Genomic DNA, 222,528 nt, shown 5'->3' with positions numbered 1-222,528 from the left:
AGAGCTTGCATGACAGGGAGATAGAGCCCTGCAAAATCCCCTTGAGAGGCCAAATGGCAGATGACATGGACATGGATGACATCACAGATTGCGATAGGCCAGCACTGGCAAGGCAGAAGGCTAACGGTCACCTTAGTGGGTCTCCGGACCTTGTAGGTGTCAATTATGTGTCAGCCGAGGCCGAGGCCCATGTGCGAACAGCTGGAAAAACGAATGTGGACGTCAGCGGTGCGTCCCAAAGGTCCCGGGCGCCCGATGACACGGACAGTGCGCTGGACTTGTCTTTGAAGGCTCTGTCGGGCAGAGATGTGGGACAGCTGGCCCTCGACAGGCAGCAGCAGGGCATAGAGATGCACGCTCGAGACGAACACGGCACGCTGTCAGTGAAGGAGGAGGGTGGGGGTGCCAGCTTTGGGAATAGTGTGCCCATGACAGGGTTCGATGCCCTCTTTCGGGGCAAAAATGGCACTCTGCTGCCCCCGGAGGAGCACCTGATGATGGAGGATGAGGAGGAGGAGGTGGTGGGGTTGGACGCTGATGAAGAGGAGGAGGGGGTGGGAGGAAGGGTGGGGGTTTTAGTGGCACAAAGGGCACGTAGCCACAGCCGAGAGGGGAGCGAGGAGGCTCGAGGAAGAAGTGAAGTGCACAGTGAGGAGGACGAGGACGACGACGAGCTGGCCTCCACGGACATCACTGCACTCCTGCCACCGGCAGGCACTGTTCCAGTCTGTGTGTGCCCGCTATGCAGCAAGGCATTCCCAACGCCACACGCTCTGCAGCCGCACCTGAGCGCGCACTTCCGCGAGCGGGAGGGTGCCCGCACCAAGCTCTCGCCCGACGCTTCGGTGCCCACCTGTGCTCAGTGTGGCAAGACCTTCTCGTGTGCGTACACATTAAAGCGGCACGAGCGCACACACTCGGGCGAGAAGCCCTACACGTGTGGCACGTGCGGCAAGAGCTTCCAGTACTCGCACAACCTGAGTAGGCACGCTGTGGTGCACACACGTGAGAAACCTCACGCCTGCAAGTGGTGCGAGCGCCGCTTCACACAGTCAGGAGACCTGTACCGCCATATTCGCAAGTTCCACTGCGCCCTCGTCAAGACCCTCTCTGTCGGATAAGCACACACCTTTTCTACTCCCAAAGGCTGTTTCTCTCCTATAAATATATATGAAGTATTTAAGCATAGAGGGGAGTCCTTCTCTAAACCCTAAGCCACAGTGGTTGTACTCGACCAGCTGTAGATATGTTACAACTTAAAATTGGATCCAGTATTTTGCTGTATTTTAATGCAGAGTTTAGGACTAAAGGTCCTATTGGAGTCCCTCCACCCAGTGGAGAAGTGTGAAGTGAAGGTTTCTGATGCACTTGGTCAGTCACTGGCAGCGTCTTTTGAAGTTCATTGATAAATATGAGGGTTTTTTTTGTTGTCATATCAACAGTACTATACATTTTTGAAGTAATTGCAATTTACTGAACGGATAAAACATTGTATTGAAGTGAGCAATAGAAATGTAGGTTAAGTTATATCTGCAAAAGATATGTAATAATAACTTCGTAACTGACCGATTTTTAATCACAACTCCTGAATGCAGAATGGCAGAGAAGTTGAAGGTAATTATTTGGCTGTCACTAGTTTATCATGACTGGGGAAACAGGGTCATGTGTTTCCTCTTGAACTGGAAACAGTTTCTTTAGTAATACAATTACAAGGACAAGTACTAACTTTATTATAACTATAATACTGCAGCTGTTCTGCAAAATAACTATAAATTTGATAGTTTTTTTGAGAAGCTGAATGAGGTGACATGGGACCTCTGGATGTGACGGAACTAAAATAACCCCTTTTTATTAATTAGCTAGCATTTCGGTGCGTCTTTATTAATCCTGTTGAACTGGAAACACTAACAATCTGACAAACATTCTGGTGAAACGTGAATGTCGGAGCCTTTATATCGTTTATAAATTAACTTTATCTTTTCATCCTACCTAACATTTTTTTTGTTAGTTGTTAAGTTTTGTATTTTTTTTTTTTGTAGTTATAATGACAAGAGGCACTAAAAGGCCACGTAATACTGTTTCATTTTATTTCCTGAGAAAACTTGATTAGAATTATTTATTAGTTCTGTTGGTTCAGGGTTTACTGTAAACATCTGAAGTATAGACAGTTGTGTTAGGTCCTAGTATGTCCTATGGGTACTGTTTTCGGCTACACTGAATGGATTGATTGTAAAATCAGTTGCTGTATATTGGTTTATCATTTCACTGTAACTTGTGTAGATAAGCCATCTGTAATCACTGTTTGTCAAGAGTTGACTGCAGAAATGCTAAGACGCACGTGCTTTGTGCATACCTAGACTGTACATACAACACTGATATTCTATAGGCTGCTATTTCTAACTGTATATTTATTGTAAATATGCATTTTATTTATCTTTTTCTCTCTCTCTCTCTCTCTCTCTCTCTCTCTCAGCTCTCTTGACTTTCGAAGTCTTCCCTTGGTTTGTTGGTCTGTTTTAAAGCCTGTAATGCTGTAACTCTAACAGATGTAGCAGATTCAGAAGTCACTAAGACTTGCAAAAAAATGATACTGCTAAGTTAAAAAAGAAAAGGTATTTATTTAGGGAGTAACACATGGCATTCTGCTCTAAACTACTTGGAAGTGTTACGAAGGTTGTTTGTAACACTCTTCGATTCTGTCACCAGAGCTGTTTGGTGTGATATCTCTCCTGCAAGACAAAAACAAAACCAGAACATTAGAGTCAGTAAGGATGTGAGCGTACCCTGTGCGATTCTCACGGACTAGACTCCACTCTGCAAGCATTTCTTCTCTGTTGCACATTTGTCAGGCAGCTGTTTGAAAAAAGCATATTTGAATTCATGTAATTGTGAAGCTCTGTGTTTGTTCAAGGTACTTCAGTGAAATTCTGCGTGAAACACTGGAAATTCGTGGACTGAACACAAACAAATCTTAATAGAGAACATTTTCAGAGAACTGTGTAATGATATTACTAAGTAGCACTGGACAGTAGGTCTTTTTTATTTTTTATTTTCTTTCCTGACAGTCTATCTGATGCAGCTAATACTGACGAAATGTAGGTGAAAAGTGTGTGTCGATAAGAATCTGACTCCACTGAGATTCATAGGTAATATGCATCGACTCGATCTACACAGTATGTGCCTTGTTGACACACATGAATCCGACAGCAAATTCATCATTGGGCATTATTGTCAGCCTGTAATTCTTCATTCTGTACAAGCTGTTACTGAAAGCAAAAAAAAAAAAAACCACATGGTGGTAACGTTGTACACAATAAGAGTTTTTTTTTTAATGATATATCACAAAATGTTAAAAGAACAGAATACAATATTATAATATTAGGCCGTGTATAGGAAACAGGTGCAACATACTTGAAGTAACTTCCTGTACGGATGCAGTCATGTGATCAGCAGTGAGCCAATATTGAACTGTCGCACATGACCAGCAGGAGCCTAATCACGGTTAATGCAAGCACCAGTAATAACTCTAACTATAAGATGTGCTTTGATTTGAAAAATCGAGCCTAAGGCACAAATATGCTTTTCTTCAGCAAAAGTGTGTACGTAAGCATTAATACTGGAATATCGTCTTCTAAGGTTCAGACTGTGAAACTGTATAATCATAAGAGTTATTTATTGATTTCTTTCTTGTGCAAATATTTTACTGAGTTTGACTTAAGTAACGAAAGATGCTACTAAACTGAGAACATTTTTAATAGACTTTGTAGAAGTGCCATTAGATTTAATATAATTTTTTTTTATAAGAAACATATATTTTATAGGAAACAGATGCTTTCATGTTAGTGCTCTAGTGAATGTAGGTGACAATCTGTTTGATTAAAAAAACATTTTTTTTGTTGTTGTTGACAGATTAACGCTGTTATGTTACAACTTTGGAATTTGTTTGTGGTTTTTATTTGCCGCTTTTGACGTGTACCCGTGTGTGTGCTGTGGAAAAAGTGACAATCTTGAGCTAGGACTTTATTTCGATTCTGTATAGATTAAATAGAGAATTTTATGTCAGAACTCTGTGTGTATTTGTGTGTGTATGTGTGTGTGCGTTTTCAGTTATTTCTCTTGTTACTATTGCACTTTAATGTACTGTCAAATGACAAAACATTAACCAATCTTTTTTATACATTTTAACATCAATTACGATTTTTTTTTTTTTAACATGTGTTTTTATCTCAATGAGGAAGCCCTGAACCTCTTTTCAAGGACTTATTGTCAAGGAGGATCTCTCCAGGTTTCTGTTTATAAATACATCAGCTGTTTGAGGGTTGAAGTGCTACTGTATACAGGCAACACATTGATCTTTTTCTTCCCCCACCAACAAAGACACTTTGCGTGGCTGTGGAGGAAAAGGTACAAGCAGTGATATCTGGGAAGGTTTAAGTCGATCGTGAGAAAGCGACGACATTTCATGCCATGTAGCAGTCCAGTTAAAATTGTTCACTTGGATCAAAAAATCAAATCATAGTCTGTAAAGAAACTAGGAAACTCACACTTATACTGGCTTAACAATATAAACAGAGCCGCTCGCATGGATACATGTTGTATATACACTTACACCTGCACATGTCAATAATTTATTAACTCGCAGATAAAAAAGCACAAAACTTTACATCATACCTGTAAAGAACAAAATATCAAAAAGACTTCACTTTTATGACGTTTAAGACTAATGAGTTCACATTTGTCAGTCTGTATGCCAACATCTTGTGCTGTGTAGTTTCAGAAAGGTTGGGGTCTATGTTGTTGTTTGTTCTTTCTTTCGTGTCTTTTACTTGTGTAGATGTTGTCATAGGTGGATGGGGAAGTGTGTATATAGAGCCAGGGCCCAGAGTTATACACTTTATACTTACTTTATATGCAGTGTAAGTTGTAAATTATGCAAGTGTGTGCCTCCAAAAGGGAGGTTGGAACGTTACAATGATGTTCCAGGACATTAAAAAATTAAATGGAGAACTTGCTTTTTTTTTTAAAAAGGCTTGGGAGATCATTATTATCATTTAATACTTCACACAAACTATGTGGAAATAAAGTGTATGCTGGTTTGCTTTGTTAGTTCTTTAAAAACTACGACTAAACCAGTTGAGGCTTATTTTAGATGATTCGGAATAAGTTCCTTGACAGCATGTTCACTGCTGTACTATAAACTCGTATTAGTTTGGATATTTTGAACTTGCACAGTCAAGGCAGCTGGATTTATGACTTATTTGATTTTTGCAACTATTATTTCTGCATATGGGTCTTTTAGATTTTTCTTTGAAGGAGTGAAAATGATTTCACATTCAAGCTCTTGCTATTGTTATGCGCTGCGCAATACACCGACACACATCTTACTAAGCATAATGAGTAATTTTGCAGTAAAAAAATAACTTCCTGGATCATTTGCATTCTAACAAACAAACAAACAGGAGGACCAAGGGAAATGAAAATGCGTATCTAATTTGAAAACTGAGTGGTCATTTTTCAGTAAGCGGGCTCCTAATTATTCTTTGGCTGCACATCTAAAGAAATCCGGTGGCATGGATATGCGATTCCCACAGCCCTGCCCCCCTGTTCAAGAGCATACAAACTTTCCAAACACACACAAACATCCCCCTCAGCATCCCAGGCCTTATCCCACTAACCCTTTTGTCTCCACATAGTAGTAGTTCTGTCCTCCTTATTATCTTCTGTGGTTTCTATGTTCTCACTAGAAACCAGTGTGATGTGGCCAACCCAAAGCAGCACCTGACTATGTAGCGGTTTGCCACTAGACTGTAAATAAGGGTGTTAGAGCACTGGGAAGGTCTTCTACACCTCAAAGATGACCCAAGAGGTTGCCTAAACAGCTCTAGTGTAGTTGTAACTCTTCTAGAGATCCATATCAACTTTAAACAGAATAAAAGGCGACTATTGTCTATTACTGTTGTATGTCATGACATAGTCTTTTGCTATTCTGACTTGTTTTTGTCCTCATTCTCATGTCATCAAGTTGACTTCAAGAGTTTTCAAGACACATAGAGATCCTTTGGCACAGCTGCTCTCAAAGTGAAGCTGTGATATATATATATATTTTTTAAACTTGTGATTTTGTGACAGTGGTGGAAATCACAACTCATCAGCGTTAGTGGAAGCGCCAAATGGTATTTCTGTATCTGCTTCTTTGATATTAAGAATAAAATGACTTTAGTGTAGGAATCGAAGTACTTAAGGATTTTTTCCATAGATGTTATTTGTAAGTGTTTGTTAACTTTTTGTAATATGGTTAGGATTTGATTAAAGTTTGATTAAAGTCTGCTGTGTCTATACTCTACTATTCAGACCTGTTATGTTTACATTGAGGCATAATAGAGATGTATAGTGTGTAAAACATACTGGTTTAGTATAGCGGGGTTATGTGGAGCAACAGGTTTTTATTTAAACCCGAGTACTCTTTAGTGTAGAGCTGCAGAGGTCTGTCTTATTATTTGTGAGAAGGTTTTTTAATTAAGGAACCAGAGTGTCTCATCAGCCATGTATTTATTGAGCATAAACTCTATAAACAACAAGAAATACCATGCTCCAGTTACTGTAAATAAGATTAAATTTTTATAGTCAGTCTATATGAGTGGACACTAGAATCAAATTCAGATCAATTTTTGATCAAAACCTCTTCCAAAAAAAGCATAAGCAATAAGAATAAAAAAAAAAAATACACTACATATATATACAGCTGCTCTATAGCTGGAATAGGCAAGACTATTATCTTAGATTGAAATAGTGAGCCGAATATTCAAAAAAGTCATTTACTTCACAGTTAAATTGGCTGCAAAATGTTTGAGAATCCCTCCTCTAGCAGTACTTCTCAACTCACTTAACCTTACTCTTATCACACAGTACAAATGACCTCGATGAATGAATGCCTTCACAAACATTCATATTAAGGGAAAAAAAACCAAGAGACTTACACAGACTTACGTTATTTATGTATTCAAGCCTTATCTCGCATCGTTTTGACTTAATTAGTTGTGTTTTTGCCCTCACTGATCAAAAATGCTCATGTAATTTCCATTTAACCAGAGCTGGCCCATTTGCATGTATTCCCTGGGCATTGGGAAGTCTTTGGAAGGGAACACGAAGTTGAAAACTTGGACATCTTCACCTCGTGAGGCCAGCGGTGGGAGACCTTGACCTCTGAACGCACTGCCAGGGACAGCTGGTGCCTGGCCACATTTATTTATTTATTTACCTCACAACAAAAGACAGGTGGTCACACTTGAAAAGAAGCGATGCTCCTAAACATGCACAGACGTGCACACACACACACACACACACACACACTGAGCTGCAAACAAGAGTGCATGCAGGAAAGTGACCCACACACTGTCAAAGCCTAGGCATGCTGTCAAATCTCTTTTTTTTTTCTTTTTTCCATTTTACCTTAACAAACACAAGTCATTTCTATACAACACGTCCTCCTTTCCATACATCAAGGTTAAAAAATTCCAGTACGTACCCCAATTACGGCAGAATGAATTAATTTCTACTACTCATAATCAAACTCATAAAGAAGAAGAACTATATCACGAATTATTTTTGGATCATATCCTGATAAATAAAATCCAGGATCGGCTATAACATTAAAACCAGTGAGCAGTGAAGCAAATAGCATTGATTATTTCATTACAGTGGCACATGTCAAGGGGAGGGATATATTGAGCAGCAATTTGATGTGTTGGAAGCAGGAAAAATAGGCAGAAATGGTTTAATCAAGAGTTCAAGGTGTTGATTTGGCCTCCAAAATTCCCAGATCTCAATCCGATCAAGCATCTGTGGGATGTGCTGGATAAACAAGTCCGATTCATGGAGGCCCCACCTCACAACTTACAGGACTTAAAGGATCTGCTGTTAACATCTTGGTGCCAGATACCACAGCAGACCTTCAGAAGTCTTGTAGAGTCCAAGCCTTGATGGGTCATTTTGGCCGTTTTGGCAGCACAAAGGGGCTTTACACAATATTAGGCAGGTTAGGGCTGATCTGTTTATGTCACAAATAAAAAGTGTAATTAAATCATTTATCCTTAATTCATCTCAAAATTTGCATAAAGACAGAGTTATATTCTTTCTTATGGAGCATTTTTAATATCTTTACCTTTATCAGTGTTAGTTATTTTTAAACACATGAGGTATTTAAAAAAGCTTGAGCTGGTCGTTATTCACGTATGTATTTATAAGGCTCATGGCTTAGTTAAGGTTAGCTCATTAACTATCATCTTTAACTCATTGGTCATATTTAAGTCAGTATTGTTTCATCTATTAGTGTATGATTATTCAGGTACTGAATATTAAGGTTGTTTTTTTTTTTTTTTTACTTTCATTTTCAGTAGCTGCTTTATCTCGGTTAGGGATGTGGTGGATCACTGGGAGTGACGCAGGAATACTGTCACGTACAAACCCACACTGAGGGCAATTTAAAGTCATTAAATGACCTACTGTACTTGGTGGAAGGCACTGAACATAGCAACAACCAGCATGCAAAACCAACACTACATATATAATACATATGATATTATTTCTGTCTGTGTGAGGAGATGGCCAGTAAAATTCCTTATAAGTGATATATTCTTCTGCCTGACAATTTCCCAGCTCTGAACTCTATCTCATTTTGAAAAAAACACAAAAATAGTTTTCATTTTCAGTCAAGAATCACGTGAATTATAATATATATATATATATATATATATATATATATATATATATATATATGACATTAGACAGTGTGTATCTGCCTTGCGTTGTGACCTCATGCAAGCAGAAAGTTGAGGAGTGCACAGCTGTCACTTTTTTAACAAACTCATATTTATAGTATATGCATCACTGAGGCAGGCGTGCCTCTCCCTTTCTCTCTGTTTCTCTGGGCACAGCTGGTCACCCCGTGATTTAACAGTGGATCCAAAGCCGCCACACGCGCAGACTTAAGTCCATCCAGCAGTCGGTGAGGCGGCCCAGGGCCTTAAGGGCTCCATGGCATGCTGCACAGGGTAAGAGGAGCCGCCTCGGAAGTGATGAGTGTGACCTTTTTCAGTAAAAACACAGAGGCTGTGATGATAGCCCCAACAGCTGCAGCGTAGCTTCCACAAAAGGGCCAGCAACTGAACTGGAACATCACCATATACATAAGGGTTGGGGGCTTCAGAGCAGCAGGGGGGCTGCGTAACGGACAGTAACGCATGGGCTAATTGCCTTCACTTTTAATACTCCACAGCTTTATGTTTTGGTTTGCATTTCATTAGATAGCTGGTGGTTCGTGGATGAAAAATACAGACTCACTCAGCAGGTTAGCATGTGTCACTGAGGAAATCCGACACACGTTGTGTATGTCCGTCATGTAGTAGGAACAGACTTGTGCCAGCAAGTGGAGGCTTGGTAGCTTAAAACCCAGGAGTGCCATTATTAAGCCTCTATTAAATCTACTCTACTCTTCATCTGAAATCACACACTCTTAAGTCTTAAAGGCTTTTCCCTGTAGTCCAAGTAGAATTGCTGTAGAGAGCATTGAAACGTCCAAAGAAGCCTTGAGAATTCTTTTATTATTATTATTATTTTTTCTCGAGTGTTGTGTTCTGAAAATCACACTACATACAAGCAAATGGAAAATTATAATGTCACTTTCATATTGTCAATAATCGGTAGTCATAATGTGTCTATAAGATACACACAGGCGGGTTAAGTACAAAAAATATTTGATTAAATAATACTCGTCAGAGATTTTAATCTTTAGAACTAACATATGTCTTATTCTTGAGAACACTGTGTGTGAGGGAAAAACCACACACACACACACACACCTAGGGACAATTTGTAAACGACATTCAACCTGCTGCCATATTTTTAGCAGATGGGAAGAAACCCAGAGCAAGAACATTCAAAACTCTGCCAGACAGCTTAGGATTAAACCCCATAGTACTCTAATACTGACATTATCATTTGAAAGTGTGAGTTAAATACCTTACCACTGATATCTTCCCCGATCTGATCTGATAAACCGCAGTGAGAACAACTATCTATTCAGACACTTTTGTTTTTAACTGCATATATCCACTTCATATTTAATGTCTTTGGATTTACTTATATAAACAAAGAAATATGTATCCATACTCCTAAACAAGGATATCTACCTGTGTGTTTCACCATCTATTTGATCAAAAACACTTGTTTGATATGCAGGAAATATAATTAGCTGTTTAGACAGCTATTTTTGTAACCGTCAAAAACTACAAAAGGTGTGTTGGTAGATGGTGGGTGAGAAATACAGATATGCCATTTAACAGGCTACAATGTGTGATTGACACTATATTAACAGGTTTCATATTTCCATAATCAACTCCCGTAAAGTTTGTCTAAGAGAAGGTGTTTTGCCTCTGAAATCTTGATTGATTTAAAAATTGAAGACAAGATTGATTGGCTATGAATCACTTCTCCTTACGGAAACACACACACACACACACACACACACACTTAACCTCATATTACATAATATATAAATTTATTTTTTACGTTTCAAATCGCGCATGGGAACCCGATCAAACTTGTGACATTGTGTTAATAATATGTGATGAATAAATCCGTAAAATTACCACGTGAAAGTAAATGCGTCCCATGAGATTCATGTAACTTCTCTGTAAGGGCCATGTTTATCTTGAAACTTTGAAAAGTTGGGATTTTCTGAATGAGAATGACATGCCTTGAGGTCTTTGTAGCAGGACTTTCTATCATAAGTGGCTTTCAGGCCACACTGACGCCTCGGCGCTTGTACCAGCTGCTCCTCTGCCTGAAAATCAGCGTCTGTCTGCAGACACCAACTGGTGCCAACCACAAGGAACCATGCAGCCCAAGCGAGTGTGACTCACACAGCAGCACAGCCGCAGGCACTATTCCTGCTAGAGGTTACTCCTTAAGTCTGAGGCCAGTCTGACTTTCTTTTTTTTTTTTTTTAGACTTCTTACAGATTTTTAATCAAAAACTCTGTAGCACTGAAATTAAAATGTTCTTTATAAACACATCTTACTCCTTGAAGATTGTGCATAATGCCAGTAAGGGCTATAAAAGTTTTTTTAATCTAACCCACAAACTGCCAGATGATTAATTCTTGTATCAAGTTTAAGCTCCAAATCTATTTTGAATCCTTAGACGTCTTGAATATGCAAGTGAAAAACTGTACATTTAACTCTACATTTATTAAAGATTACTTTTTGTTGAAAAATTGCTGAGGATTAAAACATTTTTAGAAAGTACTCCATGACAGGATGGTGTGATTCAGTGCAACACAGAGCAGAGTTACTGTCACCAATCAGGAATGAATTGTTTTCTAATAACAACACACCCAGAAGTGCTTTATTCCTTTTATACCACAGCAGTTTGCCAAATGATAGTTATTCAATCATTAATAAATGACATCATGATTTTTAACCATTTACAGTTCCATTTAATGTTGTGGAAATTAGTTACAAGTTAGTTTCCGTTTATATTCTAAACAGTTTTTTCCTCACCAGCCTCTAGGAGATTAAAAAAAATCTCATGAAGAAAAGAACAAAAGCCCATTGCTTATGATACCAAGGACCTGAAAAATCCTCTGTCTTGGTGACTCTCACAGAGTAGGAAACCTACTAACCGTTACAGAGTGCTAACACTGGAGACGCCTTAAATAAATATTAAGGAAACGTCTTCTGACAAGTAACGTCATAATATCAACCAGGAAATGTTTTTCAACACATGATTTTATGTGGAGCACCTACCATACAAGTGAGAATGATAACATTATTAGAACAAGTGCATTGATATAAAGCTAAATTAAAATCATTTCAATTACAGCCAGAATTATTGTCAACTTCTGACCAGGTAGATTCAAGAATTCAACAGTGCTGTGCTATCATCTTGCTTCAGAGCTCTAAACCTGTGAAACGATCTGCAGCAGATATAGAAAATTGCTCTCATAGCCCACTTTAATAGGAACATCTCTACACCTGCTCATTCGTGCAGTCAGAAATGCCAAGTAGGATGAAATAAAATCACACAGATACAGAGAAATTCAATGCAGGTGCTTTAGTTAATGTTCACATCAAACAGTGGAATAAAGAAAATAAAATTGTGATCTCTGTGACTGTTACCTGATGGGACAATTGACAGACTTCAGATTCAGAGCACCTTACCTTTATTTCATTACGCAACAAAGCAGTTGAGGGTTGAGGGCCTTGCTCAAGGGCTCAGTGGCAGTCCTCAGATTCAAAATCATTATTAGTCCAACACAGTAAACACTAAAACTAATTTTTCCCACTCCTGGGATTTTAACACGCAACAGTCTCTAGAGTGGTGCAAAAGACAAATAAAACCCACAAAGTGATTGACAGTTGTCCACGAGGAAATGTCTAGTTTTAAGGGAGGGCAGAGGATATGTTTCAATGTGCCAGGAAGTCTACAGTAACTCATATAATGATTTTTTTTTACAACCATCATGTGCAGCATGCACAAAATCATGCATTGGATGAGCCACAACAGCAGAAAAACACACTGAGGTCTGCTCCAGTCACTCAAGAACAGGGATCTGAGACTATCCTGGGCACTGGCTCACCCAAACTGGACAGATGAAGATTAGAAAATAATCAACATGTCTGTGTCACTCTTCAACTGTTCAGTTTCTGTGAGTCATGTGCTCATGTTCTGAGATGCTTTTCTGCTTATTTGAGTTACTATAGATTTCCTCTTAGCTCAGAGCAGTCTGGTCATTCTCCTCTGATCTCTCTCATCAACAAGGTGTTTATGTGTGAAAATCCCAGGAGATCAACAGTTTCAGGAAAACTCATCATCTGGTAACACCATGCCACTATCAAAGTGTACAGGTGTTCCTAATAAAGTGAATGGTGAGTGTAAACCTGTATAGAATAATGTATTTGAAAATAATTTCATGTACATTTTGTGTTACATTTAACACACCTCGATCGGTGGTTGAACACACCTCGATCAGGAGGCGATACTATCAATTTTTCTGTAATATCATGCAGCTGATTATAGAGCTGAGGTATCCTGCAGTGCCTCATGACAATAGAGCTCAACATCAGGATGCATATTCATCAGCAAAGGTGTGAGTGTTCTGATCTTTGCCCTTCTAGCTTGGAGGTGTTACCATGGGGAAGATCTTCTGCACAAAATAATTCAATCAAAGAAAGGTAAAATATATCAGATATATCACTTAATACTCTACACTATTTGGACAAAGGTATGCGGACACCTGACCATCGCACTCATATATGGGTCTTGCCTAAACTGGTGCCGTAAAGCTGGACGCACATGATTGTATAGAATGTCTGTGTATGCCGTAGCATTAAGATTTCTCTTAACTGGAACTAAGAAGGTCAAATCTGTTCCAGCATGACAACACCCCTGTGCACAAAGCGAGCTCCATGAAGAAATAGTTAGCCAAGGTCGGAGTGAAAGATCTCAAACGTCCTGCAAAGAGCCCTTTGGGATGAACTTGAACACAGACTGTGTGCCAAACTCACCAGAAGAAGTGTGATGGGATCTGCAAGATCCTTGGAAAAACTTCCAGCCAACTTTCCTACAAAGCTAAGTTTCAACAAGAGAGTATATAAGAGAACAGATGCAGTTTTAAGGTGGTCAGGGAAAATATTTAATTGCCAGTGAACATTTGAAAAACGCCCTATATAGGAATAAAGACAAAAAATAACATTGCCTAATCTAATCTATGAAACACCCAAAGCATTCAACTTATGTGCTTAGAGCACACCGTATAGAGGATTTATATTTTACAGTTAATCCTGGCAGACATTACAATAACACAGCTAGCACTGCCACATCACAGCTCCAGGGTCCCCGGTTCAATCCCGAGCTCAGGTTACTGTCTGTATAAAGTTTCACACATTCTCTCTCTGTGTTCATGTGGGTTTCCTCTTCTCAAAACCATGCTGATAGATGGATCTGCATCGGCTGTACTGAACTGTCCCTAGGTGTGAATGGTGTCCTGTGATGAACTGACATCTCATCCAGGGGTGTATAATTATGCTTCACACCCAGTGTTGCCAGGACAGGCTCCAGATCCACTGTGACCCTGAACAGGATAAAGCAAATGAATGAAGAACATAATAATTCTTTTATCTCTGTTTATTTAACTCATGAAAGCTGAAAAAAATAACAAATCAGCATTAAACTAAGAGTTATGAGAAATACACAATACAGTGTGAGGGTTTTTTTTTTTTTTTTTTGAGTGTAAATATAACCCTCACTTGTCTTATGCATCTATTCATTTTCTGTATCACTTATTCAACACAGGGACACAGAGAGCCTGGAGTCTATTCCAGAGGGCTCTAGGCATGAGACACCCTGGATAGGGTACCAATCACATACGCGGCAGGCAATTTAAAGTTAAGTAGCTTTTATTTGTCATGTACACATTACTGCCCAGTGAAATTCCATTCTTGGAGAACTGGGGTCAGAACACAGGGTCAGTCATGATGCAGCGCCCCTGGAGGGGTGTCAAGAGGGGTTGAGGGCCTTGCTCAAGGGCCCAACCCTGATCGTCGAGCTACCACACATACAGCACATGTCTTTGGACTGGGGGAGAAATCCAGAGGACCCAGAGACTTGCAAACTCCACACACACACATACGCAGAAGAGGCAGAAATCAAATCCCTAACCCTGGAGTGTTAACCACTGTGCTACTGTGTCCCCCTGTTTGCTTACAGCCAGAGGAAATTTTATTCCATCATCTGGGTTACAATACAGCGAATATACCTAATCATCACAACAATCCAGTCTACAAAGAGCTTTACCCTTAGCAAACCAGGCTCACTTTCTCTCATGGAGTATACAATCCAGAATTCTGTGGTCGTTATAAAAACCTGCTCTATCGCAGTCAGCATCACAAATAAGCATCTGGATTTAGATTTAGATCCCTGAGACGACGTGAGGAAAAACCCTGTTAAGAGGAACCTTACTTAAAAAGGAACCTCTTCTTAGGTGACAACAGAGAGTGAGAATATGAGTCGTTACTCATCCACTGTGTGCTATAACCTAAACTTATTGTATTGAAAGGATCTTCAGTAATAATTTCATATTGCTTTCATTAGTGTTTTTAGCTTTAGGGCTGTAGCATCCAAATGAATTTATTGTTTGAATAACGAATGAGACTTGAGGATAAGTGCAATCTTTTGCCAATTTGTGTGATACCATCCAGAGCAATCTTTAAGGTATCTATGAGATACCATCCACATCCACCTTTACAGACTCCATGAGATATCATCCACAGTCATTTATAGGGTATTCATGAGATACTTTCTACGGACATCTTTAGGGTATCCATGTAAGACCATCCACAGTCAACTTTAGGTAATCCAAGAGATACTATCCACATCAATTTTTATGGTATCCATGTGAGGCCACCCACATCCATCTTTAGGGTATCCAGTGTGGAGTTTTGTGTGCTCTCCCTGTAACTTTGTGGGTTTCCCCCAGCTTCTTCAGTTTCCTCCCAAAAACATGCAAGCAGGTGAATTTCCTAGATCAAAATTGCCCCTAGGTGTGTATGTGAGCATTTGAGTGTACCTGGATCTCATCCAGGCTCTATTCCCATCTTGTGTTACTGAGATAAGCTCTAAATCTAACACAACCAAGCAGTTACTGAAGAAAAATAAATACAGTTTGTCATTTACAAACTTCCTCCTCAAAAATATTTAAAGCCTCCCATATGTGTCCCATATTCTAAAGCCAACATGATTTCATGTCTTATTAATAGCAAAATAGCAATATCAGTATACACCGATCAGCCATAACATTAAAACCAGTGAAAGGTGAATGAAATAAAATTGATTAACTCATTACCGTGACACATGTCAAGGGGTGGGATCTATTAGGCAGCTGTCAGTTCTTAAAGCTGATTTAAAGCTTGGAAGCAGGAAAAGGGAAGCATAAGGATCTGAGTGACCTTGACAATCAAAGAGCTTGATGTGTTGACTTCCCCCAGATCTCAATCCGATCAAGCAGCCATGGGATGTGCTGACCATGGAGGCTGCACCTTGCAACTTACAGGACATAAAGGATAGATCCAGAACACCTTGGATCTAGATACTTCAGCATACCTTCAGAGGTCTTATGGAGTCCTGGCCTTGATGGATCAGAGCTGTTTTGGGAGCACTAGGAAACCTACACAAAAATAGGTTGGTGGTTTTAATGTTATTGCTGATTGGTGTACATAAATGATACGGGGTATGTATTGTTAAATTATTTCTGTGTCCCCAGAAGTCTAGAACATCTAGATATAACACCTTGCCAATTCTATATTAATAAGATGCTCATTTAGATATTTACTTCACGTGCAGTGTTTTGCATAACAAGGGAATTTAATAAATGATCATAACTAATAAAGCATTTATTGGGCATTTTCACAAAACAGATAAGTAATAGAACTGTTCAGTGTTCAAGTCTGTTAAATTTGCACTTTACTAAACACAGAACAAAACACCATAATATGTGTTCCTTAAAATAAAGCGTTATTACATCCCACTGTCCAGTGAACATGCACTCCACCTACATCCTAAACTACTTCTCAGTCTCAAGGGATGAATCCTTCAATCTTATCCACAACACCTAGGTGTGGCTGCAGACTTTTATTCTAGCCACATAGCTGGTTGATGGTACGTGACAGCTGACTGGAAACCAAAATGAACTGGTTAAAGAGGTGGAATCATGTTTGCAGTTAAGATCGAAGCACCAGGTAGATCTTTACAACCTGATGCCCTTTCAGAGAAAGCTTGTGACCCTAAACAATCCTTAAGAAAAACAAATGTTTCCTAGTAATATGGAGTGTCAAGAGGTTGTCATGACTACTTTAAATTTACATCACCAGAGAGGAAGTGTGGGAAGTTTAACCCAACTTACATTACAGTCAAGTGCTGCCCTCTAGCGGCTTTAAGAGTTATCATTCTCAAAAATTGTCTTTTATACAGTTACCCAGTTTTTAACGTCCAAAATTCTCCAAACCCTGAACCCTATGAACCATAACTATACCAACAGCTTCAGTTGCTGAGTTTGTCATGGCCCTAAACATACAACCTAGTTCTAAGCCAAAAGCAAAGTGAAATAGTGGTACTTTATAGTATAGTAGATTATGGGTTTATACTGCAAACTACGATATAGTTTAGATCCTTTTATTCGGTTGTATTTCTAGCTTGGAAACCTGACGATCCTATAGGTCTGAGCACTGGAAAAGACTCTGAGGACATGTTGGTCATGGCAGTCCTGCAGCCTGGATTAAACCATTCACAATGAAATGAATAATCTGCCAGATGATGTCTTTAAACATTCAACAGGTTTCACCTTTATCTTTAGAACCACATTTTAAATATACAATCACTTAAAAAAAAAAAAAACCTTCAACCCTATCAGCATCTCAGGAGACAAGGTGCTGATCATTTTCTCCTGAATTGTTTTTGAATACAGGTCTGGAGAATTTAAAAGCTTTTACTGCAGTCAACAGAATTAGGCAGGTTATAAATAGCCATCTTATAAGAAAAACCTTGTTTCTCTCAAGTTTCGGCCTCTCCAGTTAAACTTGGACTTTTCTTGATTGCTTTAAAAACTACTCAAGCAGTTTCAAATATATAAAGTATAAAGAAAATGAAACATTAAATGTGATTTAGGACACTGGATTTGTGAAGCGATTAAAGGAAGGTGCAAGGCCACCCACAATTCCTAAATATAGCATTAAATAATTAAAGAAAACAGTGAAGTTGTTCAAGTATTTATTTAAATGATTAAAACACATATGTACACACAGATTATATAGACGTAAAAGCTGTATAAAATTCATTTACAGTGTGGAATGCACTAAACTATTACAAGCAAAATACAAATATTTCCATTCGTTCAGCCATCGGACTGGTCCACCTATGTATCAGTTTCAGCATGAAGAGCAGCTACAGCAGAGGATCCGGTCATAGCGGTCTGTGTAACTGTAGAGAGAACAGCATACAAGCAGTTAGAGCTAATCAATGCTTACAAAATAAAATCAACACAAATTATACAACACCACAATATAATTACAGCACTTAAAATTAAAGTGCATAAATGAACACATGAGGGAGCTAATAAACTGAAGGATGAATGGGTGTGGCATTACTCTGTGATCGTGCAGACAGAGCAGCAGGAGCTGGAACAGCTGCTGCACTGCTGCATGCAGGCAGGACACGCAGGGCGATCGCACTGAGAGCAAGCCGTCCGCACTCCTGAGGACCTCTGACACACGGCGCATACAGCCGGAGCGATCGCACTGCCTGAGGAGACAACAGCAAATCAACACCAATTAATATGGCTTCAGCTCACAATAATTCACCACAGCTGCCTTTACAAAATTATCTCCTCATTATGGCACCTGTTAGTGGGTGGGATGTATTAAGCAGCAAGCGAACGTTTTGTCCACAAAGATGATGCATTAGAAGTGTAAGGATTTGAGTGAGTTTGACGAAGGGCCTAATTGTGATGGCTAGACGACTGGATCAGAGCATCTCCAAAGCTCCAGCTCTTGTTGGGTGTTCCCGGTCTGCAGTGGTCAGTATCCATCAAGTGTCCTTCAAGTCTTTAAAGAATCTGCTGCTAAGATCTTTATCTCAGATGCGACAGCACACATTCAGGGATCTAGTAGAGTCTAGGAAACAGGTCAGGGCCGTTTTGGCAGCAAAAGGGGAATACTACGAGGCAGGTGGTCATAATGTTATACCTGATTGGTGAATTTGTAGTGCATGTGAGTGTGATCAGGGTCAGGATTCCTCTGTAAAAGAACATCTTTACAAGCTAACAAATCCTAATGAGACAATCATTCATCCTCTCTCCCTATTCAAGTGTCTCAAAGCATTTGGAGCACATAAGCTTTTGATGGCCAGATAGGTTATGCATCCCTGCACGTTTCACCAGATGGAGAAAGCAATCATTACAGTTAATTACAGGGGACTTACTCAACCATCACCAAGATTAGTGATGCTTGCTGCTGAGAAACAACAAGGTAGCATATCAGACAGGACTGGCTACACTGCTACTTGATGAATATGTATTGTATGCAGTCAAGTATATTAAGGCAGTAGATCAGTATAATTAATCAGCACAGCTGTGATGTACCCTACAAAAGCCACAGGTAGTCAGCTGTGCTATCCACATGTATAACCACATGACTGGGAGTGTGATTCTGCTCAAACTTTTGACGTTGTAAAACTGAGCTTTAAGATAAAAGGTAGATCAAAAGAGACCACCACAAAACAAAAGTAACCAAAACATTATAATAAGGTTCTGAAACATGTGGAGCTCTCACAGGCATGCCACAGACAGCTGAACATGCTTGGAGAAGACTGCATCAGCTGTTTCACACACACTCCTCTCAGCACTCCTCAGCTGACTAGCAAGACCATCACTCCTTCCCACCTGGATAGCGTGAATTATACGCTCAGGTAGCTTAGAAGTCTTTAGGGCTCGAAATCGGGATCAAATTTAAATGCTATACAAAAATTATAATCTCTTTAAATGGTAGAATTAAATGCCAAACAGGCATAAAACATTGAATAAACACCCCCGCAGCCGAAACCCTCTGTGGTAATTGCACACATGCTGCAGGTGTTACAGATTAGGTTTAGAGGAAAAAAAACCCACAACGCAGATTACACACATCAACAAGCTCCACACTTGCATTCTTGTACATTTGCATAACTTTTTAAGCCACTGACAAAATTGCAACTTTGAATTACAATTTGATTTTCTTACTGATTTACAATACATGTTTTTATTCTTGCAAGAATGTTGCATCAAGATTTACTCAAGTGTAAGGAAGGAGAAATTCTGAAAAAACAATCAAAAACCAACCCCGGCCTTAGGTCCCAAGTATTGGCAAAACAAAAGTCCCCATCTTCAGGAGATTAGTACTTTGACTCCCAACGATGCCACAAGAGTCCAATTAAGCAACAGTTGCCATGCTCTCAGGGTAGGAGGGACTGTATTCACTGTCCTGTCACTCCCAGCAACCATCACAGGCATCTGTGAGCTCATGCATGCAGAATAGGTTAGATAGCGTTTTCCCCTGAGTATGTTGCACTGCCCTGCGACACTGCATAAGGAGCAACTGCTCAAGTTTGAAAAATGCAGCGCTTCTCATGCCTTGGAGGAAGCACGTGTTAACCCACCCTCCCCGCTGGTGGCTGATGTGTGAGATTTAGCTAGTGAATGAAAACTGACAAGAGCAAATGAAGAAAATGAAACCCAAATGCCTTGGCTTAAAAATCCCCATGCCAGTTTTACCTGAAACTGCTTTGGCTTTCTTCAGTTTCCCATCAAACCCGATCAGAGTCTGTCCTCGGAGTAGCAGCTGATTATTTGCAGGAGTCACAACACCCTGATTGCACACGTCCACATCAGAGCACTTCCCCTCGGCATCCACCTTCCAAATTCGCCCCATGACTGCTCGGGTGCCACTGAAGAGCAGGTTCTTGGTCTTTTCTATAGAGGAATAAAAAGATGTTTTACAGGTAACAGCAGTATGCCTCAATATTGCATTTGCAGAAACTGGTGTTTTTTTTTTGGTGGAAGAATGGACACATGTAATGAAAAAGTAGATATATAAATGAAAAATCTCAGACTCTCAGTATTTTACACCCATCGTACATCAATGAAAGACAGTCTACTGAAAAACCCTATAGAAGTCTATGAAACAGAGCCATAGAAGAGTCTGCCTGGGGCATGGGAATGTTTTCAGGCCTCATCCATTCTCAATGCCACATTCACATCACGGCTCACATTACTTATATATACACACTTATCTAGCATATGATAAAATAGACAGATGCACATCGACAAAAACACCATTTTCGACAGCATTTAAAGTAGGAAAACAAACAGCTTATTAACTGAAGACCTTTCCATCTATAGTGTTAAGAATGGAGGCGCAAGCAACTCGCACGCTGATTGGTGGATTACATGCGAGTTTAAACTGCTGACCAATTAAAACGCAGAAGGCGGGACTTTCAGGAAAAGTGGTAGAAAGTAAATAAGGCCGTTTTATTACGCACTTACGATGGCCTAATATATTTACACGAACAGCTCGCATCATTTCATCGCTCGATTAGGGAACATAAACCTCCATAGTGAACGATATTAAAAATGTTTGATTCAGCCAACAATCGTGTTAATAATGTACGAGTCCAGCTTAAGTAACACACTTACCGTAAACTTCCTGTCTGTACTTGTTTCCGAAAACTCCATGCAGGAGCTCCTTTTGTCCAACATGGATTTTATACTGTGTCGAAAACGAGTCGGTGAAAGGACACGACCTTTTAGGCATTTTGAAGAGAGAGGGGGAAAAAAAAAAGGTGAAATGCTCTGTTGTCGAAATACAAACACCGACGCTGTATGGAGCACAAATAATCCTCCCTGCACCCCCTCCTCTCTCTCTTTCCCGCGAAGTCACTCGGCGCTTTAATACACCTCCCTCTGAGTCCATTCAGTGAAAAATCAGTAGCGCCCTCTGGCGGTTCGGCGGAATGACAGGACGCGTTTCAGTAGCAGACACTGTAGTTCACGCATTAAGCAGTAGACTCCACTGGGGTGAACAGTGACAGGGTTTTTTTTTTTGCCTCAAACTGATAATGAATCTTTGCCTGGCAGTTTTTATTTTATTTTATTTTATTTACCTATGCTTGTGGATATTACTGGAAGTTTACCTATCCTTGTAAATACTGCTGGAAGTTGTAAATTTCCCATTGGGATGAATAAAGTATCTATCTATCTATCTATCTATCTATCTATCTATCTATCTATCTATCTATCTATCTATCTAATCAGTTGGGTTACTTGTTTTAGAAGACAGGCCATAAATTTATACCAGTAGGTGGCAGTAATGCACCAAGCTGTTATCCCATCAATCTTATTTATGCCTCCTTTTATTTCTGTTTGCTTTTAATCTCCCCCCTTTGGAGATTTCCCCTCCTTTCTCTTTATTCTTTATATATTTTTTATTTGTCAAGCAATTCTAATGGATTCCAAGAAGAATCTTGTACAGGATTATAATTAGAGTTTCTGTCACATTTTGGAACCATTCCTATAAGATCACTGTGGGGACTTATAGGGTCTTATAGGACAAGACTTAAATATCTTGTAGGACCTCTATTTTACAGGCTGTTTTAATGGGATCCATTTGAGTTCCAGTTCAGGTCTATATGGCAATACAGTGTGACATTTTTAAGAATCCTAACAGTGCGCATTTCCACTATAATCATTTATGTAAAATTATTTTTTTAAATAAATGAATAGTATTTTTGACTGTGTATTGCAATTTGTTCTTCAAGAAATGAACTGTTTAAACTGTGTTTTATGAATTATTTACCTTAAAATAAATGGTTCATCCCTTCCTGGTGATCTGAACAACTTGGTTTGAGGCACAGACCAATGAGAGGGTAAGGATGACCACCCCTCCTCTCAACCACCAGGTGCTTACAACAACTGGTAAGATGTGAAAAATGTGCAAATATGATATGATGTGAGGAAAGCTCTATGCAGAGTTAACCTATAGTAGCTGGCCCTGAACATTCCTGGCAGAGTGCTCAAGTGACATCTTCAACATTTCACTGAGCAGCACAGTGCTTCAAATTCAAATTCAAATTTTATGTATCACATACATAGTGAAGTGCTTTTTTATGACTGTCCTCTGGTAGAATGTCATGTGTGAGGAAGTCCAGAGAAAAAAAAAGTCCAGAAAGTCCAGTACTAGGTGATCTGGTTGAGGGCCCGAATGACCTGCTGGAAGAAGCTCCTCCTCATTCTCTCTGTGCTTGCCTTCAAGGAGTGGAAACGTGTCCCTGACCGCAACAGAGAGAAGAGTCCATTGTTGGGATGGCTGAGGTCCTTCATTATCTTCTTGGCCTTGGTCCAGCACTGCTTGCTGTATATAGTCTCCAGGTCAGGAAACTCAGTGCAGATGGTACGCTCAGCTGATCGCACCACCCTCTGGAGAGCTTGCCTGTCTTGCTTGGTGCTGTTTCCAAACCAGGCTGTGATGTTTCCTGCCAGGATGCTCTCAATGGTAGAGGTGTAGAATGTCTTTAGCACCTTTGAGGGCAGTTTAAAGTCCTTGTACATCACCAAGTGCAATGCAAAGTGTCGGATGCAGTGGTGTAAAGCATGCTGCCACTGGACTCTAGAGCAGTGGAGACATATTCTTTAATTGCTGAGCAGCTGCATCCAAGCTTTACGTAAGGCTTGGATGCACCTGCTCAGCAATTAAAACCCATTCCATGAAGCTTGAGCTAATCTGAAGGCCACATGAAGTTTAAAGGTCTGTAGCTACACTTTAAAAAATGTGAAAAGCTCATTTCTATTTAATATCTCATTACCTATCAGTTGAGGGATGAGGGCTTTGCCCAGGGGCTAAACAGTGGTAGTTTGGTTGTGCTATATAAGAGTATATAAGAGTATTTAACATAATAATGTATTTTTTGTACAGGGAAACATGCATACACACACATACATGCATACATACATATACGCACACACTGCTGGTTACACCTGTTCACCTGAAATTGCAAATATCTAATCAGTTAATCATAACCCTAACCCAGCAACTCAATGCATTTAGGTATGTAGACATGGTCATGAGAATGGGGAATAAAAATAATTTAAATGACTTGGTTTGTGGTGCCAGGAGGGCTGATATGAGTATTTCCAAAACTGCTGATCAACTGGGATTTTCACAAAAAAAACATCTCTAGTGTTTTCAAAATGCCTTGTTGATGCCAGAGGTCAGAGGAGAATGGCCAGACTGGTTTGAGCTGATAGAAAGGCAACAGTAACTCAAATAATCTTGTTACAAGTTGTTACAAATGAAATGAAATGGAGATATGTATATATATATATATATACAACAGATCCAGATCAAACCAAAACAGATCGATGCACGAGTGTTTTGCACCATTTTATCATTTTATCAGAACCAGCATTAATCTTTTCAGCAATTTGAACTATAGGATTAGACTACACAGGCCAGCCTTTGCTCCCCCTTGACCCTGTCACTAATTCACTGGTTTTCCTTCCTTGGAATCCATTTGGTAAGTCCAGACTGCAGATTGGGAACATCCCACAAGAGCAGCAGTTTTGGACTTGCTTTTACTCAGTAGTCTTGCAATCACAATCTGGCCCTTGTCACAGTAGCTATAGTTACAATATCACATTACAGTGGCACCTGGAAGTGGGTGGGATATGTTAATTCAATTCAATTCAATTCAATTTTATTTGTATAGCACTTTTAACAATGAACATTGTCTCAAAGCAGCTTTACAGAACATAAAAAACAAAAAACATAGCACAAAAAGTCCTAGATGTTAGAAAAATCATCCCAAGTGAGTAAGCCTGAGACAACTGTGGCAAGGAAAAATTCCCTTAGATGGTATGAGGAAGAAACCTTGAGAGGAACCAGACTCAAAAGGACACCCATCCTCACTTGGGTGACACTGGAGAGTGTGATTATAAATTATTCTAAACACCAGAGAGTGTGTTATAAACAATGTCCTTTCTGCAGTTATGTACAGTGTACAGTGTGATGCAGATACAGCATATGTATAATGTTAATGTGTGTATTAATTAGGAGGTTGTTGTCGTCCTCAAAGTCCACATAGGGTTGCCATTGTTGCTTTGATATTCTCAAATCCTCACGAAGCAGAACCCAGCTGGAGCTGGTCCATCTCTGGGTGCCTCAGGATCCTCGCAGGGTTGGCCTCTGTCTACTGGAGCTGGCACAATCTCCAGATGCCTTGGGATGGGTAAAAAAAATTAACAGGTGGAAAGGAATTAGCGTAGCTGCATGATATTAGCAGCACTAGATGATAATGTGCATTTAATCAGATGTACTGGAGTACAAGGTTATGGGATATATTGTGTTTGCCAGGCTAAAGAGATTTGTCTTTAATCTACATTTAAACTGGGTGACTGTGTCTGATCCCCGAACACTGTCAGGAAGGCTATTCCAAAGCTTAGGAGCTAAAATTTTTTTAGGGGGGTAGTTTTTAAATTGTTGCCATATGACAACAACGTGCAGTAGTGGAAACTATTATAATGTCTTGTTTTTCTTTAGAAAACACACCTTTTATATACTAAAGATTATGCATATCTTCATTTTATTTAATGGAATTCATGACTCAATTTTATAACAAAAAAATTAGTGTTCTTTTAACTTGTAATCACAATGTATGGTATTTATAATATGATTATAGCATAGGTATGTCCACCCAGAATGCTGGTGAAATTTGTTACAATTCTAAAAAACATTAGACAAGTATAACCAATTTCTATTTCCATTGTGGATCTTTTCATGTCCTACAATTCAATCCTACTGTTATTCTAATCCTCCATGCTATTTCCTTATTTAATCCCATTTCACCACTTGTGAAAGTCCAAGAAGCAGTTCCTCTCACTGATGCAGTGGAAGACAAAACACTTTGAGCACTTGGTCCTCACAATGCCTTTGCATCCAAGCACCTTACATCTTCAATTCAATTCAATTTATTTCGTATAGTGCCTTTTACAATGAACATTGTCTCAAAGCAGCTTTACAAAAGAAGAGAGACGGAGAAAGGGGAGGGGAAAAAATGAAAATAAAAATAACTAAATAACTAGAAATAAAAATAAATTATTAAATTAAATTATTAAACTATTTTATCCCTAATGAGCAAGCCTGTGGCGACGGTGGCAAGGAAAAACTCCCTGGGATGATATGAGGAAGAAACCTTGAAAGGAACCAGGCTCAACCAGAACCAGAAGGGAACCCATCCTCATTTGGGTGACACTAAACAGTAAATAATGTAACTGTAACTGATTAATGTCCTTTCTACAACAGCAATCAATGGCCCATGAGGAACTATTAGGTCATTATAGTTTCTGAGGTCATTATAGACACTAATTCTTGGCTGTCACAAGCTGACAGATGAAATGGCAGATCTGTGATGGTGTGAAAGTCCCCAAGTGGCTCTGGCCATGGCTGTCTTCTGGTTCACACAGATCCATCCACAGCATCATTGGGCACCACCAAGTGGCGAGACTCCGACCAGGGGTAGGGCAGTGGTCACACTGGAAACTGGCAAACACTGGGAGCTCAGGAGTGGGGTGTATAGCTCGACAAAGAAAGACAGAGAAGGAGAAAGATATGAAGTATGATTATGAACATGTGATGTTTAAAGACAATGCAGATTATGTGTAAAGTGCAGGCAGGGACTCCAGCAAGACTAGCTATGACAGCATAACTAAAAGGGAGAGCCAGAAGGTCACAGACATGAAGGCTTCCTGGGACATAAAGCATCCAACCACTTCACAGTCAGCAAACCTGAGCGACTTGCGAGGGTGGTAAGATGACAGCATCCAACACATCCCAGTACACCAAACACTCTATGACCATGAACCTTCCAGATCTGCTCCTTTACATAAGAAAACTATATATTAAAAGCTTGACTAAACAAATGTGTCTTCAGCCTAGACTTAAACATTGAGACTGTGTCTGAATCACGAACGACACTTGGAAGGCTGTTCCATATCTGTGGGGCTTTGAAAGAGAAAGCTCTGCCCCCTGCTGTAGCCTTTGCTACTTGAGGTACTACCAAGTAACCAGCACCCTTTGATCGGAGTAGGCGTGGCGGATCATAAAAGACTAAAAGATCGCTCAAGTACTGCGGCGCAAGACCATTTAGTGCTATATAGGTCAGTAACAGGATTTTATAATCAACGCGAAATTTGACTGGGAGCCAATGTAGTGTGGCTAAAATAGGAGTGATGTGTTCATATCTTCTGGTTCTAGTTAGGACTGTAGCTGCTGCATTCTGAACTAACTGGAGCATGTTTTTTGCTTCTACTGGAACATCCAGACAGGAAGGCATTACAATAAGCCAACCTAGAGGTAAGAAAAGCATGAACTAGTTTTTCTGCATCGTGAAGTGACATATTTCTAATCTAAGCAATATTTCTGAGATGACAGAAGGCTACCCTAGTGATATTATCTACATAAGCTTCAAACAAAAGACCAGAGTCAACAATCACATCAAGATCTTTTACTGCCACACATGATGAAACAGAAAGACCATCTAGATTTACTCTGTAATCAGAAAGCTCAATTCTGGCTGCATGTGGTCCTTGTATGAGCACTTCTGTCTAGTCAGAGTTAAGCAGGAGGAAATTAGTAAGCATCCACTGTCTTATGTTCTTTACACATTCTTCAATCTTAATAAGCTGTTGTCTCTCATCTGACTTAGCTAAAACATACAGCTGTGTGTCATAGGCATAACAGTGGGAGCTAGTACCATGATTACTAATAATTGCACCAAGGGGTAGCATATATAAGGAGAAAAGCAATGGGCCTAAGACAGAACCTTGTGGAACGCCGAACATAGCCTTGGTATGCATAGAGAAGTCACTATTTACTATCTACAAACTGATACTGATCAGTCAAATAAGACCTGTGCCAGGAGAGGGCTATCATTTTTAGGAGTGGTTTAATATCTATTTAAGGAAACATGTGGGTAAGGGATCTAGTATGCAGGTTGAAATTTTGAAAATGAAATTAGTGAAATCAGATCAGGCTCTTGAAAGGGAGTAAAGCATTCTAAGCACTGAAACAAAACGAAACGGCCTTTATTTGTCACATATACATTACAGCACAGTGAAATTCTTTCTTCACATATCCCATCCTTGGAGGTTGGGGTCAGAGCGCAGGGTCAGCCATGATACGGCACCCCTGGAGCAGAGAGGGTTAAGGGCCTTGCTCAAGGGCCCAACAGTTGCAACTTGGCGGTGCTGGGGCTTGAACCCCTGATCTTCCAGTCAACGACCCAGAGCCTTAACCACTTGAGCCACCACTGCCCCTAGATCTGAAAGAGTTATATTATCTACAGGATTATCTATCAAAAAGTTTGGTTTTAAATTAATAGTCTGAATTTTTTGCAGAATACAGCTGTTGCTCAGATTTAGTGAGTTGTTTATCAGCAAACCAAGCCATCACTTGATCATAATTCTTCGGAAAACTAATTCTCACTGAGCTGTGTGGGACCACCTTATTTGAGGTACCGCCTGTGATACAGGCTTAGAAAATTTCTCAGGCATTCCAAAACTGCTAATGTGAAAGTAAGAGGGTGCAGTGTGTGTTGCATTCCAGATAGCACCTTAAATTTCAAAACCATGACTTGCTTGTACTACTTTTGTACTGCAAAACCATCTTATGTTGGCTCCATTGATGTACTTCTCTACCCCAATATGCCCATAGGTAAGTTGCTGGAAGTGTATCTGGTGGATCTACCTGTCGGTTTGTCTGAAGGTCCATCAGTGAGTGCTCAGATAGCCTCTTGTGACATCAGTGTTAGAACAAGTCAAAGCAGTTGATTTACAGGGGAATTCAAAGCCAGTTATGGATCAGGAGCCAGTTATGGTTTCCTTCAAGAGTACCAAAGCATGTTCTTAACCCATCAGTGGGATTTGGGATCTCTGTTAAAGATGACATTCCATTCAAACACTGCTGTAGACAAATTCCGCCATCTGAATATGAGATGGTAAAGACTCATATTAGCCAGCTTCTTGATGTACAAATTATTCATGAGAGTTGTAGTCTATATGCCTCCCCCGTCATACTTGTCAGGAAAAAGGCCAGTAGCATATGCCCGTGTGTGGACTATCAGCAGCTCAACTCATTGACAGGAAGCCACTAGTTTTCTACTCTGGCCAGTGAGTATAATCAAGAATGTGACCACCCTAAGACCAACTTCTGCATGCCCTTTGGGCTGTATGAATGGAATCTCATGCTCTTTGGCCTGTGCAATGCACCAAATACATTCCAATGCCTGAGCAGCTCTTTGGTGATCAGGGACACCAATCTGTCTTGTTAAATCTTGATTATATAATTGTCTGTTCCACAAGACAGAGGGGTAGGGTGCATTTTTCTAGAAATAGGTACAGTATTTGGGCCATTTAAATTGGTAGCAACAAATAGAGTTCTGCACCTATGTCACATCGTTCACTGCATCTGGGAGGGAGGCATTACTGTTACAGGCAGGTGAAGTTCATGATCGCCTGGATGCCCTGCCACATGTGCTGGGTGTCTCTGTTGTCCTGGAAGTGGCTGTGGATTCTCTGGGCATGCTTTACCTTTCTGATGGCTCTGGACAGTTTGGCACTTGCTGTTCTTAAGGCCGTCTTGTCCCCTGCTCTGAAGAGTCTCTAGACTTCAGCAGTGCACAAACCTTTGCAGTCATCCACAGCTTCTGGTTGGAGTGTGTGGTGATGGTCTTGGAAATGGTCACGCCATCAATGTACATCCCTGAACATGTGCTAGTCAGTGCACTCAAAACAGTCCAGAAGAGCAGAGGTGGCTGGACATTTGACTGTTGCACGAATATGGGCCCTCTGTTAGCTCAGAATTGAATCTTGAAACAACTCACAATGCAATATACACTACTCACAAAAAGTTAAGGATATTCGGCTTTCAGTTGAAATTTCAGGATGCACCTAAAATGCACTATAACCTTTACAGGTGAACTTAATTTGACCTTCTCTACACTTTTGAATGCACATGTCCAACTGTTCAGTGTTTCAGTACTTTTTGCATCACTTGCTGTTCTCTCACAAGGTACTTAACGGCAATATTCACAGCTGGTGTTTGATCCATGAATCAACCAATAAATTTTCTGGTTCAATTAGAATTGGCATTTAAACAGTCCTCTTCATCATGCTGTTCACATTTTCACATCATGAGACCAAGACGACACCTAACAATTGATCAACAGTACCTCGCCATTGCGAGGCTTCAAACAGGATGAGGGAAGTGGCCACTGAGCTTAGAGTGTCACAGAGTGTCATCAGCAGGTTGCGACAGAGATACAGAGAGACTGAAAGAGTGACAGAAAGGCATAGAAGTGGACGTCCTTTGGCCCCATCCCACGTTGATGACCGCTTCATTGTGAACAGTGCCCTGCGGAACCGGATGATGAATGCCACTCAACTCCAGGCACATTTAAGGGAGGTGAGAGGCAGACCATTCGAAACTGTTTACATCAGCGTGGTCTATGTGCTAGATGACCTGCAAGAGTTCCTGACCACACCACCAGGCACAGGCATCATCGTCTTGCATTTACGCTGGACGAGGGACCAGTGGGCCTCAGTGCTGTTCTCTGATGAAAGTCGATTCACATTGAGTAGAAATGATGGCCAACAACGATGTTGGAGACGTCAAGGAGAGCGCTATGCATCAGCCACTGTTGTGGTGGTGTTACAGTCTGGGCAGGTGTGTCTACTCAATACAGAACTGCCCTACATCTTGTGAATGGTACAGTGACAAGCCAATACTACCTGAATAACATCATTAATCCAGTCATTGTGCCCCTGCATGAACAACACAGACCTAATTTCATCTTCATGGACGACAATGATCCAGCTCATCGAGGTCGCATCATTAGGGAACGGCTGCTGGAGGCTGGGTACCTTAAATGGAGTGGCCTGCACTTTCTCCAGACCTGAATCCCATATTAAACCTATGTACCGTGTTACCGTGTAGAGGCTCGTAACCCTGCACCCCAGAACCTCAATGACCTGAGGGCCACCCTTCAAGAAGAGTGGAATGCCATGCCTCAGCAGACAATAAGTCAACTCATGAACAGCATGAGATGTCGTTGTCAAACTGTAATTGATGGTCAAGGGCACATGACAAATTATTGAGACATTGACATTTTTTGTTGTGGTATACCCACCACTGTTGTTGGCTTTGTTTCAATAAATTGTTTGAGATGAGGAAATCACCATTGCATGCTTCTACTTAAATGTACTTTTTACTTTCATGATATAATATCACTGTAGCATGAACTTTTTACATGTTCCATAAATTTCACCCAAAAGCCAAATATCCTTAACTTTTTGTGAGTAGTGTATTTTAAATTATTTATTTAAAATCATTTTGAATTATTGTTACTTGTTGATATATTCTGTATGTATCTATGGCATGCTCTGCCCCAGGCTAACTGTGTGGTATCATATTGTTTATTTGTCTATAAATACTTCCTGTTGGTCTCAGTAAACCTTGAAAAGTTATTCAATCAATAAGCTATTCAATTACTATGTCTCCAGGATTTTTGGCACTCTCTTTCCTGGAATCAGCTCAGTGGTAGTGGCAGCAGAGCGATTCAGACTTCTTCTCCAAGTGAACCCAAAAAAAACACTTGTCTCTCTATGTCCTGTGGCACCCTTGACTGTATTATCATTAATGCTATTAATACTGACAACACACACACACACACACACACTAAATCAGGGCATTCATGTAAATTATACATATGGCACATATCAGGTGCACTTATATATTGCAATTTACTTTCTGTACAAAAATGTTCATAATTCTTCCTCCACTGTATGGTCCTGCACAATTTTGCTCACGGAAGTGTCACGTAAGACAATGTCCTATGTGTTTAATGTCTTCTGTTCTTCTGCTGTCACAGCACACTGCAAAACAGAACATTTATTAGTTTAATTTTCCGCAATTTTCCAATCCAACCCACCCACAAAGGGGGATTAAATCTGCAATAGAATATCCAATAAACACATATGGGTGTGATGGTCAGGTGTGCACAAACCTTTGGCTATACATTTTTAGCCTTTTTAAAATATTGCTTATCCTATATGATAGACTCCTATCATAACATGACTCAGCATATGTTCAGTATCAACATCCCACAAAACACATACACCTAGCTGCACCTATGAAGACCCTGTGAAGTGTTCTGGAACTTGCAGTTATAAATTTCAATGTAATAATTATAGAATGCATAACTGTCTGTATGTGACAAAAGAAAGAACTTGAACTTGAAATATGATATATGGTATATGTCAGGGTTCTATGGTATTGTATTTTCATATTGAGCTCCACTTGCCATACAACTTTTTTCAGCTGTCACATGATTTCAGGGAACCATTGTCACCTGCCCAATAAATTTCATGCTTCATCATTACAGTCAGAACAGTTTGCACAGTGAGTTGACACCTTAAAAGACTTCAGTGCTCAGGTATGATTTTAACTTCTTTTTACTCTTTTTTATTTCAGAAATTGGACTCTGAAATGTTTATTTCAACAAATATGCAGCATTAAAAAAAGTACTTTTTTTTTTTCTGGTGCCATTATGTTTTGTTATTATTGTATTAGTATTATATTTTGTCTTTTTTATTTACTTACTTACTTATTACTCACTTTATTTTAAAGGGACAATCCACCCAGAGCAATTTCTATATTAGTCTTCATGGAATTGCTTGTTTGTTAATTTATGTGATTTGGGTCTCTGTGTGATTGCAATGGCATCTGCATTACATAGCTGATGTTAAGTGAATATTGTTTAAGGTAATGTCTATTATTTAATAGGAGGGTTTTTTTTAAACTATATATTTAATTGTAGTTGTTTTTTTCCCTTTTAACTAGATAAATAACTAAGCTTGAATACTTTATTGGTCCTGCACTGTTGTACAATTTTGGATCTGTCTTATGTGTCAAGTAAGACAATGTACCGTGTGTCTTGATCTTTAATCTTCTCATTGTAATGTTTAAAGTGTTCTGGAACTTGCAGTTATAAATTTCAATGTAAGAATTATAGACTGTATAACTTTCTGTATGTGACAAAAGAAAGAACTTGAACTTGAAATATGATATGTGGTATATGTCAAGGTTGTATTGTATTGTATTTTTACATTGAGCTCCACTTGCCATACAACATTTTTCAGCTCTCATGTGATTTCAGGGAAACATTGACACCCGCCCAATAAATTTCATGTTTCATCATTACAGTGAGAACAGACAGTGAGTCGACACCCGGAAAGACTTCAGTACTCAGGTATGATTTTAACTTCTTTTTACTATTTTTTTATTTCAGAAATTGGACACTGAAATGTTTATTTCAACAAATATGCAGCATTAAAAAAGTACAACATTGCATTCAAGTGTTGAATATTGTTTAAGGTAGGTGTTGGTTGTGTCCTGTCTCCTGTTTGTGGTTGTCATGGAAAACCAATCCAAGGTTTAAAAACTGGTCTAGTTAAATATCAGGATGTTAAAGATAAATCCATACCTCCACACTGAGGTGTCATGTGGATTTTGCCATGGTGGACTTTGATGAACAATGTTATGCGGCGATGCCTAGGGTTGAAGATACATTTGCAGGCTATCTCTCCCCTTCACTGGCTGCATTGAGAAAGTCTGCATTCCCACTTTCCACATATAGGGAACATAGGGAAGGCCTACAATCCTGCAGGTTAAGCTGTTGCTGCACACAATGGCAGTTTCGCAGTCACACCGAGCTCACCTGCTAAAGGAGCTCATCTGCAGAAAGTGGCTCATCCATCTGTCAGAGATAGTAGAAAGGGATAAATCTTTCTTTTAGACATCCTGGTGTCTCCTAAGGGCCTGTTCTTCCTTTGACCGAGTGAGGAGCTAGGGCTAGGCCAGTACCCACCAGCCCCAGCCTGGCCTGCTGAGGCAGGAAAAGAAGGCTAGCACTGCAGCCTGAGCCATCCCATGTAAAATCTGGGTGGCTGGCCAGCGCTTAAGGGTAGGTTCCCCCGGCAAGAGACAATCATCTCCACCATGTGGGCCAGGAAGGAATCCTAATGCCTGAGGGCTAGGGTTCTCAGGGATGCCCCTTTTAGGTCCATTTCCACTGCTACCTACCCCACCACCTCTGGTGCTTCAGGGTTCAGCCATGACCACCCATGCTCCTGCTCCTTATGTGTTGCCACCTCCTGGATTAGCCCCTGCCAGCTTGCTGATACAGGGCACTATGCGAGGTGAGAACAGCTTCTAAATGCTTCTAAATGGCTACATTACTTCAACACAAAGCATGTGACATTACATCTATCTGTGATTCTAGAAACTGCTTCAGGTGACTTAAGCAATGCCACTGAGAAACTATAGCTGTTAAAGAAAAAAATATAATTTATACAATCATACCTGACCAGTGTGATAAGTCTCAGGCCACAATGGTAATTGTTTTTGTCCATTTAACTAGATAAATAAGCCAGCTTGAAGACTCCTTCCCATTGCATAGTTTAAATTGGTTGTACTTATCCATCCAACTTGTTGGTTTAAATTAATATTATCCATTTTGCTAGATGTTTGAGGTTCTCTAGTAGGATGCCAGAAATATCCATTAGCACTTGTTCTTAAATTAAGCACAAGTAGAGAGGTGCCACCAACTCTGTGAAACTGAGACTGCCATCTAATGGTAGTTGCTTTTCTTAGGCACACTTGTGTATGTTTCAGCAAAAGCCAAATGAACCAAATAGGTTGGACAAATGCACATCAAACTTGTTGCAATCACAAGTTATGATACATTAATACAAAAAAGGACATTTGTATTCACAAATATGCAATTTATTTGTACAAACCACCGCACTTTAATTTAACTCTGAATTTTCACAGACACAAGTTGAAAAACATTAGTAGTAATGCACATTTGTGAACTTTATGGGTAGATTTGCATTTATTTTTAGGCTGAATTTTAATTGAATTTCATGTTTTTTGGTAGTTGTGTGAGTACAGTTAGTGAAATGCTAAAAACCCAAAAAAATTTAAATGAACCTAAACACAATCGATTAAAAAATGATGTCAATGAACCACCTGTACCAAAAATATTTTCATGTTCACATTGTGATACATTCATATAAAATAGATTTGTAGTCACAAATGTGTCTCTATTTGTTAAAGATTTTGCTGATAACTAATTTAGAGTCTGATTTTTTTTAATACTTACATGATGTTCACTGTTTTGCTGCCTGATGCTACTGAGCTGTATTTGTTACGTGTTGCTACACCCTAGTTTTCATATGCCATAAGGCATGTGCTGTTCGATTTCTGTCTGTTGCCAAGCATCTAGCTGTAATATGAGAACACATCATTATTTTAAACACGTGGTTAAGAGTGATGTTAGACACAGTGCGGAAAGCCATAGAGTGCAGACATAATAATGGGACGAACCATTGAGACCTGGATCCTCTCAGGCTGGGAGGTGACACTTACCAACTGCGCCTTGGGTGAGTGGCTGTAATAAAGGTCCTTTTTACTCAGAGTCTATTCTACACATGAGTCTTGATAATGTGCAGGGGCGTAATTTCCACTGGGTAAATCCCGTTTTTTTAACCCCCCCGATGAAATGCCAGAAGCAGGATGGAAAGAAAGAAAGATATGAGTTGGTTCATTCAGTAAATTAACTAAGGTCAGGATAATCATATTTTCATGAACATTCTATGTAGCATAAAAACAAGTTCATTTTAAACCACACATTTTCTGTCAGCATTGTATGACGAGCAGACTCTGGATGCTAGTTTAATGCTAGACTATGATCATAACTCAGTCGTTTTCATATCAGAGGACAGATGAGGTGGACAGTTAGGATACATGGAAAGATGTGATTGAATGGATAGATGGAGGACAATGAAAAATATTCTTTATATATTTTTTTATGTTTGTGAGATTGTGTGACAATCTTGCATCCTGTGTGTCAAATAAGTAGTGTATCTATTGTTTTATAAATTTTCCCATCCTTTTGTATTACAGAAGTAACGATTACAGATGGTTACATCCTACCCTGGTGTAATTCAGTGTTGGATGCATAAAATGATCTAATTTAGGTATTTGCGCTGCACAGAAAATTAGCACCAGGGATGTAAATATTTAAATTTGTTCATTAACGAAAGGTGGTTGTTTATGCATGAGAGACAATTATTAAAGTAATGATCAACATTTTCATATAATTACATATTAATTTTGCTGTTAATTCACTAATTTTTAACACACACAGGTCATAAAAGCTTTTTGCTTTTTCTATTCTAAACCCCTGAGGATTGGTGGATGTGTCTCTGACAAACATCCTGTGCCACAAGTGATTTATTTTACATTTTCAGGTACAGCGGTTAGTTTGAAATAAAAGTTTGTTTAACAGTCTCAAATTATTTAAATTTTATTCACACCCAAAACATTAATTGTGAACATTTTTGACTTTATAAAATTATTTTCTCAAGTCTTGGTGATTGGCCCCTATTAAACAATAAAGAAAGTAAGACATCTTTTTTCTATACACGGTTTAGTAGCTTACTTTTCTTTTTGGTGGAATTTATCATTATAATCAACTTAATTATTTCCTGGATTTTGTATCACCATAAATGTGTGTAAATGCAGGAAATGGGATTCAAATCAAAAACATTTTCCCCCATTTTGTGTGTTCCCCACTTCTCAAACCAAAGTTACACCCTTGATTATGTGTGTACATGCAACTGTGAAAATGTGCCAAGTAACAATGTGCATTACTTATGTAAAACACCTGCTTGTGAGAAGTTCACGTACCACCCCAATGCTGTACCAATGCTAGATTACTAAACTAAACAAAGGCAAACTACTGCCAAAGTATTTATAGGTAAGTATGGTGTGGACACCTTACAAATAAACATCCTTTAAAGCTATTGTAACAAACCAGTCAGCAGACCTCATTTGAGAAACTTTGAGGCGTTAACATGTTGAAGCTATGTCCCATTTCGCCAGGAGGGAGAAAAGTTCCTGAAGAAGGAATGAAGCTTGTTCCATGCACACCAAGTCATCTTTGAAACCAGGGGGATGGGAATCAAACTGTCACCACACTGCCAAGTGGCTCAAGAAAGGAGCCGATTTCTAGGCAAGCACCCTGAATTAGCAAACTGGCAGGAAACAACCGAAGTGGCTGCCTGCCTGGCTGGCTGCCCTGTCTTTACAAGGGGAGATGTAGGCTTAGGCTGCCACACTAGCCTTTAGAGCATTTAGAGAGCTAATCCCTCACGAAATCTAAGAACTGGTGGTTCTTGGATTTGGTGAGGAATTAGCTCTCTAAACTCTGCCAAATGGCAGTTACCCTCCTGGAACCTGTCAAGGACAGTATTGACTGTGTCACCAAACATGCTCTGAGACAAAGAGGCAGGGGCTCTGTTATGGGGGATGCAGAGTATGTTGGGCATATGGGCCCAGGATGCTAGGGGTCCCCAAATCACGACTTTGATTGATTTTTTTTTAACAATTAATTTTTTATATACAGGAACGTTAACTAATAATATTGTAGTAAAATAAAATAAAAAATTAAAATGATAGAAAATACAGCATGCATGATGTTAACTGCACAAAAAATAACACAATGGATGGAAAGAAACACCTGTCAGGAGCACAAAAACGAAAATGTATAAAAAAAACTAGAGATAAAGACATTAAAAGAATGAAGGTTTCCCGTACGAACTGGGTTCTTACACTTAAGAATAAACAAAATATTAGAGATGATTGCAGTGACAGACAGGGACAGACATGCTAATTGCATGAGCTGGTGGATGTAAGAGACTTTGCACTCCCCCACCTTCCATTTGAGGATGCCTCCACAGATGCTCAATAGATGCTCAATGGAGACATGCTTGGCCAGTCCATCACCTTTACCCTCAGCTTCTTTAGCAAGGCAGTGGTTATCTTGGAGGTGTATTTGGGGTCGATATCATGTTGGAATACTGCCCTGCGGCCCAGTCTCCGAAGGGGGGGATCCTGCTCTGCTTCAGTATGTCACAGTACATGTTGGCATTCATGGATCCCTCAATGAACCTCTGCAGCAGTGCTGGCAGCACTCATATGTCTATTTGACATATGACGCTGAGCACATGCACTCAACTTCTTTGGTGGACCATGGCAAGGCCTGTTCTGAGTGGAACCTGTCCTGTAAAACCACTGTATGGTCTTGCCCACCATGCTGCAGCTCAGTTTCAGGGTCTTGGCAATCTTCTTATAGCCTAAGCCATCTTTATGTAGAGCAGCAATTCTTTTTTTCAGATCCTCAGAGAGTTCTTTGCCATGAGGTGCCATGTTGAACTTCCATTGACCAGAATGAGAGCTTATGCAGTATGCAGTGAAATGAAACAACGTTGCTCCTAGACCAGAGGTGCTACACACAATAAAAACAAAGTACAGGTGACGCAGACAAACATAGAGCTAACATAGAGATAAAGCTAAACTATACTTAAGGTGCAATTCTTTAGAAACTAGACATACAACAGAAGTGCACAGGATGACAAGACACTGTGCAAAAGAATAGTGTTGACAGTGTGTGCAAATATTAAAGTTACATGTAAAACAAGATCAGGATCTGTGACATATGCATGTAAACAGGACATTTGTGTGTGTGTGTGTGTGTGTCCGTGTCCAGCACAGTACAGTTCTCTGTTGAGAGCAGTTCTCAGTTGTGTGTGTGTCCGTGTCCAGCACAGTTCAGTTCTCCATTGAGATCAGATCTCGGTTGTGTGTGTTTGTCCGTATCCAGCTCAGTTCAGTTCTCTGTTGAGAAACCGCTGTTCTGGAAGTGCCCGTGGATTCTCCGGGAGTGTGCACGCTTTGCCTCTCTGATGGCCCGAGACAGTTTGGCCCGTGCTGTTCTTAGGGCGTCCTTGTCCCCAGCTCTGAAGGCAGAGACTCTGGATATTAGCAGTGCACGCACCTTATAAAGTACTGAAAAACATAATATAAAAATATTAAAAGGTAGATTTATGCGTTTCGGCTTATAAGTCTGTGAAATAGTAAACACAGACAGCTGGATAATCAGTGTGAGTGGCTCAAGCTCTATTCCTTGAACAAAACAAAGCGGACTGAAAAGGAAAATTGTACATATATAATATCCCCACTAGTCTAATAAACCTACACAAACCATGATAGTGTAAATAAATTTTTTTTTTTTAAATTACAAAGACAGTAAAAAATCAATTTCTTCATTAACTCCGGGGGGCTTAGTACTCTTAAGTGTGTAAATCCAAAAAGTTTCTTTTTGTAGGAGCCATTTTAATATATTTCCCCTTCTTACTGAACATGGGATGGATTCAATACCAATTACTTATAAGTGAACTCTCACAAGCATGACCTGCTTCTAGCCATGGGGTACAACACATTCCTTGTGCGAATAGCATATTTATGTTCAAACACTAATTTCCTTTTAGTTTGACCAATATAAAAATGTCCACACTCACATTCTAACCTACATATTACATACAGGAAGTTACAATTAATAGAAGACTCAATGGGATAGACCTTCCCAGAACTTGCATCACCACACAATGGAAGAAAGAAATCTTATAAGGGGAAATTTAGGGGAAATATTCTTATATTTGGTAATATGCCTTTCTATTTTAGAAATTTGCTTTATCGTAAAGTGGAAGTCTTTACAGATTTAATCCTAGGTACTGAAATGGAGAACCAAGCAACTAAGAACTCTGAAATGGACGAAGATTCTAAGCAAGACACCTTTGCAGGAGGTAATAAATAAACAAATTCAATTCAAATATAAAATTTTATAATAAAATTTTATTGTAATGTTGTGGTTTTGAGGCAATAGTATTAGTAATAATAGAATTATAGTGAATTTATAATTTAAATAAAAAATTAATGCCAACCCATGACAGTTTCAGTCCAGAAATATTATCAAGACTTCAAACACATAAATAGCTTCCATATTTGAAAATTCCTTTTTGTAAAGAAACCAAAACAGTGGCTAAAAGAATGTGGAAGAAGCTATGATCAAATAAAATCTGTTGGAGATTTTGAATAAACACCCATATTTATTAAATAAGCTTTCACTTTTAAATGTGTCTTGTGTTCCGAAAAGATTGCCGTAAACATGAAAACCCAGATCAAACCACTAGAAGTGAGGGACACAACATCAGATCAGGAAAATATGAGGTGGGTACTGATGGCTAAATAATTATCTCTGTATTATTAGCACAAATAAAAAGAACACAATATAAAAACACAGTATCTTGGTCAAAATAAAAGAGAATATGTTCCGACAAAGAAATATAGATTTTCACAAATTAGTATTATATAGAAAACACCCAATAAGTATTTCCAAGAAGTATTTTTTTCTGCCATCTTCTTTCTGGCCATTTCAAATATTAATATTTCATATAATTTATACTGATGTTAGTAGTTCTAAAAATGTACATAGTATTTAGTGATTAATTAATATTTTTATTGACCTTTTTATTTCACATATATAATGGTTGATATTAATGTCAAGATAATCTTTCATTCTGTGTAATTTCCACAGAAATTATAAATATATTGTGCATACAACCACATTTGAAAATAAATAAAAATACAAACACTGTTTTTTGTTCAAGGGTAATGAAGACACAAAGAAAATATACATGACAGAGACCAAACTTGATGATAATGCTAAAATAGCAACTCCTGAACCCAGCCCACCTTATGAAAGTTTAAAAATGAGTTCCCCTAAAAGATCACAAAAACTTGAACTATCACAACATACTGTTAATGAAGAAATTAACAGACAGTCATCCGATTTATCTATTACTGATTCTACAAGAAATTCCTCTAATTTGACTGTTGTGCTGTTTGGAAGCTCCTCTGCAGTTCAGTTTGGAAAGGAAAATATACTACTTGGAGAGAACCAAGCCCATATCCCCAGAAAAAGAGAAGTGTCAGGACGCATTTTGTCAGTAGTCAACATACTTGATTTGCATGAGGGTCACCAAGACACTGTGGACCAAATTACTGGTCAGTTAGTCAATAAAAACAACATCCAGGCCTTCATCTTCATTCTGAAGCTGGGACAATTTACAGATGGTGATAAGCTCGGACTCAACTGGCTGAAAAAACATTTGGAGAGGGTGTTCTTTCCTTTGTGATGATTATGTTAACTTATGAGAGAGAGGAGGAGTGTGACACCATCATAGATGACCTGAAGAAAAACACTGTTCTAGAGAAATTAATGAAAATGTGCAGAGAGAGATACTGCACATGTAGTGTAAGCATGAACAACCAATCCGAGATGAGAACACTGCTGGAGAAGATAGACTTTATAACCTCTGAGAACAAACAGCATTCCTATACTGCTGAGATGAACACAGAGTCACATTTTACAGAAGAAGTTCAAGACAGTTTAAGACAGAAAAATGGTAAGTGATTAAATAAAATTTGTATATTATATATGACATTGTACTTATTTTATATTATATTGTTTGTAATATTTTGTATGTATGTACAGCTTTGGCCAAAAGTATTGGCAGGGACATAAATTTTGTGTTTTGTAAAGTTTGCTGCCTAAGTATTTGTAGATTATTTTTTCACGTTTCTACGGAATACTGAAAAACAATGATACGCATTTCATAAGCCTTAAATGCTTTTATTGGTGAAAAAATTCAATATATGCATTTATTTATTTATAGTTTATAGGGTTGACCCTTCTTTTTTATAACCACTGCAATTCACTCTGGCATGCAGGATATCAGCTTCTTGGCCAAATCCTGACTGATGGTGATCCATTCTTGCCTTATTAGTGCTCAGAATTTATTAAAATTTGTGGGCTTTTGCTTGTCCACAAAATTTCAATGTAAAGATTTTTGAATTGCTTTATTAATCACTCTTGCTTTGTGACATGGTGCTCCATCATACTGGAAAATGCACAGTTAATTACCAAATTACTCTGGGTCATTGATAGACATTTCTGTTGCAGAAGATTTTGATACCATTCTTTATTGATGGCAGTGATTTTGGGCAGAATTGTAAGATAGCCCACTCCATTAGATGAAAAGCAACCCCACACATGGATGGTCTCTGGATGCTTCTCTCCTCTTCTTAGTGAGGGCGAGTGAAGACAGAGGTGTTGCTGATTGGCTGCTGCTGGCAGTTCCCAAATCCCACCCAGCAGGTGCAAGACTGACGTTGTCCCTGGTGCTGAAGTAGCGCCTTCTCTTCAGGGCAACCGTGGGAGTTGTGTTAGAAGTGCTTGCCAGATTTTTGTAGCCGGTTGTAAACAGACCTGCCCCTGTTGTAAACAGACCTGCCCCACCAGGGAAATCACACAGGAAAACCTTAGATTTAAGGGCTTGCAAATTGCTGTTAGTGAAAACATTGAAAACAATGGTGGTTGCATAGTTAACCTGTGTTTCAAGGACATGACAGAGCTTAAAGAGAAACATTGAGCTTCCAGTGTCTATTAATACCTTTAACTGTCACATCAGAATAATGAGCTGAATATTCTTTCAAATCCTTGTCACCCTTCTTTGAGACAAAATACAAACTCGACATAGAGGCTTTAGGACTTGCCACTGGCAGTAGAAACAAACAAGTCCTTTGGCTTTGAGAGTAGAAATGTTATTTTCTTGGTACCTCAGACAGCTTATGGCTGTTGATATGGCAGTCCTCTTGACATGCATTTCGGTATTGTAATGCGAGTCTGGAAGCTGATAGGTCTGGATGTTATAAGGCAGCACATAATGCATCTGCTCTAGCATGATGATCTTTCCTAACTTCTACTTAGTTTAACCCAGTGACAATAGATGCTTTTCACATGGTGGTAGGTTTTGGTAGATGCTTCCCCTATGGTTGTAGAAGGTTACATGAAGTGCTGACTCTGTGTCTCTGAAGTCTCTGCACACATATCGAATTTCTCCAACAGTGCCTCTCACAGATCACCATAGATGACAGACCTCTGATCATCCACAGAGATATACACATCCAGCACCTTCATATTGAGTACTGGAAGCAACCGGCATGCCAATTCCTTGCTCCTCAAAGCTCTATTCACATGAGTGTGCAGTAATTTCACCCTAGTAGGTGAAATATTCAGCCATAAGTGCAATATTTCTTTCATATCTGTTTTTGTGTCATTTTTTGCACTGCGTTGTCTTATACTTTGTAGTGCCTGTATTATTGCCATTGTGCCTTAGATGCCCAAAGGAAGAAGTTGTTCTTCAGCCCGTCAGCATAACAACAAATTGCTTCTGTAGTCCATGTTTGGGTTGAGAGATGTCCTTAATGATGCCTCTCAACCTGTGTAGACACCCTGCGTATAGTTTGTGATGAAAGCCTTCAGTGGAGCATAATTTGTCACTAGTAATGTATTGACCAGTGTGCTGACCACTCACTGAAGGTCTGGATCTGACTGAGATAACTGTTGTGCTTTGTTCAACAGAGCAGATGTGTTAGGTTAGGTCCTTTACATCAACTGCACTGATATAGATAGGAGTGTGTCAAAGCTCCTGTCCAGCATTGGAGGGAACATGGGAGTACGCTAATCTAGCCTACATGTTTTGTTCTCTTTTGTTATGGGTAGGACTACTGAGTATGGGGTATCTGGGTTGTTACTTCAAGTGATCCAGTCTCTGTTTGTTCAGTGAAGGGTATTTTTTTTTAACCTAGGCATCAAGTCAAAATTGTTTAGAGATGGAAAGATCTCTAAATCCCACAATTGCTTAGGGACTATAGCTGGGGAAGAAGTTTGGTCCACCATGCCTGCTGCTACTGTAACAGACATCAGCAAAAGCAAAAGGAGAAAGAGTGAAACACAGGCCACCAATCCCATACATTGCACACTCATTCACACCTACAGGAACCAATCTACATATTTAGTATATGCAGTGCAATCCCTATTTGATTAGTATTGTATTTGAAATAGACTGATTATGGATTAAAATAGGAACCTTTTCACATCATGAAATTTCTCATGGATAAAATGGAATTTTACAAAAACAATGGGTGCTGCAAAAAGAATGCACATATAGACATCAAATTTAACATATCTATTATAATTGTTCTATGATTTCAGGATCAGAAGGTGCTTCTTCATTGCCAGAAATGAACTTGGTGCTTTGTGGATGTGATGGAGATCTGAAGTCCTCAATATCAGATCTTATACTGGGACAGACAAAACAGAGAGCACAGTCCAGCTCAGCATGTTTGATGAGAAAAGGAGACATGTGTGGACACCCAGTCAAGCTTGTGGAGATGCCTGCTCTCTACAACACTCAGTTTTCAGAACAGGAAGTGCGGTGTCAGACTCTCCTCTGTCTTTCTGTTTGTGATCCTGGAGTTCATGCATTCCTCATCATTGCTTCTGGTAAAGATAAAGCAGAAATTGAGGCAATTCAGATGATCTTTAGCTCCAGAATGAACAACTACACCATATACATCACTTACACGAATACTGAGCAGGATTTAGACAAAGCCACTAATTGTCTTATTAAAAGCAGTAAAGGACACATTAATGCTTGTGGAACAACAGAATCTGAGCTTCTGATAAAAGTTGAGCAGATTTTAAAACACAATCACAAAAGCTGCTACACAACAGTCATGTACCTGGAGGCACAAGTGGAAACATTCATCAAATACAAGTCTGAGAATCAACAACTGAAAGAAATCATTAAAAAAATGACGAAAGAAAATGAGAAAAAAAAAGGTAATTTAGTAATTGCTTTTATATTGGAAAATATATTGTTTATTTTGTCCACATCTACTTACTCTGTGTGTTTATTTCCTAAATGAAAAAAAGAAACAAAGAATTCTTAAAAGCAGAGGACTAATTTCGAAATGTTCTAAATATATTTTTATACTTTTTCATGGCAACAATAACTACTCTTGCATATTTTTACTCAACAGTGTCTACTTTTCTATTTTTCTTTTTCAGTTGCTCCCAAGGATACACGTAACCTGAGAATAGTTCTACTGGGAAAGACAGGAGTTGGAAAGAGTGCATCAGGAAACACCATTCTGGGAAAAGAAGCATTTATAGATGACATATCTGATAAATCGGTTACTACTGTGTGTCAGAAAGAGACAGCAGAACTCTGTGGGAGACAGATTACAGTGATCGACACTCCAGGACTCTTTGACACAAATTATAAGGGTAATGATGAAACCAAGAAAGAGATTGTTAAATGTATCTCAATGGCAGCACCTGGTCCTCATGTGTTCCTGTTGGTATTGAATATAGGACAACGCTTCACAAATGAAGAGAAAGAAACAGTGAAAATCATTGAAAATGCTTTTGGTGAAAAATCTAAAATGTACACTATTGTGCTCTTCACAAGGAAAGATGATTTAAAGAGGAAAACAATAGAAAACTATGTTGAAAATGCATTAGAAATAAGACCAGTGATCCAAAGCTATGGCAACAGATACCATGCTTTTGACAACAGCAATAATAAAGATCGTACCCAAGTCATGACTCTCTTGGATCAGATAGACATCATGGTGGAAAGGAACGGAGGAAGCTGCTACACTAATGAGATGTTCCAACAGGTTGAGAAAGCTCTAGAAGAAGAAAAGGAGAAAATACTTAAAAGAAGAGAGGACATAATAAAGAGAGAGAATGAAGAACTGAAATCTAAACATAAAGCTGAATTGCAAAAAATGCAGAAGGCAATGGAAGAGGAACAACAAAGACATGAGGATGAGAGGAACAGAAGAGACGAAAGATATAAAGAAAGGGTACAGAAACTCCAACAATACATTGAAGAAAAAATACAATCAGACAAAGAATATTGTGAGACAATAAGAGCAGAATATAAAAAAAGGATGAATGCTCAGATGGAAGAAATCAACAAAGAGAGAGTGGAGAACTGGAAACAGTGGCAGAGACAAGAAGAGGAATATCAGAAACAGAGAAATCAGGAGGAGGAGGACAGAAAGAAAAGAGAACAACAATGGAAGGAGAAACAGAGAAAGGAAAAAGAGATGTTTGAAAGGGAAAAAGAGGAGATGGAAAAGAACAAAGAAACAGAATTAAGGAAATTCCAACAAGAGTATAAAAAGAAGGCAGCTGAAGAAGAGAAGAGAAGAAGGGATTTAGAGGAGCAAATAAAACATGCAAAGGAAAGTAAAAAGAAGGAACTACAAGATCTTCAGATATCTCAACAACAAGAGTGGGAGAAGAGGATGAAGCAGGAGGAGGAGGAGAGAAAAAAACAAGAAAATCATTGGAAGAAAATAATTGAGTTTAAAGAAAGAAAATGGGAGAGTGAACAAAACACAAAACAAAAAAGGTATAAGCTAGAAAAACAAGCTGAGCTAGATAAAAGAGCCAAGGAGGAGGAAAAGAGGAAACTGAAAGAAGAGGAAGAGAAGAAAAAAATAGAAAATGAGGCTAGTGAAAAGATAAGTCAGATGAAAACACAAATGGAAACTGAGAGACAAAATAAAATTAGACAAATAGAAGAAACGTACAAAAGAGAACTGCAAGATACATTACAGGAACATAGAAAGGCTTTTGAAGAGGAAAAAGAAAAACATGAAAGGGAACGTAAACAAGCTGAAGTAAAGAACCTGGCTTACTTGAAAGCCAAACACGAAGAAGAAAAGCAGAAACTACAGGAAAAGACAGAATTCGAGGCAAGAACAGAAGCTGAGAAAGAATTTTGTGCCAGATTAGAAGAAAAGCTTAAAGAGGCAAGGAAGGCAGCAGCTGATGAAGTGCAAGCCCAGAGATCCATACCAGGCAGAGGGGTTGATGCTTTGATTAACCATATATGGAATTTAATGCAGTAATGTTTTATAAGCACATTTAATCATGAACATGGTTTTTGACAGCCAACATACAACATATATACATTTTGGTAAAGGAGAACAGAAACATATCATCAAATCAAAATGTTTAGAAGTAATTCTCCAACAATTAAAAACAGACTTAGTATAAAATATTGTGTTAAAATTTACCAATGTTGTAATTAAAATTAAGGTTTGTTTCTCTACCTTACCTATTGGGTTGCAAATTACCCAAATGTTAACATGTGTTGCTATTATTATTATTATTATTATTATTATTATTATTACAGGTGGTAGTGATATAGACATAGACCTATCTTTACAATAAGATGTTTCTCTTTCAATTAATTAATGTTTACTTGCATGCATTTACACTTAGTAGACAAATAAATACAAATGTAACTCTAAGCATGCACTGTTTGTCTCCACTGAATGAAGCAGACAATGTGCTATTTACAAAAATACACTCTTTTTAAATTTTATCTGAATTGTGCAGCACATGTAAGGTATTTTGAGACATGTCTCAGCATTATCATTACAATCATTAAGCTAAAAATTATTAAAAAAGATTTTGCATTTGGTAACTTATATAACCAGTGGGGAAGAGTTTATTATGAATATTATAGAGGTGGATATACCCAGACACTTGTGAGACACAACAATCTTTATTCTAGTTATTTTTAAGTCAAGTTGTAGGCTAGATATCAAATTAGGAAGTTCCGTCCATTAACTGTAGTACCCCAACCTACTGGGTTTATTTTCACTTTGCCCCACCAAGGGTAATCAAACAAATACAGATAAAGAATTTTTCAGTATGGAAGTATAATAGTGCCAGAATTCTTGAAAGCAAAATAGCCTATTGAATCACATGAATTGAAAAAAAAAAACTTGTCACAGAAAAGAAGTTTGAATTCTTCATTATTTTTCAACCTCACAAATTCAGGTGGAAAAAATTCAGGTATTAAAATTCAGGTGGAAAAATACGAGCCTTCAAATTCAGCTCGAAAGTGCGCGGGGATTGCGGGCTGTGAAGACGATGTGCCAGGGGTAAGTTACATTAGATTTATTAATGAACAGGGCTGTATGAGTTATGTTTATCTAATATTAGTCTTAAAAAAAGAACGTAACTTCGCTTATTGACTACCATTGTGCCGAAGACACAAAAACGAAAAAAAAAAAATTTAACAGTACAGTAAAATAACTCATACTGCCCTGTTAATTAATAAAACTAATTTAACTTACCCCTTGGTCCATTGCAGGGGCGTTTCTAGGATTTTAAATAGGATGTTTAATAATAAACACAAATGAACACAAACAGCATGCAACTTTATAAACTTTTATTCAATCTTTTTTCTGACTCCTCCCATCATTTCAGAGTCTTGCTAGTAAAAAGGAGTTCATTAAATTCATTACATTTTCTCTCTTACACATGCAATATTATCTCTTTTACAGCTTGTGTGTGAAGCAGTGCCGTGTAGATTCTTTATAATAATAATAATAATAATAATAATAATAATAATAATAATTATTATTATTATTATTATTATTATTTTCATTTCATTATCTGTACCGCTTATCCGATCTATCCTCGGGTCACGGGGAGCCTCAGGCGTCATCGGGCATCAAGGTAGGATACACCCTGGACAGAATGCCAACCCATCGCAGGGCACACACACACACACACTCATTCACTCACGCAGTCACACACTACGGGCAATTTAGGGACTCCAATCAGCCTAGTAGCATGTCTGAAACCGGAGCACCCGGAGGACACACACCAAGCACGGGGAGAACATGCAAACTTCTTTTTTTACAGCCTCTCTTCTCTTCTCTTATTGTTCTCTCATTCTCTCATCTGTCTTGCTGCTTGTATCTTGTCTACTTCATGCTCTTGGTGACTTTTCTGTCCTATTTCTTTGAGGGTGGAATCATCAGAGAATATCTCCGAGACTTTGTCTTCCATTGTCTATCGTCTTCCCAGTCCGCAATCCCTGCGCACTCTCACTCAGAGCCGTTTCTCCGCTGCAGGTTAATTACAAGAGCCGTGTTCCAATCGGCAGAGTGATTCCCCTCCAACTGAACTGTACAGGGTGCAGGATGTACACTTTAAAGTTTAATACCTGTATTTTTTCCACCTGAATTTGTGAGGTTGAAAAATAATGAAGATTGTATTTTTTGTAAATACAAAGCAGAAAAATTCAAACTTCTTTTTTGTGACAAGTTTTTATTCAGTTCATGTGATTCAGTATGCTATTTTGCTTTCAAGAATTTTGGCACTATTATACTTCCATAAGACTCCACTGGGGTGAACTGTGACAGTTTTTTTTTTTTTTTGCCTCAAACTGATAATGAAACGTTGCCTGGCAGATTTCATTTTATTTTATTTTATTTTATTTACCTATGCTTGTGGATACTACTGGAAGTTGTAAATTTCCTATTGGGATGAATAAAGTATCTATCTATCTATCTATCTATCTATCTATCTATCTATCTATCTATCTATCTCTCTCTCTCATTTGGGTAACTTGTTTTAGGAGACAGGCCATGAATCCGTGCCAGTAGGTGGCAGTAATGCACCAAACTGTTTCCCCTTCAATCTTATTTCTGCCTCATTTTATTTCTGAGTTTGCTTCCCCTACTCCCCTACTTTCTGCGGTATACTTCTGTAAAGCTGCTTTGAGACAATGTCCATTGTTAAAAGCGCTATACAAATAAATTATTTTATCTTTGCATATTGTATATTGGTATGATTATAGTAAAGGTCTACTTGAATTGCATAACGAGCAAATTATCAACAATGAGTATGGGTGGAGATAGATTTCATAGGGGGTATGAAAATAAAGCATGGGAAAAATAAGTGTCACTGTATCCCATATTTTAAGCAAGATATACTTGCTTTTATGTGCAAAACTATGAACAGCACCTTTCAGAGGACACATTCAGTGAGACTACAGTGCCTATAGAAAATCATCATACCCCTTTGAAGTAGTTAATTTATTTGTCATACAGCCTGAAATCGAACCCCATTCAAAATAACTTTTCCAGCTGTATTTACAATTTTGGTCTTACAACAATGAAAGAAAAAACACACAAAAGTTCTGCAAATTAATAAAAAAAAACAAAAACTACAATAACAGGTTTGGAAATGTCATCAGTCCCTTGATTTAATACTCCATAGAGCCACCTTTTGCTTTAATTACAGCCATCAGTCTTTTTGGATTTGTCTGTACTAGTTTTGCACACCTTGATTGAGGAATATTTGCCTATTCTTCCTTGCAGAATTGCTCAAGTTCAGTCAAATTCAGTGGTGAGCGGCAATGGACAGCTCTCTTTAAATCCATCCACAGATTTTCGATTGGATTTAAGTCAGGGCTCTGACTTGGCCACTCAAGGACATTCACCTTCCTATCCTTAAGTCATTCTGTAGTTGTTTTGGCAGTATGTTTAGGGTCATTGTCGTGTTGGAAGGTGAATGATCTGCCCATCTTCAGCTGTCTAGAAGTGGGACACAGGTTTTCCTCAAGAATTTGGATGTACTTGGTGGCATGCATTTTCCCTTCAATCCTGACCAACTGCCCAGTCCCAGCTGCAGAGAAACACCCCCAGGACATAATGCTGCCACCATCATGCTTCACAGTAGGTATGGTGTGTTTTGGGTGGTGTGCTGTGTTTGCTTTTTGCTTTTTTCAGCACTTGGAGTTCAGTCCAAAAAGGTCAATTTTGGTCTCATCAGACTACCTTTTGCCAGAAGGTATTAGACTCTTCCAAGTGTGCGTCTTACAGGCCAGCTTTGTGTAAAGCTTGGGAGATAGTTGTCACATGCACTGACCAGACCCAGCCATAAAGCCTTGCAAGTCCTTCAAAGTTGCCTTTGGCCTCCTGGTAGCTTCTCTTATCAATGTCCACCTGGCTCTGTCATTAGCCTGGTGTTTAATCTGGAAGTTGATTGTTTGCACGTGAGCAAGTGTATAATGTTATACTCTAAGCGGCTGATCACTTTAACCAAACCAGGCATTTCACTGATTAATTTTTTATAATCCTCCAGAATTTTTTAAAATGATATTTTTACTTTAATGATGAGGGTTATAATGTGTACATGCAGCTCAAAAAAATTAGACTTAATTTGTCTACATGCCTACATGACCGTTGATGGTGGAGAGGCTGGCCACTTTATGTCCCAGGAAGCCCTTATGTTTGTGTTACCTTCTGGTTTTCCCTTTAGTTATGCTGTCATAGCTAGTGTTACGTGTCACGTAACTGCTTTGAATGTGTTCCCTTTCCCCTTTTCTTATTTTTTTGTATTGTTATGTTGTCTCTGGCACAAATGGACAAAGTGACCAATCAGGAACTAGAATCCAACCAGAAAGGGTGGAGTCTACAGTTTATAAGCAGCACCCAGAAGCCCTGAAGGGGGAAGACAGCCTTGTTAGCCCTTGTTGTTTACCCTAGCTCACTTGGTTTGAGAACAGGCAAGAATGTGTGTGCACCTATATTGCAACACATAGGAGATTTGATTCTTTAGACACCCTAGGATAGAGGGCAGGAGCCACCCAATGTAATTTTGATTAGTTTAGCTTAGGATACCCAGCTACTTTTTCTTTTCTGTTGATAGTTAGGTTAGTTAATTAAAACAGAGTGTAGTTTGTTTTATTTTCTATTTTTTTATTGCTTTTATTTGGACTAGTAAAGCAATAACCTGTCCCTGTCATTTTCCCTAGTTTTTTTTTTTGCCAGAGATCTTGTTTTTCTACTAAAATCTTATTTTTATAGTAAGATTATAATCATAATTATATTGAAATCAATCTAATTTTGTATTATTATTATTATTATTATTATTATTATTATTTCTTGTTATATTTCACAGACATGCTGATTGGCTAAAGGTGCCATGTATTTGAAATAAGTGAGAGCTGATTAAAATAGTTACAGATTACCACTTTGATGCCATACACCAAATTTCAGCATGATCATACATTTAGTTTCTGAGTATAGAGCTATTTAAACCCATTTTGATGAATATTCAACGGATTTTGCATATCACCTCAGAATCTATTGCCATACATGCATGTACACCTCATTAGAATTGATTGTGTGGCGGCCATATTGTTCACAAATAGTAGAATGTTTTTTGCTAATTGTGCTGAGAGACAATTAATTAGTGAAGACTGGCCAAAGGTTTTGCATATTACTTAATTTAAAAAAAAATCTATGTAGGTAGATCTATGTGGTTCTTTCAGGGTTTTTTTTTGTTTTTGTTTGGTAGAACCCAAGGAATCAGTGGAGCCCTGTGAACCTAGAACAAATATGACAGGAAGAATAGGCAAAAAAAAAAAAATTAAAATAAAACATTAAAAAAATACAAGAATAAAAATAAAAAGGTACACTGAAAAAAGTGCAAAAGGCTCATCATTACTCCCGAGAACTGTTTATACTTGATCTGACTCGAAACATTTTACTTTTCTGTCTATCCATTTGTGTTAGGAAAAAAGTATGGTTGCTTGAAATTAAAAGCAAGTCTTGTTAGTGTAATTAGGGCTGAAACAACGAATCGATTAAATCGATAATGAAAATCGTTGTCGACGAATGGCATTATCGATTAGTCTGCCGGCGCACGTCATCACGCACTCAATCACAGCGTTGTTCCAGGCGCACATGGGAAGCATGGTGGAGAGTAACAAGCACGTCGGATTAAAGTGTGACCCAAGTCCTCTAAGACATGCGAGCATTGCATATTAAATTCCGCACCAAATGTTGTAACTTGCAAACTCTGCAAAGCGGCGCTTCGGTGTCACGGAAACACGACAATGATGAACGAGCACATAAACCGGAAGCACGCGGGAATCACAGATGAAGGAGGACGGTCAGTTTAATGCAGATTTGTCATGTGCCATATCTGTGTGCTTAATGTGATGGTCATTCACACATAACGTGTTTTATTCCTAATTCCTTTTCTACGGCGTCAAATCCGCGCCATAAGTTTCGTGCTCGTAAAAATAAATAAAACACGTGAATTACAAGGATGCTAGTTTGTTCTTTCCAGCATGCTAGTGTTTGTTATTCCAAAAATCACGCGTAGAGTTTTATGCAGATTAGGGGGCGGGGTTAAAGTCCCCATTGGTCCACTGCTTCTGAACCTACTGCCCTTCTTTAGCCAATCAGTAAAGTGACGTCACTGACGCGCGACTCTGCCGGTTAGTGTTACCTGTCTTAATCAAGTGAGACGATTTAATTAACACGTTTAAAGTTTCTTGTGTGTCTATTGTAGTATCGTGTCAAACCTCCTGTTATTATGCTAAAGAGTATTTTAATGAACTGGACAAGTGTATCATTGTACAATCATTAGCATCATAGCATAACGTTATTGTTGCTGAAACAGTAGAGTAGTGCGCAGGCTCATGTGTTCAGTTTCATCATGATGAAGTGTATACCTTTAAAGTAATGTAATTCACTTTGTTTACTCTTATCTCTGTATTAACCCAGACTCTTAATCAGAGTCCTGTATCACTGCATCCACAGGCTCAGGTTAGTCAGATATAGGCTCAGATACAAGCTCAGGTAGGGGTGGGCGATATGGAAAAATTAGATCACGATTTTTTTCTGGAAAAATCACGATTTTATCCCGATTCTTTCTCATGTTGGTTTTAAGACTGTTTGGCAAATTAGAGCTACAATACAGCCAAATTAATGTCTCCATATAAAAACATTATGCCTTTACCATTTATCAGAGGTGGACAGTAAAGAAGTACATTTACTTGAGTACTGTACTTAAGTACACTTTTTGAGTATCTGTACTTTACTTGAGTATTTTTTCTGGATACTTTTTACTTTAACTTCACTACATTTGAAAGAGAAATACTCTACTTTTTACTCCACTACATTTCTGTCAATGTCATTGAGTAGAAAGTAGTTACATTAATCATAGGATGATTTTTTTTTTTTCACTCTTGTAGCGTCACGTGATGTAAAGTTCAGTGGTTTTCCATAATTTTTTGAACTCGATTGCTGACAAAATGGACGAATATATGCTTTGTATGTTATACACCACCAACGCATTGGTAATGATAGTTAGCACACAAAAACATATGCTGTGTCCAAATTCTCATACGATGTGTCCTAAATGGTATTCAAAAATAGAATTAGTATGCCCCAAATCGTAGTATACTGAAAAGAGTATTCCAAAAATTCCTGGATGGTCTACTACTTCCGGTAGAAATTCAAAGTGCAGAACAATGCACACTCTAATGGGTAATATTGCCCACAACGCATTGTACACAGGAGGAAGGATCCTGAACAATGGTGTAAATGCATATGAAAACGGTGTAAATGAACTGTGGAAATATATATAACTCTTTGTTAAAGCAGTGTTGCTGTTGGGTGGTTGTACAACTACAGTTGTGTAGCTGGGTTTTAAAGCAGGTTAGATTTTTTTTCTGACCAGTCTTCATTTACAGACCATTTGATTGAAATGTGCATGAGTGGATACACATGGATGTGTACAGGTACATCTCAAAATTTAGAATATAATGAAAAAGGTCTTTTTTTTGTCACTCAGTTCAGAAAGTGAAACCCATATATTATATAGATTCATTACACATAGAGTGAAATATTTCAAGCCTTTATTTCTTGAAATTGTGGTGATTATGGCTTACAGATAAGGAAAACCCAAAATTCTGTGTCTCAGAGAATTAGAAGTTCAATATTGGAAAGTCATGGTGTCGCACCCTAATCAGCTAATTACCTCAAAACACCTGCAAAGGTTTCCTGAGCTTTTAAATGGTCTCTCAGTCTGGGTCAGTAGGCTACACAATCATGGGGAAGACTGCTGACTTGACAGTTGTCCAGAAGACAGTCAATGACACCCTCCACAAGGAGGGTAAGCCACAAAAGGTAATTGCTAAAGAAGCTGGTTGTTCACAGAGTGCTGTATCCAAGAATATTCATAGAAGGTTGAGTGGAAGGAAAAAGTGTGGTAGGAGAAGGTGCACCAGCAAAAGGGATAACCACAGCCTTGAGAGGATTGTCAGGCAAAATCCATTCAAGAATTTGGGGGAGCTTCAGACGAATCCTAGACATTGCCTACAAATGTCGCATTCCTCGTGTCAAGCCACTCCTGAACCAGAGACAACGTCAGAAGCATCTTACCTGGGCTGTGGAGAAAAAGAACTGGACTGTTGCTTAGTGGTCCAAAGTCCTCTTTTCAGATGAAAGTAAGTTTTGCATTTCATTTGGAAATCAATGTCCCAGAGTCTGGAGTAAGAGTGGAGAGGCACAGAATCCATGTTGCTTGAAGTCCAGTGTGAAGTGTCCACAGTCAGTGATGATTTGGGCTGCCATGTTATCTGCTGGTGTTGGTCCACTGTGTTTTCTGAAGACCACAGTCAACTCAGCCATCTACCAGGAAATCTTAGAGCACTTCATGCTTCCTTCTGCTGACAAGCTTTATGGAGATGCTGAGTTCATTTTCCAGCAGGACTTGGCACCTGCCCACACTGCTAAAGGTACCATAAGCTGGTTCAATGACCATGGTGTTACTGTGCTTGATTGGCCAGCAAATTCGCCTGACCTGAACCCCATAGAGAATCTGTGGGGTATTGTCAAGAGGAAGATGAGAGACACCAGACCCAACAATGCAGATGACCTGAAGGCCGCTATCAAAGCAACCTGGGCTTCCATTACACCTGAGCAGTGCCACAGGCTGATTGCCTCCATGCCATGCTGCATTGATGCAAAAGGAGGCCCAACCAAGTATTGAGTGCATAGAAACGAACATACTTTTCAGAAGTCTGACATTTCTTTTTGAAATATCCTTTTTTTATTGATCTTATGTAATCTAATTTTCTGAGACACAGAATTTTGGGTTTTCCTTATCTGTAAGCCATAATCATCACAATTTCAAGAAATAAAGGCTTGAAATATTACACTATGTGTGAGGAATCTATAGAATATATGGGTTTCACTTTCTGAACTGAGTGACAAAAAATATTAACCTTTTTCATGATATTCTAATTCTTGAGATGTACCGGTACTTTTTTGTTGGGGGTGGTAGGAGTGTTAAATTAAAAATAAATGATTATACCTGTCTTTTTTTTGTCAATTCAGTTGTTTAATTTCGATAGGTTTTGTAACATTCTAAAAGCTCTTAATTCCACAGAAAGTATTGCATACAACAATGAAACAATAATAAAGCAATGCGTTGACATTTACTTTTGATACTTAAGTACTTTTAAAAACAAGTACTTCTGTACTTTTACTTAAATAAAAATCTGTCTTTACAACTTTTACTTGTAATGGAGTAATGTTTGACCAGTAGTATTTGTACTTTCACTCAAGTAAGAAAGTTGTGTACTTCGTCCACCTCTGCCATTTATGTTTTCAAGTTTTTTTTAATCAAGTTAATATTAAATGCAAGAGCAACTCTGCAAATTAAGAACAGTCAACAAGACTTGCATAACAATGAAAGACTTATCACAAAATGAACATTGGTTTAAGAAATCTTACATTGGTAGTGGTAACAGTTGTAACAGTCAGATAGATTATTAGACCTAGATCCTCAGCAAAGAGGTTCAAAAATGTAAATAGCTTATTCTTACAAAGTTAAATAAAAATATTAACTTGGTGTATTCAAATAAATGCAAGTTAACGGGCTTTAGCATAACTCCCAAAATAAACTTTGGCTTCAAAAGGTAAAAACATACAAAATGTAAACTACCTTTTGTAATCGATTAATGAAAAATGCACTTGAAAAATCTTAACAAAGTGCAACATGATTCAGAACCAAAACAATAAAATAAAGGCACAAAAATATTTCCTGACCTGAGGCTTGTAAACTTAGCAGCTTTAGAACATATCAGTTTCTAAAAGAACACAAAGTATGACTAATCACAAATTTTTAGAAAGGAAAAACAGCTGATTCACTTTATCTGGCTTGAGAGTTGCCCTTTGGCAGGTGACATGTTGCCACCAGTGCTGAAGGCTCTTTCTGAGGGAGCACTTGTTGCTGGATGCATAAATACTTTCTAGCAAGTTGGCTAACTCTTGGAAAGTTTGCCTCATGGACTTTCCACCATTCCGGTGGATCCATGTCACTTTCTGCATGTGGTGTGGACAAGTAGCCCTTGAATTCCCCTTCTGTTGCTTCTTTTAGAGATAAGGAAGCTGATGTTGTGGCTGCAGATGCACTTACAACACCTGAGGCTTTCAAAAAGCTGGCAAGTGATCTCTTTGCTTTCTTGGGTGGTGTCTGATCTTCATCAGGGTTTTGTGATGTGGAGGTTGAGGTACTAGAGGTAGGCTGCTGATTTGATGATGCTGGATTCTGTATGGTCAGCAAAGACTCCAGCTCGGACACAGCTCTGGTTTGTATTCCCTCAATCTTGTCTTTGTCTATGTATTGTGTTTTGAACCTGGGATCGACAAGCAAAGCCATATCCAGCAGGTCATCAGTGGTGGGGTCCTGATATTTGTCAGTGAGGTATTCAAGAATGGTAGTCTTCATTGTTTTTGTTAGTTCAGTATCCTCATCATTCAGGCTCAAAATGTTGACTTTCAACAGGTGAAGCACCTGGCTTTACATAAGATATACTCACATCGTCCTTACCTGAGAGTGCATCAGTAAAGTCTCTCAGGACTCAGAGCCTTTTTCATAGATTCCATCATGTCAACATCCTGCCATGATGGGACTAAATGCCTCGTCTTCCTGTCTGCCTGAAATCGCCTTTTCCTGGTCAAGCACTCTCTCGATCATGTTGAGTCTCAAACCCCATCGTGTTGGAGACTCAGTGATGAGCTTCTGCTGAGGTAGCTTTAGGTCAGTTTGAGCATTACTTAAGTTCTTCTTTTTCTTCCAGCTGAACGAGAATGTACTGACGACTTTCTTGCAGACAGATGTTACATGTTCAACCGTTTAGATGTTTTTTCATATGAAAAACGTTTTTTTCATATACAAAACAATTACATATAACAGTGCAGTTATTGCAAACTAATCTCATAATTTTACCCTGTTCAACATTTTTAATGTAATTTTTAATTTATTATTTACAAACCTTTATTATGAACAATATCCTGAATGGCAGAGACAATATTTATTTTTAGTTGCACTCACCGATAGCTAGGTGAAGTCTGTGCCCAAAGCATTGCAGACGAGTCCAGCTGTTAAGCTCCAACGCCTTCACCTTATTGGTCCCGCTGTCTGTCGTCATGCAGGTCATGTTTTCTTCTTTCAGTCCCCAACCTTCAAGCACGTCCCTAAGGCCTTGCGCTATGAGTTCTCCCATGTGGTCATCTGGGAAATGCGTTGTCTCTAGACACGCGCTGCACAACTTCCAGTCATGAAGCCAGTGTATTGTCAGGCATAAATAAAGCTCTGATGTACAGCTAGACCAAAAATCAGCTGTTGTAGCAAAAAACTTTACGTTTTGAATTGCGTGTTGCATCTTGCTGCGGCACACAGAATAAAGCTGTGGAATGGCTGTGGAGGAAAAATATTTGCGGCTGGGTATTTGGTAACGTAGATCTACGACTCTGAGCAGTCTTTTAAAGCCCTTATTTTCCACGGTCTTTATGGGAATCATGTCTTTGGCCACCACGTCAAATGTCACCACGTCAGTTACATCCTTCCAGCGCTTGCTCATTCTGTCATACGGAGTTCCTTTCTCAAATGCTTCTTTCGTTAGAGTTGCTTGTTTAAACCTTGTAGTTTCTGCCTGCTTGGTTGTACCTGCTGATGTACTCGCGAGTCCCTTTATAATTTGACTGTCGGCATATTCTTTCGGATGCTTCCTTTTGAGGTGGTTAAAAGGGTTCATTGTGTTGCCAACGTGCAAATATTATCATTGCAACATTTGCAAATAACTGTGGTTTGCACTGTGTCTGTTGGGGGGGAAAAAACCAAACCTTTTTTTTTTTTTTTTTTTTAGGGACCAACTCCTCCATTGTCACTGAGTGCGTCGCTTAATCTCACTGAATTTACGAGCAACACATATGAGCTTTTTAAGCTGGTGCCATCTAGCACAGGGATGTAGACGACATCAGTAGAACTACAATGGATATAACATGCACCATATAGGATGATACAACGATTTTTTTTTTTGAAAAGTGGATCGTGCAGTCGCTTTAATCGTCTGCGATCAAATAGTCATATCGCACACCCCTAAGCTCAGGTCAGTCAGATGCAGGCTCAGGTCAGTCAGATGCAGGGTCAGCAGGATCAGAGAAGGATCAGATACATGCACTGATCAGGAAATGGCCAAGTCCATGCTGGTGCTGTAATGAAGCATAGATTCCCCATGCAATGTTTTCAAGATGACTGTTAATAAAAGCTAAATATTCAGTTTTGAGTATATGAAAGTCTGCTGCATTTCTCTCACATTTTTGGCTCTTTCCTCAATATTTTCAGGAGGCAGACTGCCTGTGGAAAAAGAAGAATAAACACTGTTCCAGAAACCAGGAAAGATAACAAAAGCTTTAGCCTGAATGTTCAGGGCTGCCATTACAGTAGTGTTCTTGCTTATACAAGATCTACATGTTTGATATATAAAATACAGTTTTTTTGTATAATGGTTTTAAAGTATTTGACTCTGCACTTCTGTTTCTGCCCATTGCAGTAGTTTTATTGCTGCAGTTTTTATAATTCTGTGTCGAGGGCTGTTACTGCTAGTTCTGTCCTATGTTGAAATAAAGAGAGAAATAAAATAAAGTTTTATTAAAGCAGTGAGTGTTACTGTTTTATATTAGAAAGAGAGAGCTGTTTATTCATATTATAACAATGGCTTCTTGTCAGAGTCAAGCTCAAAAGTCTTTAAATTTAGACATTATTTCTAGAGTCTTATTTCTGTCAGTGTGCTAGAGACAGATCAACATCATTATGGAGTTGCATGCCACCATAAAAGCTGCAGAAGGATTTAGGGTTAAATCCATTGCAAGGTGATGCTATAAATGTAATTAAAACACATTTATTACACACTTTGCTGCACATAGTTTAAAACTAATAAATACAGATCTCATCCAAAGACTTAGGCTGGGGAGTTTGGGTCAGTGTGTGTCCTAACCTGTGCCTGTGGTCACAGCATCCACTCAGTCTCTGTAAGCACAACCCCAGCACTCTGCTCCTCTAGAAAGAAAGCAATGTCCTCCACACCTACACAAACTGGAACATTTAAGAACCATTTTAGACATATTACAACTGATTCCTTGGACAATTAAGGCATATAACTAACGTATACATTGATATCAATTACATGTAGCTGTGTGTAATCGCCCATCTTCTCACTTGCTTAAGACGGGTTTAAACACTAACCGGCAGAGATGCGTGTCAGTGACGTCACTTTACTGATTGGCTAGAGAAGGGCAGTAGGTTGAGAAGCAGTGGACCAAAGGGGGCTTTTATCCCGCCTCTCACATCTATGCGTGATTTTTGGAATAACAAACACTAGCATGCTGGAAAGAACAAACTAGCATCATTGTGATGCTAGTGTTTTTGCGAGTACGATATGTTTTTGTGAGTACGATTTTTTTATTTTACAAGTACGATATTTTTTTTCAAGTACGATACTTACATTTGACCCCTCATTCATGAATCTACATCAGATGGTGCTGGATGAATTACACGCCAAAGTTTTGTCCAGAAAAAGAATCATCAGCAACAGAAGAATGAGTATGCAGGATAACAATAGTTGCTTTGCAAGCACCACTTATTATGGATTTTAGTGTGTTTGAAAATGTCTTAAATTTTCACAAGCCCTAATTATACTTTTTGTTGTTTAATGCTCTGTGTATTTTTAAAACTAGTTTTCTCAAAGTAATATCAGCTTCTCTAAAGTCTATTGTCTGTTTCTCTTTCTTACAGATAAATGCAGAATTTTTGCGCCTCACGACTTTACCTTTACAGCCAAGATTTTTGGCCTCTGGACAGACAGAGCTCTCAGCTTCTCCACATTATTAAGAGCAAAGGTGGAGCCGTCCGTGAAAAAACTACGGATACTATTAAAGTTATGGATCAGGTATTAGTTGCATGTGAATAGAATTGTTTGTGATACCTAATTCAGTAGTGTTTTGGTCTATTGAAAACTATACATCTTCACACATATTTGTACTGTACATTTTTTTTTAGTCTGGACATAGACATCAGACGAGAGAGCCTGCTGAAGTGCCTCAGAGCGTACCTTGGTGAAGATGCAAGCTGTCTGTTCAAAGAATACCAGGTAATGTTGAAATACTCGACAAACCACTGAAAGTTTTTCCAACCATGTCTGACCTTAAACTTTTGACTGATGTTTCTGGAACAAATTTTTGGAAGTGTTCAGATGTGAAGGGGTGGGGTTTTTTTATTCTTCCACAGTCCCTCAATTCTTCTCTGTCTTGTATGTGTTTAGGCTGACCAGAGGGAGGAAGCGGAGCGAGAGTTTGAAAAGACCACCATGGCAGTTTTTGTGATACGTGAAAGTGATGCTCTCAGCCATCCACTGGACATTGTCATTGACGGTGTGGAGGTACTAAATGAGTTGTTTGGTTGTAGTATGATGTTTGGACTCATTTATGCACTGAACTTAAAATGTCCTGAAGCACTTAAATATACTTTTGAAGCCTTTCAAAAAATAATCATGGATATAGAGAGAAAGCAGTTGAGCCGAATGGTACAGAACCTCTCTTCAAAGCTGCAGGAGTGAATTTGTTTCATTTGACCCAGGTACAGTTGTTTTGTACATTGACTAGTTTGGCATATGCTTTATTTTGAATGTATTTGGTTGTATAATACCACCTTGCAGTTTTCAACCACAGTTTGTTTCAAAATCAGCAGAGATGTTTTCGGCCATTGAGATGTTTGCTGGTATAAAACATTTTTATACATCACTTTCCAAAGTTAACTGTTCACTTACTCACATTTCTGTTGTTTTGGTAAATAATATTAAACACTAAACCTCATTTACTTTCATCTTAGGGATGCTTAATAGTTCACCCTCAAGCTATCCAAATATTTGACCTTATTTAACTTAATTTGGTTTAAAGACACTTTATGTAGTTGGATTCTTTTAGGTGAACTATTCCAGCAAGGCGGAAAGCCTTTTTTTCCTAGTTTTATTTTACCATTGGCTAATTTGTCAAATGTTTTAATACAGAAAAATACTGTCAATTGTCTGTTAAACCTCAGTTGTGTTTTATCTGAGGTATGGAAAGCTTTTTTCCTTGTTATGCAATGTGTATTTTTTTTTTTTTTAAGAATGCTTTCTCTGATTGTATAGTCAGACAATTGTCGCATTGTATACATGTTGTATTCTGACAAAATAAATTGTCAAATGTTTGTCCGACTCTTAGTCGTTCATATCTCAGACAGATTATAAAATCACACATTCTGAAAGTGAAGACATTTCTTGATATCACATTAATATTTTAAACTGTATTTGTTTGGATATTTGGTTTAAAAAAAAAAGTAAAAAATAAGTTCATACAAAGAGAAAACATTAAGATAGTGTAATTTGAGATTTCAGTATCCTTAAAAGCTTTATTTGGTTCAAAGACAATTTCTGCTTTGAATATATATTGGATTATAAATTCCTTTCAACATAAACTTGTTAGATTGAGAAAAATTAAAGCAATTGGATGTAACAAGTTGACATTTTTTTACTTTGATTCAAAGAAACACTTTTTTTTCAGTATAGAATACTTTTTTTCTTTTACTCTTTCTTTTACTTTCTTTCACTCTTCTTTCACTGAGACTGCAGACTCCTTCCAGAAATGTAACAAGTATAAACCTTTCTTGTAAATCTGTTCATTACTAGGCTATCCTTGTGAAAGAGCCGAAAAAAAATATATAAACGCAGTTCTGAGATTAAAAATGTAAGGAAAGGATGTGAGGAATTCTATCTAGGACTATGTTAATATAGTTTGCAGAAGTGATTGGGGTTTGGTATTGAAGGAGTGGTTGTTATTGGGTTGGTATACACTGTTGTGTAGTGTGATTAAGAGAAGATTTGGGTGAGGTTTTTTGTTAGTGTGGTTTTAAGGATGGGTTTATCACTTGGTTGGTGAATGTTTTTAAGAAATGGTGCTGAGGGACACGTTCAGAGCAGGAGTGAAGTCTCCCAGGAACATCTGGTCTAATACGTGAGCCATCTGAAAACATACATATACATGCACTTCTATTTCATAATAACAATTATTGAATTATTTATAATATAATTTCCTTAAAACCCTGAATCTCCATGTGAAAGCTGTGTAAAACATAATAAATGTGGCATAAATTTGGATTATTGAGGGGGAAAAAACTGTCCTGAAGACATCCCCACGGATTAAAACATTGATAAAGTGTTGACACAACATCAGCACAACAGGTTTGACATTTTCTTTTTCCTAATCTTTTTCCTTTATTATTACCACTAGATTATAGAGATCACACACCATATAAGTCCCTATGTAAAGTGTTACTCTAACTATATCGTATTAGCAACACATCAGAGACAGCAGTGCATCATTTGAAAAATCTTTATTTTTGTAATGAATAAAATGCAAAATACAAAATTATGAAACAAAACTACTGTTATGCTGCTTGTAGAAGACGTTGGTCCTTTAAATCCAGCTGCTGAAGGAGTCTCCTGCGTCTTTGGCTGCAAGTTTCTTTAATATTCTTACATAAGTACTGTAGCGCATCATATCCTGCACCACATAAGTTGAAGATAAACTGCCATTCCTAAGAAGCCTTGAGTTGTAGTGAAGAAAATCATTTGAAGCCTTCAGAAAGTGGTACTGGTAGCACTCGAGCTGCTCCTCTATAAAGTGAGGGGAGCGGAATGAAGGTAGAAGCAGAGGGCAATGTGCATTCGAGTCATGTGAAACAGGAATGAGCGGAGGGGCAGAGTAACAGGCGGCGATGGTATTAATGGCCGCAACCCATGATGTCTGCTCTACTTTGTTCTCAGCCTGGAAGAAGAACTGTCTGAGGTCTGCAGTCCTGAGGCACAGCGCATGTGGCCTCTTTTTGTATTCTACTGGGTATGCTAAGGCATGAAGCAGTGTAATGGCCTTGTCCTTCTTACTTGGGTTAGATTTGTCTTTTTGTAAATGAAGAACCACCCCTTGTAGAACTGCGTGGACTGGCTTCCATGCTCTTTGGCCCTTTCTGGTTTTAGTCCCATTCATGTCCGTAACTCTTTTGCAGATCAGATGTCCTGTTTTGTGGACAAACTCCCTCACCTCCTCCTTTTGCTCCTCCTCCTCCTCCTCCTCCTCAGCAACTTCTTCATCTTTGCTTTCTGTTAAAACGCCCTCAACTTCTTCGCATGTTGTTAAAGCGTCCTCAAAGTCTTCCCATTCTGCAGCTTCGTCCCAAACGTCTATCCATTCTGTTGCAGCGTCTTCCCATTCGGTTGAGCTGTCTGCATCTTCTTCCCATTCTTTGGCCTCGTTCTCAATTTCTTCCTTTTCTGTTGCTCCATCAACAACTTCGTCCTGTTCATGACGGTCTGGCTTAGTTAGCCACTTTTTAAACAGTGATGGCAAATAAAAATAACTCAGCATCTCGATCATATTTTTTCTCAATCTATAGCACGAAATCAACTGTGTCTTATGACGGTGTAGCTGTAAATAAGCACCCCTAGTGATCTGCTCACTACGTCACAGAACCATTCCTGTTCTGATTCTGTGACGTAGAGCATCGTCACGCCCTCTGCTCCGCGAGCGAGCGTTTGGGATAGTCACGTGATCATGATGTCATGTTTTGAACGTTACTACGAGCTGCGAGCGGAGAATAATCAGAGACAGTCCGCTGTAGTGCGATAACCAGTGAAAACTTCATCTTCAGTTTTCAAAGCACGATAAAGTTTATCATTTTGTCAACGTCTTCAGCCAAAAAATGTGCATTATAGGTTAGAGACTTTACTAAACTAAAGTAACTAAATGGAACAATTTGTTCCTGCTCGCTTTAATGGGTTGTTTTTAAAGTGTGACCCTACACTCTCAGGAAAAAAAAGAGAAAAATCGCACCAATCTGTACTTCTCTCATGCAGACGTGATCCCACACAGGGGTAGACTACATCTTTAGTATCTTTAGCATGCGTGTTTAACTTGGAAACATGAAATTCTGTTAATTATCTGCAAAAAAAACCCCATCTTTTTGTAACAACAACAATAATAATAATAATAATAACAACAATAATAATAGCAATAACAGCAATAATAACAACAATAATAACACTAGTAATAATAATAATAATAATAATAATAATAATAATAATAATAATAGTAATTATAATAATTATTATTATTACTATTATTGTTATTATTTACTTATTTATTTTTTAGAAGTAGTAAACTTTCGGTCTAATCAGGCAAGGGAAGCTCGCGACCCATTTCTAAGTAGCTCGCCTAAAGGTGTGTATAAAACTGATCAAATGAAATAAATGAAATAAAACTCAATAAACCTCTTTAAATTTCTTCCCCTTTCCTGTGTTCTGAATCTCCGGACAAATCATGCTTCTCCGCCTCACACAGTTTAATACAGCTGTTCATCAGTCAGTTTCACACACAGCGAGCACCAAGACCGTACATGGAAGCATTATATAAACTTAAATCTATAAGCACAAAAGTAGTTTTGATAAAGGAGAAAGAAAACACATGACAGATCTATTCCACTTGGAAGCTGCTGGGAATTCGACAGCATTAGGAATAAAGCTACGATGCTGCCAAAGTAAAACCGATGACTGAATCTCTCCTGCTGCACGAAGATGCAGGACAAGTGAGCTATAGACATGTTTTTTTTATTAGTGCAGCTGGTGTTTCGTACTAAAATACTGCTTCATATTTCCCATTAAATATGAATGCCATAAATATACTTTTATTTAATCACGTTAAGTTTAATACAATGTCAGGTCTCTGTTTCCCAAATGAATATTACCTTAAATATCAAAGGTGTTACACTTTTTTTTTTCAGGACATCAGGGTATGTATCAGCTGATAAATAACAGAATCCTTGTGAATAAAATCTGACAATAATAAATGATAAGTCTAGTCAGCAAACCCTGAACTCGGTTCAACCATTAACATGCTCCTTATGTGAATTGAAAATGATTAACTGATTGCAATTCTGTGCAATAATATTGCAGAATATGACTGTTCGATATTGACTGCATACAAAAATACCTTATTCAGCTGGTCTGATTTATGGCAATAAGCTATGGAAATAAATGTTGCTAATAATATAACCCGAGTAGCTCTCTCCATTTTGTTTAAGATCTAAAGAGTGCACTAATTTTGAGTGGAGCTAATTGGGGATCATGGGGAAAAATCATGTGAGAAAAGTCATATGGATACAACTGGATGATTAACTTTTTTTTTCCTGTCCTAATTTGTCTGTTTGGATCATTACTTAATGTATCTTGTAAAAATGAGATTATATAGATTAAATTAGCTATATCTCACAATTTAATGGCTCGTGCAGTAATGGTGGATGCAGAGTAGAGAGAGTCTTGGTGAGTGAAGCTGAAATAGGCAATCATTTTACATTTAAAACAATTTCAGATACTGTTTTCCCACTCTTAGAGGTTACACAGCCTGTTTTTTCTCCTTAATTTCCTGTCACATTTTCATTGTCAGTCAGGAAAGAGGAGAAGCAGTAGAGCTTAAGTAAGTCAGAATGCTTGTGGTTATTATTTGATTTCATTGTTTAAATGGTTTGGGTATTTCTTGAACTGCTAATGATGAAGATGATGGTGATGATGTGATCATTATACAGGAAAGGAGTTCCAGACAGAGATGAATCTGTTGGATTATAGGCTGCTTTTTGTCACCAAAACAAAAAGACAAAGTACAACAATAATAAGAGGTACATAATTGTGCAAAACAATTGGCTTATTTACAGTGGATGTACATTGAAATAAAACTGGGTTCCTGTTGAACACACTTTTTATAAAAATGAGAAGAATATTATGAATTAAAAAAATACATGGATTAGGAATCTGCCACCTCTATAGGAGTCCACTGCACACCAGTGGGTCTAATATATTGCATTGCATTCCGAGATGGCTCTGGAGCGCTAAACACTCAACAAAACAAAAATAACAACAACAATAATAAATGTAATAGTAATAATGATAATAATAAGAATAATATTTTACCCAGTTCATCTTGCACTTTCTGTAGAGAAAAGATATATTTCAGGGGGAGACTTTCAAATAACTTACTTTTAAGACAATTAAGGTAAAGTTTTGCATTTTGATTACTTTAAGGGAACATTTAAAAAACATATCAGATCTCAATGGGGAAAAATATCATGCTGGATATCTATACTGATATGGACTGGGTAATGTGGTAGGAATGAGAGGATGCCACACCGTTTGATGAAAATGATCGACCTACAGAGGGCTGAATTCAAAGACACCCCGAAAATCAAAGTGAAAAAATTATGCAGCAGGCTGGGTCAGTTTACTGAAATTTCATTGCAATGGATGGTGTCCTGGGGTGTTTCCTCCCAAATCTGGACCAGGGCATCACTGAGCTCCTGAACAGTCTGAGGTGCAACATGGTAACGTTGGATGGACCAAAACATAATGTTGGATTTAAGTCAGTTGAGTGTGGGGGCCATTCAGTGGTATCAGTCCCTTCATCCTCCAGGAACTGCCTGATATTCTCATCACATGAGGCCCGGCATTGTCGTGCACCAGGAGGAACCCAGGACTCACTGCACCAGTGTAGGGTCTGACAATGGGTCCAAGGAATTCATCCTGATTTCTAATGGCAGTCAGGGTACTATTGTCTAGCCCAGGGGTGGGCAAGTTCGGTCCTAGAGAGCTGCAGTTCTGCAGATTTCAGCTCCAACCCTAATCAAACACACCTGAACAAGTTAATTAAGGTCTTCAGGATTACTAAGGCTACAGGCAGGTGAGTTTTTTTTTCAGGACTGGAGCTGAAATCTGCAGGACTGCGGCTCTCTAGGACCGAACTTGCCTACCCCTGGTCTAGCCTGTAGAGGTCTCCCTCCATGGATATGCCTCCCCAGACCATCACTGACCCACCACCAAACCATTCATGCTGAACAATGTTACAGGCAGCATAACGTTCTCCACGGCTTCTCCAGACCCTTTCATGTCTGTCACGTGCTTAGGGTGAACCTTCTCTCATCTGTGAAAAGCACAGGGTGCCAGTGGTGGACCTGCCAATTCTGGTGTTCAATGGCAAATGCCAATCGAGCCAGGCAGTGAGCATGGGGCCACTAGAGGATGTTGGGCCCTCAGGCCACCCTCATGAAGTCTGTTTCTGATTCTTTGGTCAGAGACATTCATACCAGTGGCCTGCTGGAGGCCATTTTGTAGGGATCTGGGAGTGCTCATCCTGTTCCTCTTTGCACAAAGGAGAAGATGCCTGTGCAACCTCTGTAGGGTCCAGGTATCGCCTCATGCTACCAGTAGGGACACTGACCCTAGCCAAATGCAAAACTAGTGAAAAACATTCAGAAAGGATGAGTAGGGAAAAAATGTCAGTGGCCTCCACCTGTAAAACCATTCCTGTTTTGGGGGCCGTCTCATTGTTGCCCATTTAGTGCACCTGTTTACTGACCAGATAAATATCCCAGGAGTTTAACTGACTTGATGCTATACTCTGATTAAAAAGGGTTTCTTTAATTTTTGAGCAGTATATACATATCACATACCATCAAGCACTGTTTTTTCAGTTCATCTTTGTGAGGTGTATGCTGCACTTCTACTAAGCTGTTTGTATTTCCTGTAATTTTATTTTTTTGACATTGCCTGTTTCTGATTCTGACCCTCTGGTTCCCATGTTGGCTCCTGTTTTTTTCTTCAAATACCTTATCCCCACAAAATATGCATGTGTATACTGTATACCTATAGATGTCACAGAATATGACAAATATTATAAACATTTCTCAGGTGTGTATACATAAAGATAATATAAGGATAGCTGCAAATTCTTCAGCCTCATCACATGAAGACTGTCAGTCTACTTGCAGACATGCATCAATCACCAGCCCATCTTCTCCAGAATTTGAATCCTGATGAAGTCTTCTGTGAATGGTGGATTGTGATACCATCACCCTGCCCTGTGGAGGTTGTTGTTTTTAGGTTTTTCTTCGACAGATCTCAGTGTTTGTTATCAGCTGCTGTTGTTTTCCTTGACTCAACAATTATCTGATATCTGGACGTTAATACACCACTGGCATCTTTTCCTTTTCATGTTGTATTGTTTTTTGGAGGCATTGACCCAATGTTTTTGTTGCATTTCTATTATTTATTCAAAAGAAATTTCAACTGGGTTGTTATTTTGGACCTGATTTTTAAACATGATCAAATAATATTTTACTGCCACCATTAGGCCCAGTTTAAGAGCAGCTTATGAAAGCTTGGCATAGGGTGGAGGAACAGAATGTTCTGTGTTTGTATCTATTTCAGTAACAGCTTGACTGATGTCCTGTCTAAATTTATCCGACATGAAAGAAAATAGTAAAACATTTATTCAAGAGACAGCAATATCAGGACGAGGAACACAAAAATAAACAAAAAAGAACAGTGTACTATTCTTTACGTTCTCTCAAGAAAGTATTTCATGCAACCCCTAATAAATTTATTCCTAATGTTGTTTATGGAGTATCTGCAAGTTGCAGATATATTTCTGAATTCACATGGTAAGTAGAAACTATTGTGTGCTCCCATAAAATAATTTTGTAGAACTTTAACAAAAAAAAAGTCAGTGAACATTAATAGTGTCTTTAAGTCCAGTCAGTATGGACTCCACTAAGACTCACTCACAAAGTATTCTTCTGTAAATGGTGTTTATCCAGGAAGAAATTGAACAATGTAAGACAAAAAATAATGCCTGTTATTAAGAGACAGATCATGTTTATTAATTTATTAACAATTATTAACATTTTTTCATTTTCAGTACTAGCTATTGAGGCAAAATCCCACTTGTATCGAAACAGCATTTGTGAATGCTAATCCATTTGCTGTGACATTTAATTATCATGGATTTCCTGAGAGGATCGCGTGTAATGGATGGACTTCAGACGTCACTGGAGAACAGACACTTTAGAACATCTGTATCATGCATTCTCTGGACTTGCCTACGCCCACCCACTTAACTGCAAAGATATGAAAACACCAGTTAAATCACCAAAGTGCTGAATTTACTTCAAAAGAAAACATATTACTTTACATGCTTTATGCTAAGCCATGTGTGTTTGACTCACTAGGTACACCAATGTGATTCTCCACAAAGCGGATGTAGTTCTGGGCTTTGGGCGGCAGATCATTCCACTTCCTGGCTGTTGAAGTATCTGTTTTCCAGCCAGGCAAGGTCTCATACTCCACTTCAACCTTCTGCAGTACCTCCATGTTAGCTAAATGTCCAAAAAAAGCAACAAAACAATTTTACATTAAAAGTAATTCAGCAGACCAGCTATTTATTTACAATTACAAAGGACTCTGCTGAATGGACACAACCAACCAGAATAAAAAACACACTGTTCTGGCTGGAGTCAGCTATGTTTTTATACTAACAATAAAGTAAAAGCCTTTGGTTTGAAATGATATACGTAAATAAGATAATAATGCACAGAAAAGTGAAAGTAAGTAATGAGAATAATCTTAATCACATATGTCAAGTTAGCTTTTTTTGTTCAACTTAAGTCTTAATGGAAAATATGCTTATTTTAAGTATATTTTAAAATATATGAGTATTTAAGGGTATATGCTCAAATTTTCTGCCCTTATTAGCCCTTATTTTAATGTGATAACTTTTTATGTGTGGCAGTCAAGAGGTATAGATTTAACAGCTCGTCATTATCACGTTGTTCAAATGCTACCTTTCACTTTACTCAGAATCATCTACCAACGGGTCGAACCAGATGCACTAATGAGTGGACACACTAGTTTATCTGAGTCTGTGAGAGCTCCTGGGTGCATTTCCACCATTGGCTGGGGAGAGGAATGGAGATCTATCACTCCTGTTGATTGCCCCAAATTGGCCAGACAAGCACAGGATAGCAGAACTAATTTGGCTGCTGTACTATGTCTGGTATGTGCAATGTGCATTTACATGGATAGGATAGAGGGAAGGATATTCAAGAAGACTGATTAACACTCTTAGTAAAGTCTATAAGTACACAGCACCTGTTCAAATAGATTGTGTAGATTATCGACTTGGTATACACTAACAAGTGGAAGCATACTTGGCTGCTTTGTGTGCACACTTTACTATGAGCATGGGGAGATGTGATAGCTCAGTGGTTAAGGTGTTGTCCTACTACTTGGAAGGTTGTGAGCATGAATCTTGCACCGGCAAGGCACTTAACCCCAAGTTGTATAAAATAAGATCAAATGTAAGCTGCTTTGGATCAGGGTTTCTGCCAAATGCTGTAAATGAGAATGGTCTTTTTTTGGGGGGTGTTTCTATTTAGAAGTCTCTGCCTACACTGGGACACTGTTGAGTGTAGCTGTGCTCAGAGGCTCATGTCCAGGTCCTTGGCGATCAGTCTACAGTGTGAGTCTGTCTGGAAATAAAGGAGCTGGCATTTGCTACAGTGATTGAAATAGTTATGACCATAACTCCAGTTTTCAGCTTCAGTGAGGTGTGTCACCAGACCACAAAGAGCACAAGGTTTTCATTAAAGATGTCACTGTACATAGAATGTTCATCTGCTGCTGAAAAGAAAGTAACTTGCCCATAGTCATCGCTGCAGTTCTTGGCACAAAGAGTTCAGTTTTGGTTCCATCCGACCATAAAGTTCCATCAGACCTTTTCCTGGCCTTTTACTGAAGAGTGGTTCTCTTCTGGCCCCTTTACCATAAAGGCTTGATTGATGAAGTACTCCAGAGATTCCACCATGTCCACACAGGACCTCTGGAGTAACCTTTAGATTCTTGGACGCTGTCCTGACTTGAGCCCTTCTCCCCAATTTGGCTGGGAACGTAGCTCTAAGTATAGTCTCTGGGCTATTTTTTTTCCATTTAAGAATGATGGAAGCTACTAGGTTCTTTATACTCATCAAAGTTATAGATTTTTGGATCCCTCCCCCAGATCTGTGAATCCCCAGTCTTATATCTAAGGGGCTGAGATAACTGCTTTGACCTGATGTCTTGTTTTTTGCTCTGATGTGTACTGTTAGCTGTGGGGCTTTTTTTGCACCATTCTGTGTAAACTTTGGAGACTGTTGTGTGAGAAATTTCAAGGATATTAGCAGTTTCTGAAAAACTCGAAACAACCCATCTGCTACCAACATTCATGCCACAATCAAAGTGATCAAAAAAAGTGATCACACTTTTTCTTCGTTCTGATGTTTGATATGAACAATAACTGATGATCATGATATTGATCTACCTGATTTTATGCATTACACTGCAGCCACATGATTGGCTAACTGCATCAAAGTGCAGGTGTTCCTAATAAAGTGAAGGGTGAAAATCTTCATTTACATCTGCACAAGTAATTTTATTAGATGACAGTGATTCTTTCAGATTTTACCTGGGAAATGGGGAATTCGTTTGCCATTGAGTTTGTAGGCGATACCCACTTTAATCTCATCAAGCACATCCAGAATGTCCAATTTAGTCAAAGCAATTCTGCAGAAAAACACAAAATTCTTATTTTGCTTGTCCTCTTTGTTTACATTATATATATATATATATATATATATATATATATATATATATATATATAGAGAGAGAGAGAGAGAGAGAGAGAGAGATGAAATTGTGCAGTAGTTTCATTTAAATATTGCTACATAACAGCAGTGCAATTTTTCATATGTACTAAATAACTTACGCAGTGAAGCCATTGATCATGTGAGCATATCTAAGGATGACAAGGTCCAGCCACCCGCAGCGTCTCTTCCTTCCTGTCGTAACACCAACTTCATGACCTCGTGTCTGTAACAGCTCCCCTACAGCCTGAGTAAGAAAAGCATTTAATAAAAACAATAACATTTCAATTCACTCCTTGTAAATTGAACAAAAGCACTCATGACAATGATATTTACAGTGTTATTTACTTTTAATATGACACATCACATACATACATATTCATATCATGAATTCCTGAAATAATTCACACATTCTGCCCTTTCTGACTAGCATGTTATTCATATTTGTGTAAGGGTAATGGGGTTGTAATTTGTCTGCATACATGAAATCGTTTTCCCGTGTTATTGACAGTTCAGGAGTGAGTGGAAATGTTATGTAATTGTACTTGGATCTAAGCCCTGGAATGTGTAACCTAAGGCAGTGTTTATGTACTGATTGTTTCTGAGTGACCCCCCCCCCCCCAAAGCATTTATTTTATACCAGTCTAGTAAACAACAACATGGCTGCAACTTTGAGTCCAAATAACTTAAAGGAATAACGTTGCAATTTATTGATTTTATTTATAGTAAACATCTGAATAACTCTCAGCAAGTGGACCGCTGTCACATTCTGAAACTAAACCCCTGGCACAATTTCACAGCCTAAAGTTATCTCCTGTTCATGTGATGGTTATTAGAGCGCTGAACCAGCTGGTGCTGTTGGATAATCCCCTCATTCAATGATGAATGAAAGTCAAAATATGTATAGAGGTTGTAGGATTGCAGAATAGTACACACAAGGGTCTTGAGAAACAATGTTTACCGTTTTAGTCAATGATGGGTGTAAAAAATATGTGCTGATGGCCTTCTGCTGGTGCTCACATATTCATGCAATAAAACAGCTTGCTGAAAATCTTGTGCAGATGTGACAAAAACCACAGAGGCATGCTCAGATTTAAAATAAAAGCACTGATTATTATTATAGCACTCTTTCAATGTTAAATTTGTGAATTTTAAATAACAACTAGCATGCACTCCTATTTGTCCTGAAACTACAGCACAATTTGTGCAATCTCTCTATGTTATTACATTATAGTGCTTATTTTTAGAGCAAATGACAGTTACTATCTGCATTTATTCTTCTGCTTGTCTGCCAAATTAACATGAATGTCACATAACTGATCAAGAACCTAAGCTAGTTTGGTCGATTTTAAGAGGTTTTTTTTTAGACGGATTGTACCTAGTCAGTAAGTGATGCAGACATGAGCTCTTACATTGAGTTGTTCTGTTGGGAAAGCCCCAATGCCCACTCTAGTGGTATAGGCTTTTGATACCCCATACACATCTCCAATATTTGCTGGAGGAATGCCAAGGCCGGTACACACTCCACCAACAGTGCAGTTGGATGATGTCACGAATGGATAGGTTCCTAAACAGAACACAGACAGACCCTTTGAAAGTGCTGGGTGATTTACTCTGATGTACATGTAAAACTCTCTGGGATGTCCGTACCAAAATCAATGTCTAGCAGGGCAGCATTTGCCCCCTCCACAAGAATTTTCTTCAGGGGTCCATGAATAGCATCATACATAAAATACACTCCATCCCTCACCATAGGTCTTATTCTCTCTGCATAATCCTGCAAATGTACAGACTGAGGTTTAGGTCACAAAACCATTGTGTACATGTTCATATCACATAAATGCCCCAATTATTGACTTGCCTTTAGTTTTTTAAGTTCACCTTCAACATCCACTTTAAGAGCTGGATACATGGACTGGTATTGCTGTGCCAGGTTTTTGAACCTAAAAGGGAAAATTGAGAAACAGTATGAGTTAACATTCTAATCGCAACCTTGTAAATTGTGGTTGGAAAAAAAATGTTAAAACATTACTTGGTGGAAAACTCTTTAAAATCTGCTAGCAGGTCACAGATGCGTAGTCCAGTTCGGGATGCCTTGCATGCGTATGTTGGTCCAATGCCTTTCTTGGTCGTTCCTATGCTGTTATGAAAGATTAAACCGTTCGAATGAATGTGCATGCTTCATAAACTCAAGTCCCAGGCTATGCCTACTTATTTTATGAAATCACCACATCTTACTTCTTGCCTTCCTGTGCTTGCCTTTGCACTTCTTGCATTCCATCCACAGCCTGGTGGAAATCAAAAACTAAGAAAGAACAGAGATCTGCATCACCATCACCCCGGATTATGTACACGTTGTTTCATTTAACACAACCTTGTTGACTACATTTGTAAGATTTGTAAAATCTTGTGTTGGTATAATAAATAAAAACTATCTAACTATGGGAAATACTGTATTTACTGATCCTGTTTACCTCAGACTCTTGTTCCTTCAGGGGGTCATTTAGCATGCTTCATTTGAGCTTTATTTATTTATTATTTTGTTAAAAGTGGGGATTACCCCAGGAAAGAAGGCATTGATTGAAAAGTGTGTTAAGTATGTTCCTACAGTATAGGAATAAATATTACATACAAATATTATACCTATGTGAGCTCTGTCAGAGATGACGAGTCTTTTCTCCCATCCTTTCAAGCCTATCCATGAAAGAAGATAAACAATAAAAACCAATAAAGTCCCTGGATGAAACTGACACAACACTACAACTGACAACTGTTTATATATTTACCAAATGAACAAAATGATTGCAATGAAAAGTGAATCAATTCCAGAACATAGCCATAGGTCAAGTTCCACAGACATCTCTCAGAACATGACTCTGGTTAGAGATTTCAGATGTTTGTGCTTGAAAACAACATCTGTCTGGTGCACATTTGATTTAGGATAATTAATCACATCACAAAGTAAACTAGATCTACTTTACCTTTCTTCTCGTTTTTGTCAATCTCTTCAAAAAGTCCTGGAAGATGAATGACTACACCGTTACCTGTGAGTGAACAGAGGAATGAGTAAAGATCAGAAGCAGAAAGACCTTCTTAAGTCACTTCATATACTTATTTTATCTTTTATTTCTTTACATGCCCCTTGATCCCCAACACAAACCTTCCCGAAGTAAAAAAAAAACCTTCTCTACTGAGAATAAGACAAGAAACACTGGCTTCATGATAAGATAACCAGGTGCTGACCCCAAAAACACAACTCACTATCAACACACACACACACACACATTTAAAATAAATAACACTAAAATGCATTGTGTTTGCAACTGTGGAGTCAATGAAAATATTAGAAATAACAAACTAGTATAAAATCCACCTCTTTATATATCTCTTCATGCTGTTCATGTGTTTATACACCTTTATAATACAGCACTGTTGAAATCTCAAATCTGACAGTAGAGCTGGCTATAATAAAAAATTATTTTATATATAAATCATAGACTTTATCCTATACAACAGTTTCATTCACAGATGCAAATGCTATTTTTGAAACAAAAATCATATAAATCATTGATATGGTATGGATATGGTTTAGTTTTCCACATTTTCCTTCATGGGGGAGTCTTCAGAACAGAGGACTTTGTGCTTTCTGGTTTCTCTGTGACATGACAAGCTGTGTTTTGTTTTCTTTCCTTATTTACTTCAAGAGAGAAAAAAGAGGCTGGTGAGTGAACAACTATTTAAAGCTGCTATAACATAAGGCAGTGGTACCTAAAGTTAGCTAGCATATTCTGTCTTATCCTAGATGGCGTCAAATAATGTACATTTTATATAATAATACATGAATTACTAATTAATGTGTTAATTAAGTATTCATGAATATATAATACATGTTTTCATAAACCAACAACAGTCACATTGAATACCATTTCAGTTCAATATTTTACATACTGCCTGCTACTCACATGGCTGTAACAGTGACATTTTTTGTACAATGACATTAACATTTCACATTACACATTTGTGCTAAAAAAAAGTCCTAGTAAACACAGATCGAGGGTGCTCCAGAATGAGGAACTAGGAGCTGTGAATGCACATGACTAAGAATATAGGTTCATTTAAAACATAGTAAATTTAATTACATTACATTAATTGCATTACTAAAATGTATTTCTAATATTAATAATATTAATAATAATATTAATAATACTTTGTATTTTTATATTTTATAAAATATTTTTTAGAAACAATCCTAAAGAGCCCTTGTAGTTATCTGCAGAGCCCTGCTTTAGAAACACTGATGTCTGATTAAAGGAACTTACTTCTCTCTCAGACATTTTCTAAAATTAAACGTAGGTACAAATACTTATGAGGTATGATATGTCCTTCATTTTAATTGTTGGTGATATAAGAGGAATAAAGCACTTTGCTATTAAAGCAAAATAATCCACTTCAGAGTGGCAGCCTACACTTTTGTGTCAGTGTGTAACATAGGGTATGGCAAGGATTTTATTCCTTACTTAATGGTCAATGATCTTCTCCACACTAAAAGATATTATATAACAGCTTGTGTTATGTCATGCACACAACTCAGCTACTCACCAATGAGTGATATACATTTGGTGTTGATGATACCACTAGGCAGGAGATGAAAGTCATACTCTGTCCCTTCCACCACTACTGTATGGCCTGCATTATTTCCTCCCTGAAAGATGACACAGACATGACTTTCATATCCATATACTGTATCCAATGTTCATTCAACCTTATTCTGAGTGGCTGACCAAAACCACCATTTTTCATTTTTGTTTTTTATTTGAAAATGTTATGCTGACCCTTACTTGCCCTTTGCCCTTTTCCCAAACCTGAGGCAGGTCCAATGGGAAAGGGTAGCAACCAAAGCACCCCCCACCAACCAGAGCTTACAATATGGGGGCCTATTTTTTGAACTGCTCTGGCCAAGTGGCTCACTTCACGCTTCAGTCTAAGTCTGACTTGGCCTTCTCACATGTCAAAGCTAGCTTGCGAATGTAACCCAGCCTCGCTTGTGAGAGGTTGCACCCAGGCCTGTGACTGACATTTAGTGAGGTTATGGACATCACTGTTATAAAGTTCCAGACTGGAATCTTTGTTAAACATAGTGTAACGTTTGACTTGGAGTAGCATTTCTGTTCATCTTTCTTCTTTTGAAAGTATATGAAATGGTAACTTAAAAACATCATGAAGTTCTGTGAAGGAATACGAGGTGACAAAATCCAACTACAAAAAAATATAAATACAAGAAATCATCACTGTGTTCAATATACTCAATACTGATTGATTACGCTAAAGGTTTTCCGGTTGTAAGTATGAGTATTACTATATAAAACTTACATAAATAGATTACATAACTTATATAAAAAATTACTATATTTAAAACACTTTGCAGCCAAGGAAATCTGGAAATCTCACACAACATAATTCTATTCATTTTTTCTCAATTTGTACAGTAATATTTATTACAGCTACAGACCATTTGTATTCATTCACAGTTTAAAACAACTTTGTCATAAAGTCCATGTTGACGTTACATCATCATATATATTTTATACATTGTATCTGTAGACATTATTATATCCATTATCTACAACCTACTTGTTTTTGAGTTACTGAGGTTTGGATGGAATCCATTCAATCCAAGGCTAATAATAATCCACTAAAACAGACTAATAATAAATATATAAATAGTGAAAACTAAATAGTGACAATAATAACACAAGGGTTTGATTGTCATTTGTGTAAATAAAAATAAAAAAGCTCGTGGAGTCCCAGGCTGTACTTCTCTGATCCATGGGGGACTTCACTTGATCTAGCATCATGTCCTACTAAGTTCTTTCAACTATACTAACTTTGCAAATCTCCACAAAACAGCTATTAATTAATCTGACTTTAGAATTTTTTTAGTGCATTTACTAAAATAAACATGGACTCACCTGACATCTGCAGACGATGTCAGCCTCCGTGGCCAGCAAGTCCACCACTTTTCCTTTGCCTTCGTCTCCCCATTGCGCTCCGAGCACCACGGTCACTTTGTTGCCCGACTCTGCCCGGGGTCGTTTTGCCCCTCCGGAGGCGTTTATGGGGTTATAGTGGTCGTTCCCTGAGCGGCTCGATGACATTCTTACTGGCCTGAGCACCAACAACTGAGTCAGAGCTGAGGGCAAAGACTCAGAGCTCCGCTGAACGAAAAAGATGCGCGCATGCGCAGTGACCCGCCGACCTGCCTGCTTTATGAGGCGAGTCAGGGCGATGCGGCGGACAAACTCAAAAACGGTGTTTTAGGTAAAATGTGTCAAGGTAGATGCTACTGAAACAACAAAATAGCCACCTTTTACATAATTTAATTCTGTTACAGTATATGTATATTTTTAAAAGTAATAAAAATCGCCATGAGTGGGCATGAAGTGGTAACGAGATAATTAAGTCATGGGCACAAGTTAACAAAAGGCATGCGGTTTGTATTTCATAGGCTTTTCTCTGACTTAGTGCCAATAAAATGTAAAAATGCAATTTGTTTGTTACCTATATATTAACTTTTATGCCTATTTGCTTATTTAAATGTGGCCGCACTTAGTTATCTACAGTATTTACCCTACTTGACTCAGTTGTGACTGATTATAATAACCTCATCCCATGCCTTTCTAATTTGTGGCTGGATCTAATAACCCATTCTCATGGCTTACTAAACTGTGGGCACACATTATTTTTTATGAAGAAGGGATGTCACAACTGAAGGGATGTCACCATTTGTCTCTAACGTTTACATGGTGGGGGAAAAAATAAAATAAATAAATAACTTGTGTGAGCAGAGGGTCTGCAGGCTAAAAAAAACATTGTTGAGAGAAATCAGAGGAGAATGACCAGACTGGTTTGAATCGACAGAAAGTTTATAGAAACTCAACACAATTTTTCAATTCAATACAATTGTGGTGAACAAAAAAGCATCTCAGAACACATTAGATATGAACCCTTGAGTTGGATGGGAAATTGCTTTATATTAAACAACATCTGATTTTATTCCCCACTGTGAACACTAGATAGTTAGACGTAAACTATAGAAAACAGTTGAATTCAGCTAAATGTCACTTATATCAGTGACTATAACTGGCCATGTTATATGCCCAAACAATTAAGTCAGCTGAATTAGGTCAGCTATGTAAATATTCTGAATAACCAGGTTTTTCCATCAATGGATTTTTTCTTCCCTTAAAGCACAGGCATATTCCAAGACGACAATGCTAGGATTCATCCGGATCAAATTTTGAAGGAGTGGTTCAGGGAGCATGAGGCATCGTTTTCACACATAGATCAGCCACCACAGAGACCAGACCTTAACCCCATTGAGAATCTTTGGGATGCTATACTCATGTTATACTCATATTTATATTGTATATCGAATAATGATCATCAGTCATGCTTGGACTGATGGACATGTTAGAGACTGATGATTACAGCCACATCAGTAATTCCTTAGGCTTGCTAGCACTGCAGACATTCCACAGATGGATCATGAGCTTGTAACAGGATCGGACACACTACAAATTGAAAACATGTTCTTGTGACAGTATAGGGAGCCCACTGGCAGTACAGGGGAATAATAACTCAAGCAGTCTAGTTGAGTTATTATTTATAGAGTCTAGTTGAGTGGTGTTCCTTGATCAAAGATCTGGAGGGCTATATGATACCACAGGGGTACTGGGGACAAGCCCCCTGGTGTAAGATACATCAACTAGCTTGAGTCAATTCATATGCCCCTCTGAAATCCTCAGATACCACAATTTTCTGTTGCTCTCAGAAATTGTTGTAGCAGACAATTATATCCTTAGTCAGAATGGTATGAAGGTAAGTGGCTTTTTCATATTGGACAGAATATCCTTACAATTTAAGTGCTAATGCTGCACAAATGTGTACCTAATGCACTGTGAAAACTATGTACATGAAATGGGATCTACTGCTTAAGTTAAGTAGCCTTTATTTGTCACATATACATTAGTGCAGAGTGAAATTCCCATCCTTCAAGGGTTGGGGGGTCAGCAATGATACAGCACACCTGGAGCAAGGGCAAACAGTGGCAGCTTGGCAGTGCCGGGGCTTGAAGCCCAATCTTCCAATCAACCCAGAGCCTTAACGACTTGAGCTACCACCACCTCCACCTAGAAGAGGTGTGGCTAGCTCTGTATGGATCTCTTTGCCAGTGGTTCTTCTATCCCCATGGAACAGGCTGCTCTGGAACTATTATATAACAATGTATAAACACTTGATTTGTTTATGAAATAATATTAATATTCATTGCACAAAAAAATCCCAAAGTGTGTAATTAAGTCAGTGAAAGGTGGAGGAGGAAGTGTTGTGGTTTGGGGATGTTTTCTGCAGCAGGCATTGGACATCTAATACAGCTACATGGCAGGGTGAATGCAAATTTTTATAAGAACCTTCTTCAGCAACATACAGTTACTTCCTTGTGAGCATCTCCAAATCAGCCCTTAATTTTCACAAGACAGTTCCTCCTGTCACACTGCAGATTGGGTCAAGCAGGTCAAGCTAAGAACACTGAAATTATGAAATGGCCAGCACAGTGTCCTGATCTAAACCCAATTGAAAATCTCTGGAAAATCCTTGGCAACAAAGTTATTGCTAAGAAACCCACTACCCCAACCCTAACCCACTACAGTTACTGAACTGTGGAAGAGACTGGAAGAAGAATGGACCAAGATCTTACCAGAGCAGTGTGAGAAACTAGTTATATCCTGCAGCTGCAGATGTGCTGAGGTCTTTCAAAGCAAGGGCCCCTACACTTCCTACTAATTTTACAGTTCTTTTGTGCTGCAATATGAACATAAAAATATTTCAGAAAAAAAAATCAAGTGTTTATAAATTGTTCTGTAAGTTTGACCTCCACTGTATGTGTCTTTAGAAACTGTCACCTGTAATCACTTCATCTATTTAAGTTGAGGTGCATAATCTGGTGCTAAGCATAGATTTATTTGGCTTTGTGGCTGTTGAGTCCTTGAACATGAATCCAGGTTTTCTTTTTCGAGATTACATCAGGAGCATACATCAATGTTTACTACTGTATAATTCGCACAGACAGCAGCATTTTAATCCTCAGACCAGCTGTTCTTGCAATGGGGTAAGACACAGGTAGCTCCATTGTCCAAGCAGATGTCATCTACAGATTAGCTGGATTCCTAGGCCCTACAGAGTGTGCCTTCTCCTGATGGGTCTTATTTAGAGGTGTACCAGTCCAGAAAGTCAGTGCGGCTATTACCAGGGTGTCACCATGCACCTTCTTTAAATTTTAAAAGGTTAACATTGCTCCCCCTAGTGGTGCACGTATGGCAGTCATCTCTGAGCAACTTCAATGCAGCCTTAGGATGAAACAGAATGCTTGAAAAGTATGTAATTGTGGGTCTGTAAAGCCCCTCGGGTTGAGTCACCTCAAACCTGAATTAGTTCAGTAAGTTAGAAATGATCATTGTATGACAGCTGTATTTATTGTGAATAATGCAACACACATGACTGTGACTTATGCACATGCACACAATGGGTAATTCAGGTGTTATATATGACCCTTGGCAATTATACAGAGTTCAGAAATCCACAGTTTCATACATTACTATAGTTCTTGGCTCACCAAGAAAAATGTTCAGTGCATAAGCTTTTATGTCACATCCATTATGAAGCCAACCATTAAGAGTTGCATTTTAATAAACAAATAAAGAACTGAACACACAAATATCTATCAAAATGATCACTAAAAAAACAAAATAGTGTATCCCAGGTGGTGATATGCATTGGATATGAGTTTGTTAATAAGGTATTTATAAATCATTATATTCAATTAGTCAAATTTCAGAGAATAGTCTAAAAATGAACCAACATTTATTTTTTCCTCATCAAAAGCATCGAGTGTTAAATAATTGTTGTGATCTGGCATAGAAATGTATTAAAAGCACATTGTTAAATTTTGATCCATTGTCTTTTGGCCTTAAGTAAACAAAACAAAACAAACAAAACCTTGAAATTGACCAACAGAGTGCAAGAGCTTAAAGCTGTCCTTGTGTTGACTGTTAGTTGGTTATATCAAGTGTCCATCCAGAAGAATTTATGTAAATTACACCAACCACAGCATACATCAACAGCTGTATTTATTTCAAACCACTTTGCAACTGATAGATATCAACTAAATTATTTTTCTTAGGTCACATCATACACTACCCTTGGTAGCCAGTCATAAATATAACATTTACATGATTATTAAGACAGCCAAATATAATATGGGACCAGTTTTCCAGACAAGTTTGCAGAAGATTAAATGAGATTCAAGGTGTAGATGTCTCTGAAGCTGCCTCTCTGCCTTATTAACCCCAAAGAGCAATCCGAGACTATTATTTTGGGCTCTAAGAGATGCTATAACAAGCCACATCATACAATACTTCCAGTCTCTTTAAACAAATACTGTACATACACACTGAAAACTAGATCATAAATGTGTTATTTAACATGTAATTCCTCTCAGCAAAATATGAAATTCCATTAACCTAAAATCTTACAGCATAATTCTGAATCAGATCTGGAACACTGGGCCATCTCAAACTATTACTGGTAAACTCACATAATTCCAATATACAGAAATAAATTTTGATTTTTTTTTTTTTTTTATATTTACCTATATGTAAACAAAGATCCGGCTTATCACAATATAGTGCACAAACTACTGAAATATTTGGCCACACTCAACTTTACAGGGCATAACTAGGCATTTTCAAAAAAATAATCTTTTTTTTTCTTCATTAAAATATTATACTGTAGTCCATCGGCACACACGAAAGTTTTGCTTCAGCTCTGTGTGCTCAGCCCTTGGTTTCCGAGTGTCGTGTGCGTAAGAGCAGTTAAAGGGAGCTTTAAAAATTGGTCATGAATACACTTGTACAATTAAAGCTTCATCTCTTCCCACGTGGTTTCCCTTTCCTGGATCTCCCTGGAATGGTAATAAATAAGTAAAAACAAACAAATAAATTAATTAATGAACATCATTAGCATTTCATTTAATTTCAATCCTTTGATTAGAATGTACACAAATTGAAGGATTTCATCTTGTGATTCACCTAAAACAAAACATTCTATGATTCAGGGAAAATGTATTAAATACTCTCACTGGTTTGAACTACCATACCATTTTGTTTTTTCAGACATACAGTAGGTTGCAAAAGTATTCACCCCCATTGATGTTTGTCCTGTTTTTCTGCATTACAACCTGGAATTAAAATGGATTTTTTTTGGGAGCTTTGCACCATTGGATTTATGCGATACACTTATGACTTTGAAGGTGTAAAATATGTTTTATTGTGAAGCAAACAATAATTAAGACAAACAAACAGAAACCTGAAGGGTGCATAAGTATTAAATAAGTTAAATAAATAATATTAAATAAGATGTGGTCCAACCAATTAATTTCAGAAGTTCCATAAATAGTTGATTAAGGTGTGCAATCAGTGTCGCATGATGTCAGCGTAAATACACCTGGTCTGAAAGGCCCCTGAGTCTGTAACACCAGGAGCTCTCCAAACAGGACAGAGACAAAGTTGTGGTGAAGTATAGATCAGGGTTGCGTTATAAAAAATATCCCAAACTTTGAACATCGGAGCACCATTAAATACATTATAACTAAATGGAAAGGATATAGCACCACTACAAACCTGATAAGAGCAAGCTGCCACCCAAAACTCACAGACCGGGCCAGAAGAGCATTGATCAGAGATGCGACAAACCCCCAAAGATAACACTGAAGGATCTGCAAAGATCCAGAGCAGAGACGGGGGTACCTGTCCATAAAAACATTGCTTGAAGACAAACCTAAGAAAACACATTTGCAGTTGCCAAATCGCATGTAGCTGACAATCCAAGCACATGGAAGAAGGTTCCTCTTGCCCTGAGAACACCATCCTCAGAGCGAAGCATGGTGGCAGCAGCATGGGGTTATGCTTTTCACTGGCATGGACCAGAAAACTGGTCAGGATTGTATGAAAAAAATGGATAGCACTAGATACAGGGCAATTTTTGAAGAGAATCTGTGTCAATCTTCCCAAGATTTGAGACTATTACAGAGGTTTACCTTCCAGCAAGACAATGATCCTAATTATATTGCTAAAGCTACACTGAAGTGGTTTAAAAAAACATTTAAAGGTCTTGGAATGGCCTAGTCAAAGCCCAGAGGTCAATCCAAATGAGAATCTTTGGCATGACTTGCTGTGCATCAACACAACCCAACTAACTTGAAGAAGCTAGAGCGGTTTTGCCTTGAAGAATGGGCAAAAATCCCAGTGTATTAAGATAATAGAGACATACCCCCTGAGACTTGCAGCTGTAATTGCAGCAGAAGGTATTGACTTTTGGGGGGTGAATACTTATACACCCTACAGATTTCTGTTTCTTTGTACATTGGTAAGCATGTTGTGTAAATCTAAAATGGTACAAACCCCCCAAAAATCCATTTTAATTTCAGGTTGTAATGCAGAAAAACAGAACAAACACCAATGGGGAGGGAATACTTTTGCAACCTACTGTACATACTATTTAAACTGAAGTTGTTTTAATTTATTGTAATTAAATTCTAAAATCATACTTAGATTTACCCATCACCATTATTAGCTGGACAGAACAAAAAAAAAAAAAATTTAAAAAAGGATTTAGCTCTTGAAAAAGTAAATTAGTTCATTTTCACGAGCGGTATAATCAGAGTTTGATAAAGTTAGTGTAGTTATCAGACAATTACTAATAAGTGTTAGACATGATTTGATTTAATAATGCAAATTGTGCAGTACTCAGAAATGTGTGCATTATCTCTTGAAGCTCCTTCAGATATCAGCAGGCAAAAGGTCCAGAGAGGCTTTGAAAAGGTTAGAACAAGTTGATTACCCTTATTTCCACAGACACAACACGAGGTTAATGTAGTAGGACTATTGTGTTAAAACGCACACGGACACATGGATTTGGTTATTGTAGATGGGGTTTTACGCTCCTCCCTTTGACCCCTGTTAGTTACGCATCCAGCGACGTGACCTACCTTACTGCAACACACAGGACTTTTTATGCTTACTGTCTCCCTCGCTGTTACCATCAGCTTTAGAGTGGCAAAGAGAGAGACACACTAAAGGACTGAATGACATTTATTTGTGTCCTGATAAACACCTGGTTCACAGTGAAATCAGGACTAAATGGTTTCATTTTATTTCAAACTGAGTTTAATAAAATAGCAAGAAAAAAAAAAATCAATCAATAAAATCAGCCAATCTTTAGGTTTTGCACTCAAATAGCTGTACTAATTTGTAAAACCATATTTTAAGACTGATACACTTTTAATCTCAGACAGCACACACACACACACACGCACATACACACAAACACGTAAACACAAATGCATAGTTTACCTTCTTTATTGCTTTTTTTACGTCCTCGGAGGAGTTTGTGTGATTTCGGCTGAGAGCTGGGAGGATTAGAAGGGGCAGAGCCCTCCACAGCATGCGCGCCGTCAGGCACATCAGGTTCACATGGCTTCTCAGTCTTTCTGTTACTGTTTCCTGAAACAGAGGACTCGGTGGTGCTGCTAGATTCTTCTTGAGTTTTGCTTGAGTCTCTCTTCGCATTCTGTTTTTGGCTTTTGGGCACAATGTCATCAGTGACCATGCCGTTTCCATTCGCACTGGAGTCAGTATGAGCACCAGAGTCGACGTTTGTCACGTTTTTGAAGGTGGTATCAATATAAGCTTGGTTGTATTTGACTTGGCTATTATTAGAGTTAGAGTTATGTTGTGTGCCATCTTTTGCTGCAGGTGGGGTCACAGGAGATGGAGGCACTGTACAGAACGGTGTGTCCACAGAAGTCTTTTCTGTTAGTGGAGTCTCGATGGAAGATTTTCTCTCATCAAGGATTTTATTTGGAAGAGTTTGTGCTTCTGTGTTATCTTTTATGCATTCCTGAACAGGAGGAAGCTTTGCTGAAGGCTTCAGTGGTGTAGCTGTATGGGTGTTTTCAGTGGAGAGGCCTGGTTGGGTCTCTTGATGTTTGAGAGGAGCTATATTACCAGTTACTGTGACCGCTGTTTCTCCTCTGGGGCTGGTGGAGGAAGCGCTGACTGGTTCTTCGACGCTTGTCCGCTCTGACTGAGAAGAAGGGAGGTCCTGAGTTATACCTGATGTGACTTCTCTTCCTGCACATTTGACACTGGGTGCTGAAGAAGGAGATTGAGAAGATATTTGATTAAAGATGAAATAGCATGGTTGAATTTTCTTTGGGCTAAATATAAATAAAGCTGCAGGCACGTGTGAATTTCTGCATGCATTTTGGGTTAATGTAGCGTATTTTTGTCTGTGGTTAGTTTTTCAGTCCTTGATTCATTTTTTTGGTTAAATGTGGTTAGTTTTTGCTCAGTGCAGAGCTTTGTTAATATTGTAGCTTTGATTTGCTTGATGATTTAACATACCATAAAGGAAACCAACCAGTATATTTTTTTAAAATGACTAATGGCATGCTGTCAATCAACCCAAAACTGTATTGGCACCTGAAACACAGGTATGCTCAGATCTTACATGGAGGCTTGAATGGAGTTAATATTGACAAACAAAACCGTTACAAACGTTACCACACACACACACAAACAGACACACACACAAAAACCTCCAACCAACCAACTACTGGGGTGTTGTTTAATATACACCATACAAGATTTGTGTAAATTATTATCTAATTTGTACAAATTATTTATATAATTCAGACAGATGTTCCACTTCTTCATTCCAGCCTCATGGGGAGAACAGTTATCTAAAATGACTAAAACCTGACAAAAACAATAGGAGATTGACTGCATGCCATTCATTCTTTCAAGCTATTACTGAATGATTAATATATGAGCAAAGCTTTTAAATCTTGATGTAACGCAAGCAGCTGTATGTGCCGTAAGCCACCAACGAAAAGCAGGGAGATGAAGCAGCAGCTGCAGGCTAATTTGTCGGGTAGAAGGTTGCGAGTGACGCCGAACGTTAGTATTCCATGACCAAGAGCCTGAATACCTCTTCGCTCTTTATCTCCTTTTATCATGGAAATAAATAGAGAACACAGTGTATAAACCTGGCACAATCACTGGTATTCATCAGCAGTGATCATGAACTAGAGGAGATGAAAAGGGAAAGTGATTTCAGGCATTTGGACTGGAGCCGTTGCGGAGGTCCGAGTTGTCTTGTCCTTACCGGTGTCACTATGCATTTCACTAGAGGGGGCACTTTCCGTTTCGCACCTGGGCCTGGTCTTTCTAAGCTGGAAACCTTTTCTGATGTCAGCCAGCAGGTTGTCAATGATGCAGCCATCCTCCTGGGGCACGCCACCTCTTCTAACTGCAAGAGTGCAAATATAGACTCAAGTCAGAAAGTAGGTTAGGCTTGCTTTATTGGGATGACATGTTTGCAAAGCAGGGTAAATCCTAGGGTAAAAGCAGGGTAAATCCTAGCCTACGTCTCACATACACATCATGATTTCATCAGGTCCTTGATTAGCACCTTAATGCGTTCCAGTAACTGCTGGGATGTGACATAAAAAAAAACAATGTGGTGGATCAAGTTTTATTTTATATGCTGCCAATAATATAAGAATGGAAGAGAGACGCATGTATAGATGTGTTTCCACCACACACACATGATTAAAAGCTTATGTTTAAAAATGAAAAAAAAAAAAAAAATCAAATTCATGCATTTTAGTATGGAACTGAACAGCTAGTAAGCATTCCTGTCCAGGACACTGAAAACCAAGGTCAAAGAGAGGGATAGCCCTGCCAGGCTTGAGACGGGTTTAGCATGTACTTACTGATCTTGCCGTTCTCTCCTTTCTGTCTCTTGGACTCCTCCTCTGCCAGCTGCTTTTTCCTCTTCTCCGCTTTGGCAGCTTGCTCCTTACGGATCTTGTTCTCCTATAGCAGAAACAAGCAGGGCCAGCAGAAGGTCAGTATGAGAAGAGAGCAGGCTATTTTCAGTCACGAGTGCAACAGTATACAACAATCCCAAGATAGTACCAGTTATACACTGTTATACACAACTTCACCCATAAATCTTTTGGTGATCAGATTAGATACAAACAAATCAAAATGATTACCTTTAATGCTTTGACGAAAAGTCCTCGGAAGGTCTTGATGGTGCTAAAGAGTTCCTCCAGTGATAGCTGAGCAGCATCCTCACACAGGTACTGAGCCAGTTCTTCTTTATTCTTCTCAATTTCAGCAAAGCAATCCTCCAAATCTTTACATGCCTGAAGGTTCTCCTACAGATGTGAGACAAGAACCCCAAGAAAAGCATTATGTTTGATAGAAATGATGACAAGGAACTTACAGAAAACATGCTCCTAAAATGTATTTTGTAATTCATTTCTGAGTTGAGTTTATGTATTAAACTTATTTTAATCCTGACGTCTTCCTACATTACACACATCATTGAATGTCACCTTGCTAATAGTACCAGTGAGATGCTGAAGACTGCTGCAGAATGCCATCATCTCACAGATCGCTAACAAGCTGAGCAGAGTGTCTGCTAATAAGTTAGCACAACTACATCATTTCAAGTAGCTGCATTGCATTCTGGAGTCCAGCATTTTGTGTCGATACTACTTAGATATTTGTTCATCTTAATGTTTCCTTTGTCTGTGAAGATACAGTACTTAATATGGTATTGAATATGAGAATAAGTTGTGTGTTGAGAATGCCACCTACACACAATGCTGTCCTAGTGGGATGTAAAAAAAGAAACTAAAACTAAGCTGTGACAAGACTTGTTTCTCTTAGTGAGCAGTGGTTTTCACCTTACAACTCTCCCATGGATAAAATCTTTGACCAATTGATGGTGGAATCATGAATGCTGACCTTATCTGAGGCAAGCAAGACATCCAGTACCCTAGATGTCTATCTGGGTTCTTTTTTGACTTCTTGGATGAAACTGACATGGGCGTGTGTCTGAGTGTATTGCACAACAAATATCTCTGACTCGCAGCTAAAATGACAGATAAGATCAGTCATGCTGTCATGAAGACCAGGGAACTGTGAAACTTAGTGATTTGATGCTTAGTGATAGGACAAAAAAGCTGAAGAAGGTTATAGAAAGATCAGCAAAACTTTGAACCCTGTTAGGGGCACTGTGAAATTCATTAAAGAAAAAAAATGGTACAAATCAGACACTAAAAAGATCAGACCATCATTCCGCAGGAGCTCAGTGCAAAGGCAATTGTTGGAGAAGACTCTAGCTACAACACTGAAGTGGTTACAGAGCTCACTGACTACACTCAATGAACTCAAATGAACTCCGTGAACTCAAATGAACTCAGCAGTCATCAAGAATAATATCACCAGCTCTTCACAGATCCGGCCTCAGTGGGCCAGAAGGCAGCCATTTCTGAAAAAGGCTCATGGAGTTTACTAAAATTTTGGTAAAAAAAAAAGTTTTCTGGACTAAATTTGAGGTATTTGGTCTAAAAGCAAAGCATTACGTTTGGAGCAGACTAAATACAGTCTGCTCCAACCTAGATAACACCATTTCTACCATCAAGCAGCATCATGGTAGCATCAGTTGCTTTTTCAGCAGAAGGATTTGGAAATCTTGTTGCCATCAAGGGCTACATGTATGCAGGAAAGTAAAAGCAAATGTCTGAGGAGAGTTTCCAGTCAGCCATTCTGTGTCTACAGTGAAAATTCATGTCCCAACAGAATAATGAGCCAAAGCACAGGACAGAAACTATAAAGGAGTGGCTTAAAAAAATAAACTTTGTGTTTTGGTGAAGTCCAAATTTAAATCCAATTGAAAAATCAGTGGAATGACCTGACAATAGCAGTCTTTAAAAATTTTTCCTCATATTAAATGCTAACTTTTTCTATCATGTTGGCAAACACCCTAAATTCACAGCGATCTCTCTCTTTTATACAACTGAGCAGTTACGGGTTAAAGACTCATGGGTCAAGCAGTGGGAGCTTGGTGGTCCTGGGATTAGAACTCACAACCTTCCGATCAGTAGCCCAATAACTAAACCAAGCTACCACTTCATTGCCAAAAACATCCTAGAGGAATAATGAAAATACAGCACTAACCAACCAAATGTACAAGCAAAGAGACTGGAGACATCATGCTAATACCTAGGCATGATTAAAATCTAAAATAAAAGTAGGAAAGTATAGCTGTGTATAGTACACAGTATTTCACTCACCTTGATGATACTCAAAAATTGATCTTTTACATCCTGAACTGAGGAGACTTTTTTCTCGGTGTCCCTTAAACGCTTGGACAGTGCATTTGCCTCAGCCTGAACGCAATCTAGATTTATTCTGGGACAGAAGCAGATCACAAACGGTATATTCAAACCAAAGAGACTAAATTGAGCTTGCATTTAATCATATAGACCAGGTAATTGCTCATTAGCTCTCTGAACATCACCACACTAAAATAAATAGGAAGTTTGCAGTGTATTCACCCTGCAGCTCTTTCACAGGTTTCAATCTCTTCAGGAAGGTTCAGAAGCTCAGGGTGGTTCACCTCTGCTTCCTGGAACAATAACAAAAAATTTTTTTCCAAATAAATGTTTCTAAATAACCTGATGAATTTCTGAATTAACAAATGAATTATTTCTATGAATAACCATCCCCAACTCAAAATATCATCACAGCTACTTACAGGAAAGTGCTTCAGTGTTCCTCAATTAAAACAAGTCTGCTTAAATGGGTTACTTACAGTCAGGACTCTCAAAAGTCTGCTGTGTCATGTTAGAGTACCTCGAGGATGTGGTGTAACAGAGTGATACGGCCCTTGTTGGCTTTGGTTTCCGTCAGCTTCAGCAAGGAGCTAATCTTGAATCCTTCAGCGTTTCCAGTATGACTTCCCTGGCAAAGAAAACATTATAAACAGTTTATACATCAACTTATGATCCAGATTCCTGTTTCCCAATTATTTTAACTGGATGTATTAATTCAAGTTTGCTTGTATAAAATACATTTATTTTCCTTAAAAATGAGACAAACAGAACTAACTCTCACTCTTAAAATCAAGGGCATGAATATACATGTAATGTACTTACATAGTTGAGGAAGTTACCGACTTGTAGGATTAACCTACAGAAACTGGGCAGCAGTTTGCTCTCTCTGAGACCTACAGGGGGCGGCATACACAAACAACCGCTTAAAACAAACTCAAACTCTAGGGCTACATTTGTACTAGAATAATGCTATACAGACTAGACTCTCTCTACAAGATCACAATATACAAATAATAACCACAAATGTGGATATTTGTAGTGTCAACATATATAAATGTGATTTTATGGTACTGGTGTTTGCATAGGAACCACCCAGGTATGAGTAACAGGATATATCTATGGTGTATGCTTATTAAATGACTTGATCCTCATCCAACATACTTCAAAAGGGGTGCGATGACACTTTCAGTCAATTGACGTTATGGAGTTTTAAAAAATTATAACATTTCACAAGCATCATCTTAATACGTTATGTAAGCCAGAACACATGACAAGTTTGGTAAACAGAGCCGCTCCTCCTAATGTCCTTTAGAGAACTGAACAACCATGTGCCTGTCTTTGCATCGACAGATACTGTTTAAACTGATGACTTGACTTGTCCAGTAATCCATCAAGAATGTGCCGTCTATCGCAATGCGGTTTCTAATCATGTTCTTGAGCAAGTGAGACTAAGCTGAGAGCAGCAGATAATCTTAACACTGCACACCTCAGATCTATAAAAAAAAAAAAAAAAAAAATACAACGGAGGAAATGCTTTGAAAGCCGATTGTAAAATTTGTTTTCATTTCTGAGAGAAGCTTCATTCTTAATACAAAATGACTGAAATAAAAGGTATATGTTAATCATTATTTTCTTTTTCTTGAACCAGTCAGAGAAGCTTCTACTAAGTGAGTAAGGATGAGTCAGCTAAGGCTTGCTTCTGGAAAAGACAGTCTTAGGTTGTAGCCCACGCAACAGTGCAGCATACTCACTCATACAAGCCTCGTTTACCAACTGTGCTTTGGGTTTGAGAATCTCCAGCACAGACGCAGTCTCCTCACACAACAACATGCAGTCAATCCTCAGCTGATAGCTAGAGAGAGAGAGAGAGAGAGAGAGAGAGAGAGAGAAAAGGGTAATGTGTGGGCGGGCAGAAATAAAAGTGAGGTGAATCTAAGGGTCAATATTAATGGATCTTTTTTAATCAAATTCATTTCAGTAGAGTGTGGTCTGGATGAATTTAAAGCTTATTATTATGGTGAACAAAAAGGAAGCGGTTACCAAGGAACAGCGAGGAGCGACAGGTAAAACTTGTCGACGTTGGCAAGCTTGTCTCGTTCTCCTTGGAAAGAGTTCAGGTTGTCGATCTACAATAGGACAAACGGATAAAAGGGATCAGAACTGGAATGTCCGTTCTAATTGGAAGCATTCATCATTGCGCATGGCATCTAGATAATCAGCATTCATCAGCATGCTACTTTAAAAGTGTGAGAATGAACTGCAGAGAGGGCAGAATGCTGAAAAGATACTGCCCCACAGGAAACTGCCCCCGTTAGGTCCTTATCAGGAGCAGTACAATCAACAGTGTTTCCTATTCCTGTGCCTCTTGCGCAAATGTGTGAATTATTGAATTATTTTTTTAATGCCATGTCATCAGTAGCAATTTTACTGCCAAGATCAAGTGGGGTAAAATGGGATATTCTGTAAAAAAGTATTACAGCAATAAAAAAATGTCCTTCACTTTGGTAGTCAAGAAGAACTGTAGGATTTTTCTTGGGGAGACATTTTGCAATTTCGGAGTTAAAATCATTGTCCTGAATTGTAGTAATGTTGTAATACCGTAAAAATCTACAGAATGTCCTGTTTAACTTAATCAGACCATGAAAATATTTTTAGACCATTTTAGGTCCTTCAATTTAAAATTCAGTAACAATTATTGCATTTTTCCTGGTGAGTAAAACTGTATTTGCCTAGAATTATTAACAGCAGGAGAGTTTATGAATTTATGTTTAACAGTCATGCTTGTTTTAGAGTTCTTCACCATTCAGTAGAATGTGTAAATCTTGAGTGTCCAATATGGCATCTTGTGTTTATCTGTGTCTGAATTCAAAGCGGAAATGAAGGAAGTGCCTTTTATTTGTAACAGGGTTGATTTAGTGTATTTTGTTTTGAAGGCACTGGTCCCATTCCATTTGCCACTTTTTTTTTTAAAAAAAAAATGTATGAGTTTATTATTAGTTTGAGGTCTGATGGTGAGCAATCTGTACTTCTCAGCTTGAAGGCATCCTTTGCAGCATTGTCTACTTGCTCCTCACAAGGGTGTAAAAAGAAGCAAGTTATGAAACAAGGAACTACCGACAACAAGGTAACAACCTGGTCTGAGACCTAGCATATTGCCTGACACATGCAGAATCACAGTGAGAATGCACCAGGCTGATGATGGCATTTTGCAAAACAAACAGCTGATTTAAAATGCCTCCACCTTTTAAAAAAACAATTTCATTTGGGTCTGTGTTACCCTTTTTACAGTCAATCTGGAAGCAGGCATGCCAACACAAGTTTTCTCTAACAGCCATTACTGCCATAGTGCACCTCAACATACTTGAAGGAGTGTGCTAACTGCCCAGTTTGTTTTATCTACTCTTAAAGATTTAAAATCTTATAATCTTAGTCAAACAAAATAACTGTGGCATATTTGGGTTTTAAGCTCAATCAGGGTTAAACCTTATAACATCATTCATTTTTTTTTAGAAATTCCATTCAGTGATGAGTGACCAACCTCGTGTTTCTCTGGAAGAAGCTTCAGTAGCTGTTTTAATGCCTCAACATCAAACTTGGAACGATCTCCTTTCTGAATCATGTCCACAAACTCCTCATTCGAGCTGTTCAAAAAGGCGGGGAGAACAAACATCATGATCTGATGACTAAAAAGGGAAGTCTATCAACATTAGTCAGCTTACCATTTGAATTGTTTGAGAAAGATATTCAGATTCAGATTCTTCTTCGGATCAATAAAGGAAATCTACCAGACAGGAAAGAACGAATTAGGTTAGCTAAGTTAATTAGGTTAATAAATTAGCTCATTTATTAAAAACTAGTGTGGCAAGAATGTGTGATACAGATGTAAACATAAATCACAAACTTCTTTGGGTTCTTTCTTGGCAGGAGCAGCTGAGGCTTTCTCTTTAGGATCAGTCACTGGGAGACTGAAGAGTTGCTCGATGCTGGTGTAGTCCGGTTCCAGAGGGGAACTAGATTGTTCTGAGGCCCATATATTGCAACCATCTACAGAAGACAGGAAACATTGGAGATACACCCTTTTCCATTCTATTCATGGGAAGGCCAAACTCTCATTTTCAATGGTGTACTATAACTACAGGTTATGTAGACTAGTTGGCGTATACAATGACCCTCTAGGAAGCTGTTGACTAGTCGAGGCAATGAGGAAAAAAATAGGAAGGCAAACAGCAAAAAGGCAGGCTAAATGTACTGTTAGTCTAGAAAAATATTTCAGAGAAGTAGCCAATTCTTCAGGCAACGGCACATTGTGTAGAATTTTTTTCTATTTCTTTTGCTGTAATGTATCATAATCACTTTGCCAGATGTTCAGACATGTGCACCAAAGTGTTTTAATAAGCATTTAAGTGCCCTAATAAAATAAACTGATATAACAAAGGCCTATTGTTTTAACCATGGAAAAAAAAATGTTAACTACTTTTTTGAATTAATGCTAGCTAATAAAAAAATTAACATTTGACTGACCAGTAACCGCTTTGGAGTTTAGCTTCTGCCAGTTGAGCTTCTTCATCCTAAGCGTGGGATATGGACCAGTCTTCACCGGCATGCTGTAAGCTCTTCCCAGAACCTGAACACTTTGGGCTACTATTATATCTCCCCCCAAAGGAGGTGGGCAAGGTGGGCATGGCATTCCAGGGAGTGGAGGTGGTAATGGAGGACCTCCAGGTACCATCCCTGGGAAGGGTGGAGCCGGTGGTGGTATTCCCATGCCAGGTAAAGGTGGTGGAGGAGGAGGAGGAGCACCCATGCCTGGTAAAGGTGGAGGAGGAGGAGGAGCACCCATGCCTGGTAAAGGTGGAGGAGGAGGAGGAGCACCCATGCCTGGTAAAGGTGGAGGAGGAGCACCCATGCCTGGTAAAGGCGGTGGAGGAGGAGGAGGAGGAACACCACCCATGCCAGGTAAAGGTGGTGGAGGAGGAACACTACTTAATCCTGGTAGTGGCGGTGGTGGTGGAGGGACACTACCCAAGCCAGGTAGAGTTGATGAAGGAGGAGGAGGCTGGGTGGTGCAAGACTTCTCTGTGGAGCTGACAGGCATCGCTTGGTTGGCCTTTCTCCCAGATTCTTTCTCCCAATCAATAAACTCTGTCTGAATTGCTTTCTCTGCTTTCTTGGAAGGTGGAGCATCTACATAATGAGAACCGGTGGATGATTCTTTGGATACAACAAGTCGCTGCATGATTGGCTCACAGGACTCCATTTGAGCTGCAATCCAGAAATTAGACAATTGAATTGAATTAATTTTCCTGAATAAATAAATCATTAAAATTTACTTTCATTAAGAAAACTTTTGTACTTAACTTTAAACTAAACACCATTTTCACATGAAAATAAAATATATAAAATATATAAAATATCCAACAGAAATCTAGCATTTAAAATGGTATTTGTCATGTCATGTCAACTGTACTGCTGAATTCAAACACATTATACAACAATTTGGAAATCATATTACAGCCAGCAACTATATGTTAGTGGTGTAATGCCCCTAAAACAATTAAAATTTACTGTTAATGTCCGTCTTGAACATGAGTAATTTCTTGCTGTTGTACAATTGTACATGAAAAACAAAAATCTAACAAGTTATTTCTGTCCCTAGTAATTCATACTAACTTGTGTATGTGTATGTGTACTCATACTACTTTTTTTTTTTAAAAAAGAGGCAGAATTCTAGCCTATTCAACTTCCTAGTAATAGGAAGTGTTACTGTGTGTTGTAAGAGGCCAGTAGGCATGATTGTGTGTGGGGGGGGGGACTAAAATGAAGAAATTCAGTGATCAACATCATCTCTGAATTCCTATAAAGACTAAGAAATGCCCAAGTGAACAAAACTAATCTGAACAACACCACAAACCCCTAATTAGAGGAAAAGCAGCTACATCGAATAAAATAAACAGATCACTTCTGACTGTCAGAACTAACGGAGATCCGAATTCCATAAGACAGGCTTTCAAAAACTTTTGTAACTGTTAACTGTAACCAAGCTTTCCACCAAACAATGCAATCTGTCAAAACTGCTGTTAGTCATAGGTTCCTTTTGAATTAGTGAAGCTTGGATTAAACCCATTCAATTTAAGATAACAATTAAACGTAATGACATGTTATTTATATAACACTTTCAAAACAGACATTGTCAAACACAAATATATAAATTCAGAATTTAAATGTATGCCTAACAAGCCCAAGAGGAATAAATAAATAAATAAAAATCACTGGACCCCACTTTGTGAACCATTACAGAATAAGGACTATCTAGGCAATCAAAAGACCTAGATGACTTTGAAAGCATTTGGAGAGATTTGGACAGAGTCAGGACTCACAATTCTGGGCCAGGAGGACAGCACGGTTAGTTAGAGCCTCCAGCGCCTGCCAGATGTCTGCTCGCTCTGGTCCCAACAACAACAGAGTCTGGAGGATGGACAACAGCTGCAACGATGCAGGGGAGCTACTCACCTACAGGGGCGAGAGTTTAGAAGACCATTAGGATCAGAAGACCATTACACATCATGTTCATGCAAATGAATCATGGTGTGCACTTTCTGTCAAGGACTCACAGCTGGCAACTTTTACTTGCTGTTAGAAAGAGGCATAGCAATAATGCCTCATGTAAAAGCTGAACAAGAAGAGGATATTAACGTGTGCAGATATACACACAAGTACATGAATATATTAAACATTACTATCAGTTCCTGGGACATTTGGGCAAACTTACTTTGTTAAACAAAGTGATGAAGACTTCCTGGTGATTGCTCATGTCAATGCCTCCATAAAGCCTTAACAGTTCCTCCTCATCCTCAGCCATGGCTTCCTCAAATGCCTCACACTGAATGATCAAGTCTTCATCCTCCTCCTCTCTGGGGGAAAAAACATAAGCAAGAAAACAGAGAAAAGTTTGTGATGATGAAAAGGTTTGTTTGAATTGCAGGTAGGAGCTGATATAAATCGTTTATTAAACTTACCTCAGCTTCGATAGGAGGTCAAGCAGCTGTAAACCTGGTAGATAAAGATAAAAATGGTTGAAAAAACAGAAGTTTCATTTCAGATGGAGTCTTTGAGGAGGTTGTGACTTTAGAAACATTCCTGTACTTTAAACTCAACAGCGTTTTTTTTCCTTTGGACGGAATTCAGCACGGACACAAAGGTGGGCGCAATTAAGGCGAGAGACCTCATTAACCAATCGCCAACGAGGGCTGCGTTCCAAACCGCATGCTAATGCACTAGGGCATGTAGTGTAGTACGCTAACGACGTGTGCTAGTTCACTGGCTATATAGTATAATAGGGGCAGTAGCTTGAGCATGGTCGCGCTTTGCTTCGGACTATCTTTCTTTCGATAATCCGACTTTATTGCTCGGGGTAATTTAGGGCAGACTGCATACTGGAAACTATGCAATTCGTTATATATAATAGTGTTTAGCTTGTGTATACGCTATAGTTCTAATACGGACTTTTTGAAGGGAATTGAAACACAACACAGAAAACAGTTCAACTGAGAGCTAATGGTGTGGTGTGCCAAAACAATTGGAAAATGCATAAATAAAATAAAAGGTTTTTAGGATAAATAAGTAAATAAGATGATCCCTATTGACTTTAATCAGGGTGGTGTTTCAAATATTTCGGGAGTCCGCAGATCTCGATAACAAACCTGAGAAAAGATTTGATTAAACATGGGATTAATAGTAAACAGCGGAAATTTGAGAATTCTGACCAAGCACATCACAAACAAGCATAAACAAATGTTTTTAGTGAGGTCATATTAGCAGCGAAAAGAGGGGGACACAAAATGGGGAAAATGTTTTTGATTGCATTGTTCATTGTGCATCTTTTTTTGTTTCTGTCAAAAAAGAATAGTAAGCTATGTATACAAAAAAATATGTCTTACTTTCTTTATTGTTTAATAGGGGCCGATCACCAAGACTTGAGAGAATCATTTTATAAAGTCAAAAATGTTCACCATTAATGTTTTGTGGGTGAATAAAATTTCCACTGTTAAGCAAACTTTTATTTCAAACTAACCGCTGTACCTGAAAATGTAAAATAAATCACTTGTTAAACAGGACGTTTGTCAGAGACACATCCACCAAACCGCAGGGGTTTAGAATTGAAAAAGCAAACAGCTTTTATGAACTGTGTCTTGAATCATTATTTTGTAATATAATTTTCAGATAGACAGTAATGTTGATCATTATGGGCAGCATGGTGGCTTAGTGGTTAGCACTGTTGCCTCACTGTAAGAAGGTCCAGGAATCCCGGGTGCGAACAGGCAGGGGCCTTTCTGTGTGGAGTTTGCATGTTCTCCCTGTGCCTGTGTGGGTGTACTCTGGTTTCCTCCCACAGTCCTAAAACATGTACATTAGGTTGATTGGTATTTCTAAATTGTGTGTGTGGTTGTCTGTCTATATGCGGCCCTGTGATAAACTGGTGACTTGTCTAGGGTGTACCCCTTCCTTTCACCCAATGTGTGCTGGGATAGGCTCCAGCAACAGCTGCTTGGTCCTGCTGACGGATTGTGGTTAAAAATCATAACAAACCAATTTTAAAAGTGGGGGGACACAAACTGCATTTTAAAAAGGCAGGGGCGACATGTCCCCCCAGTCCCCAGTGGAAATTACACACCAGTGTGTATGTAGTACTAGAGTATACACTTAAAGTAAATGACATATACATGTTAGAAGCATTACGTTTAGATGCAACAAAATTATCCCATAGTAATTGGAGCGATAGTTCATCATCTATTGTCTATACCTGCTTTATTATTAGGGTTACGGGGATCTTCTGGAGCCTATCCCAGGGCACATTGGGCGAAAGGCAGGGGTACACCCTGGACAGGTCGCCAATCCATTGCAGGGCCACATATAGACAAACAACCACACACACACTCCTATGGGCAATTCAGAATTACCAATCAACCTAATGTACATGTTTTTGGACTGCGGAGAAAACCGGAGTACCCAGCGTAAACCCACACAAGCACAGGGAGAACATGCAAACTCCACATAGAACCCTGCCTGCTTGAACCCAGGATTCAAACCCGGGACCTTCTTGCTGTGAGGCAACAGCACCAACCACTAAGCCACCGTACTGCACCAGTAGGTGCGTTTACATGGACACTTTTTAATCAGATCGGACTGAATTCAATCAGATTGACAAATCCGATCGCAGCGTTTACATGAACGCGGTATAAGGTAATCAGATTGTTATGCGCGTTTACATGACACATGATTAGAATTGGATTAGATCTTTTGACATGCACACAGTCCACGAAAACAGGATTCCCACCGTTCCAGGATGGACGTACTAGCCGTCCATCCGTATGTCATACATCATACTAGCTGTCCATCCATACGTCATACGTCATTCTTGCGTCCTTGCACATGCACAGAACTTTCCAGGAACATATTCCATCCGATTAAGTGTTTACATGTTCTCTTGATCGGACTAAAAATGGTTTAAACCACCCCTTACCATCCGATTGAAATTTTAATCGGATGTGGCAAATTCCATCCGGTTGACGTGTTTACATGACACTTTTTTAATCTGATTGTGCTTCTAGTCCTGTTACGATCGGATTACAAGTGTCCATGTAAACGCACCTAATGATAGTTCAATCAGATTGAAAAGCCTTCATGCAAAACACCACAATCCATCTGAATGAAATTTCACTTAGATTGAAAGGGGTGATATAGATGTGGAAGAATCCAGTACATTTGAAACATTAGCCATATATCTGCTTAAATCCAATTTTTTCTCAGTTGGATTAAAAAATATCTTGTGAAGTAGTGTGAATGCAATGACATGCTGCGTTTGGTCTGAAGTATAATGCCATGCACTTGTAATCGAATATTTAAATCGGATTCATTAGGTATATTATTAGGTATAATATTATTTTAATATTATTATGTTTAGATACATACAAAGAGTACTTTTGGAATCAGAAATCGGTTTGAATTCATTCAGATTGACAAAAATCGGCACATGTTAACAGACCTACTGATGGATGTATATTTGGGTTCTGCTTGTGACAAACCATTATTTATCTTGTTTTTGCTTCAAACTCATTCTTCCTGTTCTATTGTGAGCCTGGTAGGATGATAAGGATGGTGAGTACTTCAAGGCCTTATTAATACATGTCTCCTATCTTTTAAAAAACATTTGCTCAGCAAACCCAAACACATAGTCCTGTTACTGGATTGAACCAGTTTAGTTTTCCATCATCCTGGTCATCCTCTGGTTCATGCACAATAAATAGATGATGATATTATGAATATTCAAAATGGTGTTACAAGCTTTACCCATCATTAAATGTTTAAGAGTATACGAGAATTTTGCATTATACTGGGAATAATGAGCATGATTCTCCTATATAACAACATGGAATCACAAAAAAATAGGAGCCAGGTTTTTATGCTGGATGCAGCGCTCACATTTTTATCTGGGACCGGCTCTGAGACAGCACTAGCTTGTGCGACTCCCCAGTGGCTGGGTTGGTTCCATGCCCAGTAAATGAACTCAAACCACGACTGTGAGGGCACCAGGGAACTTTGAGCTATCAGCACTCTTCACTGAACATCTTCAAGTGCATCAGGAAGTGTTATGAACCCTAAGTGGGTTAACTTAATCACCCTGGCTGTGTGGAATGGAAGGAAGACAGGCTGTGTATGTAAATGTAGTTCTATAATTACGTGGAGGAATGATTAAGTGGACAAGCAATGGCTTTTGGGTAATTTGAGATGAAAGGAATGGCTAGAGGACAAATATGACATAGCAAGGATGTTTTCTAGGGTACACACATGGGTTCATAGTAACTAGGTGATGACTTTTTCATAGTACGATCACTGCATATATAACCTACTGGTGTAAAACTACATAAGAGATGTGCTTGATACAGATGAATTAACATACTGAAATGTTTTCACTGTAAATGAGTTGATCACACAGCAGGTTTATTGTACTGTAATTTTTTGCCCCATCATCACTCTTGTCCTGAAAAAAAAATAACAAGGAAAAGAAAATTTGTACTGCATACCAATGAATTCTTTGCGCATCTTGTCCCTTTGGCGCAGGTCTTCAGTGCTGAAGATGAGTGCATTGATGAAGCTCAGCAGTGTCACCATGTAGTGTACATTATCTGTGTTCTGCAATTCATGCATGATCACACTGAAGCGATACTGCTGCATCTTTACAGTCTGCAAGAGAAAAAAAAAACACTCAATCTAACATCAAAAATTCAGCAGCATTTTTATGATGAAATTAAAAATATAATTTGGTATGATATTAAAGACGTGTAGTCAGGTAAAATAGTTTACCTTCAGGGCATATTTACATGTATTTATATATTTATATTTAAATGCATTTATGATACATTTATCAGGCCCTCCAGGACTTCATGATTTTGAAATGAATGGAATATCAAGCAGTGATAATCTGAGGAGCTTCCATCTATCCATTCTCTACACTGCTTATTCTACTGGATCACAGGAAACCTGGAGTCTATCCCAGGAGACTCAGGACACAAGGGTACACTCTGGACAGGATGCCAATCTATCGCAGGGCACAACCCACATACACACTACAAACAATTTAGAGATGCCAATCAGCCTAAAACACATGTCTTTGGACCAGAGGAGGCAACCCCTGAAGCATAGAGAGAACACGTGAGGAGCTTGCAATTTTTTTTTAAATTAACACAGATTTTATGCAGACCTGTCACGTGACACAATACACATTCAGCCAAAGCCCTCTTCTATGTTCATGTGTGTCGAACATGAGTACAGCTATCATAGAAAGTAATTACATATTACATGTCTTCACTTGTATTAGTTTAAAAGAAGAATCCAGGGCTTAATTTGCCAATTCATGTAATAAACCTTGCAAGTTGCATTGCATATTCAAGCATCAAGCATTTTTGTCAATCATAAAAAAAAAACTGCAAAATCCTGGCAGGACTATCAGTTTCCTGTTCCCCTGTGACCTCTGTTTTAGCTTTGCCAGATGTGACGCCTCCTGCAAATAGTTTGCCTTATCAAATAGTTTGCCTGTATATCCTGCCTCCTTTGGATGGCAGGATATACATATTGTACATGTGTCATTTTGTAATTTCTCTAGAAAAAACATTTTCTTTTTTTCACCCAGAGAAATTTTTTCATTTGACTATAGGATAAACAAAAAATGGCATATTTCTGACCACCATATGTTGCTCTTGTGTAAAACTGTGACAAAATGCTCCTTTTGACATTCTTTTTTTTCTCACCATGTTTTGTCCTTCCTTTTGTCTAAAATAGTGTCCTACTTCCTGCCCTCTGTTTGTACACTAACTAGTGCATTGTGTGATGTAATGAGTGCAATAGATTATATTCCACTATGCTTTAAAGCATGGAAATACTGTCCAAACCATTTTGTGTTAATGTGAGGTAAAGTTCATGGGATAAAGATTTGGACATAGGACAAACTGCTGAGACAGGACCCCACTATGTACTATGCACAACACTCCTAGACAAAAGGGTTCTTCATGGGTCCCTTGAATGCTGAATTGTTCTACTATTTAACATTTTCTGAGAATCCTTCTACTACAGAAGCCCTAATCTTGGCAAATGTCCACCTAGATCTCTGCTATCATATGATAACTACCAAAAAGGGAGGATGAAGGCTAACACATGCTTTCTGCAAGACATGTTAAGGCAGCAGCTGCATGTCTTCGGACTTCAAATAAGCAGCACACAATATACACACTTGGAGGGAGACAATATCTACAGGATAACATGTTTCTGTTGTGTTACCCAGTAGCTCTGTACGTCAAACATTTAAGGTTCTCAGAAATAGATGAATTCTTTATGCTATGTTACCATTTTATCACTGCAAGTTTTTATACTAACAATGTTTATCAGTGGGTGGCACAACCTGCATTAAATCTTGCAGCTAAAACATTCTCTTGAGAGATTTGGCATTTGTATATAATATTCAGCAGTAAATATATATGCATCATAACATGGAATGAAAAACAAGCAGTGTGTGCTCTTTGTCATATGCTCTCTACTGTCTTCACTCCTATTGATAGTCGCTGCAACTCATTACTCCATATTTCCATTACGCTGGACACTCCCACATCTACTCAGCAACGGTTGCTGTTGCTCATGTCATGGGAAGCCGGCAGTTTTCAATGAAAATAAATTATCTTTGGTCACTTTGTGACTAAGAGTCATTTTATGAATAAATGTAGCATTAGGATGCAAGAGAGAACTGCTTTTTCTTTGTAACGTATCGCATTATTATGCCTGAACTACAAAGGATATAACCATTCAATGTATTATTAGCAACAAGGTTTTTCCCTCATATTCAAATGCACACAGGCCTATGTGTTAAATTGAATGAAGACACAGTGAAGGCTCTACTGCCTCACAATCAACATTCACTTCATTCATTCATGTGTGTAAAAAAAGGTTAACTGCACTCTATCGATAGGCATAGACACAAGGACATTTTGGAGAAGTGGACCTCAACTTCTCATTATTCCTTGAGGACACTAATTCACATTTCTTATTTAGTTCCATGTTTTTTGGTTGGCCCCAGATGCATTTGGAGTGGAATAAAAAAAAGAACTGACTGACAAAGAAACTGATCCTGTGTTATAAAATACTAATAATTGACACTTACCTTATAGTGGTCCAGAGAGTCCAGGGCCAATCTGTACCCTTCTGCAGCAAACATGCTGAGAGCAGCAAGCAGCTCAAACACCTGCTTCTTCACCATGATATTAGATGTATCCAGAGCTGGAGGAGTCAAACCACAAAAAAATAAAAACACAATTTTAGACAAAACCTCATTTCTCTTTTTTGCCACCTTTCTGCTATGATTGACTTGTTGCTCTAGCCAGGCTTTTATATGAGAACATGCATGCTCCCTCACTCTTTCCTAATGAGAGATGAATTTGAAAATATTTTGCAGTGTATTTTTCTGGGCAACATGATGGTGCTTCAGGTAGTGCTCTAATCTCCATCTCTTATCCTGAGCTGGGTTACTATGTCTATGTGGAGTTTTACCCGTCCTCTCTGATGCTATTTAGTACAACCGTACTCCTGCTCGTGTGCTACTACAGTGCTAAAAATGTATCACAGTAGTAAATATGATGCAGCAGACTTTGACAATCTAATGGGCTCATATTCCAGTAAACCATGTTTTTTCTCTTCTAAATTTGCCTCACGTTAAATGTAAAGTATTGTAATAAAGTTTTGGCCTTCTTTTCTCAGTGCACTCAGTGAGTCCTGAAGTACGCACAGTGCTAGGACTGAAAGATCAAATCACTGTTTCATCTTGGTATGCAGAGTAAAACTATAGTACCTCTATACTCCTATAGTACTTCTGAATAGTGATATTGAGAACTTTAAACTCTCTCAGTAATCACTTTATCCTGTGGTGACTCTGGACCCTATCCCAGGAACACCGGGTGTGAATTGGGAATACCTTTCCTGAACAGGAAGCCAGTCCGTTGCAGGGCATCATACAGACACACACTCACACACTCATTCACACCTAGGGACAATTTATTTTAGTCAGTCCACCTACTAGCATGTTTTTGTGGAAGGAAATCAGAGAGCCTGAAGGAAATTCATTTGTACATACAGAACATATACTCAGAAACTCCACACAAACATTAACCCGAACACACAATCAAGCAGTGGATGCTGGAGCTTTGAGATTTTTCCATCAAAATGATCTATATTAGATACTACGTGATATAATGAAAAGAAGACAAAAAAATATATAGTTATGTTTTGCTTTTCATGTAGAATTTTAAAAGGCAAACAATTTGGCTTTCTGGAAATTGATAACTCCATATAAATAGTTGTACAGTCCTGGCCATTTTTATCAAAAAATACAAATATTTTACCTTGTGAGAGCTTACGCACGTAACCCTCATTTTCCATGATAAAATGGATCCCTATAGATGAGTTCATTACAGCCTTGACACAGTTGACGCAGGTGAGCTGAAGCAGCGCGTCGGTGATGCGTGAGCAGCCTCGACCTGAGAGACGACCCAGGGCCTCCAACAACAGGTCGAGTCCTGACAGTTCGAGAAACTGTACCATCCATGCCTGATCACTGCCCTCCAGCCGCTTTTTCAGGCCAGAGTAATTGACCACGGTCGGCACCTGCAGCAGGCGGATGCACAGCTCGGGTTCAGCATTCTCTAGGTTGGCCTCCTGCGTGCTTGAATCCGAGTCCTGAGATGAACCTAGGTGACATTTCAGCACCGCCCATTTCTTCTGCATTGACTTCAGTGACATGATGAAGCCGGTTCAGATGATGATGGAGGAAGAACTGTTAGAACAAAAACAAAAACATACAAACTGATCAGGTCAACTTGTTGAGCACACTGAAATGAGGCAAGTTGTAATACTAATAGATAGGATCTGCATCTATTCATTCTCTACATTGTGTATCCTATTGGGTCTTAGGGGGACCTGAAGCCAATCCTAGAAGACTCACAAGGCAGGGTTTTACATACGATATTAAGAATAAAAAATAGTGTGTCTTTTTGGATCTCTGTTTGTACCCAGTAGCACTGCCATGCTGGAACATGTCCCTTAGTTCCAGCGAGATGAATTCCTTTAGACCAGGGGTGTGGATGCAGGTTTTCACTTGAATCAAATAGAGTCCACACTGATTACAAATGCTTAATAAGTTGATCTTGGCTTTCACTAGACTCAGGTGTGGCTTCAGCTTGATTGAAATGAAAGCCTGCACCAACACTTACCCTTTCCAGATAAGACTACACACCTCTGTTTTCGTCAATTGTTTACATATTTAGGGAAGGCCTAAATATAAGTGTGAAGACCAGTTGACAACATACTTTTGACTGTATAGTGAATGCCTTTGTAGATAACATTAGTTGTGAAGGCAAAAAAACAGGCAATGACATAGCAAGTCACATAACTAAACCCTGGCTTAACATTCTTATTTACATATTTGCAATCATCCATGTTCGGTTAATACAGTGCATGACGGCTTAAAATAACAGCGTGTCTCACACTATTATATAAAAGGATTATTTAAGTGTTGATACTTGGTGTGAGCAGACGCAGCCATGTTCAACTGGATCCCTGATCTGAGTGACTGACCTTCCATCCAGGGTGCATTCGAGATCGGAACAAGACTAGACTGCTGCAATTGGAGGAAGTGACAGCTGTGCACATCTGCCCAGTGACAGTGTGGCTCAGCAACTCCTCCTACAAATCTCTGCAGGGTGTCCTGTCAGCTGCAGAAGACACGAGGCTCAACCCATAATACAAATCATTTAACACTACTTGTTGCATTTGCTGTTAGCTGTCAGAATGCTGGGAAAGATTTCATACAAACTCTGTTGTTCCAGAACTAACATGAATCTGCTTGGATCTGTGAAAATGTCAGTTCTAACAGGCATACAGATATTTTTTTATACTTATGCTCTGCTTCACTCCCATCGTTTAGGGTTAGATAAAATGTTGTTTACCACCATTTTCATTTGAATATGACACAAGTTCAAAATACATGATGTTTTGAGTACAGACTGATTCACCAATCCACCGCCATTAAAGCAAAACATTCAAAACATGCACCAAACACCATCAGTTTGGAACAGGATCAAAGAATCTCTCAGGAAACAATGAACTTTTTGGTAATCTCTGCTTAGACAAAAGTATGTACAGTACTGTTTGTACATACTGTATATAAGGGAATAAGCTTGAGACAGAATTTTGTGAAAAAATCCCCTTTTACATATTCTAGTAATCTCAACCCCTATGGTTCTGCCTTGCTTTCTCCAACAGCCAGATAAACTTTCTCCTTTACCTGTCTCTACTTGACTTGTTCTGGATATGTTGCACTTAGCTCTGATTTCTGCTGTAAAGAATTTGGAGTATTATCATCATCAGGAACTTTCAGGGAAATAGCATGTCTATGCAGCATTTCTACTCACTTAAACATTTTTTTTATTATTTTATCCTGGTCATGGTTGTGATATGTTTTCTTGTTTCCTTGAATAATCTTTTAGATGAGGAGTAAAGTACTATAATTGACTTGGTTTGATCTTGGATATTTGCTAAACAGAAACACTTCATGATGCTATACATCTACCTGGACCTAATGGTATTATACTGAAATGGACATCCCTTCCCTCTTCTGTGGTTTGAACAAAGTACATGACTGGCTGATTTTACATTTGACATAACCTGTTATGTTGGTTATGTTAACCATCTGAAAGGACCATGCCTTGATCTAAAAATAGCCCTTTATTATACTTTTGGTTCACATGATTGAAGTATTTCTTGCTTATAGGTCAATGTTATTGTTGAGTGTCCTGCCTTAGGACAGATTTTGCTATAAAATGATGGCGACTTGATGGTGGAAGTAATGGAGATATGTGCAAACCCACAAAGTTAAACTGTTCCCATATCTTGGCCTTGAGGTTTGGCTAAACAATGTGTTTAACATTACGGCTGTTTGACCAAAAGAGCTTACTAATAATCTATTCAATCCTTATGCCTTGTATACAGCAACAATGTTTTACTGTATGTTTTGACCAAACTGAACTTAGCATGTAGGTCTATAAAATGCATCTAAAAGAGAAAAGCAGTTGATGATTTGTTGGGGCAAGAAATGTGAAGGAAACAGTAAGCACAAAGACTTTTGTTTTTTTTGTTAGACAAATCCTTTTAAACTGTATATATCTTGCATATATACATGGGAAGTGTATGCACTGATCAACCATAACATTAAATCCACCTACCTAATATTGTGGGTCCCCTGTGTTCAGAAAACCTTTCTCACCTAGCTAGCATGAACTTTGTCAGCAATTTATGCTACAGTAGCTCTTCTGTGAGCTTGGACCAGGCGGGTTAGCCTTCGCTCCCCACAATATTCAGTGAGCCTAGATGTCCTTGACCCTGTCACTTGCTAGGTACTAACCACTACATATCAAGAACACCTCACAAGTTAGGGTGTTTTGGCGTTTCAGTGATCCAGTCATCTCACAATCGCAGACCCATTTGTCCTTCTTCCAAGGCATTATATATATATATATATATATATATATATATATATATATATATATATATATATATATACACTGATCAGGCATAACATTATGACCACTTGCCCTGACCCATCATGCACTGTGTATGCACTGTATATGCACTGCGACACCTTTCTATCAGAACCAGCATTAACTTCTTCAGCAATTTGAGCAACAGTAGCGGCTGTTGGATTGGACCGACCACTCAGGCCAACCTTCGCTCCCCACGCTCAACCCTTCCTTGGACCACTTTTGATAGATACTGACCACTGCAGACCGGGAAAACCCCACAAGAGCTGCAGTTTTGGAGATGCTCTGATCCAGTTGTCTGCATCACAATTTGGTCCTTGTCAAACCCTTGTCAAATCCTTACGCTTGTCCATTTTTCCTGCTTCTAACAACGTTGAGGACAAAATGTTCACTTGCTGTCAAATATATTCCACCCACTAACAGGTGCCAAGATGAGGAGATAATCAGTGTTATTCACTTAACCTGTCAGTACACACACACATACTTATATATACACAGATCAGCCATATGTTTATGTGCATGTGTGTGTGTGTGTGTGTGTGCAGTGAACCATGGCCAAGCTTATCAAATGAGAAGAATTCACAGAACATCTGTGGCTGGAGTAGATGGGTGTACATTTCTGTTTCATTTCATAGCATCACTTTACCTCAAGTTTTTAGTCATTTATTCCCTTCATGCACAGGCATTTCCCCAGAATGCTAGGCACTAGACTCAATTCTGCAGACATCTCTATTATTTATCCATCCTTCATGTTAGCAACAGAAAAATATTGCCTAAATATCACATTCTCATTTGACAGACCATCACCTCATGACTACAAAGTTTTTTCCTGTTCCAGCATTAACAATGTTCATGACTCATATGCAGTTGTTTATATATTCTGAAACACTCAATGCTGTTAGGATTGGATGTTAGAATTCATGGAATTTGGTGTAAAACAAATGTATGTCCTCTGCCTGCTCTCCACAGGCACTGTAATGGCTGTGAGCAAACTGAGAATATTTTACCAAATGTGCTGTAAAATGATCCTGCTATTTTGAGAAAGATGTGGTCACGCAGGAAATTTCATGAAGTTGGAAACTCTGAGCTGTTATCGCACAGTTGTCCACACTGAAGCTAAACACTACTGCAGCTAGATTTTTGAGCTGACATAACAGATGACTAGCACTGGAAAGAGCGGAAATTTCTTCTTGTGTCAATCAGTTCATGTCACCTTCTAGAGAAAAATATGCTGTATTTGTTTCCTGTTTCCTTCACTGTCCCAAAATGTGCTTTTTTTTAGTTACGTCTGCAAAGGCTGAATGTTTTATTTTTGCTCTTCTCCCACAGATGACACCTTTAAATATTTCATTTTCTTGGCCCACAAATCCAAACTAAGATAACTACTGTTGAATAACTTAAGAAGTTCTTGAGTGCTTCAGATGTATTCAGCAGTATTCAACAAGTAGAATCCCCAAACTGAAGAGCACAAAGGGGGTCTTTCTACACCCGAGCAGCACTTAGGTCTTTATTTTTATTCTTTTAATTTATTAAGCCACAATACCCAGTGTCTGGATACCACATTTTTATACTCTGTCTCTCTCTCTCTCTCTCTCTAGCTAGTCCTCCTACTGGCATGATTTGAGAAGAGGAAGGAACCAGTGAACCCAAAGGAAACCTACATGGACAAAAGGAGAACATGTGAGGAGAACTCCACACAGACAGTAACCCTGACCCCCAGAGCTGTAAGGCAGCAACACTTTTTGAGCTTTTTTGAATAAGGAAACATGACTAACAATCTTCTACATGGCTCTCATTGATCCAAACACAAATTTTCAGCAAAGGAAAATACCTAAAAGGGCACTGCATTACTAAAACACACCAAACCTTATACCATTTATTTGTAGAAAGGAAAAATGGTTTAAAGCTTCTTTAAGATTAAATCTATTAGATTGTGACCATAAAGCATGTCATGTAAGCAAAAAAAGCAGCAGCATAGGGCATACAATATTTTGAACATCATGTGAACAGGGGGCTCATTCTGCACATATGATGCTGTGTAATGGGAACAGTTTAAGCACAAAGCACAGCCTGCAAGCACTTTGCTGCCAATGGATTTACTCTGGACAATGGGGTACTTATGTCAGAATGAATGCTAACTATGTATAAAATTCAATACGAATTGAACCCGGGTCACCACCACTCCTGTTTTGTCCTCGTTTTAATCCAACAATGAATAATTCACCAAAGCTTCTACTGTCATAGATTCATTAAAAATTGTATCCGGGTCAGGGTCACAGTGGATCTGGAGCATCGTGGGAACATCCCAGGAACACTACGATGGCATGACGATAGCCAGTGTCGTCAATCCACCTACTAGCATGTTTTAACCCATGCAGAAAACATGCTGAACTCCAGACAGATCCAAGTGCAGTATCAAGCCAGGGACTGACGTAGCAGTGCTACACACCACGCCACTATCCTCTTGGAATTCATCTAATGGAATTCCAGGTCTGTCAGAGGTGCCAATAAGTAAACCTTTGCTAAACATTACACCAAACACTTCTTAAAAAGGACAGGCTAAAGATAAGAATTAGTATCTTCCTAAAGCTTAAAGAAACCGAGGATGACCAAGAAGTGTGGAATGTATGCAACAGCACACAATCATGCAAATAAGTTTTTTTTTTCTTTATTATTATTATTATTATTATTATTTTCCTTAATTAATCTTATGAAATGCAATTTAGAAAAAAGAATCACAGCTCACAACAAACACACAAGCATGCTCTTCACTATACTCTTAAAAAATGTCTTCAATAATCCTGTTTAAAAAGCATTTTTGTTCTCTTACGGAAAAATGGTTGCTTGCCAGTTGGCACTTTTGTTCAGGCAGCTTCTCTGTTGCTGCCAGTAAGTGCTTGGTGATGCCCACGCAAAGTGTTACTGCAGTCTCTTTACAGACAATACCTCTTCACAGTGAGAACCAGCAATGCCCTGGGTTCTAATCATGTGTGCTGGTTTAGGTTCTGATTCTGAGGTTGCCTGACAAAGCTTTATTCAGATACACAACAACAGCTAAAGCACAGTCCTGCAGTTAATCAAGTCTGGCATGAGTTTCCAATTCCTCCAAATTAAAAAGGATTTAAGAATCGCCTTTCTAATGCAAAGTTAATTAGTAACTGAACAAAAAGAATTAGGCTTATTTCTTATCTGTGACGGAGACTGAAATGCACACAACAGCAAGCATTCACGTTCTTTTCAATCACTTACTTAAGCCTATTTGTGAGATTAGTTCTGACTAACTGGCATTTAAACAGTCATTATTTGTATGAAATAAGAGAAAAATTCACCTTTAATTGACACATACACAGTACAAAGATACTAAAGGTACAAAGGCACCACCCTAATGACCACGAATGTTTTTTTCCCTCTTAGTATGCTATTTTGCTTTCAAGAAGTATTGCTTGCTCAAATGCTTTCATTTTTACAGGATGTAAGGACGTCCATGCAGTGCTCAGTGCTTCCTTTTTAAAGAGTGAACAATGGCAAAAAAGGAAATACGTTACCATAACAACAAAGTTATGCTGTTTCTCCTTTTCGATGCCGTATCTCATGTGATCCTGACATGTTCTTCCCCCTGAAATACAGTCACTTGAGGGGAAAGAAATGCTACTTGATGCATCTTTTATATTTCTTGAATGCTGAAGCTGACACTGCAGCAGTGTGTAAGAGTGAATGCTCTCTTGGGTGCTAACCTACATTTGTCTGATCACATCTTTTTCCAGTCACACTGTGTTTGCGACAAAGTCTATAAACACATTAGTCAATTTGGAAGTGTTGCTGAGACGAAAGATGCCCGACGTACTCGGATATTTAATGATGATTCAATTTATAGTGCTTTTAATAATGGACACTGTCTCAAAGCAGCTTTACAGACATATATATTATATATATTTAAACATAGTTTAAATTTAATTTTAATTCATGTTTGTCCCTAATGAGTAAGCCAGAGAAAATGATGGCAATGAAAAACTCCCTGAGATGATATGAGGAAGAAACCTTGAGAGGAACCAAAGGGAACCCATCCTCATCTGGGTAACACTGGAGAGTGTGATTAAAAATCATTTCCTTTATACAGCTGTATATAGTCGTGTAACCAGCAGCTTCTGAGCAATATATAAGTATGAGCATCATCATGATTTCTGGATCCATTATAGAAGTAACATAAATTAAGTTAAACAGAAATGTAAACATTTTGTTAACTGTCACATCAAGTCAGTCAAGGACAACCTTTGTGTTGTATCATTCTATTCAGGAAATCACTGGAAGTTGATGTTTACTGGCTGGGACATTGGATTAAGGGAACCATGGAAATGTGTCATCCTTCCTCTGTGAATGACTGTCTTGTCTTGATAGCACAATCTCAAAGTACAAACATCAGCCATGTCTCACTCAAAGCCACACAGACAGAAAAGCACTCAGATAAAGTAAATAATTATACTGAATCCTACTGCCAGTACACAATACACATCAGTTACACTGACTCCTCCTTGTTTACTCCTATGTGCAGTTCTTTTTGTATTAGTTTTTCCGTGAGCTTACACGCCCTGTTGCCTTTGTTGTACTCTCTGTCTCTAAGACCAAAATGCTACATTGAAAACCTGCACTTTTAATTCTATGTTAACTGCAGATTTCCAAGGATCTCAGCTGCACCTTGCATTCTCAGATCTGCCTAAACCCATCATTAATGTTTATGCTACGTTCACACATACAACGTCGTACAGCGACAAAGCGATCAGAGATTATTCATTTTCAGTAAGTGCTTCTGACCTCCAGAGACATAAGCGACAGCAACCTGGTGACTAGATGTGGGTGTGTCCAGCTACATGACACAAAGTTGAGAAAAGTTTAACTGTATTCAAATATGGTGCGACTTGGTACAGTGACCACGATTTGAGGTGAAGACAGTAGAGTGCACATGATCATAGCAAAAAGCACACACTGCTTCTCCTACATCTCATAGGATATGATGCAGATATACACTGCTGAATTTTATTATTCAGACACCAAATCTTCCTCCAGAATAATTCATTTTACTGGCAAAATTAATTTGCTAGTTGCCCCAGCTGCTGATAAAAAAGTATTACTATGACAACAAGAAGTAGGGACGTCTACTGAAAACTTTATAGTATAGCGACTGGTGACTTAATAAAATCACTGTATGCGTGAAAGTAGCTAAATATTTCATATAACTGTATAAGGATTTCGGTTCCATATAAGACCTTATAAAACTATTTACATTTTTTTCACATTTACCTTTATATGCAAATATTGTTCTTTGTATTGCATAATGGTTTCCTAACAAGTCATTGTTGTGTCAGTATTTCTAAGGAAGTAGTTAAACGCCAAGAAAAAGTTTTGTGCCAAGAATGTTCTACTAGACATGTTTATACGGTTTCACCACTGAGTTAACTTTTTAGATGGTAAGTTAAAAGCTTCCAAGTATACATGCTATAAAAAATAAAAGATAAATTAAATCCTCTGAGTGAAAAGCTTTCCAACCTTTTCAAAGTTTTAAGACATTTACTTAAAAAAATTAACACTTATTTTAACTATGTCTGACCCAATGGCTTAATATCCTTCTAATTAGTGGCTACTCCATTACATGAAGCACTGGTAATGCATTATTTTGAATAATGTATTTTTCTAACGAATGCACTAGCAAAGTTAACATGAACTCAAAATGGTGACTATTGAAGAATCTCTAGTCTACTCTCACACTGCTGTAAAGGGGGGAAAAATATCCTTTGATTTATTTCCCAAACCGAAAAGTTTCCATAACCAGTTAGGAAAGATCATTTATAGAGCACATCCATGTACTCTCCCACAGTGGTAATACCGTTGATGGTGGTTACTTGTGCTATTTTGTTTTCATAGCTATTTTGAGTGGAATTTTGATATTGGACAGTGGAGTTTGGAAAGTCATTTCAATGCTATTTATATAGTGCTGTTAACAATAGACATGATCACAAAGCAGCTTTACAGAAATCCAGATGGGGACAGGTCCACTTGGGACGTCTCAGAGAGCAGAAATGGGTTTGATATCACCATTGATTTAGACCTAGAACCCTAGGGATGACACAAGAGATGAATAAGTCACTCAAATGATACAAGGAATGAACCTTTAGAGGAACCAGAAGGGAACCCATCTTCTATTGGATGAAATAAGAGAGTAAAATTATAAGTTATTACTCTTCCACAGTTTTATACTGTGGATTAAAACAGTGCGAAGTGAGTTGAAAGGAGCAAGTTTTTATGAATACAGCAAGTGAAGTTCTTCACTACATAGTTTAGATATAAGATGTTTTTAGTAAGTGGAATCTTTAGGATTTCCATGAAGGACCATTCACAGCATTTTTATGGTATCCATGTAGGATCACCTTGCCAGCCTGCAAGATATTTTTGTAGATTTCTGAATAAACATTTCACACAATTATTAACTGAATAACAAAAAAAAAAAAGAATTCTGCCTATTTTGGTGGTGTCCTTGTTAAACACTGAATTTCTTTGTCATGTTACATTCCACAGTGGGGATTAATGGCTCATAATGGCTCAAGTAGACATTCAGAGCTGTAAGAATTTGTAGTTTTTCATGAGTATTTCTGTTTTAACCTAGATATCCATAGAAAAAAAATAATCAAAAAAGCTTTAAATGGTAATATCAAACCCATTTCTGCTCTCTGAGAAGCATCTATGAAGGTGTTACCTTCAATGACATCTCACACTGATTTGAAAATGTTTGATAAGTTAATTTCGAACACCAGTGCACTGGTATAAAGGTTTTACTCTCACTGTCTTTATATATGTATGCATACAGTGGAGTCAGAAGGTATGAATAGTGAAAATGCTTCTTTGTTTCATTCTCTTATGAATTAGTACAATATTTTTCACGACAAATTATATTATAGACAACAACTTGAGTAATAAGTAGAATCTTAAAAATATTTACATGAACTTCAGGGTTTCTTAATGACGGTGTGCAGTCGAGTCGAGTTTAGATAAAATCCAGAGGAATGTCACATGCTTCAGTAGTGGAGATTAGACCTGAGGAAAATCTGACCTTTTGTACAAAGCAGTTAACATGGTTAATATCACACATTTGCTTACATTTCAATAGGAATCTTGAAATAGTGCAGAATTGTGAATAATACTTTATATATTCAAGATTCAAGCAACATTTGCTTGCCGTGTTCTAAAATATTTCAAGAACACAATGCTAGAACTATTTCCAAGAGTTTCCATGCGGTCTCAGACTTTTGGACCCTACTGTGTATATCTGTACACATATACTAAAAATATTTTATTGCATATTGCAACTTGAAAGGAATTGTTAGTGCCAGATAACCAGGTCAGGGTCAGTCATGAAGGTGAGGGGTCAAACAGTGGCTCTTTTGCAGTCCTGGGGATAGAATTCAAAATCTTCTTGCCACTAAAACAGAAATGTAACCATTAAGCTCTATTTAATTGCATTGCCTCTCAGTGGTGTTGCAGTAATCTTGGTGTGGAACCTAAACAAATAATAAGGATTGATTTCCTCTGCAAATGGTCTACATTAAAGACCTTGGTCTGTGGTTCTTCTGGTTTTTCTTGTCTGTCTCCAGGACAGAAATGACCTCTACTACTGTCTCTTTTTCCTTTGTATGTCGTCAGCCATCTTGAAAAGTTTTTCTCATCCAGTGTCAGCATCTTGAAGCCCCGCCCCCTCCTGCTACATAAGCAAAGCTGCGAGCATTGAGTGCTTGAAGTGTCCGACATTCCACACTATTTTTTTTTGTTTGAATAGGTTCATCCTCTGGGTACTTGAACTGCACATCTTTTCTCCGTGTTAGAACTTTAAATGTGAATACACTACTCAAACTATTTATTTGGGATATACCTAAAATCCTTTCTCAGACACTGAGTAGATAATAATGGCTGTCTTCAGTCATGTTATGTCCTCCAGACCTGCTCTGACTACGGTCTGTAGACTTGTATTACTCTGAAAGAGTTGCTTGTAATTGAATATATGTATCTAAATCAAGTCTTACTTAGAATTTGATGGTGTTAGTACATTCCACTCTTGAGTTATAATGTGATAATTGTTCAAATGGTAGGATAAGATTTTCACACTTCAGCTTTTTTTTTTCATGCTTTGCCCCCACAAACCAAATGTTCATATTTGAAATGATTGTGAATAGACCTTTGTGCATTATTCCTGTTTGCTTATTATTCAGAGATTGATAACAAGTGAAAATAATGGAGATCTTAGACTCTGCCATTCAGTGCTCCCAGCTCATATGACAGAATTTCCTTATTTAAAAAGGAAAGGACACACTACTAGGCATGCACCAATCCTGTTTTCCCCATTTATTTTTTGGATACAATACCGACATCCGATACTCTCCTCCAGACAGGAACACAGCTGAGCAAGTTTCTGTTATGTGAGTGGTGCAATGGCAAATACCAAAGTGCAAGATCTTGGTGGTGTCTACATATACAACATTAAGCACAACAGAGATGGGATTGCACAATATATCTAATCTGACCTGATACCAATTTCAGAACACACTCTAATACATTTACTCTGTATCACTCCTTGAAGGCCACTCATTATCAACAAATGTTTATACACATCATATAGTAAACAGGTTCATAGTGACCCTGATCCTAATTATCTATGTTTTTTTTTTTTAATGTACAAAATGTAGAGCAGGTGTCATCAAGAGGGGCAATGTATTTGACTGGACCAAACTGAGCACATTAAAAAAAATCTGTAGCATAGCTGATCACCATATGGAAAACTGGGTATAGATCAGCAACTTTACTTTTCTTTACTCTTGTTTTAGCATGTTCTATATTGTGGCTTTAACCCTTTCACAAGCATCTACACTCACTGAACACTCTGCTAATACTTGGTACGGATTCTACAAGATGCTGGAAATATCCCTGGCCCCTGTTGACATGACAGCATCATGCAATTCCTGCAAATTTTCAGATGCACTTTCAGCTCAACCAGTCTCACCATTCAACTCTGACCTCACTCAGGCACTTCTGTCAGCAAAACTGCCTCATACTGGATGTTTTTTTCTTTATTGCACAATGCTGAATAAAATAACTGCTTGGACTACTGAACAGAATACTATGAGTTCAACTCGTATGAGTTCAAGTCCCAGCCCTGACAAGCTACCATTGCTGAGCAAGGCTCTTAACCCTTAACTGGTCTGTAATGTCCTTTCACTTCTGGATAAGGCTACCTAGGGTTATATTATATACCTATATTTGGACAAATTAATTTCAAATTAATGTCATCTGTTCAGAGTCCATGGTTCTGGTCAAAAGTGTTACAGCACTAGGAAACACGTCAGTCTTAATTCTATTACAATCAGGCACTTTATAGAATTGAATCTTCACAAATTTGAGTCAAATACACCCTGACCTAGAGTGTTACATCACTGGACACTTTCCTAATGTAGGAGTCAAGCAGCTGGAAAACAGCATGGAGGCAGTGATCACGTGACCTGGATGTGAAGAATGTCTAGTGCTGATACACATCAAGCTCACACTGAACATGTACACAACGTGTCGCTCATAATCAAGACACTACCCAGATGATAAACACCAAGTTGTCGTTTTGTTACACATTAACACAAGACTAGACAAGCACTAGCCTACACGAATATCCTGAGAATGCTAGCAAACACATGCAATCTGCAGGACAGTGTTTTTTTTTTTTTAAAAAAAAGGACAGAGCTGCAGTCCTTGTGCAGTCCTTGTGCATGTGTTTTACCTTCAAGGTAAAAAATTCTATCAACATTTAGGTCAAAGTCACTGTGCTATATATACACACAGGCTACTATTTCCAGATGACCAGCTCTAAAATCCTCTGCAGGACACTGTTATAATGGAATAATAACGGGGGGGCGAGCGCGAGCTCTGGAAATGGCACATTTCATGGTTTCAAGTTGCTAAATATGGCGAATTTTAGGGCTTCACTTTTTCTAAATCGTCTAACTTCGGAAAGCGACTTCGGCATGAATCGATCGTTTTGTTTTGTTTTTATACGACAGCACGATGGAAGGAGAGTAGGCATGCAGTCTTACCTCTGTTTCATTAAAGTGCTCCAGTAAATTGTTCCTGTTTTCCCCTTACATCCACATCACAGGCAGGCAGGCGAGCCCTATCGCTACTGTGATGGAGCGTAGATGTGAGACCATGATTCATACCATAGTCTCTCTCTCTCTCTCTCTCTCTCTCTCTCTCCCACACACACACAGACACACACACACACAGTTTTGGTCACTCCACCCTCACTGGAATTGCCGGCTCATCAGGAGCCACGTCCTGACCACTGCTGTACAGTATGTGTGTGTGTGTCCACAAGATTAGGTATATTTGACTGATTTGACCTTGTGGAAACATTTTGTTGATCTCTAGGAGAACATATATTTGGGGTGTTGTTTGTAACTTATTTCCTGTCTCAGTTTTTGCTTCAGGTTCTGTGACTGTTTTCATTAAATCTCTACACTGCATTTGCATTCTGCAGGACATTAATCATTTAAGGCACAATTTACCATCAAACATATATCTATATTAATATAACATTCAATATAACTTTGTAACTAAATATTAATCATGATATAATAAAATACATTGATGAGAGTTCCACTGAAATGATTAAAATATCATGTTAATATTAGATATACATTAGATCTAAATTAGAAATTCATTTCAATTTTTTTTTTTTTGCAGGAAATGTCTGGCGGTGGTGATGAAATAAAAAAATGTATGCTTAGTATTTTTCATTGTTGTTGCTTTCCCCTCATTTTTTTATGTTCCATGTGAACTGAAGCTCTTGACCTCTACCTGCAAGCGTTTATTCAAATGGCATGAATAAGCAGATATGCAGATGTTTTCATTAAAGTGGAAAATAGGTATACATGGTAAATAAAATCATGTTTTTGGTTTAAAAGAGTATGTTCATTAGAAATCAATAGAAAGTCGTAGAGGAGACACAAAAATCACTCAACATTTTGGCATTTATTGCATTGTGATAATACAGGGATGATTTTTATCTGGACACACCCGAGACAAAAATGTGCCTCAAGCCAACACATGAGCGGAGGAGAGGTTTGAGCAGAAGAGGGGAATGTTTTAAATAACATGCTGGTGAGAGGCATGAATAGAATTTGAGATCTCAGCACAAAAGTTTTTTGACGGAAAAGCCTAAAAAAACAATATTTGAAACTAATTTATTGAAAAGCCTTGCAATCAATAAATATTTATTTTTTAAATTTGTAATTTTTATGTAGTGTTAAAATATACTTTTGAAGGACATGAGCTTCCATGAAGCTTCCTTCCTGCACAGGGTCACATGGAGACCCTAGACACAAGGTTGGGGAAACCAAACCATCAAAGGGCACAATCATTCACACACCCATTCACACACTATGGGGTATTTAGAGATGCTAATCAGCTTTCAACACATGTCTTTGTTCTCTGGGAGGAAACCGGATTACCAGAGGAAACCCCCAAAACGCAATGAGAACATGCAATGAATATGCACAGATTTACAACAGAAGGATTCGGCCATTTTTATCCACACAGGCCGCTGAGGGACTTTCTTGTCATTTCAAAACTGGACTACTGCCTCTCTGCTGTCAAGTCAAGCTCTGAAGACAATTCAGCCTCTGCAAATAATCCAAAGTGCACTCATGCAACTTGTTTTCAATCTGCCTAAATTCTCCCACACCACCCCATTGCACCACCCCACTGGCTTCCAGTAGCTGCATACATCAGACACAAAACGCTGATGCTTGCCTACAAAGCCAAAAATGGACCAGCATCCTCTTACCTCAAAGCACTCACCACTCTTACCACTGCACCACGTTCTCTCCAATCCACTGCTCAAATGATCGCACCATCTCTCAGGGTACAAGGTAGATACTCATGGAGATTTTTTTCTGTTCTGGAGAGTCTCTGACTGTCTTCAGTTGACGGCTGAAGACCTACCTCTTCCTGAAATACCTAAATTAGCACTTACTTATTTTTCCTGTTTGTTTACATTTATATATAATATTACATATTACATTATACATATTAAAAAGCTATATCTCCTCCCAACAGAGTTTGAGACTGATGTTATCCTTGGTCTTAGTTACAACTAAAGAATTAAAAGGGTTCACGGTACAGAGACGTTAGCATAGTTAAAAGCAGAGAATATCAATGTTTAGCTCTGAAATTATAGCTTTGTTATATAGAGGCTATGTCAAATTCTTTCATATAGCTTTTTATCCAATTAAGATGGTAAATGTATATGCACGAAGGCATGCGACCAGTAACATTATCTGATTCCTGGCACAAAAATGGAGTGAAAGTGATTTAAACTTAAGATTTGTCCCAGGGGTATGTGGATGCTGTGCATCACCATCAAACCTTCAACAAACATCACACTGACTGAATATAACATAACTACTGGAAGACAAAAAAAGAATAAAAAGTGCAGTACATATACAGTGCACAAGTATTGGCGCCCCGAAGTTTGCTGTGTTGTGTTATAAGCTGAATTGAATTGGGTTAAATTTAGACTATATGTCCTATATTGGTTGCTTCTTTAACTAATCCCCTCTTAACTCATTACTGACTTATGCTGGTTGTAGTCCTCTAGGCAAAATTACAGTTTTCCATTTGGATAGAATGACATGTATAATGATGCCCAATGGGATAACTGAAGGTTTTATAACCAAGCCATGATTGTTACTTTTTAAGAATTCTGACCTGAGCTTGTTTTAGAGCTACATGGTCTCTTGAAGATGTTCTTTGTTCATGTATATTCTATAACAAACGCTGGAGCATCTCAGGAACAAATGCCAAAATTTCAGTCTCATTTTTTAGGTTCTAAACACAAATTCCTGTCTGAACCCCAACGTTTCTGCTAATCTAGTCAGTTTAAGCAAATACCGCCATCTGCTGGGCGCTTACTGTAACTGTTTTTTGTTTTTTTACGACAATGCACTCTACATACGGTAACATCACTTGTAACAAACTTGAGACCGTGGATGATGATGATGATAATAATAATAATAATAATAATAATAATAATAAACATGGTATTATACACGCAAAATCACATGCTCATTCACACCTAGGGACAATTTAGTCATGTATGTTTTTGGAAAAACATGAGGAAACCCATCTAGACTAGATTATGTGATAATGTATTTTTTTTCATTGTGTATTAAGTATCTTAAGCAAATTAAAGGAAAAAAAAAGGTCAAAGTAGCAGTAGGTGTGCACCATGGCTCATCTCGGCTGTTTACGTCACGCACGTCATGTTACGTCATCACTAGGCCATTTGTTAAAAAATACAAAAAAAACCCCAAAAACAAATAAGCACTCTAAAGTAAAATCATTTAATCACATTATCACGTGATACCCATGTATACCAAATGCTGTATGAATAAACCTCTCAACGCTTTAAAAGACTTTTATTTTGCATGTTCGTAATCCGGAAGCGTTTATTCTGTGCTACATTTTCAAAATAGCCACACATTTTTTTAACGTTTTAATTGCGTTATTTAACAAAAAAAAATGGCTTCTACAAAAGAATTATTACAGATGGACCTGTACGGTTTACTTGGAGTTGAAGGAAAAGCGACAGAGAAAGAGGTGCAGTAAAAAGTCCGAACTGATTCTTAAGACTCGTGTTAGTATGGTCAGCTAGCAGTGTGCTGACCGGCTGGTGTTAATGATGGAGCTGATGTGTGTGAAATGACTGAAACACTGTTACAGTGAATGAATAAATCAGCATTATAGTCCAGATGTTAGCGGCATTAGAGAGCAGATGTTGTGTTAGCTGGATGTTGTGTTAGATCAGGACTGTAACACTGTGCCACTGATCTTGAGTTAATGTAGCTGGATGATTTCTTCTGTCATACTTTCCAGCATTTCAACAAAACTTAAACATCATTTAAATGAAAGCAAGGTTTCCTTTTTAAAATAGTGAATATTTATTATTTTGATACTCTATGAAACAATGAATAACTACAGCCAAATACAGCCCACTTTCAGAAAAAAGGCACTAAACAGCGTTTCCTTGATCCAAGTGCTATAAGTACAGAAGATCTACCTTTGTCATATTTACAAAAGCACATATTTTTGCACCTTTAGCATATTTCTTTCATCTAGTCTACCTTTAGTTATTGGAAGTTAAGAACTGCTTATGTTGATGTACTGCCCCTTGATGCCCCTTGAGTTTTGATGCCCCTTGAACTTTTTGTCATGTTACAACCACAAACGTAAATGTATTTTATTGGGATTTTATGTGATAGACCAACACAAAGTGGCACATAATTGTGAAGTGGAAGGAAAATGAGAAAATTTTTGTGCGTTCTTATTTGCAGAATAGCTCAAGCTCAGTCAGATTAGATGGAGAGCGTCTGGACTGTGACTGGGCCATTCTAACACATGAATATGCTTCGATCTAAACCATTCCATCGTAGCTCTGGCTGTATGTTCAGGGTCATTGTCCTGCTGGAAGGTGAACCTCTGTCCTAGTCTCGAGTCTTTTGCAGACTCTAACAGGCTTTCTTCTAAGATTGCCCAGTATTTGGCTCCATCCATCTTCCTGTCAGCTCTGACCAGCTTCCCTGTCCCTGCTGAAGAGAAGCTTCCCCACAGCATGATGCTGTCACCACCATGTTCTACAGTGGGGATGGTGTGTTCAGGGTAATGTGCAGTGTTAGTTTTTTGTCACACTTTGCATTTAGGCCAGAATGTTCAATTCTGATTTCATCTGACCAGAGCACCTTCCTCCACATGTTTGCTGTGTCCTCCACATGGCTTGATGCAAACTGCAAACAGGACTTTTTATGGCTTTCTTTCAACAATGGCTTTCTTCCTGCCACTCTTCCATAAAGGCCAGATTTGTGGAGTGCATGACTAATAGTTGTCCAGTGGACAGATTCTCCCACCTGAGCTGTGGATCTCTGCAGCTCCTCCAGAGTTACCATAGGCCTCTTGGCTGCTTCTCTGATTAATGCTCTCCTTGCTCTGTCAGTTTAGGTAGACGGCCATGTCTTGGTAGGTTTGCAGTTGTGCCATACTCTTTCCATTTTCAGGTAATGGATTGAACAGTGCTCTGTGAGATGTTCAAAGCTTTTTTTTTATAAACTAACCCTTCTTTAAACTTCTTCACAACTGTATCCCTTTATGTTCCTTGGGATTCATGATGTTGTTTGTTCACTAATGTTGTCTAACAAACCTCTGAGGGCTTCACAGAACAGCTGTATTTATACTGAGATTACACACAGACTCTAGATTTACAATTAGATTTACTAATTAGGTGACTTCTGAAGGATTTTAGTTAGGGGCATCAGAATAAAGGGGGCTGAATACAAATGCACAACAGACTTTTTAGATTTTCATTTGTAAAATAATCTTGAAAACCATTTATCATTTTTCTTTTCCACATTGTGTTGGTCTATAGCATAAAATCCCCAAAAAATACATTTACGTTTTTGGTTGTAATGTGACAAAATGTGAAAAGCCAAAGGGGCATGAATACTTTTGTAAAGAACTGTACATTTAAAGCTTTAAACGTTCAGTGACTCTTAAACTATGGGCAGTTAGGAACTCCTTTATGTTTGCTAAAAACACGCAGACAAACAAAAAGTCAGACAAATAGACAGATCTTCAGTCCCGGTTCAAGGTTATTTATTTGTCATGCATATTATATACATGTAATGTAATGCAGTGAAATGTTTTTTTTCTTAGTTCCTCATCAACAATAAACAGAACCAACAACAAAAAGGACCTACACACATAATACAGAGAGAATATAATGAAATATGCTAAACATATAATAAAATAAACATATAACATATAGAATATAATGAAATATACTAAAATATAGTAGTTTATAGAGAAATGTAATGTGGCTCGATGTGAGAAACGCCCATCAGTCACATATACCAGTACTTTTGATTGCACTGAGAATGGGTGGGTTTTAAGCAAAAGGTACCATGTTCTCAGTTTTTTGACACTTCTAGATGTTAAATGAAATCTGAAGCTCTAAAATCTTGTCTAATATTCATCTTTTGGCCGTATTGCTCATTAGTTCAGTGTGTTGTGTATCAGATCACAAACTGAACTGTCTCATGTAATTATCCAACCTGATGTTCACTGTGAGACTGTGTAACTAATGAGATATCTTTAGACAGACTGGCTGTTTTTCCCTCTTCTTTTGTTACATTGGCTCCTTACCCAGCATGATCTTTGCAGAAAGCATAGGGTGGAGGCATTAAAAACCTTTCTACATTTTACACCATTCTAAATGTCAAAGTGTATTTTAAACTTCATTGTGTTCAGAGGTGACATCTGACTAATTTTCCCAGACTGCTGCTCATATGTAAACAATTATACCAACTAGGCATAACATTATGACCACCCGCCTAATACTGTGTTGGTTTCCCTTTTGCTGCCAGAACAGATCTGACCCATCATGCACTGTGTATTCTGACACCTATCTATCTTCTTCAGCAACAGTAGCTCGTGTGTTGGATCGGATCACATGGGCCAGGTTTCGCTCCCCACGTGCATCAATGAGCCTTGGCTGTCCATGATCCTTTCACTGGTTCACCACTGTTCCTTCCCTGGACCACTTTTGGAGATTCTCTGATGCAGTTTTCTAGCCATCACAATTTGTCAAACTCACTCAAATCCTTACGCTTGCCCATTTTTCCTGCTTCTAACACATCAACGTTGAGGACAAAATGTTCACTTGCTGCGTAATATATCCCACCCACTAACAGGTGCCATGATGAGGAGATCATCAGTGTTATTCACTTCACCTCTCACTGCTCATAATGTTATGGCTGATCGGTGTACGAAGAAAAGGTTTTAGGACATCAGTCAGCTCTTATTCTGTAAATTCCTGCTTTTTTCTGTCTTTACACGCAAATCGCAGATAGACCTCGGCATGTCTCAGGTTATTAGTTTATCGGAAGATAACATGCTTACTAATAAAGAGGATGGTTCTAAAGTACCTGTATGGCTTTGTTACCTGTGTGTAAGCTTTAAATTCAACTTAGGGCCTTGATAAAATCATGCAAGTTAAATAGCAATGTACTATTTACAAGTTTCGCTTTCTCAAGTACGCCAATTGATACGCATTTGGTCCTGAGAGCTTGGTTACTGAAACAGCTGAGAGCTTTTTAGGTGCAGCATTGGGAGTGGGATGGAGTTTGGCTTCAAGAGAACTGTGATTTCAGACGAGAAAAGCTGTGCTGACTGAGATAAATACAGATCAGTGCTTGTTTAATGCTACATCCACAGATGGCACTCTTGTACCAGTATAACTCAGACCAAATCCACCGCCGCAGTGCTTGCGTGCCTGGCTCGTGATGAGAATGATGCAGAGCAGGGGCTCTCAAACGTTTTTCTGGCTACAGTACACCCTTTCAATGATCTTTTAAGCCAAGTAGCATGGGAAATATATCTGACACTATAAAAGGCATTTCAGCAATTTGCCATATTTTGAAGATATAGAAATGATAGATAGTGAGACAGTCAATCTGTAAATCTCATTTCATATATTTCCATTTTGAAACATTTGACTTGGTCCTGTATTGGGTTTAGTAGTCTGTGCTTAATCTCCTTTTTCATAAGCCATTTTTCTTTGTCACAACATGATTAAGTTCAACCCTCTGCAGCTGGTTGTTTTGGTGCTCAGGAATTCTTCCTTAATTACTTGTTCAATCCATTTTAATCGTATCTTTAGTAGTGCCAGATTTTCTGATACTACAAAGTACTCTTGTACTTGTGCTATATCATCATATACACCAAACAGCCATAACATTAAAACCACAGAGAGGTGAAGTGAATAACATCGATTATCTCGTTAGGGGTGGGTTATATTAGGCACCAAGAGAACAGTCGGTTTTCAAAGTTGATGAGGACAAAATGTAGTGTATGTGTAAGGATCCGAGCATCTCCAAAACATATCTGTGTCTTATGGGGTGTTCCTGGTATGCATTGGTTAGTATCTAGCAAAAGTGGTCCAATGAAGGACAACCGGGCATGTGTGCCCAAGACTCACTCATGCAGGTAGGGCGTGAAGGCTGGCCTGTCTGGTTCAATCTCACAGAATAACACATATTGCTGAAAAAGTTCATTCTTGCTATGATAGAAAAGTGTCAGGACACACAGCTTGCTGTGTATGGGGCTGTGTAGCAGAAGACCAGTCAGAGTGCCCATGGCAAAAGCTCCTATAATGAGCACGTGAGCATCAAAACTGTACCATGCAGCAGTGGGAAAAAGGTGGCCTGGTCTAATGAATTACATGTCCTTTTACACAATATGGCCAGCTAGGTGTGTGTGCATGTGAAAGCACCAGGACACTTTGTTACTTTGAGACACATACCACCTACCTAAACGGTGTTGTAGAGAAACTACAGCCCTTCATAGCAATACTATACCCTAATGCCACGCTGTTACACTGCAGAAAATGTTCAGGTATAGTTTGAGGAACATTGCTTGAAAAACTTGGCATCCAGATTCCCCAGATCTCAGTTTGACGAAGGATCTGTGGGATGTTTTGGGCAAACAAGTCTGATCCATGGAGACCCCACCACACAGCTTAAAGGCCTTAAAGGACATGTTGCTAATGTCTCTGTGCTGTATGATCAGAGCTGTTTTGGTGGCATGAGGGGGACAAATGCAATCATGATATAGTAAAGGTATAGAATGACTCTGTTCATTATGTAATGGTCTGTACACTGGATAAATAGTAGGGATGTGACGATAGAAAAAAGTCAAATTTGTTACAGTGGTTTCTCATTTTTTGCTATTATAAATTAGCTTTGTTAGAATATGTGCCTTAGGTTTCTCTTTTCAACTGATTAAAATATTCAGCATTAAAAGAAAGCAATCATCTAAAACTTAATTGTGTTCTATTCAGTGACTCAGTATTTCAGTGATCCATTCAGACTCTTGGCAGCATATAACAAATAAACTGGGCATTGAAATGAAATGTATTAGATTAACTTTATTGATCTCAAAGGAAAAATTTGAGAAAAATATAGTCATATGCCACTCAGTCCACCGAGTTCAGATTCCATCCTGCAACTTTATTGCTGTAAGGCTGTAACTCTTTCACTGTATCAGCTAGGTTTCGTTAAAGTTCTCCCACGTGTATAGTATGTATGGACAATAACGCATTTTGACGTATGAGGAAAAATTAGTTGATGACTTCTATCCTGATTGTGATCCACAGCAACTTTTTAACAATTAATCCTATGCTAAAACAAGAACATGTACTCATTGTCCACCTCTATTCTGCCAATTATGTGGCAGCAGCACAACACATAAAATCATGCAGATGCAGGTCAAGTGCTTCAGTTTAAATTCATATTAAACATGAGAATGGAGAAAACGTGTGATCTCTCTGTCTGTCTTTAATCGTGGCATTGTTGGTGCCAGATGTGCTGGTTTGAGTATTTCACAACTTCTGATTTCTAGAGTTTACATAGAATGGTGCGAAAAACAAAAAACGTTGAGTGAGCATCAGTTCTGTTGGTGGAACTGACTTGCTGAGTATAGAGGTCAGATTGGTTTGTGCTTCCAGGAAGGATACAGTAGCATGTATAATCTCTTTACATCTGTGGTGAGCAGAAAAGCTTCTCAGCATGCACAAAATGTCAAACCCTGAGGTGGATCTTAAGCTACAACAGCAAAAGGTTCCATACCATATCAGGTTCCATTCCTGTCAGTCGAGAACAAGAATCTGAGGCGATCATGTGCACAAACTGGACAGTGAAGACTGGGTAAAGACCATGTGATTTTTCCCTCAACTTCAACAGTCCAGATTTGGTAAGTTGAGATGCTTTTCTGCTTCACAGTTGTGAAGAGTGATTATTTGAGTTACTATAGACTTCTTGTTAGCTCAGAGCAGTCTAGTCATTCGCCTCTTTTCTTTCTCATACTTTTTCTTAATCTGTATCTGCATGACTTTATGCATTGTGCTGATGCCACATGATTGGTTGATTTAGACAGCTGGATGTGCATGCTTTTTTTATTTTAATGAAATGATGCAGAGTATTTGCCAAACAAGTAACTATGAAATAGATGTTATAGAACGTATTAAAAGAAGCGTATTGCAACCAGCACTTGTGCTATTCTAGAAGATTCATCAAAGCCACTTGACCAGTCAGAATCAAGAACAGTATTCTTAGCCTGTATTTCACTGTTTGTTCATACTGAATATTAAGCAGTACATTTTATGTCTGTTTATATGTCTGTTTTTATATTGCTGAGGAATATGGTGCAAAATGAGTGTACCTCCCTGGGTAACATTACTAACAGGCATCCACTGGCAATGTAAGCTTGGTCATCCGTCTAAAAGTTAGCCTTGACCCTTATTATGCTGTGTGAAAACATGTCATACAGATATGTTTATAAACTAACCAATTATCAAATTGGGCAAATATTTTTTCCTAGAATTTTGATTCTCATGTCAATAGCTACATGAAGAATTGGTGCATATAGTCCATCTTGGGAACAAGCTCATAGACATTTGCGCTATTACATCTTGGACCATGGACCATGCAGCAGTGGAAGAAGGTGGCCTGGTCTAATAAATCACATTTCCTGTTCCACAATATGGCCAGCTAGGTGCGTGTGCATGTGAAAGCACCACGATACTTTTACTTTGACACATACTACCTACTTAAATGTTGTTGTATACAAACTACATGGACAGAAAATCAAATTAGCCCTCCTTTCTTACAGGTTTTAAATTGAACCGAGTGTAAACTTATCGGCTGCGCTCTTTTTGAGCCTTATCTAAAAAGCGAGAGAACTTAAACTCAGATATGGATCATACCTCATGGGAAACACTTTGTTTTCCCTTGGCTAATTATTTCCCCCCAGCGTGGTGGATTAGAGGCAAGGTAAAGAGTGTAAGCATAGAAAACAGGGAAGTGCGTATCGACGTGTCTAAATTCCCAGGTCAAGGCCAGCGAACAATGTTTAGATAATGATGTTTAGTTTTGGAAAGCCAACCACGTGAACCATGACTTGTTGGATTATTAGGATAAAGACACGTGTATATTTGCTGTTGCCAGATTTGGTGGGTGGTGGTCTTAGCTCTCCAACATAGTTGTTTTTCCTTGCAGAAAATTTCATTGCTACAAATAGATAAAAAAGGACTCCCATAATGGCTGTAGATATGTGCTGGTAATCAGGTATATGATGTACAGTAATATGTGCACATGCTCACTTTAAAACAACATTTGTGTTCGGGTAAGGATAATAATCACAGAGCTGTTCACATATCCTGTCAGTGGATAAAAATCTGTTGAGTATGATTTGAATTGAAGGCAATTGTCAGTTCAATAATGACTTTCACTATCAGATTCATTCATCTCTATTTTTATGTTTTCGACACAATTCACATTTTAAAACTCTTCATATAGATATCTAAGAGGAAAGAAAGTAAAAACGCGATGTAAAATTACAAAAGCGCATGAAAAAATCCTGCTGAAACCCTGGGGGCATGTGTGCACTAATAAAATAACAAGTAGATGACTGCTGTATACAAAACACTGTCTTAATATTTTCTTTTCTTATTTAGCTAATTCTTTACCGTTCAAAGCAGTATAACGCTGAATAGTTCACACTCATGTCACATGCTACCATTAACCTTTGCCTTGTGTACAGAAGCTGAGAGCTGGAAAACACATCCAAGCACGCAAATCCAACAACAAAAAAACAAACAAATCCAACAACATTTAGGGAAACATGGAAAGTTTCTTAATTTTTTTGTTTGGGTCAGATTTGTTTTTGTTTGTTTGTTTTGTCTCAGAATAATCTTATTGTGTTTTTGTTTAATTTGTGGAGCTGTGCATCATGTGTCCATCATGCCTTTCAGCCCTTGCTTAATTGAAGATCCTTTCCCAACATTAGTGTCACTCTGAATCCCACTTTCCTCTACTGATTTTGTTCTTTCAGTTAACTTTGCCCTCTTAATCAGAAGCATATTGTCATAAACGTCACAAACGATTGGATAATACGTGCAGTGTAAATTAGTTAAGACTACTGGAGCTTTGAGTTGCTGTTTAGAGTAACAGCTTTTTGACTTTAAAAGCTTGATTTTGCAGTTTCTCTTCTGTTATGTGTATAACATGTGCACGAAAAGAGAGCCAAGGACAAACAATGATGAGAAGAGCCTAAATAGTGTGTGTGTGTGTGTGTGTGTGTTTATAATAGAATTAAAATATAGAAATATCTGAGTTTTGGCCTTGTGGAGACATTTGGCTGGCCTTCTTGAAGAGAAAATAGTGTTTACTGTTCAGAAAAACTGCAGCTTTTATTTAAAAAAAAGCTTTCTTTTGGCTCCTGGGGGTTAAGCTTAGGGTTAGATATGATGTAGATAACATAGCATTAATTAGATAATATAGCATTAATAATTATGACAGTGGAAGGTTCTCCCAAGGGCAGTGGGAGAGTAAGACACATGCGTGTGTGAGTTTAATAATGTGTTTTTTTTTTTTTTGTCAAACCCCCTTCAGCTTGCATCCTTTGAGGTTAAATATGAAGAGGATAAAAACAGTCAGTAGTAACATTCAGCCGGCTCATGCCATTATAAACTTGTGGTGAACCGTTATTGCCACCTTTTTTTTTTTCTTTTTCTTAATTTCTAGAATATTTCATATTGTGTTTTCCTGGGACTGTCACCCCTTTCCGTGATTCCTCCCCTTTATACGTTTTAGTTCTGCACTGTTCTTTGCCAGTAACGGCATGAATAACAATAGAGTCTGAAATTTTATCATGATCTTGTTTGCCAAGAAGCATACAGTGGCTTGGAGAGATCCCAAGAAAAGCAGTCCCTTCGTTTTCTGAAACCTAGTAAGACATGAACATACTATTCAAATGTCAAAGGATGTGGAGTGAAATTTGGGTTTTTTTTTTGCAGGAGAGTAATTGGCGGAGTTCTGCCTGAATCACGCATGCTACAGTGTACTTTCCTAACCACAGCAGTGGCCTGCAAAATGATTTTTTAAATTTAATTATTTTTGTTCTTATTTAGATCAAGAAAGCATACAGACAGAAAGCTTTATCCTGCCATCCAGACAAGAACCCAGATAATCCCAAAGCTGGTGAGTTGGTTTCACATTTCTACATATGTTCAGTGGCAACTTTAATAGGAACAACTATACACCTGCTTATTCATCCAGTTATTCATCAATTACCAGTCCATCGTGTGGTTGCAGTGCAGTACCAAAAAAAATCATGCAGATACACATCAAGAGCTTCACATCAACCATCAGAATAGAAAGAAATGTGATCATAATTATTTTGGAATGGTTGTTGGTGTCGGATGGCTTGGTTTGGTATTGCTCCACACTTCCTCACATTTAAACACAATGATGTGAGAAAACCAAAGATGGATGAAATGGATGAAAGGTGTGAGAGGAGAATGGTCATACTGTTTTGAGCTAAACCACTCTTTCTAACAGTGGTGAGCAGAAGAGCATCACGGAACACCTTGAGGAGGATAGTCTGCAACAGCAGAACACCACTCGACTCCTGTCTGCCATGAACGAGAATCTGACGCTCCAGTAGGATCAGCAAGCATGATAGAAATAGACCAGGCGATGTGTTTTGTAGTGTAACCTGCTTCCTCCAAAATCTGATAAATTCTGAATATTATGCCCTTAGATTTCATTACATTCAAATTCAAGGTTTATTGGTCAATTACACAAGCATGCATAATACCACATGGAGTCAAAAGCGACTGTCATAAAAAAAATATGATAGAATAAAATAGAATAGAATAAAGAATAGAATCAGAATAAAATAAAACTAGATTAGTAGTGGAATTACAATAAAATAGAATTTAACTTTGCAGGAAGGAAAATGTGTAGAAAATATAAAAATATAAGGGAACATGAAAAAAATAAACAAAAACAAAGATAGTGTGGTGGCAGCTGGCCTTATCTCTGCCATCTTGGAAATGTCCCATTTGGGTGAAAAGAATAATTGAACTAACTTCCATGTCTGTATAAAAAAACTCAGAAACCTCTTGGGATTGTTGTGTGTGAAAATCGCAGGAGATCAGCAGTTTCTGAAATACTCAAACCAGCCCATCTGCCCATTTCCCCCACTTTTGTGTTTGATGTGAACATTAACTGAAGCTCTTGATGTGTATCTGCATGATGTAAAATGACTGCATGAATGACCCAGGGGTAATGGTGTTTCTATTAAAGTGGCCATATTTAAACTTTTACTCATTTGGTAGATTCCTTTACCCAAAGTGAGGAGGAATCCAGTCATTGCACAAAACTGCACTTTAAGGGTTAATGTCTTTGCGTTGTGGCCCAACAGTGGCTGTCTGGTACTCATGGGATAAGAACCACTACATAGTTTATATACATTTTAAACAGAAATGCCTTTGTAGCAGGAAGTTTAGATTTAACAGAAAGTTTATATTTCTGTCGTATTGTACTGTTTATAGAAACACTCGGCCATACCATTTTAGTGATGTACTTTTCTTGTCGGTAACAGCATGACTAACAAGGACTTAAAATCTTATCATGATCTCATTTCCCATGATGCATTTGTCATGTTCATGGGAGAAAAGGTTTGGATACATTCCACCAACACAGGGTAGCAGGAACAAGCGTAGGCTAGTTGTCGCTAGTTCAGTGCACAGTTTGAAGATCTGGCATATCTCTCTTTCATCTACTGAAATCTGGAATTAAATGTAAACAATAGGCTTTTAATAAGATGAATAAGATATTTCATGTGCAGGTATAGATTATGTATGAACACAGTTTTCTGAGTCATCTTAGTGTTGCAGCTACTTGTTAAAATGCTAGACAGTTCGAACAAGTTATTGTGATTTGGTATACGCTAGTGGAATCAATCTCTCTCACACTACCATCTCATAGAATCGTCAGGTTTACAGTGGATATAAAAAGTCTACACACCCCTGTTAAAAAAGCAGGTTTTTGTGATGTAAAAAAAAATCAAACCAGATAAATCATGCCAGAATTCTTTCTACCCTCAATCAGAACTTTTTTTAATCGAGAAAAAATGTTATAATAATAAAATAATAACAATTAACCCAAAATCATGGTAAGTGTACACACCCCAAAACTAATACTGCTTTTAATACACCACCCAGTCATTGTGGGTAAGAGACTATCAGTGTGCTATATTGGACAATATTTGTCCCACTGGGGGAAGTGGTAGCTCAGTAGTAGTGGTGTTGGACTAACCCTCAGAAGGTTGTTAGCTTAAATCCCAGCTCCACCATGCAGCTGCTCTAATGCCCTCTAGCAAGGCTCTAAACCCTAAATTGCGCTGTTGTATAGAAATGTAAGTCGCTCTGGATAAAATATTTTCATACTCTTTCTTGCAAAATCATTCTAGATCCACTAAACTGAAAGGGCATTTCCTGTGCACAGTTCTCTAAGTCACCCCACAGATTTTTAGTTCTGGGGTCTGGCTAGCTCATTCAAAAACACTTCTTTTAGTTACATCCTTCCTTTGTTGATGTTGGTTGTAATTTTTGGGTCATAGTTTTGCTGTAAAGTGAAATTTCTTTTAATTTCAGCTTAATATCAAATACCTGAAGTTTTTGCACTAAAATCATTTGATATTTGCAGCTATTCCTGATTCCCACCACCTTGAATAAAGCCCCAATTCTGGCTGAAGAAAAGCAGCTCTAAAGCATGATGCTGCCGCCACCATGCTGCACTGTGAATGTGTTGATCTTTTAGTCATGTGCTTTTTTTTTTTCACCGCACGTACCTTTCAGAATTTTAGAATTATTTCACCTTTTGGAATTGGTCTCATTAGATCAGAAAATATTTTGCTATATGGTTTGGTGTGTGATTCAATTGAGCTTGGATGTTTTTTTGTTAGAAAGGGCAACCCTTTCCCATAGCCTAGACTTGTATAGAATATGAGATTGTTCTCACATGCTGAGGGTAATCAGTACTTGTCAGATTTTTCTGCAGCTCTTTTAATGTTGCTGTAGGTCTCTTGGCAGCCTCCCTGGTACGATGTTGTCTTGTGCTTTTATAAATTTTGGAGGGACATCCTGTTCTTGGCGAAGTCACTGTGGTGCTCTTTTTTTTCTGTTTGTTAATGATGGCCTTTACGGTGTTCCATTAGACAAAAATTCCTTGTGTTTTTCCTCATGATCGATACTTTTCAACAAGCTGTTTGCAGGTCCGTGGCTTCAGCAGTTGAATCAAGCCAAAAGAAAATCAATAGATTAGAAACAGCTGAGGTGAACTTGAAGGTTAATCAGAATAATTTCATTGATGTCAGCTGCATGATAATTACTTTTAACATGAGACTGAATGTGATTTGTTCATTCTGAACATCCGCATTTATAAAATAATGTGTCCACTTATGCAACCAGGCTATTCTTCACGAAACAACAAAACAGTTCTGAAATTAATTAATTATATATATATATATATATATATATATATATACAAACCTGCCATTTGTAGTATTTGTACACCAAATATAACCTATTACTAGATTCCTAGATATTTTTTTTAAGAAAACAAATTAAAATGAGCAGAATTATCTGCCAAAAGAATAAGACTAATTCAAACCTGAAATGAGTATTACAAATGACTACAAGCCTTCATAGTCTTTATTTTGTTTTATTGTACTCTTTTAATAGGAACTACGAGCTAAATATATCAATAATCTGGGAATTGTCACTTGCTAAATGGCTACAGAAAAGATACAGAAAGATCTTTAAATGTGAATACAAAGTGGCTCAAAGAAAGTAAGGATTTGTCTTGTGACCCACACTATTGTTGTTCTGATGCTGCCCCTTTTCACTGATTGTTTACTGTGTAGTTATATATAATGTTTTTTGTTTATGCTCGTCTGACATTGTCACACCATAATTACTACTGGATTTGTCCATATGGATGGGATGATGATAACTTCATAAATGGAGGAATAATAAAGAGTTGTTAGCTGATGTTGCTGCTGAACACTAGACTGTGTGTTGCTGTGATCCTCAAAGGCACCAAGTAGAACAATCCATTGGGGAAGTTAATGGTTAAGACTTTGGGTCTGATCATGAGGTCAGGGGTTCAAGCCCCAGACCTAATAGGCTGCCACTGCTGGGGCCTGGAATGAGGCTCTTAACTCTCTCTGTGATTGACCCTGCACTCTGACCCCAACTTCCTTACAATTTGGCATATATGAAGAAAAACAAATTTCACTGTGCTGTCATTCTTTACTTTCTCTAAAGGTGACCTGAACTGATTAGAATTGAGGGCAGAGCAACATTGACAGCTTGGCATTACTGGGATTCAAACACACAACCACTGCCCTACAAGCTAGAAAAAGATTAAGCAACCCAAAACCCGAAACTATGTTTGATCAGTTACAATCGAGGACGTGTGGCCTTGTGTTTTCAGCATTGTGCTATTCTAAAGCATATGGAGTCATTCCAACATGTTTAGTTTGAGTTAATCCTGCCTTTAACCCAAGCATCATACTCACAAAAGCCTGTGGCTGGTGTGGTTAGTGGTTCAGACAAATCCAGGCAGTTTCTCTCATATCCCCACACCACGGGTCTCTTGGGACAGTCCCGAGAACAAAATTCAACAGGCCTGGAATTGTAATTCAGTGTTCGAAAACGTGAATCTGCACCTTGGACAAGGAAGCTGCGCGGCATGGTTTTGATTGAGGCTCGTGCGGTCTCTGGATGCCGGGGCTGAATCCTGATTAAGTCAGCAAACGAGGGGGTAATGGGGGTTCAGAGCCCAATGAGATGGGGCTGGCTTTCCCAGAAACGAAAACCGAGAAGGCTGCAGAGAATGCGGCCTCAGATGCATGTCATTTACGCTCTCACACGACAAGAGGAAGCCACGAAGGGGGCAGAGTAAGGGGGGGAGAGGCAAGTTTCTCTTGTGGACGCTCCATGAACTGACTTTCAAAATTCACCTAGACAATGTGACATGGATTATTGAGATTAAATAATTATTTCAATCATTATCAATTATATCGCACAATTCTGGCACAATCCTATCGTGTCTCTTGGGTATAGCTTGAAGACCACATTGTTGCACTTTTGTGAAATATAGCACCTCACATGTTGCTCAGCACGATTTGTGAGCTGTATTTACCTCATCCATCAGTGGAAATAAATCACCACAGGACCACTGATGCTGCTGAGGGTGATGGATTGTTCTTTACACAATAGTGACGCTGACATGGCGGCGGAGTGGGTAACTCATCCAAGTGCAGTCTCTGTTTATCCATCATGTAGGTCTGTGGAAATTTATCGCCATTTTAGTCTTTAGTAGCCAGAGCTTCAGACTCATGTCAGAAAGTCTGGACTCCATTGCAGCTTTTATTGGCCAAGGATGGCCCAACAGGGTGTCTAAGTGACATTTGAAGCAACCAATCACAGGTTGTTTTGTTTAGGGGCATGAAAATGAAAAAATTGATGTCCCTACAGACCGGCGTGCAATCATAGATCATTCATATTAATGATTCTCAAATTAATGAGTCTATACCGCAGACTTCACATAATTTGGAAAATCCTGCATTTTGCTGATCCTCATAATCACTCATTGTTACAGTTGTAATTGCGGTGGTTTCCGTCTTCGATGTTCGAATTTTCTATGCGGACCATTTAAAAAAAGTGACACGCGTCTCCCACAAATCCTATAGAATCCAATTAATAAGATAATGAAATGTTTCTGATTTTGAGTGCTGTATACATCAGACGTTCAGCCAATGGTTTGTGGGTGTGATGTCTGAGGCTGAGACTATCGCTGTTCTGAACCCTGCTTTTAACCCCGGGGTTATGATGCACTGATGCAGGGTTTGCACGGCTTTTGCAACGTTAACCTTGCATTTCTGTGCCATAGGTGTACAGTGTGAAATGATGTGGTGTTACAATATTACAGCTAGACGCTTAGTAACAGACACCTGATAAGAAATCGAACAGCACGTGCCTCATATCACATGTTTTGTACAGTCTCAGAAACTGTGTGTTGTATAAACAGTAGTTGTACCATAATGGTGACGGAAATAGAGTCAGTTGGAGTGATTTTTTTTTTTAATTGTTGTAATAGTCATGCTCAGAAAAGTCTGTTCGGGCGAAACTGGATGTCTCACGAGACTTAAAACTGTCAAAGAGGATTGTTACTGATATGAAGGTTCCAGACAAGCCGTTATTTAAAGAGGTCATGCTCTGTATTTATCCAATTATGGTTGATGACAGCACAAATATACAAATAAAATGTTAAGCATGGGTTTAGAATATACAGGGTGAAATGTTGGATTATGAATAGCCAGGATTTAGTTTTAATCCTGGATAAAGTATAAGCAGTGTGAAACATGAAGCAAGATTACACGTGCACACACACTTGTGCATACACACACACGCACACGATCCCTACCATCACATTCTAGACATTCTGGTATCATTGTCTTATGCTGGTCCATTTCTATTCATTCCTTACAGATGGGCTTCAGTCAGTTATAACATACACACTACTCTGAACTGTGTGGTGGATTTTTATCTAATAAACTAACTGCATCTTTTGGGAAATCAGTACAGTTTTTACATACTGAAATAAATTGAACATTGAAGCATATAAAGGAGTAATATTTCTGTATACATTTTCGATCTTGCAAACATTATTCACAGTTTAATCATGACATTAAATTATAAAAATCCAAAGCCTAATAATGAAATATACAAATAAATCACAGCATATAGAATAACAGATAGAATGCTGTTGTCACAGTTCTCTAAATGTGTTACCGACAGGGTTAGTGTCAGATAGACAGCTTGTAAAAATAAAAAGCCCTGCCTCCATTTCATGAGGATGTCACAGTCTGAACTGTCTACGCTCGGACATGATTAAAATAAGAGACAGGTTGTTGATGAGTAAGGATTTTAAAAGGCGTATTTTAAAATATAAAAATAAAATCTGACAATCTGGCAGAAGTCTGGTTCATGCAAGGAAAAATGCCTTCAAAAATCCATCCATCCATCCATCCATCCATCCATCCCCTTTAATCTTTTTCTGTACTGCTTATACTTCACAAGGTCCTACACAGGGAGCCTTGAGGTTATCCCTATGGTCCTGCACGAGGTGCACTCACACACACACACACACACACACACACACGCATTCACATACTACAGACAATTTACAGATGCAGTAAGCCTACAGCACATGTAGGCTTTGAACTGGTGGTAGAAACCGGAAGAAACCCTATGCATGGGGATCATGCAAACTTTGTGCACATTGGGTGGAGGCAGCAATCGGATCTGAGGTGAACCACTGCACCATCGTGCCCCTCTGCCTTCTTAATTACTTGCATTAAGCATTTCTATGTAAAAAAATATGTCTTGAATTGTTTGTACACATTCACTTTGTGGATTGGTTAATTTACATATTAGCACTTAGTTCTGTATTGTCATATGTAGCTCTTATGTAGCTCTAGGGTCCTAGAGGAGTTGTTCATTTCACTGTGTAGTGTATCAGCTGTATATGGTCCAAATGACAAGAAAAGCTTCTTGCCTTGATAAAGAGCAGTAAACAGTAATAAACTAAACAGACTAAAAGTCAACATCAGTAATCTCAGGTTTGTGCAGTTGTGTAAGGAAATTAGTTGCTACATTTTCCTGAAATCTGCTTCAGTAGTTCTAGATCTTCAGTTCTATGTTTTTTTTGAGTGGTCTGTTATGTAATATGTTGCTTTCTTTACTGACATACAAACATCTTTTTTTCCAGTAACCTTTCATTTTTGTTGGAAAAGTCATGTTTGGAAGCATAAAATGTTTTTGTACCAACTGAAGAATGTAGTCATAAAATAAACATCTATAACAAAATCTGTACTAAAAAAAAATAAAAGGCCCGACTCATTTGCAGAATACAGTATATTTATATAAAAACACACAGTTATGTGAATTTAGCAGTTTTTCCTCTATGTTAATTGACCATGGTCTTAAAAATGATCATGTAATGTGATGGTGGTTTGCTCTCCAAATATTTCCTTAATGCCGTGCTATAATTTTAGGACAAAGTATTATAATTACTGTAAAAACATGCATGCATTATTAGTCATGAACTTATATTTTTGTCCTATAACTGCATACCTCCCTGTTCAAGCATATTACAGGCTTTACAAGTTTTTGCTTCCACAAACTAATAAAAATGGCAAGAGAAATATTTATTTGAGCAAACTGTATTACTGAATAATATTTCAGCTGCAGAACTCAGAGATTTTTCATCTCTCATTTTAATAGCATTATTGCAGTTATTGCTTATGCTGCATGATGGGCGGTCACACCAAATGATAAGAAACGTCTAACACAGGTGAAAGTTCTCCACATTTAAATGAAATCTTGCAAATCTTATAGATTTGTCCGGTTAATATTTTGTAACAATAAAGAGCAACTTTTGTTAGGGAATTTGAAAAGCGCTATCCATGCAAATGCTTTGCAGTTTTGGTCAGTGATGCAGTAATGCATTTCTAAAATGATGCCAAATATTCCATTCCATTTCATTGTCTGTACTGCTTATCCGATCTATCATCGGGTCACGGGGAACCTGTGCCTATCTCGGGCGTCATCGGGCATCAAGGCAGGATACACCGTGGACGGAATGCCAACTTTTCGCAGGGCACACACACACACACACACATTCACTCACGCAATCGCACACTATGGGCAATTTAGAGACTCCAATCAGCCTAGAAGCATGTCTTTGGACTGTGGGAGGAAACTGGAGCACCTGGAGGAAACCCACCAAGAACGGGGAGAACATGCAAATATGTTGAAATAAAAATAAAACTAATCTCAAAGTCAAAGAAGCTTTATTGTCACTTCAACCATATATAGCTGATGCAGTACACAGTGAAATGAAACAACGTTCCTCCTTATGCTACACATAACAAAGACAAAGTACAGGTGACGCAGGCAAACATAGAGCTAACATAGAGATAAAGCTAAACTATACTTAAGGTGCAATCTTTAGTAAAACTAGACATACAACAGAAGTGCACAGGATGACAAGACAAGACAGTGCAGACAAACAACATATAGCGACTCTGTGCAAAAGAATAGTGTTGTGAGTACAAATATTAAAGTTAACAAGTAAACAGGATCAATATAAAGTGACATATGCGTGCAAACAGGACAATTTGTGTGTGTGTGTGTGTCTGTGTCCAGCACAGTATAGTTCTCTGTTGAGAGCAGTTCTCAGTTGTGTGTGTGTGTGTCTGTGTCCAGCACAGTTCATCTATATGCAGATGGATTATGAACTTCCTAACTAATAGACCTCATACTGAACACCGGCGTCCCAAAAGGCTGAGTGTGGAGCCTGCTGCAGATTAGAGTCTCTAAATTGTCTGTAGTGTATGAATGCGTGTGTGTGTGTGTTTTTGTGTGTGTATTTGTGTGTGTGTGTGTGATTGTATGCTGCAATGGTTTGTCACTCTGTTCAGCGGGTCTCCTGCCCTGTGCCTCGAGTCTGCTGGGAAAGAATCCAGGATTCCTGCAACCCTGTATAGGGTTAGATAGATGGATGGATTTATATTTGATGCTTATTTCAGCTTTTTTAGTACAATAACTTTCTACATTTGCAAACATTACTTTTTTTAATAGAAATTATTACAGAGAAACATTTGTATGCCAGTAAAGAAAGACACTGCAACATATTAAATAATATAACACTTTTCAGACCAAGCACCTAAGGAAGGCCCTGGGGTTATTTACCTTCAATGAACAGAAGCACATGTGACCGTCTGAGTCTCTCGAAAAAGTTCAGCAGATTCTTCCTGCTTATAAAACTACAAAAAATTACATTTAATGCATTTTTATAAAGCAAAGGTTTATCACACCAAATATTCTGGAAGAAGATATTTATTAAGGATTTTTGGATGACGTTTCCTGTGTCAGCGATTTGTAACAGTCAGAGGTGAAGCCATTACTTTACATTTTCTAATAAAATTTTTCTGGTAAAAAATGTGTTTATTTTTTGCCTTATAAGCATGTAGAGAGAATGTAAAAAGTGAAGGAATGACTGTTTAGAGCTTTTATAACATTGGCGATTGGTTTCACAGACGTTCTCTAATGATGACGGAAGAAAAAACGGCGCATAATCAAGCGTCTGGTGCACGGCACAACAATTCTAATCAGCGTTTAAACAGCGTAATTTGACTCAGAGGACAGAACACTTTGTCCCCCACAGACGAGACATTTCAGTATAAATAACAAAATGCAGCTCGGTCATGAGCCTGCTTCAGGAAGCTAACAAAATTACCTGCTTAATAGTAGCTAGATGTTTATTTATTTATTTATTTATTTATTTTCAATTTCCACAACTTTTTCCACAACCCAGCTGAAGGTAGTTCTTAATTTTTAAATATTACGATAGATAGATGTGTATAATGAGGGGGTTGTAATGATTGTTTAAAATGCACAATACTAATGTGCATGCTCCAGTACTAATGTGCGTGCTCCATCGCCATCACTTATTAGTGAGAAACAGAAAGGCAGTCATGCCAGAAAAGAGTCATTAAAGTGCTGAAGGAGAGTGGGCTCTGGGGTTGAGGAAAGGGGGTTGGGGGGCAAGGGTTTTTGTGTGGAACCCCTTTTTTTCGGCTCCTCTACAGGGCTTAATAGGAGCTGTGGCAGAGGGCCTCCAGGTTTACGTGAGAAAAGCGGCAGGTCGTCATTAGAGGAAACGGCTTTCGTGAGACTGAACGCTCTCTTTTAATGCTGCAAATGTGGGTTAACACGAGCCACTCGTAAATTGCCCACCCCGATCATTATAATTATTTAAGATCCCTCATTTAACTGTGAACATGCACGTGTGAACTGTGGTCAAGTTACCATATTCTCACCACACAGAATGTTTCCATTTATGTTCCTTTTTTTCTTTTTTCAGCATTCTCAGTCTGTCTCTCTCTCTCTCTCTCTCTCTCTCTCTGCTTTCCACCAGGGCAACCGTCAGTCAAACATATGTTTTGAATGGTGATTTCATGGTTTTGTCTTTCGTGCGAAGAAGACACACAGGCACAACTGTCCTTAAACTTAACCGTAAACTAGGCCTGTGTTTAATTGTACTTGATTGTTCATTGTTGTCTGTCGTACACAGCTGAGCTCTTCCACCAGCTCTCCCAGGCCCTCGAGGTGCTGACTGATGCAGCGGCAAGGGTAAGAAAATTGTCTAAACAACATCAAATGAACTACTGCTCATTCAGCACTCGCACTGACATTTACACAAGGCAGCATTATATACCTTGCTCTGTTTTTTTTATTTATTTACTTTGCTTAAACAAATAGGAACTGCTGCATTACTAGTTATGAGGTTCCGTTTCGAAGTGGATCGTATACCGATAATTGAAAACAGTTCCGTTATGAGTGAGTGCTGCATGAAAATGACCTGAATGTCAGGCAAAGAGTTTTCAAGGTTTTTAAGTTTTAATTGTGAACGCAACTTGATGTCGTTTTTGCGTCATGAACGTATCCTGTCCAGGCCGCCTACGACAAGGTCCGTGCTGCGAAGAAACAAGCCGAGGAGAGAAACAACAGACTAGATGACAAGAGGAAAAAGATCAAATTAGGTGATGTGTCTTTGTCTCTTCATTGTCGACAAACTTCTCAGCCTTCTTCACCTTCAACTTTTCCTCTATCTGATTCTGTTATTCAATACACTTAGCCAAGAATACATTACAGAGCTCGATGATTTTCTACTCTGTTTGAATGCTTTCGGGTCATGTCGAATTGGCTAATTTTTACATTTCTTTGTTCTTTTTTTGTGCGGTGGTCTGCAGACTTAGAGGCTCGTGAACGGCAAGCAGAGGCAGAAACACAGAAAACAGAGGAATTCAAAATCACCCGGACTTTAGAAGAGGAAGTAAGAACTGAGTTTTTGGACCAAAACAAAAAAAAAGATCTTTAAATATTTGGAGCTTTACACACACACACAGTTCTGAGCTTATGTGTTTATCTTATCTTATATAAGAAATATATATATATATATATATATTATATATTTTATTATAGATTTTTTTTTATTTTGCAGATTCTTCTGATTGGTAGCATGTGTGAGTCACATAACAGTCAACATTACAGTAACCCTTTTTCTATTTAAACATAAACGAACCAAACATGCCAACAAACAATGCCAAAGACAACCACGGCCAAAAAATCTCCCATCTTGAATCCTGGCCCATTTAAATTGAAATATACACGAAGTGCACATTCATTGTAAGGTTGTAACAAAGCATCTAATCTGACAAAACCTGACAGTCTGTAAAATGAGAAAGAAAAGTTTGCTGTTTATGAAAAAACGTAGCAGTGTTACCAATAATTGTGTATTTAAAATAAATATTTTTGTCAATAATCAGCAGCTGATTTAATGTTAAATCCTTTTAAGTACTTAGGTGCTCCGTTTAAGTATTAAGTAGAGTTATAATACTTATATAATGCTTATAATATGAAAAGTACATATTAAGGTGTCATCAATATCTTTGTTTTAATTGAGGAAATATTGCAGTTTTAAAACTAGAGTTTTACTGGATGATATATGAAACCTATATGTCATGATACATATCGTGTTTTACACAAGAATTATATTGCAGTATGATATGATGACATCTCTATCACGTAAATGTAGTGGTTTAATTGACGGATCAACTAGAACTCCTGTCAAATTGCCTACATAGTAGTGTCATTGTTCAAGTAACGAATGAATTCTTTCTTTCATTAGCTCTGATACTGTTTAAAATCATTAGAATGGAATGAGACTAATGCCTCCTGTTTTTCCTAATAACAAAGCTGCTTTCAAGCAAATAGAGTAAGTCACTGCTGCAGTTCAGTGTACCTCATTCCCTCTAAATTGTCCCTGCATATACTAAACAAAAGAAATCAGTTAGCAGGTTTATTTCTCTAACTTGATACTCATTCAGTCTCTGTCTGTTGGCTTGAACCTGGTTTTTTTTTTGTTATAAATTTCTCCTGATGGCTTAACGAAAACCACGGCTTCCACATGGTATCCGCTCTTCGCTTACTGATCTTTTTTGAACACTAATTGTGGTCAAACTGCAGAATAATTTGCCTTATACTCATAAAGGGAAATAATGAATGAAATTTTTCACGTGCCTGCGGAGTGAAATTTTTGATTGGGTTCTCCCATGGCTGGAGCATGGTTTGAATTTAGATATGTGGAAGCCTAATTTGTTGACAGACAGTAGGTGGCGGTGTTCCGTATTAAGAGACCCGGTTTAGGGTTACTGCAGTTCATATGCTTTCGAATAGTACATAGTGCACTGCGGTTTTGGTCAGATTTGAAGAAATTCCTATAGCACTGAGTATGCGTTGATGTGTTATGTAAGCATGATTTGTGTGCTGGTGCATGCTAACATGGCATATGTCTGCAGTAAACTAAGACTGTTGACTGGGTTTTGTCTTGTGTGTGTGTGTGTGTGTATGTGTGTGTGTGTGTGTGCAGATTGCCCGCTTGAGAGAAGAGGGCTCCAGACAGCTGCAAGAAGAGCAGAGACTGATTCGAGAGCAGATCCAGAAAGAGAGGGAGTGGAGGCTCAATGCTCAGTCCACACATGCAGGTACTTACGTGCTATTATTACTTGGAGCTTATGCAATATCCAACTCACATGCAAAACATTTTGTACACATGCTATCCATAAACCAAACCAATTTACCATTTCTTAAAAATTGCACTGTTATTACATTTTTTGTAATCTCGATACACAGCCTATGATGCAAATGTTGCATCATGCAAGGTGTTATTTGATTAATAAAATGATTAGTTTATTCAACTACGGATATTAAAAATAAACAGCAGGATGATAGAGGCGTAAACGCAGCAAATAGAATGAAAATACAGAACGGGCGAGGTAGATGAAGTGTGGGATGAGGTGTGTGCGCTGCAGAACTGAAGGAAAAACAAACTTCCATGAGCTCCTCATTGTTCTTAGTGTAAATGCGTGTTCATATGATGATTATATAATTGTTGTGAACAGTGACACTGGATTATGTCACCATCTCTCACTCCATCTCCAACCCCACCTCCATGTTTTCTCTCGACAGATTTGCCATCAGCACAGCAAGACAAAAGAAAGGTCACCCCTAAATTAAAGGTACTTTTGCCACTGTTTAGATATTTGACCTGTTTTTTTTCCTCTGCAAATGCAGATCTTTAATTAAAGGTATTACATGAATTGCTTTTATTTAAAGCATGCTAGAGCCAGGAAAAGTGCTCTTGTCTATGTCTATGCACATGGTACACAGATTGGATGCCATTAAATATGAAGTCCTGCAAAAAAAAAACATTTCATGTGTTTATTATGGAAACCAAACTTTCTTAAACAGGCTGTATATGACCCTGTAACCCTTTCCTATTTCCCCAAATTCCCTTTAAATGAAGCTTCACTCTGCATCCAATACTTCTGGCAGATCCTAGGAAGAATTATAACTACATAAAGTAAGCCCTATCCTGTTGCCTTTGGAATGGCTTCAGCTTGTCTTATTAGTGGACACAGTTCAGTGTTAGCTAATGGCTTGGTGTTATTAATCACATCAGTGTACTTCTTACTGCTCTCAACTCTAATGAATTAAGTAAGTGATATGTATATGCTCATTTAAAAAAATATACACCAGAGGTAAATTTCAGGTCATATGCTATTAAATTACATTCATTTGCACTAAATATACTTCTTAGATATCTTGAACACTCTGAGACTCTCTGTCTGGGAAGGAAAGGCTTTACCTTTTATGGCCATTGACATTGATTCTTTTTTTTTTTTCCTGTAAGAGATACGACTTGTTTTCCTTTAAGGAGTCACTCAGAAGTTCTTTCACAGTACATCGCTGCTCCTTGAAGTTTATTTAAAGGAACTGCCTAGAATGTCAACACTTACTGTGGATGGTAAAAAAAAAAAAAAAAGTCTACACACCCCTTTTAAAGTTGCCGAAACTGAGATAAATAGTGTCAGATATTTTACTACCTTCACATTAATATAGCAACCAACAAAATAACATTTTAGGGTTAAAAAAAAGAAAAACAAAACCCTTGGATTAACCTGGTTGCGTTAATGTACATACCCTTTCATAACTGGGCATGTGACTCTTTTAAGGAACCAATTCCATTCAAAGTCATGTCTAGAGGATTTTCATTTCGGGTTTCTTCTATCTGCTGAAGCCATGATCCTTAAAGGGAAAGCATGTATAGGATCTCACTGTTGAAAAGCATCGATCAGTAGAGGGATACAAAAAAATTTCCAAAACATTAGATTACTACAATGGAACACCGTAAAGGCTATCATCACCAAGTGGAAAAAATTATGCATCACAGTAAAATCATTAAGAACAGGACGTCCTTCCAAAAGAAATGTAAGGACTAAGAAGAAAATGTATCGGAAAGGCTGCTAAGAGACCTACTCCAACATTATAATAGCTGCAGGAAAATCTGGCAACTGCTGGACGCTCCCTGCATGTGAGAACCATCTCTCATATTCCTCACATGGGGTAGATTGTCTAGACAAAGCTCTTTCTCACGAAAAATACATTCGAGCCCACCTAAATGCTCCTAAACCATGTTGATAAATGTTTTCTGGACTGATGAGGCCAAGACAGAACTTTCTAGGCATAATTCTAGAACAGTTTATTGTCCAAAAAACACCATATACGTGGTGAGGCATGGTGGTGGTAGCATCATACTTTGGAGATGCTTCTCTTCAGCTGAGACTGGAGATCTCTTCAAGATAGAGGGAATCATGAATAGCTTCAAATAACAATCTACATGCAAGTCTCTGCTAGACAGCTGAAGAAAAATGTCATCTTCCACCATGTTAATAAAGGTTCAAACGTAAAAAGACGATCAACATTTGGGAATTGTGTAGTCAGAGTGGACTTGAAGAGGGGTGTGCAGAGGAGATACTCTTGCACTCTGGACTATTTTTTTTGCAAGGAAAATTTAGTAAAATTACCAAATCAAGAGGTGCTGTGTTAGGAGACCCTTACCCAAAAAGAATTTGACTATTGCATTATTGGTTTTCTTTTCTTTATCATTCATATTTGTTTTTCTTCTTGAGTTTTTTTAGTGGCTATATGACCTAGGGATCATAAAAGGATTTGACATGACTTTAACATTTTTTTATTTATTTATTTATTTACTACTCATACCTGTGTCCTGTGTAGATTTGTTTATTTATTTATGTATATATCTTATATATGGAGCCAGTATATGAATCCTTATGTGTTGTCCTCGGCTTGCATGGGAGCTTCACCGGTTAGATCCTTTTTCTGGTGTGTTGCGGGCAACTCTGATGAAAACCATCATTCACCACGGCTTAGAAAAATGAGCTAAAAAACCCAGACCCAACCATCTCGCGTGAGGTAGTGTTATTTTTCGTGTGAGGGCGTTTGCTTTTGTTCAGGAAGGAAAAAAAATATTGCTCTTATTTGTAGCTATATGGTTGGGTTGTCTGAAATGTACCGAAGAAGTTGCCAGAGAATCCCAGCATGTGACTATGAAAAATGCTTGGAGTGTTGTTTAACCTGGAAAATGTCCTCCTTTCAAAATTGGAGCATCATTTAAAGTCTGCTGACTCTTTATTTTATTTTATTTTTAATAGGAATAGAAGAGAAGAACACTCAGATCATAACAACATAACCAAGTGATTCCCAGAAGCAGTTTCTTGATGAATGAAATGAAATGGAAGCAGTTGCGAATGCTCCCATGATTTATGAGGAGAAATGACAGCTTGTGGAAGCATGGAGGCTCTCTGCTACAAGTCTAACCATGTAAACAGTAGGGTACATTTCAGGCTATCTCTAATAGCTGATTAAGTAGAACCATGAAAATTCGGAGCTAGAAGTAAATGTTAGCACGTAAAACGCCACAAGCACTCTGAATGACCTGTTCACATTCATATACTCCACCACAGTTACAAGCCTGACACTCTATAAAGGATTTCTCCAGCTGCTATCCACACTTCCTTTCAAAAAAAAAAAAAAAATCTCACTGGCACCACTAACATCTGTAAATGAGTCTGGTGACTGTTAGCGCATCATTAAAATATCTAGTGGTTAGCAGGTGAGTCACTGCTGTGAGTACCCCAGGCTTCCATGTTAGTTTAATCAATCCCTTCCTTTCTCTTCATTATAAAATAAGAGAAACAGTTTATTGTGAATGCTAGGGCCTGTTGAGGTTCAGGTCTAATAAAAAAGTCTGATTTCTGCTCCTTGACCTTCATGTTCTTGTTCCACATTTATCTCTGTGGGGCATCAGAATGAGACCCCCAATCCCCCTTCTAGCAGATTTTTAACGACAGCCACGTTAACCACCTTACACACAGCCATTATGAATAAATAGCTGTTTTTCAGGGTTTTTGTTTTGTGTTTGTGATTTTGTGCAAAGAATATCACTGCGTATTTATTTATTGCTATGGAATTATATGTAAAATTAGATACAAAGCAACAGACACCTCTCTCTCTCTCTCTTTCAGCTGAAGTGGAAGTGTAAAAAAGATGACGACACCAATGGTGGATATTCCCAGGAAGTTCTTCAAGGCCTCCTTCAGAAGGTGACACACTGATTTATCTCCCATTTCAACTTGCATTGGAAAATAACCTTAGTGATTTATCTCTGTATATTTCCTCGTTTCTATATTGACCCATTAGGCTAAAACAAACACTGCAGTCTGGTTGGATTGCTGCAGCATATTTTAACAAGTGTGAGAAAGCGTCCTCACACACGAACAAGCTGTTTCTCTTGCTAATGAGTGAGGTCTGGTGTCCAGCGCCCCAGGTTTTCAGGCCTGCATGACATCAACTGTTTAAATACTTTTACTTCTCCCTCTTATGCAAGTGCCATTAAATTTTTTGTAGCAGCAAAAAGTGCCGAGGGCACTGCGAGTGCCCTCTTAAAGAGCTGCACGCCACTCTCGCTTAGCCGTCTTTGCTGGTATGTTTAGTGCTGTCATGGGAGTTGCTGGGAAATGTGCTCTTCTCATGCAACACAGCAGCATGCGTACCACCCTGGTGAAGCACGAAACTGACTTGGAGACCTTCTGGCAGAGATGCAGGTTTGTTAGCATTCCGGATCATACTGATTACTTCACGTTAATTTAAACCCCCCCTCAATCCAATGCTCCCCAAACATATCCTCCTGTTTCAATGTAGCAACATTAACTGAAAAAGTCAGCAAGATCCAAGATTACAGATGATTACTTTCCTTTTATATCTTTGATAGAAGTCACAATCCAAGGCTGTCCTGATGGATTATTAGAACTCAGAAAGCAAAAGGAATTAAGTAATGAGTTTTGATAGGATGGCAGCCAGGTATTCCTGGCAAAAAAGTGACTCAAGTCTTCATTTGGCAAGGGTCTATGTATGCTTTGGAACTGGACATTCTAGCTGCAATCACACCAGAACCCTTAGAAAAAAAACCTTTGGAAAAGTTACATATATGAGCGATGAATCCTTTGGGAGTCTTCTCCTTTGTCACTGTTGGCAAGGTTCTGCTCCTTTGCGTCCAATTGCGTTCCTGACTTCCCCTTTCCCAGCGAATGAACATCGGTTCCCAGCAGGCTTACATTCTCAGAAACCATTCCTCCTTACTCAACAAAAAGTCTCTGGTAATAACTCAATAAGCCCTTGTCCATGACAGGTGACCTGTTGATGCAGAGCTATTTGAGTGCTTGTTCTTTCCTTCAGCTACGATTAGTGGAGCCTCCTTAATGACTTTAAGTGAACATGGACTTCAGGCAAAGCTAATACTCCATCCAAACCCATCCTTCACTCCTTTCTAAGGTCAGGGGTTATTGAATGAACCCAGCCAAACCTCCCATTACTCCCCAGTCTAAATCTTACTGGCAGGCCTCGGGAGCTGAGCCATCTTCATTTCAGCTCCCTCATTCAACAAAACACAGAACCATTTGCAAAAAAACCCCAGAAAGGTTCCATAAGCGGTAAAGATGACTTGTTTCTCAGAAGATGGACCTTTACCATTTCACCATTTCTCATAGACAGAACTCAAATAGATAGTGCTATAGTTATTAATGGTGTACAGCTGAAATATGTAAGCTCTAATATGGATTACTGTCTAAACATCTCCTGCCTAAACTTGCTATGTATCCAACCTACCACATAAAATCTTTACCGGTTTACAGCTACTTAGATTGTTGTGAATTTGATTTCTCATTTTCTCTTTGCAGTATGGCGACATCTTGAACATTATCATATCGAGTAAAAAGAAAGGCAGTGCTGTGGTAGAGTTTTCCACCGTAAGAGCAGCGGTGAGTACTTTCAGACTGAATCATAATTCCGGATTTTTTTTTTTTGTATGACCGCAAGTTTGACTAGCAAAATATATGGTTATAGAAGAGAAACGATTTATAATCGCTTCATCCGGAAAAGGGTGGGTTCCATTTTGTGTCTCCATCATTAAACAGTTGAGAACTTTAACAAGATAGACTTCCTGTTAAAACTGGTTACACAGTTACACTTTTTGACCCTATGTACTATACAGTTATAGACGGGAAATGTTTTATAATGGTGTCACCCAGATGATGATGGATTCCCTTTTGAGTGAGTTTTTCCCTTGTCACTGTCACCTGTGGTTTGCTCATTAGGGATTAATATAAATCAGGATTTCTGTTTTGTTGACTATGTCACCTGTTAAAAGTTCTATAAATGTTTAAGTTTAATGTGCAACCTACAAGGTCAGTATCTGCACCGCACATGGTTTTTAACACTTGAAATATTGAAATAGTTAACTCCAGGAACATTCCTAAATCCTGGCTTAACTTTCTTATTATCATATTTGCACCATCAACAAACATGATGGGATAAATCCAGTGCATGACCGTTTTAAATAACAGGTTGTCTTGCACTTCAGTGAGGGGAAAAAAGTACAGGTTTGCTGACCTAAGAAGGTCTTGTTATCATCCACAGCTTTCTTATGTTTTGTTGGCCTTTTTAAGTTGTGTACTTGACCAGGCTTTTACAGATATCCAATTTCTGCTCATTTTTCAGTATCATGAAATTCCCTATTGCTTCAGTGTTCACTTCTGTGATATTCAGTGTTTTGTCACCTGATGCTGCCGAGCTGCTTTTGTTAAGTGTTGCTACTTCCTGGTTTACATATGATATGAGGCACAGAGGCACTGTTTAGTTTCTGATTGGGTGTCTGTTGCAAAGCATCTAGCTGTTATGTTCTAACATCACATCGTTTCATGATGTACACATTTTGCACCACAGTGTGGAGCAGGGTTTCATAATCCATGGTAAATGCAGTGCTAAGCTCGCTTCTAAAAATACCAGTACAACAATAACCTGGGGTTAAACCCAGCGTGAAAAGCTCTAATGTGTACATATTGATTGTCATAGCACAAAAAATTGTACATTACATGCTTAGACTTACTTTGACACTGCTGGACATCATATAAGTGACATAAGCAAGAGAGAAAATTATCATTTCAAACATGTTCCAGTTACCTCACTACGCCTTGCAAAGTAAATTGTTGCTTAACAGCAAAGCGTTGTTAGAGAGATTTATTGTTAGCTACCCACTTCTATCATCATTAATATTAATTGCGTAATCACAGGGTTTATTTGAAATGTCTACCAAAGACTCCTACGCACATTTGTGTGCCTGAAGGTGACATTTATGCCTTTATAGATTTATTGTTCGTGTGTATAGATTGTGTGAGTGATTCTGTAAAGGAGCAGTCTAGCATGTTTAATGGAGTCCAGAGTTATACTTATTGTCAGGATCTGTCTGGCTGCATGCTGGGACTTGGACTGTTGTGGGCTCTGCCTGCTTGTGTGGTTGCTTCCCCAGAGAACATGGCTGCCATGCTTTAAGAACAGACTCTTTGTGTGTGGCGTTTAATGGTCCCTGGGCAGACTGGAGGCCTGGGGCTAGTTCAAGTTCAACACACACACACACACACACACACACACCACACAACACACGCACTCTGTAACATGCACGTAGAGATTAAATCACTGTGCTGTGACTTTGACAGTGATGACAATACAAACTGGTGTTTTCCTATAGCTTATACTAACAGATTTTATTCTATTTTGTTTTCTTCACTGTAAGAATGTAAAGTTTGTTTTAAAGTTTAAAAGGAAGACTTTACTTTTGAACACACTAAATATGGTTTTTGGAATATATTCTGGAATATTTCTCAGTGAATTTTGGTGCTTTATGATACAGATACAATCAGTTATGCAACGAGAGACTCGCCACAGTTTAGGGTGGTTTCATATACACTATAAACCACTTTAATCATTGATTTTGTCTCAGACCCCTTGTTGTTCACATCACAACTCCTTAAAAACTCCAGCTATTTGCTGATATTCCTGCCGTTCTGTTGTAACCTGTATCCTTCTGTTTTTGGCTAAACAAAAGAAAAGCGTTAATGCAAGGTTAATGCAATCCTCCAGATAAGTAAGGATGTAAGTACAGTTGTCTCCTCCTGAAATCACACAACCCCATGACCAGACATCATGAAAAGTTTTGTTGTTTGCAGTGACTCAAGATGGCAGCTATGTACGGCAAGCCTCGAGGTACTTCTGGCATAATGAAACACAAAGCAGGCTCTTCATGTTCACATCGCACAAAACAAAAGAACCACAAAAGGACCAGAAACTGAACCGTACTAAGACATCCTCCTGCAGTGACCTCAGTACGGTTCGTGTGTGGGTCCTTTGGTGGGGGTTGTAGCTCTATGGATTAAAAATGACATTTCAACTTTTCACAACCAACATTTATTGAAACGTCAATCACTGAAGATTTATAATAAGATCACCGTTAAAAGAACCATCTTAAGAGCTTGTGAAGGAAAGGATTGTGAAATAATACAAACTTGAAATAAACATGCATCAGATCAAATATCAAAGATATCATGCGAAAAAAGGTAACAAGGATAATAATTGTATATTAGCATAAAAAGAAACAAATTCAAATAATAAAGATAGCATGAAGTTAAATCAAAGTTTTAACCTTGTTCTCCATGATTCCATCCTTGATTCTCCATGCTACCAAAACTCTTGCTAAATATCTGGAGGTGAAAATGGCTACGATGTCAAAAAAGCTTACCATATATTTAAAACAACAATGAAAAGGTCAATTAAGGACTATGGAAGTTTGAAAATAATAAACAGCATAAGACAAATAGTATAGCTGAATTAACAACAGGGGATCTGAAAACATTGAGTGTTCACATATACACATTATATCGACCCGAGACCGCTTTGAGTGTGGAAGTGTGGAAACGCCCATAGTAATTTACAACATCACAAACACAATGGCCTTCAGTAATCATGAGGTTGGAAAGAATTTCACTGTGCTGTAATGTATATGTGACAAATAAAGGCTATTTCTTCTATTTCATTCATTACAAAAATGAAAATGCTAGGCATTCTTATTTTTATCTATTCTTGAGATTTTGGAATTTGAAAAGAGGATAGAATAAACAGCAAAAAACAAACCAAAAAATCTAATATACAATATATTTACATTTCATATTTCAGTTTTAAAGATACACTTGTATTCATTGTAAAATGTTAGGGTACATGAATCCAGATCTGGAAAATCCCTGCCCTGCATAGTTATCATTTTATTCCGCTTCCAACTACATCTGATCATTAAAAACTCGTAAAAAAAAAAGCTGTGACTAACATTTTGTACTCATTTTGTACTCCCATTCAGGAACTGGCATGTAAAAATGAGAGCGGTTTGACTGGAACCCCTTTAAAAATCTCATGGCTGGAGGGACAACCTGTGAGTGCTGCTCCACCGGGGCCCGATTACTCTAGAACTGGAGTGTTTACTTCATCACAGGTATAGTAACTATCAACAGTTTCTCGTATGTTTCTCCCCCTTTCCCCCCCTGAAATATTACCTCTGCTTCCATATGCTCCATAGACGCTTACCATGTAAAAAAATCTAAATGCACATACGGCAGGTTCAACCTCCAATCAAAATAACATGTTCCCACTTTTTGAAGAGAAATATGTAAACGCTTGACATTCTATATTCGCATCAATGGGTAAATATGTTTGCCGTACTCGCGTGCTGGTTGTGGGGCTTCCAGACAATGTGTTTAGAGAAATGGGGTTTGGGTTTGTTTCCTTTGGAAGGCGCTCTCTGTGCACGTCTAGCAGTTTTGGCGGCCCCCTGGGCTGTCCCTCATTAAACCCTGACCCAGCAGGCGGAACGTGAGAAGCACAGGACCAGCTAGCTGTATATGTAATGGACGACTGGCACGAGAGGCTGCTTTACTCTGACCCCCCTCAAGGGAAGAGTTAACCCTAAACATTCCTCTTCGGTCCTTGCTCTTAAAGTACCTCTATCCATCATTTACATTTTTCCACTTTCCCTTCCTCCGACTATACATCAGTTTTGCCTCTTGACTTATCTCTGCATATTGCTAAAGCAGTGATGAAATGACTTCCTGTTCCCAATACATTAAACCAGACAATCCTACATTTCCACATTTTGGAATGCGTCACAGTATTTTATTAAAAACGTAATTTATTTCGGGAATTTTTCTTCATTCGATTTGCTGGAATAATATTCATTATTGTTGTCATGATGATAATATCGAAAGCCCATTACCTCATCATTGCTGGGTTCCCAGACTCTAGTAAAGGAAAACATTGTTATAATGCTGCAATTTTCATGCTAGTCTGCAGTTGTGGAGGTGAACATTACTAATGCTGTCAAGCATCTGGGTCAAGGTTACTCTTGACAGTCTTGGAGGATTGCCGGAGCTGCTGCGTATCCCACAATGCCTGTGTTCCCTCGCCTCCTCACGCCAGCTGTAATTGTAGAGGTTTTGAGATGTATTTTTTTTAACCTCATGAATTTCCCATTAGTGCACAAAGACCTTGGCATATTTCTTTAGCCCTTTTGCTGCTATTTTCTGGATTTGGTAACCAGGTTTGTAATCATTTGTGGACTGTAGCATGCTATTTATTATTTTTTATTATTAAAAGTTTTAGCTCTGTTGTAGATGGATGTAGGCAGCAGAGCACCACTGGGTTTCCATATGATTGGAATGTTATGTTATTTCTAATTTGAACACGTAATATTAATTTGCAAATGTCTCAGATATCCCAGAGCTACATGAGGTTGCCTCCTCCAGTTTTTCTAAAGTTTCTTAATTATAACTGTTGAAAAGGGATTGATTCAATACAAGTCTTTCTTTTCACAGCCGGTTACGTACTGCTTTATAAAATATGCCACGTCTACTTCATTAGAAGTCAACATGTTGCTATTAGACTTGACATATGTGCCTAATAATTTATTCTGAGGAGCAACACTACAGCGACTTGTAGTCGAGTCAACAAAGAAACCGGAGATCATTAATTTTCAATGACTTAAAGTGACATGAGCCTCAAAGACCGCTGGTGACCAGATGTGAGTGTGTCCAGCGACGTGACAAAGTTGAGGAAAGCTGAACTTTATGAAAATATGGAGTGACTTGTTACAGCAATTACCAATAGGAATGAAGACGCATGTGATCCGTGGCTAAGAGCATACATTGCTTCTCCTTCATATCATATGATATGATGCAGATATACACTGCTGTATTTTATACACAAACACCAAACTTCCTTTCAGAATCCTTAATTTTAATGCAGGAAAACTGTTGTCAAATGGGATGCTAGTTGCAGCACCCGATGATCAGCGTTATTACTATGGCAACCAGTAGTATGAACTCCTACTGATGACTTTGTAGTACAGCGACTGGAGACCTGCAGCTATAAAATCGTATTATGTGTGAACAAAGCTTTATGTTTTCAGATGGCAAATTTGCTAGTATTAATGCAGGGTTAGTTTTATTCTTGGCCATGTGTGCATTGTTTTGTGTCTTTCAACAGAGAGCTATTAATTTCTAGTAGCCTGCTAGTGTCAATACTTTTGGAATGAGTGTGTTTCTTTTAATCTTTACTGTATTTTGTGGAAAAACAAAAAATCCCACTAAAAGAATTCATTCAGCTAAATCATGTCACTGTTGTGTCCATCACTGCTATAAGTTCTAGCTTGGAACTTTTTTTTCTTTTCTGTCAGACGTACTATAGTTCCCACCAGACACAACATTAACCAGATGTGTCTACTATGCTGACTTTTCCTTTTTTCCAGCTGTATCTATAAGCCATGACTGAAAGAAGCACATTATTCTGCTGATAAATTTGTCCGTTTTGGGACAAGTTTTGGCAGCACTAGTTAGGCCCACGTTTCCTAGACAGTCATCTAAAAGGAATCAGGTTTCTGAGAAACATCTTGTGTAGTAGCTCGGACGTTGATATTAGCATGAGTTAAAGACGTAATTTATGGCTGTGTTTTTTTGTTTTTCGTCTGATGTAGCGATCATTGTCGTTATGTTGAAATTAGTGTTATCTTCATTATCAGGAACATGGTAGTTAGTACATCAGAATCGTATTTTTGTCATAGCTTACCTCTCGCTAAATGGTCACAGGTTCAGAAGGGATTATTTACGCAGAGGGAAAAAAACAGTGAAATGATGTTGCATGCTTGCAGGAGCATTGTTTCAGGCTGCCAGCCGCAGTTACAACAAGGAAAGGAATGTCTCGGTTATCAAAACAATATTTTAGGCAAGGTTTTGTGCAGATTCAAAGGAAGAAGTGTATATTTTTTCACTGAGATGGCAGGTTTCTGGTATTCAGGGTGATAGCAGACTGGAATTTGGAAAGGAAAATGGTACCAGATGTTGTTCGGGTATCTTGCAGACGTCTGGCTTGTTCTGCAGCCCCAAGGTAATTTGTCTTCTAATGACTGTCCCTTTCTTCTTACATCAGGCATGTGAGACTTTTGGGCACTTGGACTTTACGAAATTCACAATCAGATGAAGGGTTTTTTTTAAGTAATTAAGTTATTTTGGTCTATGAAGTGCTGTTGCATTTTATGGGTGTGATTTCTTTGGTACATCTGATTTTTCTGGAGCCAATTCCCATATTCTAAGCTTTTACAATATTTAGTACAACTCTATAAATGCATAATGAGTTACACTTTATGCACATTTATGGGTTCTGAGTCCTTTATTAATAAGCCAAGATGTCATTCTAAGCATAGCGCATCAACCTTAAACCTTACAAAAGGGAATAAGAGGAACACTTCCTCTTATATGAAGTGCTTTCTTCTCTATCCTGTGGTTACAATGAATTACAATAACACTTATTGCCTACATGCCACCAAGAAAACCTTTTACTATTGTTATCTAGTGTACCATACAACATGCAGTACATTGTTAATCTAAACAGTTTGATCTCAGTTGTATATTTGTTTGGTTTTGATTAAATAACATCACTCATAGGTGTGATACACAGGGAAGGTGATTTTATTTGAAATTGATTTTTAGTAAATCTGTGCGAGAAATTACTAGTCACAGTGTGTGATTAGACAGCTAACTCAATTACATCAAAATACTCATCAAATGTTTTATTTTATTTTATATTTTATACTACAGTGTGATAAATACCAATAATGGGCCTCATTTATCAAGCTGGATAAGAACAGATTTATTTGTACATCGTTAGTGAATGTTTACACGGCAAATTTGTTATTCATGAAAATCTCCTGAAATCAAAAACACGTCCATATCCTTCTCGTGCTCCTGACTCTGTGTAAATTTACTCATAAGAAGACTAACTAATGTAAACATTGACTTGATCGGCATTAAATAAGAAAATTAGCATGCGTTACTGCACTTTTATATATGGAAGTTTGAATAGCTTATTTTTATTACTTTACTGCATCTATCCTGAAGGACTTGAAGAAGTCTCTATCAAAAGCTCATCCACATGCTAGCTCACCAGGACAGGGACAAAAAATCAAGAACATTTTGTGAAAACCAGTCATTCTATATTAATCACATTTATTAAAGAATATGAAAAATGTAAGCGATCATTTAAGCGAGCCAAACACAAACCCTCTTTTTATGATAATAAAACTAGTAATTATTAGTTTCATCATAATCATTCAGCTATCACAACAGAAACAGCACTGGCTAAGCAGAGGATGGGCTGGTCTGCCTGCACGTAGCCATACACCCTAAACAAATGCCTCAGCTGACTGAAAATGTAGCACCTACTCATTATTATTATTATTGTTATTGCATTATTAAATAGGTTCATTATCATATTAGGGAGTCAAAATAGTTTCCACTGTTGTTTTTCAGTCTTCACTCAAGTCTGTACTCAAAGCTGTCTGGTGCACATGAGTCTCATAGAGTTTTTATGGAGTCACTACATAGAAATGAGCTGTGCCCTGCTCTTACTCTGTAATTTGCTGGTGGCTTTAAAATCAGCATGTCCAAAATGTTTGTATCAGTTTGGATTAGTTTACGCGAATACTTCGACTTTACTAAAAGACAATAATGAGGCTCACTGAGATTTTATAGAACTGTCCTAATCCTTGTGTGCCTAAATAACAATTGTGTGGTCCTTACTAACTTCTATAAATAACCTCAGGTTCATCACATGACATCGTGCACACCCACATTTGCACACTCATTTTCACCTAGGGCGGCCAATCCACCTCATCCACAACCCACAATAATGAGATTATAGTGCAGTCTGTGCTATTGTCTTTGGTGTCATTACTGGGACTACGTCTCTCAAACACTGAAACACGTTAAACCTGGATAATTGTGTTATTGTTTCATAAAACACACGACATTTGCTAGTCTTTTACCTCAGATAATCAAATCAGGGTATCGGGGAAAACTTGAAAATATGCCTAAAACTGATTCTGTCTTATTGTGTAAAATAGAATGAGGGCATCTTGTGTTTTATGTCATATTTAATAGGGTAGTCAATCCACCTTCTAATATATTTTTGGGAAGAGGGAGGAAACACAGGAAGGACATGTAAAACTCCACACAGATAATGTGAACTAGACCTGAGGTGGCAATGTTACCTGTCCCTCACCATGCTGCATCTATTAAAGGACAATACTGTACAATACTGTCTTAGAATCCATTAATAATAATAATAATAATAATACTTTTGAGTTACAGGCTTTGTGTCAGTAGTAAAAGAGCAATTTTTCTAAACATATAAATGTTAACAAAATTAGCACATTAAATAATATACCATTTTCTGGTGCCTCCAGAAGCATTATACAAAATGATGCAAATTTAAAGACAACTTTATATCTGGCTACAGCTACAGATATTTGAAGCACTAAACAAATACACAAAGTGAGGTGGCATTACACCCCTACTATTTCCTTCTTTACTATTTTGTAAGGAGCTTTAGTAGTTTTTTTCCCCTCACCACTAATTCCCTCGTATACAAAACAGGCCAATGGAAATTCATTGAAATCCTCCATACTTGTCACTAATGCCACAAATAGACTCCAGCACACTGCTTTTGAGAGAATGGGGGCTTCTAAAATTTGCGCTAATAACAGATATTCGTACGCAACTGCGGTTTATCAGCTATTGTAAGTGAAGGTTTTGATTGAGGAAGCTGGAGTATCATTGTAGAAATTTATTTTAGGAACAAATAGACATCGCTGTATTTACTGTAAGGGTTTTTTTTTTCTTAAAGGAAGTGCAGATCATCACATTTTGATGGTTCTTGATAGGTTTTCATATTTATTCATTTAAAACTGTATATTAATAAACGTCTCTGTGACTCCTATCTATTTGTAGCCTGCCTCTGCATGTACTGCCGGTGTACACAATCTGTAATTATAGACCACAGATTCCCAGAGACATTTATTAATTATTAATACAGAGATTTGAGTTAACAAATATAAAACTTTTATGAGTGATATCAGGATGTAAAGATCAGAGTGTTCTTAAGAAAAAATAATGCTTACAGCAATTAAAAGTGGTTTATCTCATTTCCATATCTCCAGCTGTACAGGTGAAGCAAACATCCAACAATGAAGCACCTTGTCTAGTGTTAGGATAGAGTTACTGATATATTTTATGGATGTGACAGAAAGTACAATCCGACCAACAGTTTTGTTGCACTGTTGCCCCCAGGATCAATCAAACTAAGAAAATGAGGAGTGTTGCACTTCATTTTGTTTATCCAGGCTACTTGTTAAATGTGTTAGCCACAAAAAGAGCAAACTACATAAAAAGAAATAACAACACTTGAGATTTCTGCTGTGTTTAAGGTGATACAGCTTTAATTCTGGATCACATGGATGCCATTTCCCATTGCTGAGAGATTATAGTGCAGTCTGTGCTATTGTTTTTGGTGGGATTACTAGGACTACATCTCTAAAACACTGAAACACAATAACCTACATAATTTTGTTATTGTTTCATAACACAAACAACATTTGCTAAAGATCTTTAGTAAAGTCTTTTACCTTAGATAATCAAATGAAGATATGGAGGAAAACTTGCCTAAAACTGGTTCAGTCTTATTGTGGAAATACAGAGTGAGGATGTCTCATGCTTTATACCTATTATAATTGTAATATAATATTTATATATAATAATAATTAGAATATATAAGTGTTAAGTTGCTTGATGCATAACAGTATTCTAGAGCAATTATATTATATTATACATTAAATTAAATGTCCTGAAATCAAAGTTGTTGTTTTTTTTAAAATCATACTATTAACTATGTATTTTTTATTTTTTTTTTTACAAGATTGATACTTATCAGTGCAAAAAGATCAGAAATATTAATATTAAAACATATACATCATGTTAGCAGCCCCCTGTTTATTATGTTTAACATTTGTTCGTTAATAATCTCGATTATCCTGCCTGTGGTCAAATTCTATCTGAACCACAACGTGAATAACAAGCTTTGTTTATTATTGTCCAAATTATAGATGTCCTCACCAGTCAGTATCTGGTATTCTTCCAGTAAGGTCAGGAAGTCTACACATCGGGTTTCCATTAATACATAACGCATCACATGGCACAGTTTTTCCTTTACTGGTGGAGTTTGTTCATAACCTGCAGTACATCATCCAATATAGAGGGCCCCAGGTCTAGATTAAAAGTGAAAGTTGTGTCAAATTCGTCTGGCTGGAATTCCTCAGGGGTAGTCTGTGTTGAATCTTTACCTGAACTGAGGCTTCCCCAGCCAGGGCTTTTACTGATACAGGTCTTTTCTTGATTCAGTTCGTAAGCTTCTTCCTCCACGTCCTCGGTGTCCAGAAGTGGCAGAGAATTACATTTTTTACGTCGTTCGGTCGAAGGCTGGTAGTGGAACTCCCAGTCATCACTTTCTTGGCCTGGCTCTGCTTCATTTAGGTTGAGGCGAGGGGGTTTTGGAGGAGGCATACAGGCCTGGAGCAGGTTCTGCTCACTCTGAGAACTTTGCAGCAGCCTGTGTCCCTGCTTCAGGAATGAGAGGTCTCCAAAGCTGTCCCTGTTTGCATCCGAGTCAACGTGGGTGAGGTGTCGGAAATCTGCCAGTGGAAGACTGATCATGTTGACGGACAGAACTTTCCGCTTTGACGACCTCCTTGGCCACCTCCCTGAAGGAGGCTTACCTTGTAATGTTGTTCTTAGGGGCATCCTGCTGAATTTGGTCAAATGCTAAAACAGTCGACGTAAGGGATCTTTATGGATAGCACATCCTGGGACACTTTATTCTAAAAGACAAAATGAGTAAAACAAAGACAAATTCAGCATAGTCATGTCAGTGAACCTAGGCACATTTACCAAATGATGGCCAATTATTCTCATAAAGATATCATTGCTGTTCTTCAAAATCTGGCAAAGAGCTATGCATTAAACATGGTCATGAGATTTGATAGGACAGTAGCCATTGTTCTAAACATGTGAACACATTTATCCAGTTCTAGAATAGGGAAATAAATCAGTCAGTGATGTGTGCATTATCCATAAATTTTGATAATCAGCTCCAGTTACTCTTAATCGTCACTTTTTTTGAAGCCTTTCAAATCATTTAAATATGATGTGTGTGAATGCAATTACACATCCTTATCTGTAACAGATGCTACTTTTCTGACCTTTGGATCAAATCATTCACAATATGAATCAATTCCCTTATACAGAAATTGCTGCTGAAATCTTTTGTTCTGGAAGCTACGAAAAGTAAGACTCTTCATTTCAGTCACAGGCAAATACATTGCACTGGTTGGCCAGTCAACAGTCCTGTGGACTTGAGATTTTATGCACTAAAAGACCTCCTGCAGATTCACACACTTCAGATCCGTTCTCGTGACTTAAAACACTCACTGCATAAATGTGTATAGTACTACAGAAAACATGTTTGCTTGGCCAATAAAGGTTTTATCGTCACTTTAGTAGCAGCAGGAGATGAGGGAACGTGGACATAACAGCATTCCTTTTTAACCATGTAAGAATGAGGGAGGGAGAGGAGTGGCCCATTTTAAGGAAGCTTTAGTGAGTTCATCTGCCAAGACAAAATTAATGTGGGCCTGAACCAACAAACCTTTGCCAAGACACCTCACAACCCCTATGAAAATACACCTCCTGTTCCCGCTCGTCCACTTCTTTCCTGTAGTCTCTCATTATTCAGTTTTAAGAAATACTGGTTTATATTATGCAATTTCAGAGCTGCGGGGGTTTTTTTTCTTTATAAATTAGCAACATGAGCCTTAGTCAGCCCTAGTCACTGTTTACAGCAGATAACTCGGGCTGACCCTCATTTTGAGAGGGTTTCGTGAGCTGGATCCTTGCCCCAACACCTACTCGCACGTGATTGTCAGTTTACCAGGATGAGGCACATACTTGAGGCATTTTGGATTAAATGATTGCTTCTTCACCTCTGAAGTTCTGGAAATTGGAGAATCCTGTTATTATTATAGCTAGCCTATATCAGTCCTTTTTTTATTTTGAAAAGAATTATGAATTCTGTGTTATTTTAAATATAGTCTATTGTTTATGAAGTGTCTTTGACAAATGCCTGTTCTACCCACTGTATCCAAGTCAACTGTTATTTTCATTGCAGATATAGATATAAACCCATCAAAAAACATTTATACAACTCTGTTCTTTATGCAAACCATTTAGTTCAAGCTTACATAAGTGTGTAAGTAAAATAGCAGCCCCTGATTGTATTAAGAGTAAAAGCATATTTCCTTACCTTGATCCAAATCTTTTATAAACTATAATCTTTTAGAAATTCAACTCTGTTAGAGACTCTCCACAGTTCATAGTCCTTTCTAGCTTGTGAGTGCTAAGGTCCAACGTCAGGTATGACGGTTGATAGTATTGTGTTACAATTACGCAGGTGAGGTCTGAATAGAAGGCGTGTCTGTCAGGACAGGTGGAGTTATGTTTTCAGTTGTCAGAATCTTTATAATCCTACAAATGATACCCTTTTCGTAGGTAACCTAGTGTTCTGTTCTTCCCTTCCCTTTCTGCTACTTTACCCTGTTCCTGTTTGTACACGTGTAAGTCTCTGGGTATTTCACTTGCTGCATTTGGCTGAGCTGAGTTAAGAAGAGAGAGAGATTTAAGAGTTAAATGATTAGTAATGTCTGTGTCATTGTGCATCTCTGTTGATTTCCTGTATTGTGTCTGCTTTCCTAAAGCTGCCTTTATCCCAAGTATCAACAGTTCCTGGATGATTGAATAGGTATGCACACAAGTTTAGAGGAAAGACTTTCATAATCTTGGACATGTATAGGCTGGCTGCAGTTGCACAAGTGGCTTTTCCAAACACAAACCTGTTTCAGCTCCCACGCCTACATATTGTTTATTCACATCACTGTATCTTCTGTTTGTACTTTACTTTGCAGTGGATAAATGGCTCATATTACAGCAATAGTAGTATGAAAACTTTGGTTCTTGCTTTTAATGTGTTTGCGGAATGTACACTTTTCTAGGTGTATAGAATCTATCTATCTATCTATCTATCTATCTATCTATCTATCTATCTATCTATCTATCTATCTATCTATCTATCTATCTATCTATCTATCTATCTATCTATCTATCTATCTATCTATCTATCTATCTGTCTGTCCAGACAAAATATATACCAATCAGCCAGCACATTAAATCCACTGACAGGTGAAGTGAGTAACACTGATTGTCTCATTACAATGGCACCTGTCATGGCACCTGGTCTGATGAATCACGTTGTCTTTTACATCATGTGGATGGCTGAGTGCGTGTGTGGTGCTAACCTGGGAAGGAGACAGCACCAGAAATCAGAGACTAGGTTATTGATGTTAATCAACAGAACAGAGGATGTTGTTGTTCTTAGCTGTTGTTCTTAGCTGTTCGTAGTTTCAGCTGCTCCCAGTTCAGGTTTGCCACAGCAGATCATCTGGTCGATATATTTGATTTTGGCACAGGTCTTCTTTTTTTTTTTTTTTTTTTTTTTTTTAACGCTGGATGCCCTTCCCAGCAGAACAAAGAATAAATAATAATAATAATAAATAAATGAATGGCCTTAGATTATAGGACTTCAGGGGCTTACAAACATACTACTGTCACCCCAGGAGAATTTAGAGTAACATGATTAGTACAGTGTAGATAGATTGAAAGACAGCCAGACAACTGGTGTCACAAACAGTGTTGGGTTTAGGACAAACCAACATAAAACATCTTAGTAAGGTGTTGGGTTAAAAGAAGAGCTGCTAGAACAAGTTAATGTGTCTTGGAACAGTTTCTGAAATATTACTGACTGATGGACACCATTTATTTAGAAGATATCTCCTTTGTTGGTATTTTGGTTATGGTGGTGAAAAGTTCTGTCTAACTCATTATTTATCACATAAAGAACAGCTGCATTTCTGCATTTCCTCACATATCGCACTAAAAGACAAGGCTTACTGCTGGTTGAGCAGAATTTGACTGAAACTCCTGCCATATGTGCCCCAATTATGCAGCTGCATTCAAACCTGCAAAGATCTCTCCTCATAATTACATGAACATGCTGCTGATTATGATCTGATGTTAATTGCTTAATCATATTATGTAGTACATCGGTCTGAAACCATTTGCATAAATTTTCCTGTAATATTCTATGCAGGGTTCAATCAGGCACCAACCGAAAGGTCAAATCTAATTATATTTACCAGACGATACCGGACGAATTTTCAGAGGGGAGTGGGGGGTCTCTAGTGACAGTTGCTCTTGGGTCATTTCAGCATGGGTTAGCTTGCAGACTTACTGATGTATGGAAAAACCTGTGAATTTTTCAAAATATAATACATATAATTTGAAATTATATATGTAAGTATGTGCATATAATTATTCTTGCTTTGCGGCCTGGTACCAAATAATCCATGACCTGGTACCGGTCCACAGCCTGGTGGTTGGGGACCCCTGTTCATTCTCAACATTCTGGTTGATAGTACTGACTATGTAACATGAAATGCCTGTAAGGATTCATTGAAGACCAGTAAAAATAAGCAATGGTTCTTATTATTTGGAAAGCATGTTATGCTTCCGCTCAGTGTAATGACTCTGGGATGACCTGTGCCTGGAACAAGTACTGTATTGTTGAAAAGACCAAAATGGTTCATATCAAGACATGAACTTGACAGGAAGTAGTCCTTCTGTTGGACACATGCTGTTCCAGGACATGCTCCAAGTTTTCTTGACCGCTGCCTTCTGGAGTGTGAAAGTTGAGATATTTCAGTGATCATCTTTCCTTCTACAAGTTTTCATACTTGTGCAATAAACATTTACTCTTCCCTTGTCTCCATCAAGCGAATCAAGTCTTTCTCCACAGATGAATTCACTCAAGCAACCAAAACAACATCAGCTCTCACTACAACATTCAAGTGAACATTTTAACAGCTCTGATTTCACTTCCTGCACCCGTCTACACCGTCCCTTTGGGTTTTCACGCAAATGGATAACCAAGACATTGACGAAGCTTTGTGCTATCTGAAGTCTTGGTCACACAACAAGCTTTGTGTTTCATGAGAAGTAACGTTAGAACTGCTTTCATGTTCTGCTTGGTATGTCTTTTGGAGTCAGACTTGATTATTCTGGCCTTTACTTATGAGGAGAATGGATTGTTGTGTGAGATTTTAGCCAAATTCAGGCCATCATTGGTTTCTTTAGCGCTTGGTACAGCTTTTTCTCAAACCCTGGGATGTGTAATTGTAGTTGCTTGGGAAAAGTATTTCCAGATCTAACTTTAGGCAGGCTTTGTGTATTAAACTGGCTTTTTTGTGTGTATATTCATTTGTGTGCTTCTTGTGGATTTGGTTCTAATGGTTTAGTCCATAAACACATGCAAAACAATTACTGCTTTGTCTATGTACTACTGCTTTCCCTGTATTCTCTTTGATTTGTTCATGATTTTGCTTGAATGGATCTTAGAGTTCTTTGCCATCTTTAATATTATTGATTATTATCTAGTCATATTTGTCTAGGGCATATTTGTCCAGTTGAATGTCAAATATATGAGACTTTGTACAGTCTGTAATTGGGAAGTAAAACTGAGAAATAACACCTGGCCCTCCAAAGCCTGAAGTATTTAACACGGTTCCTATATACATGTCATTGCCAGGCATGTCAGTGTGATATAAAGCAGAATTTATAGCATTTATAAACTTCCGTATAGTCCTGAGAGTAGACAGCTAAAACTGGATTTTTCCTTTGACAGTGTGAATGCTTATAACTCCTTTTCAGTTCAAATCAATTTATTTGTATAGCAGTTTTAACAATAGACATTGTCTCAAAGCAGCTTTACAGCAGTATAGAAAAATGCTAAAGTTTAAAATTAAAGTTACTATTTATTCCTAACATTTATCCCTAATGAGCAAGCCTGAGGCAATGATGGCGAGGACAAACTCCCTGAGATGATGTGAGGAAGAAACCTTGAGAGGAACCAGGCTCAGAAGGGAACCCATCCTCATTCGGGTGACAGAAGTAAATGTTGCTTGGGAGTCTTCATTCCAAGCAGGATTGGTTAATCACATTGAAATCATGTTTTTGGACAATGTATTTCTCTTTATTCCAGAAATAGTGCTGAGCACTAAAGGCCTCCTACCATGATGGCACACACCACCTTCATTGTTTGACTAGAAATTGAAATTTTCAGCTACATACTATTGTATTATTCACTAGTTACCCTTAATGTTCCCATGACTGAGGTTTGGTCTTGGATTGCCTCACCATACAATGTTGGAAATAGATCACTTTTGCAATCTTCTATTCACGAGCAGTCTCTTCAGTATTACAAAACGTCTTTAGTCAAATGGACTGTATAAATGGATGCATGGATGTGAACCTTAATTATCTAGTACTATGTGAATAATTTAGGTCAGTTTTAGGTCAGGTTAGTAACTCACCAGCTGGCTTCCATATGAAAAGACACTGGAGAAAGATGAAACATATAATAACTTGAGATTATTTACGAGCTAGTTGGTTTTCATTAGCTTGCTAGGTAAAGCGCAAAGCAGAGGATTAAAGAAAAAGTAGATAGATGAAATACACACACAAAGCTGACTTAAATTACTTACATTTGGTAACTTAAATTTAACTTGCATAACTTAAAGCACAAAAATATAGAGACAATATTATAAAAAAATGTTTTTTCATTTACTTTTAAGCTACATAATTAAACAACAAATTAAGATTGAATTTAAATTAAGATTAAAATTAACAAATTAATCTAATTAATTAAATTAGACAACAAATAAACTACACCACAACTTACAGTGCTTTCATACATTCCTGTTAGACTTTTAGTCTTTGTAGAGTTATTCAGTACCTCTGCATGAAAACTGATACTGAAATTCTGAAAACATTCTGTATTTTATTTATTATTATTTTTGTTAAATCTGATCCTTTTGTATTTTATGCAGTGAATGTGTGGTATGTTAAAAGACATGGCACATATCTCACACATGAAAACAGGGGGCAGTTTTTCTAAAATCTGCCCCATCACAGCTTGTGTGGTTTACTCAACTTGCCAACAGATTGTTGTCATTGACTTCAGATAGTACAGAAAATATGTTTTTTCTACATAAAAATAATGAAATGTTGGGACATCGAAAAGGAAGGCATTGAAAAGAAAATGGTAAATGGTGGAGAATTTTTAAAAGTCTAGTTTCAGTGTTTTATTCTAGACAGGAAAATATGTTTTTGAAAACATTGATATGATCATCAACATGTGCATGCTCATTGTGAGTTGTGTCTTATGAATGCACTTGTTTATAATGTCTGCTGAGTAGCTTGTTAATCTAGTTGTTCTATATATGTTCTTATTTTTAGTTTTCATTATAGTTCTTATTTAGGAATTTAGTTCATATTACGCTGTTGTCCTTTGGCTACGTTCCTGTTTGGGGGTCACCACAGTAAATCATCTGATCTGCATATTTTGATTTGGCACAGGTTTTTACCTCAGATGCCCTTCCCTCACATTTTATCTGGGTTTGAGATCAGCACTGAGAGTTAACCCCTCACTGGCTGGGTCATGGCAGGGAGAGCGCAGGATCCTGCCTCTGGACTACCAAGGACGTGTTATAGTTTTTGGAATGAACTTTTTTTGTTATTACAACGTCATGTAGGTGTGCCATGATATATTGAGCACTGTACTGCTTTCAAATTCATCACTCCAGCAGTACAAACTGTGCAGCAAATTGTGCAGAGATTTTGGATATGACCCAGACAAACACTTTGGATTCAAGTGTAAGCAAACCTCAAGCTATTGTTTTATTTCATTGTCAATCCACATAGTTGGGCCTTTGTCCCAAAGAGAACTTATTGATAGAGATATTGTATTAAAATTAATAAAATGCTTAATCTATTAAAGTGTAGTGCCTATCAAATGGAATATGATAAATAATAAATATAATGAACATGATATTATTATTATTATTATTATTATTATTATTATTATTATTATTATTATTATTATTATTATTATTATTATTATAACAACATAAAATAATGATGTGTTTAAATATTTATGAAATATGATTATTGCTGAAGATAAGGAAGGATATTATTCATAGGAAAATGTTATTCTAATAGGAAAAAGTAAAGAAACAAAATGTACACACTACATTTAAGATAATACACATTTAATAATGTCCATAATAATTCCATTAACTCTCTTGAGAGTCTCTCCTGTAGAGCTGATCAAAATTCTTAGTAAAAAGCTGTATTTGCTTCCTTTATTAATCTAACCAAGCAGGAAACAGACAACCAGGGCACACTGATAAGATGGCTCACACCTCCTCTACCATTACATATTAGCTTCATGCATGCCCTGACCACAGTGTATACTGTATACCTAAAGCATTCAAGATCGTTTCTCGGCCTGGGCTTTTTATTTGAATCACCAGATGGTTCAATGCTGGTTCAATACCTGCCTCTCTGCTCTGGCTTTGTTCTTCTACAAAGTGGAGGAAGTTGTCCTTCTGCAAACACACAGAAAACAAATAATATTAGGAAGTTGCATTTTACACCAATGCAAAGCGCCACTATGCAGTGTATATCTAAGCTGTTAGATAATCCCATTCTGTACTACAGCCCATTCTCCTTGTATAAAGTCTTTATTTCTGCCGGGAACCTCCTGTTCAGAGGCATGTGGCTGCTTGGATCTGGTGTTTGTTTGACTAATTGAAGAGGCTTAGGCACACATTTCTTGTATACATATCAATCTTCCTTAATGATCAAGTTCTTTGGCTGTCATTAATCAGGTCAGACACGTCCCATCGACACGAAAGTACGAGAAGAACTCAAAAAAAAAAACACAGAGCATACTGACTGTTTGCTCTGCTAAGTTTGATCAAATTGATTCCTTACCCAACACAATCTTTGCATAAACCTTTGGCAAGATTCTAAAGTAAATAAAATCATTTCCATGTTGTTTTAGTAAAATATATTTATGTTTTCCTAAAGGAGAGCTGTCAAAGTGTGTTATGCAGAATAAATACATAATATAATATAATAATAATAATAATAATAATAATAATATAATATACGTAATATAGATTTTCTGCCTGAGTTCAGACACAGACATTGAGACAATCACATGGTATGTACCTTTTATTTTGGATTTCTTTTTATCAATAGAAAAAAAAGAAAACAAATAGGAAATAGTTTATATGAAGAGGAGATTGTAGATAAAAAAAAAAGAAAGTTAAATTTAATCATTTTAAATTGTAATTCATTTCTCATGCTTTTTGCACATCACAGGAAGCACAGTCTTCTCTAAAATTTTATTTTATTCAAATAGCATCAATGATGTGCTGGGTCTATCAAATATCCCCCTTTTTTGTGCTGTTAGGACAGCGCAAACTGCGTGGAAATATCCATATTGGATGCACAGCTTCATTCTAAGGGAGCAACTATTCATTGGATGTCATTTTGGGTCCTGTCTGTATGCTGTGCTTGGAGATGCAGCAGTGTAGCCTAATCCCCATCAGCTTTACATAACTAATGTTTAAAAATGATTTTTTTTTTCATTTATATATAAATTGTACGTTGTGTTTGATTTATTGTTCAGAAATACATTGTTTAGCTAGCTAATTCTGTAACCCAGTGAAATGTAACTAGCTTTGCCACTTTTTGTTGCATGCTGCTAAAGTTCTCGACCTGATTTTGTGAAAGACAATTGATGGTCTTACATATGAGGAAAGACTGAGTACTAAAACAAGAGTTATTTCATTTAGACCTCAGGGAGATGATACACTTCCTTTCAGTTCTCTTGGTACAGTGAAGTCGATGGGCTGATATTCAGTGTAATGCCTGTACTGTGCTTCTTCTACTGTATCAACTGTCAGCCAGCACTGGTGTACACACAACCTGGAAGCACTTTATATCAAATATCAAAATGAGGTTGTGGTCATGACAGCCATTTTTCTTTAATAAACTGTGTTCAGTCTATACAGTATATGGCTATAATTTCACCTTCCAGAGGAGCTAGGGTGATAAGTGACATTATTTCAAGAGCATGTCTGGGAAGATGTCTGGTGTAGTTGCTTGAGAGTAGCCATCTCTCTGTGGAGCATTTAGAAGGTTGATTAAAAAATTATGACCTGTGTTGAAAGTGTTGAGAGTGTTCTGCTACTCATGTTCTGTCACCAGAAATCTGTATTCTCTCTCTCTCTCTCCATCTCCCTCTCTCTCTTTCTTGCTCACACTCACACACACTTGTCTTTCTGGCCTACATTTCTACCACTGACCTCATCCTAAGTAACCAAAAAGAACATTATCTTATTATTTCTTTTAATATTATCTCTTCTTATTATGTAACTCTTTAACTAAAAAACTTTGCAGCTTTGTTTAAAAAATAGAAAAAGCTAGCCAAATTTCCCTAAAGGTCGAAACTGTCAGATATTCACATCCTTCTTGGGACATTTTGTCTTCATCTAGATATAAAAACATGTCCGCACTATAAATAAACTATAAATAAATGTAATTTAAAGCAGGAGAGAGCGGGACTCGGGTTCCAGCCCTTTAATAGAGGGCAACACCTAATCCAAGTATGACTCTGTGTGCTGCTGCAGTGTGGAAATACAAATCAGAGATAATAGCTGGTGTTTGCATGTGTTTTTGTGTGAGAAAGCGTCATGCACTGCTTTGTCATTAATCTAAACAACCTGTGACTCAGCCAGAGACAGGAGTCTAAATGAAGCGTGTTTTCACCCTTAGCGGGTGTTTCTTCTGACGTAAAACCTATGAAGCAACTGTCTCCATATGGCTTGCTCAGGTTATGCACACATTATACTGTTAGGACATATACACGCACAGACACCCCAGAGCCAAACACACTCCTCACACCTGTGACAGCACTCACTCTCATATTGTGAGTAAGAGCAGTCTCCCAGCTCATCCTGTGTTCAGCCAGCCATCTGGTGTAGCACAGGCCAAAGCCCTGGGGGTGTTTACTGACATCACCGCTGCTTAACTCCCACGATCACATCAACCGATGAGGTCAGTCATGCCATTCACAAGTGTTAACTCAAATTCATCCTGAAGAGTTCTTATGGCTCCTTGATATACAGTGGCCACTTTATTAGGAACTCATTCATGGAATTATCCAATCAACCAATCATGTAGCAGCAGCACAGTGCATAAAATCATTCCATTACAGATCAAGAGCTTTCAGTTTTGTTCATGACAATCATCCCAATATGAGAAATAATGTGATCTCTGTGACCGTGGCATGGTTGCTGATGCAAGAAGGCTGGGTTGAGTATTTCAGAAACTGCTAATCAGTCTAGAACAGTCTGGAATATAAACAGAAACAGGGAAAAATAACAAGTAGAGACACTGCCTTGAGGATGGCCAGACTGGTTCAAGCTGACTGGAAGGATACAGGAACTCAAATAACTACTCTTTACAACCATAGTGAGCAGAAAAGCATCTTAGAAAATAGAGCAGAGAGACAGCAGAAGAAGACCACATAAGTTTTGTCAAGCAAGAACTGGAATCTGAGTCTACAGAGGCTAAAACTGGACAGTTGAAGACTGGAAAAACATCACCTGGTCTTTTACCAGTTTCCATCTGTCCAGTTTCAGTCAGCTTGTACCCTTTCTTGTCTCAGAGTCCTGCATCTGTTTGATTGTATGCATTTCTCTTGGCTGAATGTACAAGTGTTCCTAATAAAATGGACAGCAAGAGTATGTGACTGCTTTATGTTTCACTTATTGGAACTGTGGGTGTTTGTGTTCTTCATCTTGGTCAGAAAGATTTCTCAAAAGCACTTAGTGTAACACCATACATGCAAACACCACACACACACACACCTGCATTACTTAGTCCAGCCGTGTCTCTGTCCATAAGAGGGTGCACTGGAGCTTTGGTTTAAAAAACTAAAGAGGAGAAATCCAGTCTGGCAGGGTTGTTTTTGTTTGGTATAATTGAAGATGCAGCTTTTGTTTATGTACTTAATTGAGCTTGCGTGATGTTTGGTGGTTAGGACGTGGACATGAGGCTTGAGCTCATACAAGAGGAATGCTAATGGCAGTTCTGTCCTGCTTGCACTCACAGCATTATTTCTCCCCCACCACTTTATTTCCTCCCTCCTTTTGCACATCACTTGGGTCTTACAGATGGTTTACCTTACAACACATATCACTTACTGTCATGCTCCTTTCCCCTTCTCCAAACATACACACACGCACACACAAAGATATACCCATAGACTACAACCTCACAATCTTAACTATCTTTGGACCTTCTCATCAATAATTTTAAAACACATTTTTAAAATCTTTTTGTCTTTGCAGTGCCTAATTAAGTGACTAATAGTTTTCCTTAAAAAAGGGCAAAATTGTGTATATGACAGATGCACGATAATTCTGAAACAATAAAATAATAAAATTAAAATTTGCAATAGAAACCACTTTATTCTGGTCAGGAAGCTTTCAAATGAAAATGGCCGATGATTTTCAAGTTAGTGAATGGATACAAAATAGTACAAAAGTATTTTGCAACATCAAGCAATTATGTAATTTGGTCAAATAATACAAAAATCTTTAACCATATTTATCTTATACTATTTTTGTTACACACTACTTCTACACTTAATATTTAAAGTTACTTCTCTTACTTGTGCTCGTTTTGTCAACTTAAGTTTCCCCTGCAGGAGATTAATAAAGGTACATCTCTCTTATCTTCTATTCCTAGTGCATTCAATAGCTGTACATTATTACAGCACTATAAAATGTAGAGGCAGAACACTGATGCTTTGATTTTTGTAGCTGGTGATCCAGGGGCTTTTGTGAAGACTGATGGCACAATAAATTTGACTAAGCACTATAATATTTCTCCCTGAATCCTGCTTCAGTCTGTCAGGAGGTGAAGACTGGCCCATAGATGATGATGATGAAGATGATGGCCCTAAACATAAATTCAAAACATCACAGAAATGCTTGCTGTAACACAATATCAGTGTTTCTCAGTCTGTGGATTTAAACCTTAATAACGGTCTGAATTGAAAAAGATGACCCATATGTTCTATTCTAAACATAAAGGAGCTGAAATGTTCAGCATTAAATCCAAGATCTGTTTTTAAAAAAAAAATACTGGAGACTCAGTGTTGTTCTTCTCCTCAAAGAGGTGTCATCAAATATTAAGTGTAAGGGTGCCAATAATTTTGCTGAACAAGTATATGACAAAGGGAAACCTTTGTGTGGTTTGAAAAATTGTTGTGTTTAAATACAACTACACAGCATGGCCAAATGAATAAGCATAAAGTCTTACTGGTGTTTATTACAGAACATTGATATCAATAATTCTAGAGGGCAGTTCATGAGAAGATTTTGGAGATTTGGCAGATTTATTGGCTTGTAATACATTTCAGTTTAAAGTTGGAGATTTGGTTATAGTGGTAAACTAAGTGACTGAGTAAATGTTGTTGCCATCTAAGGCAGTGGTGGCAACAACACAAGAATAAAATACTCTGTTTCCCGTCAATCACAGTGACTGTGATTGACAGGAATCACAGCCAATCACAGGTGTCTGTGAGCTCTCGTATGTGGAAGAGGATAGATAGAGTGATTTCCACTGCTCTGTGGTGTAACGTGCAGCAGTTTGAAAGGACGAGGTTGGCTGGCTTTATGTCTCAGAGGAAGCAGGTTAGGTTTCGCTGTCACTGGTTGGTAGCTATCACAGGATAGGCGAAAACTGGCTGGTGGATGTCAAATAACAGGTGATCAAATTGGGGGACCAATTGAGAAGGGGGGACCACCTTTATGATTAGCTGCCTATGTAATAATTGTAACAGCAATTGCTTCTAAATTTTAACAGATGTAGAGCATTTTGAGTATTTAATTATTCAAATCTTAAGTGACCAGATTTCACAGCTTCTATCAGTGGTGGGCCGTCAGGGCTAGCAAGGCCTTCTCTTTTGGCCTAAACAGCAATGATCTGAATCACTAACTTGCATTTTAATATATTTAATATATTTTCCCATGAACGTGTATTAAATTATTCCCAATAGTCTATTCTCTACATTTCATAGCTTTTCTCTTGCTTGTGCTGCTTCCAGTAGTGTATATTTATGATGAGAGTATTTATCCAATCATATTTCAGCCAGTGGCTGACATCATGTGTTGCCAGGGTGAAAATCTGCCTTAAGGCCTTCAGAATCAATAGTGCAGGCTCCCGTAGCTTAAAATATAAGTGGCAGTGAAATTGTTACATTAACCAATCAGATTTCGAGTTGGCATCACTGGGGCCATCTAGCAGGTATACGATAACGTCAACAATTTCCCGTCCTTTGATTGGATAATTGGAGTAGTCAGAGGCAGCGAACCGCCCATATACATTGTTTCTGTATTCTCTGTGTCTCATTTCGGATGCTGCATCCTCCGGAGATTGCAGTTTGCTGCATACTTCATCAAGAATGTCTTTTTGAGAGAAGTAACAGTAATAAAATTGACTATTCCTTGTGAGGTGTGAAATACTGTAGCCTAATTTCTTTTTTACTTTGTTATTTAATGGTTGATTAGTATATATTGCCGTGGCGTCCATGGGTGATGGGCTAGAATTTTCATCAGGTTTGACTAACAGGGTAGCATGGTAAACTTATTGCAGCATTCGACTGTATTGCATAGATGTGTATAACATTTGAGTACTGAACAAGCCAAATACGAGTCTTCCTGATCACACACACACACACACTTGTCCTCTAATCCTCGCTCTGCGACACCGCGGTCTGTGGGTTGAAGAACGTGCTGAAAGATGGGGAAGACCCGAAGTCTGCCACCGTTTTCATATGAAATTTAAAGGGGACTGAGGCGATCACAAATTTTGTGTACGGTTTATGGAGAATCGCAGAATTTTAGGAGGGCTGAGTAGAAAATGGTCTAGCGACGCCCATGGTAGCGTCATAATGATGGTATAGAGGTGGATTAATTCAGGAAGGACACCAGTGAAGGCCTAGGTGTGAAATGCATGCTTCTATATTACTTCTATATTAACTTTTCTTAGTCATTACAGGCATATTAACATTATCTATTTGTGTGTTTGTTTTTCCAGACCTCTTTGAGCAGTGAAAGAGATTATGAGAGCCTCGTGTTGATGCGCATGAGACAGGCGGCAGAGAGACAGAAACTCATCGAGCAAATGCAGCGAGAAGATGAAGAGGAAGAAGTAGCAAAGACCTGAGGACACTCGCTCAACAACTCTATTTAAACATATAATAACCCTTCATTACCATTTTGTGCTTGTTTTTACCCTTGCAGTTTGAATCCTCACAAATCAATAAAGTATTTTCTTTTGGTAAATGCTGACAATCAGGGTTGTGTAACTCAATGTGTTTCTCGGCTTTCGGCCGAGGGCGTGCCTTAGCAGGAAAAGATTTTCTCTAAGGAAGCACGCAGTCCACGAATGGCTTCAATCAGTCGGCACACAGCCTGAAACTGCGGACTGTGTCTCTCGGGGTGAATTTCTGGATTCAGAACTTGTTCTTGTCCAGTGCTGAACACAGTGGAACTATGGGAGGAAGTAAACATAGAGTGCTGCTGGAGTTGATGAAAGGTGACAGGAGTTTCTGGCCTCTCTGAAATAACTGTGGTGGTTATGATGATTAGAATTCAGATTTTGTGTATTAGAGACTGTGGCCCAAATCACTAAGGGCACGCATGGAGTCTCAAGGCCAAAGTCTGTTGAAAGGCTGCTTTTTTTGGGAGCTGGCCTTTTTTTTTTTTTTTTTTTTTTTTTAACACCTTCCAGTAGGAAAGATTCCTTGCTGCATTGTTGATATCCGCTAAATATATTTTAAACCACATTAATCATGTGTCTGTTATACACTTCTGTGTTCAATCATATTGTCTTTGAACATGCTCTCTTTTAACAAACACCAGAGATTCTCTGTACGGTCACTCCAACAGTTGTCATTTTTGCTCTGCCCCAACTCCCATCATACCTGAGGCAGGTAATCAAGAGTTGATTATCCATTTCAAGTATATTAGGAACTGGAATGAAGAGAAAATGTGAACGGACTGCTGGCCTGCTGAACTGGATGGAGAATCTCTGGTGTCCATTAAAGGCTTAAAGACATCACCATTTGTCTAAATAGATCCAGTTCTTCCCAATTGTCTGTTTTGCCATCTGTAGACCTTCAACGTTCTTCTCCGGGGGACCACAAGCCCCTATTATTACTTCCTTGATTAAGTGCTGTTGAACATGCTCTCCAAAATACTCTCAAAAAAACTCAGAAAGTTTGATAAAGGAAGGATTCATGATTTAAAGTATAGGATGACATGGTCCCCCTGCTGAGGCTTGATTCCTCTCAAAAATTTCTTCCTCTTCCTCCTGTCTCTGTCCTAGAGAGAGTTATACTCTTAGTTATATCTCCTGTTGCCTTGATGTGCTTCAAGATTTGTGTTATTAAAATACTACAAAATATTCAATAAGTATCAGCAGAAGAAATACACTACTCACAAAGAGTTAAGGATATTTGGATTTTGGGTGAAATTTATGGAAAATGTAAAAAGTTCACATTACAGTGATATTATATCATGAAAGTAGGGCATTTAAGTAGAAGCATGCAATGGTGATTTATTGAAACAAAAGCCAACAACAGTGGTGGGTATACCACAACAAAAAATGTCAATGTCTCAATAATTTGTCATGTGCACTTGACCATCAATTATAGCTTGACAATGATGAGCTGGAGCATTGTCGTTCATGAAGATGAAATTACGTCTGTGTTGTTCATGCAGGGGCACAATGACTGGATTAATGATGTTATTCAGGTAGTATTGGCTTGTCACTGTAACATTCACAAGATGTAGGGCAGTTCTGTATTGAGTAGACACACCTGCCCAGACTGTAACACCTCCACAACAGTGGCTGATGCATAGCGCGCTCCTTGACATCTCCAACATCGTTGGCGGACATCATTTCTGCTCAACGTGAATCGACTTTCATCAAAGAACAGCACTGTGGCCCACTGGTCCCTCGTCCAGGGTAAATGCTCCCTGGCCCGACGCCTGTGCCTGGTGGTGTGGTCAGGTACCCTTGCAGGTCGTCTAGCATGCAAACGGTTTTGAATGGTCTGACATGACACTTGGGTGCCTCTCACCTCCCTTAAATGTGCCTGGAGTTGAGTGGCATTCATCATCCGGTTCCGCAGGGCACTGTTCACAATGAAGTGGTCATCAACGTGGGATGTGGCCAAAGGACGTCCACTTCTATGCCTTTCTGTGACTCTTCCAGTCTCTCTGAATCTCTGTCGCAACCTGCTGATGACACTCTGTGACTCTCTAAGCTCAGTGGCCACTTCCCTCTGAGAACATCCTGTTTGAAGCCTCGCAATGGCGAGGTACTGTTGATCAATTGTTAGGTGTCGTCTTGGTCTCATGATGTGAAAATATGAACAGCATGATGAAGAGGACTGTTTAAATACCAATTCTAATTGAACCAGAAAATTTATTGGTCGATTCATGGATCAAACACCAGTTGTGAATTTTGCCGTTAAGCTTGTTAGAGAACAGCAAGTGATGCAAAAAGTACTGAAACACTGAACAGTTGGACATGTGCATTAAAAAGTGTAGAGAAGGTCAAATTAAGTTCACCTGTAAAGGTTATAGTGCATAATTTGCACTATAATTTAATAATTTTTTAATTTGCAAATATAAGTTGCAAGAGGTTAATATAAGTCTTATGAAATTGTACAGAATGCCTTGGTGTTTATTTTATATATATATATATATATATATATATATATATATATATATATCCAGCGAAGTTGTGAGAATCAGCACAGGATATTTTTATATATATATATATATTAACAGCATAGCTATAAGTATAATGAATTGGCTATGTGAGTAGGTGGTAGAAGAGATAAGATTGTCACTTAGATGGCAAAAAAATGTATGATTTACACCAGGAGTGGTAAATACTTACATAACTGTACTTTGTTATTGTGCTCAAACATTATATTGTTTGAGTATTACTGATATTGAATGACATTTAATACATTTAATCTAATACACTGATATTTAACTTACCATATTACTCCGTACATATTTATTTATACCTTCAAAGTACTTCAAAGTTATAAATCACAGCCGTTTCTTTTTCTCTTCAACCAATTACTATTCACAGTCAATCAATCAAATGGACTCAGTTTAGCATTTATTCAGGATCATTGTAGAAAAAGCTATTACTAATCATACTACAGTAGCCTTTTCCAGATCTAATGGAAGGAAATAATGCTATAGCTGTGTGTGTGTGTGTGTGTCTGAAGATGGATAAGCCGGAGGAGCTTGATCATGAGCGCCTTAGCCCTAACTCAATAAAATGTTTCGATATATGGGCTTAAGTAAAGACTCCTATAAAGCAGGCCCACCTTTGCCTCTCTAGAAAGCTTAAACCATCTCCATCTGATCTGAAAAAGCATGTTAATGTGTGTTTTGTTAATTTGCTAACACTAGCTGTCTGTATTTAACTAAATTATACTGTTTGCTTTGCTAATGCCTGGCAGATTAGATGCCAGCAAAGATTGCTATAGCTAACAAAATATAGCTAGGCAGCCAAGCCAAATCCTAGCTAAAGTCAAATAAGGCTTTTACAGGATATATTACTTCTACATAATTCATAAGAAAAATATGTTGTGTTATTCATGTACAGTATATGACCAGCAAAGCTACTGAGACTTATTACTTCTAAATGAAAACATTCTTCTAATTGTATATATATATATATATATATATATATATATATATTTGGCACATATTAAAAGTTTTATTTTCTTATGAAAGCATGACAAACTTTAAGTGCATTTAAAAGTATATTTCTGTTTGGATTTTCCACTCATTATCTATACATTCACTTAAGAATAATTTTCTTTCTTTTCTACCGTTAACACTCTGCCCAACATACTGTAATATAAGTAGCTAGAGGGAGTAAATTTTGCCAGTGTATGAATTTAAAAAAGCAAGGAATTACATTCAGCCTGCACTAATGAAGTAGGTTTGTTTTAATTTGACTTCTTTTGCATTCAGAGTCAGGGTGCAAATGTATTCAATGAATTGTGCTATGGAGGTTCTTTATACTTTTCTCATGTTCAGCAATAATGCAGAAAAAGGCCATCTGAGTAAGAGCTCTCTCTTGTGGAGAATCTTCAGCCTGCTGAAAGTCAGTGAGTTACAAGCCAAATAAATGTTTTGCATTTAAATCTTAGACACAAGGCAATATTCAGTGAATTACTTTGAAACAATAAAACACCCACAACAGCTCCTCGTGCACTAGTCACACAAAGCCTGATGTGACATTAATAAAAGCACATGTCTGCAACACTAGGGGACTGGGAATAAAGTGGGCAACAAAAGCAGAAAAACTTTCTGAAGGAGCCCGATATCTTTTGAAGGCAGGGGCCAAAGTGAGAGCGATGACAGACAGCAAGCATACAGTATGATGTATTTGAGCCAGGATGACTGAAAAGTTGCCAAATAAGACACCATGCAGCGAAAACAAATTACATGTTGCAAGGCAAATATTATTCCGTTGAACTTTTGCTTTAAAGACTCAACTCCTTAGAAGCATTGTTATGCATCTGGATGTTAAACATGCACAGGTTAGAGGAAATTCAAGACGATTTACAGGTAAATTCTGTAGGTGTAGGGTTGACTTCCAGGGAAGGAAAATATCTGAGTAATTGTACTTTCTTACTGGTACAGTACTGTTGAGGATTTGTACCTTACTCAAGTATTATTGAAAATACGTAGTTGTCTAAGTGACAAAACATACTTTTTACTCCTTACATTTTCATTTTGACTTTCAAATTCCATGAAATCTTTCCTACTGATTGAAGTATTTGTCTCATTTACATCTCAAATCAGAAAGAAAATCTTTATTTAGCATTAACACATGTTCAACCCAAGTTAAAGTAAATTAGCTAGTAATATTTTGTAATTTGTTGTTCAATTAGCTAGCTAGATAAGTTCTGTGAGTTGCTCTAACTTAGCTAGCTAGTGAAGAATGTGGTTTTGATGTGCATGCAAAAAAGATTATTAAACATAACCAGCAAGCCAAAATTCTTATAGAGAGTTTCTTATAAATGATTACTTAGTTAACTAGCTGGTGTTGGACATGATGAACCTTTCTATTCATCAGTTAAACATATTTAGTTTTTACTGTTGAGTACTTAAATATATTAAAAAGTATATACTTTTTTGACCAAGTAGATACTTATATCCATATTTCTACTTTAAATGAATTAAGATATTGACAGTGCTAATACCTTTACTTAAGTACAGTTCTCTATATTTTTCCACCCCATTGATCTCACTGCAGTTCATTGCCAGAACTTTGAACAACTGTCACCAGACCTGTATTCTCATTAGAGATCATGTCCCTGCAAGACTACATGTGCACTACTTTGCATGACTGCATAATTATATAGCACTTTCACTAACCTGAAAAGTTCCTACTTATTAAAACAATTGTGAAGAATGTTGCATGAGCTTTTTATTAAAAACTTGGGTCACCACAGTTGTGCAGCACGTGCACCAGGTTTCATTTGATCTTCCTTTGTGTGTCTCTATATTTCCTCCCACCTCTGAAAAACATGTAGCTGTGCAACATATGTGTGTGCATGGTGCCCTGTGATGGACTGGTGTCCAATCCAGAGTGTGTCCCTACCTCGTGTGTGCTGTTTCTGGATAGACTCCCGAACAACTGCAACTCTATCGAGGATAAAACCTTTAATAAAGATAAATGAATGGATGAATCTGACGTTAGGTTGTTTTCCAACCCTTGCCATTTTTCCAAGCAACATAACAAAACTAACCAGTATTATTAGACCTTCATCCAAGATTCCATGGCCTGTTTACTGCTGTCATTCATCTTTGAGTCACACCTTTTCCAAAATCCTTCACCCTGTTATGCAATACCCATCTCAGAGCCATACCGCTTTCCCTCTATTTTTGTCGTTCAATGCAACATTCCAGTCACATGGTTTTGTTTACTTGCTTGGCTCTATCACATCCCTGGAAAGTAGCTTTCAAATTACAACACAGGAAACCCAATTACACCCGGCCCGTCCACACACACACGCACACACACGTCTTGGTGGAGCGATGAGCCAGACTGGCTTGTGCTGTTTTCTTTAGACTCTTGAGACGTCTACTGCTACTATCTCCACGTGTCCATCACCGCAGAAATCACCTTGATGCTGCTTCCGGCTTTCTCACTTTTTATCACCTCTCAGATCTGTCTGCCAAGCAATCAGCTCCTTAGAGGGGAAGAAGCCTGGAAGTCCAAGGAACCTTCCAAGTATATTCCTTAGGGAAAGATTACCATCCGTTCTGATGTTAAAGGAACAAATTGCAGGCCAAGTCACGGTGGAGGTGCATGTTTAGAGCCAAGTGAAGAGAGCTCTGGATAAATATTTGGCAAACTGAGAATAACTGAGAATGAGTTCCTAATTAAACCACACGCTGTGCTCCAGGCTTCTATTATGCACTAAGAGAAGCACAACACATTTTTCCTTTACATGACTGAGCTAATGAAGGGCTTGGTGATTAGCTGATGTTTAGTAGAGCGGAACTTGCTAATGTGTAGAGTTTTAGCCATCCAGGACTGGAAAAAAGGAAATCCCAATATAAAACAAGTCAAGTGCAGACAAATGCTCACATTAGTTTTCTCTTGGCATGTGGTGTGAGAATACTTTAAGTTGATTGCTTCTACTTAGGCAATTAGCTGCAGGTTTCTTTCCACTTAGGAGGCCATTTCAGTAAAATGAAAGTTGCACGAGTAAATAAAACAGCATTATAGGGTAGTGCAGTTAACTGCAAAAGTTTAACTTTTGTGTGGAAAAATTAAAATGTACCTCTAACTTATCTTTAAAAAGTCCAGGAGGCCAAAAACGAAATGTTTTTTTAAACAATGATCCAAAACACAAGGCACATTCTGTAGAACAATATTTTGAAAAGAAGGCAGTGTATGACCTCTTGCAGAGTTCTAACACATACGTCAATAAGAACTGGCAAGATCTTAGCATCCACTATTTGATGCTACAACAAATAATACTGAATCAAATTGAATTGAACACACTTTTTGATCAATTTTTTTTTTTTTTACAAAAATCTTTCATATTACCAAAAAAAGCCACTGACTCTTAAAATGTAATCTTCATCTAAATCATGATACTAAATAAACACACAACATTCCTTTATCTTTAGTGAAGAATTAACCGGTTTGAAAAGAAAAGGTAATTCAAGGCAAAAGTATACAATCCCATACAAACATTTCAGGATCAAATCAAGGCTTAACCATAAAAGGTGCTATACAAATACAGTTGACTTGATTTATGTTTAGTCATTTATTGAAAATAATATCTCTTCAGAACAGTTTCATTACCAGTAGACCTTTGTGGGATCTTGGTTTAAGTTGCCTTTCAGTGAACCTGAGGTCAGCAATCTGACTTGACCGTTCTAATGTTCAGAATTTCTCTTTTAACAAACTTGTTGATATACTTCTTTGAACATATCTTTGGAAATGATTTATCCACCATAATTATGACATGAATTCTGTAAGTGTAGTAGATCTAGAACATTTGCAGCTAGTAAAAAAAGATCCACAACATCACACATCTCACAATATCACATCGCAAAATATCACAAAATATTAATGAAAACATTTCCATTTATGGCATTTCCATTTATCTAGGTCACAGACGGAGAATACCATGAGCCAAAAACTCATGCTGGATGGTAAATTTACATGTAAGTGTTAAAGGCTTAGAGCTTTTAATGAACTGTACAGCTTTGAAAATCCACACTCTGGCAACCAAGGAAATAATTGCATTATGTCCTGATAAACTGACAAAGACACTGCTGCAGGTAAAAAAAAAAAGTTTATTCAAACAAAGGCAGGCCGTTTAAAACAGTTTGTAAAAATTTATTAAAAAAAAAAAAAAACAGAGCACAAGGTGAAAACCATGAAACTAGAATTTTAGCCAGATTATTTGTAACCTATTTTTGGGAGGAAACACAGGACGAACTTTCATACAGAACAGTGAGGCTGCAGTGTTACCTGCTACATCACCACACTGCCCAAAGGAACATGTAAAGTTATAAGCGGTTATAAATCAGTATCATAAATATCATGCTATTATGATGTGTGTGGTCTCTCTCTCTCTCACACACACACAAAAGGAAGTATTCAAATTCTTTTCCCTACCTCTTTTGGATGGCAAGAAAACTATCCATCAATCTCAAGAAAATCCATCCATCAGGCTAGTACTACAACGTAATGCTCAAAGGAAATTTTCTTTAAACGTTTATTTTTATTGGAATCACAAACATGCATCAAAGTACATTTACATCACCGCTGTCAAAAAAGGTCCTAGAAACATCACCTTGTGATTTCCCATCTTCAAACAGACCAAATTCAGCCCAGAAAGCCTTGATCTGATGAGTTAAATCAGGTGTTAAATGAGGTGGAATACTGAAGTCTGTAGTGATGTGGTGGAGTGCGACATCACTGATTTACACAGTCCAGCAAAAAAATGTAAACAACTCAACATACAGCACGGAGCTGAATAAAGCAATAAACTCAACAATGACATGATGTTTGGATGAGAAATTAGGTTGACCTATGTGTAGAATTATATTTAATGAAGCGCCTAACATTAATGACAGAAGCAGAAATATGTATACTAATTACTGGCCTTTCATATGGTTCATTTGAAGTACATACATTTAAACATGTCTAAACAGGAATAAACAGCAGTCACTACTGAACTGACGTGCCTTGTGCTGTTTCTGATTTGATTATATAATGTCAGGTTGGATTGGCTTAGGTTTACAAAGAGAGAAATTCTCCGTTTGGAGTTTTCATTTCAAAACATTTTCAGAATGAAAAATAATAAATCCGTGATAGATGAGAAAGAATTGAGTACCAAGAAGTCTACTTTAATACACCACATTAATAAGAGTGTTAGGCGTCTTTTGTAAGCCCCCTAAACAACACAGGTATTAGGGCAAGACAAAACAACTGAAACAACAAAAAAATTTTTCCCCAATTAATTAATAAGAAAATGTCTGATTTGATTGGTTTAGTTTTTCGAAGACAGAAATTCCCCTTTTGAAGTTTTAATTACAAAACATTTTCACAATGAAAAACAAAACAAAACAAAAACTAGCAATTGCATTTTCAACACTAGTCTCAAGTCGACACTGCTCACATCTGCCTATGACAGATAACCTTGTGGTTTTGTGTGTGTTCATTTTTTTTAAAACACACACTTCATATCATGACGTTATAGGATGTTGATCAAGCTCGCTAGTCTCTTTGTGAAGGCACCACACCAGAGTCTGACCGACTCCTGTCATGGTCACAACTCTGTAGCCAGCCTTCTCCAGCTTGTCCAGGATTAATCGTGGTGGTTCATCCACATAGTATTCTGAACTGCAAGACACAAACATATTCATATTTACTCATTGTAGATTGGCAGTCCTTAAAATTTAACGTCACAACCTCAGACTCACTAGCGTCCAGCATGCATGTGAACCTGTAAACTGTAAAGAACAGTTAAATAAATAAAAATAATTAGCCAAATTAGCTGCTGTAGTTCAATTATTTGAATGCTAACTAAAATACTACAAAATGCTACAAATAAAGCTGAGCTTACTTCCTTTTAACTAAACATCCCAATATTGTTATCCACCTTATAAAATCAAGAATTTCACTCATCATAATCACCCTTTGTACAGTTTCTGAATACAAACACTTCACACAATGTCCAACAATCAGTTGAATGTTCATAACATTTGCTATTAGCACAGCTTTTTTTCTGCTTCATCGTGTTGTTCATTTTGCATGTAATTTGTGAACTTTCAAGAGCTGCTCTTCAGTGCAGCTCCTGACCAGAAATATACAGTAATTGGTAGAGATACAGCAGCCTGGACCGTATTATTAACCGAGTCATCTTTGGAAATAATGAACCTGTGATAGACAGAACTGAGTACCGAGGTGAGTAATATTTTGCAGCATATTTGCATTTTTAACACAATACTGGTATTAGGGCTGTACACAAAGTATATATATATATACACTATATTCCCAAAAGTATTCGCTCACCCATCCAAATAATCAGAATCAGGTGTTCCAATCACTTCCATGGCCACAGGTGTATAAAATCAAGCACCTAGGCATGCAGAGTGTTTTTACAAACATTTGTGAAAGAATGGGTCGCTCTCAGGAGCTCAGTGAATTCCAGCGTGGAACTGTGATAGGATGCCACCTGTGCAACAAATCCAGTCGTGAAATTTCCTCGCTCCTAAATATTCCACAGTCAACTGTCAGCTGTATTATAAGAACGTGGAAGTGTTTGGGAACGACAGCAACTCAGCCACGAAGTGGTAGGCCACGTAAACTGACGGAGCGGGGTCAGCGGATGCTGAGGCGCATAGTGCGAAGAGGTCGCCAACTTTCTGCAGAGTCAATCGCTACAGACCTCCAAACTTCATGTGGCCTTCAGATTAGCTCAAGAACAGTGCGCAGAGAGCTTCATGGAATGGGTTTCCATGGCCGAGCAGCTGCATCCAAGCCATAGATCACCAAGTGCAATGCAAAGCGTCGGATGCAGTGGTGTAAAGCACACCGCCACTGGACTCTAGAGCAGTGGAGACGCGTTCTCTGGAGTGACGAATCGCGCTTCTACTTGTCTGACTGCATTGTGCCAAGTGTAAAGTTTGGTGGAGGGGGGATTATGGTGTGGGGTTGTTTTTCAGGAGCTGGGTTTGGCCCCTTAGTTCCAGTGAAAGGAACTCTGAATGCTTCAGCATACCAAGACATTTTGGACAATTCCATGCTCCCAACTTTGTGGGAACAGTTTGGAGCTGGCCCCTTCCTCTTCCAACATGACTGTGCACCAGTGCACAAAGCAAGGTCCATAAAGACATGGATGACAGAGTCTGGTGTGGATGAACTTGACTGGCCTGCACAGAGTCCTGACCTCAACCTGATGAATTAGAGCGGAGACTGAGAGCCAGGCCTTCTCGTCCAACATCAGTGTGTGACCTCACAAATGCGCTTCTGGAAGAATGGTCAAAAATTCCCATAAACACACTCCTAAACCTTGTGGACAGCCTTCCCAGAAGAGTTGAAGCTGTTATAGCTGCAAAGGGTGGACCAACGTCATATTGAACCCTATGGATTAGGAATGGGATGTCACTTAAGTTCATATGTGAGTCAAGGCAGGTGAGCGAATACTTTTGGCAATATAGTGTATATATATATATATATATATATATATATATATATATATATATATATATTTAAATAAGTTATAAAATGGAAAATAAAACTGTGAAGAAATTAACATTTAACATCTTGTTACTCAACTGACTTTTCTCTAGGGCTAGGAACATCTTCAAAATAAAAATAACCAACTTGAACTACAAATTAAACATTTAATAAGGATTTTATTTAAAATAATAGCATGAGAAACCTTTGGATTTAAATCCTTTTCTCTAGCCGGCTGTTCTACTCTCACATTCAGTCTAAAAGCTCCATTCAGCTTCCTGTTATCTTATCAAGAAGCCTGTACTGTACCTTGTGATTGAAATGCACTGATCTGCTTTTGTGTGTTTTTAAAAACGCTCCAAGAAGCAATAGTCTCAGCATGGCTGCTTTTCCCAGAGGCTTCAGTATGATATTATGTTCTGTCTGGTTCTTTTTTTTTTTACTGTCCACATAAAAAATAACATAATTTATTCATCAGCATAACTGACTACAGGAAAAGTCAAAATGGTTTAAAAAAAACCCAGATATAGCATAGGTATCAGTGTCATCAGTAGAAACATTAAAACACTAAAAAAAATATCACAGTCTCTTCTCAGTCTCAGACAATTTCAAATAGGAATGAATGGAAACTAGATTTTTTAAGCGAACGTTTTATTAGGTGTACATTTTCTTTTCTGATGAAGTAATTTTTTTTATTTTTTTAACTGACATGATCTATGATTCAGACTAATCATTGCTGCATGCTGCAGTCTGTAGATTTAATTTAACTATAATCTCACAGAGGTAAACATTTTGGGAGAGTAATTTTAATACAAGAATTTGTTTATCATATAAGCCTCCTTGGCAAGCCTATCAGAATCAGAATGTGCTTTATTTATTTGCCAAGTATGCTCACATGTACAAGGAATTGTCTTTGGTGCTGGAGGCAGACACAGAACATTAACATTAAATATAAACAGGGTAAAGTAGATAAGAATATTAATAGGTATAACTCAGGAATCATGTGTACATGTGTACATGAGATATTCCAGTAACTTTTAAAGTAAATTTTTACAGTAAATTTTATTATTAATTACAGTGTTAATTCACTATATGCATTTCTACTTTCATGCCGGCCCAGAAAGTGAACAAAAACAGTTTAATGTTATAGGATTTTACTTTACAGCTTGATTCTTCCTTATTAAGCCTTCATACAAACTACTGAGCTGTATCTGGGTGGTACACATGATCTATACACAAATCATGGTTCACTCGGACAGTGCTTACCTACTTGCTTTTACTATCTGTAATGCAGCTCTGCTCCACCCTGTACGTTCTGTACCATCTCTATACAATTCTATTGTATACTGTAAATTCAAAGCACACACACACTAGTGTATCTCTCTTTATATGTATACTATCTGTATATACACTGATACTGTTGTACATAAAATAAATATACACATAATGCACATACATATTTACATACTTATTTTTTACACATATTATGCCTTACAAACATAGACCTATTATTCTTTTCATCTTCATGTATATATCTTACACACATATTTGCTCACCAGCTTCTACACATACTACCGGCCATAGCCTTATTTATTTGTTGTGCATATACTTGCTGCACTTCTGGTAAACGCTATACAGCATTTTGCTGCTATATATGTGCACTATGCAATGGCAATAAAGGTCTATCTATCTATCTATCTATCTATCTATCTATCTATCTATCTATCTATCTATCTATCTATCTATCTATCTATCTATCTATCTATCTATCTATCTATCTACCTATCTATCTATCTACACATCTATACTTTTTTACTGCAAGGTACTGATTCATTTCTCTTTATTCTATTATACACGTCTGCAAAACTACTGCTGTTGCCTGTTTTTCCCATCACATATTCTCCCATTACTCCCCTTCACCCCTAGATACCTAAAGGGGTGTCAACAATTATATACATTTAGGATTAGGACCCATCCAATAGGTTATAGAATATAACTCATTGCCTTTCTTTTGGCTTCTTTTGGGAAGTCTTCTGAAATCTTTGCAGAAATCTTCTTGAGTAACAAAGACAGCTTTGCACAGACTATCACATCGTCACAGATTTCCTCCTGCATAATCGTTACTCATGCAAAACAATGAGTAAAAATGGATGAAACACGACAAACCTTTGTAAATGAAACTCAAAGCGCCTGCTGTGTGCTACTACAGGATCAATGGACAAGGTTTTACAAGCAGTGTTTTGTGAAACTTATCTAGAATTCACTGTCCACCAGCACCGACAGAAACCGGTGGCTACCCAAACCCAAGTCAATCTCTACACATGGCTGGATACATTTTAAGTATTGTATCAGAATGTCCTAGTTTTCATACAGCGTGTTGACAGCACAGCTGCAAATGTTCCATGTATTGGATGAGCATTGTAGGCATATGTCTTCCAGGCATCTTTTCCTGCACAGCTGTTCTCTTTAGAGATCTACAGAAAAATGCAATCTGAACTGAAGAAAATGCATCTTACTGGTGATAATAATGAGACAGCCTGTCCAGTCACCAGATTTAGTTGATGCACCCTGCAATGTATGAAATGTACATGTCCTGAACTTTCCTTCTCATGGCAGCTGTTGCTTCTCACATGATACTAGACGATCCTCACTACTAAAGTATCAGTAGGATTTCAATACAATAAACATTTAGGTATTTGTTTTTCAGAGAAATTGTTTGTTTAATTTCTTATATCTTTTTAGATAACTGATACCCATCTCAAACATGTTTGTTAATTAGTTTGCCAGTTGATTTAATTAATGGATTAATTTATTAATTATTCCCCATTATTAAGCAAGTCACAGTTCTCATGCAATATGGAGGGGAAGAAAGGTCTTGCAAAAGGAAAACTATTTTGTGAAAAACTGAACAGAGATCATTGAATTCCAAAAAGATTTTGAGTATTTTAAATTTTCTTTTATGAGTTTAAATAAATATTAATTATTTCTAGAAACAGTTTTACAACATAAAAGTTATTATAAATGATTTACTGTATTTATGTTTTTTAAAATGTGATTTTCTGTACCGAGGTCGTCCATGAAATTTATTTTCAATTCTCACTGTTTAAGTCTAGGCGGAAGACAAATTTGTTTATTCAAGCTTTCAATGTATAATTTTTCTTAGGTAAAGGAGCGGATCTGGAAGGTTCATGGGCATAGAGTGTTCGGTGTACTGGGATGTTTGGATGCTGTCGCCTTACTACTCTTGCAAGTCACTCAGGTTTGCTGACTGTGAAGTGGTTGGACGCTTTATGTCCTGGGAAGCCTTCATGTCTGTCACCTTCTGGCTCTCCCTTTTAGTTAAGCTGTCATAGCTAGTCTTGCCGGAGTCCCTGCCTGCACTTTACACATAATATACATTGTCTTTAGACATCACATGATCACACGCATACTTAATAGCTTTTTCTCTCTCTGTCTTTCTCTGTCAAGCTATACATCCCACTCCCGAGTTTCCAGTGTGACCACTGCCTCTACCCCTGGTCAGAGTCTCATCGCTTGGTGGTGCTCACTGCTGCTGTGGATGGATCTGTGTGGACAGCCTGTGACCAGTAGACAGCCGTGGACAGAGCCACTTAGGGACTTTCACACAGTCATGGATCTGCCATTACATCTGTCAGCTTGCGACAGCAGGGAAACATAATAGTTCCTCATGGGCCCTTGGTTGCTGTTGTAGAAAGGACATTATTTAGTTACATTTATATTATTTACTGTCCAGTGTCACCCAAATGAGGATGGGTTCCCTTCTGAGCCTGGTTCCTCTCAAGGTTTCTTTCTTCCTCATATCATCACAGGGAGTTTTTCCTTGCCACCTTCGCCGCAGCCTTGCTCATTAGGGATAAAATAGTAACTTTTATTTAAACTTAAATATATATGTATATATATATATATATATATATATATATATATATATATATATATATATATATATATATATATATATATATATATATATACATATATAAGCTTTGAGACAATGTCCATTGTAAAAGACACTATACAAAATAAATTGAATTGAATTGAAAATAAAAATGGCTGCATAAAATCAATTCATTGTTTTTTGTTGTTGAGACAACAAATTATAGTGGAATGGACCAATATTTCGGAGAAGATTAATATTTTTGGTTCCCATATGAAACAGCTGTTCCTAGAGTTTGTGATAATTATTATAAATTATTTGAATCCCCCCCCCGACTATATTGTTCTTGAATAAAATTCTGCTCTGCTTTTTTGTTGCTTGAAACTAAAAAGCCCAATATTGTTTCCTAACTGTTACAACAACTTGGTTTTTATTTACATAATTTGGATGATTCTGTGGTGCAACAGCTCAAACCAGTAAAGCTGGGAAAAACATTCAATGATTACTCTCACCATATGAAAATAATAGGTTTTTACCAACACAGGTTGGGTCACCATGTCTACATGCCTATGTCTGCATCATAATGCAAGATTTGGCAGCAATAGTGTCATGCTTTAGCCATTGTGTTGCATTATAATTCTTGTACAGTTTATGTGGATTTATTAGCTATTGCCATCTATAATCAGAAGGTTGTATATAAGCACCACTACCTGTCACTTTACAGACCTGGGTGGTAAGAGCATTGCATATTTTTACCTCATTTATCACATTAAACTCAGATAATTACCAAGGACCTTCATGAGCTGTGTTCTGTCATGAGTAGTACTATGTGTAGTAATGCTGAACACTTACAAGTTGTTGCCCAGCATGGTAGTTTTCCTTGCTCCCAAATAGGTCATGAGGGCAGGATCTGAATACTCATCACCGACCCTGGTGGGCCCGGACTCCTGGAAGCAAACACAGTTTGTCCACTGTCATTATTTCAACTGCTCTATGGTGTGAAGTACATTCACATCAACAACACATTCAAAATGAAACTGACTAGATGAGTTCTTTCATCTTCAGTAACCATTTTATCCTGGTCAATTTACAGTAGCTCATGAGCCTATCCTGGGATGAATGTGCTTTAACCTCTGATAGAATTTGGCAAATGTTGTAAATAAGGAGTAAGGCTGATGATAAGCAACAGGTAAGCAACTCTACATGGTGGTACTGTAGGTAGTGTTGTTGCATCTCAAGTTGCTCCTTAACTTGTATTACTGTCTGTAAAAGGTGATATGATCCCCACATAATATGTTCCTCACACCACAAAACATGCTCCAATGTGTGAGTTCATTGTACCTGTTCTTCTTCACGTAAAAGATAGAGAATAAAAGGTACACAAATACATACACCCTCCATGGATACAGTCCTGTCTCAAAGTACACCAACAGCATGTCCAGTTCTTTTGTTTTTGCTATACACTGAAGACATATGGATTTGGGATCAGAAGAGGAATATGAGACGAATATAAATGTGACATCAGTATATCAACCTTCATTTCCTGATATATACATGTAGTTGTGTTAAGCAACTTGGCACCTTTTTGTTTGAACCCCTCACCATTATCCAAGTGATCAAAAATACTGGAACATGTGACTGACATATGATACTTGTTGCCCAATTGTGCTCTGGTTAGCTGAATGTTTAAATGATTAATAGCTCTAAATGTCTACTCTTGGCTTCATGGGTTTCACCTGTAAAGCCTACATTTGTTTTTAAAAAGGATAAACCAATATGAAGCCCAGAGAGCTGTATATGGCAGAAAAGCAAGCCATTTTGAAGCTGAGAAAAGATTAAAAATCAGTCAGAGGTATTGCATAAGCCCTGGGCAGAGTCAATACAACAATTTAGAGTGTGCTGAAAAAGAAAGAAGTTAGTGTGCTAACAACCAGACAACAGACAGGTGAGCCAAGGAAAACATAATAACAGAAACATTGTGAGAGCTGTGAAGAAAATCCCCAAAACATCAGCCAATTACATCACCAACAATGTAGAGATGTAGAAAGAAATGCAGAGATGTAGAAAGAAATGCAGAGATGAGCCACACACGTTCTGGATCCTAGATAAACCTCTAGCAAAAAGCCAAAAATGTGTAGAAAGTAAGGATCCAAATCATACAAGCTCATCGATCGAGCATGGTGGAACATTCTCACTAATCTTTATTGATTATGCAACTTTTATAATTAATGTAACTTATGTAGCCATAGAATGAATTCAGAAGTCTAAAGAAATTTTCTGTCTGCTAATGCTGACCTTTGTCATGTGCGGCTCTAAAGGGTGAATGTCATTTGAGGTTGGGGCTGTGAGATGGCCCAATTGGTAGTAAGACTGTTTTGATGCTCCCTAGGAGCATCGATATATCGGCATTGATATATTATATATCTTGCTATGCTCTGTCCTGGGCTGACTGTGGCCCTTACAGTAGCTGAGTGTGTCACCATTTGTTTATAAACTCATCTTATTACCGTGATGTCCTTTGTTTTGTCCTAGAAATTCTTTCTGATCTGTTTTAAGAACATATGCTGAGCACAGACAATCAGTGATAGTCCTGTCTTCCGTATCTTAGATAAGCCTTTTCATAATAAACTCGCGAAACTGCCAGTGAACATGTCAACCACCACGTCCGTTACTGCTGACATTCTGTTCCGTTTCCCTGTTTATCTCAGTAAATTTTGAAGGGTTCTGCTATTCAATTACTGTCTTTGCGTGGTTTTTTAGCATCTCTTCCCTGAATTCAGCCCTGGAGGCAGCAGCGGGAGCGTGACTCAGGCTTCTCCTCCGAGTGAACCTGAACATTCTAACAACAAATATATCTATCCAGTGTAAATGGCAAAGCATTACAAAATAAGAATGAAATAGTTTGGTGACATCAGTAGGTCACTGACTTGATGTGGTTATTCCAAGCAAAGGATATGCATCCAAACATTAAGTGTTATTTACTTTCTTTCATGAAAGGTTTAACACATCTGGATGGAAATATCAGGAAATGAAAGCTGAAATTCTGATCTATCATCTCATAATCATTTTTGGATCTCAAACCTGAATACTTTTAGTGTCGAGAAAAAAAACAAACAACGAATTGGCTTTGCTGTTCTAATACTTTCAGAGGGGACTGTATGTGTATAATGACTGTTTCATGAAGCTATTACACACACACACACACACACACACACAATAATGAAATAATTTCTGCTCTAATCAATACAGTTTCAGAAACACATGCTTAAATATTATCATATGCATTGTGTCTACACTTTGTAGACATTTCCTCATAACAGTAAAAGTAACAAACGACCAAATACATAGCATACAACAAAATATAACTATATTTGTAACCTGCTTATTGGGGCAAAGTCTATTCCTCCCCTAAAGGGACAGACCGGTCTGCCAGAGGTGTGTGATTAACAGTGGACAGTCCAGTTGATTTATTAGCGGGAAGCGAGCTGCAATTAAATCACAATCATGTTTACATTTTCTACAACAAAACAAGATTAGGAAGTTGCAGTAACAAAATGCAAAAATACAAAAGCTGCCTGCTAACGCATGAAAAGTAAAGTGTGCCTCTTGCAGACACGCGTGTATTATTTATTTATTTATTTTTTCCACAAGTCGGTACCCAATCAGGGCGATGGTCAGCGACAATAATATTCAAGCCTAATGCTATAATAAAGCTTAATGCTATAATCAAGCCTAATGCTGTAACCTGTCTGCAAACCGAAACACCTGTCCAGCAGTCACAAAGATAACAGTTTATCCCATGTCATATATACACACCATCCGGATCTGTGTGCTGACCAGAATGTAAGGCATCTTCGGTTTTCGACGCAGATCTGTGGGACCACTTTTCCCCGGAGGATTTCAGTCCCTTGTGCCCTGCAGAATTAGCGGCAGCGCTGTCACTTAGTTTACAATCCCAGCGGAATGCGGAAACAACGCCCACTGCAACGGACCAATCACAGAGCTTGGCTCAGTCCAGCGCGGTTTCCTATTGGACATGAAGTGCCCTGCGTGCGCTGTACAATCCAATATAAAACCCATGTAGTGCATTAATGTAGGGAGCAGGAAGCTATTTGGGATTGTACAGTTTGAGACAAAGTCAGCAAAAGTCTTTCTGCTAATAATTTCGGCGTTTTAATAATAACAATAATATTAAACATACTCAAGCTTGTCATGCGGAGGAAACGCAAAGCACATACACTTTAATAAAATGTTCAATCAAATGTTATAAACGTTTAATAAAAGTTTCCTTACAAAAGACTTCACCATATCAAGCATTATCCTTTATGTATGTTTAATAACAACATGTGTTTATTAGAGGCTTAGATTTTGTGGAACATCTGCTATAAACCTACAGTATAGGTGATTCATCATCATCTTCATCATCTTCATCATCATCATCATCAGCAGCAGCAGCAGCAGCAGCAGCAACAACTGTATGCTTGACTGTTAGTGTTGAGTTTTGCCTAGTCTTTTTCGATTTGGTTAAGAATGGTCTGTTTTAATAAAACCGTCTCTGGATAAAGCAGTTATTGAAGATGATTGAATGAATGGATGTAATCACATCACATCCTTCTGTAGGTCTACAAACAATGCTTCATTTCTGTATTATTAACATATTGAATGATTTGTTTGTAATAATTTGTTAAGAAAAAAGAGTAAAAAAAAAAAAGTATTAAAAACCCACAGGCTCCCTAATTACAGAGTTATTTTAAGAACATTCAAATATTAGACACGTAATTAAAATATGCATAAATGATTTGGATATTTCTTGGCAGCAGTATCCACTCACAAAAGATGTTTTGGAAACAAATCCAGAGATATCAAATCCAGAAATGAATGCAAGTTGCATTTACAGGATATGGAAGACATTCTTATCCAAAGCAACTTACATTTATATTTTTTATACAATTGATGGTTAAGGACCATGCTCAGGGGCCCAGGAGTAGCAGCTTGGTGGTCCTGGGTTTCAAACTTTCTGATCTGAACTTCTGATCAGTAGACCAACATGTTAACCACTGAACTATGAAACCTTTTAAAGAGAGCTTATGATGCTTGTCTTTTACACCCTCTCTAATGCTTTATTATTATGTTAAATGTAGTTGAATGGAATCAATTAGGATTTTGGATTTCTGATAAATCTTTGCATTGAAAACATAAAATCATCACTGAAAGACAGACATCATGTTGTAATTTATTAGTATGCTATATGAACTCTTGGCTTGAAATGACCAATTACTGTGCTGAATCTTTATTTTTATCCAGCATGGGCCAGTTCACATGTGTCTGAATTAGATGAATTCAAATTGTTACCACATTTTGTATGTGCTCTAACAAGGCATTATCCTAACAAGAAAAAATTGCTGTATACACATGTTGAAGGATGGTATGATAAGAACAACTTTTATTTAGGTGTGAAAAGCAGCATTGGGCTTTAGCTCTTTGATTTTTTAAGGACTCAATCCTCAGTCCTGGTGGCTGGTCTTTTAATTTCCTCTTGGGAAAATGGCTAATTTCCTCCTTGGAGCTGATCTAATCAAGCCAAAATGAGCTTAGGGCTTCTGGGTAAGTAAAAAAGACCCTAGCTGAACAACAGGAGTGGGCTTGATAAAATCAGCAATATGGCTATGGTGCCAGCAGGAGAAATAAATCATCTGTTGGCTGTTTCATACCCTAATGGGAAAAGAAACTTAAGCACAAGACTTTTTCATTCAAGTCTGATTGCCTGTGTGTTAGTGTTTTCTAACATTGTTTTCTTCATTCTAATTTCAAATAAAATTAAACAACCAAGCAGTGAACCAACTTACATTCATATGCAAACAAATATATTGTATATTTTTAGACTTTTGTACTTGGGTTTTGTCTGAATACTTGCTCAGTCTCATGAAAAAGACAATTATGTTGGCTGCTGTTGGCTACAGTTATACACTGTAGCACCTTCTCATTCACAATTAGCTTTTACATAAAAACAACATAAAGACAAAGAGCAAAAGCCACATGGTGCATCACATAAACAGCTGTTAAAATACAGCACCTGGCAGCTTTGACTCAGGCACCAACCATGCAGAAATAGCCAAAAGTCATGAGCAAAGCGAACCGCCTTACCCACAACAACAGCAGCGGAACACACAGAACTTAAAATCTGAAACAAAATGGAGAACAAACACATAGAGAAGTGTTTAGACGCTGTGCTCCACTTACTAATTGTGTCCTTAAGACCAAGGCCAGCTAAACCAGAAACAGAAACACTGCAAGATGTGAGTGCTTTTTGTGAATTTATATATATTCCTGGGCAAGCTAAGCCTCTCTATTGTAAAATAATAAAAAATGTATGATAAGTGATTTATTGATAACACTGTGTAACACAGTTTTTGTTCCTAAATGCTTATACTGTACCTTAAAAGTATATAAAATGGCCATTAATCTCCTCTCAAACTTTGCTTTTGTGACAAGGACATTGCTATTTTTAAATGTACCTATTTTTACTGAGAACATGCAATGATACGTTATACAAAAATGACCACAAAAGATTCAGAAGTGTGTAGTAATACAAAAATAAACACAAAATATTTAGAATTTATTTTATTTTTAAATTACAATTATAATATAATGAAGAAGCCCGCAAATGTACTCTCACAGCATGTGCTCATTACATTGTCCTAGGTACTGGTGTTCAAAGTTCAGTCTGAATCCTGGGTAAAGCACTTGCCCCAGTCCTCTTAGTACACTCTCATATTCTACTTGATTTTATAAAGATCATCAAGAAGCACCAAGGATATAGACTTTAAGATCCTTCATCCCATGGTGTCATAGTTCCTCACTAATATCTTAATCAGTGCCACATATTTTTCAGATTGTGATTGCACAGGAAGCCCTGAATCACTGCAGCAAAGCTGATCCAAGCTACTTTCTCCATCCTATTGAGCTTCTGCATTTTTTTTTTGGCTCAGACAACTTACAAGAGAAGTCTTGAAGGTACTTGAAAGCTGCTGATTCTTTAGTTAAATATCTGACAAATTGTTTATTGAATCCCAATTTGGCATGCAATGGTGGCATCACCACCTTCCGGGGGTCCACCAATGTCTCCCATGTGATGTTGTTCCTCCCCAAACTCAGCCAGAAGTGACTAGTCCAGCATTTGGTGGTATGCCTTGGAATCCCTGCTGTCCCAAAGACAAAGATACCATAGAAACTTGATAAAACGTCACGAAACCATCACAAATACCACAATTTTGTAGTTTTGAATGGCCTCACAGCCATAATGATCATACCAAGGCATCCAGCAATGCCTTTATGCTATTGTAATTATTAAAATATGTTGTTGAAGAAACAACATATTTTGAAATGCATCATGAGTGAAAAGTCACAAATTCACCTGTTTTCTCAATGAAAATTTCTAAATACCAGTGCCCTGGACACAAACACAAAGTAATCTATAGTAAAAACAAAGTAAATATAATAGCAATTTTATATATTTGTGTGGTATAAACAACAAATAACATTTCATACCTAGGAACAATGACAACATTTAAATTTAAAGCATTTGGCAGACGTCCTTGTACAAAAGTGCTTTGAAGATGCAATGAATTTTTATCAATGAATACATTACCACTGGTTCACTAGGTCACCAACTTAAGAGACCATCAGCCTAAAACTCTGTTGAGAGTAATATATATATATATGTATATATATTTAAATACATAAATACATAAAACAAACAGGGAAAAATAAGTGCTAGTTTAAGTGTTTCAGGAAGAGGTAGGTTTTTACCCATCGTTTGAAGATAGTCAGAGTGTTTGGACATCTAGGGGAAGTTCATTCCCCCACCTCAGTGACAGAATAGCAAAGAGTCTTGGTGTATACCTATATCTTACCCTGAGAGATGGTGGGACCAGTCGAGCAGTGCTAGTAGATTGGAGGGAGCATGGTACAGTGCGAGGACAACAACAACAACAACAACATTATACAGTGTAATTGCTAGAGCAAGCAGCCCAAACTGATATTCACAATTCAGTTATCTTTGTATGAGTAAGTATCTCACAGCAGCTTTCTAAACAGGACCTCTTTGACAAACTAGTCTCTGACAAACCACTAACATAGTCACCACTGAGCTGGCAATGAAATGGAAATGCTGGTGTATATGTGTATGCAAATTTTAACCAATATTTCCAATCCACTTCAGCTCTGTACATTTTAAAGGTACCGTATGTCCTGTTATGTTATATTATTGTGTCATACCGTTTTAGTTTTACTTTTTTACGCGTGTGTTTTTAAGCACACAACTTATCAATCTCACAATGACTATGGATAATTTACAACAATGTTCTGAGGGTGGCAAGGTGGCACAGTGGCTAGTATCAGGTATCTCAGTTGGTCCTCAGCTCAGATTGCTTGAATGTCTGTGCATGTTCTCTATATGTCCTTGCAGGATATTTCAAGCTTCTCAACACTATTCTGCACCAGGGTGCAAAATAAAGGCATTAAATGCCAAGAATGCGACAGCCATCCATGTCCAAGAAACCACCACAGCAGTATTGACCATGATCTAAGGGCTGAATGGATACCAAACTCCCTTTTCTCGTGTAAATCAAAGTGATACTAGCCAGTTGCTGGCATCCATCATGAATGTGGAATATCATTACTGGAATACCATATCATTATGCTAAATTGCACCTAGGTATCAATCTGTGCATGGTGCCCATGGTGAGCCATCCAGGTTATATTGTGCCATATCCACAGTAATAAACTGATTACTGATGATAGATGAATAATAGATCATTTAACAGTGATCTGATTGTGTAATCAGTATCTGCATAGCAGCATCTGTATGTTATATTCATTTCACCAACATGGAGAACCAGAATACAGACAATTTTTTATTTATTTATTTTTTACAATCCTACTGTCTCATGTAACATGTCACTGTAATTGCTGTTGATCCAACTTTGACACCATCCTCATAGTCTATTAACACCAAGCCATTAGTGTACTTGTTAAAAATGAAGCAAGCTTTTGTGAAAACAGTTCTGAAACGGTGTAGATCGGATAGGTCACTTATGCAGTGCAGACGTGCTGGAAGGCATGTTGTTTTGAGGGTGAATTCTAGGTTAGCTGCCAGCTTATCAGAGTTCACATAACAATGTGCAGGCTTGCTGTTTTAAGCCAAGTACAAGAACATCCCCAAACAATGAAAAATGCTAATCTTACTCAGTGGAAAGGAGGTGCAGTAAAAGTGAAAAGCCCACAGTACATCAGTAGAGTGTATTGTAAAGTGTCAGGTTTGATAAGCAAGGTCCTGATAAATGTATATCTTACATCATGTGCAAGCAGCTGGTTGTAGTTTTGGCTGAGTATCAACCACTCAGGAAATTTACTAAGATTTTTTTCCCCCTCTATCGTGATTTATTTTCCTTGTGGGTTTTGATTTATTTAACCTCTTGTTTGATCGCTACACCAGCAGATACGTATTGCAATGTAAAAGTTTTAATCATATTATTGGCAGCATTTCATTAAAGATGTTGAAGAGATAAAAGCCACTCTGACCTCAAAGTGTGAGCACAATGTCAGACAGTGTATAAAGGATAGATGGGGAGTTGGGAAAAGAAACAGATGCTACTGGCACCCTGCCATCTCAGTACAAACTGGAGCTATAAACCTACAGCATCTTGCACACTGGTTAAGGTACAGTATTTCTTTTTGACTCCCTTTTGACAGAATGGTGTGATAAGGATGTAGAAGATATACAGACATGGTTTTTTAAGTAATAATGAATAATTAGCACCACAGCTTAGAAAGATTGATTGATTCTTTTTGTAGATAAAACTATAGATCGTAAATATGGTGACCAAGCAAACAGAATATGCTCATGACCACAAAGTTACAGATAGATGCTAAAGTTGCCTTAAAAAGGCAACAAAAAACAACAAAAAAACAAATAGACACAACTTCCAGATACAACAGGAATTCATCTGAATTCATTCCTCTAGGCACAGTCGCTTTGAATTTACAGTTACTTTAGCAACAATATACTGTGACCATTTCCATGACATGTGACATGCAAAATCTCCATAAAAACTGTCAGATTCTCCAAGATGCTCAGAAGAATCCACAAGCCAATTTCCATATAAAACCACATAACACATGTCTGAGACTACTGATGTACAGTTTCCTCTAAAAACAAAGGCTTATCACACCAAATTAGGTGTGTGTTTTAAGGCATATTAACTATCCCACATTGCCTAACACATGCCTAAGACTTTTGCACAGTACTTTATGTTAGTAGAATATTAGTAACTGTGGACTAAATGTGAGTTAGTAAACAGTTAATAACTTAGTGACTAGATTACTGCTCCCATGGGGCTCTTTATTAAATGGCTTCTTGTCTCTTATCTGTCATTTGTTGGAGTGAAAAAGGCAACATCACTATTGTTTGGTGCAAACTAGGCATTTCCTTTTTTTGTGACACTGTTTTCAACAACAGTTTCTAAGAAGGGTAGATGGTAACATCATAGAAATCACATGCCTACAATTTCATAAAATTTTTGCTGTAATATTGGTTGTAATATAGTGTTGTTATTAGGGCATCACAGTAGGCTGTATACAGAATTGAATTATGTTTGTATAGTGAAGAGTTTATCATAACTTAGTGTTGATAGTGTATGTGATATGTAGAGTTTGCCTAAAACAGAGATATGCATCACTTTTGTGTGATTTTGGCCTTGGACTTGAACCTATTTTTCTTGCCACCTTTGTCTTTAACTACAATATGGCATCCTGAAGATGCTGGTTCAAGACGACGAGACAGCACCTTAGTCAGAGAGTTGTTTATCTTGAGGGACAAATTTGAAACAAATCTTTCTTTGAGTTAGCAGTTAGTGTAGCAGATGACTGCCTGGTCAGATTATCCTGCAAACTGTGGACATGTTTTCTTTATAGGAGAGCACATTGAATAAATCAATATATTGGCATTATTATATTAACAACTATAATAAAATAGTGAATTAATTGTTCGATCAGAAGCCTACATCCCATTCATATGTTATGATTTTATGACCTCAGTTAAGTATCCTGTGGCTATATTAAGTAATCTGCACAATTGCTGCAAAACATTTATTGACAAATGATATACTGTATAAAAATACTGTATAAAAAAAAAAGTATGCTAATAAAAAGATGTGGATCTGGAACTATTTTATGCGATTCTCTTGCTTATTTATTTATTTAATTTTAAAATTATCTACTGATATTACGTTGCATTATATTACATTTGACAACATAAAATACAAAATATCTGCTCTGTTTTCTATGCCCCAGTGTTTTTTTTGGTCTTAAAGACAAGCACTTGCAATGGTCCAGATGCTACTAAAAGACACTTCTAACCACATGTATAATGCTTCTTTGAATATATATAACATTCCCAGTTTAATTATTGACATAACCTTTGGACTTAAGTTCACAAATTTGTATATGGCCCAGTGTTTGCAAACAGACTAACAATTTAAAATGTTGAAGCAATGTTTTAGGAGCATTTATAAATGTTACAGTGCTCAAATATTTCTAAGTATAACTTTTTCATGTTTTAAGAATTATATGTCATAGATCTATACAAAATAACCCTTAATACTGTACTGGGGGGTGGGGTGGGGATGTAAATCTAATTATCAAGATTTTATTATTTATTTTTTATTATATATTATTTCTCATTTACCAGCTTACATCCGCTGAGGATGAGGATGGCCCCACATCAACAACTTAGAGAAGAAGACTTTGGACTGCCACTGCCATGAACATTTTGTTTGCAAAACTTTCTGATTACAAAATTCCACATTTTGACCATATAGTACACAGTTACAGAGGGGAAATCTTCATAATCACACTATCTGGTGTCAACCAGATGAGGGTGGGTTTCCTCTCAAGGTTTCTTCCTCACATTTCTGCCACTGTCGCTTCTGGCTTGTTCTTTAGCGATGAATGTCAAATTTGTTTAATATATATTTCTGTAAAGCTTCTGAAATCAGACATCATTTAATATGTGTTGTCAGGCTGTTTTTGCACATGTGCACTTTGCACATGTGGCTAGGACAAACTTCTGTCCCAGCTCTGTGTTGGTGTTTTTTTGTGTTTGAACTTTATGTTGTATGTTTATGTAGCACCAGGGTCCTGGAGAAATGCTGTTTCATTTCACTATGTACTGGATCAGCTATATGTGGTTGAAATGACAATAAAAGCTTCTTGATTCTTGAATTTGAAAATCGCCTTTGAAGGCATGCTGGAGACTCAGCTATACCTACACTGAACATTTGTACTTGACATAATGTCCTACATGTGATGGAAACCCACCACTGCTCATCAACCTGAGAACAGCATCCCTACAGTGAAACATGGTAGTGGAGGCATCATATTTGGAGTAGGTAAAAACTTTCTCAAAAGACCCGGACACAAACTGAACCGTCTTGTAACCAAAAGTTCCTATAACATTCAGGAGACATTCTGCTACCTGCTATGAAACATTCATTCGAGATTCACAACATTCAGAAAGCATTCTGATAACCTAAAATGTTTAGCTGGGCTGTGCCTAGCAAAGTATCTGGGCAAATAATATTAACTGATTCCTCAAATAACCATGCATTTTTTCTTATATTATACCTTATATTTGAGTTGTTACCTGTTGCTTTTGACAAACCACTATGCAATACAACACACTTGCACACCATGCAATTTGCTAATGCAGCAGCAGGTTATTTCAGTTTAAAAGGCCTGACTTGCATTTCCGTTCCTGGCGCACTGACTTGGCAGAAGAGAGCCAAGGGAAGCGGAGGACTCTATCTGTATTCACTTTGATTAATTATCAACAGTCTGCTGGCTGCAGGCTCTTCTGGAGGCTTGTGCAAGATCAGAACACACTAGCTCATATCCTGTGCCTGCAAAGTTTTCCCAACTGCAGCATGGAGACGACAAACTCATTACCTTTTATGTCTGCCGGAGAGAACGGTGAAGGAGCATTGCAAATGGCGAAAGTCATGTAAGAAATTACATGTTATAAAACAAAGCAGACTTTTTGTGCATGCCAGTTTTGAACAAAGAAGGAAAACAGTGAAAAAAAAGAAGCTCATGTAATGACTGTAAAGTAAACACTTCCTTTTTTTCTTGTGGTCTGAACAACATTGGGAAAATTGGGTTATGCACTTGCTATTTGATTAGCAGTATGGGTTCCAGTTTGAACCACAAATTTTTATAGAGGAGGGGAAGGTCTTTAGGTCATATGCCAAAGCATATTAATAACAGATAGATTTAAAAAATCTTTGATTTAGTGGTTGTTTTGAGGAAGTAACAAGGATGGAAGGAAGAACTTCCATCCTTTACTTCCCTAAAACAACTGCAGCTCTTATATGCCGTTATTTCATATTGAATAGTGCTTGGCTGATGGAATTGCTATCCACTTAAAACAAATGCAGAGGTATCATAATAATGTTCCCCAATTATATCCCAGAGCATTTTGGTGATCTTCTTACACAAAGGCACCCAGTTAAACAAACCAGGTCTGTTAAGAATTGTTAAGAAAACATAACCACATATTAAAAATGATGCAGCTTTTTTTGGTGAGATTCCTGTAAAGGTTATATACAGTCTGTGATTATATAAGGCAGCACTTCTGACACCAGAAAATTGGGAATTTCTTTTATGAATGAATGAATTATATTTGTTTAATTTGATTTAATTCTTGATGATGAAAGGAACTTTAAACTGAAAGAAAATGTAACCTAACCTAAACAAACCAAACACTTGCTTACAGTTACACATTTTCTCTTTTTTTCAGCATACATCAGAAACACTTTTACTGTTTATAATTTGCTTCCTGATATGTGACCTGAAGAATCAACAAGCTAAATGACTCCTGTTTTGAGTCATGAGAAATGATACAAGAACAAGTTACATCACTGTTAAATACCACTTATGTTGTGTACTGCAAACACATGAAGTGGAAAAGATAGACAATATGAAATCAATTAAATGACAGTGATGTAACTGGCCTACTAATTTTTTATTATAACCATATGTCTTGGATCTCAGTGGACTAGTGATCATGGATCTTTCTCCCTCTCTCTCTGTGTCTTTCGTTTGTTTTGTCCTAAGACAGAATGTCACTGAGGAGATGTGCTAATGCTAAGGTTGTGTCTTATAGTAGAGCTTACACAGTAATCTTTCTTAACTTATAATTAAATATGTTTTTTAAAAAGCATATTCTAAAAGCCATTGATATATCAGCTAACCTATTATATATGATGATATATGTTCATCAGAGGGATAGCTTCTTCTTGTAGAGGTCCAGGAAATATAAACCTGACAATAATGAGGGCAATAATGACAATAGTGGGTATAGCTGGCATAACATCCTTTAGAAAGGCAATCGACCGTGCTGTATTCATGGCTTCTCAAGTACCAGTTGTTTCCCTGCTGCCAGTTGTTTGGTGTCATAGATTGAGCACACACAACCTTTTGGGCATATGAATAGAGACTGGACCACCAACAGTTGGTCTGTATTGGCTGAGTTGTTCTGGTTAACCCTGGATGACCCATGGCTATGGATGTGTGTAATCAAATGATGAGTTTAACCCTTGGCCACTGGCATTTACACCTTCTCAAGTGGTTTGTTACTCTGCTTAGTGTCATTTGCAGCTACTTTAGAGATTTCCTTGTCAATCTCCAAGTGGATCAGAGCAGCCAAGCAAGGCTCAATAAAGGTGGTGGTCATATGTACTGGTATTGGGTCTTGAAGTTGACATTACTATTCTTGGATTCGGTGTGTAGAAGATAGTAAATTAAAAGCTTGTAATAGGCTTAAACGCTATTTGGTGTACAGCTATGTACATGCTATGAGTGTGTTGCATAAAGTGGTTAGTATAGATTGACCCCTGACACAGTCCAAAACCCTGAAAACCAGTAAAATGTGATCAAAGAATGCCCCTCTCATCCACCCCAATACAAATGAGTTTTTTTCCCAGACTCAGGATGTACTGCAAGGTAAAGTTGTGTGTCAGTCTAGAAACCCCTTCCCAACAAAGCTTTCATTACAGGGGCTGAATCACACATGAATAGATGCTTTGGTATGTTGAATAATGGCAGTGGTATGTCTGCCCACTCATACTCCTTGTGGTCTGCCTGCCAGGAAACTGGAGATCTGCTGACACTGGGAAGGGCTCAGGGTCAGGTCAATCCCTCTTGCCCCAGTCATTATACAAGGTATGAACATCAAGGTGATACAGACTATACATGGTTGTTCATTTGTGTGACAGGTTAGGAGGGGATGTAAGCTTAGACAAAAGTTTGTACAAGAAAAGACAGATCCAACTTTATTCCTGTGGATGGCTGAGAACCAGCAGCAGATTCTTTAAATCTGTTTTGACAAGTGTTATCTTTTACACTGCTGTGTGCTGGGGCTACAAATGACATTAACAGAACAATAAGAGCATTAGGAGGTTTTTCCCAGTGCTATGACTGTTCTCTAAATGTACGTTTGTCATTTTAGTCATTAATATTTTACAATAATCAGATCTGCTGATCAGATTTCTTCAAAATCCAAATTAGTCACAGCCATGCCATTCCAAAATATTGTGCAAGACTTTCAGTTTTAATATGTATGATTCTGGGAATTAATATGGAATTTCAAATCTCCCTGGTGATGTCCTTATTTCCTCATACTGCTAGTGTGAGACCACACACTCACCACATAACCCAAAAGGATATCCAAGTTCATTGCTTCATAGGCAATGAATTATGTCTCTTGCAGACATAAAGCACACACACACTTAATGAACGAAAAACTTGAAGGCTGCATCATTTTTGTGTCTTTTGTGTCATTTGAGCTGTTAGTGGCTAATAAAATGTATTAAATTTTTGCACATGAAGGGTAACTATTTAATAGCTAATAATGGTGATGGAGGTATGTTTCTTGACGGTAATTAGTAATCTATTTATCATAATTAAAAAAATATAATGAATGATAATTTGCAAATAAAATTGAAATTATTTTTAAACACACATCAATTATCCAATGGATATTGGTAAAATATACCAAGTGGATTTAACCATTATAACATAATTATAAATTATTAATTAAAAAAAAGATAATAGTGACATGAAAGTATTTGAAGGTTCAGCGTTCTTCAGTAGTATCTCAGCTTCAGTTCTGATGTGAGAGACAGCAAACACAAGATCAGTATAATAAAATGTAATTTATTGAGAGAGAGAGAGAGAGAGAGAGATAGGAGCATCACAAAGTTTTCACCAAAGATGTCAAGTTTAATGATTAACTAAAATTATGTATCAGGTTGCATCCTTTAATAATTTTAGAAGTATAGTAAATGGATGCTAGCTGTCTGATAATGCGTGGTACTTACATAGAACAGCAGCCAAGTGGGAGTTTTTTCAGTTTCTTGATTTTTCTGGATGCTAATGCACATACTGTTTTTGTCTTGCAACAAAATTTGTAGCTGTATAATGTAAACAATTTCATTATATTTATGCTAAAAACTGGCAGTTGTGGTTGCAGATATTTACTGTAAAAAATATGCAAGTACTGTTAATTATAATGATATTAAATAGTTCCCATGCGTGGATATTTTATGTCGAAAGACTGTTGTTATTTACAGTAAATTTATAGTTTATTTACAAAAATGTAACGTGAAAAATGGTAGGGTAGAAAAATTGAAGGGTAGATTTTTTCTGTAAGATTATCAGCCAAAACGTTTTTAATCTTAAATGGTTAAATATGTGAATTGACCGAAATGTACTGTATAAAATTAATATATCTGTACTTATATTTTAGCATTTTTCTATAATTATAACCAGTTTAACCTGGACAAATGGCATCTGAAAAACCTGTATAATGTATTTTCTCTAATGATTAAAAAACAAGAAATTACTACAATCAGGCTAATGTGAACAAACTTATTATCAAAACTCTTAATGCTAAACATACTGAAAGAAAGATCTGGATATTGTCTGTTAATGTGTGTAAAATTAAACAACTTTAAAGAAAATGCACTGATATGAGCTACAGTTTACTTGGTAATAAGATTTCTTCATCATATGTTTATTTCTTATAATTACAATAAAGCAATACATTTTTTATATAAAGCAATATTTTGTAGTACATAATAAAGGTTCATCAAGCTCCAAAACACAATTATCAATCTTGTCAAAATGTCCACAATTATCAGAATGTTCATACCTTCATACATTTGTTTCAAATTCAGTCACTGGTATGGCAGCCAATGATGTCAAGGAAGTAAAAGTGTTGCAAAGTGTTTGAGCCTGGTGAATATGGTGCCACTTTGAGAAGCTGCCAATTAAAAAGCTACTGAAAGTCAAGAATTCTCCCTCAAATAAAAGATTACTGTTACTATCCATCTGTGGTCAATTACATTTGGTGTCAGACCTCATCACATCACCCTTTCCTTGATTATTTACTTAAAACAAAATGCCCTGTTGTGCTTTATTCCTTTAGTAAGGCTAAAGGTACAGCAAGCGAAACCTGCAATCACAAACATGCTGGTGATGCAAATGCTCACACTGTGAGACAGCATAGTCAGTGCCATTGATGCAGTCTGCAAATTCTGGAGAAGAAAAAAGAAACTGGAAACAATTGCTATTGTTCATGTTGCTTACATTTCCTGGGTGTTTTGTGATCTTTCTGTGTATCATAATAGCAGATTATGGTACACACCACCCCACTGCTGTTTTCCTTCCACTGGCTTCCAGTAGCTTGCATCAAAACACTGATGGATCACTGAAGAATGGACCAGCACCCTCTTACCTTAAAGCTCTTATTATTCCTCACACTGCACCACGCTCACTCCGATCCACTAGCACTGCCCGACTGGTCATACCATCTCTCAGGGTACAAGGTAAGTATAAGTCTAGACTCTTCTCTGTTCTGGCACCGAGGTGGTGGAATGAACTTTCCCTAGATGTCCGTACAGCCTGGCAGCTCCATGTCCAACATTCTCCTACCAAGATACTGACTCTCCCTCCTCTGAACATGTCCAAACCATCTTAATCTGGCCTCTCCCTAACTTTGTCCCCCAAACATCCAACATGAGCTGTCCCTCTGATGTACTCATTCCTAATCCTGTCCAACCGTGTCACTCCCACAGAGAACCTCAACCTCTTCAGCTCTGCTACCTCCAGCTCTGACTCCTGTCTCTTCCTCAGTGACTGTGACAGTAAATGTAAATGTAAATGTAGATTAATAATATCAGAATGTCAGGTGCTGATTGAAAGAAATGTTTTAATTTTTTCCTTAGTTTAAAACCCTAACACAAATTTGTAATGCAACTTGTGTTGTTTTTGTTGTGCTAATGTTCATTAGATGAGACTTCAGCAAAGGTATCAAACAAAGGTATAGCTCCTTTTTTCATTAGCAGTGTAATAATATTTGCCTCCCATTTCTGCTTCACATTAGTGCCAATATTCTATTTCCTTCACTCTCGAAGCTGCAACCTGCAGTCAGTCACGTATTCCTCTCTCCCCTAGGGGACTTCTGGACATGCATTTTGCTCAAGCTGTATGACTTGGCAGTGCACTTAAACTAAACAGCACTGTTGTAGTGTGTGTATGTATATATGTAGGACACACACACTCACACAGAATCACATGCATACACAAATATACATATATGTGTACAGTATGTGTGTGTGTGTTTAGTATCAGTGTGTAAGAAGAGCTGAACAAAATATCTCAGGGGTGGATTACACTTCACTGCTACAATTCCCCCTTTTTGTCCTCAGACCCTCATTACACTCCAGTAAAAGCTCTTTCTTACCTCCCTGTGTGAAAAGGGACCAATATGTTCACAGCAAGGGAGCCCCAGTGGCTGAAACCTAGACCTCTGAATCGCAGCTCTGTTTGGTTTGGGAACTTTCCTTTCACTGAAAAGAGAATGTTCTCTCCCCATATCTGAGCTGAACTCTCATGCTCTCTACTTTCTGTTCCCTTAGTACTAGCTGTGAGAGAAAAAGAAGCAGCCTTCATTTTTGCCACATATACATTACAGCAAAGTGAAAATCTCTTAGCTTTAGAAGATGGGGTCAGAGCATAGGTCAGCCATGATGGAGCAAAGGTTAAGGGCCTTGCACAAGGGTCCAACAGTGGAATCTTGTTGGTGCTGAGGCTTGAACCCTGAACTTCTGACCAAAAAGCCAGCGCCTTAACCATTTGAGCACACCACCAACAGCAATATGTGTCTTCACCAACAGCAATAATACTCTTTTACAGGAATTGCTTTTAATCCATTCATCCATCCATTTTCTGAGCCACTTATCCTATGCAGGGTCTTATGGAGCCTGGATTTCAGGGGACTCTGGAAACAAGGTCTTCCAGTGTATGGCAGGGCTCTACTGGACACACAACATAGATAATTTAGACATGCTATGGCAGGAAATCAGAGTACCTGGACAAAAACCCCAAAGCACCTGGAGAACATGCAAAGTCCACATATATGTTAAAGGCAGGAATCTGACCCTGCTTCCATTGGAACGGACATCACATTTTTTCCTATAAACTAATAAAAATGTTTATGTAATTTGAAAAAAGTCAGGTCACTGATCAGCCCCTAATTGACCCTATCAACTTGAGAAATCTGAGAAAGCTTCAGGAATCACACAATTCATGCAATCACAGCCATGGCTCACCTATCAGACAAAGAAGGACTAAGCAATTTTCACTTTTTAAATACTATCTTATGTCCATGATAGCTTCACCATTTGCGCTATTAAATAATTCTAACACAATCAACTGATAATATGCAATGTAAATTTGAAGACAATCGAAAGTTAAAGAGCACTTTTCTTTTTAAAGTTTAATGTCTATCCTAGTAGACATCAGGTCTTAAGAGTCATCATATATTAGTGTTAAATATAATTCTTCTCTAACTATTATTACTCATTTGAATCTGTTTCATCTGTGTGACAATCTGCCATTTAGGAAATAATACAATCAGTCTGATCTCTTTCAAAAAATGTAAATTATTGTTATATGCTGATGTCTACTGACTGCCATTAACAAATACGGTCTAGCTGTCTCTTTCTATGCTGTTTTAGTCACTGATTCAGGTTCAGAATTTACTTGCGGACTATAGATTATGTAATTATCTGTTAAATGCGTTTTAATGAGGCTTTTGGGAAACATCTGCGAAACAGACTTGTACAAAATATACATCCTTCAGTAAGTTTGTTACTTATATGATAAGTAAATTATTATTAGTTATTTACTTTTTAATATTTAGTAGAGAGATTTTTTTCTTTTGAAATGCGATGGGTAAAAATCAAATATCTTAAATGAAAGTCTTAAGTCCAGAACTTTCTAGCACACATTTTTCTTTTACTTGTGAACTTATTAAAAAGTTTTACAATTTTACTGTAACACTTGATTGTTTTTTTATTTCCCACCTCAGTGTTTTTGTTCATATGCAGTTATAACCTTGAAGCTCTGTGTTGATTGAATTTTGATTGAATGCAGGGGCGTAATTTCCACTGGGGACAGGGGGGACATTTCCCCCTACTTTTCAAAATCCCGTTTGTGTCCCTCCACTTTTTTAAATTCCTTTGTTATGATTTTTTAACCGCGCGCTGTCATCACCATGGAGCGGAGGACACAGAGAGTCTGCCTGAATCGATGCATGCACACTCGCTAAAAATATCTCACTGAAAGGCGTAATGAACAGGTATAATGAACAGGTATAATGAACAGGTATAATGAACAGGTGTAATGAACAGGTATAATGAACAGGTATAATGAACAGGTATAATGAACAGGTGTAATGAACAGGTATAATGAACAGGTATAATGAACAGGTGTAATGAACAGGTATAATGAACAGGTATAACGGTTGCGGCACAGTCAGCGATGAAACGCTAGAAACAGCAACAGATGACTTTAATGTCATCATGGATGAAAAGAAAGAATGGAGATGTGACTTGGTTGATTTAGTAAATTAGCTCAGGTCAGGATAATCATATTTTCAAGAACATTGTGTGTAGCATGAAAACGAGTTGACTTTAAACCACACATTTTCTCTCAGCAATGTATGACAAGCAGACTCTGGATACTGGTGTAATGTTTGACTCAATCTGATCATAACTCAGTCATTTACATATCAGAGGACAGATGAGGTGGACAGTTAGGATACATGGAATGTATCCATGAATGGATAGATGTGATTGAATGGATAGATGGAGGACAATGGTCTTTATATTTTTTATGTTTGTGAGATTGTGTGCCAATCTTGCATCCTGTGTACCAAATAAGTAGTGTATCTATTGTGTTATCAATTTTCCCATCCTTTTGGATTACAGAAGTAAGGATTATAGATGGTTTCTTCCTACCCTGCTATCATACATTGTTGGAGGAATAAAAATGATCTATTTTAGGTATTTTTGATGCACAAAAAAATTGCACCAGGAATGTAAATATTTTAATTTGTTCTTTAACTAAGAGTGGTTGTTTATGCATGAGAGACAATTATTAAAGTAATAATCAACATTTTCACATAATTGTTATAAAAATTGTTATGTTATGTTATAAAGTTATGTTATAAAATTATATTACATATTAATTTTGCAAAAAATAGTGATATAACACACAGTTGATAAAAGCTTTTTGCTTTTTCTATTCTAAACCCCTGTGGTTTGGTGGATGTGTCTCTGACAAACATCCCATTCAACAAGTGATTTATTTTACATTTTCAGGTACAGCAGTTAGTTTAAAATAAAAATTTGTTCAACAGTGGAATTTGAGTCTTACATTATTTATATTGTATTCACACACAAAATATTAATGGTGAACATTTTTGAATTTATAAAACTATTCTCTTGGTGATCTGCCCCGATTAAACAATAAAGAAAGTAAGACATCTTTTCTATATGAAAAGTTTAGTAGCCTACTATTCTTTTTGACAGAATTTATCATTATAATCAACTTAATTATTTCCTGGATTTTGTATCACCATAGTCCCTAAATGTATGTAAATGCAGGAAATGGGATTGAAATCAAAAACATTTTTCCCCATTTTGTGCCCCCCCACTTCTCAAACCAAAGTTACACCCTTGATTGAATGTATGAATGAATAAATGAATGAATGAATGAATGAATGAATGAATGAATGAATGAATGTTCTTACACAAAGGAAATCTGTATCCTGGATCCTGTGTTAGGAATTTTTTGCACATATGATCTGGCTTTCCAGGCCATATTCCATACATTTCCTATTATGCTATCTGGTTAATTTGTTTTTTCTGTTCTCTGTCCTCATATAAGTCTGTGCTTTTTTGTGTTGGACTTAGATATTGGCTACAGCAGTAGCATTGGCAAAGAATTTTAATGACAGGAGGTTTTGAGAGTTGGAGCTGATTCTTTCATATAAGCTGATTTATATATTATGTCATGTATCCTGCTCACTGCTAAATTGTACGTTTTACGTTGTTGAGCTTGTTGTGCGTTTAAGCATCGCCTATGCAAATAAGGTTGCTTAGTTAGAATTAGCTCCCCTCAGATATTGTTTCAAAACCCAATCCTAAAACATTTGCTGCATATTTACATCAGGGGTACTAAAATTTAAGTTTCTTAAAGTTTAAGAAAGTTTAAGTGTCTAATGTGCTGATTTGATAAATCATATAATTAAAAATATAACACCCTGCGTTATATGACTTCAGTGTTTTTAAAATATAATATAAAATATATAATAACTTGTATGTGATTGTGATGTCCACTGTTTCATGATCTTAGTCAATGGGTTCCAAGCTCTCATAAATCTTGTGCCTTGTGTTATGATACTTCCCTTCAGGAAACTTCCTCATCATCAACCATTGACTCTGCTTCCCAGTTTTACTACTAATATCCCAAAATTCTCTGAAACACAAAAGAAACTTTTTAAAAATGGGGCTTTTAGCTTGGGGCAGCATGGTGGCTTAGTGGTTAGCACTGTTGCCTCACAGCAAGAAGAGCCTGGGTTTGAATCCTGGGTTTGAACAGGCAGGGGCCTTTCTGTGTGGAGTTTGCATGTTCTCCCCATGCCTGTGTGGGTTTACTCTGGTTTCCTCCCACAGTTCAAAAGCATGTATATTAGGTTGATTGGTTATTCTAAATTGCCCATAGGAGTGTGTGTGGTTGTTTGTCTATATGTGGCCCTGCGATGGACTGGCGACCTGTCCAGGGTGTACCCCTGCCTTTTGCCCTATGTGTACTGGGATAGGCTCCAGAAGACCCCCGTGACCCTAATTAGGAAAAGCGGGTATAGACGATGGATGGATTTTAGCTTTATTGACTTGTGATCCAGTGATTTTTGTCTGCCTTTCCTTTTTTTCATTATAATTAGTATTATTTTAATATGTCTTTAACATGCTGATGCTGAATGGTACAATTACATGTTCTGGTGCTTTTGGCACTTTTCTTCAGGAAATTTAGAGACTAGTATCTTAAGCTATAAGCAGCCACATTTTAAGAATTTGGTATCATCAGACACAAATGGCAACCAGATGAAGCCACCCATGTCTAATATTATGTAGCTTTTCTATCACTGCATATTCATATTAAGCTGTAGGTTTGATCTCAGCAAGGTTAAACTGTTGCTGTGATACTTGTTAAGAAAACTGTAAAAAAACAAAAAACAAAAAAAAACCAACATATTACCATTTTAGAGCAGTACACGTCCATTTTCTTATAGAGGGGAAAGCTCACATGCATTTTCTGCTATTCTGGTAGGTCTCCTGTGAAGAACAGATCTTACTAAGTTATAAAGCATAATACTATGGATCATAAAAAGTAGCTGATATATCTTTTTTTGGTGTTGATGTTAGGTCAGTCTCAGGAGAAGGAGTAAGATGAGAATGTGTAAAATATGAGTCAGAGTTTGTCAGCTTAAGTGTTTTCACAGCTGCTTTCTGAGAAACAGATCCACATAATTCCACAAGATTGCATGAACTACTAATAAATAAATTCTAAAACATAAATAGAAACATTTTCAAACATTTTAATTTCCTTATCAGTATTGGTTTGTTAGTATAAAAGTGCAAAAAAGCTAAAAAGTAATTTGATTTATTCAGTAAGATCAGTTTCAGTATTTTAAAATGTTTCAAATCATGTCAGAGTTTTTTTTCAACCTCAATGTGAGATGTCAGCTTATAAATATTAAATGAAAAGCAATAAGAAGAATATGTGGATAATTGTGGATGTGGCTATGTGCAGAATGAACCAATAACATACTATCACAAACAAAATGGAGTTATTATACTGTTGTCATCAACTATTCAGCTAATTTCTGTAGTTATCTAATTACCAAATCATATGACAGTAGCACAATGCAAAACATTATGCATTTACAGGTCAAGCACATCAGTTAATGTTCACATCAAACATCAGAATCAATAAAAAGTGTGATCTGTATGACTTTTATTGTGGCATCACACGTGTTGGTATCAAGGTATCGAAAGGGCTGGTTTGAGCATTTCAGAAACTGCTGATCTGGAACTCTAGTGTTTACACAGAGTAGTGTGAAAACCAAAAGAAAAGAAAAGAAAAAAAATCACCTGGTCTTTTTCCAGCCGTGTTGGATTTGGGTGAACATGTGCTCATGATAGCTTTAGACTCTTGTTCTTGGCTGACAGAGTGATTAGATTTATTATATAGAAAGTATATTATATATATAGTAGACTCCCTGTCAGCTCAAATCAATCTAGTTATTTTCATCTGTTCTCTTGTTTTTCACTATGTTCTGTGAAAAACCTAGGGCTATTAATTCATAGGAAATCAGCAGTTTATGAAATAATTAAATCAGCCCAATTGATACCAACATTAATAAACATAAAGAGATCACATTTTGCCCTGTTCTGATGTTTGATGTGAACATTAACTGAAGCTTTTTACCTCTACCTGTATGAAATGAAACTGAAACACATGGATTTAGACCACAGTAATTCATTTGATGAATGCAGCCAATACAGCATCAATTCATCTTGGGAACGACAGCAACAAGTACTGTGCAGTGGCCAGGGGGATTTTGAGACATTCCTCTTGGGTAACACTACATGATGCTGGTGGGGTAAAACATTTCCTGACTCGCCCCACCAAAACATCCCAAAGTGTCTTAATAATATTCAGATTTTTTGAAAGAGCAGGCCATGGGAGATTTGCTGTGTGTATTGGTGCATCATCATCCTAGTACACAACACCACCTTCAGGATACAATGGGTGCACATGGTCCTCTAAAATGGTTTGGTAGTTCACTGGCAGCGACACACTATGCCATGCCATGATATTGCAGACCAATCCATCTCAGATGGTATGCTGCTTTGGGGATTCTCTACACCTTAACTCTCCCTGATGTGGCAAAGACAAAGACTTTTCTAAGATTAAAGAGCAATGCACCAAAGACTGATGACCCAGAACTAGACAGCTACAAGTTCTAATATTCTCAGCCAACAATGAAAAGCAGTACATATACTGACCTGTATTGCTCTCCGTTTTACTGCACATAAATCTCCCTGTTAATTTGGCATGCTACGTATGCTTTCTTGTGTCCTTTCTGAACTAGGCATTCACTTCAAGGAAATATAAAAAAGGTTTGACAAAGCTGAATGTTTCTTTTGGCAACCTGCAGATCCTCTGTGATGCAGAGCAGCAGTGGTGGGTTACAGGAGACTAAGGCTATTTATTTTTGCTGGCAATGTTTCTTAAAGCTACATTGGAGGTGGCATGCTGTTCAGGACTATATATCTTACCCCCTAGCAGCCTGAAAGTGAGGAGAAAAAGGAGTTAGTGGGAAGAGATGGAAGAAGAGAGGGGAACTGAGAAGGGACCTTCACTACCGGGGAGTCAGCCAAAGTGCAAGGCTGCTTTAATGGCTTCCCCTTTGCTGCATGTTTTTAGCTTAAAGAGTTGCACTAGACACCCTGTCTCCTGTTCTTGCAATGATAAATTTGTATGATGGTGTGAAACATGGAAGGCAAACATACATGCTTGTGTGCATATTGTGCGTATGCCTGTCCCCTAGTGCCCCACTGTGATTGGTGGCATCATTAGCCAGATTGGGTCACCAGAAGGTCCTTGCCCCCACTGATGCTGCAATACAGCTATAATTATGTAATCCACCTCACAGATCCAGGGTCCCTGGTTTGAGCCCCATGCTTGATCATGTGTGTTTCTGGTGGTTGTTGGGTTTCCACCAGCTGTCTAAAAACAATGCTGAATGACAGATTGGCTATACCAGTGTTTCTCAATCAGGGGTCCACAAACCTCTTGTAGTCCATGATCAGTCAGAATATGCTCGGGACTCCATGGCTGAAAAAAGGGAACCACATGGCTACAGTAAATTGCCCATAGACATGATGCCCTGAGATGGATTTGCATCTCATCCAGGGTGAATGTTCCCAGCAATGCCAGGATTGGCTCTGGATCCACAACTGGATCCTTGAAGAATGAATAAATGAATGAATGAATGAATGAACAAACTAATTCAAACTGATTCTCTTCAGTTATGCACTCATAAGGAAAAGTTTCAGAAATGCACAGGTTATTTCATTCAAATTCCCTAATCATTACACAGCTGTTTAGAATGGCTAAAAGGAAACCCATCCTTAGATCAGCCATGAGCAGCATTTGAAGATCAAAATTTAATTTTTGACCATATGCATTGGTATATTTGGTATATCTACTGTAACATATGGTGATGGATCAATGATGGTCACTGGTGCTATTTCGAAGCTGTTCCAAGAACTCATGTGAAATTTTATGGCATCAAGGTTTCGGTTAAACATCAGGATGTTTTAGCACAGAAAAAGGTTGCCTCAGCAGGACAATATCAAAGGACCATTGAAGTAAAATGACTTGGCTGAACCTTTATGTCAAAAACCTTAGGCGAAAAAGTATACACCAGTTAAACACCAGTTTTTATTTTATCTGGTGTAGGCTGTTATTGGAATTATACTAAATGTGTAGGAAATTCACAGGATCAGCACTGCAACACTGACAGTCAACAATCTGGAGCTCTCCCAAGTGCATGAGAACTACCTAAAGCTTGCAGCATCCGCTGAGTGACCTCATGTATCAACATGCTGAAACTGCTACCAGATGCTACTGAGTGAAGAGCTGATTTGTCCAAAAAAGACTTAAGAAGTTGAATGTGAAGCTGGAGCATCAATACATGCCTTCTTTTGTTTTAAATTTATAGCATTCATACATTTACATGTACAGTATGAGGTGGGCACTTTCAGATTCACAATATAAATTGTGTGAGAGGAAAACAGAGTGGAGACAAGGGCCAAGAGTTCTGAAAAACTGAAGAAAATACATACTTACAGATACCACATTAAAAGAAAAAGATCCTCTGTTCCTCTGTAAAGGGGAGGCATTTTTTCAGCATATGGGTCCATTGTCCCATAATGATCAATATTTTTATCCTGATTAAAGTTCATTTCAATTCAATTAAAAAAAATCAAAGTTTCAAATTTAAGTTTATATTTATCCCGAGGCAATGGTTGCAAAGAATAACACCCTAAGATGATTTGAGGAAGAAACCTTGAGAGGAACTAGACTGGGAGAGAGATCCTCATCTGGGTAACACTAGAGAGTGTGATTATAAATAATTTCCCTGCTATATCTGTGCAATTTCCCTGCTATATTTATGTCAAGTGCAAATGTCTAAACAGGAGCTTTTGAGCACCTAAGTGCAAAACCAACTGCAGCAGCAGCAGCAGTTCAAAGCCACCTCCCTGATATCCAAGTGGTACTATCCAAAAAGTGGGGGATTTTTTTTTTGGACTGATTTTATACTGCAGCACTCTTCTCCATCATCGTCATCATCATCATCATCGTCATCATCATCATCATCTTCATCATCATCATCATTCATCATCAAAACACCAAGTTAGGGAATAGCTTTTGAATTAATTGTATTCTTGTATAGTGGTACAGACTTGTAGACTCACAGAACCTATTCTGGTTATTTTATAATGCCAACACACTTTAGAAAACCACTTGATGTTGATTTTTCCTTTAATGTGCCACCTGTCATCTGTGTTCTGAAATAATAGAAGCTTACAGTTTTGGCAGATGGAAGGTTGACTGACCTATTATTACATTTTAAGCTTTTGGGTTTTCGCCTGTTACCAGATTCTTTTTTCAGTAAATCTAAAATATATTTTCTTTTGGAAAATTGAAACATCTGTGTTAAGGTCCACATTCATTAGAGTAATGAAAGGACCTCATTAATTCCACATCACATTCCATAATTGTAGTGGGGTAATTTGTCTTGTTTTTCTTTTCTCAGAAAAGACATTGAACGTGCTGCTTGTGGCACTGAAACAGCTGGCAAGACCTTAGCTACCTTTCTTGCTTTTAGTACTGGTCAGAACACTGTGGTGGCTTTTTCCCCAAGTAAATGTGCTGTCTCAAATAAATTAAGAAATTTGGCATCTGTACTTGTAGAATCTGTAGACTCTTGAAATTAATCTCAAACTGAGGACAACAATCTAGTAATCCAGGAAACACCAGAACTCATAGTACCAATGAGGCCATTGGTGGAAGCTGTTCTACAAATGGTGTGCACCTAACTGATTAGATCCAGTGAAATTCGCATTACCCAAATTCTAACCTTTTTTCAGTGACAGAGACAGAGAGGAGTCTGGGTGAATGTGGCGGCCATTGAAACATGCTCCAGGAAAGTCTGCACAGCTTCTATCAAAGCATCCCCTTTATCTATGTTCTAAAAGGACATCAATAATCATTCCAGTAGCATGAGTGTTGCAGTCTAATGTGTAATATGTAGATCTAATGAGATATGTATATGCAACATAATCCCCTAGGATAGGGGAGCTGTAAAATAGGAAATTAGTAGCATTTGTAACTAAGGTTCAATAAACCCTTGGCAACCCTGGTTCTTTCTCATTCGATACCAGCACCGATGAAACTTGGTGAGAAGGTTCCAGTAAAGATGACTGTTTTGGTCATTTGTCAAAACAGATAATTATTGCATATACGGTGTCATTCTTTATTCATGCGTGATGACTTCATTGTTGGAATGTCTTGTCAAAAAGACATCCAGGTAATTTTCACCCTCTTTTTACAGCAACCTTTTAATTAAAATGGAAGCTAATTTAGCCACTTTCAGGCATTTATTTCTCAGACATGTACATTTAACAACTAATGCAATGATAGGTTTAATCTTAATTTCTTCAAACTCTATATTTTGTAATTAGCAATATAACATTCTGTGATGGGCACACCAAGAAACTTGAGCTCCTGACTGTCTCTATAGTAATGCTGTTGATGAGCAGTGGGGATTGCAAGTCTTTCTGAGCTAAAAATCATCTTCTTACTGTCCTCATAAAATAACAGATGCTGCTTCTGCACCAATCCACAATCTGCTCAGTCTTCTATCTGTATTGTGAGTCACTGTTGCTGCTAATTAAGACCAAACCTGTAACGTCACCAGCTAACTTTATCTGTTTTGTGCTGTTTGGAGCTAATCATGAACAGTGATGTTGGCCTGTGAGCAGTATTTCTAATAAACATATTTGGAACAAAATTTTTTATTATCATTTGTTTACAAAACTGTATTTTTGTCAGTTGTTTTTGATGTTGGGAAGAAATCATTATGTAATTTGTATTACGTGTTGTCTGTTTTTGTTTAGTTGTCAGGAGGAATTGAGGAGGTAGCAAATGTATGTACTCTAACATTTTGTGTCGCCTTGTAGGTTTCTATTGTGAATGTTTTATCATCAGTATCTAGCCTGAGAGATAACAGAAAAGGAGACCAGAGGGTGGTGCAATGAGCTGAGTCCCTGACCTACAGTCTATTCACAGCAAGCGGTGTTGGATCAAGGCCTGGAAGATAATGAAGGACCTCAGCCATCCGAATAATGGTCTCTTCTCTCCGATTGCTTGGGAAAGTGCTTTCCCAAATGAGACTGAGGAGGAGCTTCTTCCTGCAGGGTATTCAGACCTTTAACCAGGACAACACCTACAGCTATTTATTTCTTGTTTTTTGGTGCATAACAACAATACACCCAACATTCCTGTCAATACACAGATCCCATACAAATATTTTACTATAAATTGTATGGTATGCATTTTCACTTTAACTACATTGACTTCGATATTCTACAGTTGCACAGACATACAGCTGCGCATATCTGCACATACAGTTCATATATTTTTTTGCTTCTATATGTCCTTCTATATGTTATTTTGTAATTTTTTCTATTTCTATGTCATTAAATTCTGCTTTTATGTGAATTCTGTTTTTGTGCAAACCAGACAGGTGTAAAAAGCATTTCATTGTGTATCGCACTAAGGTTGTGTAACCAATAAAATTTAATTTGATTTGATCCATAGGCATTGTGTCTTTATATGATGGACAGCTTGATAAACACATAGAGAAACTTTTAACTGTAACATTATTACAGCAGTCACATTTTCCAAAAAAAATGTCCAAAATTCTCCATATGTAGGTGAAATTAACACTTTTTTTTGTGCTTGGCTGGATCAGGAACGCTGTGATGGATTTCCATCACATATGCCAAATTGGGAACACAGTAAGGAGAAACGACTCCACGTGTGTTTACAAAGAAATGGCAATCATGTAAAGGATGTTTTGTAAATAAAGTTACATTTCCCCTATGTATGGAAACTTTGGGATTTTTTAGACACTTTTTGTATGCTATTAGTAATCTATATATACTTTCTCTATATAAATAACAAGATCTGTTTTTTGTTAACAGGGTCACTTATTTAATTGACTGTCAGAGATTGTCTTTGTCTTCACATGGATTTAATGACAAATATGTTCAAAATAATGATCAAAATAAATACATTCAGGCATATTAACA

General features: G+C 37.9%; 8 protein-coding genes across 12 annotated transcripts in view; 3 read left to right on the top strand and 5 right to left on the bottom strand.

The window, feature by feature from the left end:
- zbtb42 (zinc finger and BTB domain containing 42) overlaps positions 1–6,215 on the top strand; it is an 8,034-nt gene extending 1,819 nt beyond the window's left edge. For both annotated transcript variants that reach the window (XM_058399920.1, XM_058399922.1), the window contains exon 2: positions 1–6,215. This exon is cut by the window's left edge and continues 435 nt beyond it. In XM_058399920.1, coding sequence (XP_058255903.1) covers positions 1–1,121 — 1,121 coding nt within the window. In that variant the 3' untranslated portion in view covers positions 1,122–6,215.
- Positions 6,216–17,803: 11,588 nt separating this feature from the next.
- siva1 (SIVA1, apoptosis-inducing factor) lies at positions 17,804–21,531 on the bottom strand. The gene is made up of 4 exons (XM_058398323.1): positions 21,278–21,531; positions 20,357–20,554; positions 18,198–18,351; positions 17,804–18,030 (listed from the first exon to the last, which is right to left on the bottom strand). Exons 1-4 carry the CDS (start codon positions 21,393–21,395, stop codon positions 17,979–17,981), a joined length of 522 nt encoding a protein of 173 aa, XP_058254306.1. The 5' UTR covers positions 21,396–21,531; the 3' UTR covers positions 17,804–17,978.
- Positions 21,532–32,076: 10,545 nt separating this feature from the next.
- Positions 32,077–47,244, top strand: LOC131358930 (GTPase IMAP family member 8-like). Its single transcript, XM_058398367.1, has 7 exons — positions 32,077–32,124; positions 32,895–32,940; positions 39,314–39,400; positions 39,751–39,824; positions 40,265–41,062; positions 43,714–44,343; positions 44,572–47,244. Exons 5-7 carry the CDS (start codon positions 40,792–40,794, stop codon positions 46,428–46,430), a joined length of 2,760 nt encoding a protein of 919 aa, XP_058254350.1. The 5' UTR covers positions 32,077–32,124; positions 32,895–32,940; positions 39,314–39,400; positions 39,751–39,824; positions 40,265–40,791; the 3' UTR covers positions 46,431–47,244.
- A 22,057-nt stretch (positions 47,245–69,301) lies between these two features.
- On the bottom strand, positions 69,302–78,286 carry adss1 (adenylosuccinate synthase 1). Its single transcript, XM_058398368.1, has 13 exons — positions 78,036–78,286; positions 76,666–76,768; positions 75,048–75,110; positions 74,710–74,760; positions 74,305–74,371; positions 74,099–74,206; positions 73,928–74,009; positions 73,717–73,843; positions 73,479–73,633; positions 72,189–72,313; positions 71,889–71,986; positions 69,616–69,765; positions 69,302–69,507 (listed from the first exon to the last, which is right to left on the bottom strand). The coding sequence occupies exons 1-13, from the start codon at positions 78,219–78,221 to the stop codon at positions 69,455–69,457; spliced, it is 1,368 nt and encodes a 455-aa protein (XP_058254351.1). The 5' UTR covers positions 78,222–78,286; the 3' UTR covers positions 69,302–69,454.
- Positions 78,287–79,818: 1,532 nt separating this feature from the next.
- Positions 79,819–118,807, bottom strand: inf2 (inverted formin 2). Of its 4 annotated transcripts, XM_058399191.1 has the most exons (24): positions 118,626–118,797; positions 105,316–105,746; positions 104,082–104,197; positions 101,458–101,617; positions 97,393–97,426; positions 97,146–97,287; positions 96,754–96,886; positions 95,264–95,638; positions 94,898–95,227; positions 94,278–94,420; positions 94,096–94,157; positions 93,915–94,017; positions 92,417–92,502; positions 92,128–92,228; positions 91,199–91,269; positions 90,897–91,004; positions 90,599–90,669; positions 90,335–90,452; positions 88,244–88,408; positions 87,959–88,061; positions 87,349–87,492; positions 85,533–86,333; positions 85,169–85,225; positions 79,819–83,083 (listed from the first exon to the last, which is right to left on the bottom strand). In XM_058399191.1, exons 2-23 carry the CDS (start codon positions 105,710–105,712, stop codon positions 85,170–85,172), a joined length of 3,819 nt encoding a protein of 1,272 aa, XP_058255174.1. In that variant the 5' UTR covers positions 105,713–105,746; positions 118,626–118,797; the 3' UTR covers positions 79,819–83,083; position 85,169. The 4 variants fall into 4 exon arrangements, with proteins under 4 accessions (XP_058255174.1, XP_058255172.1, XP_058255173.1 ...); XM_058399189.1 differs by having other exon boundaries at positions 94,898–95,638; XM_058399190.1 differs by lacking the exon at positions 85,169–85,225 and having other exon boundaries at positions 94,898–95,638.
- A 3,207-nt stretch (positions 118,808–122,014) lies between these two features.
- dnajc17 (DnaJ (Hsp40) homolog, subfamily C, member 17) lies at positions 122,015–176,738 on the top strand. The gene is made up of 11 exons (XM_058399117.1): positions 122,015–122,190; positions 131,609–131,678; positions 142,695–142,753; positions 143,076–143,163; positions 143,374–143,456; positions 145,053–145,167; positions 145,652–145,701; positions 149,071–149,148; positions 150,781–150,861; positions 154,287–154,418; positions 176,491–176,738. Exons 1-11 carry the CDS (start codon positions 122,113–122,115, stop codon positions 176,617–176,619), a joined length of 963 nt encoding a protein of 320 aa, XP_058255100.1. The 5' UTR covers positions 122,015–122,112; the 3' UTR covers positions 176,620–176,738.
- LOC131359329 (cdc42 effector protein 3) lies at positions 156,667–163,912 on the bottom strand. The gene is made up of 2 exons (XM_058399118.1): positions 163,664–163,912; positions 156,667–162,182 (listed from the first exon to the last, which is right to left on the bottom strand). Exon 2 carries the CDS (start codon positions 162,103–162,105, stop codon positions 161,515–161,517), a length of 591 nt encoding a protein of 196 aa, XP_058255101.1. The 5' UTR covers positions 162,106–162,182; positions 163,664–163,912; the 3' UTR covers positions 156,667–161,514.
- A 7,566-nt stretch (positions 176,739–184,304) lies between the features above and the next one.
- Positions 184,305–195,584, bottom strand: gchfr (GTP cyclohydrolase I feedback regulator). Its single transcript, XM_058399596.1, has 3 exons — positions 195,428–195,584; positions 192,464–192,558; positions 184,305–185,877 (listed from the first exon to the last, which is right to left on the bottom strand). The coding sequence occupies exons 1-3, from the start codon at positions 195,461–195,463 to the stop codon at positions 185,721–185,723; spliced, it is 288 nt and encodes a 95-aa protein (XP_058255579.1). The 5' UTR covers positions 195,464–195,584; the 3' UTR covers positions 184,305–185,720.
- Positions 195,585–222,528: the final 26,944 nt, after the last annotated feature.

This window comes from Hemibagrus wyckioides, linkage group LG09, assembly GCF_019097595.1.
Source record: "Hemibagrus wyckioides isolate EC202008001 linkage group LG09, SWU_Hwy_1.0, whole genome shotgun sequence".
Taxonomy (NCBI): domain Eukaryota; kingdom Metazoa; phylum Chordata; class Actinopteri; order Siluriformes; family Bagridae; genus Hemibagrus; species Hemibagrus wyckioides.
Note: the sequence above shows the minus strand (reverse complement) of the source record. Positions and strands in the feature narration are given on the sequence as shown.

Bases quoted from the DNA above. Each gene is read 5' to 3' on its own strand.
- siva1 (XM_058398323.1), bottom strand. From the start codon at position 21,395: ATGCCTAAAAGGTCGTGTCCTTTCACCGACTCGTTTTCGACACAGTAT. The intron at 20,555-21,277 runs GTAAGTGTGTTA...ATTCCTCTATAG, and splicing joins GTACAGACAGGAAGTTTACG to AAAAGACCAAGAACCTGCTC. The intron at 18,031-18,197 runs GTAATGCCACAC...TTCTCTCTACAG, and splicing joins TCTGTCTGCACGATCACAGA to TTACACAGACCGCTATGACC.
- LOC131358930 (XM_058398367.1), top strand. From the start codon at position 40,792: ATGATTATGTTAACTTATGAGAGAGAGGAGGAGTGTGACACCATCATA. The intron at 41,063-43,713 runs GTAAGTGATTAA...CTATGATTTCAG, and splicing joins CAGTTTAAGACAGAAAAATG to GATCAGAAGGTGCTTCTTCA. The intron at 44,344-44,571 runs GTAATTTAGTAA...TTTCTTTTTCAG, and splicing joins AGAAAATGAGAAAAAAAAAG to TTGCTCCCAAGGATACACGT.
- adss1 (XM_058398368.1), bottom strand. From the start codon at position 78,221: ATGTCATCGAGCCGCTCAGGGAACGACCACTATAACCCCATAAACGCC. The intron at 74,372-74,709 runs GTATAATATTTG...GTTCTTTCTTAG, and splicing joins CTCTGACAGAGCTCACATAG to TTTTTGATTTCCACCAGGCT. The intron at 71,987-72,188 runs GTAAGTTATTTA...GTTTTTCTGCAG, and splicing joins ATGATCAATGGCTTCACTGC to AATTGCTTTGACTAAATTGG.
- inf2 (XM_058399189.1), bottom strand. From the start codon at position 105,712: ATGTCACTGAAGTCAATGCAGAAGAAATGGGCGGTGCTGAAATGTCAC. The intron at 96,887-97,145 runs GTAAGTTTGCCC...TCGCCCCTGTAG, and splicing joins TCATCACTTTGTTTAACAAA to GTGAGTAGCTCCCCTGCATC. The intron at 95,639-96,753 runs GTGAGTCCTGAC...TCTGGATTGCAG, and splicing joins TGTCCTCCTGGCCCAGAATT to CTCAAATGGAGTCCTGTGAG.
- dnajc17 (XM_058399117.1), top strand. From the start codon at position 122,113: ATGGCTTCTACAAAAGAATTATTACAGATGGACCTGTACGGTTTACTT. The intron at 143,164-143,373 runs GTGATGTGTCTT...GGTGGTCTGCAG, and splicing joins GAGGAAAAAGATCAAATTAG to ACTTAGAGGCTCGTGAACGG. The intron at 149,149-150,780 runs GTGACACACTGA...TTCTCTTTGCAG, and splicing joins TTCAAGGCCTCCTTCAGAAG to TATGGCGACATCTTGAACAT.
- LOC131359329 (XM_058399118.1), bottom strand. From the start codon at position 162,105: ATGCCCCTAAGAACAACATTACAAGGTAAGCCTCCTTCAGGGAGGTGG.
- gchfr (XM_058399596.1), bottom strand. From the start codon at position 195,463: ATGCCTTACATTCTGGTCAGCACACAGATCCGGATG. The intron at 192,559-195,427 runs GTGTGTATATAT...GTTTGCTTCCAG, and splicing joins TCAGCACACAGATCCGGATG to GAGTCCGGGCCCACCAGGGT. The intron at 185,878-192,463 runs GTAAGTGTTCAG...TGTGTCTTGCAG, and splicing joins ACCATGCTGGGCAACAACTT to TTCAGAATACTATGTGGATG.